Source organism: Macrotis lagotis, chromosome 1 (assembly GCF_037893015.1).
Source record: "Macrotis lagotis isolate mMagLag1 chromosome 1, bilby.v1.9.chrom.fasta, whole genome shotgun sequence".
Classification (NCBI taxonomy): Eukaryota; Metazoa; Chordata; class Mammalia; order Peramelemorphia; family Peramelidae; genus Macrotis; species Macrotis lagotis.
The window spans coordinates 796743983-797032340 of record NC_133658.1 but is presented as its reverse complement, the minus strand read 5'-3'; the positions used below and the strand labels follow the sequence as shown (position 1 = coordinate 797032340).

The window sequence follows — 288358 nt, the reverse complement described above, 5'->3', positions numbered from 1 at the left end:
AGATTTCATTATTACCCTCATTTTGTAGATGAGAAAACCGAAATTCAGAGAGAGACTTGCTTAGTGTTAGTGAAGTCAGCCAGGTCCATTTTCCCAGGCTTCCCCACTGCCAGGCCCAGAGTCCCTAAGTCGGAAGGCAAGCATCCTTTTGGGCTGAGTATTCACTATTAGGAGCTCTAAAATTGGGCATCAGAGATTTGGAATATTTTGTGAATTAGAGAAATACAACAAAACATCTCCTTTATAACAACTCTGAGTGGATTGGAGTGCAAGGATAATTACCTCCATTTCATAGAAGAAAAAAGCTGAGGCCTATAGATATTCAATGACTTCATAGAGCATCTAACCTGGAAAAGATCTCAGAGATCATTTAACCCAATCTATACCTGAATAAAACACCCCCTTTATGATATCTTCAATGATTCGGTTCAACAAGGAATTGGGCTAGGTGCCAGTGATTTAGAGAGGAGAATGAAGTAATGCCTGACTTCCAAGAGTTTATATGGTACTGATGGTTATCCAAATTCTGCCTGAAGATCTCTATTGATGGTGAACTCACCATACCACATATATAGCATGTAAAACCAAGAAGAAAGGAAAGATCTCCAAGTAGAGGGTGCTTGTGTGTGTGTGTGTGTGTGTGTGTGTGTGTGTGTGTGTGTGTGTAACTGTCTGTGAATTCAGGTGTATCTGGGATTGGATTAGGCTGGAGACAGGATTGGAGTTCAGCCTGGGGTCAGAGGACAGAGCTCACCATGGATTTGAAATCAGTGTGGGGCTAGGTCTTGGGCTCAGGCTGGGGTCAGGATGTTTAATTCTATAAGACTGAGTCTGAGACAGAGAAAGATTGACATTATGATTGAGCAAGGACAAAGAGATGCACATGGAAGTGAGAGGGTTGGATTGGATAATTTCTAAGGTCCTCTCTGGCTTTGAAATTATGATTGTGGAACAAGAAAACTGATGAGACAGGAATGAAGGGGGGGGATTTGGGATCAAGTAGATGCAAGGTAGAAAATATTAGAATCATAGAATCTCAGAGCTGGATAGGACCCCAGAGAGCAGTTATTCCATCCTGCTGTTGTTCAGTCATTATCTGACTTTTTGTGACCCTATGCATCATAGCATGCTGAGACCGTCTAGGGGGTTTTCTTGGCAAAAATACTGAAATAGTTTTCCATTTCCTTCTTCAGTGGAGTAAGACAAACAGAAGTAAAGTGACTTGTGCCTGTTTGAACTCAGGTCTTCCTGGCTCCAGGCCCAGTGCTCTATCTACCTACCCAGTCAGCCACCCCTTACCTGAGTAGAAATCCCCTTTAAAACATAATGCCCAACAAGTAGTTATCATTTCTTCACTTAGAGATTTCCAGGGCCAGAAAACTCACCTCTTGACTTAATCCCTTCTGCTTTTTGGACAACTTTGATTGTTAGGAAGTTTTCCCTTACATTAAGCCTAAATTTATCTACCTCCTACTTCATTAGCATTGCTCCAAGTCATCAGTCCTTGCACTGGCTCTTCCTCCCAAGGATCCTAAACTCCCATCCCTTACTTGCCCTCAGCTGATTTGTCCAGTTTAAGCAGTACTTGTCCTTAGGGTATCTACTAAAGTCTGTTTATTAGAATAGGAAAGTGAAGCTCTTTGGAACACATTTGGAGCAGAGAGAAGCCTTCCTGTATGTACCACTTCCCCAGCATCCTTCTCTACTCTTGGCGTCATTCCCTGCCCTTCCCCCCACCAGAAGAACATAGGTCAGCCAATTTGCTTGGCCACTTCTGAAAGGCTGCCAACCTCTGACTTGCCCTGCCTGTGTTTTTGTGCCACATTTATTGTTCTGTATGCCTGTGCCTCGTGAGGCTCCCTGAGAGGAGCCCAGCCCCCTTCCAAGGCCTGGGCTGCTGGAGACTCCACATGGTGAGGTGTATGTATGAGGGGATTGTCTCTCTAAGGCTGGCTCTCCTTTGGGATTCAGGGAAAAGTCTCTGACTCCTTGTTTCCCAACATCATTTCTCTCCCAGCTCCCAATCTCCCCCTTTACCCCAGCAACCTGCCAGGGGGAGTTCTCTAAGTATCCGTCTCTCTCTCTCTCTCTCTCTCTCTCTCTCTCTCTCTCTCTCTCTCCTGCCTCTCTCCCTGCCTCTCTCCCGGTCTTTGCTCCCTCCCTTTTCCCTCCCTCAGCATTATTAGAGCTGCTCGGGCATCCGTCTCCTCGCTAAGCTGAGTCCCCTCAGGGAGCTGAGCGAGCAGCGGAGGAAGGAGGCCGAGGGGGCAGCCGGGGAGCCAGCGCTGTCCGGGAGGGGCCGGGCGGGCCGGGGAGCCCCCTCCTCTCCCCATCGGAGCCCTCCCCTCCTCGGCCCCGCCCCTGCCTTCCCCCCCGGGCCCCGCCCCTCCCCCCTGGGGCTGAGTGGCCCCGCCCGGGCCGGGCCGGGCGCCGGAGGATGAGGAGCGATGGGGCAGGCGTGCGGCCACTCCATCCTGTGCCGGAGCCAGCAGTGCCCGGCGCGGCCCGGGGAGCCCGAGCCGTGAGTGTCCGCCGCTCGGGGCTGCACAGGGGTGGCCAGGGCGGGCAGCGCCGGGGGGGAGCCCTGAGGGTCGGCCCAGGCCGGGGGGAGGGGAGGGTCGGGTCCAGGATCTGGGGTGTGGGAGCCGCAGTGTGTGTGTGGGGGGGGGCGGGGGGTATCAGACCCCAGGGAGTCCGAGGGGCCAGACTGAGTGTACAATGGATTTAATAAGGGGGTGCTCGCCGAAAGGGGGTGCCGGACCTGGAGTTCCGTCGGAGGAGCCCAGAGGGGGTGGGGGGCTGCTACCGGAGTGTCTGCAGGGATCGGGAGGGGCGCCCTGAGCCTTGGCCATGGGGATGGGGTGCGAGGTGAGCGGGAAGGAGGACGGGTCGGAGGAGATGCCGAGGAAGGATGGGGAAGCAGGCGGCGGGGCCCGGGGCCGGAGCTCGGAAGGGGCATCTGCTGGGCAGGGATGCCACTTTGGCCAACTTTCCTGGGTAGCCCAGCAGAAAGGCAGGGAGGAGGGCAGCGCCTGGATCCTACCCCCCTCTTCCTGGGGCCGGGTGATCCCGAGCCACGGATCTTTGTGAATCCTTCTTGCTCTCAGTCCCTCCCGGTGTGGACAATCCGAGGGGACGGGAAGGGTTTTCGGAAGAGGGTCTGAAAGGTGGGGCCCGGGTAGCGACTGGGTGGGAAGGAAAGGGGTGGGGGGCGGGAGGAAGCCGAGAGGGCATCAGGGCTGTCCCTTCGGGCGCCCTGGGCACCTGGGCCTTTCCCTTTGGATTCGCGATCGAGGAAAGTCGGGGGGTGGGGGCGGGGGTGGGGAGCGAGAAGAGCCCGGTGTGTGCACGTGTGTGCTCACACACGTGTGTGCTCACACACGTGTGTGAGGGGGCCGGGCACGTGCGAGGGGCTAGAAGCGAGGGGGGAAGGCGGCGCCCCGCAGGTGGGATCGCAGCAGAGGGGGTTAGTGGGTGGCTGAGATTGAAGCTTGTGGTGGTGGAGGCGGCCACGTGTGAGCTAGGAGACTGTTCCTGTGTAGGTGTGTGTGCTCAGACCTGGAGTGTGTGTGTGCGTGTGTGTGTGCGCAAGGCTGTGTATAAATGACTGTCATTTCGGATGTCTGGAGAGGTGACACCTTATCTGCAGGTAACTGTCTTTGCAGATGCGGTGTGTCCGTTTGTGTCTCCTGACCCCTCTGTGATAGGAATGAATCTGGGCAATATTGAGTTGTATTGGACCTTTGTGATTTTATGGATGTCTCTTTGTGTGTATGAATGTGTATGTAGACACAGACGCAGACAGACACCACAGAGGCGTGGACACACAATAGACACATACAAGAAATGCTCGAGTCTATGCACACCTATAATTCATAGCCGGATATAGTCCTTTGCTCAGAACAATTCGTTCACTTTGTTAATTTGTTGGAGAGCTCCTCATCTATGAGGAGCTTTCCCTTCTCCAAGTCCATTCCCAGCTCCCACTTCTCACATCCATCATCTTCCTGAGACATATCCTAGAATGCATACTGTTAGAACCGGGACAGACTTTTGAGATCACCTAATTCAATCCCCTCGGTTTTTCAGATTTAGAAACTGAGGACCAGAGAGAGGAAGGGACTTGCTCAAGCTCCTATAGCAAGTTAGAGCCAGAATTAGACCATATGTGCTTAAGCCTACTTAATGGCACAGGAAATAGATACAGATGAATGTGTATATATTTTTACTGTGCACACAATTCCCAGTCCAAAGAAGATGTGTGTCTCTATAAGTAATGGGGGGGGGGGGAAGAGGAGCATATATGTGTAGAAGGGCTATCTCTTCATTAATCAGGAGCTCTCCAGAAATGCTCTTTCTTGGGTTTACTAGACTGAATAACTACTTTGTATGATTATATATTTGTATGTATGAATTATAAATTTTTATGCTGACATAGCTAGCATCTCTATAATGTTTTGGGGTTTGCAAAACATTTCACATATTAACTTTTGATTATAGAAAAATGAATGTTTAAATAAATTTGTATGTGTGTGTGTGTGTGTGTGTGTGTGTGTGTGTCTGTGTGTTTGAGTACATATCTTTATATCTGAAGTGGTTTGTTTTTTTTTTACCAGCGGTATGATGGACCTTTAGCTGATTTGGGACAAAACTTTGAAGTCCCCTAGAGCTCCCTAATCCTTTCTCTGTGTTTTTATAGATTCCTTCCATTCTTTGGTAGCCATGTGCCCCTCTCCCCACAATGGGCATTCTTGTGGGCATACTGGGAAGTGTACTGGGAAAGGAGTTAGGACTCATGGGTTTTGAATCCTAGGCTTACATTTTGTGTCCTCTTGAGCTACTTTAATTCTCTGGGCCTCAATTTCCTCATCTGTAAAATAAGGTGAATGAATGAGATGTCCTAGTAAAATCTATTTTAACTCTAAATGCTATAGACCTTTCAGAATGTGGTGGGCAGAGAGAAGTGCTTAACCAGAGAGAGATTTTAATGGAGATTTGGGAAGACCTCCAGGGGGAGATAGAAAGGATGGTCTGGCTTTGAATTCTGTTCATCCTCTCCTTTACTGCCTCCCAGGTCAATGCTACATTCTTTGAGAATTTCTCTTGGATTATGGTGAATAGGAAATGGGTCTGGACTTAGACTCCGGAAGCCTGGTTTCTACTCTTGGTCAACCTTTCACTCACTATATGATAAGCCAAATCATTTTTCCTTTCTTGACTTTGTTTTTTCCCCCCTCTAAAATGAGGCGAGTTGGACCCATGGTCTCCAACTTTAATATTCTGCTACTTGAATAATAATAGCTGGCATTTATATAGGGCTTGAGCATTTGCAAAGCTGTACAAATACCAGTTTGTCCTAACAATCATCCTGATAGGTAGGTGCTGTTATAAGGAAACTGAGGTAGACAGAGGTTAAGTGACTTGCCCAGGGTCATGCAGCTAATGTCTGAGGTTGGATTTGAATTTAGATCTTACTGACTCTAGGTTCAGTGCTTTATCTAATGTACCACACCTATCTACTTATGATTCCTTCCTTGATTTGACATTCTGTGTTCTAAGGTCCCTTGTAGGTCTATGGCCTATTTATTAATGGGTGCTCTCCACCCCAACCCCCTTGCCTAATTATGTTACGAAGCTTCCATTTTTCTGGATCATACCTATAGACATTGAAATAGGACACATGTGTATGCATGAAATTACTTAAGATTAGCTATAGAGTGGCATAAAAGTATTTTCAAAGGAATGGAGTCTCTCCACTGTTGGATGGGGTGTGGAATTAGTTCTTCCTTTTGAGTAGGGAAAACTGAGAAGATAGGATGGGTAGGATTTGAAATAGCAAAGTGGATCAGGAAAAGGGGGCAGAATGAACCAAGTAGGAATGAGATGACTGCACATGGGGGTTTGAAGGGAAGGAGGTTGGGAAGGTGGGGAGTGGAGCAGACCTTGGGAGTGGCCTAGGGTGGGGGCCATGGTTGGTCTTTGGAGCCAGAAGGATGTTCAGGGCAAAAGGCATCTTGCAAAGGGTTGACCTGTCTCCCCACTCAGACAGGGCACTTCCTGTAGGCAAATTCTGTCTCCCTATTCAGAGCAAATGCCTCCTGAGAGTAGGCTGCTCTTACCCCCTCTGAGTCCTAGCCTCCTGTGGTGTAAGGGTAATGTCTTTTCTGTTTCACGTTCTTTCCTCCTCTACCCCCAGCCTCACTCCCACTCCAGTCCAGGGCTGGGCCCCTTGCTGACAAACATTGAGGCATCTCCCCAGGTTGGAGGTGGTTGGGAGAACGGGGGTGGGGGGCAGCAGGGAGTGGCGCAGTGATACCGGCTTCCCTCCCCTGAACCGACACCACAAAGGTTACACACCCCCTCCTCCTACATCCTTCCCCTCCCCTCCCCTCCCCTCGCTAGCCCCTCTCTGCCCCTCTTCCTTCCTTCCCACTCCCAGTCTGAGTCCCCCTGGGCTTGCTGATGGCTTGGCTGGGCTGTGGCCAGGCTGGGGGGTGGGGGTGGGGGGAGCAGGGATAACGGGGAAGAAGGGACAAGATGCTGTCAGCTAAGCCCCTCCCCTCATCAATGACTTGGGGACTTTCCCCCTCAAGTCCCCTCACCCCCTTTTACTTCAGTCAGTCTCTGGGTTTCAGCCCGGCGTCCCCACCACCTGAAGTATGACTCCAGACTTTTGCCTCTGCTCTTCCCTCCCTCCTTTGCTTTTTGTCTCTCCAACCCATGTATTTTCAGACACTGCTTTAAGCCCTACTTCCTCCAGGAAGCCTGCCCTGACCTCCCAGCCCAAGGTCAAGCAATTTCTTTAGAGGAGACAATCCCGGGAACTGGTTTCTATTTCAGTCTGTCATTGACTTGTGATCTGAGGTAAGTCCCTCCTAGCCTCAGTTTCCCTATGTATGGAACATCAGTAAAACATTTACAAAGTGCGCAGAAGGAAACAGAAGAATAGTGGACTTAAATATATTATTGCCTGTTAATATTTTATATAGAATTATGTAATATGATGTTATCACACAACACAATAAAGTAAAACATAACCCATCACAACATAGTACAATATAATAATATACCATACTTTTAAAAAGCAAATTGTGCATAAGAAATTCATAGTTTCTTTTATAAGCCTCTTGGGTCTTTTTCTGTTTTTGAAATGTTTGTGTTTGCTGATGATTAAATTCACAATAAAAAAGAAAATTAAATAAAAAAATGGAAAAGAAAAAAAGGATTCAGGTTAGATGATTTCTGAAGGTCCTTTCATTCCTTAATCCTATGATCCTAAATTTCCTCTTTTCTGGAGACCCACTCATAGGTCAGTGAGACCCTCTTATGTCTGGGTCCTCTTGTTAGAAACCTTGGTTTCTCTCTGGACCTGTCCTCAGCCTGGGAATTTTCACCCTTATTGCTGTCTGGAGGACTTGATTCATAGGCAGACCTTCAAGCCTAGGATTTTAGAGAAATTTTTACCCTTAGGATCATGCCCCCTTACTCTATGGGGCATCTTCTTAGACTGAAGGCAGAGGAGTGGGGGTACGGTTCCTTGGGGATTTCTAAGCACATAACTGTCTAATTACCATTCTTTGGTTGTTTTCCTACTACAACAGGCAGGCATATAGTAAGTCTAATATCAATATGAGCAATTGAAAGTGGTCAAAAGGAGACCAGGCTTTGCTATGTGTGGCTTGTCTGATTGGTGAGGTGAGATGAACACTCTGGAAGCTATCAGAGAAAAAGACAGGCAAGATTCAAGTGTGAAACCATTTGAGCAAAACTCAAAGATTTGCAGAGAAAGAAATGGAAGCCAAAATGAGTTGAAGTGACTTATCTAGGGCCATATTGGTAGTAAGAAGGGGATTCAGCATTTGAATTCAGACCTTTTGACTCCCATCTCAGCCTTCTTTCTTCTGTCTCTTGCTTATGGAGTCAGTAAGAGATCATTAGATTGGAGAACTGAAAGGGAATTTGGAAGTCATTGAGTCCAAACCCCTCATTTTATAGAGAGGGAAACAGATTCAGAGATTAAGTGATTTGCTCATGGTAGTGTCTGAACTGGGATTCAAACCCTGATCTTCCTGAGTTTAAATCCATTGTTGTATCTTGCATTTTCTGCTATCTTTCAGTGATTGAGACATTTCAGGGTCTCAAATATGTCTAAGGTCATTTTGCTTTTCTTTTGCAGACCAAGGAAGGGAGGTGGCAGGATCCATACTTTTTTTTTTCCTTCAGGGAACTTAACAATATTTTTTAAAGGTTAAATATGTGCTGAGCTAATGGGGAGCAAAGGTGTGGACTCTCCAGGGGAGGGAACATGTTTTGTCTATTCCATTCCAGAGTGGTAGAGCACAATGTCCTACAAACAGTAGTAGCTTAATAAATGCTTGTTGCCTAATGTGACCATAGTCCGGGGGCAGTCATAAGTTTTTCTGGGGAAAGGGGTTTCTAAAGTAGGAATGAGGTAGAAGGAGGCAGAATCAGTGTCCATCTCTGCCCTTACCATCTTACTCATATTGACTGAGCCTCAGTTTTCTCAACTCTAAAAAGAGGTTGAACTAGACAATCTCTAAGATTCCTTCAAGCTCTAAATTCTAGATCCTAAACAAGGAAAGGAAAGAGCAGGATAGGAATATAGAAAGGGAACACAGGGAGCCAGGTTTCAGGACAGGTGGGAAACTAGGTGGTACAGTAAAAGAGCACCAGGCCTGAAGTCAGGAAGGAGTTCAGATCTGGCTGCAGATACTTAACTAGCTATGTGACTCTGGGTAAATCATAAGGGTTCTCATCTGAAGGATGGAGCTGGAGAAAGAAATCACAAACCACTCCAATATCTTGGCCACCCCAAATGGGGTCATGACGAGTCATACATGACTAAATAACAACAGAAGAAGAGGTTGGGAATGTAGTCTAATGTGGCAAGGATAGCTAAAGACCTGCTGGCCCCAAGTGGGGAGGATGATGTTTACTTAGCTTCCTTCTTCCCTCTCCCCACCAAGAAAGGAGTATTGGGAGGGATTCCAAGATTTTATTCATAATTCATTCAAAAAAAATTGGTACCTACTGTGTACACAGTCCTGTGCTTGGTGTTGGGGGAGGTGAAAGATAGAAAAATTAAATATAATTTACTTTTAAATGGCAAATCAATCAGCTAGCATTTATTTACTGTGTCTACTTAGGTCCTGCACATAGAGATACAAAGAATAAACCAACCCCCTAGTCTTAGACCAGGGAAAGTTCACCAGAGGTCATCTAGTTCAAAAACCACATTTTGCAGATGAGGAAATGAGGCTCAGGAAGTTGAAGTGACTTGCCTAAGGCCCCATAGGTAAAGAGCCCGGACTTGAATTTGTGTGATCTGATTCTAAATCTAATAACTCTCACTGCTTCATGCTCTCTTACCTAAATAAATTTGCAAAATAATAAACATTGTCTTCTTTGAGCCCCATCATAACCCTGGGAGGGGAAGTAGCTTGGGACTGGGCAACTGACTTGAGTCTGGGCACCTCCATTCTGATTCCACATCTAATGTGGGACTTGGCATATGACATGTGAACTCCTTCAGACTCAGTTTCCTCATCTGCAAACTGAAGGGATTATGCTAGCTTGGACATTCCTTGCAGGCATTCTCTCTATGCCCCTTGGCTCAAAGGATTGTCTTTGAAAAATACATGGGGACAGATAAAGCACCGGCCCGGAGTCAGGAGTATCTGGGTTCAAATTCGGTCTCAAACACTTAATAATTACCTAGCTGTGTGGCCTTGGGTAAGACACTTAACCCTATTTGCCTTGCAAAAACCTAAAAAAAAATACATGGGGACTAAGGCAATTCCAAAGGATGATGAAAAATGCTATTCACTTCCAGAGAGAGAGGTGATTACCTCTGGATGCAGATTGAAGCAATTTTTTTATACTTTTTATTTTTTTTTACTTTTTTGCAATATGACTAATATGGAATTATGTTTTGCATGACTTCATATGCATAATTGATATCATATTTTTTGCCTTCTCAAGGGGTAGAGGAGGGATAGGAGAGAGGGAGCCAATTTGGAACTCAAATTTTAAAACAATGAATGTTTAAAAATTTTTCATCTAATTAGGAAATATTTAACAAAATAAATAAAAATATATTAAAAAATACATGAGGATTAGGGGATGGTCATTAGGATAGGTGTTTTTGTTACCTCCATTCTACAGATAAGAAAAACTGAGATTTGCTCAATGCCACATCATGAGTATCTATGTCAGGATTAGTTAGTTATCTTGCCCTCAAGTCAGCTTACTAGTTAGTAGAGCATCCTGCTTTGTAAGGTAATGATCCTTATCTTCATGCTGCATACAGTTTAATGGGGGATGATAAGATTTATAGAGATAACTTTTTTCAAGTTAAATTTAATCTTCTCAAGTAATGAGCATTTTTTCCTCTTCCTTCCTCATTTATTTTCTCTTCCTCTTCCATCAAAAAAGGGAAAAAAACCTCAACAACCCTTGCAACATATAGTCATAGTTGAGCAAATCAGTTTCCCACACTGGCCATATCCCAAAATGCATAGTTAACCCATCAATTCTTTGTTAGGAGGTCATACGCTTCTTTGTTGGGCCTCTGGAATTATGGCTGGTCTTTGTTCTGATTTGAATTCTTTCCGAGTGAGAGGTGAGAAAATGGAGGTTCCAGTAAATGAAATGACTTGCTTAAGATCACATGGGCAGTAAATAGAAGAACTAGAATTTGGAACCTGGTGATCTCCTGAGGTCCCAGGGAACTCTCCCAATTTTTTCTGTAGCCATACACCAGGAAGGCACTTCCTGCCTGTAACAATGGGCTTGAGGTGGGGCGGAATCTCTTCAAGTTTGTCTTGGAGGGTAGAAGGAGGATGTTAGCATCAGATGAGAGGTTTTAATTCAGACTATTTCCTATATTTTCTCATCTGGATCTTCCATTTGCTCTTTGAGGTATTTAAAAGCATGTTCTCTTAGGTGATGATGATGATGATGACCATGATGATGATGATGATGATGTTTGCTCTTTGTTCTCAAAGAAGACTATAACATCAGGGAGGTGATGCCATGACATGCATATGAATTAGATTTGAGTGAGGAGGTATTGTACTGGTACTGTATTAAGTCATCAGCCTCACTCTCTTTTCCATAGTCATCTTTGTCCAGTAGCCAGATATGGATCAGGATGACTGGAGATGGCCCTGGATTTGAGGCAATTAGGATTGACTCATCCAATGTCACACACAGCTAGTAAGTGTCAGTTGTCTGCAGACAGAATTGAACTCAGATCTTCCTATCTCTGGGGTTGCTGCCCTATCCACTGCACACCCAATTGCCCTAGTTAGTAGTAAGAGCCTAGGGAGAAGGATCCCTATCCTTTTGGAGTTCATAATCTACTAGGAGAATATAATATGGACACAATAACTAGTAAAAGAGCACTGAATTTGGAGGGTTCAGATCCTGGGATATCTACTTACAACTGGTTTGAATGGGCAAGTCACTTAATCTGGCTCAGCCTCAGTTTTCTCACCTGAAAAATAAAGGTGTTGGAGATATTTGACCTCTGAGATGCCTTCCAGTTCAGAATCTTGTCATCTGATTTCTCATGCCATATATGTGAGTGTGTTTTTCACAGATTTAGACCTGGCTAGGTCTTTACCCATAATCTATTCCTGGCTTTAGAAAAGAGGCCTACTGAGGGAGGCCTGGAAGGAACAAAAGAATTTAACAGGCAAAAACAAGTAGGAAAAGCATCCCTGTCGAGGAGCAGCCTGAGTTGAGTTGGCAGATAGTATATATAGCGTGGCTGGAACATAAAAGGTGTGGGAAAAGAGTGGAGTGAAATATAGCAGGAAAGGTAGGTTGGAGTTATATTTGGGAGAGCATAAATTGCCAGGTGGAAGAATTTGTATTTTTTTAAATCATAAATCAAGGTTTCTTACCTTTTATTTTTGGCATCCCTTTGGCAGGCTGGGGAATCCTATGGACCTTCTCAGAATCATGTTTTTAAATGAATAAAATTAAATACATAAGAATACAAAAGAAACCAATTATCTTGAAATAAAGACATGACTTCTTCCCTTCCCCCATCCCTCATCCAAGTCTGTGAGGCTGCTAGGTGCTTCAGACTTGAATTAAAGACTTGAATTAAAATTTAGCCTCAGATGCTAACTAGTAGCGTGACCCTGGGCAAATCATTTCACCTCTGTCATCCTCAGTTTCCTCAGCTGTGAATAATAATACTACCTATCTCACGATGTTGTGAGAATTGAAGTGCTTAGTACAGTGTAGACACATAGTAGGTGATTAATTAACGAATGCTTGTTATTCTTGCCCCCTCCCCCAATCTATAGTCCTAAATACAGATTAAGAATTATTGTCCTAGAGGTAATAGGGAACCAACACAAGTTTTTGAGGTGGTGGAGGATGACACTGAAGATACTGGAGGCAAAGAGATCAGTTAAGAAGCCACAGCAATCTTCCAGGCTGGACATGAGAGCCTGAGGTGGTAGGGGCTGTGTGAGAGGGAAGGAGGTTGTGGATTCCACAGTCATTGCTAAGACAGAACTGCTAAGACTTAGTATCTGATTGGTTGTGAAGGGGTCAAGGAGAGGCAGAGTCAAGATAACTCTGAAGCTGAGAATGGTGGTGCTCTTATCAATGAGAGGAATGAGGAGACAGCTAGTAGGCACAGTGGATGGAGCTCTGAGTTCACATCTGGTTTTAGACATTAGTTGTGTGACTCTGGGCAAGTCACTTCATCCTCTTTGCCTCAGTTTTCTCATCTCTAAAATGAACTGAAGATGGAAATGGAACCACCCCAGTATCTTTGCCAAGAAAACCCCAAATGGGGTCATGAAGAGTAGGACCTGACTGAACAACAAGAGGAGGGAAAAGTGAATGAATTCAGATTAACTTTCCACTGGAATTGAGGAGACTAAGAATGACTGCCCACTGAAGCCACACTTTGAGTCTCATCTAGCTCTGAATTGGTCAGTGCTGTTACCTCAGGATGGAGAGAAAGGGGGAAAAGGAATAAACATTTACCAAGCCAGGCTCTGTGTGCAAGCACTGCTCTGATATTTCAGTTGGTCCTCAGAGGATGAGACTGGTTTTTGTAGGTTTCCTTGCATCCTCTTCCCCAAATTAGTTGAGGCCCCAGTGGGAAAGATAGGGAGAGAGGAGGAGAGGAGCCAAAATCTGAAGAAAGGGGGACATGGATCTTGCCCCCAACCAGGGAATCTGAGGGTGAAGAAGAGAAGATTTGGTGGGGAGAAGGGAGAAATTGGGACTCCCTCCTGAGGGAGTGGGGAAGGAAACTGGGAAGTCAGGCTATATATGTATCTCTGTGCCTAGCTTTCTATTTCTCTGTCTTCCTCTCACTCTCCATCTGTTGCCGTCTCTCTATCTTTCTTCCCATCTATGTCTCTGGCTTTCTATCTTTGTTTCCTTTTCTCTTTTGGCCTTTTTCTGTCTCTCTGCTTCTGTTTGGTAAGCACTGGTGGCTTCATTTAGTCTGGGAAAGGTCCCTGGTGGGCTTGAGGTCAGCTTCTCTTCACTAGTCAAACTTTTCACTAGTTTTCCCATAGGAAGAGAAGAGAGGACATGAGGACAGATATCAGGAGACCTACCTTAGTCCTTTCCAGGCATAAGACAATGTGTTGATGGGTCAGAGGGGGCCTTCTTATTCTCTAGGTGGTCCTTTTACCTCCTAGAGATCCCACATAGATGAAGTAAGATGCTTTAAGAGGACTTATGGAGAAAGGAGAAAATACACAATATGAGAGATGAAATTTCTTTATAACTTTTCCCCTTACACAGACTTCTATCTGTCTTGCTCTTTAGCTTTCTCTTCAATCTTGGAGAATCTCCCTAGCTAGCCAGCTTTGTATTCTTCTATTTTTAATTTTATTTTTAAATTTTTAAAATATATTCATCTTTCTCTCTGTCTGATGCCTTGTCTCAACTGGTTTTTTTAGAACCTCCTCTCTCTGTCATCCTTATATAATGTTCATCCTTTATTTTCAAGAAGACCACAGCATGAGGAAGGTGATGCCCTGAAAAGCACATGAATTGGATTTGAGTGAGGGGGTGTTATGCAAAGTCACCAGCCTCACTTTCTCCTCCAGAGTCACCTGGGTCCAATGGCCAGATATGAATCAGGATGACTGGAAATGACCCTGGATGTGGGGCAATCAGGGTTAAGTAATTTGCCCAAGGTCACACAGCTCTGAGCTTCTGATTCCATCCTCCTGATTCCAAGACCAGTGCTCTATCCACTGTACCACCTAGCTGCCCTTCTAATATAATAGAATTTAGAAAAGGGAGGGGACTATTCCAACACCCTCATTTTCTAGATGAAGTTGAGGTCTGGAGAGGTCAAATAATTAGCCCAAAGCTATATAGTAGGTAGTAACTTCCAGAGCTGGGATTCAAATCCTACCCATCTAACTCCAGAGTCACAAGGAATGGATTGTACTATACTGTCTAGATTTCTGTTTAATTTTCTGTTCACCTTCCTCCTGTTCATTTCTATGTCTCTCTTCTTTTCTAGGGAAGAAGTGGTCTTATCCCATTAGGGTTTGCAAGGAGTGTGTGGGAGCATGGACTGGGGAGTTGGGGAGCAAGGGACTTCCCTTTAGTTCTGGCAGGAGGAAGCTGTGGGTTCTCCCCATGTCCATAATAGTACCTGAAATGCACATAAACCATCCTGGCTGCTTGACCTTGGGGACCTAGACCTAGAGAACTGTTCTCTGCAACTGCCTCTCAGTTATTCCAAGAGCACTTCTCAAGGGATGGGTGTCCTCCCTTCCAAGATCTGCCTTCATTGGGCCCTCGTTGTGGTAAGTGGGAGAGAATCCTTATCTAGGAACCAAGTCCTTTCTTTTCTTGAGATGCTTTGATCGCTGAGTTTCTTTCCCTCTAAAATGAGCAGGGTTGGCTTAGAAAAGATGGTCTTTAAGGATTCTTGTATGAATCTATGAATCTGGTCCTTACTTGCTGAGTGACCTTGAAAAGTTCTTTTGCTTCTTTGCACCTCCAGCTCTCCTTTGGGTTCAGACTTGATGGTGTTCTAAGGACATCATCTTTTGCTCTGCCCACAACACCATCCTGTTCTCAGATATTTCTGTCTTACAGTCTCAGTTTCTGCCTATTTCTCTGTTTTTCCTGTCTTAGTTCCCCCTCCATTAGATGGGGAGCTATCTATGACAGACTTGTCTCTTTCTTCTTTTACTCCTTGTCCCATCAGGACCATGATTGAGGTAGAGGGAGGAAATGAATCCTGGTGGAGAATGACTGCATGATGGCAGGGTAAGGGAGAGAGGGAATGGTAATATCTGCTGACTGCATGCATAGAGGAGATATGGAGGGTAAGTGGATACAGACTTCTATGCCCATTTCAAGAAAACACATGCAAATGTATGGAAAACAGATGCAAATCAGCTCTGCCCTGAGCTTGGTCTTTGGGTCTGGAATGTGGACTCTGAATCTCCCTTTGTGACTTCCCTTCCCCTCAATAGGGTCAGCTCTGGCAGCTGAGTTCTCTGAGAGGTTTGCCCATCAGGAAAGACAGCCTCTGGGGTGTGGGGAGTCTTGCTCCCAAGTCAGCTGTGGCACCCCCCCCCCCATCCTCCTCAGGGACAGCAGTATATTTAGCATCAAGGATGTTTTCACACATTCATCATCCTCCATTGTTACAAAGCCCAGGGCTCTAGCTGGCACAGGGAGAGGCTATGTCCCTGGTGATGTGACCAACTTCCTGAGGTCCCTGCAGTCACCCTGCCTCACCCCTATTCCCCTCCTTGATTCCTCCCACCCCACTGCCTTTTGATCCATATAGGAGAAAGCTCAGACTACAATGAGAGGGACTGAAGTCAGACAGACTCATTAACCCCTTGTATAAGGGACTTTAGTGATCTAGCTGCCTAAGGATAGGAATGGGAAAGGACATATCCAAGGTCACAAAATGTGACTGGAAGACCTGGGCTCTTGATTCCCATCCAATTTAGGGCTCTCTCTAATACATTAGACTTCCACATGATGAGACTGGTGAGCGGAGTGTCTCTGAAGACACTCACATGGTGGGGAAGTGACAGAGGTGGCATGCCATAGTGGATCAAAAACTGGCCTTGGAGTCAAGAAGACCTGGGTTTAATCCTTAATAACCATGTGACTGAGTCATTTAACTTTTCTGAACCCTAATTCCTCATCTGTGAAATGGGTATAATTCTAGTTGTTCCAACTTCACAGAGTGTTTCTGTGGCTCAGATGAGATATACATCTCTTGGGCAATTTTAAGACACTCTATAATACTGTCTCTTATAGTTAGGGTCAGGAATAGAGACAGCCCTCCCCTAAACTGATTCTAGGGACCAATATTGGTGCCCCTCATTCCATAGAATAACTGAGTTCTTAAATAGTTTCATACAGAGCAAATTTCTGTAAATTGAGTCCTATAATTTATATTGTTTCTTCCATGTGGAGATGGCTTTTTATTCTCCTAGGCTAAATGTTGGGGAGACAAGAAGAGGAGGAGACCTTGACCCAGTTCTCAGGGACTTCACAATCTGAGGGAGATGGAGGAAGAACAGACCATAACAGACCCATGCACTGCTCTCAGGGAGCCCTCATTCCAGCCAGCAAAATGAGGCTGTCACACAGAGATGAAAACAAGACACTGTGGCTATATTCTAAATATACAGACTCCCAGGGCTGTGGGTGTTCAGAGAGAGAACAAAACTAGGGAAGGGAGGCAGGATCATGAACGTTCTGATGGAGGTAAAATGATCCTAAAAGGTCAGGTTCAGCAATTGGATAAAGAAAATCTTAAATGCTAGAAGGAGAAGTCCCTACTTTCTCTCAGAAATCGTGAATAGCCATTGTAGACTCCTAAGCAGGGGAGGGGCATGGCATAAAGTTTGACTTTAGGAAGCCTGCCTTAGTCCTGTTTGCAAGAAGAGATATAGCATCTCATTGTGTCAGATCTAGATGGGGAAGGGACTTATAGGTGTTAACCCTCTCATTTCACAGCTGAAAAACTGAAGTTGATGGAGGCTAATTGACTTATTCAAGGTCATTCTTCTGATTTCCATTTGTAATTGGAAAGTTAGAAATATGAGAAGTGAAAGGATTCCTTCTAGCTCTGACATTTGACATTCTTTGTATGATTTGAAGGAATTAGTATGGTGAGAGGGGTTTTGCTGTCTTGAGTATTTAAAAGGCTGACATAAGAAAAAAGGGATTGGATTTGTTCAGTTTGGTCCTAAACAGCAGAATCGGGAGCCATGGTAAAAGTTACAAATAATCGAATTTAGACTTGGAGTCTGAAAAAACTTTGTAACAATGAAAGCCAGTCCAAAAGCAGAATGGAAAGTGATAAGTCCTCTTCTGATGGAGGATTTCAGGCAGAAGATGATTGCTTTCCCCAAATATAATTGTGGAGGTTCCTTTTGTGCTTGAGTTTTTCTAGATGGCTAATATTCCTTCCAGTTCTCAAATTCTGTGATTCTAAGATTCTTCTTGACTCTAAAGTTCTATATTCTAGCTCTGAGGTTCTGTCATTCTAAGCAGAAGTCAAAGGTGATTCAAGGGGTTCTGACTTGGATAACTGGAAAATCCTATGGGATTTCAGTATCTGATGTCCATTGTAAAGATGGAGATGTCTTCCCAAAGATTAAGAGCCCTTAATAGACTGAAATGAGAACTTTTGGGGAGGGCGGAGTTAGGGGGCCTATGTGGTGGGATGGTTCAGAGACAATAAGATGACTTTTCAGCTCATACTCCTTTCTTCTCATCTATCCCTTCATGGGCAGTTCTTCCTTCCCTGGTACAAATCCCCTGATCTCCTAAATACAATTCCTGTAATTTAATTTTCGACTGCTTCCTTAAATGTGTGAAATTCCTTATTTAAAAGAACTGGGCTGTTGTCACAGGCATCTGGGAGCTAATGGATAGAGCTCTGGGGTTGGAGTCAGGAAGAGCTGAGTCTAAATTCAACCTCTGACACTAGCTGTGCTACCTTGGGCAGGTTGCTTAATTTCCTAAGTTTCCTTTATTATAAAATTAACATAATAATAGTACTTATCAGGGTACTCATTATCAGGATAAAAGTGAGATAATAATTGTAAAATGTTTAGTGCCATGTTTTGCGCTATAAAAATGCTTATTGCCTTCCTTGACCCTTCTGAGGGTCACTAGAGCTAGGTCAAAGCATTTATTTGCAATACAAATTATATCCCCTGTGACTTTGTCTACTGGAGGCTTGGGACCTTCTCAGTAGCCCATATGGCTTGACATTACAAAATTTATTACAAAATTTATCCCTATGGGCTATGAAGAAAGAGATTTCTGGCATTTAAAACATATGCAAATATTCAAAATCTTATTTAAAACATCTCTTGTTGCACCGACCATGTGTGTTTCCCTCTACGTAACCACACACAACTGTTCTCTTTCTGGGAATATTCTTTAAAGTCTGAGTCCCCAGACTCAGAGACAAAAATGGTAGAGTCCACTGAGGACTGGGTTTAGATCTAGAGCATCTGTGTTGGAATCCCACTGTGGAAACTTACCAGCTGAGAACTCAACCTCCCCAAAGCACCATTTCTTTATCCATAAAATGAAGGTGTTAACAACAGTATGGATATCTTGCTCCCAGAATTGTGAGGAAAGCTCTTTACAACCCTTAAAAGTGTTAAAGAAATATGAATTACCATTATGATTTTGTTATTAATTTGTGCCTTGATTTGTCAATCATGTGAACTTAAAATTTTGTTTAAAAAAAAAAACCTTCCCTAAAAGTAAGTCATAGTGTGGTAAAGAGGACTGGACTTGGATTCTAGTTCCAGTTCTGACAGTTGTACAGTCATGAACCTCAGTTTCCTCACATGTAAAATGGAATTAATACTTGTACTACCCTCTCAAAGAATGGTGAGGAAAGCATTCTGTAAACCTTAAAGCATTTCAAAATGGCAGTTATTAGTAATAATAATAATAATAATAATAATATTAACCACAAATTTAAAAATCCTGCATTAAGCACATACTATGTACTAGAGATTGTTCTACATTCTAGAAATGTAAATGTAAAAGTTTGGCAATCCCTGCTTTCAAAGAGTTTACATTCTACTAAGTGGGGGAATAGCATATATAGGGAAACAGTATCCAACAAATGGAATTTTGGTCTAAGACATAAGGAATAGGACTCCTGAGATAGTCAGTTGTAATGCCCTTTTGAGAAGCAATGATGGTATTGATTTGGTCACTGTTCCCAGAGTGAAATAGAGAAAATGATGAGGGGAGGGAGAGGGAGATGAGGTGACTGATGAATGGTCAAGATAGCCTTGGGTGGATGGCCCAATGGGATGTGAAGCATGGTTGGATTCGGGTATAATGGGTTAGGAGAGTTTGCATTCATTCATCAGGTCAGCTCACCTCCTGGACAGGAGCTCCAAGGCTGGATGGATGAACTACCTCAGTGAGTAGAAGAATGATTTCTGGAGGTTTGCCTCATTATGTGGGACATGTTAAAACTTGTTCTATAAATACTAGGGGTACTGTATTGAAGCAATAGCTAAAAGGTTAGAGGCAATATCAGAACTTGGAAGGGATATTATCTTGGGAACCGGAAACAACCTACCTCTGCTGAGAGTAGAAGTCAAGAATCATTTATTAAGTACTTATTGTTTTACTATCCACTTTCTAAGCATTGGACATACACATTCAAGTAAAAAGAAAGACAGTCCTTGCCCTTGAGGAGCTTACAATCTAATAGAGAAAACCAACTGAAAGTAGATAGGGGAGAGGTACAGCACATGATGATGAGGTCTGGATAATGAAGGATGGTTGGACTGAGACTCCCAATGGCAGAAGCAAGGACCTTCAGTCTGGAGGTATCTCTTCAGGTGGCTGAGGCAGGATCATGTAGTTCAGAGAATGAAGGATGAGTGGTCTGGGTCCTTCCTCAAAGTGGAGGCTATGGGAGGAACTCACCAATATAAAGGAAAGAGATATGTACTAGGAAGATATAGACTGTAGGAGCAGTGTCTGGGCAGGGCATGTGCATGCATTCAGTATTTATGATTAAGCCCATTTGTGTGAGGGTAGTTTCCTGTGAGTGAGTAATCCTCCATGTATTAGTAGACATATTTGCATGTGGGCCATATTCTTTTACGTGACAGATAGAGAGAAAATGCCATTGCCTGGGTTACTTCTTTCTCCTTGTGTCCTGCCCTGATAGTTTTTAATCAAAGGAGATGGCTTAATGGGTAGAGAAATATGGTTAAAGTTGGTTTGACTCATTCCTGCAGAACTCAATGTAACTAATAATAGATCCAGTATTAAGATCCTACTGAGTGCAGAGCTTTGTTCTGTAAAAAGAGATTGGGGAGAGAAGATATACAACTTAGTCACAGTTTACAGTTTAGTATGAATATGGCACCAAGAGTCAAAAAAGGTTCCTGAACAGTAAATGGGGATGGGATGTGTGTGTGTGTGTGTGTGTGTGTGTGTGTGTGTGTGTGTAGTGCTCCATGAGGTCTGTGATGGAGAAGATTGTTACTCAACAGGAGCATCAAGAAAGATTTCCTGGAAATGCTGCATTTGAGCTGGGCTTTAAAGGTGGGGTAGGAATTCATCAGGGAAAGAGTAAGTGGGAGGATGTGCTAGGTAAAGGGAACAGCTTGAACAAGGAAAGGATGCAGAGGTGTAAGAGTAGGTGGCAGGTTCAAGGACAGGGATTCTTCCAGTTTAGCTGAAGCATAAGGGAGAACCCTATGCCAACCTTGAACACCAAGCTGCAGGAGGGAACTGCTTCCACTTAGTAGAATGTAAACTCTTTGAAGGTAGGGATTGGGGGGGGGGGAGGGAAGGTCACTGTGACTCAAGATCTCCTGACTCTTAGACCTTAGGCAGGTTTGTGTTTCTTCTTCAGGGAGAAAAACTGATCAGGGGGGCAGCTAGGTGGCACAGTGGATAGAACACTGGCCCTGGAGTTGGGAGGCCCTGAGTTCAAATTTAGAATTAGACACTTGATAACTCAAAAGTTGTGTGACTTTGGGCAAGACACTTAACCTCATTGTCTCACCACAAAGAAAAAAAGTAAAAAGATCAGGGTTTGCTGCTGTTAAACTGTCACTTGAATAGACCTTTAGTAGCCTCTTTAGATGAAAAGACACTTCCTAGGTACTATATTTGAAGTTAGATGCCTTGGTTATTCCACTGCTTATGTAACCTCAGGCAAGTGACTGATTCTCATTGGGATTGTTTTCTCACCTGAAAATGACCTGACTAGATGATCACTTAGGTCCTTCCACCTCTAAAGCTAATGTTGCTCAGGTGCCTATGCTATGAATGCTCTTTCCCCAGCCCTAGGTCCTGTATGTAGTGAGGTAGTCTTTTTTTCTGAGTTTTCATCTGGGCTTCCTTTCCAAGGGACCTGGAAGAAGCCCAGCTTCCTGTGGATCTGCCCTTTATCTTTGGTGGGGTGGGGAGAGGACCAGAACCCCAGGGTCCTTAGATTTTTTCTCAACTGCCTTTGCTTCTGCCTTTGATGAATCAACAGGGATCAGCCTGGCCAGTCTGTTTCTTCCTCCTCTTGGTGGGGAGGCTTGGAAGTCTGGGTTCCTGGATGAGCTGGACCAGGATTGTCTGAGAAGAGCCATTCAGTTAATAGAATTACAGGAGCTTTGAATGGCAGGGCTTAAAAGGAACCTGAGGATGTAGAGCACAGACAGTCAAAGCTGAAAGAGACATTTGAGATCATCTCCATTTACAGACGAGATTGAGAAGTAATATATCCAAAGACACACACACACACACACACACACACACAAACACACACGCTATTAAATCAACAACAAAAACAGAATTAGGTCTTAGGTCTTCTGCTTTCTGACCCAAGGGTTCTCTGCTACATCACCCTTCTGCCCCAATTCAATTCAATTTGACACACCTTCACTACTTGACTGGGAGCTCCAAAAACAGGAACTATGGTTTAGCTAAACTTTTTTATCTTTCTCAGATTTTCCATTGCAGAAATAGAATTTCAGAGTCATAAGGGACCTAAGAGATAAGCAGTCCAACTCTGATCATCAATCAATTCTCTTTGTAATTTTCCTAACAAGTTTCCCATGGAAGACCTCAAGTAAGAGTTACCTATTTCTCTTTGGAATAGGATAGGGACCTGTGATTTCATTGCTATACAGCATTCCCAGGTGAGAAAATGCCCTCCACTATTGCTAGGTCAGTACCTTCTATGCATTTTAGTCTTAAAAAGGTGCCTAGTTCATGAAGAGGTTAAGTTACCTGTACAAGCTCCTATAGCTGGTCCCGAGAAAGGACTTGGATCCAAATCTGACTCTTCCTGACATTTAAGCCAACTATCTATTGAAGTCAAAACATGTACTGCTTTAGATTAGTTTGAATTGATTGGAAATTTCTTTCTTTTCTTTTTTTTTTTGTTCAGTCATTTCAGTTGTATTGGACTCTTTGTGACCCTATTTGGGGTTTTCTTTGTAAAGATACTTGGAGTGGTTTGCCAATTCTTTCTCCAGCTCATTTTGTAGATGAGGAAACTGAGGCAGAGACATGTCCAGGGTCACAGCTAGTAAGCTAGTAAATGTCTGAGGCCAGATTTGAACTGAGGTCCTTCTGATTCCACACCCTGTGCTATCCACCACACTACCTTGCTGCACTGTTGCTTCTTTACATTGATCCCAAATCTACATCACTGCAACTCCTCTAAGTTTCTTGTAGTTCTCTTCTAGAGCAAGTCTATTCTCCATGACAATATTTCAAATACCAAAAGAAAGCTTTAATGTCTTTCTTAAGGCTTGATTCTATTAAACATCCTTGATTCCTTCCCTGACCCTCATGTGGCACAATCTCCAATACACTCACTATTCTAACCATTTTGGCACACTCTACTTTGTCAGTGATGTCTCCTAAGGTCTCTTTCTCCCCTGTCTAGGAACCTAAAATCCCTCCTAAAATTAGACCCAGAACTGGAGAAAATGTTCCATGTGATCTAACTAGAGCAGAATATGGGGGGACTCTCAGATTTGTTATTCTGAGCAGTTATTCTGATGCATCTGATGATTGCATTTTGCATGTAATTTTTTTGGTTGCCATGTTGCATTGTTCAATTATATTGCACTTGAAGTTGATTAATCTCATAAGTTCTTTTTCAGCTGAATTGCTATTTAGTCATGTCTTTCCCATCTTGTACTAGTGCAGGTGATTTTTTAAAACATTCTGTTTTACACAATTCACTACTTAATGTCATTTACATTTATCGCAATTAAATTACATTCTATCTGATCCATTTGTTCTTTGTGATCATGGCTTCTTTTTCTAAATGTTTATCATCCTTATCTTTAATAATACTGTATAGAAATTTGTCAGCTATCAAAGTTTTGTTTGGCCTTTTGTTTGGACACTGCCCTTTTCCTTTATTGTAAATAAGACTATTTAGTGCATTTATATAGTTATGAAGTACCTTTCTCTTTTTTGATGACCTTCCATCAATCACAGACAGTGAGTCAGCAATAACATCTACCAATTCTTTTATATCCTGGCACATAGTTTTTAAAGTGTTGGTGACTTGAACTCATCCAGGGCTGTTTGAAGTTCTATTATTATTCCCTTATCTTGAGTCTCAGCTCTCGATTTACATTTTTGTTTTGTCCTTTCTGGTTCAAGGACCCTTCTTAGTACAGAAAACAGAAGCAAAATGAATATTGACTGTCTTTCTCTGTTTTTCCATTATCATTGTCCTATCTACATCAAACAATAGTCCTATCCCTTCTTTGATCCTTACTTTTTCCCTGTTATAGTGAGTCCCCTACCCAGCTTCACTGCTTCTGAGCTGCAACACTGTGGATATGACCTAAGAGGTCATGCCATACTTGGAGCCTTTCCTGGCTCCAATTTCCTGATTCTGGGATTTGAATCTAAGCTGATCTTTAAGTTCTAAAAATCTATCTCTTTTAGCTCATCCTTTTCTTCCTCATCTGAACTGTTTCTGTGTGTATCTTCAGAATTTAACATTCCTGTGAGCATCTCATCTCTCTTGGGATGTCTTCCCAGATGGAATTTTAGACCACAGGATTGAACCTGTCCTTCTCTAAACCTTTTGAAACCTGCTTTTTCTAAATCTAAGGTGTGTGTCAGACAGAGCCTGACTCTCTTTCCCTCTTATATCATGAGTGGTCACTCCCCCCTCCAAGGTTCCTATCATCTGTTTCAGGGACCACTGACTTACTGTTTCATCAGAACTAGATTCCTTTCATCATTTTCCTTCTCCTTTTAAAGAACCTATTATAAAGGCAAGTTACACACTTAAAAGTTGCTAAGCTTTTGGCACTTTGAGGTTCTCTGTTTTACTTAATATGTAATATATGTGAGTTATAGTTATCTGTGATCATGTCTTATCTGTCTACCTGTCTGTGAAAAAAAGAGACAATGTCTTATCTAGAGATGGAGAATTTTCAGTACCCAACACAAGATTCTGAATACATATCTCTTTAATACATTTTTTCAAATTGTAATGGATTGAATTGGGGATGTGAACCTGGATCTCAGGAAATGCACAGTTCTTAGAGTTAGGTGATCAGAAAGGGACTTACCTACCTGCAGCAGCAGGCAGGATGAGATCAGGGTTATAGGAGGAAGGCAGATATAGTTCTAAAGAGAGATCAAAAGACTTCTGTTCTGGGGGTTCAGGAAAGACTTTCTGGAAGTGTTAGCATTGTATTAGGGCTTAGATGAATGGAGAGTAGATAGGACACTGTTATAATGGAGGAAACAAGGACCTGGAGTGAGAACTGGCTTTGAGATGTTTTGCTATGGGATACATCTCTCAACCTCAGTTTCCTTATCTGTAATATAGATATAATAATCCTTGTACCATTTTCTTTAGAGGGCTGTTGTGAAAAAAAAGTGCCTTGAAAACTTTGAGACTTCAGAAATAGATATAATTATAGAAATTATAATAGTTTTAATGAGTAGAATTTGAATCGGCAGAGGTGGATAGAAGGGAGAGGGAAGAAAGGGAAAGTTCTCTAAAATGAAGACCGAAACTTCAGGGCATGTTCCAGGATTTTTTTTTTTTAGTTTTTTTTTGCAAGGCAAATGGGGTTAAGTGGCTTGCCCAAGGCCACACAGCTAGGTAATTATTAAGTGTCTGAGACCGAACTTGAACCCAGGTACTCCTGACTCAAGGGCCGGTGCTTTATCCACTATGCCACCTAGCCACCCCCAAGGATTTTCAAAGGACATTTAGTCATGCCATTTGACTAGAATGGAGTGTGTGCTTTTGGGAACAGGTAGGGAAAGGTCTGAGCTACACTTGCAAGAGAACACATATTTATCTTAAGCCTTTCCTATCCTGGTGGAAGACTCTAGAGGGGACAAGGAAACTAGAAGAATTCACTGTCCTTGGACATCTGATGTAAGTGCTTGTTACACAGAAGGAAGGGAACCCATTGTTCTCTCATTCCCAACTGAGATACTGGGGGCTAAGACTTCAATTGGTCAGTCATTCAACAAGCAATTATTAAACCCACTTTGTGCTAGATGCTGTATTAGGCATAGATAGTACAATTATGAAAGTGGGATTGTTCCTTCCCTTAAGGAATTCAATATCTTTTGGAAAAGGTGAGCAATACCACTTATTTACAGAAAAATAAATACAAAATATTTGATGTCTCCAAAGTTTTAGTGCAGCTTTGGACAATTAACCTGCATGCAGACTTTTGGAATACCTTGTATATACAAAATCCCTATGAATTAATTTTGTTGTGTGAGGGTCAATAACAAGTGGTGGAACCAGGAAGGCCCATTTGAAGGAGACTTGAAGGGGTCAAGGTATGGAGGGAGAGCATTGCAGTCATGGGGAGAGCTTATGCAAAGATGCAGAGATGAGAGATGGAATGCTTGTTCAGGGACTAGTCGGACAGGTTGGCTGATTGATCTCTAGAGTGCATAGAGAGACGTAAAATGAATCAAGCTTGGAAAGTTAGACTGGAGATAGATTTTGAAAGGCTTTACATGTCAAGCAGAGGAGCCTGAGAGGAAAAGGAGAGGAGAAGGTCAAGTGAAGGTTTTTGAAGGGTTGGGAATCATAAATATAGGCATGGTTTTGGTCACCACAGAATAAGCAGTGGATAAAGAAAGGTTGAAAATTAGGGAGAGATAAGGGGATGACTGAAAGGGCAAGTTCTCCGAGGAGACAGGAGGAGATAGGATCAGAGGTAGAAGGAGAGAGGTTAGTTTTGGCAAGGATAAGGCTCATCTTCTTAGGAACAAAAGAGGAGAATGAATTTGGAATGGAAATTTGGAAGGAGAGAGACCTTTAGATATATGAACCCAATTTTTCAGTGAAGTATGTGATCTGCTGACAGGGATAGGAGGGATATGTGTGTATGGTGGTGTAGACTGCTTGAGAAGAGAATACAATAGAGAGTCAATCAGGGTAGAGCAAAAGGATTGGTTTACAGCAGTAAGGACCCAGTAGGAAACAGATAAAATAAATTTGTAATGGACCTCTCAGCATGCCTGTATGACTTCTTCTAATAGGATGGAAGACTGTGGCTTGGGAAGGGATAATTTTCTACCCTTTTGATAGAGTCCAGTGCAAGGCTGAACTTGGCAGGATTAAAATAAGGCCAAAGTAGGGGTGTTGGTTGTAGGATTTAAACTACACCTCCTGAGAGTAGGGGGTATGGGATTGGAAGAGAGATCTCTTTTGTCTGTGGTCAGGGAAAATACATGTGTTCATGAATGGAGTCAGGAGAAAGGAAACAGTATAGCATAGCAGAAATGGCCCTGGATGAGGAGTAAGAAAATCTAGGTTTTAGTCCCAGTTTTGATGTTTAGGATCTATATGACTTTGGGTCATTCTCTTTGGGACTCAGTTTCCTTCTCTGTAAAATGAGGTCTTTATGACAAATCACCTCTAAGGCTCCTTCCAACTATCATAATTCTATGTTGTATGTTCTAATCTTTCTTCTTGTTCTGATATTCTATTTTCTATGTAGACATTCTATGTTTTAAGACAACTTTTGACTGACATTCTAAGGTCTCTTCTCATTCTGAAGTGCTGTAATCTCAATAGAGCAGGTCCATGCAGGGAGAATCTGGACTTGTTGATTTAACTAGGTTGGGATGAGGTTAGTCATAGAAGGGACATGTGAAGAGGGGGTGGACAGATTTGATGAAGTATAGAGTAAACAGTTGAGTCCATTACCATAGAGATTAGAACTTGGTAATTTTTTTTTACAGTAAAAGAGTGCTTTATGATCAGAGTGGAGCATTCAATAGAACATGATGGGAACAAACCTTTAAAAAACACAAAATTTTTTATACTCCTGCTTCCCTGTGAAATATGTATTTCCTCTCTGATCCATATGCTAATAATTCCCTCCTTCTGGCCATAACTGAGAAAAGAAACTACCTTCCAAAAAGTATTGTATCCAAGACCCTATTCCAAATTGTCCATTCCACATTGATCAGTCACTCTGAAGATAATGGAGCCTGAAAGAAAATGGGCAGGGCTGGGCTGTAGAGAAGCAGTTGTGATTCATTATAATTTCCTCTAGCCAAGTATAATAAGATCGTGGTCTTTGGAATAGGAAAGGGTAAATTCTGAGTTTTGTGAGAATGGGGCACTAGGAGAAATACTGAACCTTGAACTGGGGTTCCAGAGCATTGTGGAACAGTGGAGAACCCTACTTACCCTTATCAATACTTTGGAATGGGCTGGTTTTTGCATATAATCCTTGCTAGGTAGCTAGGGATGTCATAGCTTTCTTTCCCTTTTACTTGAAGGTGAGGGATCATGGAGCATTAAGAGATTATGGGTGCAGGTAGAGACAGGGACCTGAAATATGCCAACTCATGACTAGGAGACAAGAACTAGATCTGGAATGGTTCTGGAAGCCTGCTTCCACAACTCCTTTGCTCCAAAACCCCCTCACCCCCCCTCCTAATGTAAACAGGCTGGGATTCCTGCAAGAACTTGGTAGTTTTCAATGGGGAAGGGGTGCAAAGAAGGGCAGAAATAGATAGTATGGACAGGTTAATATTCTGAGGGCTTTCCTTGCCTGTGTGTGTGTGTGTGTGTGTGTGTGTGTGTGTGTGTAGACAGTTATTTTTCTCTTTAGATTGAAGGCTATAACTCCTCTTTTCTCCTGGTAGACAGCGAAATCTCCCTCCAAGACTAAATATAATCACATATTCCTTTCTTAGTAAATTCTTCATTCATTTAACCTTAGTCTCTTCCACTGAAATGGTGGTACTACTTGTTTTGAGGATGACTTTTATGGGATTGCTGACAAAAAATGTATCTGGATCTTGAATGTGAGTCAGGCTTTAAACTAAAGGTCTGGAGGATCATTAGGGAAGGTCAGGGGACTAGGTTTTTAGAAGTTTTTGGGGAATAAATTCACATTTTAATTCTAATTCTCAGCTCCTTTTTTTGTATTGTGCTCCATCCAGCATGCAAACTTATTAAGGGATTTAATTATCATCTCCAGGTCTCAGAGAAGGTTCTGCTTCTTGACTTAATATTAGGTGTTACTGTGTGAAACTGAGTTAGAGAAACAAGAGCTGCAGCTCTGCACCCATTTCTTAACTCTCGATTCCTCCTCATAGCAACATATGCTTATAAAAAGACAACGACAATGACAATAGAAAGACAAAGACAAAGACAAAACAGGCAAATAGAAACTCGTAATGAAGATAGACACATAAGCTCATAAGAACACACATAAGCTGGCATACACTAACACATATAATATAGACAGAGATCCACAGTGCTGATCACATACAGGCATGCACAGAAACATACAGACTCTTTAGCCAGTACCTCTAATAAGACATACATGCATACATGCACAAAGAACATATAAATACACATATATTACAAAAAGCAAAACAAGTATAATCACATAGAGAGAAATTGATGGATATGTGCATTCATTCCCTCTAAGACAAGTAGAGACAACTTGGAGGGAAAAGTATATCAGGAAACCGGAGACTGAATCAGCACCATAGTGTCAAGGCACAGGCTAGGGATACCAGTTCAGGGCTAGTTAAGTCCTCTTGGTTAGGACTGATGTGGGGCCTTTTCAATACTCTAATCATCAAATACATATTGAGCAAACTGTGTGTAATTCAGTAAATGTGTGTTAAGCTCTGACAGGGTACAGAGCTTTTTAGTTGGCACTGTTCAATATTTAGCTAAGGCTCTGCCCTCAAGGATCTCACAGTCCAAGAAATATTGAAGATGCAAACAAAGATAATGATAATATATAATGTTATATTTTAAATGTGTGAAAGAAGTTTGAGCAAAAAGTTATATGAGGTTTGAAATAGAAAGTTCTTCTTGACTGGAAAGACCAAAAAAAGTCTTCCTAGTGAAAGCAATATTTGAATTGGACATTAAAGGATCAGTACATATTTGACAAAGGAGGAGAGGAAGGGGTAAGAATTCCAGGAATAAAGAATAATGTGAAAAAGGGCATAAAAGTAGTAGAATAATAAGCATAATCTGGGTGAGGACTGTGGGGAAGGGGGAAATTGTCCAGTCTGACTAGAACTTTGGGAATGTGGGGGAGAATAATATGAAATAAAGTTGTAAAGGAGGGAGGCACCAGGTTGTAGAAAGTCTTGACTTTTAAGCTAAGGTATTTGAATTTCAATAGGGAGGGAAAAAGTAATCATGGAAGGATTATGAGTAGGGTAGATCAGGCATGATTTAGGTACAAGATTAGACTGGATACATTAGAAGAGGGATTAGCAAGGTTTAGAGAGTAGAGGTGGAAAGACCCAACAGGGGGCTAGATGCATAGTCTGAGTGGGTGTCAATGTAATGGCAGTAGGAATAGAGAGGAGGGAAAATATTTTAGAGATGCTGTGGAGCTGGATTTTCCAGAGCTTGGTAATAGGACTTGGAATATAAGAAAGCCCTCTGCTTAGCCTCTCTAGGTTGGTGCTTGGAAGGTTACTGGAAGGGGGAGGAGTATCTTCATCCTAACCATGCCATTAATCAATGTACAACTTCAGGAAAATCACTCCCCCTCATTGACCTTTAATTTATTTTTTGGTAAAATGGGGATAATGGTCCCTGATCTGGCTCCCTCAGAGGGCTATCAGAGAGGAATCAAATGAAACAATGCTTTGGAAAGGGCATGATACCTATAGTAGTTGGGAAAATGACCGACTCTCCGCCCTGCTCAGCCAAACCTCTCAAAAGATTTATATGTTCTTTGCCTCTACTTAACTTTGCCACCCACTCAATCATCAACCCCCTGTAATCTGCCTTCTGTCCCCAACACTCCACTAGAAAGCTCTCTCCAAAGTCACTGACAATCCACTAATCACCAGTCCTCAGTCCTCATTGTTCTTTCCCTCTCTTCATTTTTTGATCTAGTGCAAACTCTCAACCTCTATATCACTATTTTCTTTTAGTTTTGACAATTACTACTCATGACCTTGGATGACAGCAACAACATTTAATATTATTTAGCACCTTAAGTTTGCAAAGCACTTTAATGTACATTATTTCATTTGACCTCACAACAGCCCTGTGAGGTGGCACTACAACTATTCTTGTTCCCATTTTATAGATGAGGAAACTGAAGTTTAGAGTGATTAAGTGACTTACCCAGAGTCACACCACTTTTAGTATGTTAGAAGTAGAACTTGAGCCTTGGTCTTCCAGAATCCAAGTCATTCAGTCAATCTGTTAGCATTTATTCATTGCCTGCCAAGTACTAGGCACTGTGGATACTTTCTACTGTGTCACAATGTCTCTCTCAGTATCTGAGCCTCAGTTTCATCACCTTTTAAAATTTTGGAGTACATCATAAGATCTTAGATGATCTCTTAGAATTCTTCCAGCTCTATATCCATTATCCCAAGACCCTCTTAGCTGTTTGATAGCTTCTCAGCATCCTTTGTTACCCCCTGTCCTCTGAGACTCAGTTCTTGACTTCTTTAGCTTCTCTGTCTAGACTTTCACCCCATTCAATCTTATTCAGTCCCATGATTTCAATTATCACCTCTGTTTGGATGATTCCAAAATCAATATATTTGTCCCCAGTCTTTTCTCTGAAGCCCAACCTTACTCCTATAATTTCATGTAAGATATCACCTAGATGTCCTACAGTCACCTCAAACTCAGTGTGTCCAAAACTAAACTCATTATCATATAAGTCAAACCCACTTTTCTCTTCACTTTCCTATTTCTATTGACAGTAGTTATCTTCTCAGTCACGAAGGCTTGATACTTAATCACGTTTGACAGAACAATCAAATTTCTCTCCTATCCCCTCCCCCATAGTCAATGAATTTGCCAAATTCTCTCATTTCTACTTCCACCTTAAGAGGCTTCACCCTCCTCTCCCTATTTCCAAACCATGCCATCTGAGATGTCATAATAACTTCTGAACTTGTATTCTTGTTTCCAGTCTCTCCCCTGCTACCAGCCTTCATATACAACCCATTTAATTCCTAATGGCTATATCTAAATATATTGCTTCCCTGCACAAAGACCTCTCATGACCCACTATTGACTACAAGTTAAAGAATAGTTGTCTAGTTGTCTAACCTTTTTATTCCAACTAGTATGAGTGATTTGCCATCTTCTGTCCCAGTGTTTTGGCTCACACTCTCATCAAGATGTGTCTTTTCCACATATGCTCATCTCTACCCATTGAAAGCCTTTCCCTTGCTTCAAGGGTCAATTCAAGTGTCACTTTCTCCATGAAACCTCCTCTTATTCCTCCCACATGAAAGTGAAGAATAAATGGATGAAAAGCATTTATTTCATGCTTACTATTGACCACTTCTGTGTCCCATATATGGATGGTGTCCTTAGGTGAGAAAGTGGATAAAACTGATGAACCAAGAGATGAGTTTCAATCCAGGCTCAGACACTTACTCCCTGTGTGACTGGGCAAGTTGTACAACCTTTCTGAACCTCAGTAGATTGGGCATGGTAATAACATTCAATTCTCAGAGTTACTGTGAGGATCAAATGATATACTATGTAAGAACTTTGAAAATCTTAAAGTGCTATAAATATGCCAGCTATCTTATTAATATTGTTACTATGTTCCAGGCATAAATGTTAATTGGTGGAGATGCATATAAGAGTGAGATAATAGTCTCTGTCCTCATGAACATATATTCTTTTTTCTTAATATTTTTCCAATTATATGTAAAGATAATTTTCAACAATTTTTTTTTATTGAAGGCAATGGGGTTAAATGACTTGCTCAAAGTCACACAGCTAGGCAATTATTGGATGTTTGAGACTGGATTTGAACTCAGGTATTCCTGAATCCCAGGGCTGCTGCTCTATCCACTGCACCACCTAGCTGTCCCTCAACATTAATTTTTGTAAAAATTTGAGTTTCTAATTCTTCTCCCTCCTTCTATTACCTCTTTCTCCAAGAAACAGATGTCCTTTCCACATATGCTCATCTCTACCCATTGAAAGCCTTTCCCTTGCTTGCAATCAAATATAGGTTATACATGCACAGTCATGCTAAACAAATTTTCATATTAGTCATAACAATTATTCTTTTTTCTTCATAGTATTTTTTCAATTATATTTAAATAATTTTCAACATTAGTTTTTGTAAAAATTTGAGTTCCTAATTCTTCTCCCTCCTTCTCTTCCCTCCATTTTCTCCAAGTCAACAAGCAGTCTGATATAGGTTATATATTTGCACAATCATTTTAAACATATTTCCATATTTATTAGAACATGCATTCTAATATGGGGAAACAACATATATAGTTAAATGGTAGCCAGAAAGGGTAGTTTTGATCTGAGAAATCTTTGAGATGATGAGTAGAGCCACAGGGGTGCTGATTGACATGCTCTTTTCTGAAGCGATGGTAATATTGATTTGATTCCTGTTTCCAGCTTGAGAGGTGGAAAATGGTGGGGGTGGGGTGGGGTTTCCTATTAGCAGGGTAGATAGCAGCAAGATGGCTGGAGTGGATGGCTGGATGGAATGTAATCCAACTTTTCCTTTTTTTTCCCGTATCTATGTCCAATGCTTCCTATTCACTTAACATATTATTTTGTTAATTTTCATTTTCAATGGAGTCAGCCTCTTTGTGATCCTTTTTATTTTTTCAATAATGGTTGAAGTGATTTGCCATTTTCTTCTCCAGTTCATTTTATAGATGAGGAACTGAGGCAACAGGGTTAAGTGACTTGCCTAGGATAACATAGCCAGTAATTCTCTGGGGCCAGATTTGTACTCAGGAAGATGAGTCTTCCTGCCTCCAGGTTCGGTGCTCTATTCACTGCACCACTGAGGTGTCCTTGCCAAATTCCAGCTTGTTTCATTGATTAGTATTTATGAATTTTTTTTTATTTTCTTTATGAGACTGTGAACACCTTAAAGGTAGTGACTATGCCTTTTTCCATATTTGTATTCCCAGCACAGACCCTTGCACATAAGTTGATGCAAGTGATAATAATTGCATGATGTTGTTACATCTGGGGTATTTAATGGCTATCAGCTCAATATATCTAGATCATTAGAAACCTAGTGTGAAGAATGAGATAATGATTCCCTTCTGTTTCCCTTCTCCCCTTTCTCTTCCATATCCAATAGGCTGTTTGTCACATCTCATCTGGAGGATTATGACTATATTTGGAAACACTTCTTAGGAAGGATTTTGATAAACTTAAGTGAATTTAGAGTAGTGTGACCAGGATGGTGTGATGTCTGAAAACCATGGTGTATGAAGATTGGTCTCAGGAAGTAGAGACTTGGTAAGAATGGGCAGGCAGAATATGATGGCTATTTTCAAGTTTGGGAAGGGCTGTCCTCTGGAAAAGAAGCTTGGTCCCAAAGGGTAGGTCTTCAGTCCTGAAATAGGTTCAGGATCCAGAAAATTCTGAGTCTTTGTGGGTTGGAATTGAACCTCAACACTAAGAGGGGAAAGTCCAAGGGCCAAGGACAGTTTTTACTAAATCAGTTCCAAGTAGAGTATCTGGTATTTGAGCCTGAAGCTTTGAGCCCTTTTCTCCACTGTCTCCATAGATGTCAGACTCCACAAATGCCTTTTCCAGAATTTAACTGCTTTGGAAAAGAAAATAAAGACACAAGGGTAATACACCAGGGGAATGGATTTAGATATATGAAAAACATATCTACATAGAAAACAATCCTACATTATTTGCTTCTTAAGCTCATATCTTCTACAACTAGGGTAAGGCAACCAGGGTTTTGTCCCAGGACACTGAAATTTAGAGGGTTCTGACCATAGAAACAATTTAGATTAGCTCCTAGTTAACATAAAAAAAAAGAAAACAACACAGCACCTTTCTCAGCAGAGACCTTATGGTGTCTCATTCATGGGGGTCTGTGTTCCAGGATCTCTGTCTTTCCCCTCATGAGTAGTATCCTGGGATTATTTCTTTTATGGATCTTATGGATGTGTTCTAAGGACTGAGATTACTCTGCCCCTTTTGTGGTAGTTTCCTGAAGTGCCAAAATGATAAGTTATGGTTCTGTTTAAGCTAGTTTCTAGCATAATTTAAAGTAAAGCTCCTCAGAATCTTCTTAGAAATGTGATATTTTTTAAGCATCAGATTACCTCAAGGCTTCTAAAGAGAATGTGGTCTTCTGACCCTACATATCTTCAGAATGATTCTGTATTTGCTTACCTAAGTGCAAATATACATCTATTGGTCAAGTCCATAAGCCCAGGTTCATTCCCAGAAATCCCAGAAATTCTCCAGAGCAGTTTAACTATTACTATTTATGTGTTTAACTTATTGCTATCTAGTCACCATTTCCTGAAAGGAGAAAACATGCTATAAAAGAGTAGCTAGGACTACTAGGGCTCATCACCACAAAAATCGGGATAAGGAACTCCAATACATAAGTGACTCCCAGTACTTACAAAGATTCAATTCTCCTTTCCTTACATTTACAGTATGAATTCATTGGAAAGACCACTGAATCTGAATCAGAAGACCTAGGTTTGAATCCTGGTTCTGTCTCTCTTAATGCCTCTGTCTTTCCATTGGCCACAGTCTCTGGGCCTCAGTTTCATTATCTGTAAAGTGAATATATTGTACTAGATGACCTCTAAAGTCCCTTCCAACTTTCCATCAATGATCTTAGTAATCAAATTTTATCCTACAATGAAACAGGCCACTTCCAGAGAAAGGGAGTTTTATATTATTGGAGATATCCAAGTTGAGTTTGGAAGAAATTTGTGTTTGAGGAGAGACTTGTATGGGGGACAGAGAGAGAGAGAGAGCAAAAGACAAGAGAGCTCTTGAAGACTGTGAATCTGACAGAATGTGGGTTGGGAGTAGGGTTATGTGTCAGAAGGGGATCCCCTGGGTTGAATAATGGTCTGTACCAGATGGGGAGGCTCGGACATCTATCTGATATGTCAGAACAGGTTCCCTGAAGTCAGGGTTTGTGTGTGTCATACTGGAGATTCTGAGTGCCTGTATCAGATTGGGGATCCCTGAGGCAGAGTCTGTGTGTCAGAAGGGGGTCCCCTGGGCAGAATCTATGCATCTCTGTCAGTCTAGGGATCCCTGGTCAGCATCTGTTTGTGTATGACAGATAAGGGGCCCCTAGAGTTATATCTATGTGGTTGTGTCAGATTGGGTTCCCTTGTGTTCCACACACAATTCAGAGAGGATAAGTTCAGGTTGGTGGAGTAGAAAAGAGGCTGTTTTGATACTGAAAATGTTAGAATTTCAGCTAAAATCATCCTGCATTCACTTTTCCTTACTTCATCCAAATGGATGCATAGGTAATAAGAACAAATAGTGAAAATAATCTCCAGGACAACAACAAAAAAATCAACAGATAATTGAGAAAACTTTGTCCTTTGGCTTGGGTAGGGTCTAGGATTTCTGCTGCAATTTTTCTTTCCATGTTTGTCTCAGGATAAGAAAAATGCATTTTCGTTTTTCCTGGAGTGCACAGGGAAAAGCAGTAGAAAGAACTATCAGCATGAATAATCCACAAAGTAGATAATGGATAGAGAAATAGAATAGACTGTTGGAGCTGGAAGAGATATTGGAACACAGAATGTTAGACCTAGAACAGATCATTTAATGACAAACTGCTTGTTTTATGGGGAAGGGGGGGGGGACTGGAACCTATAGAAAAAAGAGTCTAGCCAAAATTACAGGACAAATCTGGAAAGAAATCCAAAATTCATGTTTCCTAGTGCCTAGTCCTTTCCATTTTATATCATGTCTATCTGGAAGAAGGGGATAGCTCAGATAACTTTTCTCCCCTCTTTGTTCCTTCATCCACCTGTGGACTATAGATCCCATCCCCCTGAGATGGGGGGGTGTCTCTCTACCCAGTTCCATAACCAAATTTTAAAGCAATTATGTAACTAGCAATAAATTACTTAAGGGAGTGACTCACATGGCTTAATTAGAGCAAGGCAGGGAGAAGATTAAGGTATTTTTAGAGCATACACCTCTCTCACCCCTCAGCCTGTGGCTCCTTGGTTTCCCAGGGAGGAGAGATGAGGATGGGATCTGACTGTTCATCCACAGGCTCCTGGAGGACCATTATAACTCATATGCAAAAATGGAAAAAAAACCCACCTCTATTTCATAGATAAAGATGTAGTAACCATTAAAGTAAATAACTTTTCTAAGGTCATATAACAGAGTCCAGAGACCCCATGGTGGTATAGTGGGAAAGGACACTAGATTTGGTGTAAGAATGCCTGTGTTTTAATCCAAGCTCTATAACGTCTGTGTTTTTGGAAAGTCATCTATTGAGTCAGATTGAAAACTGGAAGTAATCTTAGAGATCATCTAATCTAACCACCTTTAATATTTTACGTTCTATATTCCAATGTCTTCCAATTCTGACAGCCTATTATTATATTTCTCTATCAATTATCTACTTTGTATATCACTCATGCTGATACTTCTACCTTTTCCCCCTGTGCACCCCATGAGTCCAAAGCTTTAAGTGATTTTTTCAAGGTCATACAAATTAGTGGAAGAGCACCAATTCAAATTCAGGACCTCTGATTCAAGATCTATGATCTTTAGTTTCCTAACTTGCTCAATGAGAAGGTTGAACTAGGTTCCTGACTACTCTGAGATAAAGATTCAATGAGCTTTCAATTACATTGGGATGTCTTTCAATAACAGAGTTCTTACTTGACTATCCTACAGTCCCACTGATGGAATGCAATGACTCTGCAGTGGAAGGGATTGAAGTTTGTCTCTAGGAAGAACTGCCTAGACATAGTGATGATGAAGCAGTGGTACATGATTTTAAGCTACTTTAAGGTAGGCCTTTTTCATCTTAGTCTTAATAACAGTGGATGAATATGCAGGGAAGCTAGAAAGGGTGGGGGAGAAGGGACAGGTATGGAAAGCAGCATGACAAGTTACTGAATGGTAAGTAGTGGAAAGATCTGGATTGTAGCAAAATAAGACCAAAACTCAACTATGAGAGGTGAAAGCAGACAAGTATTTGGTGAGGGAGAGATCACAGAGGGTGTATAGAAGGTAGTGCTTGAGCAAAATCATAAATGAAGAGGAAGATGTAAGAAGGCAGTATTTGTGTACAAAAGCATAGAGATAGGAGGAAGACTGAACCATAGAGAACAGGAAGGAGAGTAATATATAGGAAGGCTAGGATTATGGGTTGAGGTCAAGTTATGAAGCACTTTAAAAGGCAAACAGAATAGTTTATATTTTATTCTGGAGGCAATAGGAAGCCACTAGAATTTTATTGAGAAGGGGAATAACATGGTTATTTCTTTTTGTTTGTTTGTTTTTAGTTTTTTGCAAGGCAAATGGGATTAAGTGGCTTGTCTAAGGCCACATAGCTCAGTAATTATTAAGTGTCTGAGGCCGGATTTGAATTCAGGTACTCCTGACTCCAGGGCCGGTGCTCTATCCACTGCACCACCTAGCCACCCCAGTTATTTCTAACATATGAAAAATCACTTGACAACTGTTGTGGAGGATAGATTAGAACTGGGAGAGGCTTGAGGCAGGTAGACCAATTAGGAGGTCATTATGATAATATAGCTAAAAAAGCATGAGTATGAACTAAGGTGGTGACTGAGAGAAGAAACTGAATGTAGCTATATTGTAGAGCTATAATAACACTGAATGTTTGTTGAACAAATGAATGGGCTGGGGAGGTAAATGTACAAGGTAAGCTCTAAAGGTTCTTTCTGGGTAACAATTTTGGTATTTCTTTTCCCTTGGGTCTCCCCAGCCTCTCCAGGAACTTTCTTTAGGAGTCTGCAATGGGAAAATTTCAGCACCATGGAGAGCTCTGGCCCACCTTTTCTACAAGAAAAGGTTGGTGATTTCTATGGACTCAAACCTATGTTGGGTTATAGTTTCTGAGGGCAACAAAAGGAGGAATAGAAGATCAAGACTCTGCCCTCCAGGAAGTCACAGTCTAAATTACACCTATAATAGAGGACTCACATTCAGGTTACAGTCAGAAAGCAAGATTAAAAACACCAAAGAATCAAGAGCCATACTAGTAGGATTCAAGTGCTGAAGGCCTCAACAGCTCAAAGGAGTTCAGTGGTCATAATGGACTTCTTGGAGAGATGGAAAGGGGAGCATTTGGAAGAAATGGAGCTTCTGGGATAGGGTTTGAGCAAACATTTGAAGTTGGAATAGGCCTGACTTGACATGATACTGTGAAGCATTAAGCTGTTGTGACAAGGGAAAAGGGAGAGATAAGCATGAAAAGAAAAACCCCTGAGAGTTTAGGGTCAAACTGGTTTCAAATGCCAGGTTGAAGAGGCTGAATTTTCTCTTGTAAGATATTCCTCATAATTAAACCTACATTTATGATTAAAAGCCTTATAATAGGTATCTGTTGGAGCTAGGGTAGAGTTTTCATGAATAAAATCTGAGGCCCAGAGAGGAGGAAGTGACTTGACCAAAGTCACACAGAAAATTAGTAACAGAGCCAGGACTAGAATAGGTTTTCCTGATTGCCAGTCTAGTACACTTTGCACTTTACATGTTTCCTTCACTATAGGCTGTGGAGATAATACCAGTGTAATATGGTATGTCTAGCAGTCCCCAGACTTCCATTCAAAAATACTACCTGCCTGCTACAAATGATAATTGGGAAACGCAACCTGAATGGTTGCATCTTCCCAGTCTTCCATTCTCAGGATCCTGACAAGGTCCTAGGCACCTATCCTATGGTTCTAAGACTGCTAACTCCACTATATCAATTTAATAGATGAAGTCCTATGATGTAAAAAAGCACAGGGCAGGTCCAGAAGCAATGGATGGAAATTAGATTTAGCCTTGATGTTAGTGGGGAAATTACAACAAACCAACAACTTTTTAACTTTTAGAGCTCCCCCAAAATGGAAGGGGTTGTTTTGAGAGGTGGTGATTCTTTCTCTATGGAGGGCTTAACAGAGGCAGCTAAGTGATGCAGTGGATAGAGCACTGGCCTTGGTGTCAGGAAGACAGGAGTTTGAATCCAGCCTTAGAAACTTGACTCTTATTAGCTGTGTGACTTTGGCCAAGTCACTTAACCCTGATTGCCTTGTATCAAGGGCCATTTCCAGTAGTCCTGATTCATATCTGGTCCAGATAACTCTGGAGGAGAAAGTGAGTCTGGTGACTTACTTAGCACAGCATCCCCCTCACTGAAATCCAATTCATGTGCTTATGGCATCACCTCCCTGATGTTGTGATCTTTGAAAATGAAAGACAGACATTAACAGAGGCTGAATGACCATTTGTCAGGTATACTAGAGTTGGGTTCCTTTTCATATGTGAATGGATATGGACACCAAAGTCTCTTCTAATTTTCAAATTCTGTGTTTCTGTGAATTCTATGATTCTGAGATTCTAAGATTTCAAATTCTGGGGCAGACATAGTGTAGTGGATAGATCACTGACCCTGGAGTCAGGAGGAGTTCAAATCTGGCTTGAGACACTTGACACTAGCTCGGTGATTCTGGACTAGTCACTTAATTCCAACTGGCTTGCAAAAAAAAAATCTCAAATTCTGAAATTCCAAGTTCTATGAGTCTAAGACTAAGATTTAAAATTTTTTGATTGTGAAATTCCAAATTCTGAGATTAGAAATTCTATGATTCTGAGATTTGGGTCTTCTAAGATTCTCTCTCTCTCTCTCTCTCTCTCTCTCTCTCTCTCTCTCTCTCTCTCTCTCTTACATGGTTTAGCATATGACCTGATTCATAGGAGAAACTGGATATAAACTTGTTATGTTGCTTTCTTTCTCCCTCCTCTCCCCAAGAAGGTGAGAACTGGGAGCAAGTGAATGAGAAGCCTTTGGATTTCATTGAGGTAGTGAAGAGTATCCAACACTAATAATCCACTTCAATACCAGAAGCCCTTCTCCAACTGGGCTTTTTCCTGGTTCCCCTGCCCCCACTCCAAACTCTAGTGGCTGGTTCTTTCTTCAGCTCCTGCTGAGTGTCTTATCACACCTCACCCAGCTCCCTGGGCTCCAGTGATGAATTAGTAATGACAAGTCTGGGCATCACTATGGTGATAACGAATGGGGCTGACCCTGGGCACAGGGGGCAGCTAGGGAGGGTGTGAGTTCCCCTGGCTAGACCTTTGCCTAGAGAGAGACATTTTCCTTTGGGAAAGAAGTAGTAGGTGTTTAGAGGACCTATGGATGTGATTGCATTTGATGTGCACAGCTGGTGGCTGGCATCCTGGGATCTTAGTTCATTTTCTCCAATGGTTTCAGCTTCACTAACCTATGACCCATCTGTTTATTCATTTAGAGAAGTGCAAGGAGGAAGATGGCAAAGAACCAAGCAATTTTCTCAGTCATCCTTAATTATCCCTCCTTCTCCTCAAGCCAAGAGAACTTGAATTTATAGCCATTGTCTTCTCCAATGCTTTGGCTCATCATCATTTCCTCCACCCAGTACCTCTTATGACCTGCAGTCCCAGTATGTGAGACAATGGTTTATCAGTAGCTGAGTTTAGGGTTAGGACTAGGCCTTAGACTAGAGTTTAGATCCCAGATTGGGATTGGGATTTGGGCTTAATCTGGGGGTAGGGCTTAATTAGATTCTGTGATAGGATTGGGGTTGGAGCTCAGACTTTTTCTGGTTGGTTATAGACTGTCTGGGTTTGAAATCATAACTGTCTGGCATCAGGGCTCGATCTATATATGACTTCATGTTTTGTCAGGGTCATTGATTGAATTGTGGTTTGACAGATGGAGGTGTAGAGAGAAGAAATCTCATATTCTATGAAGAGTAGATGTTGAAATCTAGGCTATGATTCTATAAGTCTCCTAAAATCTTAGCCCAAGGCCCTTCCTATCTTGTGTACCTGTGCCCTGCCCCAGACACAGCTCCTCCCTCTACCTTATCTCCTAATACACACCCATGCTTTTCCAGCTGTCCTGGTGATGAATAGCCTTCTGGGAGCAGTACAGATCTCTTTGGAAGCCCAGTCCAGATGTCAGCCTTGTTAGCTTCCTAATTACCATGGAGGCCGAAGAGCTGAATCAATCCATCTCTTCCTGAAGCAGCTTTCTTCTCTTCCTTGTATAATGATATATATGTATTTTTAAAGGCAGCCTAGTAGAGTGGAATGCATCCTTAGCAAGGAACGAGGAGACTTGGATTTGAATCCTGTCTTGGACACTTCTTAGCTCTGTGATCAGGTGTATGGCACGTAACCTTTCAGTCTCACTCTGTTTTCTCATTTATAATTCCACCTTTACCATAACAGATAGCTATGAGGAAAACACATTGTAAATCTTTAAGTATTTATAAAGGTAATTTTTCATTAAGTTGTGATTGCTTCGAGGTTGTTGATGAATAGAACAAGTCTCTTCCTCTGAGTTTTAGAAGGTGGACTAAGGTCTTTCCTATTCTGTGTTCTAAGGTCCATCTCAGCTCTAATGTTCTATGTTCTCAAGTCTCTCTCATCTCTGACATGTGTTCTAAGATCCTTCCCAACTCTGACATTCTGTGTTCTAAGGTCTCCCCAGTACTGATATTCAAAATTCTAAGGACCACCCAGTTCTGACATTGTGTGTCTGACTGACATTCTGTGATGTAAGGTCCTTCCCAGCCCTGACATTTTGGGTTCTAAGGGCTCACCTAATTCTGACATTTCTGTGTTCTGAGGTCCTTTTTTCTTTTTAGTTTTTTGCAAGGCAAATGGGATTAAGTAGCTTGCCCAAGGCCACACAGCTAGGTAATTATTAAGTATCTGAGACCAGGTTTTAACCCAGGTACTCCTGACTCCAAGGCCGGTGCTTTATCCACTACGCCACCTAGCCACTCCTCTGAGGTCCTTCTTATCTCTGACATTGTATTCTAAAGTCCTTCTCATCTCTGACATGTTGTGTTCTAAGATTCCTCCCAGTTCTGACACTGTGTTCTAGAGTCTCACCTGGCTTTGACATTCTAAGTTTCAAGGACTTTCCCAGTTCTGACATATTCAAACCTTCTAAGGTCTAACATCTTATGCCCTAAGGTCCTCTCTGGAGAATATAATATGCTATATTCTAATGAACTCCTAGTTGTAATTGCTTATGAATCTAAGAATCTGAGATTCTCAGGTCAGGTATGTGGGGTCCCCTCTCCTACAGAGCCAAGCAGGGTCTTAGGAAGGGCAGAATACTGTCTTAAGGTGGAAAAGAGACAACTGCATTTTGAGATTGGGGTAGTCATTAATTCAGCCTAGAGTAACCTTTGTCTCTGAGGTCCTACAACCCCACAGTCCATTTTGTTCATGTTATTCTTCCTTGTCAGTTCCAACCTCACTCATGAATGACCTATCTATTAGGAGAGTTGATGCACAGATGGGGAACTTGAATGCATAATAATAATAATAATAATACTATATTTAAAAAGGTAATGTGGAGTAGTGGATAGAGAACTGCTTGCTGAGCCCCTAGATATGTCTGTTTCTGAGGGATCTGAACAAGAGTGATTGAATGTTGGAAAGATAGATAGAGGGATCTTTGATAGAGGGATTTTCCTCATTCCGGAGTCCCTTTTATCAAAGAGATCAGAGGTCCAGGCTTTGTCTTTAACCTCCATGAACAGGTAGATATCTGAGGAAATAAAATACAAGGGGACTTACCAATGAAGAAAGATTAGAATAGGTTTTCCAGAGGAGGTGACTTTTGCACCTCAGCTTTAAAGATTGAATAGGGATTCAACATCCTCAATAGGATAAGGGCAGCATTTAAGACTAAAAGATGGGGGCAGCTAGGTGGTGCAGTGGATAGAGAACCAGCCCAGGAGTCAGAAGTACCTGAGTTCAAATCCGGCCTCAGACACTTAATAATTATCTAGTTGTGTGGTCTTGGGCAAGCCACTTAACCCCATTGCCTTGCAAAAAAAACCCCCTAAAAGATAGGAGGGGTAGAACATATGTGAGTGAGGCTATTGTGCTCCCCCCTTTAGTCTGAAAATAAGCATTCATTGAAGCACCTATTATGCGCCAGATACTGTTTTTGGGGGGGGGGGACTATTGGGCAGTGGTATAAAGAAAGGAAAAAAACTCAGCACTGAGCACAGACTTTGCAAAAGCATCATAGACACATTTCCACCCAAACAGGGTCCCATACACATATATTCTTAGGGCACCCTTCTGTCAAAGGTTCCTTCCCAGCTTTTCATTCCCACTGAAGTTTTGTCACAGGAGCATCTCATCCAGTCTTCCCAATCCCCAGCGTTCTCTTCATCCTATGATTTTCTACAAGCTTGCCTGTCCTCCTTATTCCTATGGTTCTTCTCAAACCCTGCTTGATATAATAAGCAGGATCATAGATTTGGAATTGAAAGGGATCTTTGGAGGCCATCTAGTCCATTTTATAAATGAGGAAACTGATTCCAAGAAAGTTTAATACCTCATCTGAGGTTGATATGGGACCCTGACTGATTTGCTATCCCAGTTATGAAGGGTAGGGCCATAGCTTTTGATCCTGTTTGCTTCCTCAACAATAGAACTCAGCTCAGGGTCCACAACAGGTATCAGTCAGTACTCGAATGTCCTGAAAGAGAACTGAAGGCAGTGGGAGTTGTCTGCCAACATGAGCCAACCACAGACCTGGTGTTGGGCTTGGATTGTGGCTGGCACTGGTGGAGAAATGGGGCTTGAAAAGATCTTGACATGTAAGGAGAGGAAGAAAGTCCAGGCTTCTCAACTTAGCTTCTTTATCTCATTCTTATTCAACTCATAGGTATGGCAGACTATTCTTGCTGAGCAACTTCTGCTCAACTTAGTTTTGCTCATACACTCAGTTCTTTGTAGGCTGCATCAGCTTCTATACACTAGCTCACCCCAGTGGAGCTTGGTCTAAGCAGATCTAACCCAGCATAACCCAGCCTAGACTGGCCTCAGCCCAACCTAGTTCAGTCCTGTCCAACCCAGTCCAGCCTAGTCTAATAGAGCCCAGATCATCTCTGATGGTTAATCTAGGCTGGGTATCTCTATAAGGGAATTCTACTTAGAGCAGACTGTGGAGGGAGAGAGAGAGAGAGAGAGAGAGAGAGAGAGAGAGAGAGAGAGAGAGAGAGAGAGAGAGAGAGAGAGAGAGAATGGTTGGTAGGGCGGGGCTTGATGGGGGAGCAACCATCGATCCTTCCTTTGCCTTCCAGGAACTCAGCCTCTAGGGAGATCAGGGAACAGCCGGTCGATTTCCCTGAGCTGAGCAGGACAACTTTGGGGGTGGGGAGGAATTGGAGGGGAGAGCCTCTAGTGTCAGGGCCCTCTTACTTTTCTCTTCTAGTTCAGGTTGGCCCTTCTCCCATCCATGGTCATTCCTCTAAAGACCCTCATGCCACTTACAGTTTTGTCCAACATGTTATCTATAATCCATCCCCTTCCTCTCATCCCCTCTTTCTCATTTCTTCTCTCCTTTCTTCATTTTCTCTTCTTTATCCTCCTTTCCTTCTCCTCCCTCTTCTCCCTTTCTTTATACCATCATATATTCATCATTGTCATTTATTCCTCCTCTTGTTTTCTCTTCCCTCCCTTTTTCCTTCAGGGAATCTTTCTAGATTGACTCCATTTGCAGGGATCAAGCAGCATTTAAATGAGGATGCAGAGGAGAGAGAAGGTGAGAGACCTCACTGGACCCCAAACTCTAGAAAATAACATATAGACCCCATAAAGTCCATCATGTAATGTCTTTCTGGCAGCCAGAAATATACCTCCCAGCCAGACCATCACATCTGACCCTCCCTTTGTCAGGGATTCTAGGATCCCCACAACAAACAGGTTTGGAGTCCTCTCATTGTCCTACCAGACATGCCCCTGTCATTCTCCTGACGCCCTGAGAAGACCCTGCTTTTTCTTACGTGGATTAAATTCTGGGGATTCTTTTGGGCCTAGAAGACAAAGGAAAATCATGAAGGAAGGAAGTGGTGGCAATGAGCATTAGACTCAGAAACATGAAACTTGGCTTTTTAATCTTCATTCTGACATTTTTACTTGTGTGATCTTGTATTAGCCTCAGTTCCTATAGGATTGAAATATATTTTTTTTCTTACCTGACTCAATATCAGAAGCAAAGGGCTTTCTAAAGTCTGAAGGATTATGGAAATAAAGTAGGTCTTTTGCCCCCTTAATTTCTCCCCCCCCCATCCCAATGGATTTTCTGGATTTCAGTCAATTTCATATTGAGCTGTCCTGGATTCTCAGGAGCCCTGATGATCCTAGTTCTTTTTATGATGGCAGAACATTCTCTTATAAGTTCTCTCTCATCTCTAGGGTGGGATCCTCTTCTTTTCTTCCTCCCTATTCCTTTTGCCTACTGCTGGCATGACCAGCTGTCTTTATGGGGCATTAAGAATTTTCCAAATTTGGAACCCAAGAAGACTTCTGTAGGAAGCAGGCCAATGGGAAGGTTTGAGTTCCTAAGCCTTTGAGGAGCATGCAACTCCACCTCTTTGGAGGGGGGCACCTTGGCAGAGCTGATGACAGGTGCTCTTGGCATTATTAACAATAATAGGGAATAATTAACATGATCTTCATAATGAGCTCAGCTGACGTGTTCGTTGGTTCCCAGTTCCCCACTGTGTCCCGTAACCATCACAACAAGAGCTTTGTGACTATTGTGACCTCTCAGGGAAGGTGTGTATAGCAGAGAGGGGGAGGACAGCTAAAAATAATCCCCATAGGGTGGGGAGAGGGAGAGAAGGGCAGATCAGCCTGCCCACCACACTTACACTCTATTCAACACTGTTTGGAGCCAGGGACCAGGAGACTTAAGTGAGATTCCAGAATCTCCCAATGCAAAGGATCTCAGAGGGTCCCCTAAATGTCCAACCTCTACCACAGTGGGAATTTTCCCTCCAACAATCTTGGCAAGCATCATCCAGCTCCTAGTGATGGGAATCTCATAGAGGCAGGATATTCCACTTTAGGATGGCTCCTATGGTTAGAATATTTTTCCTTATCTTTAGCTTTAATCTGTCTCTCTATATCACCCCTCTTTCATCACTAATTGCTCTCCATACAAACAATTCTAATTCTCTCTTTAAGAGCTGGATGAAAACAATCTTCTTCTTGAAAGACATGTCTTCTTGAAAACATGTCTTCTTCTTGCCCAAGCTAACCATTCCCAGTTCTTTTAACTACTTCTGGTGTGGTGTATCTTCAGTTTCTGAGTAGATTCATTCCAAGCCAAATCATTCTGCCTCTGTCTCCCTCTAAATCTAATTCTATTCTGATACACTGAACTCTTGTCATGAGCTCCATGGACCTTTCTGACTTTCAAGGCTATTTCTGACTTCTTTCTCCATCCTTAAATCCAGGCAGTTCTGGAATTCTCTCCTTTCTACTTCCCCCAAATCTCTGTACCCATCCCCTTTTCTCTATATCCATAGCTTTCACTGGAGTTCAGACCTTAGCCTCCAGATGATTAGAGTGGCTTCCTTGACAGCCTCCCTGCCTCCTGTGTCTCCTGTGTATGAAGATACACAGAAGGTACAGAGAAAGGACAGAGAGAGATCCTGAGTGCTGAGGGACCCACATAGGCCTCTGTATGCCACTTCTCTCTGGATATCAGTTTTCTTTTTTGTAAAATGAGGGTATTGAATTAGATGATCTCTGTTCTCATCCCTATGTCCTGTGTTCTAAGATTGCTCCCAGCTCTGATATTCTAAGATCTCTTGTTAAGATGTTATGTTGGGGCAGTACTGAACTTCCCATATCATAGGAATCAGAGTGAGATAAAAAGTCACAGAGATTATCTAGGCTAAGATTCAATCTTCTTCCAGGTAATGACTTAAACTTGCAGCCTGAGCTGCCCAGAGATATTGCCACCAATTCTCTTATTGTCTGGTTTTTTGCCTGTCACCAGCTTCTCAGAGCTTTCTTTCCTTCTTCCCCTCTATCATTCCATCATCTGTTCTATATTAGTTGCCTTCTTATTGCTGTCCCTCTGGCCCTACTCTGTGGCTGTCACATAGCTATCCATCTCCAGCTGCCACTCTCACCCTCCCCAGGATCCTTTTGGGTCTCAGCCCTCAGCTTGTTGTTCTCTGAATCTCTCTGCCTGTCTTATTTTTTTTTTTTTTAGTCTTAGACTTTGACTTTCTGTGTCTGGCCATCTCTCTGTGGTTTTCTCTGTTTCTACTTCATATTTCTGTCTTTATCATGTTGTGTCTTTATGTTCTGCTTTGTCTTTTCATTTCTCTGTATCTTAACCTTCATTCATTTATCGCTGGTGTTCTGTTCCTATCTCTGTTCTCACACAATCTCTGTTCCTATCACAGTCTCTGGTGTTCTCTCATTCTGCCTTTGTTTCTCTTAGTCTTCTCTTTCAGGATTAATCTCAATCTCTGCCCTATGTATCTGTCCTCTCAATATCCATTTCCCATAGTATCTCTGTTTTTCTCTTGTTCAGTATCTGTCTTTGTCATTCTGTCTCTCTTTGTCTCTGTCTCTATCTTCATCTCTCAGTCTGCATTTTCCCTTGGGGCCTGTCTATCCCTGATCCCCCCCCCCCCAAACGAACAAGAACAACAGTCCAGCTGTCAGTGACCAGATGTGGGGTGTCTAGAGCCTTGTAAGCTGGTCACATCCTTTCCCTTCATCCCTTCTCCTTCCTATTGGTCCAGACCTGGGTCCTGTCCAGGAAGCTCTGGGGACTGCATCCCCCACCCCTCCTGTTGCTAGGACGCTGGACTTGCAGCACCTGGCTGCCATGGAGACAGCGCCTTAGAGATGGAATTCTACATCTCCCAGCCCTGCAGGGGCTGCCTCTGCCACTGATCCACTTAAATCAATTCATCAACAAGTGTGTATTAAGTCTTTACTGTCAGTCCAGCTTGGACACAGTGTGGAATAAGAAAGAAGAGGAATAAGAAAAGACCTGGATCCTGATGTTGGCTATAACTGCTTCAATTTGTGACCCTGGACCAGTCTTTTCTTTTCCCTGTACCTCAATTTCCTTATCTGTAAAATAAAGGGAGCTTTTTCAGATTTTGACCTATGATGCTGATGGGAGGAGAAGACCTAGGCCCAGATATCAAGGCAGGGAAGGGGAGAGAGATTAATTGGAAATGATCAGAGAACAGGATTGGAGGAATCCAATCTATCTCTGAGGAGAGATAGATATCCTTGTGACATGGGCTCAGGACATGTGGTTGGAGAACATTTCCTGTAGAAGTAGAATTTGAAATGGGTCCTAAAGGATGATGAAAATGAGGGACAAGCTCAGGGACAGAGGAGAAGCTTGAGGATGAACAGGATGGAATGGAAAGAATGTTTGGTCCTAGAGATGGAGATCTCACACCTTGCTTCTGGCTCTTGGTAGTTAGCTTTATTTTTTAGGGTTTTTTTTGCAAGGCAAATGGGGTTAAGTGGCTTGCCCAAGGCCACACAGCTAGGTAATTATTAAGTGTCTGAGACCGGATTTGAACCCAGGTACTCCTGACTCCAGGGCCGGTGCTTTTTCCACTGTGCCACCTAGCTGCCCTGGTAGTTAGCTTTATGACCTTGAATAAGGCCCATTATTTCTCTTGTGTGTAACTTCCCATCTGAAAATGGGGATGATAATGCCAGTTTTGCCTTCCTCACAGAGTTACTGTAAGAAAAGAGTTTTCCAAATAAGTAATGTACTTGTCATGGAAGAGCTGGGAGTGGGAAGGAGTCCAGCTAGATTAAGATAAAGGCAGAGTATTGTTGAGTATAAGTCAATCAATAAGGGGTCTTATGAAAAGGTTCTGCATCCCTCTGATGCTCATGTTCCACTGAGGTATATCCCTCTTCTCTTCCCAAATAGTGACCAATCTTCATTTTCTACACACTTTCCTGATTAACTCCACCTGATTCTGACCTTCCTGGTCATTTTGTTTTGTTTTTTAGCAAGAGATGGAAAATGCTCAAATGAACCTTTGTTTCCCCCCTCCAGGGCAGAAGCTGTGTCTCTCTTCATCCCTTCAGCATAGGGGTCATGCTTCCTCTGGTCAAGTAAGGGCTTTCTCAGAATTAGGGTCATATTCTCCTCACCAGAGCAGAGACCATGTTTCCTTCCTTTAGATAGGGGCTCTAAAAAGGTGGGGCCATGTCTTCCCTTCGAATCAAGGCAAGAGTCACATCTTCTTTTTGTTCTGGCATCTTGCCCTATACTTTGCTGAGTCAACTACCTGCCCTTCTTGCCCCCAATTCCAGGGGACCTGGATATCTGACTCAGACTCCTTGAGATGACAGGAATAGTCTCTTGGGAAGGCTGGTTGGTGAACAATTCCTCCCCCCCCTGGCTCTATCAAGTCTGGACAGGCCCTAGGGCATAGCAGGGACTTTGCTTCCAGCTCAGTAACCACCCCCTCAATTCCCCCACTGCCTCCCAATAGCACGTCTCTTCACTTGCAGTATCTTTAGACAAAAACTATCAGACTTGGGAGGGACCTTAGAATATAGAATGCCAGAGCTGAGAAGATCCCTAGAATATAAAATATCAGAGCTGGGAAGAACTGAGCTCAGAACATAGAACCTTAGAATAAAATGTTGAACCTTAGCTCAGAAAACTGAGACCCTCATAAGGGGAAGGGACTTGTTTTAGAAAATCCTTTCCCATCAGAGTACATAGAGAATGGAGGAAGCAAGCTTTTATTCAGTGCCTACTATGATCCAGGCATTATGTAAGCATTTACAAATATCACATCAATTGTTCCTTAGAGTAACCTGGGATGTAGGTGCTGTTATAACCCTCATTTTACAGTTAGAGAAACTGAGGCAGACAGAGATTAAGTGTCTTGCCCAGGGTCACACAGACACAGTAAGTGTCTGAGGCTGGATTTGAATTCAGATCCTCCTGACTCCAATTTCAGGACTCCTGTTACTGACTTCTTATCTGCCCCAAAGGCAGGGGCTGTCTCTTCATTCTGTCTGCCCCCACAGTGCTGAGGACACTATCCATATTGGGTTCAATATCTGGTATTGACAGGGATCATTCCTTTATTCTTCAGGCTGACCCCAGGATATACTGGATAAAAGGCAAAGGATTTAGCCCTTCCAGCCCTGGTTGATCCCTCTCCCTGGGTCAGCCTCTTCCCTGAAAGAATAAACTCTTCTGTGCTCAAGAGTATCAGTCTCTGCTTTCTCCCCTCATAAGACTTTGTGGCTGCAAAGAAGTTCATTATTTTATTTTTAAAATTAAAGAAATATCGATGCCTTTTGTTTTGGGTTTATAATCTAACAGTTCTAATAGTGTTTGCAATATTTCTAACATTCCCTGTCTCTGAAAAGAAAGTGGAGAGTTGCTTTTCCATCCTCTCTTGCCTGGACCAGGATTGGTCAGGACAATTCCTCTACATAGAATTTGACTTGGTTTTGATGCTCTTTTTAATAATGCTATTTGCAATCATTTTAGGAGCTTTTGTAAGGTCTTTTTCATTGATGTTCCTCATTCTAAAGGCTCTTGCATCTGGGACCTGCCCTTGCTGAATTAATGGGGGAGCAAGTGGCTTTTTCGCATGTCATAGACAGGAAAAGTGAAGGTCCCTGAAGGTTTAGGACTCACCATCCATATTCTTGCGCATATGGACCAGCCCCCATGAACTGCAGTGCCCTCTCCTGATGACTCAGTCTCTATAAATCCAGCTTCAAGAGTCCAACCAGCCAGTAAGTATTGAGTCATCCCCGAGGGCCAGCCCTGGGTGTCAGACACACTTAAAAGGGTGATCTGACATCACTGGGGCCCAGCTGGCTGTGGGTGGGGACAGTCAGAGAATAGTTGGACTAGGAAACCAGATCACGGGGAGAACAAGGCAGGTAATAAGGGCATGTTTGAGAACCACATGGGTGGTCCCTCAAAAGGATTATTGGAAAGACAAAGATTGGGAGGCATTTGGGCATAGGATATGAACCCTAGATAAAGGGCCAGGGGAATTTTGGTTCTATTACTGGCTTCCTGTGGGCATCACTTAATTTCTCTGAGACTCAGTTTCTTCCTTCACAAAATGAGGGGTCTGGATTAGGCAATTGCTAAGGCTCCTTCCAGCTCTAGACGTGTAATCTAGCATCTTTCTAGAACAAATTTGACTCTACTACTGACTGTCTTGGGGTGAGACCTTGGGCATTCAGATACTTTCCCTTTTTTGCCCTAAACTTTCTTACCTATCTAGAGTAGTGTGGTGGAAACTTTTCTATTTGAAGACAGAGCTCTTGGGTTCTGGTGCTTAGCTTAAAAATGTTCTTTCTACTCTCTGAACTTGTTTCTTTCTTTGTTAAATATAGAATTTGGCTTAGATCAGTGGTTCTTTACCATTTTGTATGTGTCATTAACCCCACTGGCAGTCTGATGAACTTAGATTTTTTAAAATTCATAACTGAAGGAACTGCTAAATTTCAGTTAGAAGTTAGTGAAAATAGGACCAGCTAGGTGGCACAGTGGATAAAGCACTGGCCCTGGAGTCAGGAGTACCTGGGTTCAAATCCGGTCTCAAACACTTAATAATTACCTAGCTGTGTGAACTTGGGCAAGCCACTTAACCCCATTTGCTTTGCAAAAAAAAAAACAAAAAAACACCTAAAAAAAAAAGAAGTTAGTGAAAATAGGGGCAGCTAGGTGGCGTCATGGATAGAGCACTGGTCCTGAAGTCAGGAGTACCTGAGTTCAAATTACCTAGCTGTGTGGCCTTGAGCAAGCCACTTAACCCCATTGACTTGCAAAAAACCTAAAAAAAAAAAAAGAAGTTAGTGAAAATAAAGATATAATTCCTCCCTGAAGTTTATAGAGTCCCTCTGAAGTCAGACTTTGGACCTCTTGGTGGACCTTTGAACTCCCAAGTTAAGAATCCCTGGCTTAGATGGACTCTTAAGACGCTTTCTTATTCTAGAGTGTATGTTTCTAGAGTGAGATTAGAAATTAGATATCTCTAAGGTCCCTTCCAGCTTTTCTGCCATTAGAGGTACCTGAGAAGGTATAGAGAAATAGGGGCTATTCCAGCAGATGGATGGAGATCAGGCTGAGATCCTGGCAGGTAAGCAGTTGGCATCATAGGTTTTGGTTGTAGGGATGGGAGGCTGTATTCTAGTAGGAGATGAAGTAGAAGTTAAGGTGTATAACACCAACAAAATAACAGCAGAACAAACGAAGGAATTGAATCACAAGGATGTCTTGATAGGTGGGTGGAAACATGGCATTAATGGATTCTGTTGGTAGATAGTAGAAGACCTAGCAGAGTAATGGAACACAGTATAAGGGGAATCTCATTCAGACAAGGGTCTGCATTAGGGAGATCTTAAGGAGGAGTGAACAGGAATGGTGGTGATGCCTTGTCAGGAAATTGAAGTTCTGTCAGGCACACAGTAAGTGAACATCTAAGCTGTCATACAGAGACTAGCTATGGGTGTCAATCACAGCAATACCTCCTGTTTCTATTATGCTTCATAGTTTACAAAACCTTTTACCATTCCAAGGTAAGTGGAAGCATTGTTAGCCCCAATTTACAAAAGAGGAAACTGAGATCCAGAGTATAGAAGATGCTACTTACTTTGACTCACATTCAATGGTTGATAATAATTCACCTTTATGTAGCTTTTTAAGGTTTGTGAAACACTTTGTTCTTATTTTTTTGTTTTTGTATTTTTTTTAGGTTTTTGCAAGGCAAATGGGGTTAAGTGGCTTGCCCAAGTTCACACAGCTAGGTAATTATTAAGTGTCTGAGACCTCATTTGAACCCAGGTACTCCTGACTTCAGGGCCAATGCTTTATCCACTGTGCCACCTAGCCACCCCAACACTTTGTTCTTAAAAACCCTATTGCCATTTTACAGAGAAGGAAACCGAGACTCTAAGGAGTGAAATACCTTGCCCATGGTCTCACAGCTAGTAAGTATCTCAGGCAGGATTTAAATTCAGCTCTTTTGGCTCCATGACTGTATCTACTATATGGCATTCATACCACCTCTAGTTCCAGTGAGGTCCTAAAAGGTGAGCACTCAGGAAGTTCTGGAGGTGTGTAGAAGGACATGGGACTCAGAGGAAGGACTCTTATCCTTGGAAGGACTTGGGGGAATCAGACAGAACTCAATTTCTGAAATACCTGAGGAGCAGAGCAGGAAACTGGGGCATATTCATAAGCACCCAGAGGGAGGGGGTGGGAGAGTGGGAGGATCCAGTACAGAATCTCAAAGCTGGCAGGAACCTTAATTTGAACCTGTTCTTGAACAATATCCCCAACAAGCATTCTTGAAGACCTCCAGCCCATTCCACTCTGAGACATCTCTGAATGAGACAAAGCTTTCCCTTGTACTGAACCCCTAGGGCTGCCTCTCCATCATTCTCCCTATTCATTGTTTCTAGTTCTGCTCAGAGAGCCACACAGGACTAGTATAATCCTTCCTCTATGTGACATCCCTTTAAGTCCATGGGAATATCGATCACTGCCCTTTCCTTTCCCTCACCCCACCCCCACTCCTGTTTTCAGCACCTAAAGCTGACAGTCACTCTCCAAGCCAGCTAGATGGAACAGTGGATAGAGCTCTTGGTCTGAAGTCAGAAAGATCTGATTTCAAATCCAGCATCAGATCCTTTCTAACTATATTTAAAAACAAAACAAAACAAAACAACAACCCTTCATTTGCCTCCATTTTCCCATATGTTAAAATGGGGCTGACAGCATTTAACTGCAGGGACATCATGAGGATAAAATGAAATTAATATTTGTTTCATGCCTAGCACATAATAAGCACCATAGAGATGCATATTCTCCTCTAGTCCCTTCCCTGAAGTAGATACAATACTCCAGAAGTAATTTGAGAAGGACAGACATCAGTGGGGCCATTGTATCCTTCCGGATACTGAATGTTTGTGTTGTCTTGAGATTGCATTAGGTTTTTTTGGGTGGGGTGTTCAATCATATTGAATGGTTGGTCTCCTAAGACCTCTATATTTTGCTGTACTTGTGAAGTTGATTTTTTTTTTTTGCATCCAAGTGTTGTACTTTACATTCATCCTTAGTAAATCTTAGCAGATTTGGTCCTTTATCAATCATTCTAGTAAGTTAGTAAAACGCTCATGAAGCACATAACACATGCTAAGAACTATGGGATTTATCTTTAAAGTAATTGCTACTCTACCTCTAGTGAGGGAGAAAAGATACAATGCAATATAATAAACATTTATCAAGTGTGTTCTGTGTGAAGAGCAGGGGGGGGGGGGGGTCGGGGAGAACATTATGGTATAGATACAGGGGTTGAGTAGAGCCTTGAATCCATAAAAAACTGGGTTAAGCAACCTTGCTAGAAGGGCTGATGTCATATGAAAACCTGTTTGTTCACCTACTTGTGTTGTAGGCCTGGTGAGTTTCTGCCTAGAGGCAAGGGCCTGGAGGTGGTAGTAGCCTTTCACTGAATCATCTCTGGATACACTGGGATGGACATGATCCAGGAGACCTTCCTCAGAATTGGAATAGTCTTACCTAGACATATGGACCTAATGACCCCCGAGGGTTTGAGCAGACTTGGGGCCCCTCTCTGATCCCTGGCTACAAATGCAACCTAGTTGTGTGATTCATTAGGGACAGCAGGGGGCAGAGGCGAATTATGGGAGCTGAAATTCAGTTAGACTGTTAGAGGAAACCTTCATCTTCTGGTCGCTTTGCTAGTTGAATTTGTAAGCTCTCTCCCTTCCTTTGTGCCTTCCTTTATTTTGTGTCTTAGAAACCATTCACTTCTCTCCTCTATCAATGCCTGTTTCACTTCTCTCTATCAATGCCTGCCTCTCAATATTATATGGCAGAACAAAGAATTCTGCACTGGGAGCCAGGTTTCCCAAGTCCAGTTTATACTTAACCTCTAGCCTCTCTTTGTGACTTTGAACAGGTCCCTTTCCCCACTTTGGGTCCAAGTTTCCTGATCTGTTCAACAGAGGTTGTGCATAAAGATGGTCAAGACCCCTTAGGGCCCAAACTTTGATTCTTTTACCAGAATGTGCTGGTGAATACCTGCCAGCAGAGGAAAGTTGCTTGACTCACTTTTTAAGTTTAGTCTTCAACACTTCCTTAGCCTTGACAATCAACAAAACCAATCAGGTCGTTTTGTGGCCTTTTCTGATTTTCAAGATGTAATTGCACACACTGAAAATTTAACAGACTTCTTGCTGGGTTCTAGATAGCTCCAGCGTAACCCTGATTCTTCCTCTTTCCCAGTGCTGGCATGGGGAGGGCAAGAAGCCAGGAGTCCCTATGTTGATGGACTCTTATGGATGGGACCTTGGGTAACTTATGAGGCCACCTTGGGCCCGTCTTCCAGGGCCCGTCAGGACAGGTGCCTTGGGGGCTTCTTAGTAGACTGTCTCTGTAAGCGTCACAGGGCTGAGTGCGGGAGATTGCTTTTCTTCCCTTAAAGCGCTAGGAGAGAACTTCCTCGCCGTGGCATTCTTCATTTCTCCTTGCCCTCACACTCCACACATGCTGCTCCAGCACGCCCTGGCGCCCGGGCCCTTCCTTCCCCACTGCCCAGGACTGGGCCCCAGGGCTAGCGTAGGGGCGGACTCCGGGGAGGGGGGTGCCTCGGGCTCCATCCGAAGCCGGTGGGGCTGCCGCCAGGCTTCACGCGGCCTGTCCCGGGCCTATCGGGCCCTCGGACCGTCCCCGCAGTCTCGGGTGGCGCTCGGAACGTTGCGCCGCGCGAGCCGGGGGAGCCGCGTGGGTGAGGGAGGCGGGGGGGCGGAGTGCAGCCCCCCGGGAGGGCGCGAGCAGGGCTGAGGCAGCGGAGGGAGCTTGGCCGCAGGGCGCCGGGGGCGCGGGGGCGCAGGGGCGGCCCGGGGGCGCAGGGGCGGCCCGGGAGGGGGGCGCGCAGGGGCGGCCCGGGGGCGCAGGGGCGGCCCGGGAGGGGGGCGCGCCGGGCCGGGGTGGGTGTGAGCGCGGCAGCCGCCTGGTGGGGAGGGGAGGGGGAGGCGGGCCGGGGCGGGTCGGGCCGGGGCGGGCGGAGCCTGGGGCGGGCCCGGAGGGAGGAGCGCCGCGGCCCGGGCCGGGAGAGCTCGGGCGGCCGGGGAGCGGAGCGCTGGCCAGCCGGGCGGGCGGGCAGGTGGGCGGCCGCAAGCATGGTCCTGGTGCTGCAGCACATCCTCATCGCCCTTGTCCAATTCCTCAGGCGGGGCCAGCAGGTCTTCCTAAAGCCGGACGAAGAGCCGCCGCCGCCGCCGCAGCAGCAGCAGCCTGGCGCCGACACCCTGCAGGTAAGGGAGGCGCGGGCCGACTCGGGGGTGCCTGGCCGCCGTGGCTGGGGAGGCGCTCCTGGACTCCTGAGGTCGGGGACCCAAGCGTCTAAGAGCTGAACACCCCCAAGTATCCTAGCCCCCTGCCCCAAAGCCCGATTCCGAGTGCCTGAGCCCCTGAACCTAAAGTGCCCGATCCCTTCATCCCCCTAAAGAGCCGAACCCTTTGCTAGAACCTCGAAAACCCAGATCCCAAAGCATCATGATCAGTGACCTCAAAACTCCCCATCACCCCCTTATCCCAGAGCGCCTACTCTTCCCATCCTGAAGTCTTTACTTCCTCTCCATTCCCAAATCTCTTATTGTTGATTCCAAAGCCCCATAATCCTTGGATCCCAAGGCTCTCGCTCTTTTGCTTTAAACCAGTATCACTCCTTATCTCTCCTCCCTTTCTTCTCTCTCTGCCACTCTCCTTCCTTTCCGAGTCTTTCCCCCTCTATTTTCTCTTTCTCTCTTCCTCTTTCTCCATCTTCTCCCCCCCCCCCCATCCCCATACAGATTCACATTTCCCTGCCCCCTCCATTCCACCCTCTTCCTATCTTTCTCTTGGTGGCCATGACTCTGTTTGGTATCTGCCCCAACCCTTTCTTCAAAGAGAAGATGTGGGGGAAAATGTGACTGCCCCAAGCACTGGGACAGGGTTGAGAGTGAAGATGGGGAGAATTCAGATCTATTCAGTCCCAGGGATGGGATAACACTTTCAGAGAAAGGTCTCTTCACCTGGAGGGAGTTTCTCCAGGTGTGAATATAGGCTGTTGGGGGGGGGGGGGAAGGGGTGTTTGCGTTGGTGATTGCTGTGTCTCAGTTTATATACTTTGTGCTGTATGTGTGTAGAGTATTCTCGGTTATATTTGTTTTGTGATGTGCTGATGTGGGGAGATGGGTATCCCACCAGGCTGTCTGTGTGTGTGTGTGTGTGTGTGTGTGTGTGTGTGTGTTTTCTGGTTAACACTGTGATTTGTGTCCCTGTTCAGTTTCCTTTAGGGACAAGTAGAACTTAAGGGCATAGATTTGAGAAATGGAATGGGTATAATTGAAAGCTTCAAATCCTGTGACCCTGGACAAATCACTTCCTCTCAGTTTCCTCATTTATAAAGGGTAGGGGTTGGACTTTCTATTCTTTAAGGTCTTTACAATTTTAAATCTATGGTCCTATAATCTATGAATACCCTAAAGGGAACAAGACTTATATACCTATTTATATTTTGGGGGTCACAGTTGGGGAGGGGACTATATGTCCACAATCTCATGATATGTTGGTGTCTGAGTACTGGCACATGTTTCATGTTTGTGTGGCAGTTTTGGTGTTGTAGTTTAGTTTGGGTGTCTGAGTATTCAAGTATGTAAGAGTATATGTTTTATGTTTGATATTCATTTTATATATTGTTGGAGGTGGGTCCTATGTGTATCCCTCTTAGTAGTTTATATTCTAGATGTCTTCTGACATCTAGAAGTTATATATGCCTATATGTCTACATATGCAGTTATATGTTTTGTGTACATCTTATCAGCTGAATACTTTGTCCCCAAAGTGGGTGTGTTGGGAATTGAAGGCTCTATGGATACTTTTGGCTCTGGGTGGTATGAATGTGATGTAACAATACTTTATGTCATTTGTATGAGGTGTGTGTTGACATAAGTATGTTGGAGCAATATGTATGAAGGGATGTGAGGGCAAGGAGAAATGAAAAATGACACAGGGAAGGAAGAAGTTCTCTTCTAGGACTTTAAGGGAAGAAAACTTGTTCCACCACATGCTGTGACTGAGTTGCTGTCTCTTTCTGCCCTGACATCAGCCTTTATGCAGAGCCTGTGAACTTGGGGCAGCAACCATTTCCTAAGTTTTTGGGAGTTCCTGGGGCATGTAATTTCTCTGTCAATGAGCCCCATTCTTGGGAGACTTCTTTTCCCCACCCCCAGTCCTGAGAGGAGAGGGAGTTTAGCTCTAGTCAAGAGCTATCATCTTTAGATTGTTCACCAAGCACTTTGCTCAGATAGACTATGCACATATTATGCCCTTTTTCAGATGAAACTGGTTCAGAGAGGAAAATATCTTGCTTTAGGTCACATTGGAAGTTTATGGCAGAGTGTTGATTTGAAACTAGGTCCAAATCAATAATCTTTCCCTTATTTTTTCTGCAGTACTTCTAGAAGATGATTTTACTTTCTCCAAGTTTCTCTCTTCTCTTTTTCCTCCTCCTCTTCCTCCTCCTCCTCCTCCTCCTCCTCCTCCTCCTCCTCCTCCTCCTCCTCCTCCTTCTTTTCCTTCACCTTTTTTCATCATTCTTCTTTCCTTTCCTCTTTGGTAACTTCCTAGAGAGAATGGGGTGGAGCGGGGGTGGTGGTGGTGGTGGTGGTGGTGGTGGTGGTGGTGGTGTGGGGTGGGGGTGGTGTTTAAGACCAAGAGAAAGGAGGATCTTGTTTCTTTTAGCTTTGAGAAGAGAGCTCTGTTTTCCTTTTTTCAGATCTGAGATGCTGGCAAATGACAGAGGTGGGTGTTGGTGGTGGTGTAAAGGCCTGGGGCGGGAGGGTTGTATGGGAGAAGAAAGATCAGAGAAGGTGGAAGGAGTGGAGGAGTAAAAGGAAGAAGGGAGAGTGAATAAGGAAAGGAAAGGAAAGGGAGAGGAGGGGAGGAGACATTGGAGGAAAATGTGAAGGAATGGAAAAAGGAAGAGGGAGAGTGACAGAAGAGGCAAGTAGGAGAGAAGAAGGATGAAGAAAAAAGAAAATGAAAATCTGTGCAGTGGACTGAGCACCAGGCTTAGAGTCAGAAAGACCTGAGTTAAAATCTGGTTTCAGGCACTTACTAGCTGTGCAGTACTAGACTAGTCACTTAACCCTGTTTGTCTCAGTTCCTTATCTGGAAAATGAACTGAAGAAGGAAATGACAGCCTAATTCAGTGACTTTGCCAAGAAAATCCCAAATGGGGTCATAATGAGTTGGACATGATGGAATAATAATGAGAATCCAGAAGAAAAAGGAAGGAGGAGCAGGGAGAAAGTGGGAGCTGAGCAGGGGAAAGGAGGAAATAAGGAGATGAAAGGGAAGGGGAAATAAAGAGATAAGAGGGAGTCAACAAACAAGCATTTTTTGATCACCTAAATTTTTGATCACTGTGCCAGGCCCTGTGCTAAGCACTAGGATTATAAATAAGGCAAAAAACTATCCCTATTCTTAAGGAGCTCACATTCTAATGAGGGAGATGCCATACAAACAGCTATCTGTGTATAAATATTATATATGTGTAATATGTATATATACACACACAGGATAAATTGGGGTATTGCAGAGGGAAGGCAAGGATTAAGGAGGACTGGAAAAGGCTTCTTGCAGAGGGTAGGATTTAAGCTAAGATTGAAGAAAACCAGGAAAGCTAGGAGGGTGATGAAGAAATGAATCCCAGGCATGAGGGATGGTCAGTTAAAATGCAGGGAGTCAGAAGATGGAGTGTTTGTTTGAAGAATGGCAAGGGGAGACACTGTCAGTGTTTAAAAGGGAGCGGGGCGGGGGGGAGGTGTAATAAGACTGGAAGATAAGAAGGGTCAGGGTTATGAAGGGCTTTGAACATCAAACAGGATTTTTATATATTTGATTCTGGAGGTGATATGGAGCCTCTGGAATTTATTGAATGGGGGTGATGACAGGAGGAGATGAGGAGAAAGGGGGAGGTGAAAAGGAGATGAACAAATGATGGGGTAAGATGAGGAGATGAAGGGGAAAGGAAAAGGAGCAGATGAGAGGGAGGGAAAGGCAATAAGGGGGAAGAGGAGAGGAAGAAAATGAGAGAGAAGAAGAAAGGACATGTGTCATAAAAGGAATGTCTTCACTTCTGGGGATGGAGGAAGATGAAAAAGGGAGAGAGAAGAGGTGAGAGTGGGAAAGAAGGGAGGAGAGGAAAGGAAGATAGTAGGAGGAGAAACATTTTATAATGAGGATCTAAGTTAGGGGGAGGTAAGCTGTTGCCCCATGTCTCCCAATCATTTCCTGTTCAGCATCACCTCTGTCTAGTGCAGAACATTGGTAATTTTTTTTATCTGCTCTTTTCTGTTTCCCTTTCTTTCTTCTTTCCTCTCTTTCAAGTCAAATAAACAAGCATTTATTAAGGGCTGACTTTTTGCCAGGTATCCCTTGCTTCTCTATGTCTGATTTCCTCTTGTTACCCCTTTCTCCCTTTGTGACTTCTCTCTCATCTTTCCACCTTCCTTTTGTCCATCTCTCTTCTTGTCTCCATATCTCTTCCCATTTGACTCATTCTTTTTCTCCCCTTTTTCCCCTCTCTGTCCTCTTCCTTTTTCATTTCCATCCTGCCCCTCCCCCATTCATTCTCCTCTTTCTCATCTCCCTGAGCTTTCTCTAAGCCTGCTGTCTGTCTGGTTCAAACAATTCCTTAGCAGGTTGGAGGGAATTGTGTTTTGTTATTAAAGGCAGGATATTAAGTAAAGTTGATAACATTTTTCAAGCCCCTCTGTGGACTCAGAGAAATAGTGTGGTATAGCAGATGAAAAACTAGCCTTAAAGCCAGGAAGTCCTGAGATCAAGTCCTATCCCTTATAGATACATGCTGTGTGACCTTGGATGAGTCTCAGAATCTCTCAGTTCACTGGTAGCTCTCTAAGATTGTAATGAGAATATGTTGACCTGCTTCAGTGAAAGAAATCTCCTCACCTGGGATTTGCCTATACTAATGAAATCACAGGTCTGGAATCTGTGGACAGCTGGCTGTCTCCATGAATAATTTGCTGGACTTGGGGTCAGAAAGCCGAGTTCAAATCTAGCCTCAGACACTTAACAGTATTGTGAGATCCTGGACAAGTGACTTAATTTCTGATTGTCCCAACTAAAAAATGAGAATAATAATAGCACTTTTCTCCTAGATTTGTTATGATGATGAAATGAAATAATTAATATTTGTAAATCACTTAGTATTATTCCTTTCTTCCTTCCTGAAAGATCATTCTTCGGCTTGGCTGCTTCATGAGGTGATACAAAAGAAGAGTTTCATCTTCTTTGAGCTTCCAATCTTCAAATTGGAATGACAGGTCAAAATCCTAGGAACTAGAGTCATAGAACATCCCCACCCAGAAAGGCCTCTTTGCCTGCTATAGTCATGGAATCCTGAAATGTTGAGAGAGGAGTCATTGGAGTCAGGTATAGGTATGTGAACTGGGGTAGAGAACAGTAATCTAAGAAAGCTTCCTGGAGTCAGGGAATGCTGACCGTGGTCCTGAAAGAGGAGAGGGATGGGAAAGAGTCTGGAAAATGAAAGACACAGAAGCTAAGTAGGATATCTGGTTTGGGGCAAATGTGTTTGGTACACTGGGGCCAATATATCAAAGCAGGTAGCTGCATCCAAGCAGATGACTGAGAAGCACCTCCCTGAGAGATTGGGGTCTCATTCCTATAGTAATTAAAAAATGCTTACTGACTTGCCTCAAGGGCCACTGCTCTATAGGAACATTGCTCAAAAGACTTCCTTTTCCATTTTCTATTGAAATTTTATTGCTTGTTCTCTGGGGTATCTGGGGCAGGGAAGGTCACCTCCATTTGAGAGTTGGTAAAGGGAAGGCCCTGGGGAATAGGTGGCACAGTGGATAGAGCACCGGACATAGAGTCAGAAAGACTCATCTTCCTAAGGTTAAATCTGGTCTCAGACACTTTCTAAATGTGTGACCCTGGTCAAGTCACTTACTCCTGTTTGCCTTAGTTCCTTATCCGTAAAATGATCTGGAAAAGGAAATGTAAACCACTCCAGTATTTTTTCCAAGAAAACCCCAAATGGGGTCACAGATTGAACATGACTGAAACACCTAAATGATAACAGCAATATGAAGATTCAGAGAAATGATGAAATTGACCCAGAATCATCAAGTGAGTTCAAGGTAGACCTAGAATTTGAACCCAGATCTCAGGGCTGGCAGCCATGACTGTTCTCCTTTGTACAACATTGCCTCCTTGGCTCAGCTCCCAGCTGCCTGTGGTGTGGAAAGGATTATTAATGACCCTCTGGCTCAGGACTCACGGGCAGGAAACGGCTTCTTGGCCACAGCTGGGGACCTGCTCCATGCTGGCCCCTCCAGCCCTGCCAGCTTTCCCTCTCAACTGGTGTTGACATCTTCCTATGATATCTTCCAGGGTCCTCTTCATCTCACCTACTCTGCCTCTTGAGCTAAACTCAAAACTGCCATCCACATCCCTCCTCAATTCCTCACAGACCCCTTTAAAGAAAGGACTGCTTTAGCCTTTGTTTTTCTTTGTCTTGCTTTCTGTTTTTGTGGTTCTCTTTTTCTCCTCATTTCTTTGTGTTGCTTCTCTTCATGTCTGTCAACTTCTCTCCTTGTCTTTCTTCCCATTTATTACCTTCTGGCCTGTTTTTTTCCTTTCTATCTACTTCTCTCTCTCTCTCTCTGTTTCAGAGTTTATCCATTTGTCTTTCCTTGTGCCTGTCTGTTGCTCTCTGCTCACCAGTCTATTCATCTGTCTCTTGTCTCTCAATCTCTGCTTATCTCTTTCTGTCTGTCCCTCTTTGCCATCTGTCCTTTTCTGCCTTTTTGCCTCTTTCTAGTCATCTGTCTGTCCATTGGGCTCTTTCCTATTATATCAGTCTCTGTTTCTGTCCACCTGTTTCTATCTCTCTGTCTCGGTCTCTTTGCCCTGTCCTGTCTGTCTCTCTCTCCATGTCTTGATTTTTGCCTACCAGTCTCAGTTTGTGTCTGTGTCTCTGACCACCTGTCTACCTCTGTTTATCTTTGTCTGTCTCTGCTTGTGTCTATGCTTGTCCTTGCCTCTTTCTTTACATAAATGTCTGTATCTCCATATCTGTTGGTCTTTGCCAGTATCTCTGTCTGTAAGGTAGCTTCCAGGTTTCCAATGCCACAAGGTCCATCCCTCCCCTTCCCTCTGTTTCCAACTGCTCTTCCAACATGTAAAGAAATCTATTAGTGCAGCTCTAGGGCAAAAATTTCTGGGCTGGGGTTAGGAAACCTGGGTTTTGATTTCAGCCTCTGCTACTGATTTGCTATGTGACTGTGACTAAGTCTCTTGCCTTCTCTTCACCCCACCCCATGCCTTGATTTCTTCCTTTTTGAAAAAGGATTTGGCTGATGGCCTGTTTAGCCCCTTCCAGCTCTGCCCTAAGATTCTAATATCCTGTGGTTCTAAACATGACTGCCTAGAAGCAGCTGAAGCCATGGGCTCTGTTAACGTCAATTTTTAGTTATTAAAAAAAAGTAACAAGCAGCAATGGAGACAGATCGTTAGAGACGCCAGACGGTACAGGAATGGGGAGATGGGGAGAGACAAGGAGAAGCTTTTTCTGAAGAGTGAGATTCAGGGGGGCTTAAAAACTGAAGGGGAACTACAACCTTGTCCCTAGGTAGCTCCCAATCTGAGGGGGAGAGAGTCCCTTGAATTTAGGAAGCTGTGTCTGAGGGAGATGCCTGAAGTGGAGGAAGAAGTCATAGCCCTTATCTTTGAGATACTTCAATATGTGGGATCCTAGCCCTTAGACTAGGCCTGGATTTGAGTGGGGAGACAGTCCCTTTCCTGAGGAAGCCCCCAGTCTGATAGGAGAGACAGGGTTCTTGACTCTGTTCTCAGAATTCTGGGACTGAGTCCATAGTCCTGACCTCTGAGGGCCCTTAGTCTTGTAGAGGGGAGGAAAATGCAGTCCCTTTACACATGGTGGCCCATGACTGACCCCAGGAACTTCCTTTCCCCTATTTGGCTTCTTGGGCAGGCAAAGAAGAGGAGACAACAGCCAAACAACAGCCATCAGCAGGGCTGGAAGAATGGGAGGGCTGCTTGCCAAGTTCTCCATGGGCCACTGGGGAGCATGTGTGCTGGCTGAGGATGGATCAGCCCTTTTGGCTTCTCCAGACAGATTCAGGTCTCTCCTCTCTTCTGTCTCCTCCTTGCTTCTGTCCCTGACTCAGGGTGTCCTCTTCCCTCAAGTCTCCCTCTCATTGGGGATTCTTAACAGGGAATGTGATAGAATGGGCAGAGTTCTGGATTTGGAGTCAGGCCATTGGCAATTCTGATGTGACCAGCTTTGTGACCCTGAGCAAGTCACTTCATTTCTCTGATTTTCAGTATCTTCCTTTATAAAACTGGGCTAGTGATTTTTTGTACACATCTCCTCAGGTTTGCCAAAAAAGGATTTTGTTAATCTCAAAGCATCAGAGAAATGGGAGCTATTCTAATTTTGTGACACACATGGACCATGAGTATAGTTAGACATGTGTGTAGGCATATCTTTCTTATTTGACAGTAAGCTCCTTGAGGTCAAGGACTGTTTTGGATTTTTAAAGAAAAAAACCTCTTATATCCTTAGAACAAATAGAATACTTGGTTGAATTTTTACCCCCAGGGCTCCCTAAAAGGCTGGCAGGGCAGATAGAAACTATCTCCATTTTAGAAATGGAGATACTAAGGCCTGGAGAGAGAAGTGTTTTCCATTTGAATTAAACAATATTTATTAGATATTAACTCATTTTACTGGTTGATGGAGTGATGGTGACAGAGTTCCTTGAAACCTTGGACTTAGAGACATGAAAGCTGGGTTTGAGGTCTGATCTGAGGGGCAGGAAAGAGGAAGAAGAGATCATTTTTATCAGGGAGTCAAGATCTAGATGGCTTCATGGAGGAGCTGGCATCTGTTCTGGATCTTAAAAGGAAGAGAAGAATTTTGAAAGAGAATTGGATTGGTCTAGGCTTGAACACATGGGATTGGGAGAGTACAGGATCCAATTAGGAAACAAAAGGGGTGGTTTATTTTGGCTAAAATGTATAGATTGTGATAGGAATGTGAAATAAGGATGTAAAGAAAGGTAAGAACAAGATGGTGGAGATTCTAGAGGGATAGTAAGTACTTTGTGTGTTATTCTATGGACACTAAGAGCCCCTAAAAGTGTTGAGGAGAGGAATGTCATAGTGTGACCTGTGACTTAGGACTCTTAATTATTGTAGCAGCTTAGAAAGATGTTTAATCTGGAAGCAAAGAGGCTACTGAAGGTGAGAGGGCTTGAATTAGAAGAGTAGCCTGGACCTATGCAAGAAGACTTGAGTTCAAATCCTGTCTCAGATAGTTATTAGCTATGTGATTCTGGGCATATTACTTCACCTTTGTGCCTCAGTTTCCTCATCTGTAAAGATAATAGCACCTACCTTGCAGAATTGTTGAGGATCAAATGAGATATTTGTAAAGTACTTACATACATGATATGTACAGTAATGGGAAATAATCTCAGAAGTTCCAATTTATTCTTATCTTACCTTACTTGCTTTTATATATTTGTTTGCATGTTGTCTCTTACATTAATTATAAACTCCTTGAGGGCAGGGACTATGGTTTGCCATTTTCTTTTCCAATTATTCTACAGATGAGAAACTGAGACAAACAGGTTTAAGTGACTTGACTAGGATCACACAGCTAGTGTCTGAGGTTGGATTTGAACTCAGACCTTCCTGATTCAAGATCTGTCACTCCATCCACTGCACCATCTGACTGCCCCATGACCTTGAATAATTCTCTGAGCCTCAATTTCCTCATCTATAAAATAAGGAGACTTAGACCTAATGATCTTTAGGTCCTCTTCCAGCTTTGACCATATTAGGTTATAGGTTCTCTTTTGACTATGAAATAAAACACACATACTTAGAGAATAAGAAAGAATCTAGGGCTGGGACTCCAGAATCCTGTTCTAGACATAGGTCTATCCTTGATTTGCTGTGTGACTTTGGGCAAAACCCTTCCCTTTTATGGGCTTCAGTTTTCTCCATTTCTCAAATGAGAAGATTTGACTAGTGGTCTTCTTCCCTTCCTCTGATTCTAACTGTTAGACTGTAGGAACTTGGAGAAGGGAGAGAGATGGAGGGACTTCCTGGGGGAAGTGGGGCTTGAGCTGGTCTTTTGACGAATGAGAAAGATCTGTAGTGGCAGAGAGAAGTAGGAGTTCCCTACAGAATCAGCATAGATGAAAAGCTAAGACTTTGGAGGTTGTCCAGTTCGGTTCCTCCATTTTACAGAGAAGGAAATTGAGGCCAAGGGAGATTTTGTGACTTGCCCAAAATAAAATAGGTAATGGGCATCAGAGGTAAGATCTGAACTCTGATCCTCTGACTCCAAAGTTAGTGCTTTTCTACTATACCACACTACCTCGGGGGCATGAACAAAGACTTGGAGGCCAGTCCAGGAAGGAGAATGGTATGGGGGCTTGGTGGGGAGTGGGCAGTGAGGATCTGGCCCCAGCTTGTTGGGGAGCAGGGGGAGATTAGACTGGAGGAGACTGAAGTGGGATTATGGGGCTATAAGGTGTTCTTCCCACATCAGGGAATGATATGTGTTTCTGGTCGTAAAATTGCTAAGGAAGCTCTCCCCTGCCCAAGGGAGCGATTCTGCCTTTTGGGTGGAGATGTCTTGCGGGGGGCAGGGCAGGGAACCATGAATGGGGAGGAAGCCCTGGGCATTGTGGGTGAGGGGGACAGACTCTTTGTCTCTGTGTTCTCGTCATTTCCTCAGCAGCCGGACATGACTGGGTTGAGATTGGTCATCACACAGAAGACAGGAACAGGCAGTGGCTAATGAACACATGGCCCCATGGGGCAGGGGCTAGGTTTGGGAGATTCAGAGTACCATCCAGGGGGTAGGCACACTTTTCCCTGGAAAGAGTGACATTCAGGAGACCATCCCTTGAAACCAGGTACAATCGGAGGTCCAGTAATACTTATGACAGATCTCTGAGAACTAGTCATATCCAGAATATAGCCATACTCTGAGAGACCCCTAGAGAGAAGCAAACTCAAAGATACAGCCACATCAGTGACCCCTACAGATAGTGAAACCACATATAAAGCCACACACAATTAAACCCCTATAGTCACTCCTATACATAGTCTAGGGGAAAACCCCTAGAAACAATTACACCCAGAGATTTAGAGACAGGAAGATTCTCTTGTAGATTGTCATGTTGAGAAATATAGTCACATTTAAGGAGAGCCTAAGAGATCTTCACACCTAGAAATATTTTTAAGGAACAATCACCTTTATGAAAAGTTTCAGTTGGAGATATGACCTCACTCCAAGAACCCTGTGGAAGATGGAGTCAATGCTGTGTGATAGTGGTGGAGGTGGAGTGTGGTACAGGGATGCAGTCATCCTCAGGGAGACTCATACACAGGGTGGATGGATGATGCATAGTTGCATCCTAATACAGACATGTAACATCACAGGAACACAAAGGCATTCCCATACCCAGACAGAAGTGCGTGATCTCCAATGACATATTCCCTTTGGAGATAAAACTCGGGGAGGGAAAAAGTGATCCTGGTTCTTAGGATGGGCACAGCTGGGAGCCCAGCCCCGGCTTGAGAGCCTGGAGGCTGTTTATTTCTGAGCAGTGATGGGTGCCTACTTTCTCTCCCAGCCTCCCTCCCCTCCATCACCACATGCTTCAGCTCAAAGCTGCCAAATCGAATCAACCCCCTGCGCCCAAACCAGCCTGGCACGGGGGCCGACAGCTGACGAAGCTGGGTGGCGGGAGGTAGAACAGATCCTATCTCCCCCTCCCCCTGGAACCCAGCCAGGCTCAGAATATCTCCAGGATTTGGGTTTCTAGACAGGATGAGGGAGACTTGGGCCCTGCTTTCAGGGAGCCTGAAGTCTGAGGGGTTTCACTGGAGTCCCCAGAGCCAATGCCTAGAGCTAATGATCTGAGGCAAGAGGTAGCAGCCCAGTTGAGGTATGAACCCAAGGTCTGGGTCTCTGGGTGGGCAGATCAGAGACTCACTCAGGCCTAATACTTTTCTCTTTACTTTCCCCTGCCCCTCTCTCCCACCCCAAGATATTGCCCTTGCTATTTTGGCTGCTGAAGGGGTGGATTTCTGAATTTTGTACCAACTCAAACAGCCTAAAACAGAACTCATCGTTCCTGCTTGTTCACTGACTCATTGGGAAGTTCCTTCTCCAGTCTGGGCCTTAGTTTATTTTTCTGTATAATGGAGGAGGTTGCACTTAGGGGCTTTCTAACTTAAATGTTCTATCTGAAGTCCTTCCAGATTTGACATTCTGTATTCTAAGTTCTAAAGTCCCTTCCAGCTCCAATATTCTGTCTTCTAAGAGCCCTTTCAGATCTAGTACTCCATCTTCTAAGGACTCTTTCAGCTCTATCTAATCTATATTTAGGGACTTCTCAGTTCTAAAACTCAACATCCTGAGGACACTTCCATTTCTGATGTTCTATATTATCCATTTTCCTCTCATCTCTGACCCCCTGCCCTCTTTTAGGCCACATAAAACCATACTTTCTTCCTTAAACACATTCTTCCTTCTGATGTCCTCATCTCTGTCATTGTCATTGTCAGAGTCCTTCCTATATCTTTGGTGGGCTCCCTTCTTCTACGATTCTGTACCCCCCTCTCTCTTTTCCTCCCCCCTCCTCTACTCCTCTCCAGGACCTTTGGAGGTCTCCCTTCTCTCTCTCATGTAACCTTGTATTCTCTCCTTCATCCCTGCAGGCTTGGTGGAACCCAGGGCTAGGTTTTTCTTCTCTCTGCTTCCGTCCATTACTGTCAGTTCCAAACTGACCCTTCCATCTTCAATCTCTTCTCTCCATCCTCTTTCACAGAGGGCTAGGGTCACTTTCCCACAGCTTACTGCTTCTTCTTCTCTGCTCAGAAAAATACCATTACTTCCATGGCCCTAGGAATAGAGTTTGAATTCCTTAACTAGATAGTACAGTAAATGGTACTGAAGTCAGGAAGATGAGTTCAAATTCAACCTCTGACAGTTCCTAGTTGGGTGACCCTGAGCAAATCCCTTAAACCTTCTCTGCCTTAACTTCCTCAACTGTAAAATGAGAATAATAATACCCACCATCTCCCAGGGTTATTGTGAGGTTAAAATGAGATAATGTCCTTAGCTTGACCTGGTACACAATAGTTTCTTAATAAATGCCTATTTTTCCCTTCAGATACTTGAAGACAATGATCATGTTTCCCCAGATATTTTCTTCTTCAGGCTACATGTCCCTAGCTTCTCTGTTGTTGTTGTTGTTATTATTATTATTATTATTATCATTTCATCATCATGATCGCTCCAAGGACATGGGCTATGAATCCCTTTCAGACCAGGCGCTCCTTGAGAGCTAAGGATCTTTGGATCTTTCACCACAGAATCTTCTCTCCTTCCAGATTCTAGGCATCTTGAATGCAGGGGATTCATTATTCTACCTCCCTAAGACTTTCTCTCTCTTCTCCCTATGCCCAGCTTCCACTTACTCCTTGACCAAAGATAGGGAATGGGGTAGTCAGCATAGGGCAGGGGCACCTCCCCATTTCTGGACTTGACTGCTATTTTAGGGTCTCACCTGTCATGGTCCCAAACAGCTGAACAGGAGTCTTCTCCCTCCTTTCTCTCCCTTTTTCTTCTGTCTCTTCTCTTCCTTTTCCTCTTCCACTCCACCCTTTGCCTTGGGGCCTTAAAACTCCATGGGAGTTTGTGCTTAGACTCGTGTCTGGCCATATAGCTAGGGAGGAAGAGGAGCCCTGGGCTCTACCTTTCCTGAGTTCTTAGCTTCACTAGGAATGGGGGAGGGGAATGGAGGAGACTCCAGCTCAAGGAACAGAGAAGACAGGAGAGAATCAAGAACTTGGTTGGGGTTTACATTCTCAGGGATGTGGGGGGTTCAGAGGAAGAGAACTCAGTTTGCTAGGGTGGGCAGGAAGGACTTCCTAGAGGAAGAAAGATTTAGATTCAGTTACAAAAGACAAGTAGAGATTGTTTTTAATAAACATTTTATTTTATTTTCCAGGAAAATTTTTGTTTTATTTTTTCCCCAATTACATTCAATGGTGGTTTTCGACATTCATCCTTTTTTTTTTTTTTTTTTTTTTTGGTGAGACATGCCCAAGGTCACATCACTAGTAAGTGTCAATTGTCTGAGGTCACATTTGAACTCAAGTCCTCCTGACTCCAGGGCTGGTACTCTATGTACTGTACTACCTAACTGTCCTTCTTCGTTTTGCAAGCTTTTGAGTTCCACATTTTTCTACTATTCTCCCTTCCCTCCTCCTCCCCACAACAATCTGATATAGTTTGTATATGTACAATTGTGTGTAACATATTTTATATTAGATGTGTTGTGAAAAGTAGAATTAGAACTAAAGGGAAAAATTAGAACTAAGAGAGAAAGAAACAACATAAAATTAACTTTAAAAAACATTTTAAATTAAAAATCTTTTGTTTTTAGTCATCTTCATTTCTTAGTATATCCCTCCTCCCTTCACTAGCCATCCTTTTTTTTTTTTTTAGGTTTTTGCAAGGCAATGGGGTTAAGTGACTTGCCCAAGGCCACACAGCTAGGTAATTATTAAGTTTCTGAGATCAGATTTGAACTCCGGTACTCTTGACTCCAGGGCCTGTGCTTTATCCACTGCGCCACCTAGCTGCACCAGCCATCCCTTTTAAAAAGGATAAAAAAGAAAAAGAAAGGAAAAAAAGTTCAGTAAAACTAACAATTCATCCAATGAATCTGACAATGTATACAATAGTCCTTCACTTTGGCAGAGGGAAAAGACATTTTCTTAAATCTCACCCAGGGTCAAGATTCTTGGTCACTATTTTATATAATGTTCAGATTTATTCCCCATCCACTTGCTATTCATTCTGTTTTCATTGTTGCAAGACACTGTGAATGTTGGGAGAGTTTAGAAAATAGCAGCTGGGTCACACAGTGGACAGAGAGCTGAACCAGAGCCAGGAAGATTCATCTTCCTGCATTCAAACTCAATCTTAGACACTATGAGGTGTGTGACTGTGGTCAAGTCCCCTAAACCTATTTAGCCCAGTTTCTTCATCTGTAAAATGAGATGCAAAGTGATCCAAGAAAACCTCAAATGGGGTCATGAAGAGTTGGACATGACTGAAAAACAACCCAATAACAACCAATTTCTTGAGTTTATAAAGTACTTTTCCTGCTCAGACTCTTGTTCATCACTTCTTGTATCAATATCCTTTTAGGATCATGGATTTAGGACTAGAAAGTATCTTAGAAATCATACAGTTCAGTCCTCTTACTTTATAGATGAGAAAACTGAGGTCCGCCAAAAGTTAAGTGTCTTCTTCAGGGTCATATAATAAGTGACAGAGTTAGGAACCTTTAACATATCCTTAGATGTCATGATTTCAAGACCATTCCCTATCCTTGGGATATGCTTTGATCTGTCAACATCCTTCCTAAAATGTGGTCCTGGAATGGAATACAATATTCTAGATATGGATGTTGTCTTTCATTCTTGAAGAAAAGCAAAATGACACTACTAGGCTGGGGTCAAGGTACATACAGTGTGTTAGATAACTGATCAGATCAATATGAGCTTTGAAGTCTCTGCCACAGGTTAGGCACAGATAGTCCATGTGTCTAGAGAGACTCTGACCAGAGCTGAGACTATCAGAATTATTATCTTCCTAGACCTCGACATTATGCCTCTCTTAAGGAGATTCCCTCCCCCCTTTTTTGGCTACCATATTATGTTCTTGTCTCAAATACTTTTGTTAATAATTTTTTTTATTTATTTAAGCCTATGGTTTTAAGTGATTTGCCCAAGGCCACATAGCTAGGCAATTATTGTCTGAGGCTAAATTTGAACTCAAGTCCTCCTGACTCCAGTGCTCTATCCACTCAAGTAGAACTTTAAAAAATGAACTGTTATTTAGCTATATCTTCTTCTGGTACTTGTCCAGTTGATTTCTTGAGTCCACATGTAAAACTTTACATTTATTCCTTTTCGCTTTCGTCTTATTAGATTTAGCCCAGTGCTCTAGACTGTCAGGATCTCTTTCTCAAACTTATTGATAAATGTTTTAAACTACATGGACCTACTCCAGATTCTTGGAGCCTCCCATTAGAGACATCCTTTTCAGTTGATATGGAGCCATTAGAGACAACCTATAGTTTACCAAGTTTTGGTTTTTTTAAAAAAGTTCACCAAGCTCTCATCTAGCTGAAATCTTTTTTTTTAGGCAATCAGGAAGTGACTTGCCTAAGGTCACACAGCTAGTAAGTGTCTGAGGTCAAATTTAACTCAGGTCCTCCTGATTCCAGACCCGGGGCTCTACCACACCACCTAGCTGCCCCTTCTGGTTGACAGCTTGATGTTTTTGCAAGAATAGCTTAAGAGTTTGTCAAATGTTTTCCTAAAAGTCAGCTATATTATATAACTTTATTATATATTATATATTATATAACTATATAACTTCTATACTTGTAGCATTCCCCTAAACTAACTTGTAACTTTTTTAGGACAAGAAGTTAGTCTGGCATGACCTTCTTGAGGAAACCAGACTATCCCTTAGTAATCACTGTTACCTTTTCTTTAATAATAATAATAATAATGATAGAAACATTTATATGTGTTGCAATGTTTGTAAAGCACTTTACAAAATATTATTTATTAATTAATCTTCAAAAACAAGTTTTTGCTGAATTTTTTTGTCTTTCACAACACCACATACACCCTGAATGTTTCCTCCTTTTCTTTTCAGAGAGCCATCTCATATAATTAATAGAATTTTTAGAGAGAGAAAAAAATCAGCACAACTGAGCAAAACAGGAAAAAAGTCTGGAACTCTATTGAGTCCTTCTTGATACTTTTCGTTTTTGGGTGTGTATTCCTTCCACTTATATTGTTGTGATTATTCTATATTTTGTGTTCTTGATTCTGCTTTCTTTGTTCTGCATCAGTTCATGTAGATTTTCCCCTGCTTCTTTGTATTCATAGCACATCATTTATAGCACAATAATATTCCATTCTGTTCATGTACCATAGTTTGTTTAACCATTCTCCAATTAATGGGCATCTTTTTTGTTTACAATTCTTTGCCATCACAAAAAGTGCTGCTGTAAATATTTAGGAATATATGGGAACTTTGTTCTTGTTGATAGCTTCCTTTGGGTATAAACTTAGTGATGAGATCTCTTTCTCAAAAGATATGGGCATTTTAGTCACTTTATTTGCATGAGTGTACCAAGAAATTCTATTTCATTTTAATTACTTCGTTTAAACCCCACAATAATCCTGGGAAATAGGTGCTATTATTATTCCCATTTTACAGATGAGAGAACTAAGTCAGATAAAGGTCATCTTGGGGTGACTAGGTGGCATAGTGGAAAGAGCACTGGCCCTGGAGTCAGGAGTACCTGAGTTCAAATCCAGCCTCAGACACTTTTTTTTTTGTTTTTTGTTTTTTAGGTTTTTGCAAGGCAAATGGGGTTAAGTGGCTTGCCCAAGGCCATACAGCTAGGTAATTATTAAATGTCTGAGACCGAATTGTGATTGACTCCAAGGCCAGTGCTTTATCCACTATGCCACCTAGCCGCCCCCAGCCTCAGACACTTAATAATTACCTAGCTGTGTGACCTTGGGCAAGTTACTTAACCCTATTGCCTTGCAACCCCCCCCCCCCCAAAAAAAAGATAATGGTCATCTTGTTCAATAGTTTAGTCATGTTTAGCCAATTCTTCATGACTTCACTTGGGGTTTTCTTTGGTAATGATATTGAAGAGGTTTGCCACTTTCTTTTCTAGATGAGGAAACTGAGGCAATTAGAGTACAGTGACTTGCCCAGAATCACACAGCTAGTAAGTGTCTGTATTTGGATTTGAATTCAGGAAGAGGAATCTTCTTGCTTCAGGCCTAGCACTCTATCAGTACCACCTAGTGACTTACTACTTAGGGTTAGTAAGTTTTTGAGACTGGATTTGAACTCAGGTCTTCCAGAGTCCAACTCCAACTTTTACCCACTGTGCCACTTAATTGCCTAGCCAGCCCCATATAATATGTTCTGGAATTTTATTAGGATTCAAAATCAAGCTCAGTGACTTATGAAAATCAGGAGGGCATTTTCCCTTTTCCTGACCTGAGGTACTCTTCTAGATAGAGAACTCCTTGAGGGCCAAGCCTGGGTCTGTTCCTCTTTTTTTCTCCCAAGACTGTGAGCTGTCTAGGACTTGTTGGCTTTAGGAGGGGCTAACGAGTGGGACCAGAGGCATGGGCCTCTGAGAAGCCTGAAGAAACTCTGTAGCAGGAGCTTAGTCCCTCCTATGCATCTCTGCAGTCACTAAGCAGGGTGATAACATTTCTAGACTCCTTTCCTGGCTGTCAGCGAGTGGCTAATTGGTGTCGATCCTTCATTGCCTGCCCTTCTGCTCTCTAATACAGAAGCTCTAGTGTTTCCAATTAGTGTCTCCAGAGCTGCCCGCAAGTCTGGGCTCCTCCTTCCACAAGATGGGCATCTCTAGGGAGGCTTGTGCAGCCTTCAATGACAATCTCTGCTCCCCCTCCCCTTGTCTCCCAGCCCACTCCAGCCCAGCCAACCCAAAGGCCCTTTCTTCCCTCATCTTCCTTCTCTTCACATTTGGTTTCTTCAGAATCCCAGTGCTTAGCACAGTAACTGGCTCTTAAGTTCTTCATAAATGACATTGTTAAAGGGGGAGAGCTGAGAGTAGGCTCAGTGCTCAGTTCTCCAAGACTCCTTTTACTGATGGAGTATCGGAGTCCATTGGCTGGGGGAAGGCATGACACCCAAAGGAGGGAGAGAACCCAGCTTCCCACCTGTTCATCCCTTACCACTTTCCCTTGTTAAACTGTGGGTAGACAGGTGTTGCCTTTTTGTCTTTATATAGAACAGTTCATGGCAGTGTTGTGATGCAATAATGTAATAAATATTTATTGATGACTAGAAACAGACCCTAACATTGGGCACCTATCTGAAGTGCTGACCCTCCCCTCAGAGGTCCCAGAGTGAGATTCTACTGGATCTTGCCCTAAGGACTCAGGCCTGTCTGACCTGTCCTGGGGGCCTATGAACTTCTGCTCTCTCCTCTGTACCCTGAGACCCCTAGTCAGAGATTGACTGGTACAATATTTAAATAGAAAGCCCCATGGAGTCCAGTTTGACAAATGGATGCTGCCCTCCAATCTATCAGAGATCTACCACCCTGTTCATGGGCCCCTAGTCATAGCCAACCTCCCCTTATACAAACTGTGGCCTCAGGGTTTCCAATGTGACACACAACTCCTTTCCTCAAGGGGTCCCATCTGACACATACACATCTGAACTCAAAGGACTTGGGTTCAACCCCCCTCCCCCTGATTCTGGTTTAGTCACTTGATCTCTCTTGGGTCACAGTATCCTTATCTGTATAATGAGGGGTCAGATTCAATGACACTGAGATCTCTATGATACAGTGCTGTGAAATCTTCCCTAGGGGCTACTAGTCTTAAAAAAGCAAACCACAGATGCAGACCCTGACCTCAAAGCTAGTTCTGACATCTTTCCCTAAATCTTGTCCAGAAGCCTCCCCAGGAGCTGGAGAGAGGGAAGTCACACCTATGGACATATATTAGTGCACATTCAAGAGTGGGTCAAATCTGGTGTTGGGCTGTGGTTCTGACTTAACTCTTGTGAGTTCAGAGAAGGGCATTGTCAGATTGGGCTAGCCAGAAGAGAAGGCTTTCTTGAGGTATTGAGTGGTCTGAGAAGTGTAACTGAGACTGGCAGAAAGAGAGCAGAACCTTCCAGGGGAGAGAATGGTCAAAAGGTTTAGAATGAGGTTAGGAATGAGTCTGAGATTGGATGGGTGGAAGCTGATAAAGTTAGTAAGAGGTCTGGAACCTACGCCACCTTTACTCCTAGCCCCTAAGGGAGCCAGGGGAAATGAGGGTAGTAGAGAAGCCTTGAATGCCACCCTAAAGAGTCTTCTGGGAAACCATGGCAGATTCCTGAGCAGGGGAGAGATAGCTGTGTAGTTAGGCTTGGCTTCCATCAGGACTGGCTGATATCAGTGGAGGGCCTGGTTAGCTCTGGTCCTTCCATATGGGAACCACCTGGGCACTGAAGTGTGGTCATCAAGGGCCACTCAGGATGAGGATTTGTAGCTATAATAATAGCAATAACTAGCATTAATTTAGTGCTTAATGGTTTGTAGAGCCCTCGCTTTCTCTCTCCTCAATTCTATTTCTCTTTTCTCTTGTCCCTGCTACTGTAATTGGATGCCTGCATCTGGCATCTGCTACTTCTTTCCCTCCTCCCTCTTGACCTACCCCCCTCCCCACATACCCTCCAGGCTACAAACATGGGGGGATTTCTAGGATTTATTCACAAGGGAAAAGAGAAATTTTGGTTTGAGGAATAATGTACCAGTAGATATATGAAGAAAAGAAACCTCCTTGACAAAAACTGAGGGTCCCCTGATCCTGATCCTGATGCCCTGCTAACACAATCTTTGAATCAAGTTTCTCACACTTCACCAGTCCATCCTGGTCCTTTCTAACCCTGAGGATCTAGCTTCATATGAGAATACCCATCTTTTCCCTTCTCCTCATCCCTTCTTCATACTGCCAGGCAGCTGGAGGGGAATTTACCAGGTTGATATGAGACATTCAGAAAAGAAGACTGGTGTGGGGGCAGGGAGCTTAAGAACAGTCTTCAAGTGTCTAAAGAACTATCTTAGAAGAGACGATTTACTCAGCTCATCCCCAGAGGATAGAGCTGGGAGCAGTAGAAGCAGTACAAGAGGCAGGTTGCCATAGAGAATAGAGAGCTGACTTCAGAATCAGGATCCGAATTCAAGTTCTGATTGACCATGTGCCTTGTACAAGTTACTTAACCTCCTGGTGGTCTAGGCACGTTGTAGAGAGGTGCCTAGGTAGAGGAATTTTTCTCATCAGACCTTCCTTCCACTAATATATCACAGGTCTGTTTCTAACCCCAATCCCTATCAGGAAAATTTACCAGTAATTGGAGATATTCCAAAGTAGGAATGGGTTGTTTTGGACTAGTGAGGTCAGTGCTTTACTAGTAAATGTTTAAAACCAGCTCTCTGGGGGTGGGGGTTGGGAAGTACCCAGGATGCATGCTAGCAAACTTAACAACTAGTTCTCTGGAAAAATGCATGAATGACAGACACTTCGACTTAATCTTTATGTACTGCTAAACATTTAACAACTAGTTCTCCAGAAGAAAAGAAATAGATAAATTTCAGGTTGAATCTGCATTATTAGCACTTTTTTCTTAAGGCTGAACAATCAACCACACAATAAACCAAGTTTTGAATTGCAGTGTTTGCTGATTTTTGAAGTTGAACATTAGGCTTCCAGCTCCACTAGCTCCAGCCCACATCTGATTATTTTTTCTCTCTCTGCGGGGGTCTTCAAGAAAAGAATGGATAACCAACATCAAGATGACTTTCAAACAAGCAGTGGGATATCATGAGAGAACATGGGATATCATGAAAGAACATGGGAGATCTAGCAGTATAGATCCAGGGTGGACAGGGGTACAGGAAAGTACCAAATGTGAAGGAGAAGAGTCTGAAGAGAAGAAATCTAAGGAGCCATGGAAATTTCTTGAGCAGGACAGGATTTCCATGCACAAGATGATGGAGGGAGAGAATAATCATGAAACTCTTGGAGGCCTATAGCAGGCATTGCTTTTCTGCAATAGTATTTTTTTTTTATTTCATTAAGTCATTGCCCCAGCCTGGCAGATGAAACAGCCTTCCCCCCCACCTCTTGGAGACCTGGCATCTGGAGCAACTCATCCCCAACAGTCTCTTGATGGCCCTTGTGCCTGTGAGAAGCTGTCTGTTAACAAGTTGATGGCATTGACTGCAGGCTTGGCAGGTGCCTGGAGCTTAAGGCTGTGTGTGTGTGCACGTCCGTGTGCGTGTGCGTGTGTGTGTGTGTGTGTGTGTGTGTGTGTGTGTGTGTGTGCCACCATCTGCTAATACCCACCTGTTGGGGCTGAGCAGGGAGCAGGGAGGTGTTGTGTTTGTGTTGGGGAGTGGGGGGGTGGAGAGTGCAGAAGTGACTTCGTGGAAGTCAATGTTTATCCATATCATCCAGATCCAATGGAAGGAAAAAAGATGGTGGCACATGGACCCTCTTCCCTGGCTTAAGGGAGGGTGTAGCTGACCATGTCCTGACCCTTGAAGCTTTTGACATCCTCCTCCTGGCATCAGGCCTCGGGGTACCCTCTCCTCCCCTGCTTCCGCTCCACCTCCTCTCATAAACACCAAGTGAATGAATTCTACTTTCTGAAAAATCTTTATCAGCTATGGTGTGAGGACTTGGTATGTTTTTCCTGAAAGGTCATGGCTCAGGGCAGGGGAGCCCCAGACGGAAGAGAGGCCTGGTTTTATCTGAGCCTCCTTCCAGATCTTAGAACAAGACAGGAAGAGGTGGGGGGTAGGATTGAAGAGAGGCCTGCAGCTGCCTGGAATACCTTTCTCCTCCTCCTCCTTTCTCCTAGTTTCCTAACTTTCTCCTTTGATAATCTCTGACCCTCAGAGCTGAAGGGCCCTCAAGGGCATCTAGTTCAGTCTTCTATCAATGCAGAAATGTCCCCCCCCCCCACCCATGTCTCCTTGGTGATAGCCAGCATCTGCTTGAATACTTCCAATGATGGGGAGCTCATCTCCTGTTGTCAAACCCTTCTACTGTGATATTGCACTGATTGTTAGGGAGTTCTGAGTAAACCTCTGACACTGAACTCTCCTTACCTGGATTCTTTTTTTGCTCTCTAGGGGCCTATCAAAATAAAGGAAATTAAATTAGTCTAGCATGAATTGCTCTGGAGGAAGCCTGAAAGGTTCTTGGTGATCATCTTTTTTCACATGTCAGCCTTTTAGGCAGCTAGATGAATTCAAATCCAGCCTCAGATTCTATGTGTGAAGCTGGATGTCACGTTATTGCTGTCTGCCTCAGTTTCTTCAACTGTTAAATGGGGATGATAATAATAGCCCCTACCTTCCAGGGTTATTGTGCAGACCAAATGAGATATTCTTGTAAAGTGCTTTCCTCTGAGCTAAGCTATTCTTTGTTTCTTCAAATATAAAAACTGCCAGTCCTTTCATTATCCTGAATATTCCCTTCTGGACTTTACTGTTTATTGATAACTTTCCTCCAATATGTTGTCAAAAATGGACAGGAGACTTCGGATGAGGACTCATAAGTTCCTTAAAAGCCCATCATACTTTATTGGACCCTTTTCTGACCTGGCTCACACTATTCTCTGTCTCCTCTGAGTTCCCATGGCTCTTAGATTATTAAAGGATAGTATTAAAAGGATGGTATGTGTCTTGTCTCACCTGGACTTAGCCTCCCAAAGGTAGGGTTCAGCTTTGCTTGTCTCCCCTCCTTTGAGGCTGGGGCATAACCTCCTGGGCTGGAAGCCTGCTAGGAGGGGTAGTAGAATATGGGTGGGCCTCTCATTGTGACAGAGGGAAGGGAAGGGGCTGTGGGTGGTGGGGAGTCCAGACCAGGCCCCGTGCTCAGGAAATCCTTGGAGGGAACACAAGCTGTCCTGAGCCACTTGCTGAACAACAACAGGAAACAGCCTTGACACGGGCTGTAGTCCTTTGTCGCGGGGCTACACTTAGGAATTGGGCCCCAAGCCAACTGGGAGCATAGGGCTGACCATATGGGGCTTCTTTTTTATGTATATATGTGTATATGTGTGTGTGTATGTGTGTGTTTGAGTGTGTGTACTTTGTATATGAGAGGGACTGTGACTTGTATAATGAGGTCGTTTGTGTGATGGTGTTTGAGATTGTGAGGGGTTATTTATTCACTATGTATCTTTGATTCTTAGGGTAATTCTGGAAGAGGAATGGTTGTGTGTCTTTGTATGGTATCTGTGACTTTCCTCCTTCACCTCAAACATACCCCCTGACACTTTTCCCAGACTGAAGAAGATTCTAGGAAGAGGCTTCTGGTCCCTTCTGGGTATGTACCCCTTGGGATCAGGGCCAGAGAGAGTTAACTCCTATGACATAGGAATGAGATATTTTGACCCAGAGAAGACAGAACTTCCCAGAATTCCCACATTCTGTCAGGGACTGTGGAAGGAACCCAAGTGATCTAGGGTATACTAATGCCCTGTCCATAGCCTGGCATTGAAAAGAAATCTGAACTTTCCTTCCGTCTCTCCTCAGTCCAGAAAGGATTCCTGGGTTCAGTGGGGCAGAGAGAAGAGGGTTTGGGTAACCATTTGAACAATGGAAAAGAATTAGTTCAATCAACCAGTCAACTGGTGTTTATTAAGCACCTACTATATACTAGTCATTGTGTTAAGGGAAGAGACAGTTCCTACTCTTGAGAAGGGTTTAATGGGAGAAACAACATAGAAAGAGCTCAGTTGGAGATAATCAATAGTTCCCTGTCCCCCTTTCCCCACCCCCTCTCTGCCTGTAGTTCATTTTCTCACTCTTGGATGTGTGCCTCTCTTTTTTCTCTTGAGTCTCTCTATTTCTTTTGGCCTCACTCTCCCTGCTGCCCTCTCCCTGTCTCTTTATTTCTCTGTTTCTCTTTCTTCCTCACTGAGTCTGCCTTTTCTTGTTCCTCTGTCTCTGGCTTCCCAGTGGTGTCTGAGTCCCCCTCCCTTCCTTCTCAGCCTCTCCCTCTCCTTGTCTCTGTATATCTATATGTTTCTGTCATCTACATGTGTCCTTGTACCTCTCTCTGTCTCTCCCTATATGTGTATGTGTGTGTGTTTGTGTGTGTGTGTGTGTGTGTGTGTGTGTGTGTGTGTGTGGATTTGGCTTTGGCCTTGGTTTTAGCCCTGGGCCCCTGCAGCCTCATTTGATTAGACCAAATTTTCTCAAAGAAAACAGAATAAACTTGTTAGTCACACAAGAGCTGGAGGAGCTGTGGGCCTGAACTGACCTGGTTTGGAAAGGGAGGCGAGAAAATAAAGGTGGGGAAGATAGAGCCACCATACCAGTACCTGAGGTCTGAGTCAAGCTGTCCCTGCTGCATACCCTGACCCTCAAGTCTCTAAATTCAATGCTCTTCTCCCCAGAAAGATTGCCCCACCCCAAGACCAATCTCCTTCCAAAGCCTGTATGAGTCATGAAACCTGAATTTTAGTCCTAATTATGTCCCTAAGTCTTTATGTGACCTTTCTTAATGGCAGTTTGCCTTCTGTGAAATGAAGCCTTGATTTCTCAGGTCTCTACCAACTCTGACATTCTTTATTTCTATAATGACAATTTATGATTTTTTGATCTGTTTTCAAACCACCAATATAATTTATGAAGGACCTATTATTTTCCAGGCTAATGGCTGGGAGCACAAAAAGAGGCAAAAGACAGTCCCTGCCCTCAAGGAGCTTACAGTCTAATGGGGGGAGACAGCATATAAAGAAATAATCTATATACAAGATTAAATAGGAAGCAGTGAATAGAGGGATAATACTTTAAGAGGGATTGAGGAAGGTTTCCTGTAAATGATGGGATTTTTAGTTAAGACTTAAAGGAAACCAGAGAGGTCAGTAAGTGGAGCTGAGGAGGGAAACACTCCAGGTGTGGCAGCCAGCCAGAGAAAAGGTCCAGAACTGAGAGATGGTGTTTCTTGTACATGGGAGAGCTAGGAGGCCATTGCCACTGAATTGAAGAGTAAGAGGTAAGAAGACTGGAAAGGCGGGAGGGGGTAAGGTTATAAAGGTATTTAAGGATTGTTAGAGGGTATCGTATTGAACTTAGAGGTTATTGGAATCCTTGTCCCATTTGCCTAGAATCTAAGTGGGCAACCCAGGATTGTGTCTAGAGCCTAATGAGAGCTGAAGATGGCCCAAGACTGGGTTGGGGACAAATCGGAGGTACAACTTGGTGTCAAAGTGGAAAGTGCTGGACCTGGTGTCAGCAAGATCTGAGTTCAAATCTTGCCTGAGCTACTTTCTAGTCATGTAATTCTGGTTAAATCACTAAACCTGTTTACCTTAGTTTCCTTATCTGTAAAATGAGGATGGTAATAGCACTCATCTCCTAGAGTTGCTTTGAAGATCAAATGAGACTTAAAGAGTCTTTGAAGATCAAATGAGACTATGGCTATGATGATTGTTATCATGGCAATGTCCTAATTATCCAAGGGAGGGTGGGCAGAGAGAAGGAACCTACAAGAGAAAGGAAAGGGCCAAGGAGAAGAGATAGAGAGCCAAGAAGGAGGTGAGAGGGAAAGCCAGGGAGGAGGTGAGGAAGGAGAGAACAGAAGAGGGAGACAACTAAGGAGGAGATGAAAAGGGAATTTCTCTGGGCTCAGCATGGATCAAGCTCCCCTTACCAAGATGAGACATGACTTTCCCAGGTTATGGCATGAAAGAAATATATAACAACATACCTCTACTCACAATCTCATATGGTCATTCAGTCAACAGTCAAGAATTTATTAAACATGACCTGCTAGACTCTGTAGCTGTGGATCCACAGCTGTTCACAGACATCAGTCATTCAGCACCACTCAAGCTACACATACATGCATGCAATAGTTGTGTGACCCTGAGTCAGTCCCTTAACCCTTAGAGTCTCAATTTCCTTCTTTGTAAAAATGAGTAGGTGGGACTTGATGCCCCCCCACCAAGGGTCTTCAGCCTTCAATTTAGAATTCTATGATTCACAGCCCTCCATAGCCTGTTTGCTTCAGTTTCCTTATCTGTAAAATGAGTGGTGGGACTTGATGCCCCTCCCCTCAAGGGTCTTCAGCCTTCAGTTTAGGATCCTATGATTCACAGTTATCCACAGTGTTTGTTTTAGCTTTCTCATCTGTAAAATGAGCTGGAGAAGGAAATGGCAAACCACCCCAGGATCTCTCTTGGTCAAGAAAACCCCAAATGGGGTCACAAAGAGTCGGACATGACTGAACATGATTGGACAACAATAACAACTGAAGAGGCCAAAGCTATCCCAAGAGCAAAAGCCTAAACTAATTTATTTCAGGGCCCACAAGTGTATTTCTCATCATTTGATTTTTTTTTTTAAAAAGCCATACCATACAGCCATAAACATGTACTGTTTGGCCAGAGCTGAGTTACATAATACAACCATGCACATGAGATCAGAGGGGATGCACAGCCTGCAGGCAGACAGGTCATAAATGCACAAGAAGAGGATTTATACTTATCCGTGTTCTGAGCACATGCATAAAGCCTTGGGCATGAAGAACAAATACCTCTCTGACACACCAGCACAATGAGAGATACCCCCTGACCCTGGTAGAGATCCAGAGAGAATCCCAAAGTGCTTCCTTCTCATTCTTGTGACAAGTTGGCCACACTTTTGCACACTGACATGCTCTCTTGTCTTGAATGCACACACAAGTGCAGGGACAGACACATGTGCACAGGAAATGGCTCTCATGCTGTTGCCAGCCTGCAGAGAGCCCAGTAAGGACTTAGCAGGAGATTCCGGATGTTTGCTTTGCTCAGGTCCCCAAAGGCAAATAACATCAGATGTCCCAATTATCCAAGGGAGGGTGGGGAGAGAGAAAGTCTACCAGAGAAGGGAGAGGGCCAAGAAGAAGGGAGTAGATGAGGAAGGAGAATGAGAGGGAGAAAGCCAGAGAGGAGGTGAAGAAGGAGAGAAGAAGAGAGAGTCAGTTAAGGAGGAGATGAGGAGGGAAGAGATCCAGGGAGAAAGTGAGGATAAAGAGAAGGAAGGAGGGACAGAGTCAGGGAAAATGTGGGAAGGGAGAGAAAGGAGGAGAGAGAAAAGATGGGAGGAGGCAGAGAATCAAGGAGAAGGTGAGGAGAGAGTGAGCTAGAGAAGAGAGAGAAAGAAGGAGAGTCAGTGCAGAGAAGGAGAGTTTACGTAGAGATAAAAGTTTAACTTCATTCAGGAGAGAGTTGGCATGGTTTAGTGACCCTAAGAAAAACAGAGACACAGATATAGGTTGCTGAGACAGAGTGGCCTTATTGACTAGCACTGTGACAGGACCATAATCACCTTATCTATAAAATGAAAGGAACAAGGATATCTTGTTCCACCCACCCTTACCCCTGCTTGGTAGTAAGATGGCCCCAGAAACAGGGGTAAAGGGAGACAATGTGGGTATGAGTGGGTTGCAAGCTTGAAATGAATCATAGAATGAAATGGCACCCCAAAGAGTCAATGTTATATTTGACTATTCATAAAAACCTAGTATACAGGGCAGCAAAGGTGACAATCCCATAGTCCTTTGCCCTTATGAGAGGACATTGGTAAGACAAAAGGGTAACTATGGTGGAGAAGGGACTGGAGATGCATCGCAAATTAAATTTAATTCAATAAGCATTTATTAAACCCCTCCTGTGAACCAGTTATGGTGCTATGGCTGGATATGTAAAGACAAAATCAAAAACAATCCTTGCTCTCAGGCTTATAGCCTGAAGGTAAGGGGAATGCTTAACCTGGGGAAGAGAATACATGTGTATGTGTATATGGGATGATAGGAAGAAAAGATTGTCATGGATAAAAGGGAGTGGGTTTTTCCTGCTTGTTCAAAGAGGGCAGACGCATGAGCTCTGAGTTGAGGCTGCAAAGAGGAAAATTTAACTTTAATGTAAGGAAACATTTCCTCACAGTACAAATGAGTAGTGAGCTTTCTAGTCCTGGAGGTCTACCAGAGAAAGGAATCCCTGCTCATGTAAGGATTGCAATAGATGACCCCCAAGTCTCTTCTCACATGAGAGTCTGTGATTTGGTGGGAGGGGGATGTCTGAAATGATCTCTCGGAAACCCTGGAGGGTGGGGTAGAGTGAATGCCAGGAAGGCTTTCTACAGCAGATTCCAATTCTTTATCCTGCCCTGCCTCATCCCCCTTAACCACCCTCCCCAGCCAATAAAGGACTATTATTAGGAACTATAACACAGCTCAACCATTCTGTCACATTCTTGCAGCCCAGCCTAGAATAGGAGCAGTGCCCAGAACCCAAGGGGGCAGTAAGGAAACTCCCTGGGTGGGGCAAAGTCTCTGATTACTAGGTCAGAGCTGTGTTCCATGGAAGGGAGCCACTCTCCCACCCCCTGTCCCCTACTTTCCAGTATCCCCAACCCTGAATATTGCACTCCTGACTTAGATTTTCTGATTGTCTCTGCCTTTGGCTGTCTATGTCTTTCTTCCTCATTCTATCTGGCTCCCAAACACCTCCCTTCCCCCCAGATCTGTTTCTGGGGAAGGGCCAGGCATAGTGATGATGCCAAATAGAGCTATAGGGAATGATGTATATAAAAATGTATTGCTCTGTGTATATATATGTGTGTGTGTATCAGAATACACCTTGTGGGTTGATAGAGATGCAAGGATGAGTAAGATAGACATGCAAAGATGCCCTTAAAAGCACTAGTTTTTGGAGTAAAAAGATTTGAGTTTGAATTCAAATTCTTCTATTTGCCTGGTTTTGTCATCTGCAAAATGGAGACAATAATCCCTCATGGGACTCTTGAAGGTATCTAATCAGTGGAAATATGGCATGATGGAAGAGGCATTGAGTTTATTTATTTATTTATTTATTTTGGAATTTTACAATTTTCCCCTAATCTTACTTCCCTCCCCCTTTTGTTAGTCTTTACATTGTTTCCATTTCTATACATTGATCTAAATTGAATGTGTTGAGGGAGAAATCATATCTTTAAGGAATAAAAATAAAATATAAGAGACAGCAAAATTACATGATCTTTGTTCACATTCTACAATTCTTCCTCTGGATACAGCTGGTATTCTCCATCACAGATATCCTCAAATTATCCCTGATTGTTGCACTGATGGAATGAGCACGTCCATTAAGATTGATCATCAACTGCATGTTGCTGTTATGGTTTCTAATGTTCTTCTGGTTCTGCTCATCTCTCTCAGCATCAATTCATGCCAATCCTTCCAGACTTCTCTGAATTCCCATCCCTCCTGGTTTCTAATGGAACAATAGTGTTCCATAAAGTACATATACCACAATTTGTTCAACCATTCCCCAGTTGATGGACATTCACTCGATTTCCAATTCTTGGCCACCACAAACAGAGCTTCTATGAATATTTTTGTACAAGTGATGTTTTTACCCTTTTTTTGTGATCTCTTCAGGGTATAGACCCAGTAGTGGTATTGCTGGATCAAAGGGTATAGGAGCATTGAGTTTATTTTATTTTATTTTTTTATTTTTTAGGTTTTTGCAAGGCAAATGGGGTTAAGTGGCTTGCCCAAGGCCACATAGCTAGGTAATTCTTAAGTGTCTGAGACTGGATTTGAACCCAGGTACTCCTGACTCCAGGGCCAGTGCTTTATCCACTACGCCACCTAGTCACACCCCTGGAGCATTGAGTTTAAAAGATGAACACTTAGGTTTGAATTTCATCTTGGCTACTTAGTAGCTGTGTGATCTTGGCAGGTTGTTTTCCTTGACTAGGGGTTATAAAATGGGAGAGTTAGACTGGAACTCTAAGTTCTCTTTGAGTCCTGATCTTCTGTGATTCAATGTGTTCATGTGGACATGTTTACTGGGGTGTAAAACTTTGTGCCAGTGTACATGGCTATGATGGGACAGTTAGGTGACACCAAAGTGCATAAAGATCCAGGTCTGGAGTCAGGAGGACTCATCCTCCTGAGTTCAAATTCACCCTCAGATAATTATTGGCTGTGTGACTTTGAGCAAATCACTTTACTCTGCTTCAGCTGGAGAAGGAAATGGCAAACCATTTCAAGTATATTTGCCAAGAAAACCCCAAAGAGGGTCATTGAAAAGTTGACTGCAACTGAAAAACTACTGAACAGAAACAAACATGGTTGTAATAATGTTTTTTGTTCCATGAGTGAATTAGTGAAGGTCGTGAGTGTGAGTGTGTGTGTGTATGTGTGTGTTCATGCACACTTTGGGGTGTATGACTGTATAGAGATCAGAGTGAATGGTTGTCTCTGCATGTGTATCTGGTGGTTGGGGTGTCTTGCTTTGTGAATGTAGCAGTGTATTCTATATATACACATTATGCTTGTGTTGGATAGCTGTGGCTCTCTCTGTGGTCAGAGTGCAATGCTCTGGGATATGTGTTTGTGAGTTGCATATGGGTGCTAGCTCTCTCTCTTTCTTTGTCTCTCTGTCTCTGTCTCTCTCTGTCTCTCTCTGTCTCTCTGTCTCTCTCTCTCTCTCTCTCTCTCTCTCTCTCTCTTGTTTTTACAGGACAATGGTGTTAAGTGACTTGCCCAAGATCATGTAGCTAGTAAGTGTCAAGTATCTGAGGCTTGATCTGAACTCAGATCTTCCTGATCCAGGGCCAGTGTTCTATCCATTGTACTACCCAACTCTCCCTATGAGCTCTCTTTAAGGGAGTAACTCTAGTTGGGTGCATTCACTCATAACTGTAATCCAAGCTATGGGGAAGACTGAGGGGGAAGGATCTCTTGAGCTCAGGGGTTCTGAACTGCAGTGAGCCATGCTGATTGAGTGCCCTTACGAAGTTCTGTATTGATATGGCCAGACCCTGAGCCACCAGGTTACCTAATGAGCATAAGGTAGGTTAGGCAGGAAAAAGAGTTGGTCAAAGCTCCTGTGTCTATTAGAATGGGATCAGATCTGGAGTAGCCTCTTCATTTCCAAGCTGGACAAGATAGGGAGGCCCATTTAAAAAAAAAAAAGAGCAAAAAAAAAAAAGAAGTACCTTTTCTCTTTTTCTAAGCTTCTTTGTCTTGTCTTGTTGGCTCTGTGTGTGTGTGTGTGTGTGTGTGTGTGTGTGTGTGTGTGTGTGTGTGTGTGTGTGTGTGTGTGTCTGTGTGTCTGTGTGTCTGTGTTATTATGGAGGAGGGAACGTGATTTGTGCCTTGAGAGAAGGGAAAGGGGACTTCTCAGGCTACTTACTATCTTCATGACCTATCAGGTGTGTGGAGATAGGAATTCCTTCCCAAGTGAAGAGAAAAAGAAGGAGTTGGGGTTGAGGGAGTGGAGGTTAATTCCTGGTTTGGTTAATAGTCAAATCTCTCTCTGGTTCTGTGTGAATGTTCTTAGCAGAACTTGGAATCTAAATGACTCCTTGTCATTTCTTTTCCATAATTTCCTGGAAAATCTTGCCCTTATTTCAACTGGGTCTTTGGGACTTGTAGAAGAGAAGGGAATCTACTCTGCTAACTCAGAGTGGGCCAGGAGAGTTGGAGCAATAGAGACTGAAGGGCATCTATGTAGTGACCAGTAGTATCTTCACCAGTAGTGAAGACCTTCCTTCTTTCTGATGCAGCCTGCCCCATCATGGGACAGCTCTGCCTAAGAATGAGTTCTTTATATGTGGCTAGAATCTATCACCCTGTTACTCTTATGCAACTGGATAACTACTGCCCACTTATCATGATTCATGTGCTTACAAATAATACTGCCAGAAGGAGCCTTAAAAGTATTGCTAAAGGTTATACTATTCAGGCAAGAAACTGAAGACTGTAAGGGTAGAGGCAGTGTTTTCATCACTATCACTTTTCAAAGGCAAGAGAATAAGAAGAGAAAATGGGGAGGGAGGAAGAGAACTCAAAATTTTAAAGAAATGAATTATTAAAAACTTTTGCTTACATGTAATTGAGAAAAAATAAAGAAGGAAAGAAAAATACATTTGAAAAATAAATCACTGATTACTAAAATGATATCTGAGAATACAGGTCCCTGGCTTAAAATTTAGGAAGGATAGGCTTCTGGTCCTGGTAAGTGCTGGTAAGAATTATTTTGCCTAGCCTTGCTTTCTAATCAAAATGCTTTAAACTAAAAAAGAATAGGGTGGAAAAAGATGAATATGGGTAGCTACCTTGTCATTGAAATACTCAGAAATTCACAGGAAGTAAAATCCAAGAATAGACTCAGTAAAAAGGAGCATGGCCTGAGATACGTATTCTTTTTTTTTTTTTTTTTAGGTTTTTTTGCAAGGCAATGGGGTTAAGTGGCTTGCCCAAAGCCACACAGCTAGGTATTATTAAGTGTCTGAGGCTGGATTTGAACTCAGGTACTCCTGACTCCAGGGTCAGTGCTCTATCCAACTGTGCCACCTAGCCACCCCCAAGATACCTATTCTTACCTGTACAAAGTACGGTTAACAAGTAAGATGAACTAAAATCCAAAAAAGGAGGTAAATTTAAATCATTGAAGCTTAGTGGAATAAGAACCATGACCCTAGAATATGGTTCTAAAAGTAAAATAAATTAATGTATGTAAAAAAATATAAGTGTTGCTTGTAGTAGTATTGTATATTAAGAGATATTGGGAAATGTAGAATGAAAATGGGAAAGCGTCGTCAAGTATTTGGGTAAAGTCAGCTAGGTAACATAATATAGAAATGGTAAACATGCCCAGTAGTACTCATGTCACCGCTACTTTCTTGAGTTAAAATGTAATTGAGAAATATGAAACAAAATAAATAAAAATACAAAAAATACAATTAAACATTTAATAATAACATTACATACTAAAATTATGTCAATATGCAGTCTACAGGGATCCTTATATCTAACTTAGTGGCTATTTGTTTCTAATTGAATTTGATATCATTAGCATAATGGATAGAGTTCTGGACCTGGAGACAAGAAAACCTGAATTTAAATCTGGTATAAGATTTTTATTAGCTTTGTGACCCTGGGCAAGGACACTTAAACTTTCTTAACCTCAGTTTCTTCATCTGCAAAATGAGGAAATTGTATTCACTGGTCTGCAAGGTCTCTAAGTTTTAAATATGTGATTCTGTAAAGATCAGTGAAGGCAGAGCTAGAAAGGATTTTGCTGTGAGAATATATTATGAATCATTTGGACAGAAACAGTGGTTTAGGAAATATCACAAGATCTGCATGAAGGAAGGTGTGTAAGTAGTTACTTAATTTGTATGTACAACTGTTAGGGGTTTCTTTATGCTAAAAATGGGACAGCTAATATTTTCTTGGATTTGAACTTGTTGGATAACCAGACCCAAAGGGAAGACATTAAGAGTTTGATTTGTTATGGAGAAGAGCTCCAGTGGAGTGCTTTGGGAATCTTTGCTTGTACCTATACTATTTAACATTTTTCTCAATGATTTGAATAAAAAAATAGATGAGATTTGAGAAAAAAAATGGTTTGTCACATTTGCAGATGACACAAAACTTGCAGGGATAATTACTCAATGAAAGAGTCAGTATTCAAAAAATATTTTTGATAGGCAGGAACATTGGACTAAATGAAATGAGTTATTCTTTAATTGATGTAAATGTAAAATCTTGCACAGTGGTTCAAGAAGTAATCTTCTCAATATAAGTTGGGGGAGACATGACTTAAGAACAGTTAAATCTCAAGTCAGATCTGGGTGTTTTAGTGGACTTGATGCTCAAGGACACAGTGGCTGATTGCAGTAAGAGGGGCATAGCTTTTCAGGAATAAGAAGGTGATCAAGCACATCAAGTATCATTTCAATTTTGGATATTACATTCTAGGAAGGATATTAATAAAACAAAGAATATCCATCTAGAAAGAGAGAAAGTTTGTGAACTCACCTCAGGGAGGAATGGGGGAAGTTTAACTTGGAGAAGAGAAGACTCAGCTGAGAGAATAGTTGTCTTCCAGAAGTTGGAAGAAGTTGATTTGGCTCTTCTTTTTGGGCCTATGAAGTAGAAGTAGAAGCAATGGATGGAAGCCACAAAGAAATAAATTTATGCTTGATGTAATTAAAAATTTCCTAATAGAGCAGTCCAGAAGTGGAATGGACTGTTTTAGCATTTAGAAAGTTTCCCTTAGAAAGTCACAAATCAACCACTTTGCAGATAGTTATAGAGGGAGATTTTTTTTTTTTTAGGTACAGATTGGATTAGAGGGTCATATAAGATTCTTTCAACTCTGAAATTTTATGATTCTATACCTTCCTTCCACCAAAATCTACCATTGTCTCTTATTCTACCCCGGGGCAAAGAATATCAAATGTAGTTCCTCTTCCACATACCAGGCTTTCAGATAATTGAAGGCAACTATTATATTTCTCATTAGTCTTAACTAGAAAGTTCTGCTACCAGTTTAACTTACTGGAATGGAAACCCATCTGTTTCAGGATAATACATAGCTTTAATAAACACCTTCTGTATACAGAGTACCATTTTCAATGAAGCATTTTCAGTGTAAGGAAGAAAACTTTTATTAAGACGTGACCCCTATCCTTGAGGAGGTTAAAGTCTAGTAAGTTAGTAAAAAAACCAATATTTATATGTTATACTTTGTTAAATTATATATATATATATATATATTCCTAAACATATATGGGTGTGCTATACATAAAGAATATATTATATGTTATACCAGACCTTTTAATACTATCCCCATCTTACAGATGAAGAGATTGACCTAGCCAATAAATATCAGGATTCAGAGATCTCCCAATTCCAACTCCAGTGCTGTTTTCATCATGTTGGTGCTTAGCTACTTCTCCATGGTGCTAATAATATACCCTTTCTACCTCTTCTTGGTGAATTCAGCAGAATTTACTCATGGTACAGGACAGATCATCCCTCAGGTTTTGTGAGACTTTGATGCAAGGAGGTGAGGCAAGAAAGTTTAGGATAGTGAGCCCAAAGTAAGGAGGAAAGAAGGAAACTGACCAGTTTTCCTTAGCTCAGCCACCCTGTGCTGCATAATTGTTCCAGTCAAGTTATTTCCAATTATTTCCTGTGTAAATAGTAATTAGGTAAGGGTTGCAGAGGAATTGAAGGAATTTACTGGAGCAAAGGGATCCATGAGACTGGAAGCAGGTATAGGGAACCCCTTGGCTGAGGAGAGACATACCTGTTCCATTGAGGAGACTTGACTTCTGATCTCAGGGAACTCCTGGGTGAGAGTAGAATTTCGGCTTTACTCTCAGGAAGCCTCCAGTTTGAGGTGGGGGGCTCGAAGGCCTCCTTTGTAATTCTCTGATCTGAGGGCTCAGACAAGGACATATCATACAAATAGAGATGAATTAAGGGAAAATTGAGTCTGAGAAGAAGACATATTTCAGTGGGAAGAACTCTTGATTGAATACAGGAGTTGTGTATATTAGGCTTGACTCTGCCTCAGATATACTGTGTAATCTTGGACAAGTCCTTCTTCTCTGGGCCTCAGTTTCCTCTTTTTCAAAATGAGACTGCTCCTTACTATACCATTCTATGATTCTACTCTATGGATCCCAGAGTATGGAGTTGGAAGGGGTCAGGGCAGGCTTCCTAGAGGAGATGAGTGGCAAGCTTTGTCTTGAAGCCTGTGAGAAAGATAGCTGTGGGAGGAGGGAGGAAGATGGGGCGAAGACTCTTTCTTGTCTTCCCTGGTGGGTAGACAGTGGTGGGGGAAGGTAGTGAATAACTGCTTCTTTCAGAGCTGGGGAACAAGCTGTCTCCACCTCGGCTGTGCCCAGAGATAAGCAGGCATCACAATAAGCAACTGACAGGGTGGTGGTAATGTGGATGCCCAAGTCCAGACCCCCCCTTACCCCCCACACTTTAAGTGAGGCTGACACAGCTTCTGTGTTTACTTGGGCTATGCAATGCTCCAGCTCCCTCACCCCCACCCCATCCCCATCGCCTTATGCTCGGCTGGCTTGGAAATGGAGGACTGAAAAGCAAGCCATCCTAATCTCACCTATTTGTCCTAGGTGTGTGTAGGGGGCTGAAAGAGGCTCTAGGGGTCATCTTATCCATCCCTCTGAGTTCTTGTAGATCTTCACCTTACCTACTAATTCTTAGAATTTTAGACTCATATTTATAGCTTAGAGGAATCTTAGAATATGGAATGGCAAAGCTGAGAATTGGAATGTGAATTTTGGAAGTCAGTTGCTAGGAAAGGTTACTTAGAACATAGATTGTCAGAGCTGGAAGGGACTTTAACAACCTTAAAATGTCAGAGTTGGTGAAAGGCTTGGAACAAGAATGTCAGGACTGATGAGGGAATCTCAGAATATCAGTGATGGATGTGAGGGCGGGGTGGACCTTAGAACATAGAACATCAGGGAAGACTTTAGAACATAGAAGAAAGAATGTTAGAGTAGGGTGGCACCTTAGAAAAATAGAACACACAATACAAGAACCAATAGAGATCTTAGAACATATGCTGTCAGAACTCCTTAACTTTATAGTGTTTTTGCCCAACATTATACAGTAAATGCAAACAGGGGCTACATTAGGTCCCTGGTCTCCTGAAAACCAGGTGAAGACTTCTACTCTGCCATGAAGGGTCTTCAAATCCACCAGGGAAGGAGATTCACAATCTTTTCATCCTCTTTTCCTTCTCCCATTTCTAAACATTTTTCCAGACTGTCTCACATGCTTGGAATACCTTCCTCTTCCCTGCTCCACACTTTTACCCTCAATGTTTCCAAAATTGACTTTCTCCTATCAAACTTTCTCCTGCCATACCCCTTCCTCTGGGAAGTTTTCCTGGATTGTTTAGAGGAAATGCTTCCCTCACTTGGCCCATTCTGATCAATATGTGAGCTTTCTCCCCTCTCCATTTCTTCCCTCCTAGTCCCTTAGAATAGTTGTTCTCCAGAATTCTGTTTCTTGATTTGGTATTTAATGCTGGTTTTGTTTTTGTTGTATCCACATCACCATGTCTGTTTCAGACAGGGAGGAGTGGTGTGTGGTGGTAGTTAAAATCCTGGGCTGGAGCCTATGAGTCTTGGGTTTAAATCTTGCCTCACTAACTACCTAGCTAAATGATCCTTGAACAAATCAAAGAGGTAGAATGAAGTAATTAAGAAGAAGAGTGTCAAATTTCAGATCAGAAGACCTGGGTTTGAATTCTAGATTTGCCACTTACTCACCTGTGGGACTTTGGTCAAGTTACTTCTCTTGGACCAATGTGTAAAAGGAGAGGATTGTAATGTGTAAAAGCAGAAAGGACCTTCAAGGTCGCTTTCAGTTTTAAATCTATGATCCTATGGGTCATGGAACTGTTGACTCTCAGACTGGGGAGGACCCATCAACCTCCCTTATCCATTCACAAGGATGCCATCTAAAGTTTCCTGGATTTGCCTTCTAACCTCTGCTGTAACACCTCCAATGACAGGAATTTCACTTCTTCCTAAGGCAGACTATTCCACTGTGGGTTAGCTCTCACCATACGCAAGTCCTTCATATGTTTGGTCTGAACCTGTTTTCCTGTAACTTCCCCTCTTTGGTTCTATTTCTGTCCTCTGAAGCCACAGAGGAGAGATACTATGTTGGGCAAAAATCAAAGTATGTTGGAAAAGGCTCCAAGGATCCCATCTCAGCTCTATCACTGGATTTTAGTGGGTAAGTATTTTCTTCTCCTGGTGCTCAGTTTCTATATCTGTAGGACAATGGTGGCATAATATATGTCTTTGAGACTCTTTCCAGCTCTGATACCCCATGTTTCTCAATGAAGGAATTCAAAGGACCACATAAGAGTGAGAGACTTTCTATCCTCTCCCTTTATATGGAACTCTCTCTAGAACCCCATATCAATGCTTTCATAAATATTTCTCTGTTTCCTTTCTGGTTAAAAAGATCACCCCCCACCTTCACTCTACACCTACCTGTCAGGCACCTCTTCCTTCCCCTCCCCATCCTTTTCTCCCTGTTTCCCCTTGCCTTCTGCTTCTATCTCCTTCCTCTCCTTCATTTCCTCTCTTTTCTCTGTCTTTGTCTCCTTCCTTCTCTCCTTCCTCTTCATTTCTTGTTAAGAGAAGTATAAGAGAGGAGACATAGTCCCTCCTCTCAGGAAGCCCTTGATGTAAAGGAGTCTGTCCTTCCCTCATAGAATCCATAGACTGAATAAAAATTACTGTCCTACCAAAGGAAACGCCTGTTTGGAGGAGACACAGCCCTTCCCCCAAGGTGCCTCTAGTCTGAAGCGGAGGCATGTCTTTTTTCTTTCCATCAGAAAGACTCCACCATGATGAGGAAGGACTGGCTTCTGCCCTCAGGGAGTTCCTGATCTGAAGAGGAAATACAACCCTGTCCTCAGGGTTCTTGGTCTTTGGAGGGCTGGGACATATGAGATTTATATTTATCAAGGCAGATGGTCAACAGACACAGAAGCTACTTCAGTCAAGGGATTAAAGCTAGGGCTAGTGAGGAAAGATTCTCAAAAGGAAGTAACAGGAGCACTAAGTTTTCAAGGCAAAGTGAAGCAAGGAGGAGCAAAGGAGAGATGTTAGGGAGAGGCATTGAAGGTGAAAAGAATGGCAAGGCATCTGATGATGATGAATCCATAGGTGGCCCGGGTGTATTCTACAGTGCATGTGTCTCCAGTGTGACTAAGGGACTGGAGATACAGCCCTGTTGGAATAACAACCGAAGCCCATGTCTTCATGGAACCTGGAAGGCTCAGGTTGAGGGAGAGGGTGAAGAGAATTATTAAAGTCATAGAATATTAGATTGGGAAAAGACCTTAGACTCTTAAGCAAAAAACAAAATGTCATTAATTGCCAAGAGTCTTTGAATGTAGGCTTCCAGAGCAAGAAGGGACCTCAGAACATCATCATCACTGACATTCATAGACATTCATTTAAAGTTTTCCAAGTGCTTCACTTCCTTTGCTCATTTGAACCTTATGGCAGCTCTGTGAAGTAGGTACTAATTATTATCCTATTTTTTAGATAATAAAACCAAGCCTCAGAGGGGTTACATGATTTGCCCATGGTCATATAGCTAGTGTCTGAAATAGGATTTGACCACAGATCTCTCTCTATTGGGCTTGGAAGGGGCTTCATTTTACAAATGGAGAAAAGAAGGTCTAGAGAAAGGATAGTACTTGTCCAAGGTTACTCAGTTGTCAGGCAATAAGCATTTATCAATTGATTATCATATGCCAGACACACTAGGAATATAAAGAAAGGCAAAAGATAGTCATTATTCATTCTATCGATACTTATACTCAGTCCTATGCTCTGGGCTGAAGGAAATAAGGAACCAGACCCTGCCCTTAGGGAGCTCAGTGTAGAATGGGAAAAGCAGGCATTTATCACAGACAGAGTATTTAATAACGTTATATGAGAGACATGCCAGCACTATCTTCATCTGTTATAAGCTGCTGTATTTGATTTAATAAACTTCTTGCAGCCCTAAATGGGAGTTGAGTTAGTAGCTTCTAATCAGGAAGATACTAGTGCTGGACACTAGACAGCTGCTCAGGACAGCACACTACCCTCTCAGGACACTACCCTCTTAGGTCGTGAAAGGCATTGAAGTCAGAACTTGATAGACCCTGGGGATACTGAGTCCACTATTTTCATTCATATCGAGTCCTGAACCCAATAAATTGAGGCTACCATGGTTTGAGCTCTGTTCCCCTCCCAGTATTAGTCTTTTTTTGGGGGGGGTTGCAAGGCAGTGGGGTTAAGTGACTTGCCCAAGACCACACAACGGGGTAATTAAGTATCCAAGGCAGGATTTGAACTCAGGTCCTTCTCACTCCAGGGCTGGTACTTTATCCACTGCACCACCTAGCTGCCCCTCTAGTATTAATCTTAACCTTGGCTATCTACTGGCCCCAGGCTGAACTGTGATCCATGAACCAGACTGAACTGTGGTCCTAGATGGAACCTTAATCCTGACCCCAAACTGACCTCAGACTGAGAAAGCATTTTTATCATTTTCAGTCAAGCCAGACCTAGGTTGGTCCTGACACTCTCCATGGTGCTGATATGATCATTAGCACTAAGTATTAACGACTCACTGGCAAGAGACCAAGAGCTAAGGGGCTCCAAATACTAAGGGTAAGATGAGGTCAACTGATGGATACAGACAAGGCTTAAGAGGGAGGAGGGCATACTGGCAGGCAAGATGATCAGAGACTGGTCTCTGGAGGAGGTGACATTCAAGCTAGACCTTGCAAGTTGGGGAGGATTTAACGAAAAAAAAAAGAGGAAGGGCTTTCTAATAAGTGAGAATAATGCAAATGAAAGCTTGACTGGATGTGTGGGAGAGTGAACAGTCTAGCCCAGCTGGAGTTGAGGCAGCACATAGAGGAATGGGGGAGGTGAGGGTGGAAAGACCCAGAGAAAGGGAGAGAATGGATGTAGGTAGGTTATTTAGGAGACTGCAACAATTTTTCTAGTAGGAAAGCATGGATTTGGGATTTGCCCCATGGGGCTGGAGAGAGAAGGTGGATGCGGAAACATTAAGGGAGAAATAAGGACAGAAATTGAGGTCTGTGAGGAGTGAGGGAATTTCAAGGAAACAGCAGCTCCTCAATTCCAAATCTGGGAGTGAGAAGGCTAGTGAAAAAAGACAAGCATGTCAAGAAGAGGAGTAAGTTTTAAGGGAGCAAATGAGCTCAGTCTGGAGTAAGATTTATGTGGATCTAGCAAGATATCCAGTGAGAAACTCAAGGAGGTAGTGAGAGTTGATAATGGTCAGGGGATCTTAAATCTTCATTTATTCAGAGATCACAGGCATTCATAATGATTATTGTCACATGTAGAACTTTAATATTTTCAAACTTTGGCAAGTAGAATGAGCTAATATTTGTGAAAAGTGCCCAACACCCCCCCCCAAAGTTCTTCCTTCCTTTATATATTCTTTCTTATTTGGACCTCACGACAACCTTGTGTTAAAGGTGGTATAGATCTTATTATCCTCATTTTATAGATGAAGAAACTGAAACTCTGAGTGGTTAAATGACTTGCCCAGGGTCTCACAGCAGAGTCCATTTTCCTGACTCTAAGCCCAGTGTTCTTTCTACTACACCTCATTTCCCTCTTCTGAGAATCTCTCATAGATTGAATTTGACCTTATACTTTTCTAATTATTTTTCCATCAATGAACCTATACATTAAGCCTGTGAGTAATGTTGGGCAGAATTTTTAATTTCATTTTTCAGGTGAGAAACTGAGTCTCAGAGATATGAAAGGACTGGCCCAAGATCACACATTGAGTTGATATTTAGAATTCAGATCTCCACACTCCCAGGCTGGTCTTCACACTCTCTTTAATCTCTCATCAGTCTTACTCAAAATGTCTTGGGAAAACTCTCCGTGTCTCAATTTCTTTTCTTTCCACAAAATGAACAGATCCCATTTACAGTGTTTTGAGGGAGAATTTGAACCCAGATCTTCCTGTCTCCATGTCCAGTATTTTGTGTTGGGAATAGACTTTAGAGACCATTTAGCAAACTCTATATTTGTTTTAAAAAAGTGTTTTAACACAGAGCTGGCTGACTGTAGATACTACCTGACTGATTATTCCCTTCCCTCTCTCCAGTTTTTCTGATTAGAAAACCAAGACCCAGGATGGAGAAAAGAACTGTCCCAGAATGATACAATGAGTCAGTGACCAATTTGAGACTCCAACTTGGGTACTGGGAGCTTTGAGCACTCTACTGTTCTTGCTCTCTTATTCAGATCTGGCACCTGCTATGTGGATCACAATTGGTCTAGTCCTAGGGTTGTGGCAAAATATAGATATCATGGAGTTTAAAGCTATATAAAGTAGATCTAGCCCCCACCTTTGTGAACTTGCTATCTCCTGGGGGCTGCAACATAGAGATCATTTTAACACAAGTCAAGTGTTTTCAGGTCTTTCAAGATCACCTCTGCCTTGATCAGTGTGGCCTGGAGCTGTACTGTCTGCCTAAGGACAGGATCCTGTGGACTCATTGCTATTTGTTGGACTATTTTTCCCAAGGGGGCTGAGGTCCATGGAAATGACAACCCCTCCACTCCTTGGCTGGTTAGAAGTGCCTGTGGGAAGCTCTGGGCAGAAGAGGCAACTAGGTCAAGAACAAAAGGCAGGGGGAGACAGAAGATAGGATGGGATCAGGGATTCATTTCCTCATTTTGGGTTAGGGAGGAAATGAAGTCTTTCTCCTTCTTCTTGCTTGGTCCAAACCAGCCCTACATAGCACAATATCAATCCTGTCCAGGGATACAGCACTCAGGACATTCTCCTTGTAAGAAATCTGATCTAGGGGTGTGATTTCCCAATCGTATAATGTTTCTCTGGCTCCTCTCCACATATTCCCATCCCTCCTTCCTCACACAGAGAAACAGGATGGCTTTTTTTATGCATAGTTGTTTACATGTTGTCTCAGTTATTATAATGACTGACAGCTCCTTGAAGGAAATGACTATTTTTTGTTTTTATTTTTTTTAATCCCTGATGTTTAACAATATCTGGTAAACAGTAGATGCTTAATAAATGTTTACTGACTGACTGATGTGGATTAAAACCCAGGTCAATCTAAGTTCAGTCATCTTTTCATCACAGCTGTGACCCCCACCATGCCTCCATCTGAGGCTGAATGAGATTCTAGACCTTCTCCCCCTCCTTTTGCCCCTTTCTCTACATTAAACCTCAACCCCTTTTTTTAAAAAAATTTTATCTTCCCCCAAATTACTTGTAAAACAAATTTTAACTTTTAAAAAAACTGAGTTCCAAATTTTATCTTTCCCTTCCTCCCCTTTCCCCTCAGTCCTTTCGTGAAAGCTAATTTTCCTTTTTTGGCCTCTATTCCATCTCTTCTTCTGTATCCTTTAACTTAATTCATGTTTTTGTTGTTCAGTCTTTTTTTTTTCAGTTGTATCTAGCTCTTCTGATCCCATTTAGGGTTTTCTTAGCAAAGATACTCGAGTGGTTTGTCATTTCCTTTTTCTAACTCATTTCACAGATGAGAAAACTAAGGTAAACACAATTAAGTGACTTGCCCAGGGTTACACAGTCAGAGTCTGAGGCCTGATTTGAACTCAGGAAGATGAGTCTACATGACTTCAGACTGGGCCCTCTATCTATTGTACGTAACTGCAATCCCTAACTTCATCTATACTATGTGAGAATTATTTGATGTCTACTTGGAGAAGAGAAGGTTCATGAGGGTACTTGGTAACTATCTAGAAGTGTTTGAAGAGTTGTTACCTTGCACAAGATATATACTTCTTCTGTTTGACCCCAAAGACAGGATGAAGGGCAATGGGAGGCATAACAGAAAAGAGAACTGGATTTGATGTCAGGACATCTGTGTTCAAAACCTGCCTCTGTCACTTGGTTTCTTGTGTGACCTTGGGAATGCCCTTTTTCCTTTCTGAGCCTCAGCTTGCACATTGCAAAATGAATGGGTTGTATTAGATATCTGGAACTCTGGGATTCTATGGTCCTAAGTTACAAAGACACAAATGGAGAGTTGGTGTAAGAAAAACTGTTTAAGAAGTAAGGTAGTCAGAAAAGGAATAAACTGCCTGAGGAAATAGTGAATATGCTCTCCTTTTCTTTAAGAAAAGACCAAATGACTGTTGAGGACGAGGAGATTCCTACTCAAGTGGTTTGGACCACTAGGTACCCCTCCAATTCTGATATTCTGTGATAGGTAGTTAGAATTCACATTTCAGCAGTGCTTTAAGTTTTACAGAACACTTTTCCCCATAGCAAATCTTTACAGTGAATATTATTATCCCCATTTTACAGATAAAGAGAGAGTGAGTGATTTGCACAAGATCACACAATTGATTAAGCATCAGAGATGGGATTTGAACTCACTTCTCTCCTGATGCAACTCTAGTGTTCATCTGACTATATCTCTCTGGTTTTCTGCAAGAACTTACTCCATTTTACAGATCAGGAACCTGAGGCTTAGAAAGCTTAAATGATTTACTCAGGCTCATAAGAGTAGAATTATAATTCAAACTCAAATATTTCCTGATTTCCTATCCCCTGTTCTTTCTCTTTCATTGAAGATAATAATAAGTTGATGAAGTATTTTAGGGACAAGGAAGAGATGCAGGCAAAAGTGTAAGAGAAATGAGAAGATATTAAAAAGTTGGGAAGGAAACTTTGGATCTAGCAACACTTGAATTGAGCTTTGGGTTTTATAAAGTGTATTTTATAACACATATCTTAATTTACTTTACAAGTTGGAATTACATCCTGAGAAATATAGTTCAATGAAATACTATTGTAAATAACAATACAGAAATTGCTAATTAACATTGGAGCAATTAATGTTTTACTTAAATGTTATCAAATATCTTTCTCTTATTTTGCAATCTTTGCATTCATTACAACACATCATCTCTTTCTCCAGCATTCAGTTCTCCCCTTTAAAAAATTTTGGGGGCTATTTAAAAACTATAGAAGTTGGCATAGTCCTAGCTAATCACTTCTGTATTCAGGAGTCATCATAAATTAGCAAAGTTTAAGATAGTTCTGGTCTGAACTGAACTTGGAAGGAAGACAAACATTTTAGTAGAAGAAAAGAATCAAATAGCTTTAAATTTTTAAGGAAACCCCAAAACCATCTTCAAATCCCTTTATTTTATAGATTAGGAAACTGAGTCATTTTCTATTAATAGAGTACTTTATACTTTTCATTTATAGAGTGCAAATCCATGCAAGGGAAGATATTATAAAATTAGTTTGTGGAAGACCTTGGATATAATAACATTATTATAGGAGCTGGAAAGGACTCAGAGACCATCTAATCCCATCTTCTCATTTAGCACATATGGAAACTGAATCCCAAGAAGGTTGAGGAACCTGTCCATGGTCATATAATGATAAGTAACAGAGCTGGGATTTGAATTTAAGACCTCTAGTTCAAAATTCAGGACTCTAGAGAACCAATGAAGGTTCTTTAATTAGGGAATGGCATAGATTTATGCATTAAAAAATCACTTGTGGATCAGATGAAGGATAGAAAAACAAGAATCTGAAGACTGGGATGCCATTGAAAAAATCCAGCTCATAGGTAAGCAGTGGAAGAGGAAAGGGCTTTAGGCAAAGATACTCAGGCTTACAGCATTTAAAACTGGATTTGGGGGATACAGAATGTGAGAATGGGGAGGGGGAAGCCTTAGGAAAGAGAGAGCTATAAGGGATCTTATTTAAATTAACCCAGAATGTTATTCCTGGAAGGGCCACAAAACAAAGAATGCTTAGAGCCTCAAAGTTCATTTAGCATAGTCCTTTCATTTTTACAGATAGGAAACCAAGGTTCAGCGAGGTTAGACACAAATTTGAAAAAAAGATCTGGGAGTAGGTGGTTCTTCAAAGTCTTAGGCCTAAGGCTAGATTTTTTTTTTATGTTTTTCCATCCCCCCCACCAATTCTTTTTTTTTTCTTCTCTTCATCATTCACATATTGCCATCCTCCATTTACTCACCTCTGTCACATTTGATATCCTGGGAACCTTGAATCCTTATTTCTATTCTCGGTCTTGAGTTTCCTGGCACCCCCAAAGGGCATGTATAGAAGAGTAGTCTCAAATCTGGGAAGGCATCTGATTTTACCTCTCTGCCCACGTAGAAACCCCTCTATATTGTATTATCATCTCATAGTGATGAATGGGCCACCAACTTCTGCCTGGACACTTCCAGTGATGCCGGACTTGCCCTACTCTCTGACTGTTTATTCTCCACTGAATAATTGGAATACCACCTCAGACTATTTTGACTTTAATAAGTAAACTTTTGGTCTTATATTACAAGCCTCCAGGGTACTTTCCACAGTATCCTCACCATGCCCCTGATAGGTATCTTTCCCTTCCACCAGTTTTTTGGTACTTCTCTTTGTGTTGTTTTTTTCACATTAGAATGTAAACTCTTTGAGGGCAAGGGAACAGTCTACTTGTATGTATTTTTATCCCCAGAATTTAGCATAGTCCCTAGCACCACATAGTAAGCAATTAATAAATGCTTATCTGTTTGTTTCTGCTTCTATCATCTCTATCTGTCCATCAGTCTGTCTGTCCATCTGTCTGTCTGTCCTTCTTTGTCTCTCTGTCTGCCAGTCTGCCTGTCAATCTGCCTATCCGTCAATCTATTGCCTCTATCTTTGTCTATCTGCCTACCTATCTACCTCTCTTTCTATATCTGTCTGCCTATCTGTCTGTCTATCCACCTATTTATGTCTATCTGTCTATCTTTCTATCTGCCTATCTGCCCCCCCCCCACTCCTCCCTGCCTCTCCCATCTCTCCCGTGTCTGTCTGTCTGCCCCTCCTCCATTGTGGGAGAGTTCTCAGAAAACCATTTCTTATAGTGAAATCTGCTCCCTGTAATTTCCACCCATTGTTTCTAATTCTGTCCTGAGGAGCCAATCAAAAAAGGTCTGATCTTTTTTCTAAATACTTGAAGGCAGTTCTCATGTCCCTCTCCATTTTCCCCCTACTAACCCTAAAATCTGATTTTTCTCCAAACTTCTTTTCATAGAGTATGGACTCCACCTCTGTTATTACCTTAAAAGAAATAGTATGCTTCCTCTTGAGTAAAAACGCATATCCATTCATTTATCAGACATTTATTTAGGGCCTAATGTTTAATATTGGAGAGTGAAAATTTAGATTCTCCTACTTTTCCTTTCCTAGTTGTACTACATTATTATATTATGTTATTATTGTGTTGTAATATGATATTATATTAATTACATTATGTTGTAGAAGTATCTAGCTGATGCAGTAGACAGAGTACTAAGCTTGTAGTTAGGAAGACCTGAAATTAAATCCAGTCTCAGATGCTTCTTAGTTGTGTGACCCTGGGCAAGTAATTTAATCTCTGTTTTACTTCAGTTTTCTCAGCTGTAAAATAAAGAAAATAATAGCACTTAATTTGCAGGTTTGTTGTGAGGATCAAATGTGATAATATTTGTAAAGTGCTTAGCATAGTGCCAGGCAAATAGTAGGCCCTAAATAAATGCTAGCTATATTATTATTGTTATTATTTGGCATCTGCCGGACTCTTTGCTATGTGAAATAACCTTAGAGAGAGAAGAGTTAAGGTTGTTCAAAATCTTGACCAGAATCTTGGAATTCAGAAGTGATTGCTTTTTATTTCTTGTGTCCCTTTTCTGTTCAGTTGGATGTTCAAAAAGTCTTCCCTTAGGTTAAGGAGGACTTGAAGTATAGTGAAAAGGGTACTGGGAATATAATTAAATGAGTGAGAATCTTATTTAATTGTATCTGGAACATTTCTTTCTTTATAATTTGTTCCATAAGAATTATACTGACTATTGCATATTTTATTTGATTTCATTATGTTTATCATTACTTATATTTATTACATATAAATTTTATTATCATGCATTTTATTATTTATTTATTCTATTAGTTATACTTATATTATTACTTATTATATTATATATTATACATTATATTATATTTATTACATATTTTATTCATCTTTATTTGTTCTATAAAATTAGATTTATTATTAGATATTTTATCATTTTTGAAGGTCCTTAATTTAAGGTACTTTGAAACTCCAAGCTGCAACAATTGACACAATGGACTTGTACATACTAGAGATAGCAGGATGAACATTTTTATTTCAAAGCTGAATTTTGACTTCTGCTTGTAATATTTTGTATTTAGGGTACATTTGGGGGCAGCTGAGTGAGTCAGTAGATAGAGCACTAACCCCAGAGTCAATAGTACCTGAGTTCAAATCCAGCTTCAGGCACTTTCTTATGTGACCCTGGTCAAATCATTCAACCCTGATTAGCCTTCTCCCTCCTTCCCCCCATAAATAAAGCTCATTTGAACAGATAGGAGAAATTATAGTAAATTATAAAAAATGTAAAAGATTCTTGTGACAATTGACAAATTGATTTGTCTGCTCCCTCTAGATTAGATCTTTCAATAAAGATATATGTTTTTTCCTTAGTAACTAACAAAAAAGAACTTGGAGCCAGAAAACTTGAATTCCAATCCCAGAGCTGCCACCTATTATTTTTCATATCACTTTGGACAAATCACCTCCCTATATTGTGGACCTTAGTGTCGCCACATGAAAAATGGAGAATTAATAATTCCTCACAAGAATTCTATGAATTAGATTTATTATTTTTTTTAGTCAATTAGTTTTGTTCAATCTTCATGACCCTATTTGGGATTTAGAGATGAGGAAACTGAGGCAGAATTTTAAATGACTTGCCTAGAATCACACAACTAGTAAATGTCTGAGACTGGATTTGAAAATAGGTCTTTCTGACTCCCAGTGTTGGCATTCTATCCATTATTCCACTCTGCTGTCCTGGGTTAGGTATTACAAGTCTTTATATTGACCTTGTCTCAAGGGGGAAGGTTAGAAGAGAAACTGTTCCTCTGTTCCTTCAAGAAAGGTTCCAGGGTCACTTAGCAATGCCTCTTATAAGTCAAACTACTCTTTGACTGACCTAGACACCTTCTTCTGAACACTCCAAAAATGGCATGATACTTTAAAATATATTGCTGTCACTTCTCAATGCATACCTTTTTCCTCATATAGAATCCTCCCTATTAAGCACACACAGCAAGACATTGACCTTATTGGACATTGTTAGCCTCATTCTACATTGTTTAGAGGTGGGAGTTTCCTTTTACTATAGTTCCTCAGACTACAATGCAGAGTTCAGTCTTTAATATTGTTTTTCTTTGCAACAATGTAGTCCTTATACTTCAAGTTCTCATTATTTCCCTATGAGGAGTTTTAAGCTTATCAACCACTTAGAGTGTGAATCCAGAACTAAAGGAAATGCTTAGATCATACCAGAAATGGTCTGACCAGAGAAGAGGATGGTCTGTATTCTAGACACAAAAGCCAAGATTGCCTTTATATTTTTAGTAGTGATATTGGACTCTTGACTCATTGAGGTTGTGGTCCATTAAGATCACTGAATATTTTTCTCTTGAACTGTTGTGCAAACTATTTCATTCCACCCTATGCTTGAATAGTTGAAGGATCAGTTATTAACAAGTTGCTCTCAATATGAGATCTAGATCTGGGGTTTGGGTCTTACTTTTGTTCTTTCAACGTCCTAGATTACTAGCTCCTCTTCTTTAGACCCAGACCCGTCATTCCTTTATAAACTCCAATGAGACCCATTTTAGAGTTCCTACACCCCTTAGATTTTCCTGGTTGCCATGCTCATTTGTTTTCTTGGGCTCAGGCCTGTAGCTCTTGAGTCATCATTTGATTAGATTAATTTGTCTCCAGAGGGCAGGTCAAAGAACAATGTGAGTGAATAGTATGAGGGAGATCATTGTAGAGATGCTGGTTTTAATTTGATATTAAAAAAAATCTTCATAATGGATAGAGTTATTGAAAAATGGAATGGATGACTTTGTGAAATAATGAGTTCCCTGTCATCCAGTATTCAAGTAGAGTTTGGATGATGACTTGTTGGACATGTAATGGTTATTAGATGCTCCAAGGTCCTTTTCAGTCTTGAAATTATTCTGTGATGTTGTAATACATTTTTCCTTCTGCCATCACAAAGTCACAGAATTTCAGTGTTGGAAGGAACCTCAATGGCTATCTCTTCTAATCCCCACCACACAACATCCAAGCGGTCAGCCTTTGCTTACACACCCTGCCAGGAAGGAAAAGCTGCCAATTCTGGAGGCAGCATACTTCCCTTTGGGATGTCTCTTATTGTTTTTCCTCTTACTGTCTAATTTGCTTCTTTGCAAATTCTCCCCTATGGTCCTGGTTCTGTCCTGTGGGGCTAAACAGAACAAGACTAATGTATCTTCCACTTGATAGCCTTTGAAGTACTTGAAAATAGCTATCATGTCTCCCTTGAGACTTCTGTAGGTTAAACATACTTCTATCAACTGGTCTTCATACTCACCATATCTTAGGACCTGATCCAGCTCTGAATTCATTGTTCCCTGTCTCCTCCCTGTTGCCACATATCCCACCCTCCCATCCCTTCCCCAAGACTTGTTTTCCAGTGGAGGTCAGATTTAATGATCACCTACCAGGGAATGAGTTAGATACAAGGATGAAGGAAGATTTTTTCCTTGTCTTAGAAAACTGTTCCCTCAACTTTATAACCTAAGCTGTAGCCAAACTTCCTGGGACCTCACTTGGGCCATTCTGATAAGAGACTGGAGTAGAGAATAAAGAATGCTGGGTTTGAACCTTGGTGACCCGGACCATCTTTTTTTTTCCTCTTAAAGATTTTATTTATTTTGAGTTTTTCAATCTTCCCCCCCCCATCTTACTTCCCTCCCCCCAGCCCCCACAGAAGGCAATTTGCCAAGTTTTACATTTTTTTCATGTTGTACATTGATCCAAATTGAATGTAATGAGAGAGAAATCATATCCTTAGGGAAGAAACAAAGTATAAGAGATAGCAAGATCAGACAACAAGAAATCAGTTTTTTTCTAAATGGTTTCCTAATAGAACAATGGTGTTTCATGACATGCATATACCACAGTTTGCTAAGCCATTCCCCAATTGAAGGATATTTACTTGATTTCCAATTCTTTGCCACCACAAACAGGGCTGCTATGAATATTTTTGTACAAGTGATGTTTTTACCCTTTTTCATCATCTCTTCAGGGGATAGACCCAGTAGTGGTATTGCTGGATCAAAGGGTATGCACATTTTTGTTGTTCTTTGGGCATAGTTTGAAACCATCTTCCTAGTGAAACCCATATATATCCTAAAGGGAATAGAACCTTGGATTTGGAGGAAGGTTCAAATGTGATCTCAGATTCTTACTAGCTGTGTGACCCTGGATAAGTCACTTGACTTTTGTTTGTCTCAGTGTCCTTATATGAACATGAAGTTAATAATATCTTCTACCTCCCAGGTAGTTGCGAGGATCAAATGAGAAAATACTTGTAAAACACTTAGTGCCTGGCCCATGGTAAGAGTCATATTAATGCTTATTTCCTCCTTCTCTCTTACTAAAAACACAGAGAAATACACATAAATCTGGTAGATTTTACCCTCTCTCTAGTTCTAAACACTCCTGAATGGGGTGAACCCTAACCTTGTTCAAGGCTCAGGGCCAAGGAAGGAAACCAATTAGGGGAAAAATTCTAGGCTTTTTTTTGGGGGGTGAAGGAGTTGGGGGAAATGAACTATGTTTTTAAAAATTAATATTCTTTAGGATTATCCAGAGCAATGTGTGAGGGGCCACTGTGAATGAAGGAAGAATTTATTCACCATCAAAGATTTTGTGATGGTGGGGAGGCATGGATTATTTGCTGCAGCTCTTGTGGAAAAAGCCCTTTTTGTAGTTGCTGACCACAAACTCAATTTCAATCACCAGCTCAACTTGGTGGTCAAAAAAAATGAGTTCCATTTTTGGCTACATTAAAAGAGACACAGGTTGCAGAATGAGTGAAGCTCTCTGCTCTCATCAGAGTACACCTCGAGTATTGCCTCCAGTTCTGGAATATTTTAGAAAAGGTGCAAATAAACTTGAACATGGTCAGAGGAGTATGACCAAGAGGGGTGGTTACCTAAAAATTAAGCCATATGGTTCAAGGGATGGGAGAGGTTTAACTTGACACTTGGAAGACTTGCAGGGAGGGGGGATATGGATTCTGCATGCAATTTATGTTATGGTTTGTTAGACTAGATGTGCTTGTCCCTGGAGCAAAGAGATAAGAGTGATAAGAAGAACCAGGGAACCACATTTCAGATCAATGCATGGTAAAGCTACCTAAGGAAGAGAGTATTCCTCAATGGAACGGTCATAATCTTGAGAGGGAGCAAGTTTCCTGTTCTTGGGAGTGTGTGAAGTCTGACTGATCTTCTGTCAGAGAGTTCATAGAGAGGAATCCTTGGGTTTTTTTTGGGGGGGGGGTGAATTAGACAAGATGCCTTCTTTGGACACTAGAGGTGTTCTGAGTAGCTGAGATTCCTTAGTTCTCTGCTTCAAGTCCTGTCCCTGCAGTGATTCCTCTTCACCTCTCTTCTCTTCCAGGAAGCTCTATTGAGTTTGGGCTCTATCATTGATGTCTCCAGTCTTCATGATGTCATCAAAGAAGCTATCTCTGCTGTGCTCCCCAAAGTGGTAGGTACTTCCGGCTCTTTTACAACTACCTTATACTCTATGAAGTTTGCAGTGACCAGGGTCAAGTCCAGAGGAAGGATAGGGATACGAGGGAGTCAGTCCATGAATTGGTCTGTGTCAGAGTACCTGGTTCTTTTGGGAGAAAGATAGGAGGGGGAGGAGAGAAAAGACCTAGCCTGATCTGAAAAGGGGCTTTGAGGCCTCAGAGAAGGGAGAGATTAAGGTGGGAGTCTGAACAAGGAAAGCACCAGATAAAAAGCCATAGGACAATGACTTCTAGCCTGGACTACTGTAACAACCTAACTAATTTCCATGCCTCTAGTCACATCCCTCTTTAATTTATATCCTTTATATGCTAAGAAATTTTCCTAATTTACTGCTCTGACTTTGGCACCCCCCTGCTCAAAAACCTTTAATGGCTCACACTGACCATCAAAAACCTCCTACAAATTATTGTTCTCAGGGTCTGGCTTGTTGTGAATTTACTTGAGGAATACAGGGGTGGGAGTGGAAAAAAATGATGCCTTTGAGATCAAGGGTAACCACAAAGTGGATTCTGAATTGATACAGATCTCTCCAGAAGCCACAGGGATGGAAAAAGAGCCACTGCCCCCTCCCTAGTTGCCCCTCTGAGAGTTTTCTGGGGGCTCAGTTTTGCTTCCCCGATTACCCACCCTGTTTCTCCATCTCCTTGGCATCTTCTCGGTTCTGTCTGTATTCCTTTTTATCCAACTTCCTCCCCTTCACAAAATCTTCTAGAGGAGCCTCAGAGGTGTAGAGCCAATTAGAGTTCCCAAAACACTTAGAATATAGATGGGCAGATCTGGAGCAGACCTCAGGGCCACAGGAAGTCAACACTAGAAGAGACCTGGGAACATAAACAAGCTATAAGAGCCATTCCCTACAGCCTATTAAGTCCCTCTCATTTTACAGAGTAGGAATGTAATGACTGGATAGGAGAAGAGACTTTACCAAGGCCATGTAACAAGTCACTGATATAATCATCACTAGAACCCAGGTCTCCTGACTCCCACCAATTCATGACTTTTCCCATAATACCTGATCTCTCCAAATACCACCCAGTACCCTCACTTAAAGAAGTACCCTAAGATGATGGGCTGTTTTTTCCCTCTTTTTCCTCTTCATGCCTCAGTTTCCCAGTTAAATTAAGGGGTTGAACTCAGTGAAGTGCCAGTATCTCTCAGGTCTGATGTTCTGTATTCTATGTTCAAGATTCCCTATAGTTCTGACATTATATGTTCCATGTTTTTGGGGTTCTCTCAGTTCTGATTTTGCGTGTGTGTGTGTGTGTGTGTGTGTGTGTGTGTGTGTGTGTGTATAGAGGGTGGGGGACACATGGTGGTTGGTGATAGACAAATAAGAGGAAAAAAGGTTTTATATTCTAGAATAAATGGTAAATGCCACATATTCTGAATGAGAAAGACCCCTCTCTCTGTGTGATTGAGAGAGATATCAAGGACCATTGAGGTAGTAGTGATTTTCCCAAGTTCACATAGGGCCTTAGGGACAAAACCCAGAGAAGAACCCAAGATCCCCATACCCTGGGAGCTCCCCTCATCCAAATTTGTGGATTCCCAGGATCTCAGGGACCTCAGAGGTCATCTGATATCTTAGCAATAATTCCCTTTATAGCACATTGGACAAATGATCTATGCTTGAAGATGTTTAGAAAGGGGAGGGCACACATTATCTTCAAAGACTATGAAATGTTTGCAGTCCTTCCTGATGGGGTTAACTAGAGCCCATATTGTGGAGCATGAAATTACTGAGAAAGAGGTGGCTCATCGATACTCAAAATAAACCAGCTCTGGAAAGGAAAGGGATTCAGACAACATCTGGCTAGTGGTGGTGACACATCTGGAGACATGAAGGGGAGGAGGGAAGAAAGAAGAAAGAAGTGGAAGGAGCCCTGACTGGGAGTCATGAGATCTGGGTGCCTCGAGTCTTTCCATTGATTTTCTATGTGACTCTGGCGAAGACCCTTCTTCTCTTCTTCTCTCTGGGCCTCATTTTCCATATGAGAAAAATGATCAGATTGAACAACAATGGTATATTTTATAATAATTTTAGCCACTTTGATACTGACACAACTTAGAATGCACTTTTCCTCATAAAAACCCAGTACTGGAACAATGTAAGTATTGTGGAATTGGTGTCTGACTTGGGAGGGACCTCAAAGTTCATCTGGATAATACATACATGAAAAATTCCTTCTGCTAAATCCCTGACAAGTCCTTGCATCAGTCTCATTTTTGCATGATTGTATTTATCAGAAGAGAAAACTGAGTCCAGAGGGAAGGGTCTTCAGGGAGGGTATAAAGGGGGGGCTTGGTTCTCAGTTTGTTTCAATTCATTCAGTGATTCACTTCATTCATTCCCCCTTTCAGTTCACTGTGATTCATTGATATATTCATTCAACAATCATTTATGAAGCACCTTCTCTCTACAGAGTTATCTTTGGTCCTGGGAATAAATGCAGGAAATACAGGGCCTGGAAATACATACCAGGCCAAGTGATCAAATGGGATTGAAGTGGAGTGTAGGAATAATTTGTACACAAATAGTTATAAAACACGGAAGCATGAAGTGAGTTCAGAGGAAAGGCAGAAGCTACACATGAGATGTTTGAGGAAGGAAAGCTTACTTTAGCCAGTGATCAGGGAAGACTTTAGGGAGGAGGCAACACCAGATCTGGGCCTTCAATAAATCAATAAGCATTTTAGAAGTGCCTCCTATAGTGAGAATGCCACAATGGGAAGATCTGGGTTCAGGCAATACATGTTGGCTGTGTGACCATAAGTCAGTAAACCTTTCAGTTTCTGAGGCAACTCTGGTGGGCATTGATAGAAGGCTTTCATCACTTGTGCCAATGGAATCAGAGGTCTGAACCCCAAACAAAATATATTAAGCCTATGGTCAGTCTGGGAATACAAAGACCTGCCTCCCTGCCCCCAAAGAGTTTAGAAAACAAAGGATACAATATAAAGAAATGGGGGCAGGTTTGTGGAGGAGGGTGGGAGTCCATTTCAGATCCATTCAAAGATATAGATTGGGCAGAATGAGAATGAAGAACAACAAATAGATCAATTTGATTGGACTAGAGAGTACATGAAGGTGAGGAACATCATATAAGACTGGTAAATTCACAAGTCAGACCCTGAGAACAATAATTTGTAGGAGGTTTTTGATGGTCAGTGTGAGCCATTAAAGGTTTTTGAGCAGGGGAGTGCCAAAGCAGAGCAGTAAATTAGGAAAATTTCTTAGCATATAAAGGATATGAATTAAAGAGGGATGTGACTAGAGGCATGGAAATTAGTTAGGTTGTTACAGTAGTCCAGGCTAGAAGTCATTGTCCTATGACTTTTAATCTGGTGCTTTCTCCTCTTTGCCATGGATGGATTTGAGAGAAATTATGAAAGTAGAATCAGTAGCTCTTGACAACTGATTGGTCCTGAGCTTTGAAGGAGAGAGGCTTTGATTCTGGTACTTCCTGAAACTTTGGACAAATCTCTTACTTTCCTCATCTGTAAAATCCATCCAAGTTTGATCCCCTCATTTTACAGACAAGGAATCTGAAGCCCCAAGAAATTAAGTGACTCGCCTAAGGTCATCCAGGCAATAAATGTCTTAGAGTGATGTCCAAGATCCTGAATCCTAGGTCCCAGTTGAGTGTGAGGATGGAGATGCTAGAAATCAGGAAACTGGGAGAATGGGTGAGTTTAGGGGGGGGAGACATGAAGAGCTCCCCACTTAAGTGGATTTGGGTTCCAATGTGGGGTTGGGGGGGCATATGTTTGGCATCATGCTCCCAGCCCCCATTCCTGAGCCAAACTTGCCCCTTGTCATAGTCTGGGCTCTGAGGCTCCCAAAGAAAGGGCAAAAAAGGGAAGGTAGTGGGGGAGAACCAGCTCCTTTGCTATGGATGGGAGGGGAGAGGCGCTGGGAGCCTGGCACCTGCCCTCATCAGTAAGCATTGTCCCCAAACCTCCCTGTGAATGCAGACTTCGCTGATGCATATGAAACAGCTTCCTCTAAATGTGGCTAATTTTAACCCAGTGGGGGGCGTTGAGTGGGGGGAGGGGGAAGCAGAATCCGAAGGAGGGAGGAAGGGAGGATCAGAGGGAAGGAGGAAAATAGGCAGAGAGATGGAGAAAGGTCCTGGAGCAGATGATCCCTGATGATGTATCAGTAGCTTGTGGAGAAGGAAGAAGCATTTTCATCATAATAACCATTCGAAAGAGGGAGAGCAAATACGATTATTTCCATTTTATATTTGATTATTTCATATGGCCCAGAGCAGGAAAGTGCCTGTGGTGACACAGCTAGTAAGTGGCAGAGCTGAGACAAAGCAAGGTCTTTTAATTCCCAGGCTCAGGGCTCTTCTGGCTATACCAACCAATCAACTAATCAGTCAGTCAATCAATGATCAAAAGTGATTGTAGCAGGCACCTCAGTCCTGAAGATGTAAAGAGAGATACAAAAGAATGCCTACCTTCAAGGAATGTACATTTTAATGAGGGAGGCAACATGTAAATCATATTGTACTTATATATTCAGTGTGAAGGGACAATAATCTCAGAGGGAAGACTAGGTGTTGGGGGGTGGCAGGGTTCATTAAAGACTTTGTAGAAGATGTAGGCTGAGAAGAAGGAGGTCAGTGAAATTAAGAGTTGAGAGAACTCAGGAAAGGGAAAAGAGAGAGACAGAAATAGAGGCAGAGAGGGACAGAGATAGAGGCAGAGAGGATAGAGAGACAGTCAGAGAGAGGGAGAAAGAGGAGAGAAACAGACAGACAGATTAGACAGACAGACAGAGATAGAGGCAGAGAGGACAGAGGGACAGAGACACACAGAGAGAAAGAGAGGAGAGAGAGAAAAAAACAGGATGAGCTAAGGGAGGGAGAATGAGAGAGAAGGCTTCCTGGTGGGCTGGGGTTTGTCTTGGCCATAACATCACAGGCTTTAGAGTGGAAAGGAATCTTGAAGATTGTCAAACTTCCCTGTAGAAAGATGAAACATGAATTCCTGAAGTATTTCACATTCCACCCCCCCCCTTTCACTTCTCAGTTCCTCATAATCTGGTTTCTAATCCTATCCAAAGAGAGTTAAACAAATCTCTCCATGATTACTGATGATTTCCTAATTGCTAAATTTTCTCAGTCCTCATTTTATGAAACCTTTGTGACATTATTTATCACCTACTTCTCCTAGACATTCTTATTTTCTGAATGCTCTCTTCTGTTGTAGTAGCCTTTTAATCAACTCTCCCATTCCCAAACCATATTTCATACAAATCATATTCCTGAACCATATATCTATGGCACTCCCCACTCAGATATTTTCTGTAGCTCCCTAATACCTCTAGTATAAAATACAAAACCTTTGGCTCTCTCTTAGTACTCTAATTAGTGTGACCATTTCTCCTCAGTCTCCTTTGTCACCTAGCTACTGACTGGGAAGTATGGACATCCTCTAGGTTTCCTCCTGAGCTCCTTTTCTTCATTATTTCCCCTTACTGATCTTACTAATCAGTGCTAGTGAATTCAGTTATCTTTATGAAAATGATTCCCAGATATACAAAATCAGCTCTGAACTTTTCCCACATACCTATGTAACAACAAGACCTAACCAAAAGCTTCATACTTGCATGAGGGTAGAAATCAAAAGGAGTAATTTTTAAATAATATCAGTAATTAAGAATTAGAAATGTGGGGCAGCTAGGTGGCATAGTGGATAAAGCACTGGCCCTGGAGTCAGGAGTACCTGGGTTCAAATCCAGTCTCAGACACTTAATAGTTACCTAGCTGTGTGGCCTTGGGCAAGCCACTTAACCCTGTTTGCCATACAAAAACCTAAAAAAAAAAAAGAATTAGAAATGTGATAAAATAGGAAGAAGGCCTGGATCTGAGCTGGGGGTGAGAGAATTAGAGACAAAAAGACTGGAGAAGGTTGCCTTCTGCCAAGCTCATGAGGTTCTTTCTGTTCTAGGAAACTGTCTATACTTACTTGCTTGATGGAGAATCCCGGCTAGTGTGTGCAGATCCCCCACATGATCTACCCCAGGAGGGGAAAGTCCGGTAAGTCTCATACCCTGTATTCCCACAACTAGGTAGCATCATCTATCCTTTAGGAGAGGTTGGATCTAGTTTCTAATTGGCCAATTTCAGAGTGGGATGCAAGGGATTTTTATAAGTTACCATCTCCTCAATCAATCCCCTCCCTATTGACCTGATTCTTATCTTAGAACACTAGAATCTGTGAGTGTTAAAACTGCACATTAGAATCACCAAAGTTTTTAAAAGTAGAAAATTGAAATTACAGAATCTCAGAATCCAAGTAGAAAGCATAATATGTTAGAATCTTAAGAAGTTAGATAATATAGGCTAAAATATTGAAATCTTAAAATTCTCAAATCACTAAAATTTCAGAATGTTGAAATCTTATGGATGTTGGAATTGTAAAAGTATAAAATAATTAGAATCATAGAATGTTGGAAACTGGTTATTAGATTGAACCACTACAAAACTCCCTAGAGAAGAATTCCAGTCAGAATGTGAAAATAGGCTACCTACCTCCTTGACTAATAACCCTAGTAATCATAAGTTAGCAGTTAGCATTTTTTAAAACCTCCTCCTTCATTTAAGTCATTGAGTGGAGTCCAGAGGTTTTTTCTTTTCCAATCACCTCATCCTCTTCCATCTTTCCATTTAATTTGAAGAGAAAACTCTTTTTAGACTCTATTAACTAAAATGGAGCTAATGACCACAGGAGTTTAATTAAACCTTTAAAGAGGAACCAATAGACACTCTTGGGTTCTGAGCACCAATGCAGGATTTATTAGGGAAGGTCTTGCCCCATGTGGGAGGCACCCATCCTCAGAACTGTCTCCCTAAAGCTCAGCTCCACTCTTGCTTCCTCTAGTCCAAGTGTGGGATACAGTAGTGTTGAGTCAATATTTGTTGGTGAAAGTGGGGGGGGATAGAAAAAAACAGCATCTCTCCTTGAAATTCAGTAATATAGAGAATGTGGATGGAAGGTGGAGGAAGACAACAGCTTGTGTGTTTTTCTGTTTCTCGTAGGAGTTTAAAAGTTTTTAATCATCATCCCCTCTCTCTGAGATTCTGACTCTTCTGCTTTGTCACTGAATCTTAGGATCACATGTTAGACTTTTAGAATTATAGAATAAGAAAATCACAGAAGGTTAGCATCCTAGAATTTGGGAATCTTATAATGTTAAAAGAAGAGTCACAGAATGTTGATGTGAGAATTTTTTAAATGTTAGAATATTAAAATTTTAACATCATAGTAACACATAATATTAGAATCTTGGAAGTTTAGAATCACAGAATTTTGCAGTCAGAGAATACTGGAACCACACATTAGACTCATCAAGTGTTTTAACCACAGAATGCAGTTCCCATCTGAGTTTAAACCTTCATCACCTCTCAATGGGAATTCTATGATAGAAAAATTGATAACCCTGATGTATTTTTTGTCAGACTCTAAACTAATTAGAATTCTAAAATGTCAGAATTAAATTTAAAACATTTATTAAGAATATATTAGCCACTAGAGGTATTGTGTCGCAGTAGATAGAACATGCTAGACTTGGAGTAAGAAAGATCTATGCTAATATTCTACCCTTTGACATGTAATGTCTATGTAACTCCAGGAAAATCACTTTACCTCTCTGATCATCAGTTTCCTTATCTGTAAAATGGGAATATTAAAGATTCATATGTATATTTTCTCTCAAAGGATTATCTCCAGACTTGAGTGATTAAATGTGCTTTGCAAACATTAGAATGTTATATAAATGGCAGGTTTTTTTTTTTTTTTGTTCAGGCCTCAGGCCCTGGAGCAGATACAAAGATTAGATACAATTTGTTCCCTACCTCATAGAATTCATCTGATGGGGTGATAAGACAGACACAAATGATTTTAATAAAGAAGTAGGATGTACAAGTATATGAGAGAAATACCAGCATAGTGTGTGTGTGTGTGTGTGTGGGGGGGTGTGAACGAGATAGATAGAGACAGAGAAGATGGAAGAGGAGGGGAAGGAGAGAGGGAGAGGCAGAAAGAGTGAGATGGAGAGAGGGAGAGGGAGAGAGAGAGAGAGAGAGAGAGAGAGAGAGAGAGAGAGAGAGAGAGAGAGAGAGAGAGAGAGGAGAGAGAGGGAGAGGGAGGGGGAGGGGGGAGAGGGAGAGGGAGAGGGAGAGGGAGAGATTTTGTTAGCTGGGGATATTAGGGAAGGCTTCCCAGGAAAAATGCACTGGAGATAGATCATAGAATATTGGAATCTTAGAATTACTGAACATTAAAGCTATGAGGGAGCTTAGAAAGCATTTATTCTAACCCTATAATTGTATATATGGAAAACTGAGGCTTAGAGTGGTACTGTTTTTTTTTTTTTGCAAGGCAAACGGGGTTAAGTGGCTTGCCCAAGGCCACACAGCTAGGTCATTATTAAGTGTCTGAGACCGGATTTGAACCCAGGTACTCCTGACTCCAGGTCTGGTGCTTTATCCACTACGCCACCTAGCCACCCCTGAGAAGTACTGTTACTTGCCCTAAGTGGCATTGCTAGTATTAGAGTTGGAGTCAGGATCAGGATTCAACCTAGAAGCAAAGTCAGTATGTACTCCTGTTGACTAGGCTCAAAAATGCCTTCTGTATCCCTTGGAGAATCCCCAAGAGATCAGTCTGGGAATATTCCAATTCTTGGGAATGATTTCCCTGCTCATAATACATCCAATCTGATCCAATCCAATCTAATGTAACCTGTGCAAAAGAATTGAATTTGAGATTGGTACCGGAGCAGCCTTTTGATATTCTGTCTCTTGGGGGCCTGTCCAACCCTCTTTCCAGTGAGTCTCACCAAGTGTTTTGTCTTCCTAGCCTGAGGCTACCAATGGCACTGAAACTTGAGTTAGGAAGACCTGAGTTCAGATTTGGTCTTATACACTTAAATATGACATTGGGCAAGTCTCTTAACCATTGTTTGTATCAGTTTCCTTAACTGTAAAATGAGTTTAATATTAGCATCTATTTTGCAGTTAAAAATGTTAAAATTATAGAATCACAGAATGTTGATGTAAGAATTTTTGAATGTTAGAATATTAGCATCATTGTAGCATTATGTGCTACTTGTTCTGAGGATCAAATAAGATAGATAACGTTTGTAAAGTAAGTGCACATGCATGCTTATTCCCTTCCTTTCCCAACCATATAGCTATCTCTCTTAGGAGAGGGATTATTTCATCTTATTTGGTCTCTTTTGTGGTACACACAGGTCTAGGCACAGGCCCAACTGAGTGGTTGATTTCCCCTTCAGTGGGAATGAACCTCGATTCACTGAGCTGCCCTCCTGTGGACTCCCCATAAACAAATGCCTAGGGGCATCTGAGATCACTTGTTAAGCCCCTAATATGTGGCAGTACCTATGCTCAGAAATGAAAAGTCTATAGACAGGAAGAGGGACAGAGCTCCACTACCAATGAAAGACAAAATGAGATAGGTAGACAGAAGAGGCCAGAACCGGGGAGGAAAGGCTAGGGAAGGAGGAATCACTTTCAGTGGAAAGGGATAGGAATTATAGCTTAGATTTTCATTGGGCTTGAAGGTGGACACTTAAAAAAATGACCCTATGTGCTATAGCTATTGCAAACATTACTATTCCCATTTTAGAAATGAGGAAACTGAAGTTCAATGACTTGGCAATGTAGAAGCCAGCGTTTGAACATTCCTGGCTCCAAGACCAACTATTTCTGTTATACAAGGATCCATCAAGGGAGTGGTATCTGAATTGGATCTTGAAGAGAAGAAAAGCCTTCCAATAGGGGAAGATATGGAAGGGAAAAAGTTACTAACAGGACAAGATTAGGGAATAGACAAATAATTCTGTCTCAGTTTCCACTTACTCCAGGAAGCCTCCCTTGACTGTCCAGGACTGAAGTGCCTGCCTCTTATCTGAGTCTTCTACAACTGAACAGGCATTTAGGATCATAGATCTAAAATAAGGACAGGGAAAGTAAAAAAAAACCCAAAACTTGTCCAAGGTCACATGTGTAAAAAGAGGAAGGGGGAGAGAAGGGGATAATTTGTCAATATTAATATTTATAATATCCATTAATAAATATTATTTAAATAAATGTTATAATTGTACTATATAAATATGTGATATAATAATTATATTAAATAATTGTTAATAATATTCCTTAAGTGTTCACAATATGCCAGGTATCATCCTAAGCACTTAAAAAAATTTCTTGTGAGGCAATGGGATCACACAGCTAGTAAAGTATTAAACTCCTGGGGTGGATTTGAACTCAGGTCCTCCTGACTCCAGGGCTAGCTGCCCTCATCCTAGGCGCTTTTATGAATATTACTTCATTTAATTCTCACAGAAACCTATGAGACCCAACAACCTATTCTCATTTTACAGTTGGGGAAACTGAGGCAAACAAAATTAAATGACTTGCTCAAGTTTCTGAGGATATATATATATACATATGAACTTAGGTCTTATTGACTCCAAGTCCATCCCTTGCTCTCAGTTTCTACTTAACTGTTACTAACAATCATCTAGAATTAGAATTTGAACCCAGGTCCTCTGAATACTTTGCCATAGTACCACAATGCTAATCTAAAGTGATGGGAAAGAATTTACAAATCTACAGTGTCTACTATGTCTACTATGTACATAGGAGGATGATATACTCCTATGGTTGCAAAGATGAAAAATAGACTTAACCCCTGCCTTCTAGGCACTTACAATCCAATGGAAAGGACTGGATGTGTATACAAATAACTTTGATAGAAGGTAGATAGAGTGACCTGTGAAAAATTCTGGGAGGGAGAGAATTCTTAAATTGGGGGGTTGTGTGGGAAGGGGTAAGGAGAATTCCTGGAGAGGGTAGCATCTAAGCTAGCCTTGAAGGAAGGAGAAGGATTTTCATAGGTAGAAATTTGGAGAGAAGATATTCCAGGTATGTATGGGAGAAATATACCTGAGCATATGACTTGGGGCTGTAGAGAGCAGGATGAAATCAGAAAATAGTGGATTGTTTGGTTTGACTAGAATACAGAACGAATGAATGAATGAGAATAGAGTTGAGACAGAAAATATTGGTTGGGGCCAGACTATGAAGACTGAGTGTTAGGATCAGAATTTGTCAATTTATCGTGTAAGAGGGAACTTCTAAAGGTTAATAAACAGAAAAATAACATGGTCAGACCTATGATTGAAGGAGGTTATATAGGCAGCATGTGAAGAATAGATACGAAAGATTAGTCAGGAAATCCAGTGAGGAGGCTGTTTTAACAGTCCAGGTGAAAGGTAATGATGATATCTAGGGAAATAGAGAGAAGGGGAAGGATGCCCAAAAAAGTATGGAAATAGACTCGATAGGACTTTGGGGAAGAACCCATACTTAGCAAGTATTCAGGGAGATGGTGAGGCTGAAAATACTGTAGGGAGCATGTGGGCTAGATAGGATGAATCTGAGAAAAGAGAACTGAACCAGGAGGAGGAAGGAATAGGAGCAAAATATTCCAAAGGTTTTGAGGAAGTGTTAGTGCTAGTTCAACCAAGGCCAGGAAGGAGAAAGGATGCTACAAGCCCTGGCCAAAGGACCAGCCCTAGAGGCTACTGTGGCTGGGCAAGATGCCAGGAGGATGAGTGCATTGGCACAGGGCCTGTTCCTCCAGGAAACCTTGGATGGCCTGCAAATAGGAGCAGGTGTGAAGTGGTGGCAGAGCCATAAAGATAGATAAGGGCCCAGGGGAAGTGGAGGGAGGGCAGAAGTTGGCCACCTCCCTAGAATCCAATTCACAGGAGAAATATGACCCTTTTCTTGGGGAGCCCTAGATCAGGAAGGGGGAAAGGAAAAAAAGACCCTTGCTCTCTGAGAACCCCCAGTCTGAGTGGAGAAATATGACTTTCAGGGATTTTGCCTACTTCCCCTCACAACCCTGAAGATCTTTGAGGACATCTCTGGGGCAGCCTGTATCTGAGCAGGAATCCCTTAGCATGGTCTGTAGTTAAGCCTCTTGAAAACCTCAAGTGAAGGGAAACTTAATCCTTTTTCATAATATCAGTTTAATTCAAATTAATTGGAAAGGAAGGAAAGAGGTATGGAAGGAAGGAAAGGAAGGAGGGAAGGAAGAAGGGAAGGAAAGGAAGGAAACATACATTTATTAAATGCTTATACATGCCAAACAAATATTATTTCATTTGATTCTGACAACATCCCTGGGAATTAGATGCTATTATTATTCCTATTTTACAGATGATGAAACTGAGGTAGACAGAGTTTAGTAACTTGCCCAGGGTCATACAGCTCCTAATTGTATGAGGCTGAATTTGAATTCAGGTCTTCCTGACTCCAGTCCCAGCTTTCTGATGAAACTGCTTTTATTCTGGATCTGGAATCAGAAAGCCAGGGTTCAAAGTTTGTGACTTTGGGTAAGTTATTTAGATTCCCTGGGTCTTATCATCTTCATTTTAAAAAATAGGGGTTTGGATTAGATGGTGTCTGAGACCGTTTTCAGATATGGCTCTATGGCCCTATGAAAAATTCATTTTAATTCAGTAAGTATATGCTATACAAGGCTCAGGGATAAACCAAATCTGTGCCTGCCTTCTAGGAACTTACATTCTATTGGGAGGGGAGGGAACCATATAGACACATATCAGTAAATCCATTCAAAGTAAATAAAAGTAGTTTTTCACTAAGGGAAATAACAATTTTGGGGGAGGGAGAGTAAATCAGGAAAGGCCTTATGTTAAAGAGATAGAATCTGAAGGGAATCCTGAAGGGAATGAGAGATCCCAAGCATGGAGGCCATTCCCAGGTGTTGGATAATTGTTATATCAAACTGAAATCTCATTCCTTTCCACCTCTTCTTCCTTGGGCTGCCCTGGAGAGTGATGCAAAATAAATCTTCACCTAGCTGGCCCTTCAAATCCAAGAAGAGAGTCTCTGCCTTATTGTCTGCTCTAGGCTGAATATCCTTCAATGTATCTTTTTACAACCTGGTTCTCATTCCTCATGAAATCTCAGAATTTGAGAGCTGGAAGGAACTCAGTATCTGTCTAGTCCAAATCAGATGACTGCCCAATATGACACATCTGACAAGTGAGCCCATATTCTTCTCCGAGTTCTCCTCTGCACCTGCTACAGCTTGTCAATATGGAGAGGTTCTAGGACTGATTGGAACAGAGAACAGCAGAACTCTCTTTTTCTTACTCCTGGATGCTGTGGCCATTTTCATACAGTCAGAAGGATAGCTTTTTTGGCTCCCCTTTTATGCCAGTGACTCATTTTCAACTTTCAGAACATGAAAATCCCCAATATGAAATTCCAAAGACATAAATTTCCTGGGGTTTTAAATAAGCCCTTATTTATCCCTTCAGGGAGCTTCTTTGGGAAATCCCCTACTCCAGAGGAACCTCATTCCTTTTCTGCTGCATTTAAGTCTGTTCCTTTTTGTTTGTTCTCAGGTGAGACAGTGAGTCCTTAGGGATCTCCAGGCTCTGGATTTCTAGGGTCCTCATGCTCATATTCACCTATCCTGTGCCCAGTGTTTAAATACTTTGGATAAGTTACAGGAATAAGAGCTTAGGGAGGGGATGTGCTAGCTCAGTGAAAGAGATAGGGTCTCTGTGAAGGTGATAGGAATTCAGTGATAAGGGTATGGAAGGAGCTTAGAGTGTATAGACTGAGGATACTCAGGATACTTGGGGCATTAGTAAAGATGATGCAGACTTTCATTGTGGGGGATGTATGGGAGCTCATTAAGGACAATGAGGGGGGTTAGTGAGGGGATGGTTATCTTCAACAGAAGATTGAATTGTTCCTCCCCATCCTCTTCCACCCACTTAAACAAATAGTTGTCAAAGGCTGGGAACTCTCATCAAAGATATGTGCTTTTCTCTCTCTCTTGTCTTCCTCCATCTGTCTCTATCTTTCGCTAAGCAGACTCTGACCGCTCTGCGGCTGAGAAGAGAACCTCTAGAGACATGAATCATAAAGGACCAACCCACCCCCTGGGACAGCTGGCACTGGGGTGTTAAGGGGAACAAGAAGAGATGAAGCTGGGAGAAGGATATTGAGTTCATTGGAAAGGATGATCTAGAGACTATGTGGGGGGCAGAGAAGTGGGTGGCAGAAAGGCTTAGACAAGAGGAGGAACATGTATTGGACCCTTGGAGAGAGATATCTGGAAAGGAGTAGGGGATGCAGGGATATAGCTTAGTAGAGGGAGGTCAAGGCTAAATTTAGCTGTGAGGACTAGGGCAAGACTCTTTCTTTCACTGGGCCAGTTTTTCCCTTTCAAAGGAAGGAGTTGGACTAGACCTGGGGGTCTTAACCTTTTTTGCATCATGAATTCCTTTGGCAATCTTGTAAAGTCTATGTACCTCTCAGAAAAAGAAATGCTACATTTCAGTTACAGTTTTAGTGAAATTAAAGATATAATTTTTCCCAATTCAAGTTTATAGATTTGCTGACATCTGTCCTGGGAATCCCAGTTGAAAAAGCTTTGGAATTGATGATCTGATATTCTATGTTCTAAGAACTCTCCCAACTCTTTTCTCTGAATCTGAGCCCAAGGTTTGGGATTCAAGTGAAGGGGAAGATAGGAAGGGTGAATGAGAGAATAGTCATGGAGTATTCTCATAGAGGGAGTAGAGAGGTGGATCTGGAAATGTGGGAGGGAGGAAATACAAGGGATTAATTAGGGGTTTGGGAGACCTTAGTGAAGGAAATGGCATCCAGTAAGGGGGATGGCGAACTGGGGAGTCAGGTGAGGGCTTAGTGAAGTAGGTATAGACAGACATTGATCAAGGGGCCATGAGCTTAGTTTTAAAAAATTTTTGGCTAACTGCACTTTGATATAATTGGTTTCCTTTGTATCTATGCTTTTTATTTTTATGCATTTAAAAATATGACTCTGAGAAGGGGATTCATAGGTTTCATTCATAGGGTTCATAGGTAGATTGTGGCTAGAAGAGGGCATGGAAATGAGCCCTGAACTTCATGGAGGGAAGAAGGGAGGAGATCAGGTGGGATCAGACCCTTACTTAGCAAGACCCAGGGTTGACCTGTGAGAAACCAGATTTTGAGTTCCTTCCCTCTCTCTAGCAATGTAGACTGGGCAGCGACATCTTGTGGCCTACAGGGGATTATCTACTCCCCATGTTTTCCAACCTGGGTGGGGTCCACAGAGATTCCCCCCTTTCCCTAGTCTAGCCTCACCCTCCTGAGCCCAAAGTCCAAATCTAGGAAGGATAACCCCCCCTTGCCCCACAGTGTTCCTCCATTCTCCTTGGCTTCTGAAAGGGACCACCCACGCCAGGGAACCCAGCATGACTGGATTCTTAAGCTCTCTGTAGATCAAGGGACAGCATGGGGGTGGAAAGAAACCTGCCTTTTTCCTGTGGACCCAGTGAAACTGGATAGAGAAACAGGGTGTCACAAGCCGAAGATGCCTTAGCATTACTGGCTGATTTCGGTTGGCCTTATCTGATCCTGGGTCTAAAACTCATGGTTCTCCCTCCCTCCTCTCTGTCTGACCTTTGCCAAGTCCCCCTTTGCCCTCCCTACCAGGCTTCAGGAGCAGCCCCCTCCTGTTCTCTCTTGGCTTCCATCCCACTCAGGGCAAAGTGATTTCTATAAACCTAATTAAGTGGAGGAGGCCTGGAGGGAGGGGGGGAGGCACCTAGGACAATTAATCATCAGGGAGTGACATTTGGCGAAAGATTGGCTGGGTAATTAAGCAGGAGGTGAGCCAGCAGGCGCTGCAGAGGGAGAGGTAGCAAGAGGATTCAGCAGCTCCCCATGCTCTGCCTGCTTCACCGAGTCCAAATTCCTCAAGCTGGCACCCGAGACACTCCATAATCCTGTTCCCGGCATCGGAGGCCTGCCACACACTTGTCCTTGGCATTTATGGGCCTCTCTGATTTTGGCCCTGGCATTCGAGGCCCATTGTCATCTCGTCCCTGGCATTCAAAGTTCTCCATGGTCTTGTCTCCATCATTCAAGGTCCTCCATGATTTTGCCCTTGGCATTTGAAGTTCTAATTTTGCCCTGGCCTTCTCTCTCCCCCTTGTTCTGTGGTAGCAGCCAGATTAGTCTCTTCAGGGTTCCCCAGATCACATCTGACTCATCTCCCCACTTTGCTCATGGATTTCACACATTGTAGTACTTTTCCTGACCTCTGCAAATGTATCTTGACAGATGAGGATGGTGACTCCTCTCATTAGAAATATCTTCTGAAAAAAGACTGTGAAAAAAAGGGGCACTGGGTTTGGAGTCAGGACTTGGGGACTTTGCTACTAATTACCTGTGTGATCTTGGCAAGTCACTTGATTTTTTTGAGTCTCATTTTCCTCATCTGTCAAATGTCAGATGACATTGGAAGGCCTTCTTGACCAGCCTAACCCACAGTGAGCTCTGATTGACCTAAAGAACCTGTCCTGGGTGTTCCAGTTTGACTCACATCAGCTCCCTAGACCCATAGCTTTTTTCCCCACGGTCTATGGTTTTCATGGTTTTGTCCTAACCGTTTTTAAACTTCCCATAGCCCTTTAGATATTACCAGCCTCTGGCCTTGCCTGACTCCCTGCACTCACAGACCTGGAACCCTAATCCTGACCAGCTTCCTCTTCTTTTTTACCTCTGCCAGGGACTCTTGAAAGTTGAAGTGTGAGCTCTGCTCCTTCTCTCCCTTCTCCTTCTGTCTTCACGGTCTTATAGTGCAGCTGCTCTTCTCCCTTCTCTTCTTCCTGTTTACATGTGTGCATAATGTTCCCAACTTGGAGCCTGGAAACCTGGGTGGCATCCTGATGCCAAAAAACCCCAAGTCATTTAGCTTATGGCCTCTTCAAAAAATTGAGAAGAGGAAAACTTGTACCCATGGACTCACAGCTTCGTTATGACACAGGACAGTGTGACTCTCAGGGGTTTTTTCACAAGAGACTGGACCAAGGAACTCCCTCCATCAATGTAGGACACTGCCTTCTAGGCATCTTATAATCTTATAAAGTTGTCCAGAGCCACAAGGGGTTAAATGATTTACTCATCCAATGACCATCCAATGTGTGTCTGAAGTGGGACATGAACCCAGATCTTGGCTCCAAGCTTCTCTACCCTCTACAAACAGGTCACTGAGTCACCTGGGAATAGTGATGGGTATAGAACATGGAATCTCTGAGTAGCAAGGTCCCTTAGAGATCACCACCCCAACCAGCTGCATCCAATCAGGGATGAAGTCTAGTGGTTCCCCCAGCCTCTGCATAAAATCCTCCAGTGAAGTGGAGCCCATTGTCTCCTGGATGGCCCCTTCCATCTAGAGGCAACACTAATTATGAGGAAACAGAGATTATACAGATTCAGAAATAATTCATCAAGGGAAGGTCATTAGATGTGCAGATACAAGAATTCTGTTACAAGATAGAATAGCTTAGAATGAAACATCAGGCTGACTTCCAGGACTTAGTCACTAAGCTCTTCTGTTGAACTACAGTGCCTGCCCTCCCTGAGGGCAGGCAGGATTTGGGCATATTTTCTTTGAAGCTCTCTGTGGGTGGGTGCAATTTGGGCATATTGTCTTTGAAGACTGTAAGCTCCCTGAGAGAAGGACCTGGGTCTGTTCCCCTCAAAGCCCTTAGCACTTAGTGGTTTGCAGGAAATGTTAGTTGAACTGGATGAATAATTAATTGAAAGAATTATATTTAATTTAGTTCAGAAGCTAGTTGTACTTCAGGATTGCTGAGTGACCTTCAGGAAACAACAGTCTTTTTCTGTGTCCTAGTTTCTTCTAATGGAGTCCAGGAAGTACTCTTTCAACACACATTGCTTTTGAGCCCCAGAAGAGAGGTTTGAGGACCACAGGGTGACCTTTGAGACTTTGGACAAGTGTTGTCTGTGTCTCAATTCCTTTGGTTGCAAAAATAGAGATAATAATATACTACCTGAGTTACAGGGTTGTTGCAAAGAGAGCACTTTGTCAAGCTTAAGTAGTTAACTTATAAAGCACCTACTAGGTGCCGGTCTCTCTGCCGAGCTCTTTACATATATTGTCTCATTTGATCCTCAAACAATCCCAGAAGTTGTTATTATAATCATTCCGCATCCACTCTCAGTTATCCAGTCTCTCTTCTGCCCATTTGTGGATTATCCATGTTTCCCATTTTTGTTCCTCCTCCTTTCTGTGTTTCTTCTCCCTTTCCTCAATTAGAGGTTGAACAGGGAGAGGAGAGAAAATGAAAGGGTTGGATATTTGGAAGAGGAGCATGGATTATCCATTTCACTGATCCATTCAGGGCAGGTGCAGGAGGCATCCAGGCAGCACCGTGGACAGAGGAATGAATGTTGAATGAGGAACATGACTTCAAATACTGCTTTAGATACCTAATAGTTATATTATCCTGGGCAGGACATTCCATCTCTCTGCCTTAGTTTCCTCATCTGTAAAAGAGAAGTAAGAATAGTATCTACCTTACAGAGCTGTTGTTGGGAATGATATAGCATTTATAAAATGTTTTGAGAAGCTTAAAGTAAGAAGGTGGCACAATGGATAGAAAGAAGCTAGATTTTGAGCCAGAAAGTTCTAAGTTCAAATTCTGATTCAGATACTTACTAGCTGTGTGAGCCTGGGCAAGGCACTTAACCTTTCTATGCCTCAGTTTCCTTATCTGTAAAATGAGGGTATTTATATCTACCTCTCAGGATTATGGTGAGGATTAAATGCAATAGGAAATGCAAAGTATTTTGCTTTATATATTCAATTATACCTTAACATTTATAATATATGCCACCCTAACCTTAAATTTATGCTATATAAGTGCTAGCTGTTATTAGAAAAGAGGGGAGACAATGTGGGGGGGCAACATCCATGGCTAATTATGTGTCTGTAGGCTAGAGCTCAGCTGATGAGGTCTTGTTTTTGTCTCAGAGATGCCGTCCAGGCCTGGGAGCGGCTGAGCTGCAGTGGGCTGGGCCCCTCAGACTTGCCAGAGAAGGCATTGACGGGGCTGACTGCCCCACTGGCTGCTGACAGACAAGGTAATGCATAGGTCCAACATGGGATGGCAGGGGTAGCAGGGGAGCACTGTCTCTGTCTCTGCCCGTCCCCGTTGTCTGTCTCCTTGTCTGCCTTCTTCTCTGGCCTTGTTCATGTCTGCCTCTGCTCCTGGCTCTATCTTTGTTCCTGCTCTCTCTCTCTCTCTCTCTCTCTCTCTCTGTCTCTCTGTCTCTACCTTTCTCCCTATCTTTCTTTCTCTGTCTCTTTCTCTGTTTCTTTCTTCTCTTTCCTCTCTGTCTCAATTCTTGTTTTTCTTTTCTATCTTACTTTTTCTATCTCTCTCTTTTCTCTTTCTCACTCTCTGTTCTCTCTTTCTCTCCTCTCCTCTGTCTCTTCTTCTGTTTCTCTTTTCTCTTCCTATTTCTCTCTCTCCCTTTTCTCTTTCTCTGTCTCTCTTTCTCTCCCCTGCCTCTCTTTTCTCTTTCATTCTTCTTATCTCTCCCTCTTTTCTATCTCTCTCACACACACTCTTTCCATATTACCTCCCAGTTGTTCCTTTTTCTTCCTTTGTTTTTGAATTTCTTTCTTCTAAATGTCTTGGAAGAGTAAGTCAAAAGCCTGGCTTCTTGCTTCTTATCTGTATGTGCTCTGGACAAATCATTTCCCTGATCTAGGCCTCAGTTTCTTCATCTGCAAAATGGGAACACTCATCCTTGCAGTGCCTTCTTCACAGACCTTGTGAGGATAGCACTTTACAAACCATGAAGCACTGTAGGACCAGAGGCTTGGTGTCAGGGTCTGTCTTTGTCTTTCCTTGTGGTCTTATGGCCCTGTCTCTTTCTTCTTTGGTGTCTGTCTCTCCTTTGGCACCTGGGGTTACTTGATCTGTGTTTTTGTTTCTCTATGTCTCTCTATCTCCTCTGACTATTTGTTTCTGTGTTTCTTTTTTTCATCCTGTCCTTCATGTTATATCTCTTGTGTCTTGTGTTTTGCTGCGGTTCTCCTTATGGTGACTTCCTTCTCACTGTCCTTTCTCTGCCCTTCCCCTCCCAGTGCTGGTAGTCCCATTGGTGGACAAGGAAGCAGGAGGCGTTGTGGCCACCATCCTGGTAAGAGCTGGGGACTAAGGGATGGGGGATGGGGACAGGGCTGGTATAAAGGGGTCATGATCACTCTCTGAGTGGAGCCAGTGTAGACACCTTGAGTCCATCCCTTCTCCTTGCTTCACATTTTCCTTTGTGTTGGGAGTTGGAGGAGAGTATCTCTGGGTGGGTTTATGGAGTGTTCCAAGCCTGGACCAGGTTCTTGCCTCTGGATTATCTAAGTCATCACTGTCTCTCATTTCCTGTGCCTCCCTCTTCCTCCTTATCTTCTTCCCCCACTATGGGGCCAAATCAGCTACATTTTCCCTCAGCATAACTCCTGTCCTCATTCAATTCTAATGAACAAAGATTTATTAATTTCCTTTTATGTACAAAGCACTGCCCAGGCTGTGAGGGTCCAAAGGGTCCAAAGGATGGGTCCAAAGACAAAAAAGACCTAGTACCTCTCCCAAAGGACTCTAAGGTCTATACAATTTGTTCAGATAAGGCATGGTGTTTTGTGATTTGAGAAGGAAGAAAAGACTAGTATCTGGGGCATCATGGAGACTTTGAAAGGGAGGTAACTTCTGATCTTGGCCATGAAAGATGATAAAGATTATGAGATTCAGGATGAGAACAAGGTGTGCTTCAAGTATGGGGAGTGGGTTGGGAAGTGAATACTTGGAATGGGGAAGATGGGATTTGAGACTACATGGTTGGAAAGTTTGGTTGGGAAGTAGAGACTGTGAAGGAGGTAATAAAGTTAGAAGGATAGACTCAGAACAGATTTCAAAAGGCCTTGAATGAAAGGTTAAGAAGCTAGGGTGATGGAGAGTCACCAAAGGCTTCTGAGCAGGAGAATGGTAGAGCTAGAGCTGATCTTTAGGAGGATTATTTTGGCAATTGTGCAGAGAATGGATTGGAGGAGAAGCAAGTAGAAGAACATCAACGAAGCAAGATGAAAGGATTTCATGGGGGCTTGTGTGTATAAAGAAGAACAGAGAATGGCTTCAAGAGACTGTTGTGATAGAATTGACAAACTCTTTCAGCTCATTGGATGGGGTGGGCGTAAGGGAGAGGAAAGATAGTAAGGATAGTAAAATAGTTAGATAAGGATAGCTCTGAATTATGAATCTGGGTGCCTGAAAAGATGCAGGTCATTTCAATAGAAATAGGAACATTTGGAGAAGGAATAGATGCATGGAATGGCAGTGATGAGTCTAGTTTTAGACATGTTAAACTTGTGATAGACACAATGCTTCAATGGTTCCATGAGGATGTTCATGCTAATCGTGGAGGTCAGAGCAAGGGAAGAGAGAGAGAGAGAGAGAGAGAGAGAGAGAAAGAGAGAGAGAGAGAGAGACAGACAGACAGACAGACAGACAGACATTGATTAGGGATAAAGGACTGAAAGCCCTCTGCCTAGAGTTGATTTTACAAATGAGGAAACAGATACCCTAGAAATCTAAGTGACCTACCCAAAGTCATTTAGATGGTATCACAGGCAGGATTTGTAGGATTTGAACTTGGATCCTCCCACCCCAGAGCCAAGGTTCTTTCTGCTTTAGCATGCTAATTGATCTTATCCTCTAAAGTTTGCCAACTGTTTTACAAATTTTCTTTTGTTTGACATTCAGGACAACCTTGTGAATTCAGTGGTGCAGGTATTCTCATCCCCAGTGGCAGAGGAGGAAGCTAGGGATTAGAGAGGATAAGACACTGGTTTATGGTCCCATGGTTACTTCACAGGCTGCTGGTCATACAGCTAATAGGTATCAGAATTGGCATTGGAACCCAGATCTTACAAGTTCCCTGTTATACCACACTGACTACTAATGATGATAATTGGACTCATGGGATCAGATGAGGTCACCAAAGGAGAGAACATAAAGAGGGAGAGAAGAGGATGTGGGAATCACAGGATGTTAGATGAGTTGGAAGGGACCTCAGGGGTCATCTAGTTCACTTCCCTTATTTCACAAATGAGAAAGACAAGGCCTGGGAGGGAAGTTGGAACTTTCCCAAAGTCCCTTTGGGTCTCAAAGACCCCAGGTCTCAAAACCAGGCTCTCTACCCTGACCCAGGATCTCCCTTAAGAGCATCCTTCCTGGGGGGGATATCATTTTAAAAGAGAACCTTGAAGGACACACTTTTAGGGAGCAAGAGACAGATAAATGATCCAACAAAGGAGCCTGGGAAGGAGCAGGAAAGAAGGGAGAGGGAGGAGGTTCAGGAGAGATGTCAGAACAGTCAAGGGAGGGGGAGCATGAGTATTCAGGAGAATGGGGTGGCCAGTGTGATCAGAACTGACAGAGGGATCAAGGGAGATGAGGGCTGAGAACAATCTTCTCAATTTGGCAGGTGAAATCATTAAACATCTTTGAGAGGAGAGTTTTAATGAAGTAGTGGGGTCAAGAGCCAAATTGCAAAGGGAAGAGAAATGAGTGGGTGGGAAAGAAGTGGACGCAGTGAATGTAGGCTGTTCTTTCTAGGACTTTGGCAGTGAAAGGAAAGAAATAGAACACTAGCTGAAAGGGCTGCCTGGGCCAAGGGAAGACTTTTTTTTTTTTTTTTTAAAGAACGAGGCAGACCCAAGAAGCTGCAGGGAAGGAAACAAGAGATAGGAAGAAGGAGAAGATGAGAGAGGGAATGATTAATGGGGTGAGCTCATGGGGGAGATGTGATGGGATGGGATCAAGGGCATAAGCAGAAAGGTTTGTTTTATCATAGAGAAGGCCTAGCTCTTCCTCAGACACTGGAGGAAGGAGAGAGAGGAGGGGCAAAGATGTAGGAGGGTTATGAGGTAAAGAATAGGACAGAGGGACTCGGAGAATGAGATTTGGGAAGCCAGATGGCTGGAGGCAGTGAGCCCCATTTGAGGGATTGTATCAGCTTTGAAACGCAGAACATATATGGAGATAGGGATATAGGGGGAGAAAGAGAGAGAGAGAGAGAGAGAGAGAGAGAGAGAGAGAGAGAGAGAGAGAGAGAGAGAAATACAGAGAGACAGAAGGTCACAAGCAGACAAAGATACATAGAAAGGGAGATGGGTTAGGGGAACTGGTTTTCCCTGGCTAGCATGATATTGAGGGAAGAAAGAACAATAACAGGACACAATTATTAAGCATTTATGAGGGGGAAAGATTGTTGGAGGGCAAGACCCACATGAGGCATGAACCAGGCTTGTAGGGATGGAAAATTAAGATAGGAAGGGGATGAGAAAGGATGTCTTATGACAGGAGGAGGAGGAGGGAGAAAAGCCAGAATGATGGTTATGTCTTAAGGAATCACTGAGCCATAGACTCATCCTGAGGGAATACAAGGCCAATCAAAGATATAGAACTGCAAGGGTAAAGGTAAGGACATAATAGAATCATAGAGCATTGGAGTTGGAAGGGCCTTAGAACATAGAACATAAGATCTAGAAGGCCATAGAACCCAGAATGTCAGTGCTGGGAGGGACCTTAGAAGTCAGAAAAGTCTGGATAGAAAGTATCTTAGATTTCTCTGTCATCACATTCAACGTAGATCAATGTATAACATGAAAACAATGTAAAGACTAACAGACTGCTTTCTGTGGGGGGTGGGGAGAGGGAAGCAAGAAGGGGGAAAATTATAAAACTCAAAATAAATTAAATCTTTCTTAAAAAAAAAGAAAGTATCTTAGAGACCACTGGATTCAGTGCCTTCATTTTTACATAGAAGGAAGCTCAGGTCTTTTGAGGACTGGGGGTTTGCCCTTGTTGACATCACTTCAGCAGCTGAATTAGAACTAGAAGCCAAGGGTCCTGACCCCCAGCCATGGGTCAGGCCCATAAATAGTCCCAACTCCTCTTTTTTCACTTCATCAATAAGTACCTAGATCAGATTCAGGATTTCTAATCCTTCCCCTCATGCATCCTGAATAGAGTGGATTACTTAGCTCTTCTCTTTTGCCAGGTCCTCTGAGCTGTCATCCCCAACTCATTAAAAGGGAATTAAAGTGATTCAAAGGCATCTGACCTTTTAGTTAACTTTTGGAAGAGAGGGGAAGGGAAGAGAACCAGAAGGGAGTCCCTGGACGTGGGAGGGTTGATCAATGACTCCTACCTTCAGGCAGTTCATGATCTAAGGGTGAGATATAGTTCTTACCCTTAGGGAACCCTCAGTCTGGGGGGGGGGCAGTCATAACCTTATCCGCAGGGAGCGCCCTCTCCCCAGCACCCAAAGGCTCTCTTGCTCTCCAGGGAATGTGCCTCTTGTTCACACTGACTTCCCACCATCTGCTTCCCTCCCTGATTCTCTTCCTCCAGATTGTCAGATGGCCTCCTGTCTGCAGAGGAGCTTGGGTTAGCAGATTTGGGATATGTCATGCCTGCAAAATATGTCCCTGGCCCTGCTTCCTCTGACTGGGGAAGATGAGTGATGATGGGATAGGGTGGGGAAGAAGAAGACAAGCAAGATAAGGGGTGTCTTTCCTGGTTCCCCCTTTAGGAGACTATGGAAGGGGGTAGGGGAATTTTAATATAGTTTGATAATTAAGACATTCCTGCCAGACTTTTACAATGACTTTGTTATGGATTTGGTAGGACTATCCTGGAACAAAGGGAGAAGAAATATTCTGGGTGATCCCCACAAGAGGGAGATATCACAGGGAGGTACATTTATTTTCAATATGAGCAAAAAGCTTGCCACCAATAAGGACCATATCTTTGAAGATATGCCTTGGAAGGGGCTACATCAGTAAGGACTGAACTCTTTGTCCCCAGAGAGTATAGAATCATAGGATTCAGAATTGAGAAGTCCTTAGGTTTTGAGATCAAGTCTATCACTTTTTCAAACCAGGAAACTAAGGCCCACAGAGGGAAACCGACATCCAAAGTCATACAGGTTGGAAGTATTAGGTTCTTTGACTTTACATCCAGTGCTTCCCATGACATCAGGAAATCCAAGGGTAGATGACTGCTTTGTTGGGGAGTCTGTCAAGAGTATTCATGCTCTGAATGGGAATCTGGATGAGATGCCCTTTGAGGACCCTTTCAGCTTTGAGAGTTTTATGTCTTGGTATACCTGCATGTGTATTTATTTATGAATACACTTGACTGTGTGTCTGTAAGCAGATATGCTTCTCTTCACTCAAGTAGGTCATTTTCCCAGGCAATCTGATTTTGGCAGCCTTGTGTTAGCCATGTTACCCTACAGGGCCTATTCATTTTTTTCTCTTTTTTTCCCTTTGTCCTCTGATTCAGAGGTAGGGGAATTGGTTAGATGACCTCTCAAGATCCTTTCTAGGTCTGGGACAGAGAGATCCTGTCATTCCCTGATACTTAGATCACTAAACTATTTTTTTCATGCTTTTAACATCTTCAGAAGATCTTCAAGCACTCTCTTGACATAGGTGTGGCCTATAGAAGGCTTCTCACTTTTGGGGGATGAGAAGGGTAACACAGAGGGATAGACACAGAACTGAAAATTGAAGCCAAATTCAGAGTTCCCTTGGATCCCTGAAAACTCTTGGAATGAATGTTATAAAAGATGGAAGCCAGCCCAGTTGTCTTAGATTTCTAAAGTAGAATTCTGAAGTGTTGGCCATTGCATCCTAGATCTCTGAAGTGAGGGGCACAGTTAGTTCTGGTAATCTTCAATTAAAAATCATTGCCTTCCTACGCACAGGATGCTATTTCTTATTAGAGATAGGTAGCATGGAGGGTATTTGTGTTAAAACTCTGGGGCCTTTTTCTCCTTTATATTTCCACCAGAGAAGTTCATAGTATGGTTTTTTTTTAATTAAAATTTTTTTTTTTAAATTTAAGGCAAGAGTGATTTGCCCAAGGTCTCACAGCTAGGCAATTATTAAGTGTCTGAGGTTGGATTTGAATTCAGGCCCTCCTGACTCTAGGGCCAGTGCTCTATCCACTTTGCCACCTAGCTGTCCCTATAGTAAATTTTTAAATGCTGCTTTAGCTGGCATTCTAGAATCCAGAAGCAACATATTCTCCAGTCCCCTGTCCCATCTCAACAAAGACTTCTTTCCTTGTCATGCCACTCTTATAACCCCTTCCTGGACTCAACTAACCTCTTCTGTGGGAAAGATATCCTGTAATTTAATCTAGCCATGTATACCAGGAATGAGTAGTTATGACATATTCCAAAGGTAAATGGAAAATGTCTTTGGATTATCTGTAGGTCTGGGGGGTTTTGCAAGCTTTTTTAATGAGCAAATAGAGTTCCCAGGATGTCTGATTTGGAAGGAATATAATTTAGATGGTTTTGCCTAACTTCTATGGATTACAGTTGAGACTCAAAGAGTTTCATTCATTTGTCTAAGATCACAAAAATAAAAGTTAAAGGCAGGATTTGAACCCAGAGGGAGATCATTCTATTCTTAATCACTTCAGAAAACTCTGTGAGTCTATGCAGGAGGGAGTTACCTGCTCCCTCCTTTATGATTTTGTCTAGATCTCATTCCTAGATTCTTGATCTTGGTAGCTCAAGATTCTGTAATTTCCCAGGTTTATTTCAATAATTCCCTGACTCTGCTTTCAGTCTATCTCTCTGGTGTGACTTGGCTGTGAAACTCCTACTATTTTGTTGAGTTAATTCAATTGACCCAAAAGGCCCCTAGTGGACTGGAGAGAGGCAGAAGAGGGAAGTGCTATGGTCAGCTCAGAGTGGCTGTCTCCAGTGAGATGGGCTTCAGGACCCCTGGACACAGGGAATCCCCCTGAGATGCTTCTGTCCTGCACATCAAAGAGTACTGGGCTTCTTGACTCTGTGAAAGGATCTGGTCAAATGTGTGCTTGTTTCCCAGATCATTAAAAGTATGGAAATGTGTGTGTGTATGTGTGTCTAAGTGAGCTTTTCTATATGAGTTGGTGTTTGAGTATGAAGGTGTGTGAAGGTGGGACTATGGGAGGATATGTATCTACATGCACACGTGTCCTTGATTCATTTGAAGACTTGTGTGAGTGTAAGAATGCCCTTGTGTATGCAGGTGTCTGGGTGTGTGTCTGAGTGTATATATGTGAATGTGTATAGGAGAATGCAAAGATGAATTTTTCTGTGTGTGTGTGTGTGTGTGTGTGTGTGTGTGTGTGTGCATCCATATGAAGCATCCTAATATGCATGCCTACCCCTAGAGCATGAATACTCCCAAGTGTCACAGAAAAATGAAATAAGACCTCAAGAAATGTCTTGTTGCTCATTCATCCTTTCAGAAACTCATATATGCCAACATATACTCACACACACACATTTATACATGGTCTTTGTGTATTAGTGGTGTATATGTATGTGTGTAAGTCTATGAGAGATTCATGCACACAAATGTCTTTGTATGACTATGTCTGCATGTACCCAGGATGTGTATAAATGTCTGCGTGAATCTGTGTGTATCCTTATATATAGAGGTATATATGTATGCTAGGTGTTCATCATGTGAGTGTGCATTCGGGGTTTGTGTGGGAATAGCTGTTTGTACACTTAGCAGTGTTTCTTTATGTGTATGCTTGTAAGTCTGTGAATGGCTACTATCAGACAGACACCAAAGGCCTTGGGCTGTTGTTAGAACGTGAGCTCTTTGTGAATAGCCTTTGATTCATTTTTTGCACTTATATCTCCAGGTCTTGGTACACAATAGATGCTTAATAAATACCTGTTGATTGATTGATTGATGTCTGGGTCAAGACTTTGGTTCCCATGTTGGTCCCATGTTATCGATTCACCTTCCCTAAGTGTATTCCTTCTGCCCTGGCTAGTAGGTCTGATTCCAAAGGGGAGACCTAGATTCCAAAGAGGAGCAAAGGAGAGACTAGAACTAGTTCCAGAATGAAATGAACCCAGCACTGTATGCAAATGAGACTGTGGTATCCCCACAATCCCTAGTCACCCGCTCCTGTAGGAGTCACAGATGGGGCCATCTCCACCCCCTCCCCACCCACTAACCATCCCTGGGGTGAGGGATGAAAGGGAAGACTTTCCTTCCAAGCCCAATCCTTAACTTCCATCATTCCACATTGATTATGGCAGTTTCTTTCTTATCTGACTTCTGACCAGATCCCTTTCCTGAATAGCAGGAGCCTGCTATTATCTATGGAAGAAGATTCAGATTCTCTAGAATTTGAGGCTCTCCACAGTCTGACCCTATTCTTTCTATTATCTTCTTTTCCTGTATCCTTTGTAGACAATCAGACTAGTCCTTCACACTTGGATAATTTCCATCTTGATGCTTTTGCTCAAGCCATTTCTCTACATGAATGCCCCATTTCATCCTCTCTTGAATCTTTCCATTCTTTAAGTCCTAGGTCAGTTCTCTTTTCCTCTAAGAAACTATTGCTGATCATTCCAGGTTCCTTATTAGAACCCTTCTACACTTCAGTCACTGAGTACAGGTTCCTGTTCTCAACACTGGTGATAGGAATCCCAAGATGAAGTAAGCCATAGCCCCTGTCCTCAGATGGAAGAAACATTGGATCTAAAAATCTGAGTTCAAATCCCAGCCTTGCTACTTAATACCTATTTCACCTTGAGTAAGTCCCTTCTTCTTTCTTGACCATAGTTTCCTCATCGATAAAATGAGAAAGATTATCTTTAAGGCAGAGTTTCTTAACCTGCAGGGTTCATGATTATGCTTTACAATATTTTGATAACTGCAGTTCAATATAATCAGATTCCTTTGTAAATCTTATATATTGTATTTTATGTATTCAAAAGCATTATTCCAAGAATGAGTTGGGGGTTCACCAAATTCCCAAGGGCTCAGCTCTCAGAAAGAAGCAGTGGAATTCATGATAGATGTGGAGTCAGGAGCAATCTAGGTACAAATCTTGACTCTGACAATTTGTGATCTTTAAAACGGAGAATAAAAATCTATTTTTAAAAAATATCTGTAAACTATATGTGTTGTACTTATCTTTAAAAAGGAGAATAAAAATCTATTTTAAAAAATCTATAAAATATACATGTAGTACCCATCATCCTCAGTGCTGGATGGCTTCCAGTTATAGACTGCTACAGCTTTTGAAGATTTGAAATTGAAGATCACCCAGAAGGCAATGGAGAAAGACATGGTGGGTATGAGTGGGTTGTAACCAAGGACATGCTAGTAAATGTATGACAACCAGGTCTCCAAAACTACAGGGTAATTTTAAAACTTAAGATAAATTATCTTCAGTTCTCCATCACTTGCTTAAATCTATACAATCAGCAAAACAATAAAGCAAGCACAGTTTTTAATGTTCATTGATTTCCAAAGTGTAAAATGCTCACACTGAAAGTTTAATAGTTGATTCTCAGGAGCCAATACAAACTGACTCCAGCATATCCCTGGCTGTAACATATAGCAGTAGAGGAATTAGGAAGGGAAATCAAGGTAAAGGATGTCCATAAAAAATGTATGAGTCAGAAGATGACTGGTCATTTGAGAAGGGCTCAGACTGACCAATGAACAATATATGTGTATTGATGATATCTTTACAATGTCAAGAGGAAGGCTGCCAACATGTTGGGTGGGCTTCCAATAGAAAACTTGTGGGAAGATATGGATAAAAGTCATTTAGAAAAGAAAGGCAGGAATAGATTTTTGTCAATATCATTAGAAGGAATAATCAGTCAGGAGATAGCAGAATTATAAGAATATTTGAATACCTGGGCCTCCACTAAAGGTTCTGGTAAGGGTCAACTGTGTCTCAAGTGCTGGAATAAAAAATAATATTTTTATTAAGGTCCAGTGATTGGGGGGATCAGTCAATCATTTAATCAGCCAGTCAATAAGCATGTATAAAATGCTTACTTTGATGTGTTAAGTGCCAGTGTTACATAGAAAGACAAAAGCCAGTCCTTACTCTCAAGGAACTCACAATCTAATGGGAGATAAAAAGCAAACAGTCATGTACAAATAAGATCTATACAGGATAAACTGGAGATAAACAATAGAGGGGAGGCACTAGCTTTAAGGGCTTCTTAGAGAAGATGAGACTGTGGCTAGTCCTTGAAGAAACCTAGGGAAGTCAGATAAGTCAGAGAGGGGGTGATAGGAGGTAGGGTGGCATAAGGGCAAACCCAATCCATTACTCTTGTTAAATCAACTGCCTTTCCTGGTCCAGGCTGTTGTATTAAGGATCTTTGTCCAGGAGCTGTTTGGACTGAAGTCTCATCCAACTCTTGAGAGTTTATAATTCTATACGATTCTGAGGCAAAGCGACGTGTGGAGATTGGAGTTCACTGTCATCTGGCTTCATGATAGAGGCAGTATTTGAGTTGGGTACTGAAGAAAGAGAAGGATGTCAGAGAAGAGGAGGGAGTGCCTTCCTGGTGGGGGAAGGCCTGTGTAATTCTATGTGTGGAAAGGAAAGAGCAGGATGAGTCTGGAAACTCACTTCAATTGGACAGTAGAGCATCAAAAAAGGAAGGCCTGAGGAAATGATATGCAAAAGAGAAGCAGGAGGACTTTGAATGCCAGGCTAAGGGTTTGTTTATCCCTACCAGGAGAGCAATAGGGAGCTGGTGAAGTTTCCAGAGCAGCAATGTTACACGGTCAGACTTGTAGGTAAGGAAGATTAATTTGGCACAAGTCTGATCACGTCTGACCTTTCTTTCTGCAGTAATTAGAGTGCACTGTGTTAAATTCAGTGATGATGTGGCTAGGGATGCCTCCGGGTTGCTTATAAAAATGAAGTCATCCCCATCTTCTCTCTTATCTTCCTGGGGAGAGCATGGGGCATATACTCTGCAGGGATATCGGGATGAAGGTGAGATGGGGCATGGGGGGGGCAACACTGAAGAGAGGGGTGACTTCATCTGAACAAGGAAGAGATGAAGTATTTGAAAAACTAGCCTATAGAAGAGGGTTGGACTTGTCCAGCTTGGCTCCAGAGGCTCTAACTGGTAGTCATGATGAAAATCTGCTGAGATGGGTTTCAGTTCAGCATAAAGAATAAAAATTATGAAATAATTAGGGCAGTTCAGATATGGACTGGGCTGCCTTCTTGGCAGGAAGTGAGTCCTTTGGCCCTAAAGGTCTTCATGGAGAGACTGGATGATTTCTCTCTTGCCTTAGTGACAGGATTCCTATGCAGGTTGGATGCTCCATCCTTCTTGTGATGCTGAGAATAATCACAGAAGAAAAAGAAGACTCCAAGAAGAAAAAGCTCCAGGGGTCTTGGGGTAGGGAAGGAGTTGGAGAGGAGGGCAGGGGAGGAAAGCAAATAGAGAAGGAAAGAGACTCAGAAACCTCAATGATATATTCCTAAATTTGTCCCTTTCCCCACTGCAGAAAGACAGGAAAAGATGACAAGACCTAGTATGCCTTTAGACTTCATTAATAAAACAACATCCAGAAGGAGAGAGGTGATAGTCCTGTTATCATCTGTTCTGGTCAAAACTCATCTACAAGAGTGTACTTAATTCTGGGTATCACATTTTCAGAAGGACACTGATAAATTAGAATGAATTCAGAGGAATGTGATGAGGTTAGTAAGAGAGCAGGCTAAGGGAAGGTGTATGGAAGGAATTAGGAACTGTGTTTACTTCAAACACTTAAGCTGATGATGAAGCTCTAAGGAGCTCTCCCCAGTCCCCCCCCCCAGCCCCCACATTTTACAGATGAGGAAGTTGAAGCTTAGGTTGGGGGAAGGTTTGGCAAAGATCTCACAGGTAGTAGGTAGCACAATGGGATTTGAACCTATCTTATATAACCTGTCCTTTCAGGTATTCTGGTGGGAAAAAAAGAGTTACTAGAAGGTACATAAAACCCAATGTAAGAAAAACCTTTCTGCTGATCAGAGCTATTTTATTTTGGAGTGAATGACTCTGGAGAGGGTGAGCTCTCCATTACTAGAGTGTACTCCCCCTACAGCCTCTATAGGACCCCCTCCCCAACCCTGGGGTGCTGCAGTGGGAAATCACTCTCTAAGAGTTTGTGAATGGGATGCCCTCTGGGTCTGTGGTTCTGTGGCTTTTCATTTAGAGACATACATAGAGACCACAGTGACTTGTGAGTCACCAAGTGTCAGAGAGACTGGCAGGCACAGACATAGCAGGTGTGTAGATGAGAGGATGCTTTGCCTTCTCTTGAATAGGGCAGCAATGAGCAGAGTGACATGATGGGGGTGGTGGTGGTGGTGGTATGTGTGTGTGTGTGTGTGTGTGTGTGTGTGTGTGTGTGTGTGTGTGCATGTGGTCTATGTGTTTGTGTGATGTGTATATAGCAGGGGGTGGTGTTCATATCTGAATAAGCTAGAGAAGAATATAAGGAGAGGAAAAGGAGATAGTAAGAATCTTCAAATTAAAATGAAGAGTCCTGGGTTGGAATGTTGCTTTGCACCTGATAATTGCTTAACTGTTCATTGAATTGAATGAAATGGTACTTTGGATACTTAATAGTTGGAAAACCATAGACTAGTCACTTCACCTTGAGCCTCAGTTTCGTCCTCTGAAGGTGAGGATAAGACTACTTGGACTAAATGGGAGTGTTAGTATTATTTCTCTGGGTCAGCCTTGGAAGATTAATGGGATTAATGAAAGATTAATGGGAAGGTGTGGGATTAATTTGAATGGTGGGAGGAGGATTTATAGGTTGGAAGAGGAGACCAGGGGAGGACATTTCCAGGACTTTTTTGGAGGGGTGTTTTGTGGGGAGGCCATTTCTAAGGGAAGGGGTGAAAAGAACAGAATGGCTTAGGTAGGGGTCCCTGTTCTTCCAGGTACACTGTGCTCAACTCAGTGAAGGGGATGAGCAGAACCTGCAGGCCTTAGAGAAGCACGTGAGTAGGACCTGGGAGAGAAGGATGCTGGGGCCTGGGCCTCTCAGGAAACCCTACATTTTGTCTTCAGACTGGACATCCTGAACAGTACAAAGTGGATGGGAGGATGTGAGGATGTGGGAGGGGGAGGCTGGAGAGGGTGGGGTCATTAACCCAAAGAGCCACATGCAGAAGAAAGAGTCTTGGGGAAAAGGTCAGGAGATAATGGTTATATATCCGACCCTGTTGTATACCTTTGGGCATTGCCTCCCTCAGTCTAGGCCATCATTCTCCCTGAGAATACTTCATACTCTGTTTCTTATAATATTGTTGAGGTCCTAGGAGAGGGGAGGGAGGGTGTTGTCCACAAAAGGATAGGGGTGTCTGGTAGAAAGGGATGGGAATGGCCAGCGCTTGGGGTCCCTGGGCCCCTGATGCTGCCCCTCATTTCCAGTCTCTTTTCCCTAGACTCTAGTGGCCTTGAAGAGGCTTCGGACCCTACAGCAGCGTCAGGCCCGCCCCCGGCCAGTGCCAGAGCCCTCTTCCCCACCCACCTCACTGGCCAGGCCAGATGGGGCTGTGTCTATCAGGACCGGTGGCTACAGTGACCTGGACAGCAGGATTCTGCAGCTGTGTGGTGAGGCAGTGGGGAAAGCTGGATGGAGAAGTGTAGGGGGCGGGGAAGGAGAGAGATACAAAGAGACAGAGAGGGTTTGAGACAGGTGAATGGGATCAGATCTCATGAATGGGGTTGGGTAGGTGTGGTGGGTAGTTTTCACCTCTGCCTCTCCTAACCCTGGCTTCCTTACAGGGGAACTCTATGACCTGGATGCCTCTTCCCTTCAGCTCAAAGTACTCCATTATGTGAGTTGGACTCTTTCCCCACTTTCACCCCTCCAAATCTCCACTATCCCCATCCCCTTTACCTGAGCTAAACACAGCCAAAGCTTCCCATCTGAGAGGGGATTCAGAAGTCCTATCTTCAGGAGATATTGGACCTAGAGTCACAAAACTTCTCTCCTTAGAAAGGGCAGAGCCTAACTCTGGGAGCCCATGATCTGGGTGGGGGAGAGAAAACAGGGACCCTGTTTTGGGGGAAGTTATCTCTTGGCTTGAGGAGATTGATTGTAGAAATGGGTCGAACAGGAAAGGTTCCCTAAAGGAGGGACATCAGTAGGCCCTTTGATTAAATAGGTGGGAAAGGGTCTGTTTGGGGTCGTAGAATTAATTGGCACTCTTCCTTCCTCAGTTGCAACAGGAGACCGAGTCCTCAACGTGCTGTCTCCTTCTTGTTTCAGAGGATAACCTCCAGCTTTCTTGCCAGGTGAGTGCTTTGAAATCCTCAGAAAGAGAGAGGAGCCAGAGACCATGGCAACAAGGGATGGGGAGGAGGACTGTCAATGCCATGGTCCCTTGTTGTCTAACACTAACACCTCTCCCCCGTGTTCCTTCCCCTTTTCTCTACCTGGTAGGTCATCGGAGACAAAGTGCTTGGAGAAGAAGTCAGTTTTCCAGTGAGTTGCTGGCTCCTTTAGCTGTCTGTTGTCAAAGAACTGCTGGGGGCTATTTGGGAATCTCTTAGTGATCTACTGGGCTTTGTCAGGTCTATTTGGGATATTTTAGAATCTCTTAGAGGATAGATTTTAATAGATTTAAGCTCATGTAAGATCTTATGGTCTCTGAATGTTTGGGCATCTTATCATCCAAGACCTCTTGGAAGTCCTTTGGTGAGGGAGGGGCTATCAAGATGAGACTGGCTCTTTTATTATTTCTCTGGCCCTCTCTTTCTTGAAGATGTATTGCACTCTGTTGAATTATTTTTTGATTATTTCCAGAACTCTTGGAGGGTGGATTGGGGCCTGTCTCCCATGTCTCATTTCCAAGGATGAATAGGGTGATTCTGGGTGTTGCCAAAAGTCCTCTCTAGGCAGGGAGAGGATGTGTGTCAGGAAAGGTCCTGGAGCTCTTTGCTTGGGGACAGTTGGGTAGCAAGGACTAGAGGTATCTTCTCCACCCTGCCTCACCCAAGACCAAGTCACCTTTCTCCTCTGTCACTAGGAGTCTCCTCTTCCCACATCCCTTATGCTTTGTGTATGTGTCTCTTACTTTGCCTTTCTACCATTCTCCCTTACAGATGACAGTGGGGCGCCTGGGCCAGGTGGTAAAGAACAAGGAATCCATCACACTGAAGGACCTCACTTCAGTGAGTGATAGCTCCTGGACATGCACTTGAGATGAGGGGTGGGCTTGGGTTGAGTTGCTTTTCCCTCAGGCAGGAGATTCCCTCACCTCCCTGGTGCCTTGGAGAAGGAGACAGCAGAAGATCCCCAAAGCATTCCCCCATTTCCCTTCCCCTACTACTTCCCAGAGCTGCCTCTAGGAGAACAGCTAGCCTCATTCTCATTTTCCCCAGGAGAAACTGAGACCCTAAGAGACTTGTCTAAGGTTTCACTATAAGTCAACAGTTAAGTTGAGAATAGAACTCAGATCGGCTGACTCCTGGCCCAGAGAACTAGGATTGTTGTTGGCTGTTGCCTATGGAGATTTCAAAAGCCCTTGACCCTCACCTGTCTCTCCTCTCTCACCTGTGCTCTCCACCTTACAGGAAGAGGTGACACAGCTGCAGAACCTCGTGGGATGTGAGCTGCAATCCATGCTCTGCGTCCCTGTCATCTGTCGGGCTACAAATCAGGTGGTGGCCTTAGCCTGCACCTTCAACAAGCAGGGAGGAGACACGTGAGTCCTGCAGAGGCTGAGAATGGGAGGGAAGCTAAAGCAGTATGTGGACAGGCACCCTATAGTGGTAGCCTTCTGTTGGATGTGAGGGGCAAAGCATTGCTAACCACCACTCCTTCAAAGATCAGGAAAGAGGAAGCAGGATGATGGATGGGAAATTGATAGTGGGTGGTTTGTTGCACAGAAAGTTGTGGTCAATGAGATCTCGGGATGCTTGACCTCATTTACTACGTTCTCCATATACCCATCCTCCTTCTGCCCAAAATTCATAGCCAAATTTCAGATAATCCTGAATTCTTCCACTTGGTTATCTCCTCCATGTATTGCTTGGGCCAATTTTCATCCAAATGACTGACATTTCCCCATAACCCTATTGTCCACCTAGGACTGTCATGAGTACTGAGTGGTGACAGGCCAGGAACCTTTGAGGTTGAGTCAAAGTGAAAGAAAGAGATGATGAGGGCCTAGAGTTTAGAGTGTCTGACCTGGGGGAAAGGAAGAACCTCAGGATATGGATTAGAAAAGATGAAAGATGCCTTAGAATAGAGACCAACCTAGTTGGAATTCCTCATTTTTCAGATGGGGGTTTTTCAAAAAGGGAAGTGACTGACCCAAAGTCACAGATAGTAAATTTCAGAACTGGAATTTGAACTCAGGACTCTTAACTTCAAATATGGATGAAAGGATGCAACTTAGAACCAAACACCTTGCCAGATGTTGGGGAGAGCAGGTGTCTGGGAGTCAGGAGATTCTTAGTCCTGACTTTGCCCTGTTGCTGTGTGATTTTGAGCAAGCCCTCCCCCTTCCTCTGAGCCTCAATCTTTTATGTTCCTTCTGAACTCTGAAAGTCTGATATTTGATGGGAATATTGTTCAGGGTCAGGGCCAGGAGATGGCATCTGGATGGGAGGCCTGGGATGGATAACCAGGATGCATCTGAAAAGAGTCCAGAGCAGGGAAAGCAATAACAAGGATAGTGGGCAGGTAGCCTGATCCCCAGGGAAAATGCCAGTCCAGAGTCTGAGATACCAGGAAAGATCTAAGCAGGAAACAGATGCTCTGGCTGTTTTGAAGCTGGGAGGTGGTAAGGGCAAACCTAGAAGGGGGTAAGACACAAATATAGATAATTACAATGTGAAAAGTGAGAGGAAAAGCTACAAATGCATGGAAGACCAGAGAAGACTTCCTGGAGGAGGTAACATTGAGCCTCGAAGGCTTGATAGGATTCTCTTGTCAAAGAGGAAAAGGGAGAACATTTTAGTCCTAGGGAACAAAGGTGCTCTAGACCTTGGAAGCAAGGTTACACAGGTTACTTGTGGTGGGGGAGCAGCAGAGCCATCCATTTGGGTGAGGTGTAGAATGCAGGAGTCAAAGAAAGAGTTCTGAATGCCAGGAAAGGGGGAATGAGCTTTAGTCAGTGGGCAGTGGGAGGCCACTGAAAGGTAGGATGCACTCAGACATGAAATAAGAAAAATTAGCCTGGAAGTTTGTACAGGGTGGAGTAGAGAGAAAAGGAGTGGAGGTGGATGGAGCCCAGAAGGCCTGTGAAGAGATCATGGTTTAACAATAGTTGAAATGTGGTGAGGGGAACCTGGATTATGGTTGTGTCTTTGGGGAAAGAAAGGAGGTTAAAGGGGGAATCAGTAGGGAGTGTGGCAACTTAATGGTTATGAGAAGAGGTGGAGAGAGGAGTCCAATAGTATACCATGCTTATAAACAGGGTGAATAATAATAATTTAGGTAGCATTTATACAGTTTGCCTTTCAGGTTAACAATATGCAAAATAAATCACCTCATAATCAAATGAAGGTACTATTATTATCTTCATTTTACAGATGAGGACACTGAGGCTGATAGGGGTTAAGTGACTTTCTCAGGGTCACAGCTTGATGGTATTTGAACTTAGGTTTTTCAAACTACAACTTGCTGTATTAGTTAGCTAAATAATGGAACCACCAACAGAAGGAGACAGAAGTTTTAGGGGGAAAGATAATGAGAAATTAGAGCAGGAATTCTAGGAACACAGTAAACTAAGCAATCCAGTTTCAGGGAGACTGGGCAGCAAATATTGCTAGCCAGATATTGGTGGCTATAGTACAGAGCAGAGGGACAGTAGCTTTTGGGGGGCAGGGGCAGATAAACAGAGGGAGGGAGAAGAAAGCAAATTAGCCCAAAACCTTGGCCCCTTCTGTCCTGGAACATCTTCACCTTTTTCCTCCCCTCCCCACCATGGAGTGGGAAATCCATTGTCTTGAGGCAGAGGACCTGGGTTTAACTATTGACTACATTTCTTATTAGTCATGTTACATTGGACTAATTAGTTAACCTTTCTGGGACTCTCTTTCCTTATTTGAAAAATGAGGGGGTTGGACGATAGTCTTGTTGAGGTTTCTTTGAGCTCTGAAAGCTAGGATCTATGATTTACCCAGCTCCCCACAGCTGGCTTTCCTGATGATATATCATCTGGCTGTGGGATTGAATTACTGACTCTGGAGGATTTGGGACCAATCTTGTTAGGCGAGAAGCCGGTTCCCATTAGCTTGGGCGGGCGCCTTGCTGGACAGACCCTAATCACCCTGCTTCCTTGGACACATTAGGATTGATGGGGTGTCTGGAGTTTGGCAGAGGGAGAGCCGAGGGCAGGGAGGGGACAGACAGGAAGGATGGGCTTAGTGAGGGGGAACAGTCACCTGCAGGAACTGACCTGCCTCTCCTGATTCCCTCCCCTCCGATCTGGTAAAGAAGTCTCTGCCAGAGGTGAAACATGATCCTGCTCTCAATCAAAGATACCCCAATTTGGGGCAGGGAGAGGAAAGGGAAGAAAGTCATGGCCTCTGCCTTCAGGCAATCCCTTAGTCTAAGGAAAATGGGAGATGAGGAAGATATCCCTGAGCTATGGAGAGGGAAGGACACAGATTCTTCCAGACTGAATGGATGCTTTGGTAAATGAGTAATAAACATAATGGGGGTGCCCAGTGGTTGGAAAGGAAAGAAAATGCCTCACCTGGGCTTGGCTCTCATCAAGGTAAGTAGACTTCAGTTTAAAGAGGGGGAAGGTAGCAATAATGGGGACTCAACATTGCCAGACATATTGAAGGTGCCTGAGAAGTGTTTGCTGATTGATATGTCCTTGATCTGCCATTCCCTATCATAGCCTCACCCTCCCCTCCCTGGCAGGTACTCAGACTGGGATGAGCATAAGATCCTCCACTGTTTCTGCTACACTGCCACTGTTCTGACCAGCACACTGGCCTTCCAGAAGGAACAGAAGCTCAAGTGTGAGTGCCAGGTGAGCCCCGCCCCCTTGGTGCCCAGGGTTATTTTCCCAGCCTCAACTTTCCTGTCTTTGCCCTTCCTGCTTTAACCATGCTTATAAACAGGGCAATAGCTCTCCCTCCCCAGTCTCACCTTCCTCTTCCTTACCCTCTCTATTCTTATCATTTTTTCCCCTCTCTCCCATCTTTCCCAACTTTATCTCCCTAGTTCTCATCATCATGTTTCCCTGTGTCTAACAAAGGTGTTCTAGGCAGATCAGTTTCCTAATGCTTATAGATCAGAAGATTTAGAGGATTTTAAAATGTCAAAACTGGAACCTTAGAACACAGAATGTCAGAGATGATAGGGACATTAGAACACAGAATATTAGAGGTGGAAGGGACCTTAGATCATAGAATGCCAGAGGTGGAAGGAACCTTAGAACACAGAGTGCAGAGGTGGAAGGAACCTTAGCTCATAGAATGCCAGAGGTGGAAGGGAGCTTAGAACACAGAATGTCAGAGATGAGAGGAACCTTAGAACACATAATGTCAGAGATGAGAGTAACCTTAGAACACAGAGTACCAGAGGTGGAAGGGACCTTAGAACATAGAATGCAGAGGTGGAAGGGACCTTAGATCATAGAATGCCAGTGGTGGAAGGGACCTTAGATCATAGAATGCCAGAGGTGGAAGGGAACTTAGAACACAGAATGTCAGAGATGAGAGTAAACTTAGAACACAGAGTACCAGAGGTTGAAGGGACCTGAGAACATAGAATGCAGAGGTGGAAGGGACCTTAGATCATAGAATGCCAGTGGTGGAAGGGACCTTATATCATAGAATGCCAGAGGTGGAAGGGAACTTAGAACACAGAATGTCAGAGATGAGAGGAACCTTAGAACACAGAGTGCCAGAGGTAGAAGGGACCTTAGCTCATAGAATGCCAGAGGTGGAAGGGAACTTAGAACACAGAATGTCAGAGATGAGAGGAACCTTAGAACACAGAGTGCCAGAGGTAGAAGGGACCTTAGATCATAGAATGCCAGAGGTGGAAGGGAGCTTAGAACGCAGAGTGCAGAGGTGGAAGGGACCTTAGAACATAGAATGCAGAGGTGGAAGGGACCTTAGATCATAGAATGCCAGTGGTGGAAGGGACCTTAGATCATAGAATGCCAGAGGTGGAAGGGAACTTAGAACACAGAATGTCAGAGATGAGAGGAACCTTAGAACACAGAGTGCCAGAGGTAGAAGGGACCTTAGATCATAGAATGCCAGAGGTGGAAGGGAGCTTAGAACACAGAATGTCAGAGATGAGAGGAACCTTAGAACACAGAGTGCCAGAGGTAGAAGGGACCTTAGAACACAGAGTGTAGAGGTGGAAGGGACCTTAGATCATAGAATGCCAGTGGTGGAAGGGACCTTAGATCATAGAATGCCAGAGGTGGAAGGGAACTTAGAACACAGAATGTCAGAGATGAAAGGAACCTTAGAACACAGAGTGCCAGAGGTAGAAGGGACCTTAGATCATAGAATGCAAGAGGTGGAAGGGACCTTAGAACACAGAGTGTAGAGGTGGAAGGGACCTTAGATCATAGAATGCCAGAGGTGGAAGGGAACTTAGAACGCAGAGTGCAGAGGTGGAAGGGATGTTAGATCATAGAATGCCAGAGGTGGAAGGGAGCTTAGAACACAGAATGTCAGAGATGAGAGGAACCTTAGAACACAGAATGTCAGAGGTAGAAGGGAGCTTAGAACACAGAATGTCAGAGATGAGAGGAACCTTAGAACACAGTGCCAGAGGTGGAAGGGACCTTAGAACATAGAGTGCAGAGGTGGAAGGGACCTTAGATCATAGAATGCCAGAGGTGGAAGGGAACTTGGAACACAGAATGTCAGAAGTGGAAGGATCTTAGAAAATAGAAATGGGAGGGGCCTTAGAAAAACAAAAAGATAAAATCTTAGCACTAGTGAAGAGGATGAACATCTGGAGTCCAACCAGTTCCTTTGGAGGGCCGGAGAGGGGGATGGGCTCCCCCTTGCCCCACTGTGAGTCACTGGAGATCAGGGTCTCTGACTCTCCCTCCAGGAGCTCTCCGTCAGGACATTCCTGCCCAGTGACCACATATGCCTGGGAAAAGCAGGCTGGTCCTCCCAGCAGCAAGAGCCCCAGGGGACCTTGTTCTAGTGCAGCTCAGCACGCAGCCAGTGGGCTGGAATCTTGGTGTTGGCACGCGCTCTGGTGGTTGCTATTGAGTACTGCAATAGTGAATACACAAATCTATGAAAGATTATATGATGTAAATTTGTGTATGTATGTGTATATATGGATATGTGTGTGCCTATACACAAGATCACATATCCATATCTCTATACACATATATCTGTCTATCTCTATTTTTTCTATCTATCCATCTTTCTATCTAATTTTTCATTGACTTATAGAATATAAGATCTGGAAGAGACCTTAGAGAACATCTACTTCAACCTTCTCATTTTAAGGAGAAAGACTCTGAGGTCCAGAGGAGGGGAAGGGTCTTGGCTAAGGTCACATAACAAGTTGCTGGCTGAGTCGGGACCAGAATCTGGGATTCCTGATTTTTAGTTCAATACTCTTTCCACTCAACATGTGGTCAAGGAAGACCTGAGTTCAAATGTGATACGAAGCACTTCCTAGATGTGTGACTTGAGCAAGTCATTTAATTTATGCCTGCTTCAGTTTCTTCACCTATAAAATGGGTTAATAATAATCCCCAACTCCCAGGTGACTGTGAGGACAAAATAAGGTGATATTTGTAAAGAACTTTGCAAACCTTAATGTATTATATAAATGCTTGTTCTTGTTATTGTTACTATTATTATTATTAAAGGCTAGGGTATATCTCCCAGACTCAAATGACTGAAGGTTGACAGTGAAGGAGGAAGAAATATTATTGTAATTGTTGGGACTTTTTGGAACCTGCTGTTTTAGAAGTTAGGGGTTAGATATGATATCTAGAGACTGAAATCTCTATTCCTTCCCCTATTCCTATTCACCCCTTTCTAGGCTCTTCTCCAAGTGGCAAAGAACCTCTTCACACATTTGGGTGAGTTTCCTTCTCCATTAGCTTTGGCAGGGATGAGGCTGGTGGGGAAGCTTTGGGAAAGAGGGAGACCAGGGCCCCATCCCTTAGTATAAAAGTGTAGCTTGAGTTTCCTTGGAAACCAGCATTACTTTATGGATCTACATCCCCCAGATGATGTCTCCGTCCTGCTCCAAGAAATCATCACAGAAGCCCGGAACCTCAGTAATGCAGAGATGTGAGTAAAGTGGTTCAGGGGAAAGGAATGTGGGTCCACCCTGGGGAAATATTAAGACCACTGAGTATAGCTCAGGAGTTCTTATCCTTTTTGTGTGTGTCATGGACATTGTGGTAAAGTCTATGATGACTCCTTCTCAGAAACAAGTTTCTAAATGCATAATATAAAATACATGAGACTGCAAAGGAAGCCAGTTATATTAAAGCAGCTATTAAAACATTTTAAAAAATGTTCATGGACCCTACTTTAAGAATCCCTGAGAAGTTCAACTTTAACTTTTAACAGAGGAAGAAACTGAGATACAGAGAAATTTAGTGACTTATGTAAAATCTCCTAGTAGAGAGGTCAGGAAAGCTGAGGGAAGGAGATTGGAGGGCAGCAACCTCAAGATGCCTGTCTCGCTCTTTCCTTCTTTCCCTTCTCTTTTCCTCTTCTCTCTCCTCCCTCAATAGTATCCCTTGGCTCATCTTCAAACACTCCCAGGGAAACCCTGTTTTGTTTGTTGGCTTCAGGCAACTTGTGAAAAATGTGTAATCCCAGAGGGGTGTTGTTTGAGGGGGTTAATGGACAAACTTGAACTTCATTTGATAATTCTCTTTATTCCCTCTCCCTTTCAAGAGGAGAAAGTGCTGCTATCTAGTGGGAATGTGGGTGGAGAACCCCCAACCTTCTCGCAATTGGCAGGCTTCCTTCACTGCTGCTTCCTTTGTGAATAAGCCCTAGAAAACAGACTTTTGTGGGTTGTAGTATATGGAGTCAAGGGAAAAATAGAGGGGATGCCAGATTAGTATAGGACCTTTGAAACAGGCATCCATTCCCATCTTTTCCCTGACTCCATATACTACATTCACAACTCTGTTTTCTAGGGCATCCTGTTACAGAGATTAAGTGCAGGAGAAGGAAAAATATACCCTCAGTCAGGGTTGTCCAGGCTCTGATCCTAGTGAGACAATAAGGTCCAGATGACTTGGAGAATTTAGATTGTTCTCTGATATTAAGGAATTTTAGAGAGTATTGGGAGATGAAAGCCCTGGGGTCAAAGTCCCTTGGATTGTCTCTAACATAGAGCTGGTGTAGGGTCAGGAATGAGGATCCATGATGGCTGAGACCTCAGGTGAGACCTTTTGCTTGGCCCCAGCCATGCCCTTGTCAGGATATTACTCAGTTACTGCCTTCCAGTACCTGTAGTTCAGCTGTCCAACTCTCCTTGCTTGTGAGGTCATTAATTTGGGATCAATGAGGGAAGCTCAATGAGCATCTCAGTGAGTCCTGCACACCCTTGCAATAATTAATTAGCCATTGGGGCAGCTAGCTGGTGCAGTGGATAAAGCACTGGCCCTGGAGTCAGGAGTACCTGAGTTCAAATGCGGCCTCAGACACTTAAAATTACCTAGCTGTGTGGCCTTGGGCAAGCCACTTAGCCCCATTTGCCTTGCAAAAAAAAATAATTAATTAGCCCTTGCCCATGCCTTCAGAAGTCTCTATAGGCTTACCTGATAGACCCTCATTGGCCATTGACTGATAGATTGAGGGAAGTCATAATCTTACTATATCCTGCTCCATCAGACAACATAATACTATATTTAGTGCTAGATGTTATGCCTGGGCAGGCATGAAGGCCAGTGACTTTCCTTATTCTTTGACTTCCCCACAGCTGCTCCGTGTTCTTATTGGATCAGAATGAGCTGGTGGCCAAGGTGTTTGATGGAGGTGTAGTAGATGATGAGGTAAGGGTGTATGATAGTGGGGGCTTGGAGGGAAATACATAAGGAGAGAGATTCAGACCAGCGATCCCTGCAAGAGTGCTGATAGTTCCTAATTGATAATCCTGTCTTTCCTTTTTGTCTTGGTTTGCCCAGACCTATGAGATACGCATCCCTGCAGATCAAGGGATTGCAGGTCATGTGGCTACCACAGGTCAGATCCTAAACATTCCAGATGCCTATGCCCATCCCTTGTTCTACCGAGGTGTAGATGACAGCACGGGCTTCCGCACCCGCAACATACTCTGCTTCCCTATCAAGAATGAAAACCAAGGTATGTGTGGACTGTACTCTCTTAGACCTTTTCTAGCCCATGGGAGGTGGGTGAGGCCTGTCAGAGGACCTAGTCCAGGCCCATAGAGGTGGGACCATGAGGAGGGGGAGAGCCACAGGGACACTAGGACTTGGAGGGGCATGAATGTTGAGAGTTAGGGGAACAAGGAAGGATGCTCCCATCCAGCTCCATTTCTACCCATTCCTCCAGAGGTGATTGGTGTGGCTGAGCTGGTGAACAAGATCAATGGCCCTTGGTTCAGCAAGTTTGATGAGGATCTGGCTACAGCCTTTTCCATCTACTGTGGCATCAGCATCGCCCATGTAAGCTCTGATCCCTGCCCTGAGCCCCTTCCTACTCCTGGTTCTTTTGAGTTCTACTATTTTTAATTCCCTACCCTACCAAGTCCACTTTAGGCCCAGGGCGGGAAGAAATCCTCAGGTCAAGTCAACAAGTCAAAAAGCACTTATTAAGTCTTTATTGCTTTCCTTCTTGTGACTTTGTTTTCCTGTCCCTTTATACATTAGGGCCCAAGGTGCATCATCTCTATTTCTGACTCCCTAAGACAAGGCACATAACTCACCTCCTAGACCCAAGGTTGTCCTCTAAACTAAGAGTGGTGAAACTTATGAACCATGGTGTCCTAACCATGCTACTAACCTTTCTGTGTGATCTTAGACGAGATGTTTCTCTTAGGGCCTCAGAATCTCTCTGTGAAATGAGGATAATTATTATTTCAGTATCATGTGATAAAGTTTCTCATGCCCATCTCCAAAGTTGGAGAAATGTAGTGCAGACTAGGGATTCTTGGTGTGATGAACCCTTTGGGCAGAACTTCTCCTCAAAATGCTTATATATACATAACATATACAGAATTACCAAGGAAATTAATTATATTAAAAACAGTTATCAAAATATTTTTAAAAATAGAGTTTCTAAACCCCAGGTTAGGAAATCTTGGTCTAATCAATAGTACAATTAAATGGATTTGGAACTAGTCATATGACTGGGCAAAGAGAGTAGTTATGAATAGATTGATATTAACTTTTAGATAGGTCTTTAGTGGCAAATCCCAAGATCTGTGCTTGATCCAGGCTTGTTTAACTTTTTAACAATGAATTGAGTAAAGACACAGCATACCTATTGATTCAAAGCTGAAAGGGTTAAGGAAACATTTATGAAAGAGTCAGAATCCAAAAAGATCCAGGTTAGCCCTGGACTTGGCCCATGTTGGGCCAAGTCCAGTAACCCTTCATTGTATTAGGGATTGGTGATGTCCTCAGGGTGGTTATTCCTTTCACCAGTGCAGATTGCAATCCATCTAGGCCTTAGTAGCTATTTGCTAGTAAGATGAAATTTAATGTAATATTTGGATGCAACAGTCAACTTCACAACTTCAGGATGGGGAGGAATATAAGTTAACAAATGTCTATTAATTGCCTCATGTGTATAAAGTACTTTATTAGGTGATGGGGATTGAAAGATAAAAAAAAAATCTTCCAAGAAATCTATCTATATTCTAAGGCATCTACATGGATAGAGGAATAAACAATATTTAAGGAGAGAAAGGCTCTAATAATTAGCACAGAATGCAATCCTGTAGGAGGTAGTATCCAAGTTGAAGGAAAGAGGTATGACTAGAAAACCAATTTTTTTCTTTTGTTTGTTTTTTTGTGAAAAAGATTGGAGATTTCAATAATGTGACTTGGGGCCCAGAAGAAAAATGTAATTTTTTTGGTAAGACAATGGGGTTACGTGACTTGTCCAAGGTCATACAGCTTAAGTAATTATTAAGTGTCTAAGAGACCAAATTTTAACTCATATCCTCCTGACTCCAGGCTGGTGTTCTATCCACTGCACCACCTAGCTGCCCCATATGTTAATATAATCTTAAAGTGAGCACATTCAACATTAGTAAAAGGGAGACAATGACACTGTACATGCTTAGGTCAGACCATGTGAAGATTATTGGATGGTGACTACATTTTAAGGAGAACATTGACAATCTGAATGGTTTCCCAAGAAAAATATCTGAGCATGAAGAGAGAACTGGAAACTGTGTTACCTGAGGATTGGTTGAAGAAGCCTTGGAGTGGTAGACTATGACATCTGTCTTTCATATTTTCCATGGATTATCATATAGAAAGAAGGCTTTGTTCAAGTAGACAGAATTAGAAGCAGGTATGTGTAGGGAGCCATCTCAAAGGGGCTCTAGAGAACCAACTGTTAAATTTTAGTGGGAGTGTTTACATAACACATATGGGCAAACTCCATAAATAAGTGCTTAATTTATTAGATTATTGATTTTCTAGACTTAAGAAAGTGAGGGAGAAAGATTAAATTTAAAAGTGTATAGACAATCTGTAATCTTTGGGGGCAGCTAGGTGGTGTAGTGAATAGAGCACTGGCCCTGGAGTTAGGAGGACCTGAGTTCAAATCCGGTATCAGCCACTTAACCCCATTGCCTTGCAAAAACTAAAAATAAAAATGTATAGTCAAGAAAAACTCTACCATAATATTCATGTCAAGAAAAATAAAGTAAAAAAGTATGGTTCAATCTGTATTAAAACACCATCAACTCTGTCTTTGGGATGAATAGTATTCTTTATTGTAAGTCCTTCAGGGTTCTCTTGGGTCACAGCATTGTTGAGAAAATGTAGGTCTTTCACAACTGATCATCCTACAGTACAATTTCCCATTGCATCTGCTCAGGTAAGTTTTTTTACTGAGAGCATCCTGTTCATCATTTCCCATAAAAGAACAGCATTTCATCTCAACCACATATAATGTGGTCAGACTTTCCCCAACCAATGGGCATCCCCTTAATCTCTGGCTCCCTGCCACCAAAAAAGAACTGCTATAAATATCCCTAAAGATATATTTTCTTCTTATATTACATCTTTTCTGGATTATAGACTTAGTAGTGACACCACTAGGTTAAAGGGTAGACATAGTTTTATAGTCCTTTGGATTAAGGGGAGTCTTGAAAGAAGATAAAGACACCGAAAGGTGGTACTGAGAAGGGGAAACATTCCAAACAAATGATAACAAAGGCACAAAAAGGAGGAAGTTGGAGGATGTACAAAGAGACCACTACCCTTGGGTCATAGAATCCATGGTGGCAGGAGACGCTTGAGAAGACTAGAAAGATAGGGAGAGGTCATATTGGGAAGGGCTTTTAATGCCAAACAAAGCATACAAAAGGGGGTCAATTGAGCTTATTTTGTTATTTTGTAGGGCTGTCTGTGTGGTGATATGGACTGACATGCACTTGAAAAAAATCACCTTGATGGGAAGGCGAGGCAGGGAGGTCATATTGAAGGTATATCAATAATAGTCCAGATTAGAGGTGATAAGAGCCTAAGGTAGCATGGTGATCATTGGCCTAAAGAGTAGGGGATATGAAGAAGAGATGTTGTAAAGGCAGAAATCATAAGACATGGCAACAGATTGGATATGTGAGTATAGGATGCCTCTCTCATTATTCTCTCCCCCTCTCCCTCTCCCTCTCCCTTCCCCACTCCCTTTTTTTTTTTGAGATTGGTTCTCCCTATCCCTACTAGGCTAGAAATACAGTGGCCCGCCATGTGCTCTATCGCTGTGACAACCTGGCAGCCCCCTACTCCTAAAGACCTTCGAGGGTATTATTTGGGTACCAGACTTATTGTGGCTTTGAGTTCTAGGGCTCAAGAAATCCATCAGCTTTAGCATCCTCAGGAGCAGAGATTACAGGCACGTATTGTTCTCAACCTCTTTTTTTTTTTTTGAAATGTAGGTTTTTATTGATATCTTTTGGGTTTTTTCTATCATTATATTTTCACATATATACATATATATGTATACATGCACATGTATCTATCTATCTATCTATCTATCTATCTATCTATCTATCTATCTATTAGATTCTGGGATTATCCCCTGCTTTGACTATTTCCTGGGGTGAAGAGAGACAAACTCAGGAAGCACCATCTGGGACTTTTGCAACTCTTCTCCAGTCTTGATCTCAGCCTCTACTTCCTAAGTCCCCCTCCCTTCTCTCCCTGGGTCACATTGCCACAAGGCCAGCCACTTGGGTGAAAGCCCTAAGAGAGTATCAGTGCATAGGGACAGCTGTTGGCTGGATTTCAGACACCTGTGTCCCCTAACTCCATCTCCAATAGCATTGCTTAAATCTCCCCTCCCAAGTATTGATGGGGATAATACAAGGGAGGGGGTGAAGGAAGGGTGATGTGATTTAAGTGCCGGAACAAGGACAAGAGAAAGTGAATACAAGGATGGTCTAAGCAGAAAAGCCTGGACTAAAGTATTTTTTGGTCTTTCTTTATTCTTGAATATGCTGGGTGGTGTGGGCATGATGATAATATTCTTATTTATACAGTGTTTATAAAATGCTTTTGATAACACCATGAGGCAAGTAGTAATAATAATTAGTATTTAGTACTAGTACTAATAATTAGTAAATAGTAATAATATCTAGTATTTACATAGTTCTTTATAAGGTTTATAAAGTACTTTGCATATGTTGGCTCATTTGATCCTCACACAACCCTGTGAGTTAGATGCTCCTGTTGATGAGGAAACTGAGGCAGAGAGTGGTTGTGTGATTTTCCCAAGGTAACACAGCTAGCAATTGTCAAAGTTGGTTCTTCTGCCTCTAAATCAGGCTCTCTTTCCATCATGTCATGGGGGAATGGATGGAATCTCCATCCCTATTTCTCCTTTTCTCTCCTCAGTCTCTCCTGTATAAGAAAGTGAATGAAGCCCAATATCGGAGCCATTTGGCTAATGAGATGATGATGTATCATATGAAGGTAAGATACTCCCTATGTCTTCATCCCCTGTAGGCAGATGGCATACTGAGAGCAGAAAGGAGAGGAACTGACCTTCCCCATGCTTAAGGAGTCAAAAGATACTCTGGGAGAGACTGAAGTTGAATGCAGGATCGTCAGGACAGCTTGGTATCTGAAGAGGGTGGGGAAACCACAGAGTAGCGAGGCCTTCAGTGTGCTTTATCCATAGTGGTATTACATAGATGGATGGGTAGAACTGCTTAAGTTTCATGGTTGGGAGGGCAAGTCTTCAATGGATTGATGATTTATTTAGATTTCATTAGATGTTTATATTAGGTATAGTAGGTATTGAGATACCTAATCATTTATGTATGTTTTCTAATGATCAGAGCTGTTGCAAAGTGCAATGACCTGCTTTAGGAGATAATGAGTTCTTTAAGATGATCACTTGTTGGGGATGTTGTAGCGGGGGTTGCTATTTGGGTAGTTTGGCCTACATATCTCTGTAGATTACTTCTGATCTGCAAGTCTGGGCAAAAGAACTCAGCTAAAGCATCTTAAGGGGCAGAATGTATCATGTATTTGTTGGTGTGGTAACTTAACTGTAGTATTTGGATTTACTGTTTATTTTTTAATAAATTTACTTATTTTTTCCAGCTACATGTAAAAAATAGTTTTCAACTATCATTTTTGTAAGGTTTTGAGTACTATATTTTTCTCCCTTCCTCCCTCCCTCCTCTCTGTCAGAGAGTAATGTAATGTAGGTGATTTATTTTGCATTATTGTTCCTTCCCAGTTTTCCATCACCTTCTCCCTGCCTTCAAAAACCCCCTCCATTGTAATGAATAGAGTTCAGAAAAACAAATAACACTTTGACCCTTGTCTCACATGTGTCCTAGTTTACCTATCTACCTCCAATCCTTTACAGATGAGGAAACTAAAGGCAATGATTGGGGGAGAAGGATATTACCTAGGAGACACATAGGCAGTAACAGTTCTGAAGTCAAATGAAATACTCATTCCATTCTTCCACGCAGCAAGGATTATTAGCCCCCTTTTATAAGAGGGAAAATTGAAGCACAGAGAGGTAAAGAGCTTTTTCTTTTAAAAAAGATATTGATATCTTTTTTTTTTATAACATTTATATTTGAAAAACTAATTAGGTTCAATTAACTAGTTCACTCAATTAGGCTCATTAATTTGCAAACCTAGTAAGTGGAACTAATTAACTTTTTTTTTTCAAATTTGGTGATTCAAGTGTTAGAACTGAGTCTCAAATCTAGATCTGAACTCTAAAAAAAATCACTATTTCCCTACATGTGATTGGCTGTGGTGTATTTAAGGAGGAAGAAGGATTTTTATGCACTTTGGTGCCCAACTCAATTGAGAGATGGTGATAGACAAAGAGAGTGCTCTAAGCTCTGTCTCTCCTAGGTCTCAGATGATGAGTACAACAAACTCCTTGGAGATGGGATCCAGCCTGTCTCAGCCATTGACTCCAACTTCGCCAATTTTACCTATACCCCACGATCTCTCCCTGAGGATGATACCTCCATGGTGAGCTCACCCCTCCTTCAGGCCCTGTTGAAGGGTGGTCCCAATCTGCCACTGAAGTGGGAGATGTTCAACAAGAAGGACTTGTTTAGAAATGAAGAACTTCCCCAAGAAGGGGCGGGAGAAATGGACTATGGAAGGTTTGTACTGGGACAAGAGTAAGTAGTCTTGCTCTTGACTCCAGAGAGAAAAACTAGCACTAACCATTGGGAACAATGATAAAAATAGGCAGGTGGGCTTAACTGTCTTGGGAGATTCCCTGTTTTTAGAAGGTCTGAGCGGAGTCTAGATAGCCATTGTTTGAGGCTATAGAGGGATTGCTGCCCTGGGGAGTGAAGAGAAGAATGTGGGATTAAATGTGGTCTCTGAGGTCTTTTCCAGTTCTTTGGAGGGGCAAAGGGAGTGGGGGCCGGGGAATGGTGCCAGCCTGCTGACCTGCCTCCTGTTTCTCCAGGCCATCCTGAGTATGCTCCAGGACATGAACTTTATCAACAACTATAAGATTGACCGACAGACATTGGTCCGGTGTGTATTTTGTCCACCTAATCCCTGGATTGTGGGGGGAGAGTTGAACTTTGCTCTTAGTTTCTGAATTGAGGAGGAAAGATTTCCTGCTCTTGGAAGACCCTAGAATGAAGGGATTGTCCCCTGCTCTAGGTAATCCCTAAAGTGAGGGATGTGTGGCCCCTGAGGGCAAGATGGAAAATTTCCCAGAGGTGAGTGAAGAGTGCTAAGACCCTTCCTGATGTTTAATTCTCTTACAGATTCTGCCTAATGGTGAAGAAGGGCTACCGAGACCCTCCCTATCATAACTGGATGCACGCCTTCTCTGTCTCCCATTTTTGCTACCTGCTCTATAAGAACCTGGAGCTGTCCAAATACTTGGAGTGAGTGGTCCCAGTCTCCACGTCCATAAACGCTTTTTCCAGGGATCCCCTATTCAGTTGCACCAGAGGGAGTAAGACCACAGAGGTCCAGAGAGGGCAAAGAATCCCCTAAGATCATATTGACAGGGAGGGGGCAGAACCTGGGCTAGAGCCCTAACCCTCTGACTCAGAAAGTTTGAGCTGGATAGGAATTAAGTTTTGAGATTATCTGGTTCTGTTCTGCCATCATATAGATAAGGAGGCTGAGGCCCTACATAAGCACTTGCCAAACGTCATGAGTGGCAGGGCTATGCTAGAGGCAGCTCCTCCCCTTCCACTCAATTGTTCATTTTTCACTGTGAGCATCTGTACCTTGGAAATCAGCAAAGCCACAAATTAGCTTTCCAGTGAACATTTTGTTGTTTATCTAGGCCAGAGGTGCCAAACATATGGCAGATCGGAACCAGATTGAAATATTTTTGGGGAATATTTAACAAAATAAATAAAAATACAATAAGATATAAATGATATTACATCATAATGTAGTCTACAGTATTTATTCATGGGCAATAGTGGCTACTGTTTCTATTTGAGGTTGACATCATTTGTTTAGACTTAAGAAAGCAATAGGAAAGCACTGATGGAACTTAAAACTGTGAATGTCCCAAATCCAGACTCTTTCTTGGTCTGTGATTTTGCTTCCCAGTCAGAAAACCTCCAGATCCAGAACCAGAAAGGACCAGAGCTGATCTAATCCAACCCTATGGGAGCAAGGACCTTTTCCACATATTCCCTGAGAAGTGGTCATTCAGGTCCTTAGGGAGGCAGTCACTTCTTTCTCAGGACAGCCAGGTCCATTTTCCTTTTTTCAGCATAAATGTGCCTCTAGACAACTTCTCCTGTAGGTCCCCAATGCTTTCAACAAGATGACAGCCCTGCAGATAGTTGAAGCTTGTGATTAGCATTTTCCCAGTCTTCCCTTTTCTTAAATGGAATCCCCAGAACTGAACATATTACTCCAGATGTGGTCTGATTAGGGCAGAGCAGGATGGGATTATCACCTCCTTCCCTCTGGACACTTTATTGTATCCAACAGACATGATCAAGCCCTATATGTAAGAGTGGGAGAGCAGGGAGGGGAATCTAATAGACAAATCAAGGGCAAAAATGAGATAGTGGGATCCATGCCAAGGGGAGGGCCTGGCCATGGCCATGTGCTGTGAGAGGTTAGTGAGGGATCAGGGCAGATTTTCTGGAGAAGGCAGGGACTGGAGAAATTGAGCCTTGAAGGATTGAGGAAGGGGCTCTATCCATCCACTCAAGCTGTCTCTATAACTCTAAGAGGTCCCCTCCTTCAGTCTTCACTTCCCCCTTACTTTAAAGGGTGGGAGGGCAGAGGGGAGTCTGGAGGGGCTGAGGGAAGATTGGAGGGTCTTCTCTCTGAGAGTCTCATCTTCTCCCTCAGTGACATCGAGATCTTTGCCTTATTCGTCTCCTGCATGTGCCATGACCTGGACCATAGAGGCACCAATAACTCCTTCCAGGTGGCTTCGGTGAGCCTCTAGTCCCCTGGGGCTTCCCCCTTTCCAGTCCTTCCCCTGAGGAGTGAAAGGAAGAGGTGCTTTATCTCTTTCTGACCAGTCATGGATGAAAGCCCAGATGCTTGATAAGCACAGGCTTCTTGGAGGAGGGGTGCTGGGTGTGGGAGAAGGCGAAGGGGAGGAAAGATTAACCTAGTTCAGGGACTCAGAGTGGGTAAGGGAGGAGGCCTGGGGGAAACATTTCTGGGCTCAGAGGTAATTCAGAAAAAAGGCTTATCCTGGGAGAGATAGAGAGAAATCTGGATGCTCCAGGACTGGGTCTGACTGTCGGAACCCTGGGGTCTTTTTCAGAAATCTGTGTTGGCTGCGTTGTACAGCTCTGAAGGCTCTGTCATGGAGGTAATAATTTTAAAACTGACTCATTTACCAGTTGCTTTCCTTCCAATAGCTCTGTGAGGTGGGTAATGTGAGTATTATCATCCCCACATGAGAAATGAGGGAACGAACCCAGAGAGTAGAAGTGACTTGTGCAGTCTCACAGATAAGCAATGGGAGAACCAGGATTTGAACTTACTCTTCTGCTTCAGAGGCCAAGTACCTTCCTCATCCATGTGCTGCTTATTTCCTCCCTGCCCCATAGAATACTCCTTTGAGCTGGCACAAAGCTCAGAAGGAGCCTAGGGCTGTCCTGGCCTTTCCTCTTTGTCTCTATTTTTCCCATGTCTCTTCTTCCCAAGTGAGCTTAAGAGATCCATAGACTGGTGATCTACTTCCCTTCACATCTTTCTCTTCTTGCTCACACCTCTCCCTCAAACCCCCCAGCCCCCCATGGAGAGAATTTATAGAATAAGCCTCATTCATATCACACTAGGAACTAGACATAGAGAACATTATAAAATAATTTTTAATCTGTAAAGTACAGTGCCCTTTTCTTTCAAAAACTGTTTTATTGGGACAGTGAGGGAGTACAGTAGATCAACCCTGGAATCCAGAGAACCTGATCAAATCTGTCCTCAGACACTTAACTGTGTGACCCTAGGCAAGTCACTTAACCCTGATTGTCTCTTAAAAGAAAACAAAATTTGTTTTATTAACATTTTTCTTTTTGTTTTAAGTTATCTCTTCCCAATGACTCCTCACCCTTCTCCTCCCTCCTTCCCCTCCCTTTCCTACCTTCTTTCTCTAGTAAGAAAGAAGACTTGGGACTCAGAGAGGTCACCTAGTTGGTGTCAGAATCTGGACTGACATGTTGTTTTTGTCCTGTGTGCTATGTGACTTCTCCCAGCATTGGTTTCAGGTCAAAAGAGATTGGGAAGACTTCATGAAGTATAGGTGATACTGTAGAAGTCTGTTCCAACTCTAAACTGAGGAGGAAGTTGAACTAGATGGATGGCAGCATAATGTGGTGGAAAGAACATTGTACTTTGCCTCAGACAACTTGCAGAGGGATGTGAAACTGGGTCAAGCCTACTATTTTCAAAGTGTGCACTGCTTAAACTCTCCGTACCTCAATGTCCTCATGGGTGAGATGAAAGGGTTGAAATAGGCTGCCTTAAAAAAAAAAAAAGAAGGGGCAGCTAGGTGGCACAGTGAATAGAGCACCAGCCCTGGAGTCAGGAGGACCTGAGTTGAAATTTGACCTCAGACACTTAATAATTACCCAGCTGTGTGGCCTTGGGATTAACCCCATTGCCTTGCAAAAATCTAAAAAAAAAAAAAAATAGACTGCTTTAACAGGGGGTAGATTTTCAAACACCAGAGACCTTGAAGAAGAGACTGAGGACCACTTTTGATCCATCATGGGCTCATAGGGCTAAGGCTGGAGGGATTTCAAATCCCCTCATTTTACAGGTAAGCAAATTGAAGCTTAGAGAGGATGGGTGATTTGCCAAGGTCGCACAGGTAATAAATGTCAGAGGCAGATTTCAGAATGGGAATCTACACACACACACACACCAGAGTGTGTAGAAGAGAAGCAACAAATGGTCCTTGTAGCTTAGGAATTCTGAGAAATTCAGGCATCACTGAGGGGGTAGAAGTCCATTTATTTCCAGGACTGAGGCTCTTCATTGAGTCATAAATGGAGACAGTTTCAAATTATCCAGTCATACACATTTGAAGTGGGGGGATTAGGACTTGAACTCAGATATTCTGCCCTGAAGACCAAAGTTCCTTCTCTCAAATACTCATGTTTTCTCCCTTTCCTTACCCACAATTCCCTTGGACTGACATAACTCTCCCCAAGAGCCCAAGGGGAGGGGATGAGTTAATCTGACTTTTTTTCCTTCTCTATCATCCCCCAAACCATGTCTTCCCAGTTGACTCAACAACCAGAACAACTCTGTGCTAACAGCTCATGTTTCTTTGGCTAATCTGGTTCTCTTTATCCCCTCTTGGGAGCGGGAAAAGTTTGGAAACAATGGAGCAAAAGCTTCGAGATGGAAACTTGCACAGGACCCCATGGCTACCTCCTCTTTTCCCCACAGAGACACCACTTTGCTCAGGCGATCGCCATCCTCAACACTCATGGTTGCAACATCTTTGATCACTTCTCCAGAAAGGTGACAGATATTCAGTCCTGGGCTGTGTGTGTGTCTGTGTGTGTGTGTGGCGGGGTGGGGGGAGAGACAGAGACAGAGAGACAGAGAGAGACAGAAAGACATTCTGTGTCCTAGGGTTTGAGGAAAGAGGAAGAAGACAAGCTAGAGTGGGGAGGGGGGGAGGTGAGTAAGGCAAGATTCAAGGTTTGGGGCAGAAGACTCTGAAGGGTGGGAGATCTGAACAAGCAAGGCTGTGACCCAGAGCCCATCTTCTGGTTACCACAGGACTACCAGCGGATGCTGGATCTGATGAGAGACATTATCTTGGCTACTGACCTAGCCCACCACTTGCGCATCTTCAAAGACCTTCAGAAGATGGCTGAAGGTAGATGTGTCAGAGACCCTTCCTTTGGATTTCTTGGGTGGGTGTTAGAGGTGGAGGTGGGAGGTGGGATGGAGGAGAACCTGATGATATGGAAATTCCCATCAATTTTACCCGGAGAGAGTATGGGAAGAGGAAGAACCTTTTGTTACAGAGGTGCTTTGGGGCCTCAGGCCCTTGATCCATATCGCCCTCCTGGGAAATCAACTTTTCCTTTCAGCATTTGTCCAAGGGACATTTCTTTACCTTCTGCTCAAGAGCATTCACTCTTCCCTACTTTCTAAAGGCCCCTGAGTTCTGAATCTCCACTCCAGGTTTCCCCTGCACTTCTAGATTGACCTTGAACCAGCCCCTAATCACCTTCCCCTCTCTCCTGATATAGTCAGCTAACTGGATGTCCTCAGTGGACCATCTTCTGCTCCCCTATCCCTCTGCTCCCTTACCTCTGTACATACCATACTGGAGTATTTAAATCCTTAGCTTGATTTACAAAGCAAAAAAGGACTGAGAGATAGTGTAGCCAATGGCTACTTGAGTTCAGTTCTGCCTATGAGGACCGGGAATTAGGTAGAGGGTGAAGGCAAAGGGGATCAGGATACATATCAAGAATGGGGGGTGGGTCTCCACCCAAGCCAATTGTTTCTCTCAAGTCAATTTACATCTCAAGAGTCAATTTACATATCCACCCAAATTCTTTTTATTATATTTGCAATTCTCTTCATCTTTCCCCTGCATCAATAGAAAGATGCACCAGAAATGTATACACAAGAAATCCCCCCACAGAGTCATAAACATTGATTGAGAAGGGAGTTCTTAGTGTCCAACCCTCTCATTTTACAGATGAGTCTGTGAAATTTAGGGAAAATAAGTTAATGATCCATCATCATACAGGGTACATATGTCAGAGAGATTTGAACCTGGGCTTTCTCATTTCATAGGCTCACTTTGACCACACACACACACACACACACACACACACACACACACACAGAGCCCATGTAAGGCAGTGTTAAGCCTCACCTCCACTCTGGATCTGTAGAGCATTCACTCTTAGTCAACCAGGAAGCCTCCTGTGGCTTTTTCCTCCTCACCTTGGTACTAGGTCATCATTCAGGTGAGAAGGAGCTAATTCTGTCTCTGCCCTCTCAGGGGCAAAAAGGAAATGGGTAATTCTAATCAGTAGAAATCAAGGAGTGATAGGCTTGGAATCAGAAGATCTGAGTTCAAATTCTGCCTCTGGAATTAAGTACTTGTGTGACCTTGGGCAAGTCACTTGGCACCTCTGGGTTTATTTCCTCATCTGCATAATGAGGGGTGGGGCTAGATATTTCTGAGATCTCTTCCAACTCTACAACCTCACTTACATCTAACATCTAGCATCTGAGAAAAAAAAACCCACAAATGCCAGAACTCCCCTTCCTGTCCCCTTAGCAGACAAATTCCTTAAGCTGTTGAGGCCAGAAGTGTCTCCCATCTTCCACCTGACAGACACATCCCACAGTTCATCTCAGGCTCAGTCTTCCCAACTTCCTAAGACCCATCAGACCCAGGTCTGCCTGGTTCAGGAACAGGTTCTTTAAGGTTGGGCTGTGGACATATATGTGTAAGGGCACAGCATTAGTCTGGTATCACCAGGTGTCTGCATCACTCCTGTGTCTACAAAAGGGATCCCCAATAAGAAAGAGGATGAGGCTCTGTTCCTTAGATAAAAAGGAGTTATTTATTTTATTTTGGGAGGGGGTCAGCCTCCCTCTTTGGATGGGTTCCAATTTTATTTCTCTCTCTCTCCCATTTTCTACCTGCAGTGGGTTATGACCCAAAGAATAAACAACATCATAGCCTCTTGCTCTGCCTGCTCATGACCTCTTGTGATCTCTCAGACCAGACCAAGGGATGGAAGACCACGAGGAAGATTGCAGTGAGTCTCCCTTTTCCCCTTTTCCCAGCAGGCAGAGTTGTTTGCATCCTGCAGCTCCATGCCAGGTCCTGAGGAGATCTCAGGCAGATGGCTCAGCTCTAGGTCCTGAGCTTTGCCAGTCTAGGATGAGGGATGTGGTTCTTCAGGGAGGAAGAAGCTTCTGAGCTGGACCAGGAAAGATGGGTAGATTTCTGCTAGTGACACTGGGATTGGGACAGGGGCCACACCATCATGCCAACCACCATATGAGGAGGCCCATCGACAGTGACCCTGAGAGAAGGTCACTTCTATTACAAAACAAAAAAGGGTGTGCCATGATATGGGGAAAAAAGACTGGCAAGATATGACCCCCATCCTTGGAAAGTGCAATATAGAAAGCTGTAATACCAGATGGGAGTCAGGGAGGACCAGATTGTATATATAGCTAGAGGAAATCAGAGAAACCTTATGAAGGTGGGGTATGCCTTGGAGTATTGATCTATTGATAGGAGAGAATTCCCCACAGAAGAGGGAGGAAGCATTCTCAGGGGGAGAAAATTGTGCTGGAGCAGGAAATGGGTATGAATAAATCTAAGAGCAGGATATCAGAATGTAAAGGGATTTTAGGCATTGAGTTTGGACAGAGCTGGATTTAAAACCCAGTTCTGGTATATAGTAGACATGTCAGATAGTCAGTAAACATTTATTAAGTGCTCACTATGGGCCAAAGGCCCATGGTGAGTGCTGGAGATAAGGAGAAAAGCAAAAACCTTATTCTTGTTCTTGTAACACTCTCAAGGAGCTCATGCTCTAATGGGGAGGCAACATACAGCTAACTGGATGTCCTCAGTGGACCATACAGACTAGACATGAGCTATATATGTTTATATGTGTGTGTGGTATGTAGACATGTAAACAGGCACAAATACACATAGACACATGTGCTACTATACCTCTACTGTACTGTGCATACTGTATACACATGCATATCCTTATATTTGTGTATATGGACAGCAAGGTGGTACACTGGAGAGAGTGCTGGGCCTGGAGTCAGGAAGACTCATTTTGCTGAGTTCAAATCTAACCTCACTTCCTAGTTGTGTGATCCTGGGCAAGTCACTTAATCCTGTTTGCCTCAGTTTCCTCATCTGTAAAATGAGCTAAAGAAGGAAATGGCAAATCATTCATGAAGAGTCAGATATGATTGAAAGTGACTAGATATTTATGTGTAGGCATACATGTGTGTATATACATATATGTGGACATGCATAATACATGTATATATGATAAAATAGAGATAATCAACAGAGGGGAGACATTAAAATCAAAGGAAACCAGGAAAAGTTTCCAATAAGAAGGTAAGACTTTAGTTGGAACTTAAAGGAATCTATGTGCCTTAGGCAAATCATTTCCCCTTAAATTCTTTCTTTTTTTTTTTCAATGAGCAGAAAAATCTACTTTATCTTCCTCTCATCTCCCTATTCCCAAGTAGGAAAAAAGAAAAACAAAATATTTTTTAACAAATATACATAGTTAAGCCAAACAAATCCCAGCATTGACATGTTTCAATCTATTTTGAGCCTTCTTCTGTTTTTCTTTCAGAAGGTGAGTTTTAGTGGTTCCTCAAACATCCATGAATCCTAGTATATTATTGCATTTCTCTAACATACTTTACAGCATGAAATTTTAGGATCATGGAAGTCAAGCTTCTAATTTTATTGAAGAGAAACTGAGGCACATACAGTAAAAATGATTTGTCCAGGATCACACTTTAAGGGGCAGAACTAGACTTCATCTCCTGATTCCTAGGGGATCAAGAGGTTTTAATCCTATCTATTCCCTTTGTTCTGAAGGGGTCACACCTTGGTGCTGTCAGATCAATAAAGGGGCTGCAGTTTGACTCAGTTTCTTGGGGAGCAGGGGAGAAAGGGAACTGGTGAGCTCACAGGTCTGTATTGTGCTTTCAGGAGCTGATCTACAAAGAATTCTTCTCACAGGGAGACTTGGTATGTCTGCACTGCCACTATACCCACTACTCAAGGATCTGCTAGGATCTGGGAGTCCCCACAATTCCCAAATAAGACCCACTATGGTTGGAATTCTTGAAATCAGGAGAAGCCTTGGTCAGGAAGGAGGCTGGTCAGAGCAGGCTCAGGGCTTCCCCTACTCAGTTGGGGAGAACTCTTGTGTTTGGTGGAAGATGGCTGAGGATCAGAAAGGGAGTAATAGGGAGAAAAAAATTTCTTGTCTTCAGGAGGCTCACATTATTAAAGTGAGAAAAGTCCCTAATTCTCTCCCTTACTCCTGCCTTCATTGAGAAAATAAGCAATTTGATATAGGTTATAAATGTGAAGTCATGCAAAACCTTTCCATAATGATTATATTGTGAAAGAAAACATAGATTCCCTCCCCCTCCCCAACAAAAGACCTGAAGAAAAATAAAGGTTAAAAAAAAAGGTATGCTTCAGTCTGTATTCAGAAATCATCAGTTATTTCTTTGGGGATAAAGAGCATTCTTTATCATAAGCCCTTCAGAGTTGTCTTGGGTTACAGTACTGCTGATCATCCTACAATATTGCTGTTACTTTGTACACAGAACATGTTACTTTGCATCAGCTCATATAACTCTCTCCAGGTTTTTCTGAGAGTATCCTGCTCATCATTTCATATAGTAGAATAGCATTTCATCATAATCTCATATTTCAATTTGTTCAGTCATTCCCTCAAATGATGGAAATCCCCTCAATTTCCAATTCTTTGCTCCCAGAAAAGAGCTGTTATAAATGTCCTTATACGTAGCTATCCTTTTCCTTTTTTCCCCATCTCTTTTGAAAAACAGACCTAGTATTGGCATTGCTAGGTCAAAGTGTACATAGTCATGGTTTTATAGCTCTTTCAGCATGGTTCTAAATTGCTCTGAAGAGTGGTTGTTTTAGTTCATAACTCCACCAACAGTGGACCATACAGACTAGACATGAACTATATATGTTTATATATGTGTGTGGTATGTAGACATGTAAGCAGGCACAAATACACATAGACACATGTGCTACCATACCGCTACTGTACTGTGCATACTGTATACACATGCATATCCTTATATTTGTGTATATGGACAGCAAGGTGGTACACTGGACAGAGTGTTGGGCCTGGAGTCAGGAAGACTCACACAGTTTGCCACAGTTTCCCTATATCTCCTCTAGCATTTGTCATTTTTCATGACTTTAGGGAGCTTCTAGTCTGCAGGGAAGTGAGAATGTCTGCCCATAGGGAATCCCCAGAGTTCTTAGAGAGGGGCTCATCCCAGCCTCTAATGGGGGGGAGACCTGATCTGATTTGATCTGTGGGAAGTTTCTAGTTCCCCTAAACTGAGGTTTGAATGGGATAGCCATTCCAGGATATGGCTGTGTAGGTGGACAGGGGCAGGGGCCTGGCACAGAACTGGTGCTGGTTGTGTCTCTCTCAGGAGAAGGCCATGGGCAACCGACCCATGGAGATGATGGACCGAGAAAAGGCATACATCCCTGAGCTCCAGATCAGCTTCATGGAACACATCGCCATGCCAATCTACAAGTGAGTGTGCAGGGCAGTTTCAGCTTCCTATGCCAGAGTGAGAAGGTTGGGAGACAGCAGCTCAATTGGATTCAATTCAGTAAACTTCAATCACATGTTTAGTGTATTCTGGGCTTCAATGATGTGAAGGGAGGGAGAAAAAGAGAGAGAGAGAGAGAGACAGAGAGAGAGACAGAGAGAGAGACAGAGACAGAGACAGAGAGAGAGACAGAGACAGAGACAGAGACAGAGACAGAAAGTTATTCCTGTGCTTGGGGACCTCAGGTTAGTATTGGGAGGTTGAGGAAGGGAGTTAAGAGATATACATATAATTGTAATACCAGATAGGAGGGATAAAAGAACCCCAAGGGTGCTGATGTCTAGCTATGGGGGGGGCAAAGAAGAGGAAAGATCACCTCTGTCCAGGAGTAGTGGTGATCAGGGAAGCTTTCGAAGATCACAAAAGTCACTCGTTTTTTATTGATTAAAGGCAATAGGGTTAAGAGTGACTTGCCCAAGGTCACACAGCTAGGCAATTATTAAGTGTCTGATCTGGATTTGAACTCAGGTCCTCCTGACTCCAGGGCCAGTGCTCTATCCACTGCCCCACCTAGCTGCCCCACACAGATCACTCTTAACTTGAGTCTTGAAGATGGGTGAGATAACAAGTGGTGATGGAGGAGGGGAGGGTATTCCAGGCAAGAGGATATGACATAAACAATGGTGTGAAGACTGAAGACAATGAAATTTCTTCAGGAAATCAGTTATTTCTTCTTGGAATATATGATAAGGAGATTGGTTGGGAGGAGATGAGGTTGGACCAGCCTAGAAGGCTATGACCAAAAAGTCTGGGGGGGAGGTGTGGAACAGTGGAGAGTTGACAGTGTTTGGAATCAGAAGACCTGGATTCAAGTCTTTGTTCTACTGTTTACTACCAGTGTGAAAAGCATTGAATCTCTTTAGGCCTGCTTTCTCATTTATAAATTGAGAGGGGATTGGACCAGATATTCTTTGAGCCCCTTTTCAACTCTAGGTATAGAATTTGGACTCTCTCTTCCATGGGCAGTGGGAGTTATGGCAAGTTCCTGAGGAGGGGAAGGGATGGTGGGTCATGAATGAGGTAACTGAGCAGCACAGACCATGAAGAGCTACTGTTGAGACAGGAGGAGCTGACACTAGTGCTGCGCTGGGGCCTATGGGAGTAGAGAGGAGTGGATAGTGTGGAGATGTTTGGGAAGGTGGCTAGAACTAGGAGGATGAATGGATGGAGGAATGAGACAAGGTGAGGTGATTGCAGATTGGGTTGTCAGGAGGGAGCAGGGTTTTGGTGAGGGTGGGGCATGTGATTTATATGCTGCCCTCCCTCTATTGCTGGGTGACTTCTGCTATGTTTTCTTAATGTGGGATTGGGGAATAGTTGAACCTTGGTTCCACTGTCCTCCGGGGTCCTTGCTCAGTCTCATCTCTTCCCCATTCCCCACCCTACAGGCTCCTGCAGGAGTTATTCCCCAGGGCTGCAGAACTCTATGAGCGGGTGGCTTCCAACCGGGAACAATGGACCAAGGTGTCCCACAAGTTCACCATCCGAGGCCTGCCCAGCAACAACTCTCTGGACTTCCTGGATGAGGAATATGACATTCAGGATCCTGGTGATGATGGTGACAAGGTCAATGGGTGCTGCAAGCTGGATACGGAAGAGTGAGAACGACTCTCCCCTTCCCTCTGGGAGCAGGGAAGGGGAGGAGCAAGAGAAAGGACATTCCTGCCTCCCCCCACCCTCATCCCTCCATCCCCAACCCAAAGACTCCTTTTAAAATTCATCTTTAGCTTCTGGTTTGGACAGTCATGTTTGTTTAAAATATTCTTGATGCCATCCCCTCTGCTCCCAGCCCCAGCCAGGAATTGAAGGGACCTCAGGGGTGACATGGCATCAGTCCTTGGTGTCCCTCTTTCTAGGGGAGCCTGGGATCCTGTCTGCCTCCTGACTAGATCTCTACAGTTTCCCCTTTCTCCAGACTCATCCCCAACCCACCTTATCCCTCAGGGCAGCCTGGGGGATTTCTCCAGAGTTACCTGATTAGCTCTATTGGCTTTTGACTCCTCCTGGATCTCTTGGGATCTGAGAAGGCCTGTGGTCATTGTGGATCTAACCTGGCAAGGGTTGAGTGAGCCATGATAGAAGGGTGAAGAAGGAAGAGGAAAGAAGCAAGTTTATTATTGACTTGGGAGTACACGCGTAAAAATCAAGAGGATAGAGTTGATCTTCCAGTCCAACTCCCTCATTTGAGAGAAGAGGAAATGGAGGTACAGAGTGGGGAAAGGGCTTGTCCCAAGTCATGGAATTGGGATTTGAATCCAGATCTCCATATCCCAAATCCAGGTTCTTTCCACTGTTCCATGCTCTCTCCCATAAGTGGGATAAGAGATTCATATGAATGCCACAAGGGCTTAGTTCTCTGAGGTTCCAGAGCCCTTTCTATAAACCTCTTTATGAGGCAAATCCAAGGCTCTTCCCAAGTCCTTTCTAGAGAAGGTTTTGTTTTTTTTGTTTTGTTTTGTTTTGTTTTTGCAAGACAATAGGGTTAAGTGACTTGCCCAAGGTTACACAGCTAGGCAGTTATTAATGTCTGAGGCTGGTTTTGAACTTAGGTCTTCCTGACTCCAGGGCCGGTGCTCCATCCACTGCTCCATCTACTTCTCCACCTAGTTAACCCCAACCTAGAGGAGGTTCTGATCCCAGATCTCCCCTGACTCTGAGGCTGTCATTCTTTCCAGGGTTCCAAAGTCCCTCCTGTGTCACAGGGTCCCAGATCTCCTCCTCCACCCATCTTGAGTCAAGTCTCTTTTGATGCCCCTGAGGCTGCTCAATGAGGCAACTCCCTGACCCTGTTCCCCAACCCAGAGTTAGGGCAGAGTTCATTCTCTGAGAAGAAAGCCAATACTTCCTTCCTCTATCCAGATTTGGGTATGAGAACAGAGCAGGTCTATTCCCCACTAGCCCATGGAAAACAAGGGAGGCAATTTATCATGATGGAGAGTGGAGTGAAGGTTGGAGGGTCCTCCTTCTGCTCTCTCCTCCCCCTCCAAAGGACTTTGGGCTGGGCCATGGCCAGAAAAATAGGATGATGTCTAGTAGTGGAAGGACATGGAGTGGAGTGAGCTGGGTCCTGGGGTGGTTTCTGTCCCTGACTGGCTGGGGAGCCCGGCCCTCTCCGGATTTCATAGGATTGTGGGATCATAGATTTAGAGAAGTTTCCTCATCTACAAAGTCAGGTAGTAATTGTGGGAAGAGGGTTGGACTTGGGGTCTCTCAGTTTAGAGCCACATTTCTGTAACTTTGTGGAGACCTAGGAGTGAGGCCTCCTCAACCTTAAACAACTTTCTCAGAGATAGCCACTGATCCTAGTGGCCCCTAGACCCTAGGACCCATCCCCATCACACCTGGAGTTCTTAGACTTCTGAGTTCAGGCCTTGGCCAGTGAGTAGGAGCCCTGCCCCCTCTGTCCTTCTCCACTCTCATTCCCCAGAAAAATCATCAGCTTCTCAGGCCTGGGATCTCCATCCCTTTCTTGCAGCCATCCAGAGAGAGGGACCCAGTCCTTGAGCCCCTCTGGGCCTTGCTGCATATCTGTGGTTTTAGCCACAGCTGGGACTGGACTCTTCTCTATCCTGAAGGCCATATACTGCCCCACCACCACATCCCCTCTGCCCAAGGGTCTGGGGAAATGCCATAGGAAACAAGGATTGGGCACTCCCATCCCCATCCCCATTTCTCTCTTTTTCTGTCTTGTCTCTGTCAGTGTCTCTGAGTGGGTGTTGTTTGGGCTAGGGCAGAGATGGGCAGGGAGGGTGCAGGGTGGGGGGTGGGCTGGGGTGGGGAGAGAATGGGTTCATTTGCCTTATATATTCTGAGTTGCCTTTAGAGAGACTCGTTTTTGTATTTGACTCTGTAGGGCTCTGTGCAGATGTTGTAAATGGTCCTGTTGGCTGATTGCTTTGTACATGAGAATAAATCTATTTCTTTCTATCAAATTCCTGAGAGAACCTCTTTGAAGGACTGGGTAGGGTGGGGGTTTAGGAGATGGTCCAGGGCTGAGGAAGGAGCCAAGGGGATGTTTTCACCATTGGTGCTGTATATGAGGTCTCAGCAGTTTATTTTCTAATGCCAGCAGAAGAAAATAATGACAGAGTGTGCCAGGATCTTTGAAATCAACTCTGTGAATCTTATTATTTAAATTGTAATTTGGCTATTACAAGAAGTATACTGGAAGATTCTGCAACTGTAGCTTTAGCACTATTGAAGTTAAGACAAGTAGTAATGGGATGTGGATTGCTGCTCTGCCATCCCTGAAATCCTTATTCAGGTATTTCCACCATCTGCAACCAGGTGCAATAGATAGTCTGTACCCCCATCATGGAAGCTGAAGCTTGAGGGATGACAAAGGAGTACAAGGTCAGAGTAAGGAAGGCAGTTTAAAAAAAAATCTATGGGACAAAAGTGATCACTGACTATCTATAGAAGAAGGCAGAATTCATGACTGAACAAGTGATAAATAATGTCACACAGCAGTAAAAGGCACAATTTTAATTTATATAAAATTAAGTTTTTGCATAAACATCTAATGAAGTTAAAACTGATGAGGAAAAAAGTAAATGGTGCAAAGTCTTAGCAGCATATTTTATGGGAAATTTTCTTAAATCCAAGTTAAATCCAATTCCTTATATATCTTGAATTTAAGATAATTTCCCATAAGATGTGCTACTAATACATACATGTATATGACATTTCTCTGACAGAAAAATAATCAAAATATAAACAGTTTTCAAAAAGAAATACAGGCTATTAACCATATAAAATGATTTAAATCATCAATATTCAGAGAAATTCAAATTAATGTGTTTTGGGGATTCCATCTTAAACCATCCAGTCAAAAAAAAAGAGGAAAATCACAAATATTGGAGGGGTTAATGGGAAACAGACACATTAGCACATTCTTGATGGAACAGTGAATTGGTTCAGCCATTCTGGGAAGCATTTTTGCTGTATCTGTTTAAAGTTATGGGCCCTTTGACTCAATTATTCAACTATATCCAAAGAGATCGAAGAAAGAGAAATGGGATCATACAAAAAAGTACTTATAGCACATCTTTTCTTGGTAGCCGAAAATTGGAAACTTAATGTAGTTTCTATCTTTTGGGAAATGGCTAAACACATTATGTTATGTGAATGTAGTGGGATATTACTATGCCATGAGAAATATTAGAATGAATTTCAGAGAAAACTGTAGTCCTTTCTTAGCTAACGTTGAGAGAAGTGAACAAAAGTAGAACATCTTATATACTCACATTCTAGACATAAACAACTTTGAAAGACTTTAGAACTCTGACTAATATGATGATAGACATGAATCCATTAGATTGCACATGAAACAGTCACTTGCCTCTTGTTTAGAGATTATAAATCTGAAATGCTTGGAGACACATCTGTTCTGCTCTTTGGCTATTGTGGAAATTTGCTTTACTGGACTATGCATGGATAGTTATAAAATTTTTATTGTTTCATTGTGGGGGTATGGTTGTAGTGGGCAAAACTGAGATGAATTAAAAAGTGTATTGACTAGTTAATTTGCATAAAAAACTTTAGTAATATTGATCTGAAATGCATTTTGACCAAGAAAATTCTCAATAGAGAGGACACTGAGATTGTTCTTTCTGACTCTACCCCAATTCACAGTGAATTTCATTAAAAAATTTTTTTCTAAAATAAAAAACTATCATACAAATACAATAAATTCCTATAAATACCTATAATACTTATAATACCTATACTTATATTTCTATACTTATAAAATATCTGTAAATAACTCTAAAATACCTATAAAACTAGATTAATTATGCTATACTAAAAAATTCTATACTAAACTTCTGAAGTTCAGACGTCTCTACCCTGTGTCAAACACAGATCCTGGAGACCTTCAAAAAGGTCACTCAGATACCCAGGAGATGACAAATCCCCTCTTGCTGCCTGCAGTCTCCATAGACAATAACTTCAAGGCTTGGGCCCCTGTGTGCAGATTGTGATTCCTGCAACTTCATCATTTGCCTTCTGCCACAGGATGTTGGGGGAGATAGATACAAAAGGTAAAGGAGTATGGGGGTGTCTTTTGACTCTGGCATAAACTGGAGGTAATCCAGGCAGAACTGTCAAAGTTGTCAGTCTTGCTTTCTCTTCTGGTGTCCTCAGAGTACAGGGGCAAGGTGCAAGTCAAGATGACTGGTGATGGTTCGTGATGAAGTGGATGACTTTGGTGTCTTACATGTCTAACCAAGGGATAAGAGCTTGTTTGATTAATGAGTTTTGGTTTTGATTCACTCCTACAAAATGACATGTTCATGCCAACAAAACTGAAAAAGTATATTTAATAAAGTGATTATAAAACAGGGAGAAATAAGTCAGTTTTCAGCAAAAAGTCCCAATATAATAAAAAGAAGAACAAAGCCTACATAAACATAAATATTAAGAGAAAACATCACCAATTCAGGAGCTTCAACATCTGAATCAACAGCTGCTGAGGAGTCCCAGGGTACAGTCTCCAGAGTCCCAATTGGAAAGGTCCCAGGCAGAGCAGCTTCTCCATGGGTGAGACTAATTAGGCTAAGGTGTAATTAGATCTTATATAGCTTGAGAACAAAGAAAAGGTTTTTGCCAATTTTTTTGTGGAATAAAATCAATTTTTCCAGGTAGTCCAAGGAGGGAGCCACCCCTCTCCAAATCCCAAGAATTATGGTGTTTACATTCAGCAATGGCTAGTTCCTGAAGAGATAGGCAGTGTTAATCAAGTACAGCCTTAAGAGTCTGGCCAGGACTAGTCAAGAACATTAAGCAATTCTTTTAAATGCTCAAGCAGTTTTAAATATGTGTATAAAATCAATCCTGTGTCTCCCTATACATCAGGGGTGAATTGGGGGTCAGTAATTCCCTGTAGTTAAATTATAAGGCTTTACCATGGAAAATCTTACATCTTATGTATTAACCATACAGAGTTCCACAGCACCTGCTTCAGTTACCTTCATAGCCCTTGGAAAAAACATCTGAAATATATACATCCTCTCTTTCTACCATTCATTCACTCATTTTCAGTCATGTCTAAGGAATTTTCTTATCAAAGACAGTTAAATGACTTGCCATTTTCTTCTGCAAATAATTTTACAGATGAGGAAATTGAGGGAAACAGGGTGAAGTGACTTTCTGAGGGTCACACAGTGAGTAAGTGTCTGAGGTCCGATTTAAACCCAGGACAATGAGTCTCCTTATAGCCCACAGGTATTTCTGTGTATCCGTACTACTTCTTCATCCTTCTCCCTGAGCTGGACAAAGTGTAATACTATTGCTGTCAATAAAACAAAATCAAGTGTCTTATAAAGGTTAGCAATAATTGTATAAAGTAAATCAAATGCCTTCATAAATTGAAAACTAAGAACCATTAAAGATAATTATTTTTTAAAATAATGGAATATGTTAACTAGTAGATTTAACTGATTTTCTAAAAGATAAGGGATGGATCTGGGATTTCATTTGTTTAGGGAATTCTGGAGGAGGAAATTCCATTAGCAGTGCTGGTCTGTGCCTCCTCTGCTGTCTCTAGTCTTAGAGAGTAGTCAGAGGCAGGTGAATAGTCTAGGGTGACTCAGCCAGGCTCTATGATAATAAAACTGGAAAAGTATTCATTAGAGCCATATTAGAGTGAAGATAAAAATAAGTGATATAAAGTAATAAAATGTTAAAAAATACATTTTAAAATAGAACAAGTTGCTTACTTAAACAAATATAAATTGTTATTCAGTCTTTTTAGCCATGTCTGACTCTTTGCAACCCCATTTGCAGTTTTCTTGGCAACATTACTGGAGTACTTTTTCATTTCCCCCTCTAACCCATTTGAGGAACTGAGGCAAGTAGGATTAAGTCTCTTGTCCAGGCAAATAGGGTTAAGTCTCTTGTTAAGTCCAATCCAGAACCTTGAATCATTGATTAAAATTTTTATTCAAGGTGAAATGACATAATTCCTAGAATCAGCCCATAGGTGGGAAAGCCTGGAAAAGGGACAGGGTATGAGACAAGGGTGACTGAGGGAGGAAGGGCTGAGGGACTACAGGAGAACAGGACATTCAAGGACTCACTAGGGCAAGTCCTTGGGACCAGGTCCACATTCAAGGATATCATCCCTCTACCTCAACCCAGAAAATAACCCAGGAATTAGATGGCACAGTGGATAGAGCACTGGCCTTGGAATCAGGAGGATGGGAGTTTGAATCCAGCCTCTGACACTTACTAGCTGTGTGACCTTGAGGAAGTTACTTAACCCTAATTGCCCTGCATCCAGGGCTATCTCCAAGTGGTCCTTTTTCATATCTGGCTACTGGACCCAGATGGCTATGGAGAAGAAAGTGAGGCTGGTGAGTTAGCACAGCACCCCCTCACTTGAATCCAATTCATGTACTTGTCATGGCATCATCTCCCTGATGTCATGGTCTTCTTTGAAAATGAAGGACAAATTTTTTTTTCAACCCAAGTACCAGATCCTAGATGGGGATGTGGGGAGGATCAGGCTGAGGTGAGAACATGGCTAAGAGGCTTCTCCCAAGAGTACATCCCTCTGACTCCCAAGGAAGAATCTTCTTTGATACAACTACCCAGCACAGAGACCACTCAGGACTTTGTCTGTCATTCCAGGAAAGTCCAGATACTTCAGCCAGGACCAAACCATGTGTTCAGATCCAAAGGAGGTGCACTAGATCAGCAGATCAGGGGATCCTTGGATCCCTCTCAGTAAGAGTCAGAGGGTCTAGTGAGTAGTCTAGGTCTAAGGTCTAAAGGTCTAAGGGCAGGACCCTTCTCTTACCTCTGGTTCTGTTGTGTCATTAACAGAATATCACAAAGAGGGAACCAAAGAAGATCACCAAGATTACGATAACAATTGTTTCATGAAATGTCTTCTGTGATACATCAAGAGTCTCTGAAAAAGGCCCCCAGAAATGTGGAAATCAGATAAAGGAATGGAAAGGTCTGGTCCCTGATCCCTGGCCCAGGTGATGATTGGGAGTACAAAGGGCATGAGGATCAGGAACAAGCACAGTGACTTGTGCCCAGGTCATCGTCCTCCCCCTCCACAAGCCTCTAAACATTTCCCAAAACCAAGTTTCCCCAGGTCTTCAGAGAATAGAATATAAGAATTGGAAGAGAGTTTAGAGAGAATGTAGCCCAACTACCTCAGTTTACAGAGAGGAAAATAGAAGAGACAGAGAGAGAGAGAGAATGACAGAGAGACAGCAGCCTGGGTCCTCTGACTCCCAGTTCAGATCTCTTCCCACAACCACATAAGTGAGTTGTTATAGATTCAGAGACTTTCAGGAAATGATGGGACCTTAGTCTAATTTTACTATCTCACACTTTATTTTTCTTCCTTAAGGATATGATTTCTCTCTCATCACATTCAACTAAGATCAATGTATAACATGGAACCAATGTAAAGACTAACAGAATGCCTTCTGTGGAGGGTGGGGGAGGGAAGCAAGAATGGGGGAAAAATTGTAAAACTCAAAATAAATAAAATCTTTCTTAAAATAAAAAGGGAGTGTGGCAGAGTAGATGGAACTTGGAGTCAGGAAGGACTGGGCGCATTGCTGCCTCTGGCTCTTATTCACTGTGTAACTGTGGGCAAGGCACTAAAACTCTCTATGCCAGCTTCATTACAAAAGACTGTTCTCTTAATGATAGAATCATAGTCCCTTAATTTATGGATGCATATACCTAAGTCCCCATTAGTACAAATTTAATACATTTTAGTTCATACTTACTGAATTCATAATTATGAAGAATATGGGTTGTTGGTATCAACCCAATAGAAACATGCAATAACATTTCTTTTTTATTTATTTTTATTTAAGGCAATAGGGTTAAGTGATTTGCCTAAGGTCACATAGCTAGGCAATTATTATGTGTCTGAGCCGGATTTGAACTCAGATACTCCTGACTCCAGGGCCAGTGCTCTATCCACTGTGCCATCTGGCTGCCCTACAATGACATTTCAAATAATGCAACCACTTTAGGAGATTCCTTCATGAAACTAATCTAGAGCTACCTCCATAATAACATGATAGATCATTTCGAACATAAATTCAATTCCATTAACTTTTATTTCAGTGCAATTTAGTTCAGTCCATAGTTATTTATATATTTAGTTCAAACCTATATGATGTAGTTCCATCCAAAAACTATTATCTATAGATTCCTATGCTTTAGTAGGGAAGATGGAAAGTTTAGATAAATCTCTCCTGTCCTCAAATTGCTCAGTTTAGAAATAAGGCAGTTTAGAATAAGAAAACAAGTCACATGACAGAATATATATATATTTATTTGTTTGTTTATTTGTTTATTTATAATACAAGATAAGAAGGAAGAAGGACATGGACAGCACAGGAAACTTTCCATGAACAAAGGCATGGCAACAGGAAAATCAGGACTTTTTTAGGGCATAAGGTTTGGTCCATATCACCTTAAGCACAGACCATATGGAGGAAGAAGGGATAAGGTTAGAATGGTATATGATATGAGACTGGGGAGGTTTACCCCAATATGAAGGCCAAGCAAAGTGAACTCCACAGCAAAGAGCCCCTGAAGATTCTGGAGGGCAGGAATGACCTGGGCAGGGGCAGGGGCAGGGGCAGGACAGGAAGCTAATGAGTGAGCCTGGAAGCTGATCAGAGAGTGGAGGAAGGAATGGAGGTGGAGAATTACATATAGAAGCTAATGGATGACTCATGGTGAGAATAGAGAGAAAAGCTGGGGAAGCTGTTCTAGAGGCAGGATGAAGAATTGGCAGTGATTTTGATGTTCAAGGTGAGAGAGAGAGAGACAGTGGGTATCAGACAATCCTCAAACATAGGGAAATAGGTGAATCATGGAATCTCTGATTTTAAAATAGTTTAAATCAGGAGGAAGAATAGGCTTAAGAATGGCAAATATAAATGTGTTGCTTCATATGGGGAGTCTATCTCAAAAAGACAACTAAATGGAGAAGCTCTGGAGGAAGGTATAGATGATGGTCTTGAGCAAAGAAGAAAAGTCAGAGCTGAAAGTCATATGGGTTGAGGAAATAATTAAAGTGATTGGGGGATTCAAATTATTAAGAGTATAATTGTGGGGAGACAGGAATGTCAAAGGCAGCACCTTGAGCAGCATCCACCTTACCTACCCGAGGAAAGAAACAGAGAAGGAACCTTCAGAGAAATAGGAGGAGAATCAGGAGAGTGTCTTGTGTCTTAAATCAAGGGAACAGAGTAACAGAAAATAACTGATAAGGGGTTTGGGGGTGTCCAGTAACATCAAATATTCCAAAGAGATCACAGACAGTGAGGATGCAGACAAAATATACAGGATCCATTTGTTAGAAGGCCAATGATGACATTGGAGAGAAGGGTATGGGGAAGAAAGCCAGACTGAAGTTCATAGAAAAGAACATAGGATTTGAGGCATTAGAGACATTTTGGGGGTAGACAAATTTCCTCCAGTTCTAGCAATGAAGGAAATTGGTAAAAGCATCATGGAAAGTCTTAAGATGGAGAGTCTTGACCAAGCTTTTAGAACAATGGGAAGGTATCCCTGGAGAAGGAAACACTAAAGATGAGTGAGAGATAATTATGGAGCAAAATCCTGGGGAAGGAAAGAAGCAAAGAAGACAGGGTCAATGGCATAGGCAGAGGAATCAGTCTTAATGAGCAGGGAGGCCTCTCCTGTGGGCAGAGAAGAAGCTGAGAATGGGAATGCAGAGAATCTCAGAGGACAAAGAAAGGAAAGGGACAAGCCTTTAACTGAAGGGCTGAATTTCTGTATCCCACAAACAGACATACAATGGCATCATTGTGGACAGATATGAAGAGGTTAAGCTCATTTCTCTACCTGGACAGGGAGCTCCTCAGGAGCAGGATCTACATTGTCTGACTTCTCTCCCCCACTCCTCCCCTAGCTCAAGGTCCTAGAACAGGGTTGGGCAGGCCCATAGAAGACTCTCAGGAGGGACATCTTGTCTTGATAGACAAATCCAGCTCTGAATAATTTTAGGAAGAGCCCTGAGGCAGGGAGGAGGGCACTTCTGAACTGGAACCAGGTTTGACTCTGGCTTTTCTCATCATCCAGTCTCAAGAGAATGAGCCTCTGTTTTTAAGACTGTAACTCAGACTGTACAAGACTGTAACAAACCAAACTGTAACCTTCCTATAGAACACAGCAGTACAAATCTGAAATTTGAACAGGAAGAAATCTTCTTCATCATTAAATACAAAGCTCTTATTTCACATTTGAGAAACAAAGTCCAAAGCTACAAAGAAATGTATGTAGCTTATGTGCCTGAGAAGTGCCAGTCTTAAGCTTTGATTCTCCTGCATTGAATTTATTTCTGCATTTCTTTAAAAGGAGTTTCTCCAGTTTCTCTGTTCTCCAATTTATCTTTCAGAGGCTGCCAAAAATCATAAATTGCTTGAATTTCTCCTGAAAAATCTATGGCTCCCTATTGGCTTAGAATCCTCCAAAATCTTGCCCCACCATAACTGTCTGGTGCCATGGCTCCTCTCTCTACTCTATTTATTATCCATGGTCCTGAATTCACAGGGGTGGGGAGGGGTTAAAGATGCTGATAAAAGACTATTTTGTCATTGAAGATTGCCATCTCTGGAAGGGCCTTCAGGTTTTATAGGCCCCTCTATATTTAGAGAGGAAAAGAATGAAGCCCAGTGACCAAGTGGCAGTCATATCAAATCTTCTGATTTTCTTTTTTATTCATTCATTTATTTATTTATTTACTTGTTTATTTACTTGTTTATCTATCTATTCATTCATTCATTCATTCATTCATTTATTTATTTTTCAGCCATTTGTACTTGCATATTTCCAAGTCAGAAAATTTCCTTCCACTCTCCCTTCCCATCCCCACCCCCTCAGCAGGGAACAGTCAGATTAATATTTTACATATATATTTTGTTAAACATATTTACAAATTGGTAATTTTTGGCATGAGGAATTAGGATTCAGGGAAAGAGATGCATAAAAGATAATTCTAATAAAGTGTTCATCAGATTCAGAAGGGTTTTTTTTTATTATGTGTTTTGTTTTGTTTTTCTTCCTCTGGTTGGGGATAATATAGTCTATAGCCAATCAAATACAGTTGTCCTAACTCTCTGGATTGCTGAAAGGAGCAGCTTCCATCAAGGTTGCTCATTTCATAATGTTGTTGATGTGTACATTGTTCTCTTGGCTCTACTCCCTTTGCTCAGCATCAGATCCCATAACTCATTCCATGCTTCTCTAAAGTCCGACCATTTATGGCTTCTTATAGAACAACAGTATTTTTGTACAAGCTATGTTTTTACCCTTTTTTAAAATCATCTCTTCAGGGTATAGACCTAGTAGTGATATTTCTGGGTCAAAGGGTATATACATTTTTGTTGCCCTTTGGAAATAATCCCAAATTTCTCTCCAGAAAGGTTGGATGAGTTCACAGTTCCACCAACAATGTATTAGTGTCCTAGATTTCCCGTATCCCTTCCAACATTGATCTTTGTCCTTTCTGGTCATATTGGCCAATCTGAGGGTATCTCAGAGATGCTTTAATTTGCATTTCTCTAATAAGTAATGATTTGGAGCAATTTTTTCATATGGATTGCATGGACTATGGATTGCTTTGATTTCCTCATCTGTAAATTGCCTTTGTATATCCTTTGACCATTTGTCAATTGGGGAATGGCTTTTTTTTTTGAAAATTTGACTCAGTTCTCTGTATATTTTAGAAATAAGTCCTTTGTCAGAAATACTAGTTGCAAAAATAGTTTCCCAATTTACTACATTTCTTTTGATCTTGGTTACAGTGGTTTTGTTTGTGCAAAAGCTTTTTAATTTAATGTAGTCAGAATTATCTAGTTTGTTTTGAATGATGTTCTCTATCTCTTCCTTGGTCATAAACTGTTTCCCTTTCCATAGATCTGACAGGTAAACTACTCCTTGATCTTCTAGTTTGCTTATAATATTGTTTTTATGTCTAAATCCTGTATCAATTTGGATCTTATCACATTCCCTTTCAATTGATCATATACTAATTTCTTTCTAGCAGGTGAATCATTCTATCTCTTCAGCTCCTTCTAGTACTGAGACCAGGTCTTCTTCCTTTCTCTTCTCCACTGATTCATATAGCACAGGGCTGGACATAGAGAAGTCATCTAGTAAACCTTGGTCACTAGGTCAGTGTGGGTGGAAGCTGCGCAGATGAAAGTCAAGAAGACCTCAGACCCTTATTACTCTATTTAGTATCTGACTTTTGAGGGTCAGGTGAGACCTGGAATCACTGAAAGAGAAAAGAATCATCCCCATCTTTGAGCTCCAGGACAGAGGGGAGGTCTCCATCATCTATTAGAAGAAACACCAGTCTGAAGGATCAAAGGGAGGGAAGAGAATTGAAGCCATGAGTCAAGATTCACTTTCTAGAATAAATTTGTCCCCTTCTCAGTCTGTGATTTCACACATGCAGGATCCCTGGGATGTATCAAGGAGAAGAACATGGGCAGATCTGGAGGGGGAAGAGCCCAGTCTGATTCCCAGCCCAGATATTTATAAAGTATAAGATCTTATGCAAAGAGTCATCCTCTCTGTGCTCCATTCTCCTCATTTGCTAAATTAAAGGTTTTGTTTTTTTTTAAATTACTTCCAAGACTTGCATGAACTGATGTTGAATGAGATGAGCAGAACCACAACATATACACCTAACAGCAACATGGGGGTGATGATTAATCTTAATGGACTTGCTCATTCCCTCAGTGCAATGATCAGGGACAATTTTAGGGTATCTGTGATGGAGAACACCATCTGTATCCAAAGAAAGAATTAGGGAGTTTGAACAAAGACCAAAGATGATTACTGTCATTTTTTAAAATTGTCTTATGTACTACATAATTTTCCTGAAGGATATGATTTTTCTCTCAACTCATTTAATTTTGATCAATATATATCATGGAAACAATGTAAAGACTATCAGACTAACTTCTGTGGGGAGGGGGAGAAAAATTGTAAAATTCAAAACCTTACAAAAATTATAGAAAATACTATTGCATATAATTGGAAAACAAATAAAACATTTATATAAAAAATAAAATAAAATTACTTCCAGTTCCAACAGTCTGTGATTCAGAACAAACCCATAAACCCCAGAGGACCTACCTGTTACCTGGAGTTCAGCATGAGCTTCATCATAATTCTCAGGTGATCGGACATGGCAAGTGTATGAACCAGAATCAAAGACCTGGACCTGCTGGATCCTCAAGGTCACTTTCCCCTCAGCCAAGTCAGATGTCAGAAGCTCTGTCCTCCCCTGGAACTCAGCCCCCTGGGATTCCTCCAGCTTCTCCCCATTGGGGAACCTGTATATAAGGGTCTTGTGTCTGAACCACTTCACAGTCATATTCTGAGCATCCATCTTGGGGAAAAGTCCACAGGAGAGTGTTGCATCTTCCCCCTGCTTGGCGTGAATGGGCTGAGCAGGACCAATCACTGAGAATGCTCTTCTCTGGGGTTCTAGGGACAGAACAGAAGAAGATCAGGGGCCAATGTAGACCAAGGATTCAGAGTATGTGTTTGTGTGGTTGGAGCCTTAGCAATGAGGTCTGACTTCTGGATCAGCTGCTGCTCTGCTGAGGACCCATTCTGGACAAATCACTTTCCTTCCTATGTGAACAAGATATTTTCTCTGCTGACTCCTTTATATGGTCAGAAAGGGAGGGTTAAGGGTGGGGACAGGAAGGCACCAGGTGCCCTCAGTGACCTGAAGGGAGGCTCTGCATTAGCCTCTGCTCTGCCCCTGCCCAGAGATGACTTACAGGTACCCAGGGAGCCCCTAGGCTAGTGTTTGCTTGACCTTTCTGTAATTATTGGCTGTGTAACTGGATTAGAAGGAGGGGCGGCAGAAAGCCAGGGGAGGTCTCTATGTGGAGGAGGAGTTGGGGAATTTGGTCATCTAGATAGATAAGTCTGTCTGGTCTCCTAGTCTGGATTTTTCCAGGCTATCGTTGGGAATAGTCTGACCCATTCTTGCCAAGGTTATCACAGAAGATGATTTAATATTCCAGTCCTTCCTAGAGGTATCTAGACTTTTAAAGGATATTTCTAGGACTGCAATGAACAGAGACTCTATGAGAGCTGAGAAACTTGGCTTCTGGACCAGACTCTTCCATCATCCATCCTCCTTGTAGCTGCAGAAAAGTCATTTCTCAGTTTTTCTGACTCCCTTTTTCTTGGTCTTTCAATTCTGGGCTTGATCTTGGTTTTTTTAGCCCTGATACTGACTGTATATCATCTCACCACACTCTCACTCCTAAACACTCTCCTTACCTTTTCACATCTTGCCCATCACTAGGGAAAGTGTGCCAGTGAACTGCCATCCTGGTCCTCTCCCCAAATTTCCTGAACCACGGTTCCCTTCCCTGGAATCACTATTGACCAATGAATTGCTATTTTTGTTCAAAATTATTTAAGTATTTTCAAAGTTGAAATGGACCCGGAGGCTGAATGATCCTCCTACCTTAGTCACAGCATCTACTTCTCAAGTCAAAAGAAAATACTTGGAGATTTGTAAGGAGGGAGTGATCTGGCCCAGCAGCCAATGGGACCATCAGAAGATCTGAAGATCCTGAGCTGGTAATTTGGAGACCTTTTGCTTTCAGAAAGAAAGCAAAGATTTGGGGTCCATGAAATTACACGCAATCTCCCTGAACTTCATTTCAATGAGGGGCATTATCTATGAAACTCTTAAGGGCACTTCCAAGTCTAAATATAAAATCCACAGGGTCACAGTTAAAGGGAGAAGAGGCAGCAAGACTGATCAGCAAGGTTTTTTATTATCTCAGCATCTACCATATGCCCTTCATATGGTCTCTTTTTGAGTGTTGGAAAATTTAGATTGCATTATTTCATTTTGTATTATTGATGATAAAGCAGGAAAGGCTTTTGTCATCCCCCCCCCCCTTAGTGAGGACAACTGATTTAGTCTAAGATGATGGGATTCTATTCCCAAAGTTGTCTCTTTTTCCTTTTTGGCTGAAAGAATATTGGGTCTATGGTAAATTCAAAACTAATTGATAAAAACTTTTCAAGTGTTCTACATTTTTTCCCATGTATATTGATACTGATGACTTAGGGAATACTTCAAGTAAATGGGATTAACTATTTTAATTCCTAAAAAAGATCTTTGAGTAAAATGCAAATATTGATTAAATATTTCCAATCTGTGATATGCCTTTGAATTGGGGGGGGGGGAATAATTGAACTCAACACATTGTAATTCAGCAATTTTGTGGCAAGAATACATCAGAGACAATTTTTTTTTGTTTCCCAAGGAGCTTACATTTTACAAAGGTGGAAAATAATGTATAATGATAAGGGAATGCAGTACATCTATATAGAAATATTCATATGTAACAGTTGGAGGTAGGAGATCACCAGGAAAGGTCTTCTGCAGGTGTTGGCACATTAAAATTTGGTAAGAAATAGGTATTCCCCGAGGTAGAAGTAAGTTAGCAAGAATTTCTTGGTGACTGTACACTCAATGAATCTTTCTTATAATGTGTAAAAGAACTGAACAAAATTGCAGAGTGCAACCTGATCATGCCTGCCATTCTTCTGGACTTTGTAGGTACATAAGATTTTTCTGTACGTTACATCAAGTTTTTGGTTAAAATTGCATTTCAAGGGTTCTAAAATCCCACTACTTTTTTCTTGTGAATTGCAAATGATGTCCCCCATTTCAATACTTGCCTAGATATGTTTTTTTCTCCTTTTGATCTTAAGTGGGATTAGAAATTTTCATTTTAGGATTTACATGAACTGATGTTGAATGAGATGAGCAGAACCAGAAGAACACTGTATACCCTAACAGCAACATGGGGGTGATGATCAACTTTAATGGACTTGCTCATTCCATCAGTGCAACAATCAGGGACAATTCTGGGGTATCTGTGATGGAGAATACCATCTGTAGCCAGAGAAAATATTGTGGAGTTTGAACAAAGACCAAAAACTATTACCTTTAATTTAAAAAACCCATTATCTTATTATGTAATTTTACTATTTCTTATACTTTATTTTTCCCCTTAAGAATATTATTTCTCTCTCATCACATTCAACTTGGATCAATGTATACCATAGAGATAATGTAAAGACTAACAGACTGCCTCCTGTGGGGAGTGGGGGGTGGAGGAAAGCAAGCAAGATTAGGGTAAAATTCAAAATAAATAAATAAAATTTTTAAAAAAGATATTTTCATTTCATTCCATTAAATTAATCTTATTTGGTCTGTTGTCACTGATTTTATAAGCATGATTTCTATATTCAGGTTCTCTTCATTGGAAAATAATGACACAAACAGGGCTTTGATCCAAACTGTGATATTCTTCATTAGCAAAATCCTTCTTTGACCTGGCTGTATCCATTTGAAGTATCCAGCCATTCAACCATTTCTACATCCACCTAATGTCACTCTCATCCACCTTCTAGATAAATTCTCTTTTTAAGGATATGACAAGAAACATACACTGACTTGATGAAATGGAGCTATTCTCATACTTTATCTTACACCTGATCCCTACCAATCAAGTAGTTCTGTCAAAAATAGATCACCTCTGTTTTGGGAAACACCCTGGGCTCTACGAAGAGAACTTTTTGCTTATCTTGCTCAGGTCTCAGAATCACTTGCAAGTCACCTTGATTACAACAAATGGAGAAGTTACCTTGGCAGTGTCCTTTCTAGGGATATACTGACAATGACATTGACACATGCTTTGCTAGAGCTAGCTCAGTGTTTGAGAGACTCCAAAAGAAAGTGTGGGAGACAAGAGTAATTAGACTAACTACCAAACTGAAGGTCTACAGAGCCATTGCACTGACTTCATTGTTGTATGTCTATGAAACCTGGACAGTCTACCAGTGCTATGTTTCCATTTAAATTGTCTTAGGAAGATTCTGAAGATCAACTGACAGAAGAAGATACCAGAAACTGAAGTCCTTTCTTGAGTCAAACTGCCAAGTATTCAAAATGTTACTAAAGAGAGGGCAAGTATGAAGGGCTGGTTGTGGTATTCATACATCAAAAAAACTATTTGGAGAGCTCACACAGGGCAAGACCTCACAACAAAGTCAGAAAAAGCTGTACAAGGACATTCTGAAGGTATCTCTTAAGAACTTTAGAATTGATTATGTGGCATGGGAGACACAGGCACAGGACTGCCCAGCATGGTGTGCCCTCATCAGAGAGGGTGCTGTATTCTGTGAACAAGGCAGAACTTGAAGCAGCTCCAAGGAAATATGAGATGCACAAATTGAGAGAATCCACCCCAGGTATTCACATGGACTTTTTTGTGTTCAACCATAGCAGAACATTCTAAGTTCCTTTTGTACTGATTAGTCCTAGTCAGACACACTATAACTTGTGTCTAATATAATGATTTAATTTCACTCTTCTTTGATAACGAAGGACAAGAACCAACTAACCACCTGATTGAAACCAGGCTCTTTCCATTGACTGCATAGCTGGAACAGACTGGGATTCATTCTTTCTCTGTCTCTGTCTCTTTGTTTGCTGGCTCTCTATATCCCACCACTTTTTTGCAGCAATGTCCAGTAGCTCAAATTCCTGCTCACCCATAGCATGGGTACCATGGACAGAGTTGAGTAAGGTAGGCCTCTCTTATTTCCTCCTACTGTGATCCTACAGAAATAGACTTACAATGTAAGTGAGATCCATTTTTTGCCCCTTTTCACTTCTAGGCCCAGTTTGGGAATTCTATATTTCAAAGAGACCCAACCCACGGAGACACTGGAGGGAAGAATCCAGGCTCAATGTTGCTGCCAGGCCAGAAGGGAAGCCTTGAGAATCCAGGGTACCTGAGACTTGATTCAAAGGGGGTTTTGGACTTGGACTTTGGTGGGACTATATGATATAGGAACTGGGCTAAGCTATGGACATGAACCTGCTCCAGTTCTAAATTTCTAAAGACTGAGGTAGCTTGTGTGGGGTTGAAGATGTCCTCAGGTATCAAGGAAAATGTCTTTTTACATTTGTTCTCATGACACTGTATGATTAAACTTTATTGAATAAAAATCAGTCTTATTGTTAAGAGGTTACCTGCAATAAGGGTATAGAAGAGCCTCTAAAATTGGGGAAACAGGGGTGGCTAGGTGGAGTAGTGGATAGAGCACTGGCCCTGGAGTCAGGAGTACCTGAGTTCAAATCCGACCTCAAACACTTAATAATTACCTAGCTGTGTGGCCTTGGGCAAACCACTTAACCCCATTTGCCTTGCAAAAAGACCTAAAAAAATAGAGCATTCTAAAATTGGGGAAACATCACTGGTAGGGGTTTGAACCAATGGAAAAGAGGCTGGATACCCCCAAACTTCATTAAAAGTACCAGAGAACCCTGAGAGGATAAAATAAATAGTTCTGGCCTTCAGTCAATGGGAACTGGGTAGTCATTGTTACAAAAATACTAATCCAACGAGTATTTGTGAGGATCCAGTGAGACAATATATAGAATATATGTTACACATTCTAGAAATCTATGCCAATGCCTATATCTGAAGGTTCCTTCTAGCTCTAGAGAGAACCCATGACCCATTAGAACCTACCTCTTATAGTAAGATTAAAGCTGGATTCGTTGTAAAATGTGCCTGCTTGGAAATAACATGTATACTGGCCAGAGTCAGAAGAATGAACCTGGTGGATGCTCACAGTCATCTTCCCCTCTGCCATGTCCTGTCTCAGCATCTTTGTCCTCCCTTGGAATGCAGGAGCCTGGACATCCTCCACCTCTTGCCCTTTGCGGTACAGGACCACAACCAGGGGGCCTCTAACCAACTTCACCCCCATTCCTCGAGCATCCATCTTAGGGAAGAGGTGACAGGAGAGCAGGACATCTTCTCCCACTAAGGGCAGCATGGGCTGGACCAGAGGACCAGATACTGCGAATTTTCCTGTATGGAGAAGCAGGGACAAAACAGAAGAGAATCAAAAAACACTGGGGTGGTGGAGTTAATATTGCCTCCAGGGTATAGAAAGGGTCCCCCAGGACTCTCTATGTATTCCTGCTCAAGGGCTGCTCTGTTTTTAGCCCCTCCTTAGGGAAATCACTTTTCACTGAGACATTTGTGGGATGGAGACAAGATATTCTTCTCTTTACTACTCATTATATTCAAAGAGCCAGAGTAGCTGATTGGGGGCTGAAAATTTGGAGTTGGGGGCAGGAAGGCAACAGCTCCTGTCACTGGCCCCATGGGAACACCAACCTTTGCCCCACAACTGCTCATAAATCCTTCACTAAACCAGAGGAAGATCAGGCTTATTCTGTGACAGTGCAGCTGAATGTTCTAGAAGGAGGCTGGGCTAGAGAGGGGTGATTCTTTTAGGACAGAACAGTTGGGGGGGGAATTAAGAAAATGTGGGGCACTTACCAGGCATTTCTCTAGTGTTAGCATCCTGGATGACTGGACCTGGAAGGAAGGGATCTGAGATGAAATATTAGTTCTGTTATTAATGAGCTGTGTGACCTTGGACAAGTCACTGGACCTCTCTGTTCCTTCCATAAAGTAAGCACATTAAACTCAATGATCTCAGGGACCATTTCCTAAAACTGTGCTTCTGTCTTTGTTTTCACTTGGACTGTATGGATCACTGGGGAGAATCTTCCTGAAACTTTTGGTAATTTTTTTGTCTCTTTGTGAGAAGGGGAGAAACACCTTTGCCCACAGAGACACATTCTAACTTTCCTATTTTCTTTTTTCTTTTTCATTTTTTCTTATTTTATTTTATTTAAAACTTTTACCTCAGTTATGCAAAAGTAAGTTTCAACATTTATTTCCAAAATCTTGACTTTTAAATTCTCTCCCTCCCTCCCACCTCACCCCCCCACCCCGAGAAAGCAAGTTACTTGGTGTAGGTTAAAAATGGGTAACCATGAAACACATTATTATAATAGTCATGTTGTAAAAGCAAACATAACCTCCTCCCTCATAAAGAACAAGAAACCTTGTTGAGGGCTGCTCAGGTGAGTTTGGGTTAAAGGTCAGTTGTGACTAAAAGTCCATGCTTAGGTGACCCTTGAGCTGAAAGCTCTCCATGGAAATCTGCTGTGATAACAAGACTGTGTCATCCATGACCTCACTTGGTGATAGCCCTGTACCTGAACTTTTTGACCTAGGTCACATCCTGCGCATTGGTTTTATCCTGTATGCTAGTTTTGTGATTTTCTGCTATAAAGACTTGTCTGATACTGTGAATAAATGGCTCTTCTAGTTGTCCTGCTAGCATCCACACCTGAGTGTATACATGTTTCTTTTCTCTACTGAGTCAAATTAGTCCTAGGGGAACTCAACATTTGGCACCCTCACATTGGCAGGTACTAGGGCTTGAAGCCTTCTGGCAGCTAAGATAGTCTTTCAGGAGAAGAAAACCCCCTGGTGAGGCCGTGGTAGTCCCCAGATGATTAGGTGAGGGTAAAACTTGAAGAGACAACAATCAGAAATGCTGACTTTTTACTTCCTTTTTTTCCAAGTAGGTATTAGCAAGTGTAATAGAGAAGGAACTATTTATAGAACTAAAGAAGCAAGGACAGGATGTAAATATTTTAAAGAAACTGACTAAAGAGAAGGGCTTAGAAATAATAAAAAAAAATAAGTTTTTATAGACCATTTATGAATGTACTCCATGGTTCCCAAGGAAAGGAGAATTGAGCACAGGAGGTACTTTGAATCTACATGATTGGAAAACAATGTGTGAATAGATAAATGAATATTAATATGACAAAATGCTGTTGACTTTTTCTCTTCTCTGCTTCTTTGCTATGATTAGCCAGAATGCTTCCCCCCACACCCCCTTCTTCCTTTCTTGTCTCCTGAAAGTTCTGCTCTTATCTCTTGCCCTTGAAGTTTAGCAGGAAGATTTTTAGAAAAAGGACTAGCTACAGAGAGAGAATTACTTCAGAAAGACTTAGATAAACAAATGTTTAAAAGGAAATTTATTTGAAGTTGAAAGAATCAGGAAAGAGACAGTGTATATTGCCAAATATGGTATATAAAGAAATCATAAAAAAGAAATGCTATTTTTAATTTGAGAAAGTTTTGAGGAAGTAAATTCCAAAATGATAAGAGTCAGGTTAATTCTAAAGTATATAATTTAGGTACTAAATAATGCCAAAAATAAATAAATAAAAGAAATAAGTGTAAGCTAAATAATCTTTTACCAGAATAATATCATAATATTATAGCTTTAGGAGTTTATCAGTATAGATTTTGATAATGTTAGTTATTACATTAAATTATGGGCCAATTTAGGATTTAAGAACAGAAGATTCCACCTCCCCCCAGAAAAGACTGAAGACTGTTCCCGTAAAATGAAGTTAGGTTTACTCTATTTGAAGAAGGGGGACAGGGTATATTTCAATTAGGCAGAGGGATTTTTGCGTGATTATTTGCCTTCTCAAAAGTTATACCAGCTAAAATCTAGAAGTGTTTAATATTAATACCTTTGTATGGAAAAATGTATTGTGATAAATGGAATGTTCTTTGGATTTTCTCTAGTGTGAGAGCAAGGTGGGGTTTTCCCCAGAGTTTGGGGGCCTCTCTGGTTTGAAGTGTTCTGATTCTGTTTATGTGTTTTCTATGTATTTGTTTTGAAATACAGGCAGAGGGAAGCTCTTAGCTGTCTCTACATAGTCAGGCCAGTTGTTATGTCTTTGTGTTCTGATTGGACAATCCTCTTTCCTTTTTCTCTTTTCAAAATTGGGATCTTTTTCTTTTTCTAAAAACTCATGATTTGGTGTCACAGAAGATTTTCCTGTTGTTTTGGGGAAAGAAGGGGTTCTATTAATTTCTCTTATTTTCTATTTGTTTTATGGTATGATTGTCTAACAGTTTTACTTACTGATTTGGAAAAGTATACTTATAAGGGATCTAGTAGAATATGAAATTGTCCCTAAAATTATTTTTTCTTGACTGATCTTGATAGAAGAGTTTATGGAAAAGAATAATAGAACAGTATATTAAGGGAATATGTAAGTAATTCAGTCTGAGTAATGGGTTCTGAAAAGATTTGGATAAAGAAAAAAGGGTTGCAAGGAAAAATGAAAAGGCATGTAGAGACTGTTGTGATTTTTGAACCATTTGTGAAGTATGGAAGTTGGTTTAAACCTATAGAAAGTAGAATGTAAGTATGAGCAGGTTTGACTTTGTATAAATAAAAGATGGATTTTTGGGAACTTTGAAAAGTGATTTATAAATCAATGTAGTAAGAGAAGAAAGTAAAGAGAGCTTTAAGTCTATATAGAGATGTGTGTTCAAATGGGATAATCTGAAAATTGCATTAAACTTCAATTTTTGTAATATCTGGCAGTGAATTGATTGGAAAAGTAACAAACTCCATAAAGTGAAAAGTTTGATATGAATGTAATTTCTAGGTAAATGTTAACTATTTCTTCAAATTGACTAATTCTATAATATGTGTTAATCTTCTGTACACAGTTATCTGAAAATACAAGTAACTGAATTAAGGGATTTGTAAAAAATAATATTGATTTTTTTTGGTTCCTCCAGCATCATAGGAGGAAAAATAACTAATGGGAATGCTAAAATAGATAGGGACAGAATGGCCTTGATAGAGGCTGGGAGACTGCCAAAACCTCTGTTAGTATTATGTGTTATGTGCTCTTAATCAGGCTTTAAAATTGCTAAAAAAGGGGGGGTATAGTTCATATATTTAAAAAACTTGGGGTGACTGAGGAATGACATACAGTAAAGGTAAAGAATTAGTCCATACTGCCTCCAATTCCCAGAACATCATTTTTGTCAGTGAGGATAGAAAGCTCTTGTAAGTTAGAGCACTGAGAAGTTAGAATAGCACTGACACTGAGAAGTTAGAATAGCACGGACACAGAAAAGAAGAATTTTCAAACATTTATATTTTGAAAAGGAAAATAATTTAAGGTAATTTTGAATATGAGTTTTAGAATTTATAAAATTAGTAAGAGAACTATAAAGAAAATTTTGTAATCATAAAAATTTTTAGAAGCATCTGGTCTTAAGAATTTTTTTATTGCAAAATTCAGGGAGTAAATGGAATATACTTTAAATTGAAATGTGTTAGGAATAATTAGTAAACTTTGTATAAGAACATATCCAAACAAATTTTTTGAAAATTTAAAATTTTGTTACAATAACAAAATATGAATGAATTGAAGTGTCATATATCACATTTGTAAAGATTTGTTATAAGAAAATTAGAGAATACTTTGCCAGCAGGTTGTATCTCTCAAGGTCTTTTTTGGCCCATGGAGTTTGTGAAAAGCTTTGTTTTTCCATCTCATGTTTATGAAATTATATGTTTTAGAAATTATATAGGAATCTTGCAACACTGGCTTTGGTAAAAAAATTTACATTGGGTTTTTTGAAATCAATATATATATATATATATATATGTACATATATATTTAAAACTGAATTCATGGAGAATCTTATTTTCTTTTTGAAAATAGGAGTGTATTTGGAATAAGAGGAAAATAAGCTTATAATACAGAGATGTGAAAGAAATTTGAGTGTAAAAGATATTCAGATCTAAGGTTAACTTTAAGAGAGAACTTGTTTTGTTTTTGCTTTAAGAGAATGAGATGTCAGCCTGGAGACTTTATGTTTCACATAGGTTGAGAGTTAAAAATTCAATTTTAAAGAAGTAAAATGGTAAACTCAGAAGAAAAGTGTATAAGAAATTGGGAAGTATACCTTAACCACAATTATTTCCAATAGTACTGAGTATATATGAGGGACTTAGAAAGATGATTAGGAAATTGAAAATTATATAACCCATAGTTAGGTGACTTACTGATAATCAAGATGTTGAAAAAATTATGTAATATAGTTTTGTCTATATAAGCTATCTTACTGTAATAATATCTATTCCAGGAATTAATGATTGCTTCTCAGATATAATGAGGGAAAATATCAGAAGTTATGAATGACCCTCTGGGTTCCCTGAAAATTTTAAACAATGTAATAGACCTTATTCTAAACCTGTAGCTCCAAGCATATATGCAATAATAGAAAAGACATTATAACTCCTTTTATATCAACACAAAAGAATGAATTATATGCTATATTATTGGTATTAAGAGAATGGCCACAATTCCTCAATATTTTTACAGCTAGTAAATATAATTATCATATGGTCAGATACACAGAAACAGCCTTTATTAATCATAGCACTGATGTAGTATTATATCAACTCTTTAAAGAATTACTAGAAGTTATTAGAAATAGATACAATTCCTTTTTTATTAAACATATAAATTCCCATCCTGGATTGCCTGGACCTATATAAATGAAGGTAATCATAGGAACGATCAATTAACCTCCACTCCTTATAAGCTTGGTAGAAGAAAAAAGCTAAACTATCTCACAAAAATTTCACAGAGTGCCTCTTTACTAAGGAAAGAATTTAAAATCATCAGAGAGCAAGCTAGGAATATAGTAAAATCCTGTCCACAATAATTCCATATTTACCTATCCCTCCAAATTATTGTAAGAATCCTAGAGATCAGACTCCTAATGAGTTATGACAGATGGATGTGATTTCTTATGTACCTTTTGGAAAAATGAAATTTATTCATGTTACTGTAGATCCATTTAGTTCATATACAATGACAACAACACAAAATTCAGAGGCTACTCGAGGTGTGATTGATCATTTATTACATTGTTTTGCAGGGAATACTAAAATCTATAAAAACAGATGAAGGTCCTGGATATACTTCTATGGCATTTAAACAATTCTATCTATATTACAATATAAAACATATTACGGGCATTCCCTATAATCCCATGGGTCAAATCTATAGTTGAGAGGAAGAATAGGTCATTAAATATGTTCCTACATAAACAGAAAAGGGGGACTGTGGGGGAGCAGACACTGGGTGATGCCTAAGTAAAGTTTTGTATTCATTAAATTATTTGACTTTGGATAAAAAGAATAAAACCCCAGTTGAAAAACACTTTGGTTACAAAATTACCACAGATAACATAATAAATACCCCTGAGTACTCATAGAGTAACATGGAAGGATACAAAAGATGGACACTGGAAAGGACTTCATTTGTCCACAGATGGAGAAACTGTCTAGATGCCAGAAAGAAATATCAGACCAGGCAGACCAGATAATCAAGTAATTCAGAAAAATGAATAATTTACATTAATAAATCCAAGCTCTTTTGCTTTCTGGAATATCATATTCAAAGACCTACAAATCCTTAATGTAGATAGAAGCTGCTAAAAATCCTGTGTTATTCTGACTTGACTCTACAATATTTAAATTGTTTCATTCTGGCTGCTTGTAATATTTTCTCCTTGACTTGGGAGTTCTGGAATTTAGCTGTAATGTTCCTGGCAGTTTTCATTTTGGGATCTCCTTCAGGAGGTGATCAGTGGGTTCTTTCAATTTCTATTTTATTCTCTGCTTTTGGGATATCAGGACAATTTTCCTGGAAAATTTATTGAAAAATGAAGTCTAGGATCTTTTCTTGGTCATGACTTTCATGTCCAAGAATTTTTAAATTATTTCTCCTGGATCTGTTTTCCAGGTCAGTTATTTTTTCAATCAGATATTCCCCATTTTCTTCTAGGTTTTCATTCTTTTGGTTTTGTTTTATTGTTTCTTGATTTCTCTTAAAGTCATCAACTTCCCTTGCTTCATTGTATATTTGAAGGAATTATTTTCTTCAGAGAACTTTTGTATCTCCTTTTTCCACCTGGCCAGTTCTGCTTTTTAAGGCATTCTTCTCCTCACTGACCTTTTGGACTGCATTTTTCCATTTTACCCAAGTCTGGTTTTTTTTTTTTTTTTTTTTTAAGATGTAATTTTCTTCAGTATTTTTTGGCAACTCCTTCACCAAACTGCTGACTTGGTTTTCATGATTTTCTTGCATTACTCTCATTGCTTTTCCCAATTTTTCCTCTCTCTCCCTTACTTGATTTTCTAAACCTTTTCTTAGCTCTTCATAGCCTGAAACCAAATCACATTTTTCTTGGAGGCTTTGGATAGAGAAGATTTGACTTGGTTATCTTCTGAGTGTATATTTTGATTCTCCATGGTACCAATGAAATTGTCTATAGTGGGGTTCTGCTTCTAGGGTGGAGGACACACTATCCCAAGCTTTTAAGGGACCCAGTGCTCTCCCAGCCTGTGCTCTGGTCTGTGGATGACTACAAGTACTACCCTCTGCCCTAGAACCGTGAAGAGGGTCCTTGCTCTGCTATGGCAGTTTGGGGCCTCTGCCTGTGACCTAGATCTGAGTATGGGAAAAACTACAGAGTCCTGCCCCAGTGAGAGCAGAAGACTTCTGCAGTCTCTCCCAATCCTATCCATTGGCTGAGTTTTCTGAAAGCAGCTTTCTGGTGGTTCCCTGCCAGGTGAATCCCCAGGCCTTCTTCTCATTCCAGGGACTAGATCTGTGCCAAGGCCTGTGCTGGGCTGGGCTCTGTGCTCACTCTGATGCAGTTTTCTTTCTGCCCTTCCTAATTGTTCTTGGCAATTGTTGGGCTGACAAATTTGGAAACTGTCACTGCTATGGACCCAGGCATCCCCAGAGACCCAGGCACATTGTGGGCTGTTTTTGGCTGACTGGAGCCAGTTTGCTCTGGTGCAGCTGGACTGCACTGCGAGCCCTTCTAAATCTGATGTAATGGGGGAAGCTGGGTGGTACAGTGGATAGAACACCAGTCCTGGAGTCAGGAGGACCTGAATTCAAACCTGGCCTCAGACACTTAATAATTACCTAGTTGTGTGACCTTGGCAAGTCACTCAATCCCATTGCCTTACAAAAAGCAGAAAAAAAACCCAAAAATAAATCTGATGTAATAGACCTTTCCTATGGATCTTCCAAGGTGTCGGGCTGGAAGATTGTTTCACTCAGTCTTTTTGTGGGTTCTGCCACTCTAGAATTTCATTATAATCATTATTTAAAGATATTTGGAGTGATCTGGGGGAGAGTTTATGGAAATTCCTGTCTTTACTCCACCATCTTGGCTCTACCCCTTAACTTTCCTGTTTTCTTGGGTGGATCTGAGTCAGAAGTCATGACATTCATTCTCAAAACCTCAGGCACTCCCAGAGATCAAGAGGGAGATCCTAGGATAAACACCAGTATCCTCAGACATCTGCCCATTAGAAGGAGGCAGGAGTGGGGAGTGGTCAGTACTGGGATAAAAAGGAAGAGCTGCTGGAAGGCAGATTGCCTCAGACCCTCATCTCACTGACACTACTGCTCCTGGAACTCCTGGAACCCTGGAAGACCTTTTTGGCTGAAACCTCCATCTAGGTTCCCTTTTTCCTAGGGTCTGTCTGGTCAGTGGCATCTTCATGAAAACCTCTTACTCCTAATTTGAACTCACCTGAGGTATGAGTTCAGATCTTTCCTCCTTACTCTTCCCTCCCCAACAGTGACATTCCTTCAGGCCCAGGGATTGTCTTCATCACCAGCACATGTGGGTCCCTTGTTGGGAAAGAGGGAGAGTCTGGAAAGTGCTTTGTTGAGTCCCTGAAGGAACCTGCCCAGAGAGAAGCCTTCCAGACCTCACTTAGACCTATTTTTCTTTCTGAATGGGACAGAAGTTAGAGAAGCCTTCCTATATGCCACAGAGAGGAGAATCGTGAGAAGTTTTCAACTGAACTTTAGGGCATTTAGATTCCAGCCCTGTTTCCTCCTGGGTCAAGTTGAACAAATCTCATACAGCCCAAGCCTCTCTAAAATGCTCCTGAGAATTGTATCAGATGATGTGTAAAGGCCTTTCCAGCTCTAATGCTTTCTGACTCTGATTCTCTGCATTGTCCATTTGGGAAAACAGGGAGATCTTTGCTAGACACAATTCATGAGGACTTTTGTGGCTGTGGATTTGCTTTACTGAGGAAGAAATGTGAACCCCTCTTCTTCTATTAATCCTTCTTGTTCTTTGATTTAATTCAATGTCAATCAAAGAGAATCTTGGTAGTAAGATTAAGTCTGTGTATCTCATTCTCCAAACAATTGGGACCTGGAGATTTGTTAGGTTTGGAGGGTTAGAAACAGGAGAAAAGGTACAAAAATAAGTTTTGACTATATAGACCATTTTAAAGAATCAACCATTTTAAAGAAGTTGTGGGGTGTTTTCTATCCCCTAGTGAGATAGTTATCTGGAACCAAGCATCCACATGAGGCTCTGGACCAAGACCCTTAAAGAAAACCAATCTTAGTTTGCAACATTCTGTTGACTTCTTTGGATTGCCTAATTAAATATGGTGTCTCAGGATATTTGGTCACTTGGAGTTATAAAATTCCTTGGAATTTCCACCAGTACCTTAATTTCGAGCTTATAGCTCTAAAACCAATTTTGAGCAGTGCCTAGCATCTCCACAGGATCTCTGTGAAGAATTTTGAGGCTTAAAGTATCACTAATTTCTAAGGTGTTTCTTGACTGACATGCAGTCAAGCTAGAGTGCAAAGAAACAAAGGTCAGTGAATCAGATAGCATACAAGTACTGTAATTTTATATATGTGTAGGAGAGATATTAACATCTCTTTCACACACATACATAAAATAATTGATATATATATATATAAAATAGATAATAATAAATTATAAAATAAATTTATTTGCCAGTCACAGAGGCATGGGTTTTATGGTTATATTCCAGGTTCAAAAAATTTCCTAGTTTTCCTCTATTATGACTATTATTATGAACTGTTAGTAGAATAGAGATTAATTTAAAGTGTCCAACTTTCAATGGAGCCTTAGAAATATTTAAAAGCCCTTTTTTATGTTGCTTTCATAGATCCTTTGCATTTTGTACAAGAATATCCATTATCTCGAGGGGTGGAGCCAAGATGGCAGAGTTAAGGAATGTACTTGCCAAAGCTCTCCCTCAAACCACTCAATCTACCTTTAAAAATGACTCTAATCAAATTTTAGAGTGGCAGAACCCACAAAAAGACTGAGTGAAACAATATTCCAATCCAGGGCAACTTGGAAGATCAGAGGGAAGAGTCTGTTGCTGTAGGGTGAAAGAAGAGTGCAGAGTAGTATATAGGCCATGCTAGAGTAAACAGGACCCAGACATTCAGGAAGTCAAGTGGCTTAGTCAATGGCACCGGTGGTAGTTTCTAGAATTCTTAGTCCAGGAATTTCCAAGGACAACTTGGAAAATTGTTGAAAAACTCTGCCCTACCAGGGTGAGATGGAGCATGGGATGCAATGGGAAATGTATTATTCACAAAGTAACAACAGTGTGAATTCAGGTGTGAATGACTTACCTTTCTAAGCAAATCTGGGAACCACCCTGATGAACTTATGAAAAAGAATATTATCCATTCCAAACAGAGAACTGATGGTATCTTAATACAGATTGAAGCTTACTTTTTTTACTTTATTTTTCTTGAGTTTCTTTGGGGCGGGGTATATTTACTTTTGCAACATTACTATTGTATTTTTCATGATTACACATTTTTAACCTATATCAGATAATGTGCTTTCTCAACGAAGGGGTTTGGGGTGGGAGGAAGGGAGAGAATTCTGGACTAAAATTTTAAAAGTGAATATTGAAACTTATTTTAACATATAACCACAGAAAAGTGAAAAAACATGAAAAAACAATACACAACATTTCTACCTTTCTTCAAGAGCTGATCTAAGGTAGCACAGTGGATAGAGCACTGGTCCTGGAATCTGGAGGACCTGAGTTCAAAACCAGCCTCTGACACTTAATAATTACCTAGCCTATGTGACGTCAGGGCAAAGTCACTTAACCTCATTGTTTTGCAAAGCCTTCCCCATCCCCCCCTCAAAAAAAGAATTGTTCAAAGCAATGACTGAGTCTCCTACATTATATTGACAAGGCTGAATCCTTATCATGAGGGATCCCTTTACTTAAACATGCCTCCTCCCTTCAGAGTCCAGTAACATAAGGGGGCTGATCTAGCGGAGATCCCTTCCAGCTTTACAGTCTTAAGTTGCATATATTAGTGGATGTGCTTGGTGGGGGGAAATGACTCTGAGATCAGAGACCAGGCCTTATATAAACTTTGTATCATCTGTAGTGTTATAACTATGCATGATAAAAATATTCTAAAAATCTTCAGGGACTGGTCTGAACAAAAGAAAGTTTTTATTTGCTTTTCTTGAGAGAAGGGCACACTCCAAGTCTCACAAAGGTAGTGAAGATCAAGGAGCTGCCCCAAATTGACAGCCAAGCAAGATTATATGGCCTAAAGAGATCCCCTCCTCCTCCTCCCTATAGTCCCTCTCTGTGGACTCATTGGTTAGTCTTCAGAGTTACATTTTACTTGTGAAAATCTACACCAGTAACAAAGAAAAGAATGAAAGGTTTTTATAAAATATTACCTCACCATCCAGAAGGTGAGAGTAACCTTCAGGATTATAACTATCTTATTGAAGTAATGTAACTTGTCTTAAGGGTTTTTTTTTTTTGTTTGTTTGCAAGGCAGATGGAGTTAAGTGGCTTACCCAAGGCTACACAGCTAGGTAAGACTGGATTTGAACCCAGGCACTCCTGACTCCAGGGCCAGTGCTTTATCCACTGAGCCACCTACCCGCCCCCTGGAACTTGTCTTAAAATGGAAGGTCTAGGAACAGTCTACTATCATCCCAGTTAATAGAAATATCCTTATCGAGAAAATGGGTAGCATTACAAGTTTCATTTGGAATGCAAGGTCTTTCTTCTAAGAATAATGGTTTGGTTTTTCTTAATATTTCTTAACCCTGAGAGGACTTCACTAGGCATATTAACCCTAAGAAGGTTTTAATGGGAATATTGTACTCATAACAGAGGGTTCTGGGTGCAATAGGGAGTATATAAGTGATTCTTAATTAATGGTTTAATTGATTTGAAAGATCAGGGAGCAGTGATATGTGGAGGCCACAATAATAGAGACCAAAATCACCTTACCTGAATTATGAATACCAGGAAGCCCAAGAATGAGGAAGAAGGGTAGGATGGAACATATGTAGAAAGCTGGCCAGTAATTCCACTTGATCATGGCTGACAGGAACATAACCTGAGAGATCCAAAGAAAAAGTGAAGAATGTTGGCAGTGGAGAGCAGGATAATATAGTCTGAAAATATTTCCTACTGACCCCTAAACCTGGAATCAGAAGTGTTGTCTCAAAGTTTGCACAATGACACATAAAGGGAACAGAACCTGTGGTCCAGCTTGTGTCCATCCCACCTCATCTCCCCTATTCATACAGATCAGGCTGGTCCCCACACACCCCATATCTCTTTTACCCTCCATAGCTCAGCTCACACTATTTTTTCTAATGTTTAATAGCCTTACTCTTCTTTTATACTTAGTCAGATATTTCAGTGAATAACTCAAAGGACACCTGCTCCCTGAAGCCTTGTTACATTCACTACTTGCTCATTCATCACTTATCTCTATATTTCATTTCATGATCTTAATGGCTTATATGGTTTCAATGGTTTTTCTCTATGTAGATAGAGTCTCTTAGCTTCTCTGATCCAGCCCTAACCTCTTCCCTGACCTCTAGTGCCTATTGGGCACTGAATTGCATGTCCATAGACATTAAACACAACATGTCCATCACCATCTTTCCCCCTAAACTTTTCCAGTTTCCTAAACTCTCTATTATTTTTAAGGACAGTACCAGAGTTCAACCTCAGTGTCATTCTCCACTTCTAATTTTCTTTCCCTGCCTTTCCATATCCAATTAATTGTCAGGTCCTGTCCATTCTTATTTAATACCATTCCTCACATTGATCTCCTCTCTTCTAATGCTTCCACTATCCTCATGCAGAACTTTATTGGTGTCCTTGCTTCAGTCTCTCTGCTCTGCAGTCCTCCATTCAGCTCTCAAAATGATCTTCCTATAGTTCATGGGTGAGCATGCCAACCTCTAATTCATTAAAATACAGGGACTACCTATCATATCTACTATCAAACTAAAAAAAACCAAACCTCTTAATGTTGAAAGACCTGCCAATGTTCTCCTATCTTTCTCCTGCCAAGTATGCTGACCCCAGTGACACTGGCTTCCTTGCTGTTCCTCCAGCAATAACTACTATACCTCATCCAGAGCATGTCACTGGCTATCTGACATAGTTTGAATTCTCCCTCTTCATCTCTATATTCTGGTTTCCCTGATCTCCTTAATATCTCAGTTCAAACCTCACTTTCAACTTCTTTCCTCATTTCCTATAATATTTGTGTGTTCTCTCTCAATATCACCTCCAATTTATCCTTCATGTCACTTGTTTTATATAAAGGTCTCCATATTGTCTCTCATTAAACTGTGAGTTCCTGGAGAGCAGAGCTGTGTTTATCTGAGCATATAGTCAGTGCTGAATAAATGCTTCTTTACTTGGCTTGGCCTCTACCCTTGTCATCATCATTATCAATGAGTAGATGGGCTCTGATTGTTTCTCCTCCTTCAGCTCCTCTAAACCGATTAAAAGGACACAGATCTAAAACCTTACAGGCCTAGACAGAGATGACCATTGAGTGATGGATGAGGAATAAAGTTTCCTTTTCTATGGACACCACCTCTGGCTAAAGATTTTTCTAGAAAAGCTGCGACTGGGGCTTCCTAGAGTCTCTGGTTGATTCTTTGGTAGTTGGGGACTTCACTTTACTGAATGATTCAAAAATATGAATTAATCAAATGATAGAAATTAATATCCTGAATAAGTCTATAGAAAATCAGATATATTAGATCTCTTGTGACTACCTGAGTGGGAATATAATGGAAATTATACATGTCACACCTATTTGTGGTATCTTTATATGAATTAACTATGTGCTAGGGCATAAGATTCATACTCTTTTAAGCATATACTTTCCTGACCACAATGGAATAACAATGTCAATTAATGAGTCCTTTAAAAATAGAATTGATCCCAGGATTCCTGAATCCAAGGTTTGTCCTTTGTTTAGTGTGCTGTACTGTCTCCCAAGCTTCCTTTTAGACATGGTGGTTAGAAGCAGCTGATTAATAACTGGCTACACAACTGATAGTTAAAAGATATCAACTGACAGTTTTTTAGCTAAGGAAATCAAAACCGTTTATAGTCATATGAAAAAATGCTCCAAATCAGGTAAATTTGACTGAATCATAATAAATATGAAGGAAAGTGAGGTGATAATCCAGGATGGAGGGACTGGGGACAGGCTTGAAGGGTGTTAAAAAGATAGAGATATTTGTAATTTATCCTGGAAATACCAGAGAGACATTGATATTTCTTGAGCAACATGTGACATAGTCATTTTTTAGGAAAAAAACACTTTGCCAACTGAGTGGAAGATGTGTAGTAGGACAGGAAGAGATTTGAGACAATGTAAGCAGGGAGAGGTTATGGTAGCTGTTCCAGGAGAAACAATGAAGACAAAATGGGGGGTGGTGGACTATCTGAGTAGAGGGGAGAGGTAGGAAGTAAGAAATGCTTAAGAAAAAGAGGCAGAAACTTTTAGAATTGACAAAAGCTTCAATATATATGGGATGAGACAGGAAGGAGATGAGGGGGACACCAAAGCTGGTGTTCTCCACAATCAGAAAGGAAAACTAACACCAAATTGGAAATCCTGAAAATCAAAAAGGAGATTGATAAAACTGAAAGTAAAAAAAAATCAATAGTTAAAACACTGGGCTTTGGTGGGGGGGGGGAAACCAAAATAATATAGAGAAATTAATTGTTAATTTGATTTTTTTAAAAAAGAAAAAAAACAAATTATTAGATTAAAAAATTAAAAAGCTGAATTCTCACCAATGAAGATTAAATTAAATTTTGGCAATTTTGCCAAGTTGTGTGCCAGTAAATAAAATTATATGCCAATCAAATGTCAATCAGTGAAATGACTGAATATTTACAAAAATATAAATTGTCTGGATTAACAATAGAATTAGAATACTTAAATAATCCCATTTTAGCAAAAGAAATTGAAAAAGTCACCAAGCAACTCCCTAAAAGAAAAAGTCTCCAGGAATTGATGCATGTGAAATTTACAAATTTAAAATAAAAATTTAAATACCAAAAATTTTAGAAATAATAAGAGAGGAGTTTGGGGAAAAAGACAGGTTTGGAGGAAAAGAGAATGTTTTTTAAGCTGAATGAAATGAGATCCCCAATATCTAAGAGACCTACATGACTATGAAAATCACATTAGGGGAACCTATTAATCTAGACAGACTGATTGGAGAACAATACCAGTTTCCTACTTCTTACTTTCTTTTTTCTTTTTTCTTTTCTCAATTATATATAAAACAATTTTTAAAATTTATTTTAAAAATTTTGTGTTTTAAATTCCTTTTCTCCTTTCCCTCTCTATTTCATTGGGAAGGCAAGCAATCTGATATAGGTTATTTATGTGTAATAATACAAAACTTGCTTCCAGGTTAATCATGTTGTGAAAGAATCAGACCAAAAATTAAGAAAAGAAAATGTATGGGGGGGAAGTGGAGCCAAGATGGCAGTGTGAAGGCAGGAATTCCTGGAAATTTGTTCCCCCCAAAACTCCAAAAGCTGTCAAATTATGACTCCAGTCAAAATTTAGAGGGGCAGAACCCATAGAAAGACTGAGTGATACAATTTTCCAGTCCAAGACAACTCTGAAGTTCCTGGGGAAAGGTCTGTTTCACTGAGGGGGGGGGGCAGAGGGTTGGAGAAGGCTGGCAGCTGCAGTGCAGTGCAGCTGGGCAGAGTGCCTAGATCTGTGGGACCCCTGGGTCCATGGCAGAGGCATTGGTTCCCAGACCTCCTGACCAGGATCACCAGGAACAGCTTGAAGGGGTGAGAGAACTCTGCCTTATCAGAGTGAGTGCAGAGCAAGTGCTGGCCTCAGAGCAGCTCCGTGGTGAGAATCTGCAGTGGGAATTGGCAGAGCTACCCAGCACATCCAGTGCTCTCAGCCCACAGATGTTAAAGAGGCTGGGGGACTCAGCTGTTTGCCCACACTCAAATTCAGGTTGCAGTTTGGACTCAGAGGCTCTCATAAGACCTTGGAGGAATTAAGGTCCCCAAAAACCCCCAAAGGCTTGGAAGTGTGGTAAATTAGTCATAGGCTGAGGAAATGAGCAAACAAAAAGAAGAATCTGACCATAGAAAATTATTTTAGCCCCATGGAAGATTAAGAACATGACAAAATTGAAGCTTCTGTGCCCAAAACCTCCAAGAGAAATAGAAAATGGGTTGAGGCTATGGATGAGCTCAAAAAAGACTGAAAAGCAATTAAAGGAGGTAGAGGAAAAATTGGGAGGAGAAATGAGATCAATGAAGATAAATCATGAAAAAGTAAATCAGCAGCTTGATGAAAGAAACACAAAAAATACTGAAGAAAATAATATGTCAAAAACCAGTTTAGGCCAAGTGGAAAAAAACAACACAAAAGGCAAATGAGAAGAAGAAGAATGCCTTAAAAAGCAGAATTGGGCAGCTGGAAAAGGAGATAGAAAAACTCTCTGAAGAAAATAACTTCTTCAAATGCAGAATGGAACTAAAGGAAGCTGATAACTTTGTAAGAACTCAGGAAGAAATTAAACTATTCCACCACCACCCCCCCAAATTAGAAGAAAATATGAAATATCTCATTGGAAAAACAACTGACCTCGAAAACAGATCCAAAATATATAATTTAAAAATTATTGGGCTACTTGAAAGTCATGAACAGGAAAAGAGCCTAGATTTCATTTTCCAAGAAATAATACAGCAAAATTGCTCTGAAATCCTAGAAGCAGAGGGTAAAAATAGAAATTGAGGGAATTCACCAATCACTTCCTGAAAGAGATCGCAAAAGAAAAACTTTGATGAATATTATTGCCAAATTCCAAAACTCCAAGTCAAAGAGAAAAATACTAAAAGCTTCCAGAAACAAACAATTGAACTACCATGACTCCATGGTCAGGATTACACATCCTGGCAGCATCTACAATAAGGGCTTGTAGGGATTGGAATATGATATTCAGGAAGGCAAAAGATATTGGCAAAACTGAACATTGTCTTTCAGGGGAAAAGGACTTTCAATGAAACTGGGAACTTTCAAACTTTTCCACCGAAATAACCAGAACTGAAAAGAAAATTTAGTCTCCAAGTACAGAACTCAGGTGAACCATAGAGAGGGTGAACGAGAAGGGCTGACTATGAGGAACTTAATGATGTTGATATGTTTGTATTTCTCCATGGGAAGATGATATTGATAACTCATATGAACTTTCTCATTTATAAGAGCTGTTAGAAGGAGCATAGGAAGGGGCTGAATATAATGGTATAATATAGTAAAAAGATGGAGTCAATGGGTGATAAATAAAAGTACTGGGAGGAAGAGAAAGGAGAGGAAGAAGGGGCTAAGATATTTCACATGAGTCAAGAAAAAGTTTTTCAGTGGAGTGGAAGGGGGGGAAGGTGAGGGGAAATGTGTGAGACTTCATTCTCATCAGAAATGGCTCAGAGAGGAAATAACATGCACAGTTAATAGGCTATATAAATCTATCTTACCCTAGAGAAAAATAAGAAAGGGATGGAATAAAGGGGAATGGGGGGAAAGGAAGGGGGGGGAATAGGTGATAGAAGAGAGGGAAGATTGTGGGAGAGGGTACTCAGATACAACACACTTTTGAATTGGGACAAGGTGAAAGGATAGAGAGAATAGAATAGAGAGTTCCCAAATACAGCTAGTAATAGTAACTGTGGGAAAAACTTTGAAGCAACTTCTTTGGTGGACTTATGAAAAAGAAGGCAACTCATTCCAGAGACAAGAGTCATTGGAATCTGAACACAGACTGAAATACATTTTTTTCTCTCTTACTGTTCTTCAGGTTTCTCATCAGTTTTTGGGGGAGGGGGATTTATGTTTATTCTCACAAGATTATTGTTATAAGAAAAAATAAATAAACCAAAAAAGAAGAAAAAGAAAAAAAAAAGAAAAAATATGGTTTGATCTGCATTCAGATTCCATCAGTTCTTTATCCGGAGATGGATAACATGTTTCATGTTAGGTTCTTTGGAATTATCTTGGTTCATTTTATTGCTGAAATTAACTAAATTGTTCACAGTCGATCACCATACTATATTGCTGTTACTGTGTACAATGTTCTCTGGTCCTCCTATAGCACAATACTATTCTGTCTCAAGCATATACACAATTTGTTCAGTCATCCCTCAGTTGATAGATAAACCCTCAAGTTCTAATGCTTTGCCACCACAATGAGAGCTGCTATAACTATTTTTGTACAAATAAATTATTTTCCTTTTTAAAAATCTCTTTCCAGGGCAGCTAGGTAGCACAGTGGATAAAGCACTGGCCCTGGAGTTAGGAGGTACCTGAGTTCAAATCTGGTTTTAGACATAATAATTATTACCTAGCTGTGTGACCTTGGACAAAGTCACTTAACCCCACTGACTTGCAACCCCCCCCCCCAAAAAATACGCAGCCCTCTTGGCTATAATCCTGGTAATGGTATTGTTTGTTCAATGGGTGTACATGATTTTATAGACCTTTGGGCAAAGTTGCAAATTTTTCCTCAGAATGGTTGAATCAGTATATAACCTCACCAACAATGCATTAGTTTCTCAATTTTTCGATATCCTTTCCAACATTTGTCATTTTTCTTTCCTGTCATATTGGTCAATCTGATGAGTGGGGTGGTATCTCAGAGATATTTTAATTTGTATTTCTCTTTTTAAAAAAATTTTTTTTATGTATTTAAGACAATGGGGTTAGGTGACTTGCCCAAGGTCACACAGCTAGGCAATTATTAAGTACCTGAGGCTGCATTTGAACTTAGGTTCTCCTGATTCCAGAGCAGGTGCTCTATCTACTGTGTTACCTAGCTGCCCCCAATTATATTTCTCTAATCAGAAAGAACGTAGAACATTTTTTGATATGACTACAAATAGCTTTGATTACTTTTCTGAAAACAAACTATTCATATCCTTTGATCATTTAACAATTAAGGAATGGGTCTTATTTTTATAAATTTGTCTCAGTTCTCTATATAGTTGAGAAATGAGGTTTTTATCAGAGAAACTTACTTTAAATTTTGTTCACTGTATTTCTCCCCATCCTATTTTTCTCCCTGTTTGTTCTGCTCTCTCTACTCTCACCCTGTCAAGGCTCAAGTGTTTGACTTTTTTCTTTTCCCTCTTCTAATCTATCCTCCCTTCTATCAGCACAATCCCCCCCCCCCCTTCTCTTCTAGCTCAACCACCCTTTAGGGTCTAGCTTTTTTGAAAGCTGATAGATTTTTAAACTCAATTGAGTATATATATTAATCCCTCTTTGAGCCAATTCTGATGAGAGTAAGATTCATCAGTTACTATTTCTAGTCCATCTTAGGTTTATGGGGTTGATGATGACTGCTACTTCTAAAGGTAAAAGAGGTGGGACAGTAGAGAGAGCCCTAGGTCTGGAGTTAGGATAAACTGAGTTCTGATGCAGTCTTAGATATTTACTAGCTTTGTGACCCTGGGCACCTCATTTAACCACTGCCAGTTTCTTCACCTGTAAAATAAGAGAATAATAGTACCTATCTCCCAGGATTGTTGTTAGGCCCAAAGGAGAGAATATTGATAAAGTCCATAGCACAGTGTCTGAATCCTGGCAGGTAATTAATCAATGATTATTTCCTTTCTACAACTAATGGGATATAATTATGATAGCATTATAATCTCCACTTTACAGTCAGACAGTTTGATGTTCAGACAGGTTTGGTGCAAAAGACACAAAAGGAAGGAAATTCTATGAATCCAGATCCCCTCCTGTCACCATCACCATTCATCCTCTGGCTCAGAGGGATGTAAACTGGCATGCCAATCAATGGGGCATATCTGATATCTAAAAGCCACAATGAGAAGCCAAGATGGTGGAGTAAAGGCAGGGATTCACCTGAACTCTCCCAATTTCCTTCCTAAGACCTTCAAAATAATGTCTTCAAATGCATTCTGGAGCAGCAGAACCAACAACAGGACAGAAAGAAACAATTTTCTAGTCCAAGATTATTTAGAAGGTTGGCAGGAAAGGTCTTTACCACTGTTGTTTCACCGTTCACTTTTTCTGCTGTGAGTGGAACACAATCCAGTACAGGTCTTGGAGTGACTTCAATTAGCAACACTGGCAACTGTAGGGCTCTCAGCCCTAAGAAAGTCAGAAAGGATATTATGAGGCACCCTTTATTGGTATAGGATACAGGACTTGGTTGCACTGCCCATAATCAGGTCAGGACAAGGAGCTCACTAGAGTTTGTAGCCTCAGAGAAGTGGAAAATCTGGTCACTGGAAGAGTATATGTCCATGTAGAGAGGTGAGAAAGTTGGGGGGGAGGGATTGGTAGAGGGGTATGTGGATTGGGTTTGGGAGGATGGGGGGAATTCTGGAGGAGTATGTGGATAGAGTGGGGAAATAAGGAAAGAAATAGGGGGATCTTTGGAAGAGTAGGTGAAGTGGGGAATATGAAGGTTGGGGAGGAAGATAAGGGAACAGGGACTGGGTGAAAAGAAACTGAGAAAGAAAATAGTGAGTAAAAATAAGATGGAGGGAAATCCACAAAAAAGGAATTCTAATTTTGATGTTTTTAGGAAGTTCATAGCAGGTTCCTTTGTGTTGGCAAATAACTGGAAATTGAGGGATCCCCATCACTTGTGGAATGGCTGAACAAATTGTGCTGCCGAGTTGTAGTGTAATACTGCTATGCTAACAGAAATGATGAGCTCAATGATTTTAGAAAGGAAGCAAGTAGGTACTGCAGTGAATAGAGAACTGGCTCTGAAGTCAGAAGGACCTGAGTTCTGAGTTCAAATCCAACCTCAGACCCTTGCTACTAGCTGTGTGAACTTGAGTAAAACACTTAACCCCATTGCCTTGCAAAAGAAAAAATAAGAAAATAAATGAAAGTTACTGCAAAGGAAATGATATGAAGGCTGAAGTGAACAGAACCCTAAAGAACATATTATATACAGCAACTGCAATTTTTTAAAAGAATTTAAGTGACTTAAGTCCTTTTGATTATTTTAAAAGCACAAAAAGTAAAGAATATATGAAGAGAGATGCTATCTGTATAAAAAATAAGAACTGATAAATAGAATATATATATGCTAAATATATGTATGCTAAATCTATCTATCTATCTATCTATCTATCTATCTATCTATCTATCTATCTATGTACCCATTCTCAAACACATATAGAAATTAGTGGAATTACTGGATCAGCCCCTCACAAATGCTAGAAATGTAAGGGTAAGGAGAGGATTCAGACTAGGACATCAAACAGACAAATTTATCTATCCGGATGACCATATTCCTCTATTCCCCAGGGAGCTGAACCACTCCTCCACATAGAGACCTCTTCTGGCTCTGTGCCCCTTACCCCCCCCCCCCCCTTTTTGTTTAGGTTTTTGGTGTTAAGTGGCTTGCCCAAGGACACACAGCTAGGTAATTATGAAGTGTCTGAGGCCAAATTTGAACTCAGGTACTCCTGACTCCAGGGCCGGTGCTCTATCCACTGCACTACCTAGCCGCCCCCCCCCCCCCCCCCCTTCTAACTCAACTGCACAGTCAATAATCACAGAAGGGCCAGACAAACACTAGTCCAGGAGCTTGGGCTCACTCTCCACTTGTAAGTTATCTCTGGGCAGTGGCAAAACAGAGACTAATGCAGAGCAGAGATTAATGCAAAGGCTCCCTTCAGACCTCTGAGGGCAGCTGGGGCCTTCCTGTCCTCATCCCGACCCTTCAGGATCTAAAAGTCTCCCTCTCCCCTTTTGACTGTACAAAGGAATCAGCCACATAAACAAGTCCTCTGAATCCTTGGTCTCCACTTGTCCCCTGACCTTCTGCTCTGTCCTAGAATCCCAGAGGAAAAAAGCCCATCTCAGTGACTGGTCCTGCTCAGGTGAAGCAGGGGGAAGACATCACCCTCTTCTGTGCACTTGCCCCCATGACAGATATTCGAGCATGCCTGTGGTGGTTCTGATGCTATACCCGCATGGGGAATTCCCCAGCGGGGGAAGCTGGGGGAATCTCAGGGGGCTGAGTCCCAGGGGAGGCCTGAGCTGCAGATATCTGACTGACTTCCTTTTCACTAGAACCGGATGTCCATAGACACTTTGAACTGGGCTATTCCAAATCAAACTCATTATTCTCTTCCCTCCCCAGCACATCTCAGCCTCCCAGACTGACTTTCTGTTTTATTCTCATTTCTCTTACTTACCCTCAAATCCAAGCTGTCTCCACGACATTGATACGACCCTCCATCCCCTCTCGTGTCTAGGACCTCCGGTCTCCTCTGTCGCTGCCTCTGTCCTGCGCGGGCCTCTATCACCTCACGTCTACACCGTAGTTCTTGGTCAGACCCGCCACCGGTGTCTCTGCTCCCCAGTCCGAACTTGGACGGACACGGTGATCCTCTAAAGCACAAGGCTACTCAGCTCGCCTTCCTCCTCCCTGCGCTCCGGTGACTCCCTGCCATCTCCAGGATGAAACACAATTCCGTTTGGGGGTTCCAAGTCCGTCCCTCCCAAGTTTCAAGCCTTCACCTTGAACTACCCCCGCCTCCTCTGATAGTGACACCGGCCTCCTGGTGTCGCCCCCCGCCCCCGTCTCCGGATTCTCGGCCTCTGGCCGGGCTGTGCCCCTGCCCCCTGCCTTTTAGCTCTTAGTAAAGCGGGCTCTGCTTGCAGGGTGGAGGACTCTGTGCCCCAGCCTCAGGGCTTCCGCGCAGCTGCTTTCACAGACCAGCCCGGGCCAAGGCAGCCAAGGCGAGGCCCCCGCGCCCCTCCGGCTGCGGAGAGACCCCTGAAACCCGCCTCCCCGGGCCGCTCTTCCCCTCCAAGGCCGCTGCCCCTGGCCGGGCCGCTTTCCTTGTGCCTCGGCCGGTGTCCCGCGCTCCCCCGGCACCCCTAAGCGGGCTTCGGCGGCTCTTTCCTACCTCAGGACTTGGCCGTGGTCCTTGCGCAGGCGGTGCCCAGCCTCTCCGTGCCCGTCCGATCGCGGGGTGTGCCGCTGTGCCCGCACCCTTCATTTATAGCGGGGGAACTCCGGGGAGGGGCCCCCTCTCCCGGGCTCCCTCCAATCCCTCCCCGTGGCCGCCACCTCCCCCGCCTCACCCCACTTCCCTCCCTTCTTCAGCCCCACCTTCCCCGGGTGCCTCCCCTGGCTCTCCTGCCGGCCTTAATTGAGCATTCCCATCCCTTCCCCTCTGCAGTTTGCACTTCAGGCATCTTCCTCGGGAGACTGCCAGCTCTGAAGAGGCAGGGACCGTCGTGCGCCGCCTTTCTCTGTAGCCTCAGCCCCGGACACCCTCCCTGTTCGGTACTCAAGCAGGCGCATGATAAATGCAGAGACTCAGGTGCTTCTCTAGTTTGTAGTTATGGTGAAGTGTAAGTTGGAGGTAAGCTGAGAGGCACCATGGGAGAGACCAGAGTGACCCCCCCCCCCCAGGTCTGACAAGGGAGCGGGAGAATGAGGAACCCCAGACACAGAGCTAAACTGAGGCTTCCACTTTACTTTTCAGCTCACAGCGAACCTCAAATAACCAGGCAGGTCCCAAGGACAAGTCCAGGATGCTGGCGGTAAGGAGCAAGGGGACGATCTGAGCATGGCCCCCTGTCCCTGCAGCCCAGAAAGAAATCAGTGGAGATGATGAGGCACATACAATTGAAATGATTTGCCCAGGGTCACACTTTAAAGGGCAGATCTGGAATCATATCCTCCTGATTCCCAGAGACTCAAGGGATTTTCCCATCCCAACTCTCCCCCTCATTCTGAAGGAGTGACACCTTGGTGCTGTCTGGAGGGATCCTGAGATCAGACAAAAGGGCCTCAATTTGATTCTGTTTCTTGGGGAGCAGGAGATTCAAGGACCTTGGTGAGCTCATGGGTCTGCATTTTGCTTTCACAAGCTGATCTACAAAGAGTTTTTTTTTTTTAACAGGGAAACCTGAAATGTGTACACTCCCACCCCAACTACAGTTTAAGGGCCTGCAGTAGCTGGGCATCCCCACAATTCCCAAACAAAGCCTACCATGGTTAGGGTTGGAGTTCTAGGAGACTTGTTAGAGTAGGCTCAGGGTTTCCCCTCCTCAGCTGGGGAGAACTCTTGTGTTTGGTGGAAGATGGCTGAGGACCAGGAAGAGAGCTATAGGGGGAAAAAATGTCCTGTCTTTCAGGGTGCTCAAATTCTTAAGGTGGGAAAGGACCTCCTGCTCCCAAGAAGCCTGAGGGGAAAAACATAGTTATCTTTTTTCTTTTATTTATTTAGGATTTTATTTTCCCTAGTTATATGTAAAAACAATTTTTAAGATTCACTTTAAAATTTTTAGTTCCAAATTCTCTCCCTCCCCCCTGCCTCATCTGATGAGAATCCCCCCAGTTCCCAATTCCTTGCTCCCAGAAAAGAGCTGCTATAAATATCCTTGTACATATCAGTTCTTTTCCTTTTTTCCCCCATCTCTTTTGAAATACAGACCTAGTATTGGCATTGCTAGGTCAAAGTGTTCATAGAAATGGTTTTATAGTCCTTTGGGCATGGTTCCAAATTGCTCTGCAAAATGGTTGAACTCCACCAACAGTGCTTTCCCTATAATATCCCCTCTAACATTTGTCATTTTTCATGACTCAGGGAGCTCCTAGTCTGCTGGGAAGTCAGGATATCTGTCCATAGAGAATTCTGGAATCCTTAGAAAGAGAGAGGGGCTGACCCCAGCCTCCAATGAAGGAAAGGCCTGGCCTGATCTGATCTGTGGGAGGCTTCTGGTCTCCCCAAAATGAGGTTTGATTGGAGTGGCCATTCCAGGATATGTGTGTGTAAGTGGGCAGGGGCAGGGTCCTGGCACAGAGCTGGTACTGGTTGTATCTCCCTCAGGAGAAGACTATGGATAACTGGCCCATGATGATGATGAACTGAGAGAAGGTATGCCTCCCTGAGCTACAGATCAGCTTCATGGTGCCCATCGCCATGCCAATCCACAAGTGAGTGTGTAGGGCAACTTCACTGTCCTGTGCCAGGATTAGTGGGAGGATTGGGAGGTGGTAGCACAATTGGATTTAATTCAACAAACCTCAATAACATGTTTAGTGTGTTCTGAACTATGATGATGGGGAGGAAGGGAGAGATGGAGGGAGACAGAGAAGGAGAGAGGGAAAGAAAGACAGAGAGATGAAAGGAGAGACAAAGAGAAAGTTGTTCCTATACTTGGGGAGCTCAGTTTAATATTGGGGAGTTGGGGAAAGGAGATAATTGTACACATAATTGTAATACCAGGCAGGAAAGTTTGAAAGAATAGAAGTCTGACTGTAGGGAGCAAAGATCACTTTTTTTTTAGGGATAGTGGTGATCAGGGAAGTTTTTGGAGATCACACAGGTCACTTTTAACCTGAGTCTTGAAGATGGGAGAGATTTCAATATGTGGTGTTGGTGGAGGGGAGGGTATTCCAGGCATGGGTATATCACATGAGCAAAGAGGGGCTAGAAACATTGAGATATGTTCAGGAAAGGGCCAATAAGTCATTTCTCCTTGAACAGATGGAATATATGATGAGGAGATTGGTTGGAAGGAGGAGATGAGGTTGGGATCAGCCTAGAGGGCCATGACTGAAAGTCTGGATGGAGAATGTGGAACAGTGGAGACAGGATAGCATTTGGAGTCAGAAGACCTGGATTCAAGTCTTGATTCTGTTTACTACCAGTGTGACATTGGTCAAAGCATTGGACCTCTCTAGACCTGCTTCTCATACACAAAATGAAAAAGTATTGGAGCAGATATACTTTGAACTCTCCCCCAACTCTAAGTGCAGAATTTGAAGGGCTCTCTCTCTCCCATGGGCAGTGGGAATGGTGGGTCATGAATGAGGTGACTGAGCAGCACAGGCCATAGGGGCCTGCTGCTTTTGTCTAGGCAGGGGGAGCTGACACTAGGCTGCACAGGGGCCTATGGGATTAGAGAGGAGGGGATGGGGAAGGAGGTCAGAGAAAGAAGTTTGAAAGGATGAGTCAAAGTGGAGTGATGCAGAATGGGTTGTCAGGAGGAAACAAGTTTGGGAGTGGGTGTGGGTGTGGGACATATGTTTTAAATGCTACCCTCCCTCTGCAGCTGGGTGGCCTCTGCTGTGTTCTCTTGAACCTTGCTGAACCTTGGTTCCTTTAGTCTCCAGGGTCCTTGCCCACTTACCCCTGCCCCTCCCTCTCCCCTTTCCCACGGGTTGCTGCAGGAGTTGTTCCCCAGGGCTGCAGAACTCTATTGCCTCCAACCAGAAACAATGGACCACGGGGTCCCATAAGTTCACCATTCAAGGTCTGCCCAGTTACCACTCCCTGAACTTCCTGGATGAGGAATATGACATTCAGGAGCCAGGTGAAGATGGTAACAAGGACAATGGGTGCTGCAAGCTGGACACAGAAGAGAGATTCTCCTCTTCCCTCTGGGGGCAAGAAAGGGAGGAGCAAGAGAAAGGACATTCTGCCTCCAGATGCCTTTCCTCTGCCCCAAGGAGCTGAGGAGGCCTTCAGGGGTGACAGCATCAGCCCTTGGTATCCCTCTCTTTAGGGGTGCCTGGGATACTAGTCCCTCTGGCTGGAAAGCTGTACCACACCCTTGCCTCAGATTCATCCCCCAATCCACCTAATCCCTCTGGCAATCTAGGGGATTTCTCCAAAGTTACCTGATCAGCTCTAGTAGCCTGGGTCTCCTCTTGGATCTCTGGGGATTTGACATGGAGGCCTGGGGTCATTATAACCTAGCAAGGGTTGAGTGAGCCATGGTGGAGGAGTGAGACGCAAGGAAAAGAGGAGGAATGATTTATGATTGACTTGGGAGGACATAGGTAAAAATCAAGTGGCCAGAGCTGGTTCTCCAGGCTAACCCCTTTATTTGATAGAAGAGGAAACAGACGTTCAGAGTGGGAAAGGGGCTTGTCTCAAGTCACAATAGTGGTAAAATGGCAGAATTAAGATTTGAACCCAGGTCCTTTGTTCTTTCCACTGCTCCATGCTCTGTCCCATATGTGGGATAAGATTCACATGTTTGCTACAAGGGCTTAGTTCTCTGGGGTTACCAAGTCCTTTCTGCACCACCTTCCTATGAGGCAGGTCCAGGACCTCTTCCTAAGTCCTTCCTAAAGAAGGCTCTGAACACAGCTCCCTCCGGACTCTGAGGCTATCCCTCTTTCCAGGGCCCCAAACTCCCTCTTGTATCATAGGGTCCCAGAACTCCTCCTTCACCCATCCTGAGGCTGCTCAGTGAGGCAGCTCTCTGACCCTATTTCCCAGCCCGGAGTCAGGGCAGAGGTCACTCCTTAAGTAGAAGGCTGACACCTCCTCCCTCCCATTCAGAGCAGAGCAGGCCCATTCCCCAGGGGACCAGGGAAAACAAAGAAGGCAAATTAGCATGATGGAGAGTGGGGTGGAGGTTAGAGGGGTCCTCCTTCTGCTCTGCTCTCCCTCCAAAGGGCATCAGGCTGGGTAGTGACCAGAGAGACAGCATGATTTCTCATAATGGAAGGGCATGCGTGAAATGGGAAGTGGAGTGACCTGGGTCCTGGGTGGTTTCTGTCTCTGACTGGCTGGGCAGCCTGGCCCTCTCAGTATTTTATAGGATTGTGGGATCATAGATTTAGAGGGAAATTTTCTTGTCTATAAAATGGGGTAGTATTGATGGGAAGAGGGTGGAACTGAAGATTTCTAAGGTTCTATGGCTCTAAGGAGACCCAGGAGTGAGGTTTTGGGCCTTGTACAGCTTTCCCAGAGATAGCCACTGATCCTGGTAGATCCCAGGCCCCAGGCCCCATCCCCATCACAAGAGGAGTTCTTAGACTTCTGAGTACAGGCCCTGACCAGTGAGCAGAAACCCTGTACCCTCTGTCCTTCCCCACTGTTACCCTCCAGACAAATCATTAGCTTCTCAGGCCCGGGATCTCTGTCCTTTACTTTCTTTCTTTTTTTTTAGTTTTTTTTTTTTTTTTGCAAGGCAAACGGGGTTAAGTGGCTTGCACAAGGCCACACAGGTAGGTAATTATTAAGTGTCTGAGACTGGATTTGAACCCAGGTACTCCTGACTCCAAGGCCGGTGCTTTATCCACTACGCCACCTAGCCGCCCCTCCATCCTTTTCTTACAGTCATCTAGAGAGAGGGACCAAGTCCTTGAGCCTCTCTTATTTGCTGCATTTTTGTGGCATCAGCCATAGCTGGGACTGGATTCTTCTTTATCCTGAAGGTTGTATATCATCACTTGCCCAATAAATAGTCAAAATATGAATGAACAATTTTCAAAAAGAAATTCAGGCTGTCAACAAGCATATAAAAGGCTTTAAATCACTAATACTTAGAGAAATTCACTTTGGGGATTCTACCTTAAACCAGTTATACTGTCAAAAAAAGGAAAATTATATTGGAGAGGCTAAGGGAAAACAGGCACATTAACTCACTCTTGGTGGAATAGTGAATTGGTTGAGTCATTCTGGAAAGCATTTTTTCTTTGTCCATAAAGTTATAGACCCTTTGACTCAACTATTCAACTGTAAGAACTATATCCAAAGAGCCTGAAGAAAGAGAAATAGAATCAATTCAAAAAAAGAATTTATGGGCGTGGCTAGGTGGCACAGTGGATAGAGCACCAGTCCTGGAGTCAGGAGTACCCAAGTTCAAATCTGGCCTCAGACACTTAATAACTACTTAGCTGTGTGGCCTTGGGAAAGTCACTTAACCCCATTGCCTTGCAAAGAAAAAAGTGTTTATGGAACTTTTTTTTGATAGCACAAAGTTGGAAACGATATGGTTTCTTTCTATTGAAGAATGGTTAAACAAATCATGTCATATGAATTTGGTGGGATATTACTGTGTCATAAGAAATGTTCAAATGAATTTCAGAGAAAAATAGAAGGTCCTCTCTTAGCTAATGAAGAGAAAAGTGAACAGAAGTAGAACATCTTATACATTGACATTCTAGATGGGAACAACTTTAAAGACTTTAGAACTCTGATCAAAACCTAATGATAAACCTAAGTCCAGAAGATTGCATATAAAAGAAGTCACTGGCCTCCTGTTTCAGAGATGTTGAATTTAAAATGCTTAGAGAGACATTTGTCCTGTTCTTTAACTATTTTGAGAATATGTTTTACTGGACTAGGCATGGATATTTATGATGAAAGCTTTTTATTGCTTCATTGGGGGTATGGTTGTGGGGGGTAAAATTGTGAGAGAGATGGACTAAAATGTGTATTGATTAGTTAATTTACAGAAGAAAATTTGTAGTAATATTGGAGCTGAAAGACATTTTGACTACCTATCTACAAAGAAAATTCTCACTAGAGAGGACACTGAAGAAATTTCTTGCCAAATATCTTTCCTTTTTTTTAAGCTGGTTAATTTTGGACGACTTCCAGTAAAGATCTTAAGGGAATAGATACTTTGCTCACATCTTTTTGTTAAAAGAAAACAAAGTTTCTAATAGAAAAGATTGAAAATGGAATGCTGAAACTTAAAATTAGGAAATCTGAACTATATTCCCAGAGAGTAGCAAACAATTTCTCTAGATTAGAATCTAGTGAGTATAATTTCTTTGAAAAAAAATGGAATAGTATCTGTTGTTTTCCATCCATTAGGATCCAATACAACCTCCTTATATTCCAGAGATGCATTGAATTTACCTGTGGTAGAAGTAGGAAGAATTGGAAATAGTATCTTCCCTTTACCTCCTCTCCTTGGACTCCTGGAGACCTTAGAGCATCTCCTCTGCCATTAAAGCAATGGTCAGAAAAAGGAGGAATCTTTAACAAGTTAATACAGAAATATTTAAAAGGGATTGTAAAATATTTTTTTTTGTAAATCACTTACTACAAGTATCAATGAAAATGCTATTTTTAATCATACTCTGTAAGTAAGGATGTTTTTAAATGAAGTATAAGGAAATCCAAAATTTAAGCACATTTTGATCAAGTTTTAAAAAAGCATAACAAGGAGATGCAGCAAAGATAGAATGATACCTATATCCATAGACATCCACCCTTTCCTCATCCCCTATAATCATCTCCACAGGGAAGTGGATCTAGTCAGCAGGGCAGGGAATGATGACTCTTCTAGTCTGAAGACTTCAACCAACTGGGAGGGGCTCTAATTTCCCCTGGATGGTTCCCTTTATACCTTAATGTGACCAAAGAAGTCACAGTAACATAACCATAGTTCAGGATGCAGAATTCAGCTTGGCCCTTGTCCCAGCTTTGGGTCAATTACCTTCTTGGTTTGTGCCTTTTTAATAATCTATTTTGTAGGTTTGGAAGGATGGAATCCTGATAGATATTGAGCCAATCACCCTCTGGTCCTCTGGATTCCCCCTCCTAAATCTCTGGGTCTTCAGAACTCTCTGGGATCTCAGAACAGAGCCCTGGGCTCCTCAGAACCCCTTGGATTAACCAGTATTGAGAACCTTGCTGTTACTCAGTTCATTCCCATGACCCAAGATATTAAGAGTCTTCACCCTCAGACTTTCTGACCTCCCTGGGCTTTTCTCAGGGGCTTCTGTTCTTGAGACTTCCAAAGCCTGGCAATTGACCCATGTCTCTGTTCCATGTCTGGTCATATTTGCTTGTTCTGACATTAGTTTTACAGGTGCCTTCTATGCTATTGTGATTTGGATTCTGGTTGACTATGATTTTTGAGATGGAAAAAGTTATAGTATATTCTCAGTGAATTACTTAAACATACTTTGGTTTGGGGTGAATTTCAGATCTGGGTTGGACAGTCTGACCCCTTTCCAGAAGCCATCAAAGCCTGAAGATGAAATAATTAAATTTCCCTTAAGCTTCAGTTTCTTCAGCTTTATAATGAACATAATGATACTTCCAGTCAGTATCTAACAAAATTGTTGGGGTGTCATAGTTGGGGTAGAATTCTTTGCAAACCTTAAAGCACCTAGAAATAGGAAGCCTTGTTATTATGATGAGAACTATGACCCAGGGATCCCTACCTAGGAACTGTGTTCAGGGTTCATAGGAATCTGAATACATGGGGTGAGAGGGATGATTACCAAAGATCTCTGACTCTATTGCAGCCCACAATGAACTCCAGGGAAATCTCAAGTATGGATGGTTAATAACACTCATACTCAGTGCATTGTCAGGTTAATAACAAGACTGACTAGATAAAGTATTCATCATACAACATGGGGGGGGCGCAGATACAAGTGGTGATTTCTACCATCAAGTAAAAAATTTAAAAGTTTACTTAAAAAAAATCAAGATGGGGCAGCTAGGTGGCACAGTGGATAGAGCACTGGTCCTGGAGTCAGGAGAACCTGAGTTCAAATCTGGCCTCAGACAGTTGATAATTGTCTGTCTGTGTGACTTTGGAAAAGTCACTTAACCTCATTTTCCTTAAATAAGTAAAAAAATAAATTTTAAAAATCAAGATAGAAAGCACAGACCAACCCAAGATTCAAAGGTATGATTACTTTTAAGGAAAACTTTCTATAATCAGAGCAAGACAAACCTGATAAACTATCTCCATAAGGGGGATGGGGCATTGAGTCTTGGCTTCTCACCCATGCTTCAGAATGAGGAATGCCACCTGGAAGACCAACCAGTTTGGACACCATGGGGTCACCAAAACTGAATGGTTCAGGACTTTCCATGGAGGAACTGTGTTCTGGGTTCATAGAGACCTGAATATATGGAATGACTGGGATGATTGCCAGAGGTTATTCTCTTTGACTCTGCCCCAATCCACAGTGAACTGGATTTTTTTTTTGCAAGGCAATGAGGTTAAGTGACTTAAGTGACTTGCCCAAGGTCACATAGATAGGTAATTGTTAAGTGTCTGAGGTCAAATCTGAACTCAGGTCCTCCTGAATCCAGGGCCAGTGCTCTATCCACTGTGCCACCTAGCTGCCCCCAGTGAACTCCATTCTAATAAATTTTGATAAAATAATAAAAAACCAATATAAAAATACTATAAAATACCTTTAAAATATAAATACCTAAATAATACCTAAAAATACCTCTAATATTATATACCTATAAAATTGCTATAATATCTATAAAATATCTATAAATACTTATTAAATGCCTATAAAACTATACTAACTTGATTCATTTGTCCTTCATTCTCCAAAATGTTAGTCACTCATCAGATTTTGAAGGCAGACTCTACCTTCTGAAGCTCCCCATATCAGGCACAGACTCAGGAGATGAGCAGGGTGTTCCTTAAAAGGAGTTGCTCATGTGGGAAAATTGGAACATTAATACCTTATTGGTGGAGCTGTGAACTAGTCCAACCATTTTGGAGAGCAATATGGAGCTATCTCCAAAGAGCAATAAAATTGATCATACTCTTTGATCTGGCAATAATAATACTTAGGCCTATATCCAGAAGAAATCATGAAAAATGGAGAAAGTCCCACATGTTCCAAAATATTTGTAATAGTTCTTTTTGTAGTGGCAATGAATTGGAAATTGAGAGGATGTCCATCAATTAGGGAAGGACTGAACAAGCTATGGTATATGGATGCTATGGAGTACTATTATTCTACAAGAAATCATGAATCATCAGATTCTATAAAAGCATGGAAAGAATTACAGAAAATGATGTTTAGGGAAGAGAAGGGAGCCAAGAGAAGATTGTATACATTAGCACCTACACTGTGGTTTGATCTACCATGAAGGATGCAGCTCCTCTCAGCAGTTCAGAGAGCTAGGACAACCCTGAGAGACCTGCTACACCATCCATATCCAGATGGAAAAAACAACAACCACCCCCAAAACCCACACACTCTGAATTTACACTATGTTCACTTTTTAAAAAATTCTCTTATGTTTTTCCTTCCTATCCTATGATTTTCTTTCTTTTTCCTTAGTCCTAACTCCTCATACAAAAATTAACTAATATTGTAAATGTGTTAAACACAAATGTAAATATACAATGTACACTAGACTGCTCACTGCTGAGGTGAGGGGAGGAAGAAAATTGTGTAACTTAAAATATACATGTGGATGGATGTTGAAAATTTTCCATAATATGCAATTGGAAAAAGAAGATACAAATCAATAGGGGAAAAAAAGGCTACCCAGAAACCAGGAGGTGCCAAATCCCTCTCATGCTGGTGTCTAGGGAGAAGATGACTTCAAGGCCTGGGTCACTTGTGTGCAGGTTGTGATTCCTGCTGCTTCATCATTTGCCTGTTGCCACAGGACTTTGGGGTAGGTGGGAACAAAGGGTAAAAGGGGGAACAGGGGATGTCTTTTGACTCAGGCATAAACTGGAACTAATCTAGGTGGAGTTTCCAAAGTTGTCAGCCTCACTTTCTCTTAGTGTCCTCAGAGTCCAGGGGCAAGATGCACTTATAGATGACTGATGATGGTTCCAGATAAAGTGAAGAACTGGTGTCTTCCATGCCTAACAAAGCTGAAAGCCCCACAGCAGCTGCTTCAGTCACCTTCATTACCCTTGGAGCAAGACTTCTGAAACACAAACGTTCCCCTTCTATCATTTAGTCACTCATTTTCATTCATGTATAACTTTCCATAATGTATTTGAGGTTTTCTTGTCAAAGATACTTGAATAGTTTGCCATTTTCTTCTTCAGATCATTTTATAAATGAGGGAACTGAGGCATACGGGGTGAAGTGACTTGCCCAGAGGCACACAATATAAGTGTCTGAGGTCAGACTTGAACTCAGGCAGTTGAGACTTCCTGTAGCCCACAAGGAAACTGATGCTCCCCAGGAGAGGTGGGAAAGGGGAGGGTGGGTCTGGAGCTGGGGGTGGGGTGGTGGGCCCTGCTGTTCCCTGCTACTTCTTCATCCTTCTCCTTGAGTTGGACACTAATGGTTCTTATTTTTAATTTATAAAGTTGATTACATTTACTTTATAAAATTATTGCTAGTTTTTATAAAACAGTTGATTTTGCTTTATTGACAGTAATTGTATTCCAGAGCATACTTGAGGACAAAGACTTTTTCCCTTTCTTTGTATCCCCAACATTTAGCACAGCATAGTATATCTGCATTGACTGAAGTGATTAGACCCCTTTGCCCACATTTCCTTGTCTTTTCCATTACCAGTGATTAGGCAGAAATGTGGGTATAATACTCAAAATTTTTCCATGTCATCATGAGGCAGACTTGGTTTAAAGGATATAAACTCAATTCCTAGTAAATAGTTGAGGAATATGTGAGGGTGGAGGATATGCTGTTTGTGTTCCAGGTTGAGTGTGGGTCACTGCTCAAACCAGTCTTGAGGAACAAGAGCTCAGGAGAATTTCTTAGGAAGTTTAGGGAGACCTCCCATTCAGGGATGAGATAGTCTTTTCTATTGCATATCTAATGATTTTACTCAGGCATCTCTTAAAAAAATCCTTTTGACATCTTGTTAAATGTAAAATTCTACACCTATAGTTCTCAACTTTAATAAAGAAGTTGGAGGAGATATCTTCTCATAGCTCTTCTTTGGGGTTAAAGTGGGTCAATATATTTTTACCATTTACTTTCTTCTGTTTTGGGTCCTTTCTATAGTAGAATCACTATATATTTCACTAATATATATATGCATATATATATATATAATCACTATATATAGTAGAATCACACCATTTTCATGAGCAGGCTTCACTTTCTTTTATATGTTTTATATATATATATATATATATATATATATATATATATTTCTATGATTTTTTAAATAATGTTTCTTGTAGAATGCCTCTTAGAATGCATGTTTGTGATCTGGAGTATAGTAACTCCAGGAAGAAGTTGTCAAAAGGGATTACTAAGATACAATGACTGGAGCAGAGGATAGATGGGGATGTACAAGTTGAGGGAGACTAGATCTCTGAACCCATAAAATCAAGCAGGCTCACTGCATCAGAAAGTTCAGGAAGCCCTGTGCCATAGGTTGGAATTCAGTTGAGGGGAATTTAAAAATTAGTAATAGGTGAAAGCTATAGGGCAAAGGGAAGGTCCCACTGAGTTGCTCCAAGGTCCTGGGAAACCTAATGGAACCAAACCCTGAGGTCCAGAGTCAGGGCCCAAAACATCTGAAATCTTCCTCTAAAAATCTCAAATATCTATTTATTTCAACTAAAAGCTATGAAGCTAGTCATGTTTGTTTTCAGTGTTCTTCCCACCCACAATGGTGCTACTTTTATTATTATTATTTAAAATATTTTATTTTTCCTTCAATTACATGTAAAGACAGTTTTCAGCATTCATTTAAAAAAATTTGAGTTTCAAATTTTTTTCTCCCTCTCTCACTTGGATCTTCCCTGAGACACTAAGTAATTTGATATAGGTCATACAAATTCAATGCAAAAAATTGTTACATTAGTCATATTATAAAAGAAGATATGACCAAGAGGGGAAAAAGAATTACAAAATGATACAGAAAGTGAAAAATAGTAAGCTTCAATCTGCATTCAACTCCATTAGTTTTCCTCTGGAGGTTGATTATCTTTTTCATTACAAATTCTTTGGAATTAATTGCATTGGATCATTGTATTGTTGAGAGTAGTGAAGTCATTCTCAATTCATCATCATCATTCAAAATTGCTGTTGCTATATACAATGTTTTATCACTTCTTGTAAGTCTTCCAAGGTTTTTCTGAAATAAGTCTGTTCACCATTTCTAATATCACAATAGTTTTCCATTACATTCATATGCCACAACTTGTTCAGTCATTTTTCACTTGATGAACATCCCTTCAATTTCTAATGCTTTGCCACTACAAAAAGAGCTGCTATAAATCTTTTTGCGCAAAAGATTCTTTCCCCTTTCCCCAGTGGTGTTTTCTGTAAACTTTTCCCCAATCCTTCATCAGTCCTTACTCTTAGGTAAGAAGATAATCTTTACACACCTTTCAAGATGTAACATTCCAAGTGAAATCCTTTGTTTTTCTCTTAAGAGTATTTGATTATTGAATTTTATTCTTTGCTGTGGAAAGAAAAAGAAAATTCTCTGGAAGAAAGAATTTCATACTGAGTAAATGATAGAAGGGTTTGGGGGAGAGAGGAAGGTCTTCCCAGGACTCCTGACATGATTAGTCTGACTGTGACCTCACCAGGGAAAGCAGTTACCTTTCAAACTTTTTATGAGAAGATGGAATGAAAAGGGTTGGATTCTGCAGGGCCCATGGATTCTCACTGGATGAGGATAGGGGTTCACAGCAGATAGAAGGGTGGGTTTCTAGATTCAAATTCTGCATTAAGATGAATGGAATCCTCTATTTGGTATCAGGAATAACTGAATTGGAATCTTGCCCTGGTCACTTACTAATTGGTTGAATATGAGCAAGGCACTCAATCCCTCCAACATCAGATTCCTCACCTGTAAAATGTCAAGCCCTTGTTACCCCTCCTCCAAAAGGTGTGCATCATTAGCTTCCCTTATAAGCACTCAGACTCATAATCCCCTTTCCTTTCCAATGCATCCCTTGGGGCCCACGTTGAACTTGCAACTTCAAATACTAGCCTGGGTGGGATCACCAGGAAGAGCAAAGAATTGGGGTTTCCTAGACAAGAAAGTGTCCCCTTCTTTCTATCCCTTGACTCTCATCCCTTGGGTCCCTTTGACTTATATTGCTTCCCTGAGTAACCCAGAAAAGGGGAGACATTGAGGTTCACACCCCTTTCTTTCTGATGTACTGTTTCTTCCAAGGCAGAAATTCAGTGTCTTCAGCCACTGGTCCAAGCTCCCTGCTCTCTTCTCCTCTCAGACATGACCCTCATTTCTCTTGCTGCTTCCTCATCTCCCATCCCTCACTTCTGGGGTTTCCCTTAGTGATCATAAATTTAAACCTAGAAGGGACTTTATAGTCCAACTTATCCATCTCCTGATTTTACAGATGAAAAAAACTGAAGCCAGGAGAATTTAAGTGATTGACCGTTGATCATCCAGTAAGTGTCAGAGGCAAGATATGAAAGCAGGTCTTTCGGCTGCCTCTCCTCATGGGTGCAGTTTGATCTGCCCAACCTTTGGCAGTTGCTCATTTCCTCCACCAGATGGTGCCAACACTCTAGCAGCTTTGAGAAGTATAATAGCAAGATTATTACTGGTACAAGCTCTTCTAGGTCTCCTAGGCAAGGATGACTAGGTTATTTACTGCTCTCTTTTACGCAGGGACCTTCATAGGGCAGTTGGGAGGAAAGTGAGAGCTGTGTAAGCTTGAAAGTCTTGAAGAACTAAGTGGTCATTGCTGTTGTTTCTTGGCCTGGGTCTATGATTCCACTGTTTGAGAGGAGGTCCTGGGGAGGAAACTCCCTCTACAATCTCAAGTCAGCCCCCACTCTGATATAGTTCTAGAGAGTCACCAGGGGCACTGAGAGCTTCAGGGTCAGATGTCCAGTCTGTGACAGAGGCAGGAATTGGGTCAGTTCTTCACTCTATGGCTAGCCTTCCAATAGGAAGGCCTGATAAGCCAGGGGAAAAGACAAAAGTTCAGGGTAGAAGTGGGATTTCTCCCTTGCCTTTTGCTTTCCATCATTGTTTTTCATCATTTCTTCATAACAAATGAAAAGAACATATACCGAACAGACAGGACCATCTCAGGCATAAAGACAAGGAATTCTTTCCATATGTGGTTGGTTCTAGAACCTCTTCTGAATAAAAAAGTCACTAAAGCCCCATTAATACAGAAAAGAGAGTAAAGGGTACCCTAGTTCTTGGAATATTTGTGGTCAAGGAATGGGAACCTGAAGACAAAGGGAGCCCAGATGTCCTGACCTTGGATGTGGCCAGTAACCTCATCTAAAGATTCTTCAAAACAACACAAAATTCATCATTCTCTTTCTCCTTGGAAATTTAGGATTTTATTCACTGTTAGAGCTGGAAGGAATGTTAGGGCTCACCTAGTTAAGCTGATGACTTTATAAGAAAACAAAGTCCACAAGAGGAGATGATATGAAACGGAGCAAAACCCAGCTCCAGGCCCAGGTTGTCTGATTCCCATTGCAGTTCCCCTTTCACTGGACCTCAGCAGCCTGTCTAGACTTTCAGAGCAGGAAGTCACCTAAGGATTCAATTAGGAAAACTCCTTCATTTTGAGGCAGGAAGTTGAGACTCAGAGAGGTCAGTTCACATAGATGAGGTCAAAGTGAAACAGAGCCAAGATTCCATCATGATTTTCCTTTGTCCCAGTCCTTATAATAATACTGCTGTTACTATATATATACATATATATATATATATATATATATATCTTGGTTCTGCTCATTTCACTTTTCATTATTTCATGCAATCTTTCCATGTTTTTCTAAGATCATTGAGCTCATCAATTCTTTTTTTAATTAAATTTTATTTATTTTTTCCAATTTCATGCAAAAGTAGTTTTCAACATTCATTCAGAGAATGGAACTGAGTCATGACAGAAGTTTAGTGACTTGCTTTAGTTTATACATCTAGTAAGGATTTGAGTCAGGATGAGAATTCAGGCTTTCTTACCTCCAGGTCTTTTAATTGAATTCATTATAGTCTGAATATGATTCAGACCTTCATTATATTGAGTCGAATTTGCTCTTTAGTATATATGTGACTTTTTTTTTTTTTGAGGCAGTCAGGGTTAAGTATCTGAGGCTAGATTTGAACTCAAAACTCCTAACTCAAGGACTGGCTCTCTATTTACTGTACCACTGGCCCACCCTTTATGTACATCATCTTATGCCTCTTCCCTCACTCTCCTATTAACTATAAATCTCTAAGGCTCAAAAATCCTGGACCTTTTCTTGTCTTCCCAACAGCACCAGGCTGGTCACAGAGGTGAATATTTGTGGTTGGACTGATGTATGCAGAATGTGGGCAGAAGACTGGACAGACATCCTTAGCAGCCCACACATGGGCCATGGGTGTCAGTCCAGACTTTTTAATCTCAGATCTCCTGGATCCAGATCAGAGACCTGCCAATGGAAACCCCAGGGCTGAATAAGCTCCAATGTCTGGGCAGAACTCCAGGTGGTTTGGAAAGCTCAGTGGGACCTGGGGCTTCATTCCAAGAGCCATATACTGTTTTCTTGTTCTCCAGAAACAGATTTAGGGCATGGGCAGCTTTATTTGTTGGATCTTTTAACTTCTGAGCACAGGTTAGGGATTCTTCATCTCCCTTCACCCATACACAAGCCATGGAGATCTTGGAGGGAAGAATCCAGGTCCAATGTTGCTGCCATTCTAGGAGGGAAGACCCAAGAAGCCAGGGTGGCTTAGACGGGAGTCCAAAAGGGACTTTGGACTTGCATCTTGGTGGGACAAACTATATAGGAACTGGGTTATGATCTGAACCTGTCTTTGCTTAAGTCCCCAGTTTTCTAGAGACTGAGATGGCCTGTATGGGAGCAGCAATATGCCCATATGTCAGTGAAAATGTCCTTTGTACCTTTGTTCTCATGACAACTGTATGATTAAATATTAATGTATTAAAAATTATCTGACTTAAGAAATAATACAGAACAAATGTAAAGAAGAACCTTTAAAATTGGGGGGACATCATTGGTGGGGGCCAGTGACAGAGACTGGACACTCCCAGCTCTATTAAAGGTACCAGAGAACTTGGAGGGGTTAAAAGATAACAGACATGGCCTTCATTTGGTGGAGGCCTGGGGAGCCATTGTGTCAGAAATACTAGCCACAAGGAAGTTGTGAAACTCCAGTGAGATAAAGTATGGAAAGTCCTTTACACCCTCTAAAGGGTGCAGGATGTCTTCCCCCACAGGGGCAGGATGGGCTGGACCAGAGGACCAGATACTGTGAATGTTCTGTGTGGAGAAGCAGGGACAAAATAGAAGAGAACCAGAGACTACTGGAGTGGAGTGACCTCCAGAGCAGGGAGGGGGGTCCCTCATGACCAGGGGACTCTTTGTTCCTGCTAGGGGCTGTTCCCTTTTGGAGAAATCACATTCCACACTGTGACACATCTGTGAGAGGGGAAACAAGACATTCTCCCCTTTACTACCTTGTATTTTCGGGAGCCAGGGAAGTGGATTAGGGGCTGAAAGTCTGGGATTAGAGCAGGAAGGCAACAGCTCCTGTCAGTGGTCCCAGGGGGGACACCAATCTCTGTCCCTCCTCTGAGGCTGCTCAGAGATCACTCACCAAAGCAGAGGAAGACCAGGCTTCTGGGCTGGGTGTGGACTTATCCTCATACTGTGGCCACACAGCTTACTGTTCTAGAAGGAGGCTGTGCCAAAGAGCTATGGAGACCCCTATGTGATAGAGCAGAGCATCAAGTGGGGGAGGAGGAGGATGATGATAATGATGAAAATGATGGAAATGTGGGGGGTTTCCCTGACAATGCTGTAGTGATGACATCCTGGGGACTGGCCCTGGAAGGAAGGTATCTGAGTTTAAATATTAGGTCTGCTCTTGATGATCTATGTGGCCTTGGACAAGTTGCCAGCCTTCTCTGGATCTCTTCTTTCTTTCTTTCTTTCTTTCTTTCTTTCTTTCTTTCTTTCTTTCTTTCTTTCTTTCTTTCTTCCTTTCCTTCCTTCCTTCTTTCTTTCTTTCTTTCCTCCTTTCTTTCTTTCTTTCCTCCTTTCTTTCTTTCTTTCTTTCTTTCTTTCTTTCCTTCTTTCTTTCTTTCTTTCCTTCTTCCTTCCTTCCTTCCTTTCTTTCTTCTTTCTTTTTCTTTCTTTTTCTCTCCTTCCTTCCTTCCTCCCTTCCTTCCTTCCTTCCTTCCTCCCTCCCTCCCTCCCTCCCTCTCTCCCTCCCTTGCCTTTCTTTCTTTTTCTTTCATTCAATTTTTGCAAGGAAATGGGGTTCAGTGACTTGCCCAAGGTCACATAACTAAGTAAGTATTAAGTGTCTGAGGCCAGATTTGAGCTATGGTCCTCCTAACTCCAGGGTCAGTGCTCAACCAGGTTGAACTCTATGATCTCTAGACCTTTTCCTTTTCTAAAACTATACTACTATCTATCTTCTGGGAAGAATCTCCTTGCAGTTCTTTGATACAGTCTACAAAAATGACATTTTTGTCTCTTTGTCAGAGGGGCAGAAAAGCTGTGTCAGTGACACATCTTAACTTTCATATTTTTTGGGGGGATGGGTCTGGGTCAGAAGTGTATCTCTGGAGGACATTTATTTTCACAGCCTCATGCACACACAGCTCAAGAGGGCAGGTCCTAAGATGGACACCAACAGCCTCAGACATCTGTCCATCAGAGGGAGGCAGGAGTAGGGAGTGGTCAGTGCTCGAATGGAAAGGAGAGCTGCTAGGAGACAGATTGCCTCAGACCCTCACTCACTGACACTATTGCTCCTGGGCCTCCTGGAATCCTGGCAGGTCTTTGTGGCTGAAACCACCATCCAGGTGCCCATCTTCCTCAGGGCCTGATCTGGGGCATCTCCATGAGAAGTTCTGGCTCCTGACCTGGACTGGCCTGAGGTTTGGCTCCAAGACCTTTCCTTCTTGCTCTTTCCTCCCCAGCAGTGACTTTCCTTCAGGCCTAGCATTGTCTTCATCACCAGCACATGTGGGTCCCCTGTTGGGGAAGAGGCAGAGTCTGGAAAGTGTTTTGTTGAACCCCTGAAGGAATCTGCCTAGAGAGAAGCCAGCATGGGTGACCTCATAAGTGAGAGTGCTGTACTCTATTAGGAAGGTATAATTGAAGCAGGAAATGTGACAAGTTTAAACACCCCAGGTGAGGTCTGTTTGTATTGTTGCCTTTGGGAAGGTGTGAGAGTTGAGACAAAAGATTTAGCCTCAATCTGATCAAAAACCTGAGATTAGGCCAGGTGTGCCCCATCTAATTCTAAATTAAACTAGGGTCTGTGTCCTTCTCCTTTGATCAAAAACCTGAGATTAGGCCAGGTGTGCCCCATCTAATTCTGAGTTAAACTAGGGTCTGTGTCCTTCTCCTTTGCTCATGCTTAAGGAAGTAGCTGTTCTTGCTCAATAGTATAATGAGCAGGGTGAGGAAAATGTATGGGAACTAAGGTAATAATTATATTTGTTACCCCAGCCAATGATTGGCATGAAGGGGAAGGAACAAAATCTTTCAAACTGCATATAAGACCTAACATTTCTGGGATTCCTTGCCCCTTCCCCCTTGAGAGAGGTATGCCATTTATTAAGATGTCAATTAAAAAAACATTTTAGTCACTCTGTACTAAGTATTCACAAGCCATGTATAACAATTTGGCACCTGTTCAAGATTATATATATATATATATATATATATATATATATATATATATATATGTATGTATATATCTTTTTCCGGTATTTTTTTTTTTAATTTTTGCAAGGCAGTGGGGTTAAGTGGCTTGCCCAGGGCCACACGGCTAGGTAATTATTAAGTGTCTGAGTGTCTGAGGCTGGATTTGAACTCAGGTATTCCTGACTCCAGGGCCGGTGCTCTATCCACTGTGCCACCTAGCTACCCCCAGTATTTTTCCAGTCTGTGGACTTATGTGTGGAAGAATGACACATATTCTGAGACTTTACAATTTACAGAGATAGGTGAACTGAGACTCATGTGATATGTAATGATGGTATGTGGATCTCTTGTCAGAATGCATTACAGTAAAGAAAATTGTGATTACCACTGCATATACCCATTTGTCAAGGTTTGGTCAAGGATTTGTTATCTAGACTTATGGGCCTGCTTACCTGGGCACAGGATGGGAGTTAGGGTTATGGAACCTCAATTTATATATCCTGATTAGATTCTAAGTTGTGGTGGAAACATTATCAATTAGACAGCTAGGACCCTGGACTTGCTGGCTGACTAAGCCATGCATGCAAACAAGAAAAAAAGTTTTTTTTTAGAAAGATTTTATTTATTTTGAGTTTTACAATTTTTCCCCTAATCTTGCTTCCCTCCCCCCCCCCCCACCTCAAGGCAGTCTGTTATTCTTTACATTGTTTCAATGGTATACATTGATCTCAGTTGAATGTGATGAGAGAGAAATCATATCCTTAAGGAAGAAAAATAAAGTATAAGAGATAGCAAAATCACATAATAAGATAATGTTTTTTTCCCCTAAATTAAAGCTAATAGTTTTCAGTCTTTTATTAAAGGTTTTTTTTTCTTTTTTTGCAAAGCAAAGAGAGTTAAGTAGCTTGCCCAAGGCCACATAGCTAGGTAATTATTAAGTGTCTGAGACCAGATTTGAACCCAGGTACTCCTGACTCCAGGGCCTGTGCTTTATCCACTAAACCACCTAGCTGCCCCGTCTTTGGTCTTTCTTCAAAGTCCACAATTCTTTTTCTGGATACAGGTGGTATTCTCCATCACAGATAACCCAGAATTGTCCCTAATTGTTGCACTGATGGAATGAGCAAGTCCAACAAGGTTGATCATCACCCCTATGTTGTTGTTAGGGTGTACAATGTTTTTCTAGTTCTGCTCATCTCACTCAGCATCAGTTCATGCAAATCCTTCCAGGCTTCCTTGAATTCCCATCCCTCCTGGTTTCTAATAGAAGAATAGTGCTCTATGACATATATATTCCACAGTTTGTTAAGCCATTCACCAAGTGAAGGACACTTACTTAATTTCAAATTTTTTGCCACCACAAACAGGGCTGCTATAAATATTTTTGTACAAGTGATATTTTTACCCTTTTTTCATAATCTCTTCATGGTATAGACCCATTCGTGGTATTGCTGGATCAAAGGGTAGACACATTTTTGTTGCTCTTTGGGCATAATTCCAAATTGCTCTCCAGAAAGGTTGGATAAATTCATAGCTCCACCAACAATGTATTAGAGTTCCAGATTTCCCACATCCCTTTCAACATTCATCATTGTGCTTTCTAGTCATATTAGCCAGTCTGAGAGGTATGAATTGGTACCACAGAGATACTTTAATTTACATTTCTCTAATATAATTATTTAGAGCAATTTTCATATGACTATGAATCGTTTCAATTTCCTCATCTGTAAATTGCCATTGCATATCCTTTGACCATTTGTCAATTGGGGAATGGTTTGTTTTTTTTGAAAATTTGACTCAGTACTCTGTATATTTTAGAAATGAGTCCTTTGTCATAAATACTAGTTGTAAAAATTGTTTCCCAGTTTACTGCATTTCTTTAGATCTTGGTTACAGTGGTTTTATCTGTGCAAAAGCTTTTTAATTTAATGTAATCAAAATTATCTAGTTTGTTTTTAATGATGTTCTCCATCTCTTCCTTGGTCATAAACTGCTTCCGTTTCTACTCCTTGATCTTCTAGTTTGGTCATAATATTGTTTTTTATGTCTAAATCCTGTATCCATTTTGATCTTATCTTGGTATAGGGTATGAGGTATTGATCTAATTTAAGTCTCTTCCACACTAACTTCCAATTTTCCCAACAGTTTTTATTGAAGAGAGAGTTTTTATCCCAATAGCTGGATTCTTTGGGTTTATCAAACAGCAGATTGCTATAATCACTTCCTTCTATTGCATCTAGTCTATTCCACTGATCTATCACTCTATTTCTTAGCCAATAACAGGACAGTTTTGATGACTGATGCTTTATAATATAATTTTAGATCTGATAAGGCTAAGCCACCTTCTCTTGCACTTTTTTTTTTCATTAAATCCCCTGGAAATTCTTGACTTTTTATTTCTCCACATGAAATTTACTTACAACTTTTTCTAAATCATTAAAGTAATTTTTTGGAATTTTGATTGGTAGGGCACTTAAACAGGTAGTATAGTTTTGGTAGAATTGTCATTTTTATTATATTAGCTTGACCTATCCACGAGCAATTGATGTTTGCCCAGTTATTTAAAACCAATTTTATTTCTGTGAGAAGTGTTTTATAATTGTTTTAAAAAAGTTTTTGAGTCTGCCTTGGCAGATAGACTCCCAGATATTTTATATTGCCTGAGGTTATTTTGAATGGGATTTCTAGAAAGAGAGTTTTTCAGCATAGAATTGTATTAGACAATCTGTTGATTGAAGAAGGAGGAGTTTGTGTTGAATCTATCAAGTTGCTGCCTAAAGATAGATGACAATAGGCAAGTAGTAAAAGAAATAAGCAGAGACATCAGAAAGTTGTCAAACCTGGAAAATAGGACAGGTTCATATCTCTGATAATGAGGAAGTAAAAATCTTGATAGAAGAAAAAGTCAGTAGTCATATCAATAACAAAGAATGTGATTTAAGGAAAAAATCATTTATCATTAATTCTTATTAAGAAAGGAAAGGGGCAAATGTAAGGAATGTGGAGGTATTTGGTTTCCACAAGAATGTAAAGGGAGAATTTAGTTTATATTACAAAGGCTGGGGTTTGCCTATGTGTTGCCTTTGGGAAGGTTTGTGAGTTAAGACAAAAGATTTAGCCATAATCTGATCAAAACCTGAGATTAGGCCAGGTCTGCCTCATCTAGTTCTGAGTTAACCTAGAATGTAGTTCTGAGTTAACCTAGGGTCTGTGTCCTTCTCCTTTGCTCATGCTTAAGGAGGTCACTGTTTTTGCTCATTAGTATATGAGCAAATATATGGTGATGATGTAGCAATTATATTTGTGACACTAGCCAATGCTTGGCATGAAGGGGCAGGAACAAAATCTTTCAAACTGCATATAAGACCTAACATTTCTGGGATTTCTTGCCCCTCTCTCCTTGAGAGAGGTGTGCCATTTATTATGTCTTAATAAAAAAAAAATTTAATCACTCTGGACTAAATATTCACAAGCCATTTGTAACAGTTGATTTAACTCAGATGAGTCTTCCTGGTTCCAGGCCTAGAACTCTCTCCACTCTGCCACTTGGTGGTCCTGGTCTTCATTATAAGAAGACAGAAATCCTGGTTGTAGAATGTGTTAGGACAGTTCACTTCCAGTCTGGTTATACTGGCAGTCCAGCTTCTGAAGAAGTATCAATAATGACAAGGGAATGCTGGAACATTCTTTTCTCTCTCTGGCAGCTACCTCTAGCTGATCCCTCTGCATGAATGTGAGCTTCTCTCTGTTCCACTGAGATAATTCCCATAAGGACCAGAATGGGTCCTTGACACTTCTTCCACAGTATCATATCTGGCCATCTCTATACTCATATTGGTCTTCCTACACTTCCTAAACCTTGATGTGATCCATGATGCCATTTCAGTTTATTCCAATTTCTGTCTATACCAGTGTTAGAGCTGGTATGATGAACTAACAGTATGCTGAATAAAATGAGTCACTGGGAAGTCACTGAGAAGGCAGACTTAGGCTTAACACAGCAAGGAGATGAAACAAGGACAGAATGATACTGCCAGCTTAAGTTTTAAGTTAAAAAATAAAGAACAAACTAGCTCATACATGAAGTTTTATTCTCCAGATTCACCTAGAAATGCATAGGTTGAAGACATCATTAAAGATGTTTACATAATGTATAATGAGAGAAGAATATTTATAGAAATCATTCAAAGAGTCATAAACGTTTGACAGCCTTCCAATTGCTGCTGGAAGATTGGTGTCACCATTTAAGATTTGAAGGTTCTCACAAGTGAGAGAATTCACTTTTTAGCCCTGGAATTGAAAGTTTAGGATTTATTTTCACAAACCTGAAAAGTTTTCAGATTAAAACTTTTTTTTTTCCCTCCTGGAGAAGTAGCAAGCTGTTTTGAAGAAGCTTGAGGGCAGGGGGATAAAAAAAAAAGGCTAGGTGAGGTTTGAGTGAGTGAATGAAAGAGAGACAGAGACAGAGATGGAGACAGAGACAGAGACAGAGACGGAGAAAGAGAAAGGGAGAGAGAGAGAGAGAGAGAGAGAGAGAGAGAGAGAGAGAGATTGATTGAGAGGAGAACTGACTGGGCTGAGACTCAAATGAGTTTGTACACCATGAGGGGAGTCCAGGCCAGACTTTATAGTCTAGGCCCCTCCCCTGGGCATAGAAATGTCAGGAGACTGTGGACAAAGATGTGACTGAAATCAGGTAAAAGATTGTAAGCTGGGGTGGGAGGGGGAAATGAGGTGAGGGTATGAATTTACATTTAACAATAGAATAATAGGAGCCATTTTACAACCCAGATACTAAACATTTTCTTACTAGACAGATATTCTATATTTCTCCTTTCATATATCCCCAACTTGAACAGAAGTTAATAATGTAAAAGATAACCAAATTTGTTTCCAGTTACTACATCTCCTACGTCTATCACTCCCTGAATCACAATCAGGTTACATATTGGTGCATAAAGATGCCATTGATTATGATCTTCTTTCCCATCCCTAAGGTCCATTTCATGTCAGAACTGACATATCTAAACATTAGCAGGACCATTATATCCTTTCTACTTGATATTTTATGTTGTTATCAGATACATTGTAAATACATGAAACACTGGGATTTCTCCCTTTCCAAAATGTCTTAAGTATAAAAATTTATTTAAGTTTCTTTTAAAGATAAATATACCAGTTTTCTACCTTCTCAGGATGGGCTTTATGTGATTGTTGATACAACTGTGAAAGTCAAACTTACAGATACATTTAGAGTTAGTCTTGAGAGACACACCTTAAGAATGTCAGGGGCTAACATTCAGACTTTTAAACCTTAATTAGAGACTAGTTTTTGATTAGAAATATAAGAATTAGAGACTTAACTTTTATAGCACCTAATTTAGCTATACATCCCCACCTTCCACATGGAAATATTTCTGTTAAGCAGGGAAGAGAGTGTTACCTCTCACTATCTGAAGATTTGTATTAAGTGGGAGTGGCTCTGATTTCACTTAAGTGGATTCTTTTATACCCTTATATGAACAGGAAGTCACATTAACATAGCCAGAGACCTGAAGAAGCTGAGTCCAGTTTGAGGTTTTTCCCCAGTCTGTACTAATCAAGTCCTTGGTTTGTGCCTTTTTTCTAACCTGTAGTGGAGTGGGGAAGTAGAGGAAGGAGGGAACCCTGATATATACTGATCCCACTGATGCAGGGAACCATGGGCATAAGGAGTTGTCTAATTTAGGCCAAAACCTGAGGGCCTGACTTTCAATCTGATCTGGATTTCATCCTTTTTTGGTCAGGGCAGCCAGGGCCCACAGTATCTGGAAACATGTTTAAGACCACATATAAGAGACCCCTCCCCAAAAGGCAAAATCTCCAGTGTGGGGCTTGGATCACTTCTAGGTCACCACTCCTTCCATAGATCCTGAGGGACAATTTAAGGAGATTTGAGGAGGGGCTCCCTCTCTTACATTCCTAGACTCCTGTTGAGCCTTGGTCTGCCAGATCAATTAGCAATCCATGTGGCCTTTTCCTTAATCCCTACTTAACTTTCCTATTACTTTCTTTTGTGTTGTAACTTCTTTAATAAATCTCTATTTTCTTTTACACCTTCATTTTTGGGTCTAAAAGTGTGATTCTTAGCAGCAAGCAGCAATACAATCACCCCCTGCTCCTCTATATTCCTGCACTGCATTTCGCCTGATGAATCTCTGCAGTTCAGAGGACTGGGTCTTCAGGATTCTCTGGAATCTTAGAACTGAAGGCTGGGCTTCTCAGAAGCTCTTGGGGTCTGCAATTGTCCAGTAATGAGCACTTTCCTGTTGCTCAGTTCTTTATCATGATTCAAACCATCCAGAGTCTTCACCCTTGGCTTTTCTCTGGGGCCCCTCCAGTCTTGTAACCTCTAAACATGAACCCTTGCAGAGTGCCTCTATTCCATGACTAGTCATGTTTGCCTATGCTGGCAATGGCCTTACTGTTGTTGAAGTAGAGGAAATGTTAAGAGAAAAATGTTCTATAATTAATCTGTTCCCTTTCACTGATTTTAGATTAATACAGATTCGCACTCCCCTTCCCATCCCAGGGCCCAAGCTATAGAGATAAATTTTTAGTAAAGTATCTTGCCCCTCCTGGGCAAGGACTCCTAGTAAATCCCTGCCCCCAGGCACAAGCCAAGACCCTATTAACAAAAAAAAATGCATTGTTGCCTTAGCCTGAAAGAATTAAGTCTTTGAGCTACATCTATATATCCTTAATTGCCTCATCTCAGCTCTCCCATTTACTACCTCCATTAATATATACTTCATCTTCCTGCCCTTTTACTCAGTTTATCTTCCTTTGGGAGACCAGCCCACCCTGAAAGAGCTTCATCCCCCAAATAATCTCTCCTCCCCCATTTTCCTACTGTTTATCCTCTGATGGCAGGAAGCTATTGCTGTTGCTAAACTCTTTCTCCTTTAGCTTCTGTTCACCACAGAAATACCTAAATAAACTTTTTGTCCCTAAATTCTTCAGGGTTAGAGTTGAAGAATTCTTTCACATTTGCTTGAACCCCAGAAGCCTTTTCCTAGATACATTTTTCCAGCAACATTGTGCCCCACTATGCTATTGCCCATTCAATTCTGGCTGACTGTGTGTAATTTTGAGATGAAGAAATTATTTATAGCACCTTATCCTTGGATTTTTTAATCATTATTTGATCTAGAATGAATTTCAGTTCTTGGCTGCAGTAGGTATATAGGGCTGGTCAGTCTACATCTTTTCCAGAATGCACCAAGGCCTGAAGAGTAAAGGACTGAATTTCTTTTAAGCTTCAGTTCTTTTCATCTTCTATAATGGTTATATTTATACTCTGTGTCTGATGGTATTGTTGGGGGTAGAATTCTTTGTCCACCTTAAAACATCTAGAATAGGAAAGTCTTGTTATTATGGTGTGAACCAGGGCTCAGAGATCCCCACCCTGAACTCTGTTCAGGGCTCAAAGGGACCTGACTACATGGAATTGGGGGGGGGGGGATTAATTGCCAAAGAGATTATTCTCTATGACTCTGCCTCAACTGACAGATAACTCCAAAGAAATCTCTGAGGTATATCCAATGCTCATGATCAGTTTATCCAGGGTGTTAACAGGAGTAAAGCTAGATCAAAAGTATTCATTATATGATAGATATCAGATCTAGCTGGTGATTTTTTTCCCCAACCAGTAACAAACACACATTAGTGTGAATGCAAACACCCCATAACAAAGTGTTAAAAGAATAATTCTCTATAAGAGCTTTTACCCTGATTAAAGAGGCAAAACTCAGGAAAAGAAAACTGAAAAGGAATTTATTAAAAAACACCAAGGCAGAAAGCCTTGTCTGCTGGGATTCAAATCAATAATTGCTTTTAAAGATAACTTTATCTAATAAGAGCAAAATAATCCTGGACTGTCCCTAAAAGGAGCTATTGAGTCTCAACTTCTTCCTCATTGACTGTTCTAGAGGAATTTAAATTAGAGGTAAAGGGTAGGGGATATAAGCATTTAAGACTACAGACTGATGAATATTCCCTGGAAGAACAACCAGTTTGGAAAAATGGAGTCACCAGAATACTGATCACAATTATCAACTTTAAAAATGTACTACAAACTATCTATGAAACTATACCAGACTAATCTGTAATCTATAAATACCATAAAACACCTCAGTAAGAATCTGGACTATCGTCCTTTGACTTCTTTCTGGATCAATGACATCCAGAAGTCAATACACTTATTTAATCCTGAATTAGATTTAAGGGAGGCAGAAGTGCTCAATTTCAGTCTCTCCTTCAGAGTCATCAGTTTTCCTTCATTTTAGGGATTTCTCTTAGAGTTATCTCTAAATGATCCTATTTATATTCTGTTTGTTCATTGGCGTTTGCTCACTGTCTCCCTAATCAGGTGAGCTCCTCAAAAGCAGGGATTATTCTTTGTTTTCTTTATATTCACATGGTTTAGCACAGAGCCAGGTGTATCATAGATACTTAATGAATGCTACTTGACTAACTTTGAAAGGAAAAGATCTACTATGGAACCTCTGAAGAGGTATTTCAGATGAATGTTGTATCTGCACTGAGGGGCTTTGTAGAAGGGTTCAGATTGCTTGGGCAGAGATGGGGCATGGCACCATATAATCCATCATGTCAGAGGTAGCCGTTCTCTTTGGAAATAGGTGGGGCTCTGGCAAAAATCTCCTTCTTTGTGACTCAGAACCAAATCTCCAGTATTCTTTCAGGGAAGGGAAATGCTCACTTCTGCAGATGGTTAGTCAATGTTGTCTTCATGGAGGTATCTAAGTCTTATTCTATATCTATATATCTATATATCTATATCTATCTATATATATATATTTTTTAGTTTTTTTGCAAGGCAATGGGGTTAAGTGGCTTGCTCAAGGCCACCAAGCTAGGTAATTATTAAGTGTCTGGGGCCAGATTTGAACTCAGGTACTCCTGACTCCAGGGCCAGTACTCCACTGCACGACCTAGCCATTCCCTTATTCTATATTTCTAATAAAAATTGTTTTCTCAGCCTCCAACCAATCTGTTGTTTCTGTGTATAAAAATGTCACATCTACCATGTCAAAGCCTGTCTCCTACATATGAATGTTGAGTTGGCCTGTGTCAATACTACCTGGTCAGCTTTGTAATACAATAAATTCCTTTACCTGGGTCAGCAAATCACAAGATAAGAGACATCTTGGATGAGAAGAGAGCAATTCTATGATTGTAAACATTCCCTCTTTAACCTAAGTGGGATTCTTATCAATAGGAATTTGAAACAAATGTAACTTGTCAGAGGATCATGATGTAGAACTACGTCATCTATATGAAATTTTGTTGGTCATCTAACTCAGTTTTATGATTCTTCTTTCTGTATAAAATGCCCCCAAATTTTGTATCAGGATTGGTATCTTTAATGATTCCATTCACCTATGGGTTCAGTAAGATCCTAGAGAATAAAACTTCAAGGAGAAAACTAACTTTTTGTCATTTCATTTTTAGCTTAAAGAAAATTATGGTTAGCAATAATGATGCTGTTATAGACTCAAGACAGGAATTTTGAGGAGGGACAAAGACTCTGTTTGGATTTAGATGTGCTCCTTGGAAGGAAAGAGATCTGTAAAACAGGTCCTTGGTCTGTAGTCAAATGTGGTCCTTGGGAGAAAAGAGGTCTGTAACTTTTAAAATCTCAGCTCTATTGTGAACCAGTGTTTTTAAATTGACAGATGTGGGTTTAGGCAAGTTTGACTTGGAAATGGAATAGACTTTTCCTCTGGACAACACCACAAGAAAGATTCCCTAGAAAACCAGGACAGATTTTGAGCCTGGCACAATAGAGTAGCTTTTCTGAAGGTAAGTTTATTACTTTGCAATTCAAATTGCTTTAGTTTTGAACTGCTGTTTTCTTTGAAGTTGAAGTTTCTCTGGAAGTTTTACCTCTGGTTTGGGGGTTTCTTACAGTTTGGTGAGAATTTCCTGGTTTTAAAGTAATTAGGTGGATACTGAGGACTTATCCTTAGATCTATGTGGGGTATTTCTTTGGTGGAATGGTTAAATCTCTGACATGTGTGTGTGTGTGTGTGTGTGTGTGTGTGTGTGTGAAAAGCAAGAAATTTGCTGGCAGTCCTGTTGTATGTCGAGTGTCTATTATTTTTTGGTTTAGTGTCTTATTGTATCTTTTGGTATTTGGTTTTGGATATAGATATGGTGTTTAATTGCTTGTTTTTTTTTCTGATCATGGGACAATCTAGATCTAGGATTAGAGATCCAGTAGAAAGGACACCTGCCTTCTATATGACTAAGCATTATGACTAATGAACATGCATTTTGTCAGTATTGGTATAAACTAAGAAGTGATGATCCTAAATTATATTGGTTCAAATGAGGATCTTTTGAAAGAGCTAAATTGAGTTATCTTAGAACAAAATTAATTTTAAAAACAAATAAGACTTCTAAAAAGGAATAGGAATGTTCCTATAACTGGTTTAGTGAGATGCTATAAGAGCACAAAGCCAAAATTTTTTTATTTAAAGCTCATAAAAAGATTTCCACCCCCTCCTGAAAAGATACTTACACCTCAAAACCTCTCTTCTGCTTCAGTTTATTTTCTCCTCTAGTCTAAGCTTCATTCTCTCCCCCTACTGAGCCACTAGAACTTTCAAACCTCACTCTTTTCCCTTCTCCAAAAGCTCCAACTTGTCTACTCTCTTCTTTTGTTTCATTTTCTTATCCCCCAGTATTAGTTCCTTGTGACTTCTCTTTGTCTTCTAATTTCTTCCCCTTTCTCTTTTGTTTCATCTTCTTACCCCCCCATATTAACCCCTCCATTGTCTTTTCTCTTTGTCCCTCAATTTCTTTTTCTTGTATTCCTATTTCATTTCCTCCTTATAATTCTGCTTATTCTTCTGTTCAAATTCAGCCCATTTACTCTTTTTACTTTCCTATCCAACAGCTCCTATCAAGAATCTGCCTGTCACTAGGAGGCAGTCTAAGAATGAAAGCTCAGGGATTTCTCATTATTACAGGTAACCTGGCCATTGGAAAAAACAGTGGAAACTTTTGGAGAATAACAAAAAAAGGAATTAAAAAGTCCTTCCGCACAGTTTTTTCCAGCTTTTAAAACATTCCCTTTTTCTGTTACACTTGGACAAGACCACTTTCAGCTATTGTCCAGCCTTGCTTTCCTCTATTACCTAACCCCACACCCTATTATCTCTCATTTATCCTTCTACTGGTGTTACTGTGGTTGACCTAGGTGGTATCTATTTTTCCATTGCTATTCATCCCAGTTGTCAATACCTTTTTGCTTTTACATGGGAAGGACAGAAATTTACTGGACAGTCTTGTTTTTAAAACTGGCCTTGGGGGACGGCTAGGTGGTGCAGTGGATAGAGCACCGGCCTGGAGTCAGGAGCACCTGAGTTCAAATTCATCCTCAGACACTTAATATAATTGCCTAGCTGTGTGGTCTTGGGCAAGTCACTTAAATCCATTGCCTTGCAAAAAGAAAAACTGGTCTTGGAATACAGTGATTTAAAAAAAATTATTTTATTTATTTGTTTTTCCATGTTTTTGCAATAATAGTTTTAACCAATTATTTTTTGCAAGGCTTTGAGTTTTATACTTTTTCTCCCTTCCTCCCTTCCTTCCCCTCTTCTCCTGACAGAAAGCAATCTGATATAAGCTCTATATTTATAACCCTACTGAACATAGATCAATATTGAATATGCTGTGAGAGAAGAATCAGGTCCAAATGAAAGGAAGAAAACACAGAGAGAAAAAATCAACATAATACATAAGACAACTTTTTAAAAAATTATTATTTTTGAAATTTTCTTTAATTTATTTACATATTACTAAAATATTCTTGTTTAAGAGCAAACATAATACCCCCCCCAATATAAACCTCATGAGAAATAAAGTGAAAGAAAGAGAAAAAAAATTTGTTTCACTCTGTGTTCTGATACCATCAGCTCTGTCTCAGGTGGATCACATTCTTTCTCATAAGCCCACCATAGAAGTTACTTCCATATTTTTCCATAGTTGCTGTTGCTGATTGTAATTCCCTCCATCCATTCCTCCCCATTACCATTTATTAAATTTTCCCTCTCCCTCTTCAAAAATGTTCTGTGGGGAAGCCAAGAGGCACAGTGGATAGAGCACCAGCCCTGGGGCCAAGAGGCCTTAAGCCAACATCCCACCCCAGAGACCCAGCAACTCCTTGGCCCTGTGGTCCTGGACAGGTCACCCAATCTTACCACCTTGCAAAAAGTAAGAAAATGTGTTATATCTGACTATCCTCTCCTATGATCTACCCTCTCCTCTATCACCCACATTCCCCGTCCCTTCCTGTTGTCTGCTTTCCCTCCTTTTTCTTCTAGATGTCTATATCCTTTTGAGTGTGTATGCTGTTTCCTCTCTGAGCCATTTCCAATAAGAATAAAGGCTTCCTCATTCCCCCTTGCCTTTACCCTTTCCATATCTCACAAAAGCTACATGAAATATCTCAGCCTATTCTACTTCTCCTTTCCCTTACTCCCAGTACATTTCCTTTTCATCCATTGACTCCATTTATACAATATATTATATTTTCAAGTTCAGGTCTCTCCTGTGCCTCATCTATAAAAGCTTCTTCTACTTGCTCTTTTAAATGAGAAGATTTATATGCGTATTATCAGTATCATCTTTCCATGCAGTTCATCATCTTTAAGTCTCTCATAATTTACCCTTCACATCCACCTTCTCTGTACTTCACCTGAGTCCTGTACTTGAAGATCAAACTTTCTGTTCAGTTCTGGCCATTTTAACAGGAACATTTGAAATTCTCCTGGTTCATTGAAAGTCCATCTTTTTCCCTGAAAGAGGACATTCAGTTTGCTGAGTAGTTGATTCTTGGTTGCATTCCAAGCTCTTTTTCCTTCTGGAATATTATATTCCAAGCCCTATGAGCCCTTAATGTAGTTGCTGCTAAGTCCTGTGTGATCCTGACTGCAGCTCCATGATATTTGAATTGTGTCCTTCTGGCTGCTTGTAATATTTTCTCTTTGATTTGGGAGGTTTGGAACTTGGCTATAATATTCCTGGGGGTTGTTTTTTTTTGGATCTCTTTCTGGGTGAGTTTGGTGGATTCTCTCAATTTCTATTTTACCCTCTGCTTCTAGGATTATCAGGGCAATTTTCCTGCAGAAATTGTTTAAAAATGAGGTCAAGACTTTTCCTGATCATCATTTTCAGGTATCCAAATAATTTTTAAATTATCTTTCCTGAATCTGTTTTCCAGATCAGTTGTTTTTTCAATGAGATGTTTCACTTCTTTTCAATGAGATGTTTTCTTCTAAGTTTTCATTCTTTTGGTGTTGAAGTATTGTGTCTTGACTTCTCGTAAAGTCATCAGCTTCCTTTAGCTCCAATCTACATCTGAAGAATGTGTTTTCCTCAAGAGAGCTTTCTTATCACCTTCTTCATCTGGTCAATTATGCTTTTTAAAGCATTCTTCTCCTCAATAACTTTTTGAACTGTTTTATCCATTTGACCTATGCTGGTTTTTAACATGTTATTTTCTTCAATATTTTTTGGATCTCCTTGACTAAGCTGCTGACTTCTTTTTCATGTTTTTCCTTCATCTCTCCCATTTCTTTTCCCAATTTTCTTCTATCTCCCTTGCTTGATTTTCAAAATCTTTTTTTGAGCTCTGTGATAGCCTGAGCCCAGTTTCCATTTTTCATGGAGTCTTTAGATGCAGGAGTTTGTACTTCCTCAACTTTAGATTGAGGAGGATTCTTGGGATCTTAGACAATGTATTTCTCAATGGTGTTCCTCTTTTTTCTCTGTTTAGTCATTTATCCAGCCTGTGCCTGGTTTTGGAGTGTTTCCTCAGCTTTTGAGTATTATTGGGATACCCACTTTGGGTTTTTTTTTGGTACACCCCACTGGGACCTTTATTCTTCCAATGGCATTTGCTCTCTTACCTGTGATTTGAAATGTAGATGAATACAGGCAATCCCCTCTGCCCTGGAGCTGTGATGAAGGTCCTTGCTATCTTAGTATGTATGGAAGACCAAACTGAAACCTGGATCTGAGTGTGGGCAAACAGCAAAGTCCTGCCCCAGGGAGAGAAAAGAGGTTTCTTTAGTCTCCCCTGACCCCCTTACCATCTGTGGGCTGTGATCTGGAGGTGCAGGCTGGTTTCCCCTGATTCTTGCTGCAGGTTCTGTGGCCGATGTTCCACACTCCACACTCATTATGGTGTAGCAGAGTTCTCTCACATTCCCTTCAAGTTGTTCCTGATGATCCCTGGGCTGGGCTGGGTTGCAGTTGTGGCTTTTTTCCAATCCCTAGTCTTGATGAAACTACCTTTCTCGCAGAACTTCTGAGTTATCTTGGACTGTGGAAAATTTATCACTCAGTTTTTCTGTGGGTTCTGCCCCTATAAATTTTGGCTAGAGTCGTAATTTGTTGGCTTTTGGAGTTTTGGGGGGAAGGAGTTTCTGGGAAATGCTGCCTTCATTGCCGTCATCTTGGCTCTGCCCCTCTTTACCCTTTTTTAAATCTTTCCATGTGTCTCTTGAGCCTCCTGTTTGAAGTTCAAAATTTCTATTTAGCTCTGATCTTTTCATCAGGAAAAGGTTGAAGTCTCCTATTTCATTAAATGTCCATCTTTCCCCCTGGAAGAGAAGGTTCAGTTTTGCTGGATAGTGAATTCCTGGCTGCATTCCAAATTCCCTTGCTCTTCAGAATATCTTATTACAGGCCCTTTGATCCCTTAATGTTGATGCAGCCAGATCCTGTGTAATCCTTACTGTGGTTCCATCATATCTAAATTGTTTCTTTCTGACTGCTTGCAGGATTTTCTCTTTTATTTGATAGTTCTGGAATTTGGCCACAATATTCCTTAGTGTTTTCATTTGGGGATACCTTTCCAGAGGGGATATATGTATTCTTCCAATAACAATTTTGCCATCTGGTTCCCCAATGTCAGGGCAACTTTCCTTCACTAAATCCTGTAATATTAAGTCCAGGATTTTTTTTCCCTCTTCAATATTTTCAGGGAGTCCGATGATTCTTAAGTTGTTTCTCCTGGTTCTGTTCTCGAGGTCAGTGGCTTTGTAGATGAAATATTTTCTTCCATTTTTTGGTTTTGTTTAACAGATTCTTGCTGTCTCATGAAGTCATTACTTTCCACAGACTCCATTATTCTTTTTAGAGAAGAATTTTCTTTATTTATCTTTTGCATCTCCCTTTCCAATTGGTCAATTTTATTTTGAAGGAGTATTCCATTTGTCCAATTGAGGTTTTGAGAGAATTATTTTCTTTTTGCATTTGTCCAATTGCATTTTCCATAATTTATTTTCTTGTTGCCAGGTGTTGATTTTCTCTTGGGTTTCCTTTCCCAAATTTTCCAATTGATTTTTAAACTCCTTCTTGATTTCTTCAAGGAAGTCTTTCTGGGCTGGAGAGCAAATCATATTCTCCTCAGAAGTTCTAGATCTCCCTCAATTTAGGGTCTTTACCTTCTAGGTAGATTTCTATACCCCCCCCCCCTTTGTGCTAGTCTTTCTTTATTTTCCTGAGATCTTGTGTTGGGAGGGGGGCTGATTCACTGAGGTTTGGTGTTGGGATCCCTAGAGGCTTTGCTCACTGGATTTAGTAACTCCAAGTGGGCCAGCCAGTAGGGAATGCTGGTTGCTTTCTCTGGAGTGTCTGTGACCTTGATTTGAGGCCCTCTCCCTAGGCCTGGAGGGGAATGGATGGTGCTGCTGTTGGATACTTTTATCCTTGAACCATGTGTCCTGGGCCCTGGGTCAAGAATGTCAATCTCCCTATTTAGATGAGATAGCTCTGCTGCCTATACCTGAGCCTGGGGGTGGGAGAGGAGGGGGAGCTGTTACTGTATTTGTTCTGGGAAGAGGATTCCACTGAAATGAAAGTATGGAGTCCATGGTCCTCCAGACTAGCCAAACCCAGAAGATCAATGTCTAGGTAAGGGTGGTGATGGTGGTAGGGTAGTTGTTGTTTGCTGTTTGCCCTTCCTTCTTGAGGAGGATCATGAAATCAGGGTCCTGATGTCATGACATGCATGACATTGGCTAGTCTGGAGGACCATGGACTCCATACTTTCTTTTTTCTTTTCTTTTTTAGTTTTTTTGCAAGGCAAATGGGGTTAAGTGGCTTGCCCAAGGCCACACAGCTAGGTAATTACTAAGTGTCTGAGACTGGATTTGAACCCAGGTACTCCTGATTCCAAGGCCGGTGCTTTATCCACTACGCCACCTAGCCACCCCTGACTCCATACTTTCATTACTCTGCACCCTCTCTTCTGGAACTTGTCCTCCAGCATTGCTGGACTCCCCCACAACAGACAAAGACTCTTGGACACTGGATCCCACAGTCAAAGTCTCTGCCACTGATCTTAGGTTAGTGTGGCTCTCACTCCACCCCTGCTGGCTTTCTGATTTCAGTGCTCAGCTTACCCATGATCCCCTGAGACAAACTTTGAGGTAGCTTCTTTTGTTGGGATTTGTTGATCGAATTTCTGTTTGTTTCATATTATATATGAGGGAAGACCAGGAGACCTTAGCATAGTGCCTGTCTTCTCTCCACCATCTTGTGAGAGCTTTTAAAAGTAAAAATTTACACTGGCCCTGAAGCTAGAGAGAGCTCAGGATTTCTATTTCATAAGCCTGCAAAGTTTACAGATTAAAACTTTTCCCTGAAAAGACAATTAAAGGGCTTGCAAGCAGCTTGAGGACAGGGTGAATAACACAGATCTAGGTAAGGGTGCCTGAAGGAAAGAGATAGAAAGGACAGTAGTTATAAGAGCTGGCTGGGCTCAGATTAGGGTGAGTAACCACTGTCTCCCACTCTGCACTGGCTGAGGCCACCACTGATTCATTCATGCCCCTGCTAGCTCCTGGCTTGAGGCCAGAGTTTATATTGGGGTACCCTCTTTCTCGGGGCAATCCTTTGGCAGGATTATGATTTCACTTCATCTTTGTGCTGCTTCTGCTGCTCCAGAAAGTGTTTTATGGTTTCATTTAAAGGTTTTCAGTGGGATTTGGGGAGAGCTCAGTTGAGTCCCTGGCTTTTCTCCACCTCCTTGGCTCTCCCTACCCCCCCCACTCTACCTCCATCCATCCTTCCCCCATCTGTGGGAAAAACTTTTAAGGTAAAAGCATATTTTTCACAGTTATATGTAAAAACAACTTTTAACATGCATTTTAAAAACTTTGAGATGTGAATTCACTCCCTTCTTCCCACCCAACTCCACCTCATTGAGAAAGCAAATAATTTAATATAGGTTAAAATGTGTAGTCATGTAAAACAATTCCATAAGTCATGTAGTGAAATGAAATATAGTACAACCTCCTAAAAAACCTTATGAAAAAGAGAATAAATATATATATATATGTGTATATATATATACTTCAATGCATATTCTGGCTCCCCCATCAATTGTCCTCCTAGGCATGGATAATATTCTTTATCACAAGTCCTTCAGAGTTGTCTTGGGTCACAGCACTGCTAAGAAAAGCTAAGACATTCACAGTTGATCATCCCTTCCTCATACAGCCTCACAGATTAGACTGGTTTCTTCACACCCTTATTTATTTCAACCTCCACATCTGAGCTTATGCTCATTTTTTCCTAACCTATGATGTCAGGGGGAGAGGAAGGAGAGAAGGGCAGGAGAGAGGAAGAGAGGGAAGAGGGAAGGGAGGGGGGAGACCAAAGTGGGATAAAGAGGAAGGAGAGGAGAGTGAAGCTGTGTTGTCCATCTGGTTTGTACAGATTTTAATCCCTGAAGGCTTGGCAAGATGTGGCATTGTCTCAGTCAAACTGGGAGCCATTAATTGAACTGGATTTTAAACCCAAGATCTCCCATACATCCAGGGCCATCTCCAGTCATCCTGATCCTTCTCTGGCCACTACAGTCAGAAGAGGAGACCCTCTCCTCCTCCAATCGATTCTCAGTCCCACTCAGTTAAATTCAATTCCCATGCATGTCATGACATCAGGACCCTGATTTCGTGATCCTCCTCAAGAAGGAAGGGCAAACAATAACTACCCTACCACCATCACCCCACCCCCTTACCTAGAACTGCTTCCAAGGTGAAAGGTCACTATCCCAAGTCCAGGACTTTTGTGTAGCTGTTTTCCAAGACACTTCTGGGGACCTGTAAGTTTTCAGATCTTCCAGGGTGATATGATGTAAAGAAAGGGTCAGTCCCTGTTCTGGAGCAACCACAAGCTCTTTCCTGCCCAAAAATGTGAGGGGGGTGCCTTCTCCCTGGAAGCTACAAAGAAACTACTGTAATTTTCAATTCCTGTAATAGTTCAATGCCTCCTTACTGCCAATGGGTTGAGATTCTCAGAAGCTACCCCTGCCCAGGGCACTGCCATCAGTTGTTGGTTCAGTGGCTACCAAGACTGCTCCTGGCTTGTCTGGGCTAGGGGTTTGCTCTGGAGGGCCTCCTTCCTCTGTGTGAAGCTTTCCTGCTTACCTTCTAGGTTGTCTTTGGCTGGACAATTATTTTACACTGTTCTTTTCTAGGCTCTATTGCTTTGTAGTTTTTTTTAAAGGTGTTGGGGATGGGGTACTTGGGGCTGAGCTCAGGAAGGTACCTCCTTTTCTAGATCATTACCCTCCCCCTTCATCTTCTCTCAGCCTCAGGGCTTCCCTGCTTCATCCTCACAAGCCTTCTTAACCTCTCTTCATTCTTTATTGTCATATTTCCCAAGTGTCCTCCTCTCTTGCAACTTGTTCCTGCAGACTTATTTGTAGGTCCTCTTGTTCAATGGATTGTGAGTTGGGGGGAGGCAGGGACATCTTGTGTTTTTCTTTGTATCCTCAGCTCTAGGTACAGTCTATGTGCACAACAGGTACATAATAAATGCTTACTGACTGACTGACATTCTGTAATAAATAAGTGTTTCATTATTTTGTGGTTATAGTGAAATGTCAGTAAGATGAGAGACCCCCATGGGAGGGATCAGAGTGATTCCCCAGGAAGTCTGAGGTTTCTTCAGTAGAATATTATAGATTAGAAATAGTGAAGCTGTGTGTTATGTTGCTTCTGTCCCTCCTCCCCTGACAAGCACTTTAATGTTACCTTGACTAGAATGTAAAGAGTAAACTGACCCTGTCTTATCTGGACTGAAGTCCAGATGGTATTCCTTGTCCTGGAGGGGGGAGAACCTCTCTCTGAATTATATGCTTTTTCTTTAGAGTAATTTACACATCTAGATTGTGAAGACCACATTCCTCACTAACAAGCATGGGTCGGTGTGTGTGGTGTGTGTGTGTGTGTGTGTGTGTGTGTGTGTGTGTTTATGTGTGTATGTAATTGCTTTAGGATAAATAGATCTTGGATTTCTTGCTCTTGCACCTCTTTTCTCTCTCTCCATGTTTAAGGTGGAGCAAAAGGTCCAATTCTTGAGAATTGAATAAAACTTTTCTCCTCATACCTTTAGAAAACTCCAAGTTTTATTTAAGTGGGTAAACTCTTCCCATATAGTTGGGGGCTCATCTTGGGATTATATGCCTATTGGAGACCATTGCCCTCTCAGAACTTGGCAAAAAAGGTGCCCCTGCCCAAAATTTGGCAGTTTGTTATTTTTCTGGGAGTCTTTGTTTCCCCTCTGTGCAAGTGACCCGAAGTGGAGAGACTTGTAGGAAAAGAAAAGCAAATCCATGGCAAAAAAACCCTGATAGATCAATGGGGACAGCAGTTGGTAACTTTGGGCATGGGGCCCCAAGGTAAGACCTTGGAATCTGTTAGATTCCTGGAGGGCCAGGACTATTTGGGGGACTGAGGGTTAAAAGACCTGGATCTAAGGGTACTTGATCCTGAGAGGTCTCTGTCAATATTTAAAATGGGAAGAGCTCAGTCCAGGCCTTACCCCATGGTAAATAAGATAAATAAGACTAAAATATAATGGGAAAAGAAAGAAGAAAATGATTAAGTATTGTTGACTTGTATGGGGAAATAAGGATATAGGAGAAGGAACACATTTGGTTGGCCTTTGGAAGGGAGAGACTGTTGGACAAGACACTGAAATCTCCCCTCACAGCACTCCTGAGACATCAGGAATTTGCCATTGGCTTATGTCTATTGATAAGTATTGATGTTGTTAGTATGGAAAATTCTGCTGCATTTGTGTGATCTGTGCTTGTGCCTTGTATGTCTTTATGTGTTTAGGTTGTCTATTTACTTGTGTGTTTGGTTCCTCCATTGATTTGTTAAAAGGAAGGGAAAAGTGGGAGTTAGTGAGTTCCCCTAAAAGTTTCCTTGGGTTGCCTAATTTAAATTGCTGCTCTTTATTTTTAGGCAGTATTCACTAATGCCCTCACTGGCTCTCCCCTTAAGCCTGCTTTCTGCCTGTGTTACAACGGGTAATCTGATTCCTCCCTCCTCACCCCTGCATTGGCTCTTGAGCTCTTCTAAGAGGAATTTATTTTTTATTTTTATTTTAAAAAAGGAATGGATTTTAGTGTTAAATTGACTGAGGCCAGACTACTCACTCTATTATTTTACTATTATGAGAAGGGTCCCCCATTCCTTGTTTATGTTCCCTTCTGTTCCCCGTTCTTCACGTTTCTGTGCTGCCAGAGTGTTTCCCCCTCCCTCCCCCTTTCAGGAGAGAGAGTTACTTCAGGAAGAATTAGTAAATGTTAAAAGGACCTTATTTTGAAGTTAAAGAAATAGGAGGGGTGGCTAAGTGGTGCAGTGGATAGAGCACCAACCCTGGAATCAGGAGTACCTGAGTTCAAATCTGACCTCAGACACTTAATAATTACCTAGCTGTGTGGCTTTGGGCAAGCCACTTAACCCCATTTGCCTTGCAAAAAAACCTAAATTAAAAAAAAAAGAAACAGGAAAGAGACAGTGAATATTACCAAATATGTTAAACAAAAAATCATAGAAAGAAATTATTTTAACTTGAAAATAGGAAAAATAAATTTTAGAAAGACAAGAGAGTCACGTTAATCCTAAAGTATATAATGTGGTTATCCATATAGGGGAAACTAAATAGTTAATCTATTTCCCAGAATGATATGGCATCATTAGAGCTTCAGGTGCTTATCAATATAGATTCAGATATTGTTAGTTAATACAGAAAATTATGAGGTTTTAAGAACAGAAGATCAATGCCACCCCCCCCCCCCCCAATGATCTAGGAGGGTCTCTCTATAAAAGTTATTCAGTTTACTCTATTTGAAGAAGGTGGGGCAGGGAATATTCTAATTAGGCTAAGGGACTTTTGAATGACTATTTGCCTTCTCCAGGATTTTAGCAGTTATAATCAAGAAATGTTAAATATTAAGACCTTAGAATGGAAAATGAATTGTGAAAAGTTGAATCATATCTGTGGTTTATATAGCTGTATAAACTATGTGACTCTAGTTCAGAATAGTATGAATTAAAGTCAAGAAGAGCTAATGAAAAGGAATGGTGGAACAGTATATTAAGTTGTATAGTCCGGGTCAGAGGTTTGGAAAGAACTGGAAATAAAATCCAGACATGTTGGGATTTTTGAACCATTTGTTAAGTATGGAAATCGGTAAAAGCATGTAGACAGAAGGTTTGAGCAGGTTTGACTTTGTATACAAAAGATGGATTTTGAGAACTTAGGAAAATGGTTTACAAATCATTGTAAGAAAAGAAGAAAGTATAGAACTATAAGTCTATAGGGAGATATGTGTTTATATGAAGTTGGGGTGATTTAAAAATTGCCTTAAATTGGTACTTTTTGCAATATTTGGCAGTGAATTGATTGGAAAAGTAATAAACCCCATAAAGTGAAAAGTTTGATATGAAAGCAATGGCTAGGTAAATGTTAATTTCTTATGTTATTATTGATTCTGTAATGTGCTAATCTAAAGATACATGTAAATTGAATTAAGGGATTTGTAAAAATGTTTGAGTTTTGATTCTGATGTTTTATGGCACCTCCAGAGTCATGGGAGTCAGGCCAGACTTGTGAGTTATGGGTCTAATCCAGATTTAGAATAACTAAACAAGGGGAAGGTAATATTTTACACTGATTGGGATGTAGTTCATGTCTTTGGGGAAAATCTAGAGTGAGTGATGATAAACAATAAATGTAAAGAATTAGTACATATTACTTTGATATCTCAAATTGTGGGGAATCTCCAATTCCCAGAACATAGAATGTTCTAATATTAAGAAATGGTCAGTGAGGATAGAAAGCTCTTATAGGTGAAAGCATTGAGAAGTTAGAACTGCACTGGTAAAGATAAGAAGAATTTGCAAACATTTTAGACTTTGAAAAGAAAGTGTTCTAAAGCTAATTTGAATATGACTTTTGGAATTTAAGAGAAGTATAAAGAAAATCTTGTAGTTATAAGAAGGGATTTTTTTTTTTAAGCAACAATTGGTCTTAAGAATTCTTTGTATTTAAAAAAAGAATTCTTGGGGCGGCTAGGTGGCGTAGTGGATAAAGCACCGGCCTTGGAGTCAGGAGTACCTGGGTTCAAATCCAGTCTCAGACACTTAATAATTACCTAGCTGTGTGGCCTTGGGCAAGCCACTTAACCCCATTTGCCATGCAAAAATCTAAAAAAAAAACCATAAAAAAAGAATTCTTTGTATTTTAAAGCTTTAGGGAGTAAAGAAAACATACATGTAATTGAAACATTTTGTGTACAATTAGTAAACTTTGTATAAGAAAATTTAAGCTATCCTTTTTGAAACTTTATAATTGTAATAACAAATTAGGAATGAATTGAAGTTTCATCTATCACATTTGTAAACATTTGTTATGAAAAAAACAAAACAAAACTAGAGAATACATTGCCAACAAAGTTGTAGTTCTCAAGTTCTTTTTTGGCCCAGAAAATGTGTGAAATGCTTTGTTTTTTGCCTCATGTTTATGGAAGGGAATATTGATATGTGAGATCAATGTAGCTTATTTATTATCTGTTTAAAAGAGAAAATTATGCATATTACCGCAACACTGTCATGGTATTAAGTGTACATAGGGCTTTTGAAATTATTGTGTAAAATTAACATTGATAGAGGATCTTATTTTTTTTGAAAATAGAAGTGTATTTGGAAGAAGAGATAAAATAAGTTATAAAGCAAAAAGTCAAAAGTGGTTTGAGTATAAAAGATACTAAATTATAAGGTTAACTTTAAGAGAACCTGTTGTTTTATGTTGCTTTAAGGGAATGAGATGTCAGCATGAAAACCTTATGCTTCATGTAGGTTAAGAATTTAATGTTTACAGTATATCTTAACTGCAAGATACCCTTTCCAATAATGTTGAATAAATGTGAGAGGCTTTGGAAAATGATTAGGAAATTAAAAATTATGTAACCCTAATTAGATGACTTATTGATAAGTAAGATGTTGATGGGTGTTATCAAACATGTGATCTGCTTTTGGAAATGTAACTCTTTTACTGTAATGATGTCAAAGCTGGAATTAATGATTATTAATGAGGAAAATTATCAAAAGTCATGACTCTCTGGGTTCCCTGAAATTTTAAATGATGTGTTGGACCTTGCCCTAGATCTGTAGGTCCAGGTATAACTGTAATAATGGAAAGATTATTTTGTGAAATCTAGTTCTTAATGTATTACACTTATTACTATTTTGTTAAATTTGGAGATCTCAGCCCCTGAATTCCCATCCTCCATCCCCCACCCCTGTCACCAGGTCCCATCTGTTCCCCCTTGGAAGATTTCTTCACTGAATAAAAAGGGGAGAAGAAGGTAGCAGAAGGAGAACTGGCAGAAAAATTCTTATCTCAAAAACAATAGAAAGAGAGACAGTAAAAAAGGCCTGCATGAAAAAGCCTGCAACCAGTTTTGAGTATCTATTGGTTTTTGTTAACACATTTTCAGAATGGGTAGAAGCTAATGAAACAGCCTTGGAAGTAGTTTAGAAAAATTCTAAATGAGCTCGCCCCAATTTGACCTCCTGCTAGCTGCCTTTACAGGTAAAAACTCTCAAGGAATACTCCAGATGCTAAGAGAATTTGACTGCTTTTTGAATGCTTAGAAAGGAAAGTAACCCTATTTAATGTATTCTGATGACAGGGACACTCAGTAGATATATGTGATATATGAGTAAGGAAGGGAACTGATTGATTATGACCCCTCCCCCCAACCCTAACCTAAATTGTGAAGTGGATTCATTTGGAGATCTAATTAGGTAAACAACTATTTTAAATCACAGGACTTTTAATCAATTTTCTTTTTATATCAGATGCCAGGATGGTCAGAAAAGGAAATGCTACTGAGTAAGTGTTATGTTCTTGGAACCAAGGACGTCAAGATATCAGGTGACAGGGATATGCAGCCAAAGGGGCAGCTTCTCAGTATGGCTGAGGTTGGATCCTTTTGACTTGATTTCCCCAAAGTGACATTTGGATAATGTCTCACCTGGAAGAATAACTCTGGCCTAAGATATTTGATTACCTACCTGACCTCTGCCTGGACACTGATATTCAGTACCTATAAGGGAATTTCCTTTTAATGTCCTGGATCTTTATGACTACTAAGCAGAACAGAAAAAGAAGTTTTAGGTGAATTGGAGATTCAGAGATAGGTTAGGTGTGTTAGGTGTGTGGCTCTGACACCTGCTAACAGCTACATGTTAAGATAGGAATTAAGTTTCTTTAATTTTACTTAGAAGGGATATTTAGGGAAGAAGAAGAAAGGGAAATTCTTAGGATAATTACAGTTTTAAGGCCTAGCTTAAGGAAAGGAATCTGAGTCAGATAAGTATATCAGGAAAAGGAAAATCAATGGTATATTTGGGAATATTTTGAAAAATTTCATTTTGGTTAAGGATGCTTTAGCCATTATTGTAATAAGAAGCAAAGGCTAAGATTATTATTTTTTAAACCATATGCTGAGTACTCTGAACTAAGATGATTATTGAATGTATGTTACAAGCTTAAGTCATGATAATTCTCATTGGGAGTTTGCTCATACAGTAAAACATTAATGAAGGTTTATTGTGTCAAAATGAAGTATGTGCATCAATATGGCAATAAGGCAAAATGTAAATTGCAATAAGCTCCAAAATCTAATTGTCTTATGAAGAAAACATGTGTTTTGATTTGAGTAAAATGTTAAGCAGTTTCTTTACCAGAAGACAAAGTCTCAACCGGTCACCTGAGCTGGAGAGGACTTTTTGGAACAGATTCAGAAGATGCAGAAGGACATTGAATGTCTTCAGGGGAGAAGAGAGGAGAGACACTGGACCAGTTCATCTCTACCATTTCTCACCTATGTATACATTGTTTATCTGTAATTTACCCTTGACTCTGGAAAATGTAGCCAGCTAAAGGTTTTAAAGTGTTGAGCAAACATGAAAGAATTCACTTAGAAAATCAATTCTGAGTCAGAGGAGAGAAACACCAGTGGCATATGGCTAAGTGAGTTCAGGGTGCCTACTGTTGATAACTGACTGGCCAGGATATTTGCCTGGGGACTAGCAAATATCTAGACATGTGCAGAAGCAGGGTACATATATTCTGGACTGGACAACTTAGGGATAGGTGACCTCAGACTCATGTGAGATTAATGATGGTATTTGGATCCCTTGTAAAGATTCACTAAAAGGGGACTTGTTAAAGGAAATGACTAAAAGTTAATGTGGACTTGCAAGGAAAATGAGGATGATGATCAGATGGACCAGCAATGTGACTCTATATTACAGAAATTTGAAGAAATCTCATCAAAATAAAGAGGAGGGATTGAATGGGATAAAGTCTGAGATTTCTTCAGCAGAATATCATAGATTAGAAATAGTTAAGCTGTGTTATGTCACTTCTGCCCCTCCTCCCCTGACAAGCTATTTAATGTTACCTTGACCAGAATGTAAAGAGTAAACTGACCCTGTCTTATCTGGACAAATGGTTCTATATTCCTTGTCCTGAAGGGGGAGAACCTGTCTCTGTTCGAATGATATGCTTTTTCTTTAGAGTAATTTACACATATAGATTGTGAAGACCCCCATTTCTCAGTGGGGGGTGATGGAATTGCTTTAGGATAAATAGATCTTGGATTTCCTGCTCTTGCATCCTTTTCTCTCTCTCCATGTTTAGGGAGGAGCAAGGGGTCCAATTCTCAAGAATTGAATAAAACTTTTCTCTTCATACCTTGAGAAATCTCTGCGTTTTATTTAAGTGGGTAAACTCATTTCACACACAGAGGTAAACTGAGGCTTCTACTTTGTCTTCCAGGTCACAGCAAACTCCTAATAACTGAGGACAATCCAGGATCTTGGCAGTAAAGAGCAGGGGGTTACAGTACAGAAGAGAACAAGACTGATACACTTCATTCAACACAGGTAAGTACAATTCTGGATGACTTCTGTTATCTTTTTTTTTTCACAGTTTTCCCAGGACCAGAACCTGCCTGTGAAAAAGGATCTCTAGAAACCAAATTATTGTTATTAAATTCATCCCAAATATACTAATCAATATGAAATGATGGCTAAATAAATGTTTCTTGAATTGATGGTTTAATTGACTTGATGTCTGGATTGAATTGACTTCAGTCCAGATAAGACAGGGTCAGTTTATTCTTTACATGTAAAGGTCACAATGGTAGATACCAAAATCAACTTTCCTGAGGTAGAATCTAAGAAATGAAATACAGAGATGGGATAGATACCTCACAGACATTGGACACAACATGTCCATCATCACTGTTCCCCTTAAACTTTTCCAATTTCTTAAATTATTGCTCTCAAGGACAGCACCAGGCTCCCACCTATGTGTCATTCTCTACTTCTTATTCTAACTTTTCTGACCTCCCCATATTTACTAGGTTTCCACATCCTGCCCGTTATACCTTTCCCTCACCACCATCTCTATCTCCTCTTTCTGGTACTTCTACTCTCTTCATGCAGAGCTTCATTACCTGGCTGATGCCCCTGTCTCAGTATTCTTCTTTCCAGCATTAGACATTCAGCTGTCAAAAAAAATCTTCCTAAAGTTCAGGCAACCCCCCAATCAATACAATAGAGGGGCTCCCTGTGCCATATAGGAGAAAAGAAAACCCTCCAGGTTGAAGGTCCTTCATAAGCTGCCTTTTTATCCTCTTAGTCTTCTTACATCTTCCTCCCTACCAAGTATCCTGTTCCCCTCAGTGACACTGGCTGCCTTGCTCTTCCTCAGACAATACACCCCCTCCACATGAAACCTGTTCACTGCCTGTCTCCTACCCACAGTTCTCCCTCTTCCTCTCTTCATCCTGGCTCTTCTGGCTTCCTTCAGATCCAGCTCAAATCTCACCTTCTACAAGAAGCTTTTCCTCACTCCTGTAATACTGGTGTCTCCTCTCTCCATGTTCTCTCCATTTATCCTTCATATCTCTTGTTTTATATAAAGATCTGTGCGCTCTCCCTCACTAGACTGTGGGCTTCTGGAGATCAGGGCTTGTTTTACTTCTCATGTGTCCACTAGCCCTGTATCTGGTACACTGCAGTTGCTTAATTAACACTTCTTACCTTGACTTGACTTCTACCCTTGTTAATCAGCATCACTGAACTGTAGGATAGGCTCTGTGGGCTCTGAGGGTGTAGATGGCAATCTCCTCCTTCTGCTCCTCTTCAGGGAATAACTGGGCACAGATCTAAGACCTCACAGGGCCAGCCCAGAGATGACAGTTGTTGGATGAATGTTCCTGTTTCTATAGGCCTCACTGCTGGCTAAAGGCTCTTCTAGGAATGTTGGGTTTGGAGCTTCCCAGTCTCCAACTGATTCCTTGGGATCTAGGAATATTGATAGTTTAGATTTCATTTTATTCAATCATTCAAAAATGTTAATTGACCAAAGGATAGAATTTAATAGCCTGAATATATCTACAGAAAGTTAGATGATAGATGTTTTGTGATTACCTGAGTGGGATAATAATGATAATGTTTTGACTTTAATTTTTGAAGAAGACCATGACATCAGGGAAGTGATACCATGACAAGTACTTGAATTGGATTTGAATGAAGGGATGCTCTGCTCAGTCTCCAGTCTCATTTTCTGTTCCAGAGCCATCTGAGTCCAGGGACCAGATATGAATCAGGATGACTGGAGATGACCCTGAATGTGAGGAAATCAGGGTTAAGTGACTTTCCCAAGGACACACAGCTAAGAAGTGACAAATATCTGAAGCTGGATTTGAACTCCTGTCTTCCTGACTCCAAGGCCAGTGCTCTATCTGCTGCAGCACGTACAGTGGGAATATAATAGAGGTTATATATGTCAAAGCTATTGATGATATCTTTATATAAATTAACCATGTGCTAGCAGGGCATAGAATTCCATATTTAAATATTGAAAAATAAGAATTTTAAGCAGTTATTTTACTGATTGCAATGGCAAGAGAATGACAATTAATAAGTACTTTGAAGATAGAATTGACCCAGAATTCCTGGATCCAAGATTAGCCCTCCATCCAATGTACCAGACTGCCTCTCAAACTTTATCTTTTAATCCCGTCTGCCTCTTAGACATGTTGCTCAAAAAAGGGAATCATTATAAACTGACCTCCCAATTATTTATTTTATTTATTTTTATTTACTTGATAGTATTTTATTTTTTCAATCACATGTGAAGATAGTTTTCAAAATTCAAATTTTCAAATTTCAAAATTCAAAAAGTCTGTGTACAAGTCTGGTTTCTGAAACACTTCACATTCATTTCTGAACATCCACTTTAGGGGAAAGTTCACAGGAGATTGTGAGCTGTTCCCCCTGCTTGTCCTGAATTAGTTGAGCAGGACCAGTGACTGAGAATTGTCCTCTCTTGGGCTCTAGGGGCAGAGCAGAAGAAGATCAGGGAACAATGTAGACAAAGGATTCAGAGAATTTGTTTGTATGATTGTGAGTCTCTCAATTTCACTTTTTAAAATTTTTTTTTATTTATTTAATGCAATGGGGTTAAAAGTGACTTGCCCAAGGTCACACAACTAGGTAATTATTAAGTGGCTGAGGCTGGATTTGAACAGGGTCAGTGCTCTATCCATTATGCCACCAACTGCCCCTCTCAATTTCACTTTGAAACATCCCTCATAGAAGCCCCTTCTCTCCTTTGACAGGGTTCCAACCCTAGTGAAGTCATCCTCCTCTCATACCTTTATTACTACAATGGCTGCTGGGGGTCTGCCTGCCTCAGGACTACCCCCACTCCAACCCATCCTCCATGCAGCCATTGAAGTGATTTTCCCAAAGTCCAAGTCTGATCATGTTACAACACAGTTTAATAAACTCTAGTGGCTCCATGTTGTCTCAGAGAGCTAATTCAAAAAGCTCCATTCCTCATTCTAAGCCCTTCATAGCCAGACATCCCTCTTCCCTGACCCCCTTCTTCCTCCCCAGTACATACTCTTCAGTCCAATAATACAGACCTCCTGGCCACTCCACAAACAAGACCCTTTATCTCTCAGGACATTCTTTCTGTCTCCCCCCACCAATATCTGGAATGTTCTCCCTTCTCCATTCTTACCACTGACCTCCCTGCTTCTTTCAAATCCCAACCAACATCACAGAAAGATTGTGAGAACTGCTCTTCATTCCAGAGCCTCCCCCTTTTAATTATCCCATGTGTCCTAAGCTTTGTCTATATTTGCTTCCACATTGTCTCCCCACTTAGACTAGAAGCTCCTTGAGGGCAGGGACTTTTACCTCCTTTTGTATCCCCAGGGCTCAGCAGAGGGTTTGGAACATAGTAGGAGTTTCATAAATGTTACTGATCTTGTATTTCTAAAGCACTTTGCAAACACTTTCCAGAAATGCTGGTGATGATGATGATAATGAAGATCCCAGTTAAGAGAATGAAAGGACCCTGGGGTCAGCCCAGGACTTTTATTCCAGTTCTCTGAGGTCCAGAGAGCAAGTTCCCCCAACTTGTCAATGGGAAACCCCCAATCTGAATGATCTTCCTTGGTGAAGCTCCAGGAGCTTTACAAAGCTCAGTGTGACCCTTGCTTCTGTCCAAGAGGGGATCAGCTTTCTTTGTGTTTCCTCTTTGTTTTCCTTGAAAGAAAATGAGCTGAGAAAGACCCTAAAAGGCTAAAGTTAAACAGGGAACAATATTTTATAATCATTGTAAATTGTTCTTGAGTTTAGTGAGTCTGCAAAACATTGTATTTAGGGATAGTTGTACTTTCTGAACTTGTCTATAATCCTGCACCTTTGGCTGCTCTGAGATTTCTCCCTGGAGGCACTGGAGAAGCAGTGAAAGGAAGTTCCTCCTGGCTGAACAAAGCCCCTAGATTGTTCTGACTTGGGGACAGGACTTAAGTGCAACATGCAAACCTGGCTATTGGATGAGCACAAAGATGTTTGGCATGGAGAGAGGAGAAGGTATTTGCCCAGGTGAATTCACAGGGAGGGGCCCATGAAAGATTCCAGGGGCCTGAATCACAGAGAAGCCGATACATTGGGAATGTTTTGTATTGGCTGCAGGGCTGGAACAGACTTTGACTTGAAAATTCCAGACTGGGATTCATACTTGTTTTGTCTCGTTCTTTCTCTTTCCCTCTGTGTGGTACAAATGACACTTAAATAAATTTCAGAGATGTCTCAAGGTATGAAAAGAAAGTTTTATTCGTTTCTCGAAAAACAGGCCCCAATCAATTACAGAGACTGAGGCAAAGGGGAAAGACCCCAAGGGTCACATATATCTTAATGGGATTCCCCCTCCCACAGACCTATCCTCATTAATGAGGAATGTGGTCTTAACAATCTAAACACATAAATTAATCTAAGGGAAAAAAGCATATAATTCAAACAGAAACAGGATTACACCTTTAGCTCCAGGAACTGAATGGTTATCCGGACTTCAACAGATAAGACTGAGTCAGTTGACTCTTCACCAATATCCCAGAAGTTGCTTGTTAGGGGAGGAGGGGAACATAACTCAACTATTTTCTAATCTATAATATTCTACAGAAAAAATCTCAGGCCTTATCCCCCCATTCACCTCTGTTTCCTTCCAGCTGTGACCAGGGGAGGTCAAAGTCCTGTTCCCCCCCCCTTAGGTACAAGTACCATGACCTGAGCTAGGTGAGGAAGGACACTTTCCTCCCCTCTCTAGGCTGGTGTCCTTACTGAAACAGGCTTAGGGCAGGGGCAGGAGCAGGAGCTGTTTCTTGGTCCCTTTCACTTGTAGGCACAGGTTGGGGATTCCCTCACTCATCCAGAGCCAAGCCATGGTGATCCTGGGAGAAAAAGTCAAGGTCCAATTTGCTGTCAGCCCAGAAGGGAAGCCCTGAGAAACTCAGAGGAGCTAGACCCCATTAAAAGTACCATAGAAACCTGAAGGACTGAAAGATAATAGACCTTGCCTCACTGGGGACCAGGGCTGCCCTGGTACAAAAACATTAACTAGGTATTTATGACACTGTGTGGGAAGTATTTTACAAACTCTAAAGATCTGTGCCACTGCAAATGTCTAAAGGTCCCTTCCAGCTCTAGAGAGAACCCATGACCGGTTGCACTTACCTGCTATCTGAAGGTCAAAGCTGGTTTTGTTATAAAAGACTCCTGTCTGTAAATAACACATATGTTGTCTGGAGTCACATAGCTGGACGTGGTAGATGGGCATGGACACCTTCCCCTCAACCATGTCTGGTCTCAGTATCTTTGTCATCCCTTGGAATGCAGGAGCCTGGATGTCCTTTACCTTCTGCCTCCTGGAGTACAGAAATACAATCAGGGGGCCTCTGACCCACTTCACCATATTTCCCTGAACATCTGTCTTGGGGCTAAGGCAACAGGAAAGCAGGACATCTTCCTCCCCCAGGCTGTGGTGACATCTTAGAAAAAATATCTAGGGCCTGATGGATTGAAAATGAATTCTAGAGGCAGAGCCAAGATGGTGACAGGAGAGGATCATCTCTTAGGTGCTCTCTCTATGATATTTCCAAACTTATAAAATAAGGACTCTAACTGAATTTTCAAGAGACAGAATCTACAGAGGGATCCAGTAAGGCAATTTTCCAGCCCAAGGTAACCATAAAATAGTGGAAAGGCTTCACTCCATGGGGTTAGAGGGGTGGTCCTCCAGAGTGAAGGAACTTCAGCCTCCCAGAGGCAGCCCCAGAGCTCTGGGAGCCAGGGCTCATGGCAGTGGGGGCATTTTCCTGATTTACACCCTGGGGAGCACCGGGCACAACTTAGGGGATTTGGGGGGGGGACTCTGCCAGAATGAGTGCATGAAGCCCAGCCCTCAGGGAACTCAATGAGCAGCGTGGCCATGGCAACCCAGATCCAGGAACCAGAAGCAGGCGAAGCTAGTAAACAGGAGCCCCCAGGCACCTTGGCCTTGAGTACTCAGCCTAGGTAGGGGAGTGGAGAGAGACTGCTGAGCTCTGTCCTCTGTCCCTGGAACAGGACTCTGGGGCTCTGACCACATTCAGATCCTGATCTCAGTCCAGGCCCCCATAGAACAGCAGAGAGCACCCCCCTCAACCTCAGCCCTGTGGCAGAGGGGTGCACTTGTGTTCATTCACAGACCAGGAGGGAACACAGAGCTTCATACACTGAGATCCTTGTGTGTGTGGGGTGTCCCAATAATACTCAAAAGCTCAGGAAGCACCCCAAAACTAGGCACAGGTTGGGGAAATGAGTAAACAGAGAAAAAAGAAGAATGCCACTGAGAAATACTTTGCATATGATCCCAAGAAGGATCAAAATACTCAATCTGAGGAAGTACAAGCTCCTGCATCTAAAGACTCCAAGAAAAGCAGAAATTGGGCTCAGGCTATGACAGAGCTCAAAAAAAGATTTTTAAAATCAAGTGAGGGAGTTGGAAGAAAAATTGGGAAAAGAAATGAGAGAGATACAGGAAAAGCATGAAAAAGAAGTCATCAGCTTAGTCAAGGAGATCCAAAAAAATGCTGAAGAAAATAGCATGTTAAAAACCAGCTTAGGCCAAATGGATAAAACAGTACAAAAAAAAAGTTATTGAGGAGAAGAATGCTTTAAAAAGCAGAATTGGCCAGATGGAAAAAGAGATAAGAAAGCTCTCTGAGGAAAACACATCCTTCAGATGTAGAATGGTAAAGAAAGCTGATGACTTTACGAGAAGTCAAGACAATACTTCAACACCAAAAGAATGAAAAATTAGAAGAAAATATGAAACATCTCATTAAAAAAACAACTGATCTGGAAAACAGAGTCAGGAAAGATAATTTAAAAACTACTGGAATACCTGAAAGTCATGATCAGGAAAAGAGAATTGACCTCATTTTTAAAGAATTCCTACAGGAAAATTACCCTGATATCTAGAAGCAGAGGGCAAAATAGAAATTGAGAGAATCCACCAATCTTCCCAAGAAAGAGATCCCCCCCCAAAAAAAACCAACTCCCAGGAATATTATAGCCAAGTTCCAGAACTCCCAAGTCAAAGAGAAAATATAGCAAGCAGCCAGAAGGACACAGTTCAAATATCGTGGAGCTGCAGTCAGAATCACACAGGACTTAGCAGCAACTACATTAAAGGCTTGTAGGGCTTGGAATATAATACTCCGGAAGGCAAAAGAGTTCGGAATGCAACCTAGAATCAACTACCCAGCAAAACTGAACATCTTCTTCCAGGGAAAAAGATGAACTTTCAATGAACCAGGGGAATTTCACATGTTCCTGTTGGAATGGCCAGAGCTGAACAGAAAGTTTGACCTTCAAATACAGGACTCAAATGAAGCATAGAGAGTGGAGGAGAAGGGGAAAATATGAGGGACTTAATGATGAAGAACTACATGTATTCTTGCATAGAAAAATGATACTGATAATACTCATATGAACCTTCTCAATTAACAGAACAGGTAGAAGGAGATTTTATAGATGAAGCACAGAAGAGAGCTGAATTTGAACATATAATATAGTGTAAAAATGCAGTCAATGGCTAAAAGGGAAATGCAATGGGAGAAAGAAAAAGGAGAGGTAAAATAGGCTAAGATATTTCATATAATAAGATTTATTTTATTACAATGAGCTATTGCAATGATATGGAAAGGGGGAAGGCAAGGGGGAATGAGGGAACCTTTGCTCTCATCAGAGGTGGCTAGGAGAAGAAACAGCATATATATACTCATTGGGGTATAGACATCTAGAGTGAGAAGGAGAGAAGGGGGACAGGGGGAAGGGGGAAGATGTGAGTGATGGAGGAGAGAATGGACCATGTGGGGAGAGTGGTCAGATATAACACATTTTCTTTTTTTACTTCTTGCAAAGGGCTGGGATTGCATGGCCTGTCTGGGACCATAGGGCTGGGTGGTTGCTGGGCCTAAGGGGTGGTATGTGGGCTTGGGGCCTCTTGGCCCTAGGGCCGGTAATCAGTCTGATGTGCCACTCAGCTACCCTAAAACAGATTTTAAAAGAGGGACAGAGTGAAATGAGAGAGAAAATATAGTATATGGTAGTGGGGAAGTATGAATGGAGGGAGTTGCAATCAGCAATGGCAATGATGGAAAAATATGGAAGTAGCTTTTGTGATGGACTTATCATAAAGAATGTGATCCACCCATGACAGAGCTGGTGGTGTTGGAACACAGACCGAAGCACATTTATTATTATTATTATTATTATTATTATTATTATTATTATTATTATTTGGGGGTGCAGGGCAAATGGGGCTGGGTGGCCTGCCTGGGGCTGCACAGCTGGGTGATTGTTGCTTGTCTGTGGCTGGATTTGGACCCAGGTGCTCCTGGCTCCAGGGCTGGTGCTCTGACCGCCACACCACCTGGCTGCCCCTAATTATTATTATTATTATTATTATTATTATTATTATTATTATTATTATTATTATTTCATTTTATTTTGGGTGGTTTTTTTTTTTTGGTCTGAGACTGGATTTGGACCTGGGTACTCCTGGCTCCAGGGCTGATGCTCTGTCCATTACGCCACCTGGCTGCACCTCTCATTATTATTATTATTATTATTTTTTTATTTTAATTTTCTTCTCTTTTCTTTATCTCTCATGTGGGTCTATATTTTGGGGAGGAGGGGCTATTATGTTTACTCTTAAACAAGAATATTTTAGTAATGTATAAAAACCATCATTTGTATAAAAATAAGAATAAATAAATAAAATACATAAAAACGAAAATGAATTCTAAGAAACATTTAAAAGAATAGGAGTTGGGGAAAAGAGTGGGTTTGGAGAGAAAGTGTGTTTTTAAGTTGAAGAAAATGAGATTCCCAGTATCTAAGAAATGCACATGACCATGAATATCAAATGACTGGTAACCTATAAGTGTAGGTAGAATTATTGGGAGAATAACACCAACTACTAATTCTTTCCTTTTATTTTTAAAAAATTAATATTTTCTCAATACAAAAAAATTTTATAATTGATTTAAAAATTTTGAATTTCAAATTCCCTATTCCTCTCCCTTTCTTGCTTCACTGAGATTTTACATATATATATATATATATATATATATACATAACTGATCATACAAATCAAATTTCTGTATTAGTCATGCTATGAAATAATTACAGATCAAAAATAAAGAGAAAGTCTGCTTTGATCTGCATTCAAACTCCATCAGTTCTAGCATGTTTCATTGTAAGTTGCTTAGAATTATGTTAGATCCTTTTATTGCTGAGAATAGCTAAGTCATTCACAACTGATCATCATACAGTATTGCTATTATTGCATACATTGCTGGTTCTGCTCATTTTACTTTACATCACTTCATGTAAGTCTGTTTATGTTTTTCTGAGAGCATCCTGCTTGTTATTTCCTATAGAACAATAGTATTCCAACAACAATAATATACAACTTATTCAGCTATTCCCTAATTGATGGGTATTCCCCTAATTTTAATGCTATGTTCCCAATAGATCCTTTTCTTTTTTAAAAAATCTCTTTTGGATACCAACCTGGTTAGTGATATGCTTGGTCAAAGGGTAAGCATGGCTTTATGGACCCTTGGGTAGAAGTTCCAAACTGATCCACAGAACTATGAATCAGTATAGAACTTCACCAATAGTGAATTAGTGAATCAACTTTCTTATTTTCCCCCTATCATTTTCCTTTTCTGTCATATTAGCCAATCGATAGGTGTGGGCTAGCATTCCAGAGTTATTTTAATTTTAATTTTTCTAATCAATAGTAATTTAGAGCATTTTTCTTTACTTTTTTGAATTTTTTCCAAATTATATGCAAAAAGTTTTAACATTCATCCTTTTGCAAGCTTCTGAGTTCGACATTATTCTACCACCCTCTCTCCCCTCCCCTTCTCCATAGCAGTGAATAATCAGATATAGGTTTTATATATATATATATATATATATATATATATATATGTATATATATATGTATATATATGTATATACATATATATACAGTCCTATTTTACATATTTTCATATTAAACATGTTGCATAAGAAGAATTAGAACTAAGGTGGGGGGAAGATGAGAGAAAGAAACAAATAAAAGAAATTTTAAAAAGTGAACATTGTATCCTTTGTTCAGCATTCAGAGTCCATGTAGTTTTTTCCCTCTGGACGTGGATAACATTTTCCATAACAAGTTTCTCATTATTGTTCTTGATCACTGAACTTCTGAGAGGAACTGATCGTCTCACAAAGATGCTGTTAATGTGTCCAGTGTTCTCCTGGTTCTGTTCACTTCACTCATGCAAGTTTTTCCAGGCTTTTAAAAAGTCTGGCTGATGTTGATTTCCTGCAGACCAATAGTCCTCCATTCCATTCATATACCATGACTTGTTCACTAATTCCCTCAATTAATGGACCTCTTTTCAATTTCCAATTCTTTGCCACAACAAAAGAGCTGCTATAAATATTTGTGTAAATGTAGAATTTTCCTCCTTTTTTATGATCTCTTTGGGTTATAGACTAAGTAGTGGCATAGCTGGATCAAAGGGTATACAGTTTTATTGTCCTTTGGGCATATTTCCAAATCGCTCCTCAGAATGGCTGGATCAGTTCATAACTCCACCATTAATGCCCCATTTTCCCACATCTTCTCCAATACTGATCACTTTTCTTTTTGGATAGTTTAATCAAGCTCATAGGTGGGAGGTGGTATCCCAGAGTTGTTTGTCTTTTTCTGATCACAAATTATTTGGAACATTTTTTCATGACTATCAATAACTTTAATTTCTTCATCTGAAAATTGCCTGTTCATATCCCTTGACCATCTATCAACTGGATAATGATTTGTAGTCTTGTAAATTTTACTCAGTACTTTATATATTCTTGAAATGAGTCCTTTATCAGAAACACTAGCTGTGAAAATTGTTTTACATCCTTCTGCATTCCTTCTAATCTTGGTTGTATTAGTTTTACTTGTTCAAAAAGTTTTTACTTCCCTCCATCCTATCTTCCATGTACTTATATTTTTCTTTCTCCTTTCCTCTTATCCCTCCTCACCACTGGTTTGATTCTGACTGCTGGCTACCTCACATTGTCTTTTTCCCTTTTCCCTCCTACTTCACTGTAGGTTAGCATCAATTTCTAAACTCATTTGAGAAGTTATATTACTGTATTTTTGAGCCAAATCAGTTGAAGGTGAGATTTAATCAGTGTTTACACTTTTCCTTCTTTTTCTCTTCTATAATAAGTCCTTTGTGCCTCTTCCTGTGGTATTAATTATCCTCTAATGCCACTTTTCCATGAATAATACTTTTTTCATTTCTTAATTGCTTTTTCCTGGTACTCAAAGGATAAATGACAAATGCCTCTGTCTTTTAACACCCTCCAAACCTGTCTTCTATTTAGGGTTTTCCAGGTAGGTCATCATTCTAATGCATGGAGGGTCATAGCCTTGGTGTTCCCCCTCACTTCCTTCCTCTCTCATCCCATATATGCAGGTTGACTGCATATAAAACAGATTGACTGTTTTGCATTAGAGGTACTTAACATTTTCTTGTATTTTTTCAGTTGGTTGGTTTTATTTGATATCTTAGAGTCTCATAAAGTCATTAATTTTCATTTGTCCAGTTATAATTTTTAAGGTTTCTTTTCTTCAGTTAGCTTTTGTGTTTCCTTTTCCAATTAGTTAATTTTATTTTTAAAGGAGTTGATTTCTCTTTCCATTTGGCCAATTTTACTTTCAAAGATACTTTTTTTACTTAGTTTTTCATAATTCTCCTGCATTTCTTATTTCTTTTCTTCATTTTTCTTTTTCTGCTATTCTTTGGGTATTCCCCTAATTTTAATTTGGTTTTTAAAATTCTTTTTTACCTCCTCCAATGTATTTTTGAATCGGTGATCAATTCAAATATTTTTTTGAGGCTTCACATTTAGGCATTTTGTTACTATTTTGTTCTTCTGAAATGGCATTTTTATCATCCTGATCAGAATGGTAGTTTTGTTATGGTTAGCATATTTTTTGTTTTGTTCATTTTAATAGTTGAGCTCTGCTCCTGGGGCAAAGTGGGCACAGTCTCAAATTTTTATACTGGGATTAGGAGTGTGGCCTCTGGTTTATCATTGCCTATGGTATAGTCTATGGTGTTTCAGGTGTTAGCAATTTGTTCTCTGTTCACAGCCCAAGCTGTGACACCAATGTTTCTGGGGCTCAAACTTTGTCTTCCAAGTTGGGTTTGGGATGTTCACTGCTGACCTGCTGCAGTGCTGGCTTTCTAAGCCTGGACCTGAGCTGGGCTGTGGCCAAGAGCCTCCTGCTGACTGTACAACTCTCCACCTAAAATGATCTATACTCTGCTTTAATCCATGAGTCAGGTCTTTACTGAAATTCCTCTGTAATATCATGAATTGAGAACTTGGTTCACTATGCTTTTTTGTGTATTCTTTTGCTTCAGGACCTGAATAGGGGCTTCATTTAAAGTTTTTTTGGGGGGGGGTAGAGGAAGGTGGCTAGGCTAGGTGGTGCAGTGGATAGAGTACCAACCTTGGAGTCAGGGGACCTGAGTTCAAATCCAGCCTCAGACACTAAATTACCTAGCTGTGTGACCTTGGGCAAGTCACTTAACCCCATTGCCTTGCAAAAATTGAAAATAATAAAATTGTTTTGGGAAAAGTTCTGGGAAATTCCTAGCTTTGTGCTACCATCTTGGTTCCACCCCCCAAATCTAGAGAATTTTTTGATTTGACTACAAATAGCTTTTATTTCTTCACATGAAAATGAATCATTCATATCCTTTGACTATCAGTTGAGGACTCAGTCCTTTATAAGAAATGTGGTATTCATCAGAGAAACTTGCCTTAAATTTTTTTTACAGTTCTGATTACTACTGTATATTTACCTCCATCCTACTTTTCTCCATGTCTCTCCTCTCACCCTGTCAAGGCTCAAGTGTTTTGTTTCTGACTTTTACTTCCTCCATTCCATCCTCCCTACTATCAACACAATGCCTCAACTCCTTCTCTTCCAGCATTCCTGTCCAGCTTTTCTGTAGACTAAAGCAGATTTCTATACTCAACTGAGTGTGTATGCTGTTTTAAAAATATTTATTTAATTATTAATTTTTTCCCCCAGCTCCATGCAAAAACAAGTTTCAGCATTTACTTCCAAAACCTTGAGTTCCAAATTCTCTCCCTTCCTCCCATATCACTCCTCCCATTGAGAAAAGAACTTACCTGATGTAGGTTAAAAATGTGTAGCCATGAAAAACATTACTACAATAGTCCTGTTGTAGCAGTAAACATAAGCCCTTCCCACCGCACATAAAGAGAAACCTCAAGAAAAATAAAATGAGAAAAAAATGCTTCAGTCTATATTCATAAACCATGAGCTCTGTCTTTGTAACTGATAGCATTCTTTGAAATGAAACGGTGCACCAACCTTGAGTTCTAGGACCAGCAAAGAACTTGTTCTCAGCTACAGTGAAAGGATGAAAGACACAAGCCTCTTTTCTGGGCAAACACAAAAGTAGGAGAAGGAAGATGTCCCAAGATACTGAGCCAGCAGTATTGCAAAATAACAGAGGGGCAAGAGGGTCTTGGAGACCTTTGTCCTTGTTCTCTCACAACTATGGTCCTCAAGGATCACTAACAATTCTTTATTATAAGTCCATCAAAGAAGTTGTTTCAATGTTTTCCCCCATAGATGCTATTGCTAGCTTTTATTTCCCTCCATCCTATTTACCCTCCCTCCATTTATCCTATTCTCTTTCTCCTTTCACCATATCCCTCCTCAAAAGTATGTTCCTTCTGACTACCATCTCCCACAATCTTCCTACTCTTCTATTACCTACACCCTACCTTCACTCCCCCATCCCCTTTCTTCCATCCTTTCTTCTCCTATTTTTTTCCTGGGGTAAGAAAGATTTCTATACAAGCCAACTGTGTATTGTTAGTCCCTCTCTGAGTCACTTTCAATGAAAGAAAGGCTCACTCACACCCCTCCCCCTTTCCTCTCTTCCACTCCACTGCAAAAGCTTTTTCTTACCTCTTTTATGTGGAATAACATCCCATTCTACCTTTTCTTTCCCTTTCTCCCAGTACATTCCATTCTCCCTCATTAACTCCATTATTTTAATTTATGATGTCTTCAAATTCAGCTCCCTCCTGTGCCTTGTCTATATATGCTTCTTCTTACTGCCCTAATAAATGAGATTCATATTAAGCTATTAGTTTCATCTTCCCATGCAGAAATACAAACAGTTCAACATGAAGTCTCTCTTGATTTGTCCTTCCCATCCACCCTCTCTATGCTTCACCTCAGTTCTCTAAAGTCCCTTCCAGTTTTAATTCTGTAGATGATGTCATCATTACTAAACTGTCAGCTGTGGCATGTATTCTTCCTCTTCATTCATTATAGGATTTAGAATGATACAGGTTATCTTTCCATGATAATTTCCTCTGATGATGATAGATATTTCGGAAGATAAAGGCCATTCTATATTCCTTTTAGCACTTTTCTTCAGATAATTTTTATAACTTTTTTCTTTGAGCAATTCTACTTTTAAGGAGTACTTATCTTCAGTGGATTTTTGTGCCTCATTTATTATATGACCCATTCTGTTTTTTAAGGTGTTATTTCTTTTTTATGGAAATATTTTATTTATTTTGAGTTTTACAAATCCCCCCCCATTCTTGCTTCCCTCCCCCCACCCCCCCCCCACAGAAGGCAGTCTGTTAGTCTTTACATTGTTTCCATGGTATACATTGATCTCAGTTGAATGTGATGAGAGAGAAATCATATCCTTAAGGAAGAAAAATAAAATATGAGACCGAAAAATTACATAATAAGATAACTTTTTTTTTTCTAAATTGAAGGTGTTTGGTCTTTGTTCAAACTCCACAATGCTTTCTCTGGCTACAGATGGTATTCTCCATTGCAGATAGCCCAAAATTTTCCCTGATTGTTGCACTGATGGAATGAGTAAGTCCATCAAGGTTGATCATCACCCCCATGTTGCTATTAGGGTGTACACTGTTTTTGGTTCTGCTCATCTTGTTCAGCATCAGTTCATGCAAATCTTAAGGCATTATTTCTTCTTCATTCCTTTGTACCTTAACAAGTTGTTCTTTTTTCTTAACTTTCTAGTATCATTCCCTTTTCTTTTCCCCATTTTTCCTCCATCTCTTATTTGATTTTTACAGTTCTTTCTGAAATAGTCCAAAAATTGTTTCTAGGATGATATCCAATTCATTTTTTTTGAGGCTTGGTTTTTAGTCTTTTGTTATCATTGTACTCTTGAGTTTTGTCTGGATCTTCCCTGTTATTATTGTAATTTGTTCTGGTTGTGTTCTTTTTTGCTCTTTGCTAATTTTTATAGCCTATTGCTTGAATTTTAACTTGATGCTAAAATTGGACTCTGCTACTGGGGAGAAGAGTACACTGTCTCCAGTTTCATCTTTTTTTTATTATGCTGTTTTTTCAAAGATAGTTGTGGGGAGGGAGGTTGACATATTGTTGGTGTTTTCAAGGTATCATGATCTATGGAGTGAGGTGGTCTCTGCTCTTTGCTGTACTGTGATATGTGGGTCACCAGAAGCTCTCATTTCTGTTCTACTGAGACCAGAGTTCCTCCTATCCTAAGTTTGCATCCTCTTAATGACATCTTGCTCTTCCTCAACCTGGTACTGGGCTTAGAAGGAAGGGATCTGAGTTCCAGTCTTACTTCTTCTACTGATGAGTTGTTTGACCTTGGACAAGTCACTGAACCTCTCTGATCCTCTGTTTTTTTTCAGAAAAATAAAAGCATTGAACCCTATGATTTCTGGGGCCTTTTCTAGTTCTAAAATTAAGTATTTATCTTTGTATTCACTTTGGTTTGTATGTGTCTGTGGGGAGAGTCTCCCTACAGTTCTTTGGTACAGAGTATACAGAATATATAATATTTTTAACTCTTTGTCAGAAGGGGAGAAATGGGTGAGCCCACAGGGACACATCCTAACTTTCCTAATTTCTTGGGTGGGTCTGGATCAGAGGTGATGGGACCCTTGCATCTATGGAGGTTCATTGTTGTCACAGCTCCACACACCTACTGATCAAGAGGACAGGTCTTAGGATGGACACCAGCATCTTCAGACATTTACTCATCAGAGGGAGGCAGGAGTGGGGAGTGGTCAGTGCTGGGATGAAAATGCTGGGAGACAGATTGCCTCAGACCCTCATCTCACTAACACTGCTGCTCTTGGGTCTCCTGGAACCATGGCAGATCCTTTCCTTCTTGCTCATCCCTCCCCAGCAGTGACTTTTCTTCAGGCCCAGGGATTGTCTTCATCACCAGCACATGTGGGTCCCTTGTTGGGGAAGAGGGAGGGTCTGAAAAGAGCTTTGTTGAGCCCCTGAAGGAGCCTGCCTAGAAAGAAGCCTTTTTTTTTTTAGGTTTTTACAAGGCAAATGGTGTTAAGTGGCTTGCCCAAGGCCACACGGCTAGGTAATTATTAAGTGTCTGAGACCGGATTTGAACCCAGGTTCTCCTGACTCCAGGGCTGGTGCTTTATTCACTGTGCCACCTAGCTGCCTGAAAGAAACTTTTCAGACCTCACTTAGAATCTCTTCCTTCTGGGTGGGACAGAGACCTGTTAGACAGAGAGAGGAGGATCCTGGGAAGTTCTCATCTGGACATCAGAGCATTTAGTTTCCATTTCTGTTTCCTCCTGTGTCATGTTGAGCAAATCCCCATCAGCCCAAGCCTCAGCTGTCTTACTTGTAAATTGCTCCTGGGGATTGGATCAGATGATGTGTAAAGGCCATTCCAGCTCTAATGCTTTGTGACTTTGATTCTCTGCCATTTGGGAGACCAGGGAGATCTCTGCTGAACAGTAATGAACAGGACTTTTGTGGCTGCAGATTTGCTTTACTGAGGCAGAGACGTCGACCCTCTGCTTCTATTCACTCTTCTTGTCCCTTGATTTATTTCAGTGCCAGTCAAAGAGGATCTTGGTAATAAGACTAAGTCTTTGTGTTTCAAACTTCAAACAAATCTTGGAGACATGTTGAGATTTGGGGAAGTAGGAATAGGAGGTCCCCAAAATTGTTTTTTGACAACAGAAACCTCATAATCAGCTACTTCACAGAAGTTGTGAGGAACTTTTTATCCCTTGGTCAGATAATTATCTGGAAGCAACCATCCCCAGGAGGCTCTGGATGAAGAAGCTCTTTTTTTTTTTTTTTTTAAGTTTTTACAAGGCAATGGAGTTAAGTGGCTTGCCCAAGGCCACACAGCTAGGTAATTACTAAGTGTCTGAGGCCAGATTTGAACTCAGGTACTCCTGACTCCAGGGTTGGTGCTCTCTCCACAGTGCCACCTAGCCACCCCAAAGATGCTTTTTAGAAAAAGTCAGTCTTCTGATGGTTTTTGTTGATTGCTTATCTAAATGTGGCTCAGGATGCCTGGTCACTTGGAATACAAAATTCCTTGGAATTCCCATCAGTCCTTAGTTTTGAAAATATATCTTTAAAACCAGTTTTGAGAAGTGTCCTAACATCTCCACAGGATGTGTGTGGAGGATTCTAGGGCTCAAAGTTTCACTAACTCCCAAGATCTTTCTAATTTGACCTACAAATGGTTCAAGCTGGAGAACAAGAAATAAAGTTCATTGAAGCAGGCAGCAGCCAAGACCTCATTTTGTACAAAAATATCCCTTGTTTTACCTCTTTTTAAGAGTTGAACTAAACAATAGGTTGAATTCCTATCATGAGGGATTCTTCTACTCAAACACATCTCCTCCTTTCAGAACCCATTAACATAAGGGGCTGGCCTGGGGGAGATCCCTTCTACCTTTACAATCCTACCTTACTATATTGCAGATATTGTTGGAGGTGCTTTGTGGGGGTCAGTGACCCTGAGAGAGTGACCCAGTCTTATCTAAACTTTTTATTATTGTAGTGTTAAAATGAAGGGCTCTGGGTACAATTGGACTGAAGTATTTTTTGAACTGATGGTGTAATGGAATTGAAATATCAGTGGATACATTAAAAACAACATTGTGAATTCATCAAGCTTGATGGATGACCCTCCTTTCAGCAGTTCAAAGAGCTAGGTCAACCCTAGGAGACCAGCTATGGACAATGCTATGCCCATCCAGAAGAAGAAAAACCAAACCAAACAAAAATCCTACAAAATCTGCATGAACACTAAATTCATTTTCTTTTTTTTTGCAAGGCAATGGGGTTAAGTGGCTTGCCCAAGGTCACACAGCTAGGTAATTATTAAATATCTGAGGCCAGATTTAAACTCAGGTACTCCTGACTCCAGGGCTGGTGCTCTATCCACTGTGCCACCTAGCTGGCCCCAGCTATATTCATTTTTAAAACACTTCTCTTATGTATTTCTTTCCTATCTCATGATCTTCTTTCTTTTCTCTTAATCCTAATTTCTCATACGAAAATGACTAATCTGTGAACATGGTAAACAGAAATGTATAGGTATAATAGCCACCCAACTGTTAATGTTGAAGAGGTGGGGAGGATGGTGTTGGAAGTAAATTAGGTAACTTAAAAATATGCATGTGCATTTAGATGAATGTTGAAAAACTTTCATAAGATATAATTGGAAAAATAAAATTAAAGAAAAAAGAAATACCAGTGGATAATGATATGTGGAGGCCACAATGGATAGGCTAGAGCTACCAGGAAACCCTTAGGATGAGGAAAATGAGATATAAAGGTAAAGGGGAGGTTGATGCAGAAAACTAGCCAGTAATTCCATTTGATGGTCCAAATCATGGTTGACAGGAGCTTAACCTGGAGACACTAAGAAAAAGTTTAGAATGTTTGCAGTGAAGAGCAGGATCACAGAGCCCTAAAATCAGAATGATGTCTCAATGGCTGGGCAACCACACATTAAAGGGGACAGAACCTGTGACCCAGCTTGTGTTTATTACACCTCATCTTCCCCCCTCACACAGATCTCACAGGACAGGCTAGTCCTCCTGACCCCCCCCCCCCAAATCCATGTTCTGATGTTCTTTTTTCCTAATCTTCAATGTCCTTCCTGCATCTTTCTACTTATTCAAATATTTTAGTGTCTACCTCAATGGACACCTGCTCCCTGAAGACTTGTTATATTCACTACTTATTTATTCCTTCCTTATCTCTATTTCATCATCTTAACAGCTCATGTGGATTCAGTGAGCTTCTCTCTGCAGAGGCCTCTCAACTTCTCTGATCAACCTTAAACTCTCTCCTGACTTCTAGTGCCCACAGGACACTCTGAACTGGATGCTCCTGGGACATTAAGCACAACACATTCCACCCTAAACTTACCCCTAAACTTTCCCAATCTCCTAAACTCTCTATTTCTCTCAAGGACAGTGTCAACCTTCAATCTTGGTGTCATACCCAACTTCTCATTCTTTCTTTCTTTGACCACCCTCCACCACATCCAATTGATTCCCAAGTAGTTTGCTTATAATATTGTTTTTCGTGTCTAAATCCTGGATCCATATTGCTCTTATCTTGGTATAGGGTGTGAGGTGTTGGTCTAATCCAAATTTCTTCCATCCTAACTTCTAATTTTCCCAACAGTTTTTATTGAAGAGAATTTTTTATCCCAATAGTTGAACTCTTTGGGTTTATCAAACAGCAGATTGCTATAATCATTTCCTGTTATTGCACCTAGTCTATTCCACTGATCTGCCACTCTATTTCTTAGCTTATACCAGACAGTTTTGATGACTGATGCTTTATAATATAATTTTAGATCTTAATGCTAAGCCACTTTCTTTTGCACTTCTTTTGACTGAATCCCTGGAAATTCTTGACTTTTTATTTCTCCAAGTGAATTTACTTACAATTTTTTCTAACTTATTAATGTAATTTTTTGGAATTTTGATTGGTAGGATGCTAAACTAGTTTAGTTTTGGTAGAATTGTTATTTTTATTATATTAGCTCAGCTGATCCATGAGCAGTTGATGATTGCCCAGTTATTTAAATCTGATTTTATTTGTGTGAGAAGTGTTTTGTAATTGTTTTCAAAAAGTTTTTGAGTCTGTCTTAGCATGTAGACTCCCAGGTATATATATTGTCTGAGGTTACTTTGAATGAGATTTCTCTTTGTAGGTCTTTCTGCTGTATCTTGCTAGTCATATATAGAAATGTTGATGATTTATGAGGGTTTATTTAATATCGTGCAACTTTCCTAAAGTTGCTAATTATTTCTAGTAGTTTTTTTAGATGATTTTTTGGGTTTCTCTAGGTATACCATCATGTCAACTGCAAACAATGAGAGTTTTGTCTCTTCCTTCCCAATTCTAATTCCTTCAATTTCTTTTTCTTCTCTTATTGCTGGAGCTAACATTTCTAATATGATATTGAATAGTAGTGGATCAAATGGGCATCCTTGTTTCACCCCTGATCTCATTGGGAATGCCTCTAGACCATCTCCATTGTATATGATGCTTGTTGATGGTTTCAGATAGAAACTATTCTAAGGAACAATTCATTTATTCCTACTCTCTCTAGTGTTTTTAGTAGGAATGGGTACTGTATTTTGTCAAAAGCTTTTTTCAATAAGTTTATTATTGATAAAATTAATTGTACTAAGTTTTCCTAATATTGAATGAATCCTACATTCCTGGGATAAATCCTATATGGTTATAATGTATTATCCTAATGATAACTTGTAATCATTTTGATAAGATTTTATTTAAGATTTTTGCATCGATATTCATCAGGGAGATAGGTGTATAATTTTCTTTCTCTGTTTTAACTCTTCCTGATTTAGTTAACAGCACCATATTGGTGTCATAGAAAGAGTTAGGCAGAGTTCTGTCTTCACCTATTTTTCCAAAGAGTTTATATAGAATTGGAAGCAATTCTTCCTTAAATGTTTGATTGAATCCACTTGTGAATTCATCTGGCCCTGGAGATTTTTCTTAGGGTGTTCAATAGTGGCTTGTTGAATTTCTTTTTCTGAGATAGGGTTATTTACATATTTAATTTCCTCTTCCTGAGCAACCATTTCACTTAGATTGTCAAATTTATTGGAATAGAGTTGGGCAAAATAATTCCCTAATAATTACTTTAATTTCCTCCTCACTGGTGGTGAGTTCACCTTAGTCATTTATGATACTGGCAATTTGGTTTTCTTCTTTCTTTTTTTTAAATCAAATTGATCAGAGGTTTATCAATTTCATTGGTTTTCTCATAAAAATCAACTCTTGTTTTTATTTATTAGTTCAATAGTTTTCTTGCTTTGGATTTTAGTAATTTCTCCTTTAATTTTTAGAATTTCTAATTTGGTATTTATTTGGAGGTTTTTATTTGTTCTTTCTCTAATTTTTTTACTTGCATATTTAATTCATTGATTTCCTCTTTCTCTAATTTATTCATGTAAGTATTTCAAGATATAATATATCCCCTGACAGCCACCTTTAGTGAATCCCATAGGTTTTGGTATGTTGTTTCATTATTGTCATTATCTAGATTGAAATAATTAATTCTTTCTATAATTTGTTGTTTTATTCACTCATTCTCATTTTAGAGATTATTTAGTTTCTAATTAGTTTTGGTTCTATATCTCCCTGGCCCAAAATTGCATATGATTTTTATTGCATTATGATCTGAGAAATATGTATTCACTTTTTCTTCCTCCTCTCCGCAATTGATCATTAGGATTTTATGCCCTAGTACATGTGTAAATGCCATGTACTGCTGAAAAAAAAAATATATATATATATATATATATATATATATATATATATATATACATATATATATATATATATATATATATATTCCTTTCTATCCCCATTCAATTTCCTCCATAAATCTATCATATCTAGGTTTTCTAACAATCTATTTCCCTCCTTACCTGCCTTCGTGTTTATTTTATGATTAGATTTATCTAAATCTGAGCATGGGAGGTTGAGGTCTCCTACTAGAAGACTTTTGCTGTCTATGTCTTCCTGTAGCCCTTTCAACTTCTCTACGAATTTGGATGCTATACCACTTGGTGCATACATATTTACTATTGAAATTGCTTCATTGTCTGGGGCAGCTAGGTGGCACAGTGGATAAAGCACCGGCCCTGGAGTCAGGAGTACCTGGGTTCAAATCCAGTCTCAAACACTTAATAATTACCTAGCTGTGTGGCCTTGGGCAAGCCACTTAACCCCATTTGCCTTGCAATAACCTAAAAAAAAGGACATTGCTTCATTGTCTATGGTACCTTTTAGGAGGATATAATTTCCTTTATCTCTTTTAATGCTTTCTATTTTAGCAGCTGCTTTGTCTGAGATAAGGATTTCTACCCCTGCTTTTTTTCACTTTAGCTGAAGCAAAATATATTTTACTCCAACCTTTTACCTTTACTCTATATATGTATCTCTCTGCTTCAAATGGGTTTCTTGTAAGCAGCATATTGTAGGATTCTGGTTTTTAATCCACTTTACTATTTGCTTATATTTTAAGGTCGAATTCATCCCATTCACATTCAAAGTTATAATTACTAACTCTTTATTGCCCTCTATGCTATCTTCCCTCTGTTTGTATTTCCCCCCTCTTTCCCTTTATCCATATTCCCCAGTATTTTGTTTCTGAATACTGCCACCTTCAGTGTGTTTGCCCTCCTATATCAACCCCACTCCCCATTATTTCACTTTTCCCCTTCCTCCTCCCCTTCCTTCTGTTAGGTCCCCTTTTTCTCCCCTTTCATGTCCCCCCCTTTTCCCCTTTTAATACTTGAAAGGTAAGATTAGTTTCTTAACTTAACTGAGTGTGTGCAAGTTAACTTTAAGCCAAGTCTGATGATAAGAAGATTCAGGTGGTTTTAACTTCCTCCTTTCTTCCCCTCTATTGCAATAAGTCTTTTGTACCTCTTAATGTAATGAGATTTACCCCATTCAATCTCCTCTATCCTCCCATATCCTTACTGTCCCTCTTTTTAAGGAGGTATTGTTTTTAAATCTTTCTATCTGATTCACAGAAACATCATGTTTCCATCACTTCTGGCTAAGTATATTCTCTCTAATAGAGTTATCACTCTCAAGAGTGATGAGAATCTTTCTCCCAGGTGGGGATCTGGCCAGTTTCAACTTATTAGATAGCATTTTTTTCTTTCCCCTTTCATATATTTTTACCTTTTAATGTGTCTCTTGAGTCTCCTGTTTAGTGTCCAAATTTTCTATTTAGCTCTGGTCTTTTCATCAGGAAATGTTTCATTAAATGTCCATCTTTTCCCCTGAAAGAGATGGCTCAGCTTTGCTGGATAGTGGATTCTTGGCTGCATTCCAAGATCCCTTGCCCTTCAGAATATCTCATTCCAGACCCTTCAATCCCTTAATGTTGATGCATCCAGGTCCTGTCTAACACTTATTGTGGCTCCTTGGTATTTAAATTGTTTCTGGCTGCTTGTAGGATTTTCTCTTTTATCTGATAATTCTGGAATTTAGCCACAACATTCCTTGGTGTTTTCATTTTAGGATCTCTTTCCAGAGGGGATGGTTGTATTCTTTCAATAACTATTTTGGCCTCTGGTTCCATGATATCAGGGCAGTTTTCCATCAGTAAATCCTGTAATATTAAGTCCAGATTTTTTTTCTCTTCAGTGTTTTCAGGTTGTCTCTTCTTGATCTATTATTGAGGCTAGTGGTTTTGGTGATGAGGTATTTTACATTTTCTTCTATTTTTTTCACCTTTTGGTTTTGTTTAACAGAATTTTGTTGTCTCATAAAGTCATTAATTTCCATAGATTCCATTCTTTTTTTAGAGAAGAATTTTCTTCATTAACCTTTTGCAACTCCTGTTCCAATTAGTTAATTCTATTCTTGAGAGAGTTTTCCATTTGCCCAAGTGTAGTTTTGAGAGAATTATTTTCTTTTTGCATTTGTTCAGTTGAGGATCTCAGAGAATTCTTCTCATTTTGTATTTGTCCAATTATATTTTCCAAGGATTTGTTTTCTTGTTGCAAGGTGTTAATCTTCTTTTGGGTTTCTTTTCCCAAATTTTCCAGTTGATTTTTAAACTCCTTCCTGATTTCTTCAAGGCAGTCTTTCTGGACTGGAGAGAAGTTCATATTCTCCTCAGAAGTGCTAGATCTTTCTGGGTTAGAATCTGTTACTTCTAAGTATTTCTCCATGGGCCCCCTTTTCTGCTGGCCTTTCTTCATTTTCCTAGGATTGTGGGTTGGGGGAAGGGCTGGCTCTCAAAGGTCTTCTTTTGAAAACCCTAGAAGCTTTGTTTACTCTCTTTAGTAATTCCAAGTGGGCTGACCTGTAGGGGGTGCTGGTTGCTTTTTCTGGAGTGTTTGAAGCCCTCTCCCTAATCCTGGAGTGAATGAGGAGGGAGTGAGGAGGGACAGCAGGGTCTCAATTAACCTTGAACAATGGGCTGGGCCTTGGGGGAGGGAGTTAATCTCCCTTTCAACTGAGTAAACTCAGTTACCCATACCTGAGCCTGAGGGGGTGGGGGTGGGATTGTTTACTGTTCCTTCTGGGAAGAATGCTCTGCAAAAAGGATGGAACTCAGGTTCCATGTCCAGCTGGTCATTTTCCAGGCATGCTCTGCAACTCTCTGTGCTGGAGTTCACCCTCCCATTGACTGGGACTTACCAGAGCCAAAGATTCTGGCCAAAGATTCTGCAGCTAAATTTGATCCTTGGACCCATCACTCACCAAAGTCTCTGTGGCTTCACCCAGCTGCTATCCCTGCACTCACTCTCTGCTCTCTGTTCCTGGTTCATCCATGGTCCCCTGAGACAGAACTTGTTGGTATGTATTCTTCTCCTAGCTTCTATTTCTGGGTTTTGTCAATTGAATTTCTGTTAAGAAGTTTCATGTTATTTTTGAAGGGAACCAGGAGCACTTAGCACAGTGCTTGTCTTCTCTCCACCATCTTGGCCTGAAGTCCTTTCTAGCTTTTTTAGTTGTATACACAATTCATTGATCTCCTCTTTATTTTATTTTGAGATATAATTTTTCTCCTAAATACTTCTTTAGCTACATTTTTTGAATTTTTGTGTGATATCTCATTGTTATCATTTTCTTGTATGAAAGGATTATTTGTATGATTTGTGGTTCTTTCAAATTAAGTTATTTAGTTTCCAATTAATTTTTGTTTTATCTTTTCAGTCCCTTTATTACATATAATTTATTACATATAATTTTCACATCATGATCTGAAAAGTATGCATTTATTATTTCCTGCCTTTCTGCATTTGATATAAAGTTTTTAATGCCCTTTAGTACATGGTCAATTTTGGCATAGATGTCATTTACTGTCAAGAAAAAGGTATATTCTTTCCTATCTCTATTCAGTTTTGTCCAGGAGTCTATCATATTTAAATTTTCTAAGATTTTGTTCAACTTCTTAACCTCCTTGTTTATTTTGTGGTCAGATTTATCTAGTTCTTAGTGAGGGAAATTGAGATTTTCCATCATTATTATTATAGTTTTGCTGAATTGTAGGTAGTGGGTAGGTCCTGTAGTGTTTATGGGTTTGTTCAGAATCTCAGAGAAGCAAGAGGAGATCCAGAAGAGTACCTGTCTCTCCTTTGTTGGTCCTTTGTCCTCCTCCCAACCAGTTAAGGGGGTGTTGACTGAGGTTCTGTCATTGATGCTCTTTTCCCTCACATTTCTAATCTGGACAATTTTATTTCTTCAGTATCTTTTGTCATGCCTGGGTAAACTAGATTGCCTTACCAGTGAGAACACCGCCAAGGACAGAGTGGAGATCAAGGTGAAGTGTTTTAATAGAGAGGTATGAGGATCAATACTATTACAAGACTTTAGCAGTGCAAACAAAAGATTGTCAAATTTATTTCCATTTAATTATAATGTTCTCTATACTCAGGATTCCCTACATCAGGAGCAAAGGAAGGGAAAAGACTGGAAGCTGGGGGCAGCTAGGTGGTGCAGTGTATAGAGCACCAGCCCAGGAGAGGACTTGAATTCAAATCCAGCCTCAAACATTTAACAAATGCCTAGCTGTGTGACTTTGGGCAAGTCACTTAACCCCATTGCCTTAAAAATAAAATAAAAAAAAAAGACTGGAAGCCATGAGTCAAGGTTCATGTCTCCAAGTGAGTTGGTTCTTTCCTGATATGAGGCCTGCTGAGTTCTCTGGCAACAAGAACTGTTGGTCTTTCAGTTCCTTTGGAGCTTTCATGTTACATGCCTTGATGGTGAGTGGAATCTTCTTTGAAGCTTTTGTGGATTTTTTGGTGTCTTGACCACACTGTGGGATCCCTGCTGCCATGATAATCAGACCAGGGTTGGGTAAGCAGATAATTCATAGCATACCTTTTCTAGCCCCTTCCTCATACCAGGAGATGAGCAATGTGATCCTTAAAAGCACTGCTCATCACCCAGGAGGCTGCTGAATCTCACTGCTGCTTTCAGAGGAGAAATGACCCTATGGTCTGGCCTGCCTGTGTCCAGGGTTGTGACTACAACTCCCAGTGTATCAGCACCCTCTGCTTCATCACTTGCCTATTGCCACAGGACTTTGAGGAATGGTTATGAGTGATGTCTTTTATTGTGTGAGTAAATTTGATTTAAGAGTGGTAGAGCTGCAGGAAGTCATCGACCTTACTTCACTCTCTCTTCCAAAGTCATCATGATCCAGTGGCAAGAGAGAGTCAAGCATCTAGTGATAGCTCTAGATACAGTGGATGACCTTGGCATCTGCCATATCTAACCAAGCTCTAGGCACATGCTTCAGCTGCCTTCATGGCCATTCCTCCAATGGAAGACTTCACATGTTTGGAGTAGACACCCCCACGACTAACTGATGAGCTTGAGACTCTCCAGGTTACCCCAACCCCCCCTGCTGAAATGCTTTTCCTGAGGTTTGACTGCTGTGCTACAGCTTCTTGGAGCCACAGGTGAGAGTAAGATGGATCAGTTAGACATCAAAGATGTAAAGCAGCTCTGAAGAAGGCTTGAAACCTTCTTCTACTAAGTGTCTTCCTTGAACATACCCCACACTCCAAAAAAATCTAATATCATTCTACTGGTTACTTCATAATGAGGAGCATATTTGATGGGGTTTGTTGAGTTGCATTGCTATAAACCCAACTCCTTAGAATTTCCCCTAGGACTCAGAAGTCAACTGTCCTTCAGAGACTCAGGAAGGGTGGTGGAGTAGTTAGAGGGCTGGGCTTATAGTCAAAGAACTGAATTGAAATTCTGCCTGACACTAACTTTGTGATCTGAGACAAATCACTTAGTCATATTTGCTTCAGTTTTCTCACCTGTAAAATCAAGAGGGCTTTAAGTTCATTTCCAGCCCAAAGCCTATGATCCCATGATTCTCTAAACTTATGACCCAACCAACCAGTTCAAGGCATGAGGTTGATCCTTTGGAAAAAGGTCTGGTTCTGGAGTCAGGAGACCTGAAATCAGCCCTTCTCTCCTTTCTCCACTTAAAAGCTTTGTGACCTAGTACAAGTCCCTTCCCCTCTCTGAGCCTGTCCCTTCATTTCTCAGGTAGGTCAGGAGGCTCACAAGGGAGGGAGGCTATGAAAGGGCTTTGTCAGTTGTCAAGTCTTAGAGAGAAATTACTGCTATGGGTTGGCTCCCTGCCCATGCAGGTCCTCCTGGTGCTAGCAGGTACTAAGCTAGCAAAGTTTCTAAAATGAAGATAAAATTAAACAGTGAAAAATAGCTCAGAACCAACACTGAAGTCAGAGCAAAGTCCTAGAGGGTAAGGATTTTACTATCTTTTCCATTAGGATCCTAGAGACTCAGAAGGTCCCCTGGAAAGGGAGCTCAGTGTTCATCTGGTACAACCCCTGCCAGAAGAATAAAATCTCCCAGTCTCTCCTTGAACACCACCTCCAAAATTAACACATTCTCCCTTTGGGGAAACTCTGCATGTGAAAAAGCTTTGACTCACATTGAGCCTCATCTTCCCTGTACCCTGGCCACCCAAAAGCTTTTGGATTTGGGTCCTGGAGTGAGGCAGAGTCCTATGCAGTCCTTGCCACAAATCTCTCTACTCTAGTCCAGCTTCCATTCATCCACCACTGGGATTTTCCTATAGCACAAGTCTGACCAGGTCACTTCCCCTCCCCACAATAAACCTCAGTGGCTCCTGCAGTTTCCAGGATGCAGTACCAATTCCTGTTTTCCTTCCAAGTCCTTCACCCTCAGCCCCTGCTCCCTTCTCAGTCTTCTTTTGTCTCAGCCTCCAGATCTTCCCTCCAGTGACACCAGCTCTGAGTTGATCCTCCAACATGACAAGGGACATCTCAGCCTGGAATGTTTTCCCTCTGCTGGGC

The 288358-nt window shown here is 41.5% G+C and overlaps 2 protein-coding genes, 1 long non-coding RNA gene and 1 pseudogene across 3 annotated transcripts in view; 2 read left to right on the top strand and 2 right to left on the bottom strand.

The window, feature by feature from the left end:
* Positions 1-56500: 56500 nt before the first annotated feature.
* On the top strand, positions 56501-174346 carry PDE2A (phosphodiesterase 2A). Its single transcript, XM_074216795.1, has 30 exons — positions 56501-56677; positions 109117-109206; positions 115215-115303; positions 128190-128299; positions 129312-129367; positions 142021-142080; positions 142528-142696; positions 142871-142923; positions 143309-143383; positions 143532-143573; positions 144194-144262; positions 144665-144795; positions 147972-148083; positions 151095-151134; positions 151285-151348; positions 153003-153075; positions 153208-153385; positions 153596-153708; positions 158119-158196; positions 159610-159732; positions 160184-160254; positions 160494-160616; positions 162061-162148; positions 162488-162535; positions 164623-164697; positions 164962-165061; positions 166864-166976; positions 168923-168961; positions 170422-170528; positions 171996-174346. The coding sequence occupies exons 1-30, from the start codon at positions 56543-56545 to the stop codon at positions 172207-172209; spliced, it is 2838 nt and encodes a 945-aa protein (XP_074072896.1). The 5' UTR covers positions 56501-56542; the 3' UTR covers positions 172210-174346.
* Positions 174347-175069: 723 nt separating this feature from the next.
* Positions 175070-214952, bottom strand: LOC141507132 (butyrophilin-like protein 2). Its single transcript, XM_074214539.1, has 9 exons — positions 214858-214952; positions 214552-214638; positions 213835-214030; positions 203569-203677; positions 192045-192098; positions 191223-191567; positions 185767-186120; positions 179408-179521; positions 175070-176828 (listed from the first exon to the last, which is right to left on the bottom strand). The coding sequence occupies exons 1-8, from the start codon at positions 214950-214952 to the stop codon at positions 179427-179429; spliced, it is 1335 nt and encodes a 444-aa protein (XP_074070640.1). The 3' UTR covers positions 175070-176828; positions 179408-179426.
* Positions 214953-216579: 1627 nt separating this feature from the next.
* Positions 216580-272424, top strand: LOC141507127 (B-cell lymphoma/leukemia 10-like; annotated as a pseudogene).
* A 13480-nt stretch (positions 272425-285904) lies between these two features.
* LOC141488544 (uncharacterized) overlaps positions 285905-288358 on the bottom strand; it is a 9015-nt gene continuing 6561 nt past the window's right edge. The window contains exon 3 of the long non-coding RNA XR_012468724.1: positions 285905-288358. This exon is cut by the window's right edge and continues 378 nt beyond it. This is a non-coding gene — a long non-coding RNA (uncharacterized LOC141488544).

Coding starts and splice junctions, on each gene's coding strand:
- PDE2A (XM_074216795.1), top strand. CDS start 56,543: ATGGTCCTGGTGCTGCAGCACATCCTCATCGCCCTTGTCCAATTCCTC. Junction 115,304..128,189: donor CCCCAGGAGGGGAAAGTCCG/GTAAGTCTCATA, acceptor TTTTTGTCTCAG/AGATGCCGTCCAGGCCTGGG. Junction 159,733..160,183: donor CTGAGGATGATACCTCCATG/GTGAGCTCACCC, acceptor CTGTTTCTCCAG/GCCATCCTGAGTATGCTCCA.
- LOC141507132 (XM_074214539.1), bottom strand. CDS start 214,952: ATGCGCCTGCTTGAGTACCGAACAGGGAGGGTGTCCGGGGCTGAGGCT. Junction 203,678..213,834: donor GAGACAGCTTGGATTTGAGG/GTAAGTAAGAGA, acceptor TGGATCTCTCAG/GTTATGTTCCTGTCAGCCAT. Junction 179,522..185,766: donor TGCTGAACTCCAGGTAACAG/GTAGGTCCTCTG, acceptor GGCCTTTTTCAG/AGACTCTTGATGTATCACAG.